Source organism: Microtus oregoni, unplaced genomic scaffold, assembly GCF_018167655.1.
Source record: "Microtus oregoni isolate MIOR12 unplaced genomic scaffold, Mior012 000040F_ref0000088, whole genome shotgun sequence".
Taxonomy (NCBI): Eukaryota; Metazoa; Chordata; class Mammalia; order Rodentia; family Cricetidae; genus Microtus; species Microtus oregoni.
Window position 1 is genome coordinate 2,046,582 of NW_024543207.1, and position 288,358 is coordinate 2,334,939.

Consider the following 288,358-nt stretch of genomic DNA (forward strand, 5'->3'; position numbering starts at 1 on the left):
GTCTCCAATATCACTGAAAGACCATGCCATTTCCAGGGGCTAAAGACCTTGGGAACTATTTATGTAGTTCTGTATCAGGAAGGATCCAATCTAGGGTCCAAGGTATAACTTGACATTAATCTCTGTCTTAGTCTGCCGCTATCCTTGAAGAAGAGATGAGATAATTTGCATAAGAAATTCAGAATTGTTTCACTGAGATGGTCCGATGATCTCTTCTCACTGGAATTTAAATTTGTAAAGATTGGTTGAGTACAGTCTTGACATGATGGAAATGAAATGGCAGAGAGGGATGACAACATATTCCACACAGGGCCACTCAGAGCGAGATACAAAAGGCTAGTGCAAAGGGTGGTGGCTCTTATCTGCCGGGGGTAAATGACCTGAAGCTGCTGTCTTTGGGGCCTGTGACGTGACAATGTGAGACAGAACAGACCGTTAACTCTCTTGCTGGTCAGCTATCTAGAGCCCTTCTGCCTCGTGGGCATTATAGGCGAATGCAGCTCTCAGACCTATCAGAGAATTTTCTTTGTGTAGCGGATGGGGGTTGTGATGGTTTGAAAGAAAATGTCCTCCGAAAGGAGCAGCACTATTAGGAGGTGTGGCTTTGTTGGAGTAGGTATGACCTTCTTGGAGGAAGGGCGTCACTGAGGAGGTGGGCTTTGAGGTCTCATATATGCTCAAGACAAATCCAGTAAGACAGACCATTTCCTGTTGTCCGTGAGTCAAGATGTAAGAATGCTCAGCTTCTTCTCTAGCACCAATGTCTGTCTGCCTGCTTCCCTACTTCCCACCGTACCTATAATGGACTAAGCATCTGAATGGTAAGCAAGCCACCACAATGAAACGTTTTCCTTTGTAAGAGTTACTGTGGTCATGGTGTCTCTTCCTAGCAACAGAAGCCCTAGTTAACACAGGGGTTGAGGTAGACACTCACAACTGGTCAGAGAACAGGTGACTCTGGGGCGCTCAGGCACAGATGAGACATCTCTGACACCCCCATTAACCAAGGCTCAGGGACCATCACTAGAGAGGGAAGAAGAGATGTGAGAACCAGAAGCTGGTGGGGAGCAGAGTAAGATCGGCTTCTGGACACCAGGACCATTTGCTGTTGAACTCACTGCAGCTGGGGTTGCCTGCACACGCCCTGTCAAGATCAAACTACATATCGTTCTGGGACTAGCTGAGGAGCTATTGAAGACTGGTGGCTTCTAGAGGAGGGAGAGTCGTTTCCTTTAGGATTTGGGCCTGTGGGTATATGGGCAGTACAAACTGTACTCCGTGGGTCGTTAAAAAACAAAAAGAGCATGAAGTTGGAAGTGGCGCACACTGAGGATTAGGAAGAGTGGGAAGTGGTTATGATTAAAATATATTCTCTGAATGTTTGGAATTCTCAGAGGCTTAATAACATTATAATGAAATCACGAGTCAACAAGGAGAAGCTCTCCAGGTGCTGGTCTGTGGTAGCGTGTGTGTCCCTCAGCAGCTGACAGGAGTGAGGGATGGCAACACGCAGACAGCAGCAGCAGCAGCAGCAGCAGCAAGTGGTGATTGCTAGCGTTGCCAGGTTCGCGCAGGTTTCCGGGATCAGGGCTCTCGGCTGTATAGTGCTAGGAATTCTCGTCCGGCGTCCGAGAGCCTTGATCCTAGAGCAGTGGTTCCCAACCTCGCTAACACTGCGACCTTTTAATGCAGTTCTTCGTGTTATGGGAACCTCTAACCATAAAATTATTTTTGTTGCTATTTTATAAATGTACTTTTGCTACTGTTATGAATCAAAATGAAAATACTGTGTTTTCCAGTGGTCTTAGGTGATGTAGTGGTTTGAATGTAATGGACTCTCCCATAAGCTCATGGGAAGTGGTACTATTAGGAGGTGTGGCTTTGTTGGAGGAACCATGGGGGAGGGCATTATGGTCTCCTGTGCTTAAGATGAGCCCAGTATCTCAGTTCACTTTCTATTGCCTGCATATCACGTAAAACTCTCAGCTCCTTCTCCGGCACCATGTCTGCCAACACGCTACCATGCCTTACCCTGATGATAATGGACTGAATTTCTAAAGCTGCCACCCCATTAAATATTTTCCTTTATATGAATTGCTATGGTCATGGTGTCTCTTCACAGCCACTGAAACCCTGAGACAGGTGACCCCTGTAAAAGGGTCATTTGACCCAGAGGGGTCCCCATCCACAGGTTGAGAACCATTTCCCTAGAGACTCAGACTCTCTAGTGTTCGGTGCCTGCAGTTTTTTGCCTTTGTTATCACGTTCTCATGGTTTCTGCTCTTCATCTTTTCCTTGCCTTCCTTCTGGAACTGTTTAGCCATATCTTGTTGCTCTGGCTGCTGTCACAGTTGCCAACATCTCCTGCCTCTGTCACTTCTGCTGCTGCTGCTGGCCACTGGTCTTGCGGTTCTGCCGATTCCTATCTGCCAGATGGCTTGTCGCCATGCCCAGTTCTCAGCTTAGCTTGCTCGCTACTCAGCTCTGCTTCTTCTGCACCTGTCTCCTGCGCCCCCCCCCCAATATAAGCAGGATGTCCAGCTCATTTGGTGAACTGAAGGGGAGCCAGCCTTTAGCCCTCTCTTTCTTGATGGTAGACTATTAGCCCAAAGAAAGGCTTCTATCAGGCGGTCTTTTCTTGTCCACCTTTAGTGGAGAGAACCAAGCTGGTAAAGTAAAGAAAGAAGCAGCATGGATGGTGAGCAGTCACAGCCAGGAGATCAGCAGCAGCTTCAGTGGCAGAAGAGCAACTGGTACCCACAGACATGGAAGCAGTGATGGAGCTGCACCAGCAGGGAAAACAGCAGAGATCATTACAAAATTTCCTTATGGCATGGGGTGTTTAAAAAGACTGGAGCTGCATTAAGGGTAGCTGTCTGCTCATTTGACTGACAGTTCTTTTGCTCAAGCATCCAGGGCAGGTGGGAGTGTCCCAAAGTTGCTAGTGAAGGAGTCAAATTGCCCCATCCCCAATGTCTTTGTTTGTTTGCAGGAAAACAAACATTAGAGGGGGTGTTCATCAAAGGGACTTGCCGTTTACACTACTGGCTATTTTAACTGGGATTCTCTATACTCAACATCTGCCCAGTGCCACTGGGAGAAGGCCCATCTTACCTGTCTCACATCTGCTTTGCTAAGGCACGCCCCTTTGGATGAGAAAAGCTTTTCTTTTAGGAGAATATCTTCCAAATATCCACGAAGCAGAACACTTCTTAAGAGATTGATATGTGGACCAGCTTGGCTGCTCTTGCCGTGCCCTGGTGTTCTATTTCAGGAGAAGGCTCTTTACCCTGAAGCAATTATTTTTCTCTGCTGCCCAAACATCAGTCACCAGAACTGTCTTAGTTAAGGTTGCTATTGCTGTTATGAAATACCATGCTAAAAGCAACTTGAGGAGGAAAAGGGTTATTTCACTGACAATTCCAAGTAACAGGTCATCATCAAAGGCAGTAAGGGTAGGAACTCAAGACGGGCAGGCACCTGGAGGCAGGAGCTGATACAGAGGCCATGGAGAGGTGGCTAATTCATCCTGCTTTCCTCTAGAGCCCAAGACCACCAGCCCAGGGATGGCACTACCCACAAGAGGCTGGGCCCTCCTCATCAGTCACTAAGAAAATGCCCTACAGCTGGATCTAATGGAGGGCTTCCTCCCTCTCAGAAGACTTAAGCTCGTGTCAAGTTGACACAAAACTAGCCATCACAAGAACTCACTCCATCATGCCCAGGCAGTAGTTTCACACTATACCAGTGGCCAGGGGGCGGTCAGGAAAGAGATCCGATATCCGATGTGAAGTTCTACAATGGGTTGCTTCTTACTGAGCAACAAGTGAGGAGCGGGCAGCATCCCTCACAGAGCGATTACTGCTCTAGAATTTAGGAGTGTTTGTCATGCCTGAGGTATTTTGGACCTGATTCACCACAGCCAGCTTCTACTCCTTGGTCAGGCAGTTGCTCTTTGTTGAAAGCGGGCGGACAGGATGGGTCTCACCAAGCAGTATTTTGGAATTTGAGCACAGTACTCTCCCCTTCATTATCATTTCTCACTACAGCTTAGCCGGGGACATTACTGAAGGCAGGGAAGAGAACGCCTTGATCCATTTAAGTCATTTTTCTAAGCAGTTATAGTTAACATACTTGAGTCATCCTGGTGTGGGATGAAGGCAAGGCTTGCAGATGCCCCTATAAATGTCCATAATATACTGAATTTTTTCAGGTCTTTCTTGTCAGACTTTCTTTGGACTACCGGCCCCCAAATAATGACACAGAGACTTATTATTGGTTCTGAAAGCTTGTTCTTAGCTTAGGTTTGTTCCCAACTAACTCTTTTTTTAAACTTTTTTTTAAATTGATTTTTATTGAGCTCTACATTTTTCTCTGCTCCCCTCCCTGTCTCTCCCCTCCCCCCTTTAACCCTCCCTCAAGGTTCCCATGCTCCCAATTTACTCTGGAGATCTTGTCTTTTTCTATTTTCTACTTCTCATGTAGATTAGATCTTAAATCTCTCTTAGTGTCCAACTAACTCTTATAACTTAAATTAACCCATTTCTATTAATCTACATTCTGCCTCGAGGCTCTTCACCTCGTCTCCATTCTGTATATCCAACTCCATCCATTTTGGCTCGTGAAATCTGTCTCTCTTCTCTTCACAGTTCCCATCTCTGCCCAGAAGTCCTACCCATTCTCTCCTGCCTAGCTATTGGCCATTCAGCTCTTCATTAAGTCCACCAGGTGCCTTAGGCAGGTGAGACATCTTCACACAGAGTAAACAAATATCTCGCAACACTGCATTGAGCCAGTGTTCTATATGCTTGTATCTCCAGCCAGTTAGAAACGTTCTAAAGTCTTACTCTTTGTTTTACTTGAGTTAGGCTCTCAGGCTGGTCTTGTGCTTGCTATGTAGCTAAGGATGAGCTTGAGTTTCTGATCCTTCTGAGTGCCAAGTGTAGAAGGAGACGGCTCTTTCATTTCCCAGCCACCCAGACCTGAACAATCACACAGAAACTATATTAATTACAACACTGTTTGGCCTATTAGCTCAAGCTTTTTATTAACTAACTCTTACATCTTAAATTAACCCATTTCTATTTTTCTATGTATCACCACAAGTCTATAAGAACAGGTAAGGTTCTGTTCTGGCATCTCTCTCCTTTGGCAGCTACATGGTGTCTATTTGACTTTGCCTACTCTCTCTCAATATTTCTGTTCAGATTTCCCACCTGACTTTACTCTGCCCTGCCATAGGTTGAATCAGCTTCTTTAGTAACCAATGGTAATAAAACATATTCACAGCATACAGAGGGATATCCCATATTAGCCAAGAGCTCCGGGGTACAGCCATGTAACCCCACACCTTTATGCAGTATTGAGAGTCCAACTCAAGGCCCTGCACATGGTAGGCAACCATTCTGCCATTGAGATAAATTTCTAGTCTTTTTTTTTTAAAGTAAGTATTTCACTGACAAAACTAAATGTTAATTGTTTTTAAGTTCAGGTTTTTATGTCCTGCATCTTCCATATATTTTATTAAAATAGTAGGTTTTATATTTTGAAAGGATGATGAACTCTGACCATCACATAAGGTGTTTAATTACAATTTATTTTGATAGTTGAGGAAAATATTTATTACAGATTGGCTGCTAACATAATTTTGGCAAATTAAATATTATGAAAGAGAATAACACAATGCTTATAGCAACATATTTAAGGTATATTGTTTACTTCAGAACTAGAAAACTATCAAAAAATAGAAAGATTTCCTCCGTAGAAAATAGACAAAGAGGAAGGTAGCAGTCAAGAGATCATATGTCAAAATATAATTATATACACGTTTATACTAAATACTACTTTTAGGTCAATAAAATACTTAACTATTTAGTTTTTCAGTAATTTTCCTCTAATTATGTGAGTTAGTAATTCACATGCTAGAGAGGGACACTACCAATTTAGACAATTACTCTAAATTTAAATTTTCATCTCAAGTGGGAAAGAATAGTGTTCATGCAGCTTTTCCTCCCTCACCCCATGCAAAATTATGCAGAGTTAACGACTTTGAGATACTTAGAATCATGATTTAATGTATCCAGTGCTGTAAAGTGGAAAGGTAGCCTATTAATTCCTCCTTAGGGGTTTATTAACTTTAGCCACATAAGAGATTAGTTAGAAAGGCATCCATCTATTGTTGGTAGTTAGGAGAATCAAGTAATTTTTGGATTCCAACAGTTGAGAGTACAAACAGGCGCTTTTTAATGAACAATGCAGAGCCATTCTCAGTGTGAAAATATTTAACAGCTCTTCTAGGATGAGCGAAACCCAACTTTCTTTGTGTCTCTGCGTGGGGAAGGTGCACAACAAATGCTTTTGGAAACACCCGAATTGATGTGTTCAGAAACAGAAGAGGGGGAGCTGGAGCGAGCTAAGAGCAAAACTCACTGAATGGCTGGGGTGTTTCGGAGGTCGAGAGTTTGTACATGTAGAAAGTGATTTGTTTCATTAACCCTCATTTGAAAAGCATTCTTCCCCTCTACATCAATGGCTTATTTATTTTTCTTTCTCTGGCTGAAACTTTCCAGGGCTGGATTTCAGCTATTGCTTTGTGTTATTCCTTCATCCTAACAAAACACAGTCTACTTAAGTAGCCGAACTCAGAGAAACAATGTTGCCTTTTGACAACAAACTAAATGTTCAGAAGGCATTTCAATTTCAAAACCTTAAAAAATGCCTATGTTTTGCAAAAGTTGTAGCTGTTTTCCAAACCTGCTGGATGAGCCCCTTCCCCCGCATCAGTTTTGATTGTGCGGCATCTTTTCATGGTCCCCACTAATATCCTACACATGCTGCTTGCTCAGCACCGTATTCCTCCCCATCAGCATGCACTCAGAAGAGACAAACATTGTCTTTCTCTGTGTGTAGAACACTTGTCCCTGAGGGATTCAACCTTTTCCTCCTGGTTAAGAAACCAGCTGCAGTCTTACACACACACACACACGCACACACACACACCCCTCATGCCTTTCCCTAGGTGACCTTCCAATCTTACACACACACACACACACACACACACACACCCCTCATGCCTTTCCCTAGGTGACCTTCCAATCTTACACACACACACACACACACACACACACACACCCCTCATGCCTTTCCCTGGGTGACCATCCAATCTTACAAACACACACACACACACACACACACACACACACACACACACACACACACACCTCATGCCTTTCTCTGGGTGACCATCCAATATTTTACCTAGGGATTTTAAGGTCGATGCCTGTGGAGGCTCAACTCTGCAACTCTGTAACATGAAGACTCATTACAAACACAGCCGAGACGTTTTATACACTTGTTGTCTGAAAGCGAATTTAGGCTTATGTAAAACTTAAGGTACAAAAGCTTAGGGAAAGATTACAACGGTTCCACCTGATTGCCTTAGCCACAGCTTGACATTCCCAAAGGATAGATATTAAAGAGAATTTTTCAGAGATATACAAATTTACTTATTCCGGTATTCAGTAAACATTCGCTGGGCCCCACTGTGTATATAACAGCAGGTGTATTGACGGACCATACAGAAGCACCGCTCATTGTGTTTGTCACGTGAGTGCCATCTCCCAGAGGGCTTTACCAACAAAATTGAGACAAAGAGGGCTGAATATTATGAATGGTGATGAACACTGTTCTTTCTAAACATCAGTACCATGGTCAGGCATCCCTAGTAGATCTGTGTTACACAGATACAAAGGGATACAACGGGAGGCTTTGAAGACAGACTTTTGCATTCAAAGAGTAGATCTAAGGCAAATGTGGTAGAGGGTCAATGACGGAAACGTGGATGCTTTCAAGTTTCCCCAAGAGCCATGACACCAGTCCCCCTTGATTACAGAGGTCATCTGTTTTCTGAGGCCATGGTACAGCTTTAACACTAAGACGTGTCAATGGAATGCAACACTAGGGTCTCCCAATCAGACGGTGGGGTGCGGGTGTTGCAGGCATCAGAACTGCTGTTTTAAGAGTGTCATCAATGCCATCAATACAGCGGCACAAGAATAACCAAATCACTGCTTCAGAGAAATCCTAAGAGGTGTTTTATCTCGGAAGAAACACGATCTTCTGAAATGTGAGCTACATTTGCAAGAGGGTGCATTTTTTAGCACTGCTGAATCCATCATAGAGTTAGTCCAGAAAAGCACAGCATTATCATTGCCTTCCTCTTTCTGTGTAGTTTTCGAGTTTGATGGAAAGGTGAGTGGCCTTACATCCTTTAGGTTTTTGGACAAAAGGAGGGATCAAACTTTACTCACAGCAGCATAGAGATGGCGGCTACTGCAAATTCACAAACTTGAACACAGAGCTGGTCCTGAGGAGAGAAGGCATTTACTATATCGAACACTAAGCACCATGACTTAGCAGCTCTGCACCCCATATACACAGGCTTCTCCTTCACAGTATGGCAGCTGTCCAGGACCCGTGACTTGCTGTTGCCGCCCAGCTTTGTGGGAGAAGATTCTGCCACAGGTTACTAGCCAACAAGAAATCTGAATGCAAGCCGTGCGGTGGTGGCGCACGCCTTTAATCCCAGCACTCGGGAGGCAGAGACGGGTGGACCTCTGTGAGTTTGAGGCCAGCCTGGCCTACAAGAGCTAGTTCCAGGACAGGAACCAAAAGCTACGGAGAAACCCTGTCTCAAAAAATCCAAAACAAACAAACAAACAAAAAAAGAAATCTGAATGCAAAGTTCCGACTTTGATTTCTGCTGAATGAAGATCCCTTTCTTGTCATCATCAAATGGAAAATTCCTGGTGAACTATCATAGCTGGGCCCATCTGCTCTGGAAGGTCTTTCTTAGCCCTATTCTTCCTCTTCTGCACAGTGGTACTTACACTCATCTTCCTACAGGCATGCCAGAAGTTGGTGACCCCAAATTGAGGGGTCATCTTTGAGGGTGTGCTCCGCACATCCTCGTCTCCAGTCTTCTACTTGCTTCTTATTTTCTGGCTATGGCAGGCAAACCTTGCTGATCTTGTATCTTTAGCCCCAGCAGTCTGGCATCAGGCCATATAAAGCCAGTTTCTTCCATGCCCCCCCCATTTCCGAGTCCATTGGAAATTTATGTTTTTAAGTTGCTCCCCAACCCCACTTGGCCAATTCTCTCATATTGGACTTGTCAACTTCCCCTGTTTTCCTTCTAGTTTTTGGGAAACTGTTTCTCAGTCCTAGCCCATTCTTTGCTTTTGCTTATTTCATGACTGCCGTCTCTCTGACACTATGTCATGTTCCTCTTCTCCACAGGCTCTCCTGCTTTCTCTGCCCAATCTCATGCTTCTCCCCAAATTGCCATCTATGTGGTGCTATCTGTGGCAGTTCAGATGAAAATGGCCTCCATGGGCACAAAAATTTGAATACTTGGTCACCAGGGAGTGGGACTATCTGAAGGATTAGGAGGCCTTCGTCGGAGGAAAGGTGTTAATAGGAGTGGCCTTTGAGGTTTCAAGACGCCCCTTCCAAGCCCAGAGGCTCTCTTTTCCTCCAGCCTGAGGCTCTAGATGTAGAAGTCTCAAGCCACTTTTCCAGCACCATATCTGCCTGTGTGCCATCATGCTTTTTGCCGTGATGGTAATGGACTAAACCTCGAAACTGTAAGCCAGTTCCAATTAAGTGCTCTCTTTTATAAGAGTTGCTTGGTTATGGTGTCCCTTCACAGCTAGAAGATACTGTCTCTCAAAGCCACAATCACACCTTAAGTTGATCACATTAAACTTTAGTTCCATGTATTTAACTACTGCCCAGCTTCTCTCTTTAAATATCACATGCCTGAGAATGAGCACGTTTGAACTGAACAGTGTCTGTTCTTTAAACTTTTTCTTTCTTTCATATCTGGATGATATATACTCAGTCTAGAAATGTGGGAATTGTCCTCAACCCAGTTCATCAGCAAAACGGTTAGAAATCTCCCACAGATCCATGGACCTGAAGACCACATCTCTGTCCCCCTGTGCTAGTGTCTGCCAGACTGTCTCACTTCCTGCTACACGGACTCCACCACCCATGCTCTTACCCTCTGCTAGTCACTCGGTCTGCGTTACTCCGTCTGTCTTCTCAGCCTTTCTTCATTCCGTAACCAGAGTGAAAGAGTCAAACTCACACTATCACAGGCTCCAAGTGGCCCTGCCAAAGACCAGACCTCAGTTGCAGTTCATTTAAAATAAACAGGCTGAGCAAGCAGTTTTTGGGAAAGCTGCAAGCGAGGGACAACCAATCAGAGGGCTCCCACAGCCTCGTGTAAGCTAAAGAGAACTAAAGATAACGTCTCTACCATGCAGCTGGAAAGTTCCTAACCATTAAGCCACCAACCGATTCTATAGCAACCCGTAAACCTTGTATTTAAACCCACCAATCAGCCCCCAGACTCACCTCCTCTCCCTGGAATTCCCCTAACCCTGCTTAAGTCAGCCTGAGAGCTTCCTGGGGGTTGCCATTTGCACCTTCCCTGAATGTTTGACCTTCATTGCATGGAAAAATAAGCACTCTTGTTGATTGCCTATGTGACTGGTAGCCTTTTGGGGGGACTTCTCACGGACCCTAACATGGAGCTGTCTCTCATAGAATGGCTCACCGTATCATTGCATCCTATGTTTAGATTGCACAAGGGCTTCTGTTTCAAAGCCCAAACCCCATCTTGTGTCTCACACTGCGCCGCGTGAGGTTGTCTGTCTGCTCCTTTCTCCGCTCACCACACAGCTCTCCACTCCACCAGACATTTTAAATTCTCTAGCATACCATGGTCTCTTCAAGTTTTGGGCCATCTGATAGGCTGTTCACTCTGCATGGATGCCCTTTCTTCTTCCCCGCCCAGTTCATTTTTACTATCTAGCTTGATCATTTATTTCACTTAGAAGCCTTGACGTGTGTCCATAGCTTGGCATATCACAATCGTTTTTGTTTACAATTGTATATTCAAGTATCTTCTGCTAGACAGTGATGCAGAACACAGCCCACAATTGTGGTGCTAAGTACTCGTTATAATGATGTTTATTCATGCCATCAAATTGAATGGTAATGAAAAATGCATAATTTGGATGACCTTTTGGATAGGATGCATGAATTTGCTTAAGCTCTTCAGAAGCAGCACTAAAATCCTATAAAATAAGGAGAATAGCCAAGAAAATGAATGCATTTTATATGTGTACCAGATTTTCATCATCAATTCATCTGTTGATGGGCAATTAGGTTGGTTCCATTTCCTTGCTATAGTGAATAAAGCAGCAATAAACTTGGAGGTACAAAATATCTCTGTGCTGGGCTATGGGTTCTTTGAGGCTATGCCAGGAGTGGAGCATCTGGGTCCTATGGTAACTCTACTTTTAACTTCATAAGGAACCCCCCAAACTGGTTTCCATATTGATTGTATTCCCATGTCTTCTCTAGCATTTGTGGTCAGATTTCCTGATGATGGCCATTGTGACTGAGGGGAGGTGGTATCTAGAGAAGCCGAACCTTTAAAAAATTTGGCCATTTGTTGTGTAACAGACTGGTACTGGGGAGATGCAACACACACACACACACACACACACACACACACACACACACGCACACCTGCTTACCCCAGATAGTGAGCCTGTGATAGACCAAAGTACTGATACCATCCAAGTCCAACTTAGTGAACCAATGAGTTTTATTGGGGTTACTTACAAGAATATGGGTGAAGGGTTACTTACAGGAGCATAAATGACTCACGGACAGCTGTATTATCAAAGTCTACCTAGCATGGGTGACAGTTCATAAACCTGGAAGATGGGAGCACATCACACAGCCTGGAGGCAACTCAACAGGTTGGAGAGAGTCCTTAGTAGCTTAGTTGGTCTAATCCTCTTCCAGGAAGCTCATCTGACTTCTGCTTCCCTCAGGATGCTTGACTTGATCTGCTGCTTTGTAGTTTGTGGTGTCTGAGAGCATATCTCAGCAATTTTTACTGTTTACTCTTGTGGAGGGATGGGCCTAGTGACCAGTCAGTTTCAGGAACTTCCTGAAGCTATTTTGAATTGTTTACTTTCTGGCTTAAGGAGCTTCCTTGCAGGATGAAATCTGTTAATTTTGGAAGAAACTTCTACACAATACTACTTGTTTCTTTTTTCAAAACTGCCTTTTCGATTTATTAGCCCACTTGGTGAATGGCAGTTTTATTTCCTTGATATTTAGTGATAAGTATTTTTGAATCCTCAGTAGTGAGTTTCTCCGCTAAAGCAATAAGCCAAGTCAAGCTGAATTAATAAGACCAGGTTTAAACCTAGCAAAGCATTCCCAGGTGTTCTCAGGGAAAGAAAGAGGAGAAATCATACCACTGTTCCCAATGAGGGGCCTTAAATACCCTGTAGGCATGGTCTTTGCAGCTCCAGGGAAGGAACCACTGCTTGCTGGGCTTTCAGAGGGTGGGTTCTGGAGAGGGAGAAGTGGAGCCAAAGTGGGGATTCCCAGCTAAACATTTAGTTTCTGCAATTCTTTGTAAATTCTAAATATTAAGCTCTGGTCTGAAGAACAACAGCTAGTAAATATTTTCTCCCATTTGGTGTCTGTCTGTCTGTCTGTCTGTCCTGCTGTTAGTTTTCTTTACTGTGCAGAAAACTTTTAGAGCAGGGTCTCATCATGTATCTCTAAGAACTTGCTTTATAGATCATTGGCCTCAAACTCACAGAGATTCACCTGCCTTTGCCTCCTGAGTGCTGGAATAAAAGACATGCACTACCACACCCAGCCATAACCTTTTAATCTCATGTAGTCTCATCTGTTGGTACTTGGGTCTAGTTTCTGTGTCATTGATGTTCTGTTCAGAAACTTCTTGTCTAACTCAGCTCTTGAAGAGTGATCCCTGTTTGTCTCTCCAAGAGTTTCAGTGTTTCAGGTTTTAAATTAAAGTCTTTGATCTTTTCTGAGTTGATTTTTGTGCATTGTGAAATATATGAATTTTATTTAGTTATCTGCAGCTGCATAAGAATCATTTCTTGAATAGAATACCCTTTTTCCAATGTATGCTTTTGCCTCCTTTGCCATTATATTCAGTTGTACACTTACTGGTGACCTCACTGGGCTCCAATGGATAGTTCTAAATCAGAGCTCATACAAATGGCCCTGTTTACTAAAGAGTTCTCCAAACCAAACAAAAAGTCATGAAAATCTGGGAAACAGGCCAGTAAGGACGGGCGATTGTTGGGACCAGAGGGAGACAAAAGAGGTGTTGGAGAGAAAGAGTAATCAGAATAATATGTGTATTTATGAAATTGTCAAAGAACAAAATTAATTCCCAAGAAGAGTAAAAAATGAGCAATAGACAGCTCCATATGGAAAATTTAAAGAATGATTTATGTCCTTACATTTTAGTAGGTTAAGTTTTATCTTTAGGACCAAAACCTAGCAGCTCAAGAGTAAACACACATGACAACCCGGAAAAGGTATAGAAGGGAAGACCTTGTGGAGCACAGATGGATGGGAGTAGGATGAGCAATAGAGAACAGCGCTACCTCCACACCCACAGCTGTTCTGGTGGTACAGATAGTCACACCCATCCGTCCACCTGCCACTCATCCATCACTTAGTACCTCCTATAGTCGTTAGCCTCTGCTGGTCCCACTGTCACCTCTCCACAGTGGAGGACCTGTGAAGAGGTGCTGTGGATGTGATCTGACTAAACTTTCCTCACACAAATGCCTTTAAATTAAAAATATCTGTGACATCACAGGGATGGACAATTTCTTACCTGATATTGTAATTGCCGTATCCATTTGAGAGTATGACAGGTGTGTAGAAGATTAAGAAGTATTTTTTTAAGAAGCATATTAGTTTTTGGAAGAAGAAAGTTGAGTAGGAAAGGGGGTGAATTTTTAGTATTGTGCCAGAATATTTACACAGGAATAGTATAAGCCTTGACTAGAACTGCCAAATGTGATGTAGCTATAGTAGAAAAATGGAGGGAAAGAATTGAGCGTGTGTGTGTGTGTGTGTGTGTGTGTGTGTGTATTTGGGGGGCGAGGTTTTAGTGAATCTAAATCATCACTCTTGATAGTGGAAAGTCAATACATTCTATTTAAAACTGTAAACCCAAGAAACAGTAGCATTAGGTTGAACTCCAGTTGATGTTAACAACTTTTTAAATTACAAAATGGTACCATCATGACTGATGGAAGTCTAGAAGAGTTGAAGATTATTTCTGTGTAAGGGAAGAGGGTGAAATGGGAAGTTTATACTCTCTGTGTGTGTGCGCGCATGTGTGTGTATGTATGGTGAGTGAATGCATGCTATAAGGCACATGTAGAAATCAGAGGACAGCTTTGTGGAGTTGCATCTCTCCTTCCACCTTTATGTGGGATCCAGGGACTGAACTCAGGTCATGATGCTTTTGCAACAAGTGATTTTATCAGATGAGCCATCTTGTCGGCCCTTTCATTATAAACTTCAAAGAGCGATTTGACATTTGAAACTACGTATAATAACTTTAGAAAAATTAAAATTAGCCGGGCGGTGGTGGCGCACGCCTGTAATCCCAGCACTCGGGAGGCAGAGGCAGGCGGATCTCTGTGAGTTCGAGACCAGCCTGGTCTACAGAGCTAGTTCCAGGACAGGCTCCAAAACCACAGAGAAACCTTGTCTCGAAAAAAACCAAAAAAAAAAAAAGAAAAAAAAAGAAAAAAAAAGAAAAATTAAAATTAATAAAAATGGCTTACTTCCAAATCACCTAAGTGAAACGAATGACCCCGGTTTCTGATGAGGTGTGGTTGACGGCAGTAATTGATCCGATAATGCCCACCTTCTCTCCTTTAAGGAGGCTTACCTTTTAAAAAATGACTATTAGCCGAGCTTACTCGGAAAGGACGAAAATAGGCTATTCTAATAGCTCGTTTAGAACTTTAATTGGAGATTTAGTTGCGTCTTCTTCCAATTAAGCTAATTGAAGTGAAACTCCGATTGGCTCCTGGGAGAGGGGGAGTTCCCCAGCTGAGGCTTGGAGAGTAAGAGACGCAGAAGCAAATGCTGAGCGGTACTGGCAAGTCAACTCTAGAGGGCTTCAATTACTTACCTATAGACTGACACACGCAGGGAAGGTAGCCAGAAAAGTTCTGGAAAAAAAAAAAAAACCCAAAACACGGTAGTGGGAGGCCTCACCTGAGGCTTTAAATAAACGTTTGTATGTTTTCTGGTATTTTAATTGGAAGCTTGCAGCCTTTTCCGGAGAGGTTTAGGTATGGAAAAGTGGAAGGGTATGTGCGAAAATACGAGAACTTACTGATCTCATCACTTCTGGAAACTTCTCTCTTTTTGAATTTTGGGGTCAGGCTCTCATTGAGGAACCATGTTTCTTAGTCAAATGATGTACCCACAGTTCCTAGCGCACACCTTGGCTTCTGTGGGCTCTGTAACTTTCTCTCATCTTAGGTATGCAGTAAGAGGCAGTGGAACGTGTTCTAAGTGCAGATTTGCAATTCCATCCTTAATTTGCTTGCGCTGTCTTGTACTGCATTAGATACAATGTCCCCACTATCTGTTTCCTCGGAAGGAGTGCCACCCCTCTGCAAATACTATACTAAAATCAACCAACCAAGCAATCAAGTGAGCAAGCAAACGGGCTAGGGACATACGTCAACGGTAGTCAATGTGCTTAGTGCAAGCTAGGCATTAGGTTTCTATTCATAGCACCAGGGGTAAAGAAGAAAAGAAAACAGGAAATGACAAATATCTGCAAAAGATTAATGGGTATATAACAGCACGTAAGGCTAGCAAACCACAACTTAATTCATATTTTCAATATAAAATGTTGGTAGATTTTAACATGTCTGCTGTGGTGTACGTGGCGTCTCCAGAGTGAGTAATGTCTAAGGCTGGAGGCATGTGTAAAATAACCTGGGACCTTTTTTCTCGTATTGACCAAAGAATTTGCATTTAAAAGGGGTAGGATTTTAAGTTTCCTTGAGGTGCTCAAGTCCCGATGCTGAGGTCAGTCTGCTCCTCTACCTTCTCTCAGCCAGCAGTCCATCCTTTGAACTTTTTCCATTCACAAAATTATTATTATTAATTATTTTGAGTTGGTGAAGTATGTTTTTAATTGATTGTTTGCGAATTTTTGTGTTAATGTGTTTTGATCAGATCCACCCATCACTTCCTCTTCTCTGTCTCCTCCCAGACTGCCCTGTCATCAACTACCAACAGCTTTTCAGGTGGGGGTGGGACTTTAGCAGTTCCTCCTCCATCCCTTCTGGATTTTTAACTGACTTTATCTTATGCCTGAAGCCACCGCCCTGTGAGTCTTTGTGTGCAAACACTCTGTCCTGTGAAGAAAACCCTGTTTATAGCAATCTTCCTCACACTTTGGCTTCCGTAATCTTTCTGTTCCGTAGTGCTTGAATGAGAATGGCCTCCGCAGGCCATTTATACTGTAAGGATCCAAGAAAACGTTGAAGGAAGCCCCCAGACTCAATTAGTATGCAGGAATAAAGAGCGTGCACTCTGCAGAAACTTCCAGCACGCAGATCGACTATGGTGATCCAGGACAAAGGCGCGCAGGTTCTTTTAAGCATAGCTAGGGGAGTTTCAGGAACAGTTAGGTCATCTAAAACATGATTGGTTAAACTAGCTGCAGTTGCATTAACATATTTTTGATTGACTGAGGCTTTATTTTTTCATCTTTGGGTATCTTTTTTCATCTTAGGGCAAGTCTGTACTGTTTCAGGGGGTTATAGGAACTGTCTGTTTTTGGTCACTGTGTTGGGATATTGAGGGGACTGACTCAGGCCTTGTACGTGTTTCCCTCCCTGTCTCTGCTGTCGGGGTGGTGCTGACTAATTAATGGCCCTTTGTTGCGGGGTGTGTGTGTGTGTGTGTGTGTGTGTGAAGGGGGCATCCATGCACGTCTCTCTTAGGCTCTTTCTTGCTAGCTAGCTTCTCAGGGATTATAGTCTGGCAATGCTTTTCTTTATGTCTAATATCCATTTAAGAGTGAGTACACACCATGCTTGTCTTTCTGGGTCTGGATTACTTCACTCTAGATGTTTTTTTTCTAATTCTATCCATTTGCCTGCAAATTTCAAGATGCCATTTTTTTTAAACTGTTGAGTTATAGTTCATTGTGTAAATGTACCACATATTTTTTTTTATCCATTCTTCAGGTGAGGGGCATCTTGGTTGTTTCCAGGTTCTGGCTATTATGAATAATGCTGCTATGAACACAGTTGAGCAAATGTCTTTGTGGTATGACTGTGCATCCTTTGGGTATATGCCCAAGGGTGGGTCTTGAGGTAGATTGATTCCCAATTTTCTGAGAAACCAGCATACAAATTTCCAAAGTGTCTATACAAGTTTGTTCTCTTACCAGCATTGGAGGAGTGTTCCCCTTATTCCACATCTCCAGCATAAGTTGTCATCAGTGTTTTTCATCTTAGTTATTCTGACAGGTGTAAGATAGTATCTCAGAGTCATTTTGATTTGCATTTCTCTGATGGCTAAGGATGTTGAGCAATTCCTTAAATGTCTCTCAAGCATTGTTAAAAATTCTCTGTTTAGATCTGTACCCCATTTTTAACTGAATTATTTGTTATTTTGATACCTAGTGTCTTGAGTTCTTTATATATTTTGAACATGAGTCATCTGTCAGATATGGGGTTGGTGAAGAACTTTTCCCATTTTGTAGGTTACCATTTTGTTTTCTTTACTGTGTCTTTTGCCTTACAGAAACTTCTCAATTCCAGGAGGTCCTATTTATTAATTGTTGCTCACAGTGTCTATGCTACTGGTGGTACAATTAGGAAGTGGTCTCCTGTACCAAGGCATTCAAGGCTACTTCCCACTTTCTCTTCTGTCAACTTCAGTATAACTGGATTTATGTTGAGGTCTTTGATCCATTTGGACTTGAGTTTTGTGCATGGGGATAGATATGGATCTATTTGCATTCTTTTATGTGTCGATATCCAGTTATGCCAGCACTATTTGCTGAAGATGCTTTCTTTTTTCCATTGTACAATTTTGACTCTTTGTCAAAAAGCAGGTGCTCATAGATGTGTAGATTTATTTCAGAGTCTTCAATTCAGTTTCATTGATCCATATGTCTGTTATTGTGCCAATACCATGCTGTTTTTATTACTTCAGTTCTGTAGTAGAGCTTGATGTCAGGGATGGTGATGTCTCCAGAGGTTCCTTTATTGTACAGGATTATTTTGGCTATACTGGGCTTTTTGTTTTTTCAGATGAAGTTGAGTATTATTCTTTTGAGATCTATGAAAAATTGTGATGGGATTTTGATAGGGATTGCATTGAATCTGTAGATTGCTTTTGGTAAGATTGTCATTTTTACTATGTTAATCCTCCCTATTCAACAGCATGGGAGATCTTTCCATTTTATAATATATTCTTCAATTTCTTTCTTCAGAGACTTAAAGATCTTGCCATACAGGTCTTTCACTTCTTTGGGTAGCATTATCACAAGATAATTTTATGTTATTTGTGGCTATTGTAAAAGGTGATGTTTCTCTGGTTTCTTTTTTAGCCCATTCATTATTTGTGTATTGGAGGGCTACTGATTTTTTTGTTAACCTTGTATACTGCCACATTGCTGAAGGTGTTTATCAGCTGTAGGAGTTCCTTGGTAAAATTTTTGGGGTCACTTATTTATACTATCACATCATCTGCAAATAGCTGAAGTTTGACTTCTTTTCTTCTTTTGCTAGTGGAGCTCAAGGGGACAGAACCTAGCTAGAACCTTGACTACTATAGTGAGTAGATGTGGAGAGAGTGGACAGCCTTTTTTTATTCCTGATTTTAATGGAATTGTTTTGGGTTTCTCTCCATTTGGTTTGATGTTGGCTGTTGGCTTGCTGTATATTGCCTTTATTATATTTACGTATGTTCCTTGTATCCCTAATCTCTCCAACATCTTTATCATGATGGGGTGTTGGATTTTGTCAAAGGCTCTTTCAGCATCTAATGAGAGGATAATGTGATTTTTTCCCCTTCAGTTTGTTTATATGGTGCATCATATTGACAGATTTTTATATGTTGAATCATTCCCGCATCTCTGCTATGAAGTCTACTTGATGGACTTTATGTTTTCAAAAGAGTTCTGTAATTCCCAGTAATCTCTCTCTGCCTTTTGCCATGGATCAGGATGTAAACTCTCCACTGTTCCTTTGTTCTGCCATCTAACTTCCCGAAATTGTAAGTCCAATTACGTGCTTCCTTTATTAGTTGCAATGGTTATAGAATCTTATCACAGCACTAGAAAAGTAACTAAGACATACCTGCTTTCCTGCAATAATTGCTGAGGTTTGGAGGAAGGGGTGTAATATAGATATTCCGTTTAATTCTGAGTACTCCATGGATTTTTAGATTTGTTTTGGTGTGTGTGTGTGTGTGTGTGTGTGTAGGAGTTCCAAAGAGGCTGCTGGATCACCTGGAGCTAGACTTAAAGGTGATTCTGAGCTCCCTGAGGTGAGTGTCGCGAATGGAACTCTGGTCCTCTGCAAAAGCTCTACTTGCTCCTAACGACTGAGCCATCTCTCCAGTACTGTGCCACAGTCTCTTATTCTCTGCCCCTTGGCCGGTTGTGACTCTCAGTATTAGTTATTATTTACTACAAAAATGAAGAAGTGCCTCTGATGAAAGTTGAGAGATGCAGCAGTCTATAAGTAAAGCTAAGCATTTGGAAGACTGTTGATATGTTTTAGCAGTACAATGGTAGTAGGTACTCCTCTACGGTCCTTGACTTTCTCAGTCACATGTTCCTGGCCCAGCTAACAGCACCAAGCATGAGTTGCATCTTGTGGAGCAGACATTCAATTCAATCAGAAACCACTTGATGGCTCCCATAACTAATCCATGCCACTATTGCGCATTAGAGCAAATCCTGCCACGCCAGTCATTATCATAGGTCAAAACTCGATAAAGCTCTTGACTTTTTCCTCCCAAACATCCCGCTAAGAACCTTCTGACTCAATGAAATCTATTTGTATAGATGAAGCCTGCATATCAACATTAGCTTTATTTCTCAGTTTCCCAGCAATAGGGTCTTACCATTAGTCTCTGGTAGGTAACCAAAAGCAGTCACAATAGTGTTTATTGCTTTGAATGGATCTCTGGGACCCCTTTGACCAGTAACTTAAAGGAAAATAACTGTCCTAGTTTTCTTTCTGTTGCTATGATGAATACCATGATTAAAAAAAAAACTTGGTGAAGAAAGGGTTTTGTTGTTTTGGTTTGGTTTTTCCATCTTACAGTTTACAGTCCAAGGGGAATTCAGGGCAGGAATACAGGGGCAGGAAGCTGGAGGCAGGAACTAAAGAAGAGACTGCAGAGGAACCCTGATTACTGGCTTCCCCGCATGGTTTGCTCATCTTGCTTTGTGATGCAATCCAGGACCATCACCCATGTGAGTCGTCAACCAAGAACATGCCTTATAAACGTGCCCACAGGGCAATCTCATGGAGGCAATTCCTCAATGTCTGTTTCTTCTTCCCAGCTGACCCTAACATGACTCTGGTTTGTTGCTAACATAGTAAGTCACCCCAGTACTGTTTTTGTTTGTTTGTTTGTTTGCTAGTGTATGAAGTCTTGGAGAGACATTATCTCCGGTATTGTGTAATTCCATTGAGACTTGTGTGTTAGGGAATATAAAACAGTAGGCTTCATATGGCTTTTCCAGAGAACTTTAGTGCTATTTTTTCCTATACCCACTCCTCTTCCCTGACCTCCCATCTTCTTCTGCATCCAACCCTTTCTGCCCTGTATATTTCCATTTCCCCTGTATAACACCTGTGTTTAACTAATTCCCCTTTTAAATCTCACTCCTACGGGGGGCATTTTTAATTTCTTCACTTCTACAGGTGCTCCGGTTTAAACACGCATATCTAAAGATCAAAAGCAAGACTGAGGATCCACATATGAGAAAGAATATGTGGTGTTGGTCCTTCTGGGTTTGGGTTTCCTTGCTAACAGTAACTATTTTCAGCTCCACTTGCAAATTTCATAATTTCACAGATGAATAATATTCTACTGTGTAAATATGTCATATTTTCATTATCCATTCATCAATGGATGTATGACTAGGTTGTTTCCATTTCCTAGATTTTGTTGACTAGAACAGCAATGAACATGGCTGTAGGACTGTCTCTGTAGTACGACAATAGGATCCTTTGGGTATATGCTCAGGAATGGTATAGCTGGATACATTGGTAGGTCTACCTCTAGCTTTTTGAGATGTTTCTGCAATGATTTCCATAATGACTGCACAGATTTATACTCCTACCAACCACGAATAAGGGCTCCCTTTCCCCCATATCCATGTGTGCAGGCTTGTCATGGTGCATGTGTGTTGGCTGGAGGAAGGTGTGGGAACCCGGTGTCTCCTTTCACCCTGGGGGGTCCTGGGGATCAAATTCAGATCATCAGGTTTGGTCCAGGCGCTTTGACCTCCCCACACATTTTCCTGACCCTCACCAATTTACCAAATTTCGTCTATCTATCTGTCTGTCTGTCTATTATCTATCTATCTATCTATCTATCTATCTATCTATCTATCTATCTATCTGACTACAGGTCTCTGTATGTAGCTCTGACTGTCCTGGAACATATAAAGTAGACCAAAATGACTGTGAACTCACAGAGATCCAACCACATTCACATCCCCAGGGCTGATCTACATTAAGGGTTTGTACTACCATGCCTTGGTCACCAAATTGTTTAGAAAGATGATAGATTTTGGTGGATTTAAACTGAGCCAAGCAATCTGTATTGAACATATTTATTATTTTAATATAAAATATTTGTTAAGTATATATTCAATTTTGGTTTTATGACACCTCAGAATTTTTATATAATATAGTAATAAGTCAGAAAATACTTTGATTTATAATAAAGAAAAATATTATACCTAACACATAAACTAGGCAGTAAAATATTCATCACAGAAGAGGCATTCAGAAATCATTGATGAACAGGTCAATTTTTAATATATTACTTAATTTTTTTAGGTATCACAAGTGGATGCTTTTCTGCAATGCCCAAGTCAGTCACAATTACAAAACTCTAGGGTAAATTAGCATTAGGTTGGAAACTGTTCATCGCGGGGGAGGAGAAGTGGGGAAGTCGGGACATGAACTCACACAGGGCAGGAACCAGGAGGTAGGAACTGATGCAGAGGCCATGGAGAAGTGCTGCTTACTGGCTGCTTGCTCCCCATGACTTGCTCAACCTCCATTCTTTTAGAACCCAGGGCTACCAGTCCAGGGACGGCACCACCGACAATGGGCTGGGCCCGGCACCACCGACAATGGGCTGGGCCCTCCCTCATCAATGATTAATTGAGAAAATGCCCTACAGGTTTGCTTACAGTCAGATCTCACAGAGGCATTATCTTTCTTTTGTTCCCTTAATTTTTTTCATTTATTTTACATACCAGCCATAATTTCCCCTCTCTCCTCTCATCCCATTCCTTCCCCCCCACCTACTGTCTACTCCCACCCCCATCATCCTCTCCTTGGAAAGGGGAAGGCCTCCCAGGGGAGTCAACAAAGTTGAGGCAGGACCAAACTCCTCCCCCTGCATCAAGACTGGGTGAGGCATCCCAGCGTGGGAAATGGGTTCCAAAAAGCCCCTTCATGTGCCAGGGACAGGTCCTGCTCCCAGTGCTTGGGGCCCCACAAACAGAGCGCACAAACTCTGGACAGACAGCTAGGGAGCCTGCATGGGACTGACCTAGGCCTTCAGTATGTGGGTGTAGTTGTGTAACATGGAGGCATTTTCCTAACTGATGCTCCCTCCTCTCAGATGACTTTAGTATATGTCAAGGTGACATGAAACTACCCCGATCACTCGGGATCCATCTGCTCCTCCTCCTTTCTCAGACGATTAACTTTAAACTTTGGTGATGTCTCACCCAACCGCTGGCGTTGTCTCAGCCTCTAAGGATTTTGCTGTAGCATCAGTAGAGAGCTTCAGTCAAGTTTCTACTGCTCACAGGAAGTAGGATTGGAAATGGAAAATTAAATCCAGCTAAAGAAAAATAGTAAAAAAAATATTTCCTTTAATTTAAACTCAAAGATTTATAGCTGATAACTTGTCAGAGCTGTACCTGCCTGGTGGATCAATTGGGTTTTCTAGGGATATCTCAGAAGCCACACTATTGGGCCGAGGCCCATTAGAAGGAGTTAATGGCTAGCTAATGTCCCTTCTTCCTTTGTATCTGCGTTATTCAATGTCTATCACTATCGCAAAATACCTGTATATTTCAGATCTCTGCCTCTGAGCATACCACGGCTATTTCTATCTTGAAATCTTTAAAATCAGAGTAGGTATGTGCATCAGGAGACTCTTACAAGATTGGAACTATTTATACTTTTTCAAGGAAATTGGGGAAGCTTAGGAGGTACTGTAAGATCCTGAGACTTCTTCCCCAAGACGAATGAGTGCTTAATGTTTGCTGAGAGGGCAGGAGAGTCTCTCCTTATATAGAAGGAATTTCATCTCATTAGTTCACCAGCTAGGCTTGAGTAGATCAGTGGACTGTCTAACTTAATAGATAATTTGTTCACGTCTCTCCAGAAAAGGTCATGCGATACTGAGATCATCAACTTAAGGGAAATGATTATTTTTTCATTTATTTTTAAAATGTTTTAGCTCATATCACTTGGCCCTTTTGCTTTGGGCCCTTGATAGCTTGGTATATCATAGTAGGTAGGGGGTTTGTTGTGAAGGAGGCCTACTCATCTCCTGGTAGGCAAGAAGAAAAGAGGGAGATGATGGGTCCTGGTTTACAATATCTCCTTCAAGGGCATTTTTCCTGTGACCTAACTTTGTTCCACTAGATGCCACCAGATAAAGGTTACCTGGACTTCTTAACAGTGCAATGGGCTGGGCTCTAAGCCATTGACAGACAGGTCTTTGTGCGGTATTCAAGTTTCTGACTCTGACACCTTCTACCTTCTTCACAGCATCCAAATGGCTTAAGAGAGACAGAAAGTGCTGATTCCTCCCCTTTCCTCTCACAGGGCATCGCTGCTTGACAGGGGGTCCAGTACAATTCATAATGAAAATATCACTGTTGTCAAGATGACGCTTATGTAAACAATTAGAACTTTTGCAGATCTGGTGGAATTTGATATTTCTTGGGGATATTTTTCTCTTAATAACACTGTTCCAATTTTGTAGTAAGAATTACTTGGGTAATTGGGGTTAATAGGCAGAAATTTTCTTTCCAGGCTTTCTTTCTCCCTACAGAGCCTTTGGACTGATCTCATGGAGAGTAATGACTTTGGGGCCTCAGCCATTATCATTAGAATTTGAATAAAGAGAAAATTTCCTTTTTTCCCTCCAATAAATATTCGCTCAAATGGGCATGCATACGATGGAAAGAATGTAGGGTTTAGTCGCAGGATTGCAAAGTCTGCATTAAAAAAAGCGAGTTTAATTAGAATTCTGTGAAGAGGACCTACAGGCAAACGGCCTTACGTACTTTGTTCATGAAATAGGAATGATATAGTCTAATGTACAGATTTTTTATTAGGTAATATATATGACAGTTACTTCTAAAGTGCTATATAAAAGTAAGGCATTATCAGGCAGCTAAGCAAAGTTAAAAGCTTTAATAAACCTACCCTTGACTGACTGTATGAAGACACCTTTTTACCAATGTGCAAACAAGACATGTTCGCCTTTAAAAGTTAGGTTTTTGAGATTAAATGGCTTAGGAAGCAATAAAGATGATCTAATATGTCAAGGGAGACATTTAAAAAAAGGAATAAGTATATTGCAGGGAGAAGTAGGAGACAATCTACTTCTTTTAAAGAGCCATATCTATTCATAGCATATTTGGAAAAAGTATTGAATTCAGGAATATGAAACCTAGAGAAGCACTGTGAAGAATCATGATGTCATTCCATATAAACTGTTTAGTGGGGCAAACTATTATTAATAACGGGACAGTAAGTCACATAGCCCTTGATGAAGGGTATGTGTCTATTTAGTCTAGTGCTGTGTCTTGTCACATTGATCTGTGCCTGAAGAGTCGGTGCACACACAACTACTGCAGAATGAACATCCAAGTCTAGCACTTAATATCTGAGCTGTGTGAACAAGGCTTGCTGATTCCAATTTAAGAAAGGAGATGAGAATTAATTGTCACAGCAGGCTAAGTCTTTTAGCTTCTTAACCCATTGCAAATTTTGAAAACCCCAAGAACAGAAGGCTCTTCCCAAACGTCCAAAGTGAGGATTCCACCAAATTTAGTGTGAAAGAGATTACCGCCTTAATTAAGGAACTTTATCTCTTTGGTTTGGGATAGTACATTGGCCAACATTACTCTGTTGGTGATGCCTTCTTAGGGTATTCTTATGTGGGAGTCCATGGTCTTAGGAAATCAATAATATGGCAATTGATTAGCTTTACATGCCATGGAATTGGAGTCAGAGATGGTAGACAAAAACCCTGTTAAAATGGTTTTTCACCTGAAACAAAGATTGAACTTGTAAATGATTTCTGACTTTCTCTTTAGATGATATCTTTATGATTATGGAATGCAGTTTGTTATAGTGGTTGAAACTGGGGGGAGGCTTTGGGAAAGACAGTGCGAGGCCAACTGGAATTGAAGTTATAGATGGCAAAGATTCTTAGTGCTCAGTAGCTACGTATGTGCTAGTATCTGTATCCTAACCTCTTCCCACATAGTTTGGGGATGACTGGCAGGGGTATCTTGGAGGAAGTGTGCTCCCCAGGGCATCTGGAGAAGAGGGAGAAAGGTCCCAGATGCTCTCATGCCTCAAGAGTGAGAAATCAATACTATCGAGACTAGACTGTTTTGGTTGTGACAAACAGGGTTGTTTCCCCCTAATCATAAAGAAAAACATAATGGAGAGTGGTTTATTATGATGAGTAGAAAGGGCTCATTTACTTAAATGTCTGCCTGGGTTCATGCACTGTTTCTTGAAGAGGCTGCCTTGTGCACCCTGCCACTGTTACCATATTGGGTTAGGGAAGCTGGCCAGCATCCTTCAGTCTTTGTTGGCTCTACCTATGCTTAGGGGTGCCACGGTTCCGAGGGTGGTACAGAGGTGGGGGTGAGGCGAGGGTACGAAGCAGGAAGAGACGTTGCTCTGGAGCACAGTGTGCAACATTCCTAGCCTTCAAAAAGTGTATTCCTGACAGCCTCATTTCCTTTCCTGGGCTTCTGTTTTTGAATACATTATCTTCAATCCAACTGGTAAAATAACAAACACAAGGAAAAACAAAACAACAATAGTAAGTTTCTATTGCATCCATCCCTTTTGATACCGTTTGAGTTTTCTGAGCCTAGTCCTCTTTAGGGACCTCAGCTGAGACCAATTATAATGTTTAAGCATCCTTTCCTTTTTTCTTTCCCTTTTTAATCTGTTTGATTTCTTATCTCTTGTAGTGATTTGAATGAAAGATGTCTACAATAGGGTTACATATTTGAACGCTTGTTCCCTAGCTGGGTGACCCCGTTTGGGGAGGTTGCAGAGTCTTTAGAGGTAGAACCTTGCTGAAGGATAGCTTTGGGGGCAAAGCCTTTGAGGCTTTGTAGCCCCACCTCTCTTCTAGCTGAAGAGGTTCACATGTTGGCTTTTTGCTCTGGCCTCCCGCTGTCGTTCCTCCCCTACCACTATGGCTCTCCTTCCGGAACTGTAATCCAAAAGAAACTCTTTCTTCCCTAAGTTGCCTTTGGTCATGGAGTCTCATCACAAAAACAGAAAAGTAATGTATACACATCTCTTCCTGAGAGGAGGGACAACACCCGACTCTGGCTGACTGTTGACCATTCCACAGCACATTCTGCGTCCCTCACAGGGACAAACAAACGAACTTCTCCTTGGCACTGCTATGAGTTCTACCAGTTAAAATAATTCTCAAACAGCGTCTGTGGAAATAGGAGGCAGTCTAAGAAGGAATAAGATGTGGAGCACTGCAGCTCCAAATGGCCGGAAAGCACGTCATTTCAGATCAGGACGCTGGATTTTATTTTCATTTTTACCCCAATCTGGCTCTCACTTTTTCTTTTTTTCTTTTTTAAGTGATAGATCCACAGACCATTGTTTCCAAAGGAGTAAGATAAAGGATGAAGATTTGCAAGGGACACAAATATAGAACTGTCACAATTTTTTTTTTATCTGAAGCAATTACTGTGGGGACAAGCACCCTTCTTCTCAGTACAGCAACCCTATAAATAACAGCAGGATTCTTGGTGTCCCGGCAGGGGGATGCCGCACCGGTGCTCCAGACTGCCGCCTGGGAGAAATGATGCTTTACAAGCTCCTTACTGCATAACAAATTTGCTTTAGTTAGCTATTCGAGAAGTTGAAATACTGGATTCAGAAAGTCAAAGTCTATCAAATATGTTAAAAAAAAACCAAAATAAGCAAAAACCTCCCTAATTACAAACAACAGTTGAGAGAATTGGGGGAAAAAAAGCAAGTTAGAAAAAAACAGTTTATTAAGTAATATCATATAAATAACGTTACAAAAATTGATTTGCAAAAGGCATATTTACTCTTTGTGAGAAATCACTTTTTCAAGTTGCATTCTTTTCAAATTTATTAGACTAAGAAAAGAAAACCAAATAAATGGAGCCATGTCAAGGAGCGTGTTATCTGTTGTTTGACTACAACACAAGGCCCAGCCACACTGCGCTCAAGGGTCACTGTTTGCACCCCACTCCTCTAACACAGAAAACTGCCGTGTATAGGGTGAGGTTACGAAGGTCTGCCTAGCTAGATGCATTGACGGAATTCAACCCAATTGTCTCCATCCACCCTCTCCTCTTGCTGAAGAGGCAAACAGACAGAGGGCTCCAGGCAGTCTTTGAGCGTGGCATAAGCTTCAATTTGTACTTGAATTATTTTTTAATTAAGTACAGTTGGTACCAGAAGCCTTTATTTTCTTGGTTTTAGGAATCACAAGTCACAGTAGGAGAATGCCAAACTGCCTTAGTTTGGTATTACCCAAGACGCACAGAGCATTTATTACAAGGCCTATTCGGATGTAGCCTCCTTTCAAGGCAGTGAAAATAATCGCAAACAGAACAGCACAGTGGGCTTGCAGTGTTCCTGTGTTCTTCTGAGCAGATCTATGAGACATTTGCTACACAAGCATTCCCCGGGAGTGCTGCGTGATCCTACATATGATTTTTTTCTTTTTTTAATAAACACTAAACTAATAGATCATAGAAAACTAAAAGGTTACAGAAGGTGCCTCAGATATATTTACATAAATAGCATAGCCTCACAAGAAGGACGAAGCTCTCACTGCAGCGGGACGCTTTCTCTTACAACACCGAGTCCATGCCTCATTTGTCAAATAGCCTCATTTGAAAGGAAATTTGGGTTTGTGGTTCATGGCCCCCTCCCCAATGGTATTAAGCAACTCGTACAAGGTCTTTTGAAATTAATCTAATAACCTGGTGTCTCCTCAGCTAAGTGCCCGGTCCCATATGAAATATGGCAGGTAATAGCCTTTGTTTCCATTTGACGTCCTTTAACGCTTTTGTCTGCTGGCTCTGTCAGGCTAACATTCCCCCCAAATTAAAAAATGAGAATGCATCATAAATAACGTATTGCAAAACGGGGAGATTAAAGATTGTCTTCGGCAACGCTTAAATTAAATCGATGCTGCAGAGACCATAAACTCCTGGCTTTAAGAATGAGCTATTTCTTTGCTAACTTTAGGCAAGTGTGTGAGCCAATGTATTTACTTTCTCAGAGGGCCTTGCTCTTTGCATTGAATATAGCCGGGGTCTGGTATTTTTAGCAGAGAATTATCTCTTTTGAGAATGGTTCCACGAAGACAACAAAGGAAGATTTAAGATGCTGCAATCACGATAGTCTCTGAACTCTGGTGAGATCACCGTGCATTTCCATTCTGTGGAAAAGAAACATGCTTCTCCGAGCTTAGGACACAGCCCATCTTCCTGAAGACTCACACACCAAGTATTGCTCTCTCTCCTCTTATCTGATAAAGAATTGTTAATTGAAATACAGTGACCTGCCTGTACCTTGAGCCTACCTCTACAATATGACAATTCAAAAATGGTTTCATCTAGGTTAAAATAACACTAAAATGATTTTTAAAATTAGAACATGTCCCTCCAAATGGCAGAGATTTTGACTTTTCAGTGTGTTCTTCCAAAGTAACTATGCTGTTTCAAACCTAGTAACTGGGGACAGAGAGAATTCATTTGGTGGCTATATTCCTGGAGACAAGAGATTGGTTTGATAAGGACAAGCACCCCATTCAAATATTTAGCTTGCACCCAGGAATCAACTCTATTTTTTTCTTTCTCATTGTATGTTTCTAACGTGCTCAGGGCTGCAGAATCTAAGAATTCCCTGTTGATATTTTATACATCATTCTCCTCAGAAAATACCTGCTTCAAGATAAAGCCTTCTATGTAGAACACTGTTCGGGAACACACAGTATACAGATTATATAAAGGAAACATTAGGAACTTATTTTGACTTCTCAAAAACTTGGATGCTTCTAAGCTCCAGAGTCAGTTCTTGTATAACACGCTGAGAAGTGGAAATGAGAACTAAGCCACATATTTTTATCCTGAATTAAAATGAAATCACCAGCTTTGTTCCATCTGAAAATAGAGTGATTCTCCAGTCGAAGCTCCAGAATGTAAAACCAGGGAAGCTGTGTTTACAGCACCCAGATTTCCTCTCTTAAGGTCTTAGGAGACTGTCCTTGCCTCTTTCCCATTTGATTTCTTTACTTATTTGAGGACCAATGTTTTCAGAGTTCCTGAAGAAAGCGGATGGAAACTGAGGGAGTTTCAACCTCACTCACAATGGCCTAATGTTCTTTAAAGTCCCAGCTTATTCTAGGAAACACCGGAAAAAGTTTGAAGAAACTTTCTGTTGAAAAGAGGTTAAAATAAAAAAGGATTCAGAGCTCGTGGAACAGCCCTTAATGCCAACTGATCTGCTTGCGTTCAACAAAGAAAATGTTAGAGTTGGACCCCTCCTACTCCTGTGCCAGCTTCATTGCCTGGGTCCAAGACCAAGACACAATTAATAGGAGAACTACTTTTCCTCTCCAGAACAAAATTTCATGTTGACTTAGGATTTATCACAGAAAGAAATCTGTCCATGGGGATGTTTTTGACCTGGAATTTTGGTGGGAAGAAAAATTACAGAGAGAGAGATGGTTGGGCTTCTCATTTTTTGTTAGATAATTCTTTGGGGAAAGCATCTGGAGTTAACACCTATAGGCCTTGAATAAGCCTTTTTCTTTTGGTAGATTGGCTTCATCAACAGTCTTCTTGATAAGACATTAAACAGTTATTTCAATATCAAGTCATACTCATCGACTCTCGGTACAATGTGTGATTTTCAGCGTGCGATCAAAAGGCTTTGGCTAATGACATCTCAAATAGCCTGACTTCCTTTCAGTACTTACTTGCACTCAGAGGGAGAGGTCAACTTTTTTCCCAAAACATTGGAAATTGCTATTGTCAACTCTTAGAAATTTCACACCAGATTTCACACCAAAAGCTCAAAAGGGCAACTTTTGATGATACCTTTCTTTTCAAGAACTGTTTCTTGGTTCAGTTTGTCACATGATGGATGATACAAGATAGAGTACTCCGATTTTACAATCAATTGTGCAAGGTGCTATTCTCATGCTAGATCCAGGAGCTCTCTTTTTCAAATACTTACCTGTGAATATAACGCATAATGACCCATTTCAGTGAGTCATCTGGCAGCATTTGTTTGTATTCCTCTGTGTGTGTGTGTGTGTGTGTGTGTGCATATCAAGGTACATATGAAAAATAAGGAAAAGAAAACCCTCAAAGATGGAAATAGCCCAAGCATGAAGTACTTGTGACTCTTCAGGGCATTTCATCACAAACAGGAAACCATTCAGGAAATACAAAGGGCAATATAGTTGTAATTTTTTTTTAAACCATAATCCAAATTCCACATTTCTCCCATCTTACAGGTGCCATCTTTACTTCCTAGGTAAAAACTATTTAAAAGCCAACTAAACAACAGTGTGTTTCTAAATAGAAAATGTGTTGATAAAACATTACCCTCAAATGGAAAGGATGCTAAGATTAACTCTATAAAATTAACGTGAACAGAAAATAAATCCCTATGACTAATAAGAGAAGTCAGGACATTCTTAAGTATATATTATATATGTATATACAGAGCCTTTTAAGAAAAGTCTTCAAATGAGGATGTTTCATTACAGTACTTTGGACATTTCTGATGACCGCACAATGTGAGACCCTAATGAAGAGTCATTAGACCATCCGTATGAAATAAATGAATTGAACCTGCCAGAAGGATGAGCTTGGTTAAGTTGGGTCCCCTGGATAATAACTGACTAAGAGAGTCTAATTGCATAATTAGAGAAATAATAGATTGGATGGATTTTATATTACTTTCCTGTCTTACTTGAGACCATTGCTTTATCATCAGTTCAAAGACAAAGATGGCGGCTTTGCCACAGAAGCCAACTTAGGAACAGCGGGGAAACAAGACTACTTTTGGAAATTGGCTGTCAGTTTCCCAAGAGTCTTAAATTTTTTTTTTTTTTTTTTTTTTTTTGCTGAAGGCAATCCAGGCTCTTCTCTTGTGGGCATTTCAGAAACATGGCATGCAGGTTCTCAGCGACATCTCGGTGCCAACCATTTACCCTCTTGTTGCAGTGTAAGTACATGGATGTCTCCGAAGGCAAGGGCAGGGATTAGGTTCAGATGTGACTGGGTCTAACCGTCCCCGTGAACTCTAGGGTAGGATATTTAATCTAACCTTACTAAGTCGAGTTAATTATATAAGAAGTATTTGAAGACTATGAATTATTGTATTCCACATGGCTACTCTCAGGTATAGTAGGATAATAGTGATAACAACTACAGACAAAAATGTTACCGTCTGCCTCAGGAAAGTCTCGCGAGAACTTCCGGGTGATTAGACCTATGTCTCATCAGTTCGCTGATAGCTGAAAGAATTAAGGGATCTGTGACACCGTTGGTGGCACAATACTTTAAAATTTGCTAAATATTTCCTCTGTTAACGTTTTAAAGCTATTTCTCTTGTTCCCTTTGTTTGGCACAATGGTGACCTTACATGTATTTCACACGCGACAGGTGATGAGTGTCAAGGAACACAGCCTTGCTCTTTGTTACTGTCTTTGAATATCACCATTTGATTTGATTCTAAATCACCTTAACATATAGAAGGATTTGATGCTATGAGGAGTTGGTGTCAGAAACACCTCTGCCAGCGCAGACAGGATGCCCCGATGACACCTCACATTCCTTGACACAATACACCCTTACCAACCCTGCCTTAGCTGGGGATCTCCTCGAGAGTTGATTGACCAAGGACAGTTTCCCAATTGTTCCCTCCTTTTGTGTTTTTTGTTTTACATTAAACTATATTTTTATCAGTAAAGTCTGATCCCTTCCCCATTAAGCAGGTGAGATGTACGCTTGGAGCATTCAGCTGGCCCGAGACTGTGAACAAAAGTAGCGTCCAGGCCAGCAGTAAGGAATGTGTGGCCAGCCTGCCCTAAGAGAACAAGGGAAAAGACGCTGTTCCCTCGTCTCCTCCCCCGCGGGCCTGCTGGGTCACTTGGCTAACTGCATGAACTAAAAAATAAAAATTTGCCTCTTGGAAGCTCATAAAAGTGTACTAGAAAAAAAGTCTCTAACATTGGATCCGCACAGACTGCAGCCATTGACGTTCGGAACGGGTACAAAGGGAACCCTTTCACGGGATAGCGGATAAATAGAAAGAAAGAGCCACTTCACATGTTCCAGTGTCATAATAGGAAAATGAAAAAGGCAACAGATTAGGAGTCTTTGTCACTGTCCATCCCTCCGTACATATCCGCTAGCTTTTTGAACCGAGGACCCCAGTCACTCAAATAGTCATAATCTTGGTCTCCATCTGTGGTCACTGACTCGAGCGAGCTCAGCGAGTCGGCCACCGAGCCGGTGCCTTCGTAGGCATAGGTGGCCAAGGAGTCGTAGGGTGGGGCTGTGGGGTCTGTGTCATTTTCCTTTAACCTTTGGTTAATAAAATCTCTGACGTCAGTGTTGTCGCGAGCTGTTGGAGTCCGTCTGGGTAGAAAAAGAGCTTCCGGCACAATGTCCCTGCGCGATTTGCTGTCCTCCATGGCTTCGGGGTTCCTCAGGGTTCCGATATCAAAGGCCTGGGTGTCCTCCTCTCCGCCACCTTCGTCGTTGTAACTGACAATGTTATCTCTGATGTCCTCTTTGGAAATGATCAAAGGCTCTTTCTTCCGCTGCCGCCTCAGAGCTGCGAACAGCACCACGGTCACTGGAAGCAGAAAGCAAAACAGAAGGGAAGGAAAGTTAATTTGCCATCCAATTAACACGGGAAAGAACCCTTGCTCCAACCTGCCGCTTTAAAACTTCTCTTGAAAACACAGGCTCAACTTTTGGCGTTAAGGATCCATTTGTCTTTATCCATGATCAGACAAGGACCCCAGAATGGCGTGTTTTAAAGAAGGCTATATTTTAAGCAGAAGATAAAATGCCATCCTATTTTGACAGTCTTTTCTTCTTTTTTTCCCCCTTTGAAAAGGCAAAGTAATTTTAAGGTAGGAAAAGTAATAATAACAATAATAATTTTTTTGAAGCACAGAGAAAGTACCGCGGTAAAAGTGCAAATTATGCCAAGCACCTAAAATGCTCCAAAACTGGCTATAAAGAAAAGGCTGGCACCTTTGGGAAGTGTTGAAGGCTTTGCATAACTCCACATTTAAAATAACTATTGCGCTATGCCTTCCTCTTCCCCCCACCTGAGAAAAGTGCAAAATTAGTTTAAAATCCCAAGCAGAGATGTGAATGTTTGCATACCTTTCCACATACAAAGAAATATTAGTACAGATAAAACTCCCAAGAGATCCAGATTCCAAAAGCTACTCCGGTTCCCAAGCTCAACCAGTTAAACAGGGCAGATAGTAATACACTTTCCCTGTGATTTGTGTTTGAGTTAGACAAACATATTTATATGCGATTTCACTATCAAAGACATATGTCCCACAAGTTTGTTAACCAGAATGTCTGTTTCACAGATATATTATTCTTTTTCTTCTTCTAGCTCAAATTAGAGGCAAAACAAGAACCGCGTTTAAATGGCTTCTGCTCTCTCTTCACAGCTGGTTGGTAGAACAAAGGTGGCTGCCTGCAGAGAGACATATCTACCTGCAAATGGGTAGATGGCTGGACAATAAGAACATAGTAACAGCTTACAGAGGAAGCGGCCTCCCAGCACAGGCAATGCATTACCAGTCCTTGTTTGTCCAGGGATATTTACTACGGGAAGCACTAGCAATGCCTCTACCACGTCACCCGTTACACGGTCCAGTTTTTGTATGCCATGAAAACGGAATTCTTGCAACGAGATTGAAGAGGCAAGAGCATCTTCCTCCTAATGAATAGATTTGCACACTCAGAGATCTATATATCATCTTTTTAGACATTAATAGTATTGCTACTTGGCATCCGGGAGGAAGATTTCTATGTACCAATTACCGTGCTAAGTGCATCTCACACTCAATCCCACTTAATCACCATAATCGTCCTACGAAGTAGGAATTGTAGTGTAAAATCCAGTTTACCAGAGAAGAAGTTAAGCCTGGAGATGTCATATGCAGCAGGCATTCAAATCCAGCTCCATCAGACTAAAGAAGTTGTGCTCTTACCTGCCATGCTGGAAGCATATTGGGGTGACTGTCCCTTTCCTAAGGAAAATTCAACTTTGCCATCTCAGGCTTGTGGCTGTGTAACTGTCCACACTCTCTGTTCTTGTCAGAGAGTGTCCCGATGCCTCCATTGTCTCATCCACCCAGGGCATCCATCCATTCTTCCCATAAATAACTGTTTGGTGCCTGCTCTGTGTCAGGTACAGTTCTAGGTACTACCCGTATAACATGTGCATCAAAAGCCTGCCTCAGAGCCTGGTCAGATGTGTGGGGACTGTGGGATGGAGACAGAAAATAAACAACATATATAACAAGTCAGGAAGTTATTAGAGGGCGTTCAGTGCAATGCAAAACCAGAAAAGGCAGAGAAGGAGGCCAAGGAAGATGGGGAGGGTTCTCTCTGTTGGTTTCATGGGCTGTCCCTTTCTGTATCATTTCAAGAAAGATGGGGTGGGAGTGGGGATTCTCCAAGGTGCTCTCTGACAGAGGGGAGATACAACAAGAAAAGCCCCTAGGGAGGTCTTTGCCTGTAGTATATGAGGGACAGGCGAGAGACTCAGAAGCTGGGCCAGAAGGAACCGAGGAGAGGGGCAGGGAAGAGTTATGTCTCCAGGTACCTTGGTGGCTTTGGTAAGCTTTCGCTTCTACCTTGGTGGGTTGGGGATGGAGACCTTCAGAGTTTAGGGATAATCTCCTTTTACCCTGCTTTCCAGTGTGAAGCGGCAATGGATTTGCAAAACAGGAATGTAAGGAAGGGCGACATTGGGGATTGGAGGATATCCCCTGGCCATCTGCCCTTAAGGAATTCAACTTTAGTGCACATGAGTTTTCAGTCATTAATGGTCAGACAGCAGGCATTTGTCACTTCCTAATTCTCCAGATTTAAGTGCTCAGGTTTTTGTATTTCAGTCCTGCATTCACCTGAAGTTATAGCCTCTTACAAGTGAGAAGGGAGAGGGTATAGCCTACAGTCATAGGTACTCAGTACTCAGCCACGGTTTAATTCTACAGCCGAGACTACCTATGCCTTTTATCAGGCCCGTGTAATCTGATGTCTTGATGGGAGATCTTGATGAAAGCTGACTTTTATAAATGAGGACTGGACTGGGGCAGAAGCATTTAAAACAGTTCCATGTATCTGTGAGGAATAGTCTCTTCTTCCTCATCCTCCTGGGGCCAGAGGACAGCAGCAAGATTTTGGGGGTGGGAGAGGGAAGAAGGTCGAATTCATGCTCTAATCCCATTAGAGAACTAGCAGATGTAACAGTTTGACCTCTGCAAAAGGGAAGCAATAACACACTGCCAGGTGCTGTCATGAGGAACGAGTTAAATGTGAAAATTTTGCCAAACTCTAAATTGCTATATAGATTAGATGTAGCTACTGTTGGGATGCCTAAACTATTTCATTTAATATTTGTACATGCATATAATGTGTTAGATCCACTCCATCCAAATCCCCTCTCTTCCAACTCCTCCCCTACACACCCTCAAACTTTTCTTTGAATGTTTTTACTGTTTTATTAGATGCCTTTGGATTCACCTAGGGACTGCTATAGGGTGGGCAAGTGCCCTGCTCCCAAACCACACCTGTAGGCCAGTCTTACTTTTGTACCAGATTTCCTCAGGTATCAGTGTGGCTTTCTTCCTCTTTCAACCTCTCAGGTGTGCCTCTAAGCTCTCCAGTGGTCCCATTTTAAGTTTTCTCTCTTACAGCCTGGAATGCACTGCATCTCAAAGCTCACAGGGAAACTAGGGATCAGGATGGGATCCCTGCACCAGCCTGGAAAGAAAGACCTGGGCCTAGGACTGAGCTCTGCTGCCTGTTCCGCGTGTGACTTGGCCACACACCTTACTTCACACCCTCCTGCCTCAGCTTTCCTATCGAAGATGCAGGTAAATCCACCCCAGGTAGTTCTGAGGAGCCAGGGAAACATTTGTGATGCACCTCACACAGCGTCTAGTCTGTGGTGTGAACCTAGTTAAGCTAAAACTCCTTTTCTAAAAATCCTTTAAAAAATTATGTACAGAACTCCCAAAACACCAGACAAGGTGTGGGAGGTACTGGAGCCAATTAAGAATAATGAAGAGACAATGAATTTATTGGTGAAAAAAATGAAAGAGGAAAAGAAAATGAGTTAGTTAGAAGGAAGAAAGGAGAGAAGAGAAAATGGATGGACGCCTGAAGGTCCCTAAGTCAACATGCCACAGAGATACTTGCTCTCTACACAATTTCCAGGAAATGGAGCCAGCCTAGATGTCTAAACAGATGAATAAAGAAAACGTGATCCATATACACAATGGGATTTTATGCAGCCACAAACAAAAATGGAATCATGACATTTGCGGGGAAATTGATGGAACTGGAAATCATTATGTTATGTGAAAGAAGTCAAACTCAGAATGAATCCTATATTTTCTTCCACATAAAGAATCTGAATTAACGTTATATGTGCTCACATATACATGTGTGTATATATATATGTGTGTGTGTGTGTGTGTGTGTGTGTGTGTGTGTGTTTAGGAGTGTAGGTTTCAAAAAAAGGGTCTAATGAGAGGGGAGGAGGTGGGTAATTGAATATACTGAAGGAAAGCAGAAGGGGACCAACTGGGGCAAGGGTACGGAAGCAGGGAAGGGAGTCAGAACCAAGAGTGAGGACACAAATGTGTGGAGGGATTATGATGAAATACATTGCTTTGTATGATAACCTTAAAACCAATTAAAAATGTAAAAGAGCAGGACAGATGACTAGTGAGAGGAAGGAGAAGGAATAGCAAAAGGAGAGCTGCCTCTCCTTCCACAGGCATGGCTTCCCCGCCCCTCCAGGCCCTTCCACAGGCATGGCTCCCCCGCCCCAGGTTGTCCGGTTACTCTTTTTAGATCAAGAACAACGATCCAGTCCTCCAGGTTTTACAGACTCGCAGCATTAGGGATGCTGATATGTCTTTGTACACTGTCATTGCTGTATGCCTCTCGATCTCAAAACACTTTGTTCAAATCTTGAAGAAGATCATGGTTCTGAAGTTGGGTTTCCCGTCTTCTCTTGTGATTGACAACGTTGATGAGTAACGTGAAAGGTCTTTCTTGTAGAAATGCAGGTCCCTTTTTTAGGCTTCTCTGTTCTTGTTCAGGCTTCTTTATTAGAAGAGGTTTTCCTCCTGTGCAGTCGAGGTTACTGCTTTCGTGTTTGCTTTTTAGAGAGGGTCTTGTATACCTCGAACTGGCCGAAACTTACAGTGTAGCTAAAGATGACCTTGAATTTCTAATTTTGATTTTCCCACCTTTCAAGTTCTGTGATTACAGGAATGTGTTGAACTTTGATTTTTTTCTAATTGTATAGGCAAGATTGTAAATGTGAATCTTGTTTTTATTTTTAAAAAGTTTATTTTGTTTATCTTATGTCCATGGGTGCTTTGTCGCCTTGTAGTTTGTGTACCATGTGTGTGCCTGGTGCCCTTGGAAACCGGAAGAGGGTGTTGGATCCCTTGGGAATGGACTTTGAGATGGTTGTGAGAACCTGGAATACTGCTTGGGTCCTGGCAGAGCAGCCAGTGCTGAGCCATCTCTCCAGTCCCGTGTTTTCACTTGTGGAAGAGTTACTTAGGCTGATACTTGAATTTTTACTTGAGCAACAGTTAAAGGCTTGTTAAACTTTCAATCTCAGGTTTTTGGCTCAATTAGTTGATCGGAACAAAAAAATATATCATTTATATCATTGCTAGACCTTATGTTGGTTTCTGTCTCTTTGAGGAAACTCCTGGGAGAAACAACTGACTAGGGGATGTATCTTGGCTTATGGATTCAGAGGATTCAGTCCATGGTCTCTTGTATCTATGGCTTTAAGGACTGGGATGAGACAAAGTGTCATGTTGGCAGGAACGTGTGGTGGAACAAGGTGGGCAAGAAACAGAATGAGAGGAAGGGTCCGGGGACAAGATATCTCCTTCAACTGTGTGCTAGGTGACATAAGTCCTTCCACTGGCCCCAGATTCTAGCAGCCCATTCAACTGTGAACGTATCAGTGCTCCAATTATTTGGTGAAGTTAGCAATTCCTGATCCAGTTCCCTTCCAGTTGCACCACCACCCAAGGACAATAACTCCAACATGTGAGCAGTTGAGGGGAAGATACCGAATCCAGGCCATCACAGATCTTGTGTTTCCCTTTCATCACATTCGTTCTTTGGGGACCCAGAATTCGCTTCCTGATGTCAGGAGTTATTTATTAACAGTTTGAAAATTAGTAGACATGTGTATGTGGTAAACCAAGAGCAGCTCTAAGCGGGTAGTTACTCCATTGTGTAGCTCAAGATAAGTTTGTTGCATTAAAGAGATTGCCACCCTTTTATTTTTTTTCCCCTGGGTAGGAGAGGAAAAGTCACGATCTTCCTTTTGCAGTTTTCTGTTGATCTCAAATGTAAAAGGGGTCTTCATCAGATGCGCCACGATGCATGACTTGTACTCTTCAAAAGTTAATCATCAGACAACACACAGAACAAGCAGGGCGTGTATATGTGCTGCTTCCTAATACCCCCTGAGATGCAGTTCAGTATGATAGACAATATATTCTTTTGGCAAAATGGTACCCTGGGCAAGCAAAGACATGGGCACATAGTACATCTGTTCATTCTCCAAAGCAAAAACGAGTTCATGTTTGAACAACACAGATTCTCAGCATATAGCTCTACTCACCTAGATCAGGCTGTATGTCTTAATGGGGGAGGCGGAAAAATCTAGAGTGTCACAGTAACAGTGTGTGCCCCTCACCAAGGGGAGAGAGGATGCGGGGAGGAGCAGTTTACCTAGTAGGATCAGGATGCACAGGAGGATGGCCACCAGAGCCCCTGTGCTCAGCCCTGTGGGGTGGATGAGGGCCTCGGCATGGCAGGACTGCATGTTCCCATGGTGGTCACATGCACAGACCCGGACAGTCACTGTCCCAGTGCTGCTTTGGACTGGGTAGTCGTTGTCTGAAATGACCACAGGCAGGAGATAGGTGCTCATCTCGTGTCTGTTATAGCCATTTTTCCGAGTTAGGATTCCTGCCGTGTTGTCTGGAAGCAGAAAGAAAAACGGTGAATGTATGTGGCTACTACATCAGGCATTGAATAGGTATGGATGGAAACTGAGATCCAGTCCCACAGGGGTATGGAGAAAGGGAAGGCCAGAAGCTCACTTACCTTTGTTGTCCTGTACGGTAAAGTTGGAGCCACTGACTGCTTCAGGAGCCAAGGAGAATGAGAACTGGTGTCCACTGTAAGGGTCATCCTTGTCAACAGCATGCAGGGTCTGAATCAGCTGAAAGAGAAACCGTAAGCTTGTCCAGAAGGTTTCGGGACCCTAAAGTGTTTCTTACAGTTTTCCAAGAACTTGCTTAATTTTATAGTTCATAACGTAATTAAAATGATAGCTCTTGAAAAGCAATCAGTGCATTCCATCCAAAGATCTAATGTGTTAGAAACCCATGGCGCCAGGGTTACTTCTTTGCTGCTGGATCTGCTCTGAAAACTATGTGGTATTCGCCTTGACCTCATGCCACTATATACTAGAAGGCCCCTCCTAAGTTGTGACAATATGCCAGGTACTCCTAGGGGGCAAGGTCACCCTGGTTGAGAAGCATCGCAGAAGAGTAAGCCAAAACTCTAAAATGTCTCAATGATCATCGATAGCATTGCCACTTAAGAAAATGGAAGTACTCTGGCCAGCCTGTGTTAAAACACTATCTTATGTTCACAGGTTAGCAAACTGGGAAGACAGCTAAGAAAGAAAATTAGTGTAAAAAAATGCAGTAACTTCTATGTCCCACCTTCCCCTATGTATCCATAATGCACTTCTGTGTTGACAAAGCATAGCGTCATTTCTGGCACAGGCTGCAGAGACCTCTGCACAGACCTGTTTCGGGTGGGTGGCCAATAGGTGAAACAGTAACACATTCATGAATTTGTACTGCTTTGCAGATGGACAATGGAAATAAGTAAAATCGTGAGTTATTGGCAATGGGACAATAGGTTCTAGTTATTATTTTCAAGTACATATGCAAATTAAGCTATCTGTTCACCAATAAAGATTTTTATCCCAGCAACGCTGTGACTAATCTATTTTAATGAAAACTTAAAACTGATTTGGAAGCCACATCAGTCTTGGAGACTGATGAACTTCCAGTTCTTAAAAACTATTTGTTCTCTTATGCAAGTTAAACATTCGTCTTGGTTATTATTTATGGTATTAATCTCCTTGGCATCCACTTCATAGATAATTCAAGACAAGCCCTCCGCTGTGTGTATCGTCTCAATTATTAGATCTAAATTAATCTGACTTTCAATCAGAAGGCGCTTTTAAAAATACAACCCACCTGATCTGCCTTTGCCTTTTCACAGACAAAGGCCTCATAGAACTCAGCAAATTCCGGGGCGTTGTCATTGACGTCAAGAACTTTAATGTACAGAGGCACGCGGCTGCTTTGCTTTGGATTATCTGATACATAGCATAAAGAAAGAGATAGGCATCATATACGCTGATCACCATTTCCCCTGGACAAGAACCACTCACTCTTTCAGTCTCATTTGTTTGCCCTAATCCCCTGGTAGGAGGAGCAGAGAGTTCAGGTACCAGGGTCAGGAGCTGGTAGCTCATGTTTTCCTTTCTCTCATCCACATAACCTGTATGTCTATTTGAACGCTCATGAAATACAGCCTTACTGGAATCTGACGCCTAATACAGGCTCTGACAGACAAGGAGCGTAATAAAGATAGTGAATTTTAGGTATTTATTTTAATGTGGAGATAAATGCGTGAAGCACATGAACATACAATGCACCAGATGGCAAAATTAAGCAGAGGGGAAGGATGGAGAGAGATGGGGCTGTTCTGTTGACTGGGATAACCAGGCACCTTCTCAGAGGCGCCTTTGGTCAGATGCGGCTGAGAAGAAGGAGTGAAGCCATGCAAACATTTCTGGATTCCTAGGGAAATGAAAGAGCAAGTAGAAAGGCTTCGGAGTGAGAGCGAGGCCTTTATAGAAGCTCTCAGATTCTGAGCTGTTGCAGGTGGTTAACAAGCTCTGACAATAGGATTCTTAAGATCTCTAGCGTCTATTTTCCTCACGCCGTTCTCCCAAAGTGAAAGTGGCTGCACATAAATTGTGGTATGTCTCAATCACCCATATTTTCAAATATATTAGAGAAACATTAAATTCTAAAACCAGAAAGTTTTAGGTGTAAACCTAAAATAATGCATAAATGACTACTTTAGTAAAAGAGCTAAATTTTGTGATATTTTGAAAAATGATCTTTTTCAGGGGAAAATCATTTTGTAATTTTAGTGCTTTTAGAGTTCACTGATGTTAGTATCCACACCAGTTCCTTGGCACAAATTCTGAAAACTAAATTCCTATGTAACGAATGTCCAGTGAGATATCCTGATCACTTTCAATGCCAGAACCTTCCTTTGCCCACACTGGTGGGTTGCTATTCCACCCACTCTCCTTCAGTGATGTCACATCTCATGAGGTATGGTGTCAAAACAGAACTGTAATAAACCATTTGATATGGAGTGTTTCACAGCAAATATCCAACGGAGATAAAAGTGTTTAGAACTTCAGAAATTAAAAATCAAAACTGAAAAGAACTATACTTCAGAAGCCTATTTGTCCTTTTTTATGTTCTCCTGTATAATGCTGCTTAAAGTTCAGTTTAATTTCTATTTAATAAAGCAATTTCATTGGAAAAGTTTTTTGGCCTTATTTTTCTTTGCATTTTATGGGGAGTGACATAAAACTCATTCTAAGGATTTTATTGATTATTTGGTGCTTTATAGTGCTCAATTTGACAAACTATAGGAAAGTGTTACTTTGTAGCTCTCAATTTGGTAAAGATTTTGAAATAGAAATTCTACAGAAGGTTAGAATGAATGTCTAAGAGGTGTTGACCAATGCTTATATTTTTTTAAAAAATATTTTATTATTTATAGTGTGTTTTTATCATATTCTGTTCTGTTCCCAAACTCCTGCCAGATTTTCTTCCCTACCACCCGACTTCATGCTCTTCTTTCCCTTAAACCAAACAACTGAGTGAAAAGAGAAGCCAGGTTGTCATCCATTGTGTGTGACTGCTTTCTCCATGTTTAAAATGACTATTCCAGTAGGTAATTAACTCCACTCAGTTTCACAGACAGATTATGAGTCTACTCAGCAGGCTCATAGGTATATTTAGTCATCTCAAAAAAATCAATAAAAAAAGAGGAAAAAATTGAAACCAATGGCACCAATGTTGTGGAGTAACCAACCACTTGCTGATTGAAACACAACTCCATTTACCTTTCTTAGGATTCTCAGTAGGTTGTTCTCGTTTAGTCACTTTCTTTTTCTGGACTTTGATAAGACTAAATGTACCCAATGCCTACATTTTGAACATATATGACCCTACTTATTCCCTTGTTTCCTGTGTGAGAGTCCATTTCTTCCCCAGCTGTTTTGTGATTTTCTAAAACTTATAACTTACATAACCTATGGGAAGTCATATTTACTATGTGCCTATTCTATTTCACTTGAAAGATATATTCTTTTTTAAAAAAAAAAAAAAAACTCCGTGTGTGTGTGTGCCCAAAATTTGTGTTGGGTGTCTTTCTACATCACAACCACCTTACTGATGGAGGCAGGTTCTTACTGTCTATATAGCCTACTTGCCCTAAAGGTCCCATCTCTGCCTCCTAAATGCTGGGATTACAGGCAGCTTATATGGGGACCTTGGGGATCAAAACTCCAGTCCTACGCTTGCCTAGCATGCTCTTTTCCTTCTGGGTTATCTCCCCAGCCCTGAGAGATGTGTTCTTATTTATTATTTCCAAATTGCGGAACTTTCACAGTTTTTTCTCCAGTTAAGATGAACCAACATACATTTAGAAGAAACATTGTGGCAGATCTCTCCCCCAGCGCTCTTTCCCTCAACGCGTGTAGAACAGGGTCATCAATATGAGGGCAACAGCTCTGGCCTTGCTTGACCAAGCCCTCACTGGGGCTCCTTCCATCAGTGGGGACAGCTGAGTAAGGTTGAACTTACTAATCTCTGTTGCTATCACTGTGATGTTGTGCCACAGCAGTGTTTCCCGGTCGAGAAGTTTCGATGTAAAGATCGAACCGTTTCCAGAATCAATGTTGAATATCCTGTCCATATCGGTATGTCTATCCACAGAATACCTGAAAACACAGAAGCAGGGTTTAGAAAGACTTTCCTGGATTTTCCCTTTATACATCATAAAACTACCCAAAGGACAGCTCATCTGTTAATCCCTTCTACTTATAGTGTTTTAAAGCATCACCTGTAACAACCAGGAAAATATTTTGATAAATTATATATTCACACTCAGGCTGAGTAGTACACTCACTAGGCAAGTGATATGGTTTTAGAGTTCACTATTAATTTCTTTTTTTGTGTGCAATTAGACCGAGTTTATTTTAATATGTAATTTAGAGCAAGTGAATACAGTAACTATTTCTAGGACTTCACTGTGTATGTGTGTCTGCGCAGTGTATAGGAGGCCCACTGCAGTCCCACCTTTCACAGGCCATCCCGTGCACCATTTCCCCAGCATATATCCCATTTTCTAAAAAAATATTTATTTATTTTACATCTTGATCATAGATATCCCTCCCTCTTCTCCTCCCAGTCCCCCTTCTTTCCTCCCCTCTGCCTACCCCCACCCCATTCTCTTCCTGTCATTTTTATTCAGAAAAGGGTAGGCCTCCCATGGATACCAACAAAACAGGATGTATCAAGTTGCAGTAAGACTAAGCACCTCCCCTTGTGTTAGGAATGGGAAAGGCCACCGAGCGGTATCAGGAATAGGGTCCTGAAAGTCAACAAAAGAGTCAGAGACATCCCCTGATCCCACTGTTAGGAGTTCTGCAAGAAGATGACACTGCACAATCATCAGAGACACACAGAGGGCTAGGTCAGTCCCATGGGAGCTCCCTGGTTCTTGGTTCAGTCTCTATGAGCTCCTGTGAGCCCAGATTAGTTGATGCTGTGATTTTCTTGTGATGTCCTTGACCCCTTTGGCTCTTCCAATATCTTTCCTCCCTCTCTCTTCAGCAGGGTTCCTCGAGCTTGGCCTATTGTTTGGCTGTGGGTCTCTGCATCTGTTTCCACACACTCTCTTTTTAGAATAAGTCTTTTGAGATCTTCAGAATGTTAATGTATGTGCTTATATAAGGAACTGATTACTTTTCTGTTACCCATTTTATTTTAAGAATATTTCTGTTTTCAGAAACAAAGGATTAGATTGGAATGCAATCTAAGGAGAAAGATGGGTTGGCTACCGTGAAAAACTGGGGGTCTATTCTAAGTGCTGTGTAAATCTATCCATGGGCTCCACACAGGGCAGGGCAGTGTCATAATCTAAATCACGTTGAACAAAGATGACTAGTTGAATTGAGGAGAATAGTCGTACACTACAGTCACAGGATGTTGGAAGAACCGCGAAACAAGACTTGAGGAAGATTTGAGGCCCTGGTTTTGACCCACAGAGATGGATGACCCGAGAAACATCCGGTGGAAAGGTATAGGCTAAAACTTGAGACAGAGAACCAGAGAGACAGCCTGGAGCAACTGTAGAAAAGGACATTCAGTGGAGGAAGGAGGTGCTGAGGACAGTGCCACTTGAGTGTCCCAGAGTGACAAGGACAAGCATGATGATCCTGGGGCAGAGTAAGGGATGAAATATATTTACGGAGGGTTTTTAGAAATTCAGAGGGTCCAGAATGCTATTTTAGAAACCAAAGATAGACAGGACCTTCAATCATAACCCTCACGACAGATTAGGAAATTGGGAGAAATGGTATTCTTCAAAAATAAATTTGTTACTAGCTTTTAACCTATTTTTGAATTTATTTAATTTTGCAACTGGTTTTTGGGAATGGCTGTGTTAAGGGAATAAGTATGTATGTGTGCTTATGAATGAAGGGGCATCAAGAGAAGATTTTTGAAGAGATTTGATATGTTAAGGCTTGTTATGAAAAACAGTTTTCCATTTCCACCTCATTTTCAAAACTTAAGTCATCGAAGGGGGCTTAAAAATATTGGCTTAAAAGTTGGCTTGGTAGAAACACAACTGAAGTAAATTATCCAACTAGCTGATCTATTTAAAGTTACAAATGCTCTAAAAAGAGATATAAGTAGTTTGCAATAATGTACAATGCTCAAAAGCCTATTTTAATGAATTGTTTGTATTTACAATACGTAAGTAACCAGATACAACAAACAACATATTTTTGCATTGATATTTGTCACTTAGCAGTTGTCTGAATGACACAGGCATCTGTTTATCGCTTGCTACTCAAACTTCTTTCAGAAGAAATTAATGACGTTCACAATGGCCATCCTGTCATTTCGTCTTAACTTTGGTTTCAATGTATTTAACATAGACTTTTCATCTTCTGAAGGGCTCAAACATATCTGAAAAGCTGTCTGTTGGTTTTGATGTTTCTGCCATGAACCTGAAAAACTTCAGGCAGAACACTGCACTGATTTGATCACCTTCCCTCATTTTAGAAAATGAATGATAAGTATTGGTAACAAATTGCTACTTCTCAGAAAGGAAGTCGTGGTGAGATATTTAAGAGGAATCCAGGAGCCTGTCTTTCCCTGGTGAGGAGTGCCAAGCTTCGGGCGTCCTGCTTTGTGCGTTTGTAGGCTGCTGCGGTTATCCAGCCATCCTCCGCTCTTTGTCTCAGCTTCCCCGTGTAGTTTTAAGTTTTACAAACAATCATGCTTTTCTATCAGGCCTTGAAATAAATGGGAAGCAGTGAGGAAGTTTTTGTTGAAGTCAGCTTTAAATCTTAAAGAGAGGAGATTAACTACTTCGGAAATACCAAAATTTATATTGTCTTTCCTAATTGGAAGATTAAAAATTAATGGAAACCCCAAAATGCCTATGTTGTTTAGGAGAGATGATTATAGACAAAGCTGTATTTTCTCTGTGTTGTTATTTTCTTTTCTCTGAAGTATTTCAGTTTATATCAGGGATATTTATTGTCCAGAAAAATTAATTGTGACCATTGCCCATAGGAAGTAAAGCAGTCAGTCTCTGCATGGCTATAGCAGATCCGGTGACCTCTTCACTGCGTTTTTGTGATTAAATGATTTGTAATGTGTCCTCAAGTGAGGGAGATTTGTGGCGGGAAAGAAGCTGTGTTTGCATATATACTAAAAAAAAAAGACTTATCTTATTTTTATTTATGTGCATGAGTGTGTGACTGTGTGTGGGCACAGAATCTCAGGTACCTAGAGAGGTCAGAAGGAGACACTGGAGCCCCAGGAGCTGCAGTTATAGGCAGGCATAAAACACCTGGTACCAGGGTTAGGAACAAAACTTGAGTGACGAGCCATCTCTCTGGCCCTCACACAGCGCACTGTACATGTAGATATATATAGTGACATGTTTTCTCTCATGTGTATCAAGAGACACTGTGACAAAGGTATAGTAGGGAAGCGTTTTCTGATTGAAGAGTTAAAGACGCTCGCTGCATAGACAACTCAACATATCGGGAATTATTTGTTCCCCTAACAGCCTTCAGTTGTTCAGCATTTTTGTCTAGACTATCCCAGACTGTGCATAGGCATATTTTCTTAATGTGAGAATGATTTTGAGTGGGTGGTGGTGGTGCACGGCTTTAATCCCAGTACTCAGAAGGCAGAGGCAGGTGGATTTCTGTGTGTTGGAAGTCAGCCTGGTCTATAGAGCGAGTCCCAGGACAGGCTCCAAAGCTACAGACAAACCCTGTCTCAAGAAACTCAAAACAAAGCCGGGTGATGGTGGCGCATGCCTTTAATCCCAGCACTCGGGAGGCAGAGGCAGGCGGATCTCTATGAGTTCGAGGCCAGCCTGGTCTACAAGAGCTAGTTCCAGGACAGGCTCCAAAGCCACAGAGAAACCCTGTCTCAAAAACCAAAAAAAAAAAAAGAAAAAAAAAAAAAAGAAAAGAAACTCAAAACAAACAAACAAACAAAAAGAATGATTTTATCCTATAAGGAAAACCATTGGAACATGCATTGCTATGCCAATATAATCTATGTACATTTCTAGACTTAAATCTATATTTATACGTCAAATTCATATGTGCTAAGGGAAGGCTGGTAGCAGAAGTCTTTTGAATGAACCAACAGCCGGATGAGTTAAGTACTTCCATTCATAACATGGAGAATAATGCAGTGGGTAAAACTGGTATTTGGTTTAAAAACTAATATAAATGTATTTAGCCTAAATTTCTAGAAGATAGGTTCGCTTCAAATTGGAAGGACGTTGCTCTATCAGAGGCAACTGAAGCTCCCATTTGTTAACGTCTAGTGTTAGCACTTTTAAATTGTCATGAGAATGAGCTTCAAGTAAGAGAGCAGCTGTCAAAGTACTACAGTGTGCTTGCTATGGGAGTGAGAGCCGCCATTTGTTTCCCTGATTAAACCCGTTACATTCAAAGTGGGAAATACTGGGGCCCTGGAGCTCACACGGGGCTGCACTGGTGGGCTGAGTCCTCTTTAACGTGTCATGGATCTTCCAGCAGATAGATAAAACACGGCTCTTCTGCGCCCTGCGAGCAGAGCGGACATCTGTCTGTGTGTTTTAAATATGAGGGTGTCGCGAGATTTGAGTAGAGCGAAGCAGACTGGATGCTACAGCGCATTTGTATAGAGGTACACGTATCCTTTTATCTGCAATAACGTTTTCCACATAGCAGGCAGAATGACCCTTTAAAACTGTAGTTTGGGATTAGGTAGCTCTTCTAGTCAAAGCTTCCAGATGGCTTCTCACCTCAATTAGATGCAATTCAGGCTTTACCGAGTAGGACCCACAAGCTCCTCTGTGGCACACGGGCCGGCTGCCTCCTAATTGACCTCTTTCTCCACCTCCTCCTTCCTCTCTCTCCTCTCTTGTCCTCTCCCTCCTTTCTTTTCCCTCTTCTCCCTCCCCATTTTCCCTTCGCTTTCTCCCAGAGTGATGTGGGAGTGTCATATATCAATCTGTTGATTTCATTGATTAAGCAATAAAGAAACTGCTAGGCCCATTTGATAGGCCCACCCTTAGGTGGGTGGAGTAAACAGAACAGAATGCTGGGATAAAGAAGCTGAGTCAGGGAGTCGCCATGGTTCTCCCACTCCAGACAGATGCAGGTTAAGATCATTCCTGGTAAGCTAGCTCGTGGGCTACATACATTATTAGAAATGGGCTAGTCCAGGTGCAAGAGTTAGCCGAGAAAAGGCAAGATATAATGGGCCAAGCAGTGTTTAAAAGAATACAGTTTCCGTGTAATTATTTCGGGGCATAAGCTAAGCTAGCCATGTGGGCGGCCGGGTGCCGGGGACGCAGCCCGCTGCTCCTTGTTTCAACACCAGACACACAGATCTCTCAGCCACTGCTGCAAAAGAGGAAGTCAGCTCTGGCATTAGCCCTCTTCTTCCTTTTCCCCTTCTGCAGGTCTTCCCTCAGGATTCTACGCGGCCCATCCCTTCATTTTTTTTTCTTTCAAATCTTTACTGCAAAGGTTTTCTACTAAGAAGGCTAAACCTGGTCACATCATCTTAAACAGTTTCCCTAGTAATTTGATTCTTAGAATTTCTTCACCTGAGCTATGGATCTTTCTCTTTTGCTTATTTTTCTCTGCAAGCTCTCTTGAGAACACAATATAGGAGTCTGCTGCCTTCCCTTAGGCAGACGATTGGATGGTGTGTGTGTAAGGCAGGCATCCTAATGAGACTATGTCTGTGGATTCCCTGGCAAGAGCCTCTACGGATTTTATTTTTTCTGCTTACTTTATCTAAGGAGAATGATTTACACCATAGTATTCTCATTTAGCACCGTTTTCATTTATTCTACTGAGCCACTGGCTGACGGGTGGAAGCTGGTTGATTCCAGGATTTGCATACGATTCTAGAATCCCCCAGTTGTCAGGGGCCTCAAAGAGCAATGAGGCTTTCTTGTCACCTAATTTATAGCTCAGGAGCCAGCAAAGCACAGGCAAGACGGAGCTTGTTTACTGAGCATTAGTTGGGATTCTATCCTATTAATTTCTCCAGCCGTTCACAGACAGATCACGAAAGAGTTCTTGTTTTTATTTACACATGCACGGGGGAAATTATTCATCTGAACGGAGTATAATTCTGCCTCTAAGTGTTACATGATAGGTCCTCCCACACTTGACAAGCACACTGGCTGTCAGGCTCCGTGGCTGCGTTATTTCTGTGTCCCACTCTTTAGTAAATCTCTTGAAACCTTACAAAGAGCCCAGGTCAGTCAGCTGCAGCACCTTCCATCCCCTCCCTTAAACAGCGAACTCTGGTGGCACCTCTCATCTTAACATCTTTTTCTTTCAACTTTTGTGTCCTTGAGGTCTATGCTGTTGCTAAAGCAATATTTATGCAGTGAGCAAGGACAGTTAAAGGTGCTGTTTGGAACCATTTTTTTTTTCAAGAAAACACAGCTGTCTAATTGGAAAAAGGATTCCTCTTTTCTAAAGAACAGGTGGATATTTGGACATAAACATAGACTTAGCTTTAGGAAAGAGACGGGGCTGCTGTGCACTTACTTGATGGGGTTCCTGGCAGCGTCAGGATCCTGAGCTGAGACAGAGCCTATGGTCGTGTTTATCTGTGCGTCTTCTCGTATTTGTAGGATGTAGGCCAGTTTGCTGAAGACCGGAGGCTCATCCACATCGTCTACCACGATTCTCACGGTGGCCGTGTCTTTGAAGGGACCCAGGTAGAGAAATCGGGGCTCAACGTGGGGATTGGAGGCTTCCACCTTGAGGGTGTACACTTTCTTCTTTTCGAAATCCAAGAGCTTCGGAAGAAAGCGATGCAGCACACAGAGAGGCAAGGCAGAAACCATTTTAGTGGAAATCCCTGACAAATGCGTGTGATCTGGCTGCTTTGGGAAATGACCATGCATTAGGGCAATGTTGGGCAGAGGCAGTGAGGGTAAGTTGAGATCAGCATTTTTCCTGCACCATAGAGCATTGGTAGGGAAGGTATTACACAGACTGTGAAGAACCATGATAGAAGCACAGCCTGATTGTCTGCGGTCACAGGGAAGTGGGTACCCAGGTGCCAGACATATGGGCAGGATGGGAACCAGACACAGGAATCTGTTGGTCTGCTACTGCGGAAAAGATACTGAATATTTGGACAGGAAGGGAACTGGACACAGGGATCTGGTTCAGCCTCCCTCTCCTTTAAAATACCTTGGGTTTGAGTAGAGGGGGTTGCCAGGGACAGCATAGCAGGCGTGTAGTAGACCATTTTGCCAAGTGTTCTCACATCTGGCTTTACCTGCTGGGTGTTTAAAACTTGCCAGTGCCTGTGGCCCCTCTCTCACTTAAACCCAACTTTCTCTGGTGTCTGGTGGAGATGCTTACCCATAGTTTTAAACAACTCTAGGCGAGTCTGAGTGGAGCCAGAGTTGTGACCCACAGGTTAGCACAGTGACTCACTCTTGCCCATTCAGACGAAATAAGTTGTTTTTGCAAGTTCGTAAAAGCTTTCCTCAATAGCCTCACAAGGGCACTGGGCTAATTATTTGCCAAAGAAGGCAATGATTCCCGTTGTCAAAGACCCTTTAGGAAAAGATGTTGCCTTTGAAGACATGGTGAACGCAAATGCATATTGCCAACGCGCAGTCTCAGATGCTATCATGACAAGGCTCACTAGAAAAAGCTATTAATCAGGACATTGGCGAATGTGATTTAGTCGGCTAGGCAAAATTTCAGTTTGAATCTGATAAGGCACCGAGAAAATTAAAAAGGTTAATGCACACTAATGGGCTTCCTAATCATATCAGGGTCTGAAACATTGGTCTGAGTGTCACTTAGGCATGCTTTATTGTGCTCCCAGATATTCAGCCATGTTCTTAAGAGGGAAATTTTTCTTGTTATTTACGTCCACCATGCTTACGTTCACCAGCGAACCGCGGTGCGCTGAGGGAGGGGGACCATCTTACACTATACATGACAAAAGAGAAATCAATGGAAATGAACCTAAATCGATACTTTCAGCTCCGAAGCACACAATTTGTTGGTTTTTAACCACAACCACACTTTGGTATAGTGCTCTTGTTGCCAACCAATTTTGAGAGGTCAACTAACACACAAGCAGCAGACTGGGGAAGGGGAGACTTGATGTCCTCAGTTCTTTTTTTTTTCAGGTTCTTGAAGTAATTGAAGGAGTCCTGCGAAAAGTCCTCATTTGCTTAATCTGCATATGTGCGCTCTCTCTCTCTCTCTCTCTCTCATTAATTCATGCCACCTTGCTCCCTGCTTGCATTGAGCCTTTCCTTCAAAGCACAGTTCACAGTCTGCTTGTACACATTCATTTAGGGGTTCTGTCATTCCTCGTTGATTCCCTCCTGGCCGATAGGTACTAAGGAAGCAGAGATCGTCTCTTCTATGTGCCGTGGCAACACCAGCACCCACAACAATGCATGGCACTGTTTATTTTATTATTTATATTATTTATTTAGTCATATCTATGAATCCCACCTGTTTCTATTATTTACTTAGAGGATCTTTAGGAGAAATTTATTAAAAGTATATAAGTCATGGGTATGTAAAATTACTTTTGACTACTAAAAGTCAACCCGAGAGATCTCAGTGTGTTAAGAGCGAGTAAAAGAAGAATCTGAAGAAATGTTTATCAGAGATTGTTTGTCAATGTCCTTGGGAGTCAGAGGGAAGCACTTTCATTGGTAAGACATTAAGAGTTTTATCTTGTTCGACAACTGTGTAAAGCTGTAGAGGCACCGATAAACAGCCTACTTTCCCCCTACTAAAGGATAGTATTTGGAGTTGAATAAATCTAATACGGAAATGTGTTTACATCTCCTCTCTCTCTTTTTCTATGTGTGCATGCTCACTTGTGTGTGTATGCGTGTACACACACATGCACTCTGCATTTTTGTGTGGTGTCTGGACTTGCACAAGCACCCCTATTCGGCAGCTGTCTCCTCAGCCCCAATCAGGGAATTGTAGCCAGTTTCCATAACAACACCATTACCTTCTTAACGGTTATAATCCCCTCCTGGGTTTCCTGGTCGGTGATGACATCAAACATATCTTGCCCTTCACCATCCATGATGCTGTACTCGATCTCTGCATTCTCTCCCACATCAGCATCGCTGGCTTTGATTCTGCCAATCGGTGTGCCCGGTGGAGAGGACTCGGGGGTCTTAAACTGGTACGTACCTATTAAGCACCAAACAGACAAGTAAGGCAGAGACTAGGAGATATGCTACCCAAATCAGCAGTCCACTCCTACCCACTGGGGTGCATTCAAGATCCCCAGGGGAGCCCTAACTGAAACTACTACTAAACCCTTCATAAAGGATTTAGTTCAGGGTAAGTAAGTACTCTGTTTTTTTCTGTGTTTATTTTTAATATATCGGAATCTTTAATAAAGTTTAACATATAAACTGAGCACAATAATAGACTATCAGCAATAGCTTATTCCTAATTAAGAAAAGAGAGCAAGGATAATAATGATGACAAAGGTATTTCAAATAATATCTTGGCCTGTTGGCTGGCAATAAGTGAAGCTGCAGAAAGACCAGTCATGGCTGAGGGGAGACGGCTTTAAGATCTCACTGTGGGTGGAGATGGATTGATGCTTTCTTCAAAATAATTAACGGTGCCCTAACCTCCTTATGTCTTTACTACCACGATAGACTCCTCCTTTTATTTCATGGCCTGCCTCCTTGCAAATGGAGTGTTCTTTCTTGTTCTGGAAACAAGCTCCCAAGTGTGTGGTGTCCTTTGGAGACTAAGCGGGAGAGGAGGTTTAAGAAGCCCCATGGAAGTAATAGAGCAGGAAGAATAGAAAACCTAACCTGGACCGACTTGAGGCCAATTACTACATGTTCTTAACAGGGCCTCTTCCTGACCTTGCTAATAATAGCTGAATTTGGAAGCAAATTACAGCAATTTGGAAAAACACCCAAGTAGCTATGATTTGACTAATAATCTGAGCTGTAGCTGGATGCAGAGTCGGGGATGTGGGTAAATACCCCGAGCAATGAGTTCGCCACGCTTTTCCTTTGACTAATTCTTTCATTCTTAATTTCATTACAGCCTTTTTCTTTATGTAGTATATATATATATAAACATATTTAGCATTTATATATTATGTTTACATAATAATATGTAACTATATATCATTTTTGAGACAGTCTCACTGTGTAGACCAGGCTGGCCTTGAACTCACAGAACTTGGCTTGCCTCTGCTTGACTAAAGGTGTGCACCACCACGCCTGTCAACATTGTTTTATTTTTACTTCTAATCTAAACTTGTACTTTGTTAGATGATGCTCTTTCTAATACCCTCATGTTGCAAAATTAGTTTAAACACAACCTGTGGCTTTCAGCTTAAATCCGATAATCTTGCAGACCAGTATGTACTTAGAATGTGTGTGTGTGCGCGTATGTGTGTGTATGTATGTGTATATGTGTGTGTGTGTAGAAACAGATTGTCTTAGCATTGGTGATAAAGTGGTGAGCATAGCTGCCTTCTGAATTTTATTCCATTCTTATCTCTTATCATTTGCCAGTTATTCATACATGATTTTGAAAAACCCAACCCCCAAACAAACAAGCAACTCCACCAGACAATGGCACTATTAAAGTACAGGTCTTCAATGAAGCAAATTCTCTGAATATTGGTAAAAATCACAGAATATGTTCACTATCTCTCTAGCTTGCTCTGCATTCTCTTTTCCCTAGGTTTGGCACACCCTTGCGCTAGCCTTCCCAGGGCAAAGCACTGGCAAGCAGGCCATTTTCACTTCAGCCTTTGTGGGGAAATTTTTGGGATCCTAAAGCTTTTCTCCTGTCTAAATCACAAATTATTAGCCATTCTGTTTGTGGCATCCAGCCAGCTGATCGCACATCTGGAGAATAAAAAGGTGAAACTGTTTTCTAGTGATCACTTGGATCTCCATTCTAAAGGAAGCCTATATCAGCTGGTTATTTTTTTTTAAATGCCACAGTAGAGTAAGTGAGTTTTGCCCTTCCTTCCTACCTCCCTTTCTCCCTCCCTCCCTCCCTCCCTCTCTCCTTCCCTGCCTTCTTCCTTCTGTTCTTCCATCCCTTCCTTCTTTCTTCCCTCCCTCTTCCCTTCTCTCACTCTTTCCTTCTACCTCTTAAAAAGATTTATTTTTTTAGAATTATTTTTATTTCTCTGTATGTGTTTATGTCTGTATGTGTGCGTATGCTATGAGTGTGCAGGTGCTCATGGAGTCCAGAAGAGGGCATTGTATCTCCTGGAGCTGGACTTTTAGGCAGTTGTGAAGATCCACCTGAACCTGAGTTCTCTGAAAGAGCATAAAGTTCTCTTATCTAATTGCTGAGTCATCTCTTTAGTCCCCTTCTTTTAAAAAATAGGGTCCTCCTAGGCTGGCATGAATACCAGCCTGGAAGCCACCACCGCTGTCCCAGGGCTAGGATTATATGTATGAGCAAGTCAGCATATCCAGCTACATTTTCTACTTAACGATTCAGATAACTTTTTCAGGGGAGAATGGTCACAAAGACGTTTGCTTTAGAAGGGAAAATTGCATCACCACCAGTTCCCACTTGGGTGGCTGGATGTGAAAGTCTGCGTGATGCTTGACAGAGAGGCAGTATTCATGGGTGCCGATTTCTCTTCTCCCCTGATAATGACAGTGAATGACGTCTGAGATGATTTTCAGTATCTCAATTAACCATACTATAGAAAACCCTTTATGATTACAAATGGATTAAGCACATAGCAGCTTCTCCAGCCCTATTTTTGGAATTAGGAAAATAATAAATCCTTCCTCGCAAAGCTTGTGAGCGTTTAACAGAGATTACATGCCTGATTAAGTTTGTAAGAACACAAAGTCAACATTTTCCTAACAAATAGCAGCATACTTGTATACATATGCTTTGCTCAGGCAAATTTATGACTATGGTAGTCATTTTAATAAGGGGAGAGAAAGCAATGATGTTGCTTGTACAGCAGCAGCATATCAAAAATGGCTCAGCTAATGGCCAACGGCAGAACATGAGCATGCGCACTTCCCGAGGATGAGTGGTGTTTGAGCTCATTTCAATAATTTTAATAAAAGTGCCAACTCTTCCTAAGTCCAGTGATTTTGACAGTGTTGCCAACACTGAAAATATTCCTCAATTCAAAATTTTACAAAAACATATTAGAGAGATCTGTTCAATCAAATGTCCCTACTCTGGGGGAAACGGGGCGGGTTGTCATTGACATCTGTCAACGTGATGTTCACGGTGGTGGTCCCCGACAGGCCTCCCATCTGGCCACCCATGTCCTTGGCTTGAATCACCACTTGGTATTGTTCTCTGTTCTCTCGATCCATGTTGAGCAGCGCTGTCTTGATGATACCTATGGATGCGAAATTGAAATTCAGAAGTGGAAGGGGAGGCATTAACGGTATTTTATGGAATCATTTATTTATGCAAACAAATGTAGACTGTCACCCACAATATGCAAACCACTATGCAGATGTCACTGTGATATAAAGATGATTATATGCAGCCTTCCTGGCGAAGGAAATTACAGTCACACAGGGGGAGAGGCACTCATTAAAAAGCCTGTAATACAAAGGGTATAAAAACAAGCGCTAGCGAAAGCCAGAGCAAAAGAGACCGCAGGTAGTACAATATAAGTGTCGTCGGATGACATTGTAAGGTATAACTGGCATGGGGCATGAGAGGGCACACCACACTTGTTGCTGGATAAAAAGTATTGGGGTGTAGTTTGAGAGGATGATTCAGAAAGCCATATGCCTGAGCTGATACCAGAGTGTCGCATTATCAACTTGGCTAATTGCCCCTCAAGAGTACCTACAATAATGAGTGTTCTGTGGGGTTTAGAAGCCACAAAACTATGCATTAAGAAAAATGGCCCGAGGTCCCTCCCAGGTATGATCTTGCGTGATCCTGGAGAATTTGGCTTTTCTTCCAGAGAATGAAAACTCAATCCCAGCGATCCCTACAGCAGCCAACAGTTTAGTGAGAGGTTAAAGTTGTCTCTACGGCGAGGCAGTCAGATAACGACTTGAAAGAGTTTCTCCAAGTTTGTCTGATCTCTGTAGAGTGTTTATGCTTAAATTAACTTTCTTTTCAAAATCCCTGGAGTAGGCTTTGTAACCCTCTCCGGTCTCACATTCTGGTGCTGAACCACTAATGAAGCTGAAAATATCTTTTCTTCCTTCTTAACAAGAATGCCTCAGACAACAGGTCAATTTTATTCCCATAGTCTTGGCTTCAAGGAGCAGCGGCTTTCTCTTCTCCAAATAATGGTTCTTCTCTATTTAAACACAGGAAATCACCTTCGCCTTTTGTCCTTTAAGCAGGGTAATTCTAATTTTTCATTCTCATTGTTTTTTCTACTCAACATTTTCTCTCTCCTTGGGATTCTTTCCAGGTTCATTCACCTTTTAACACATAGATTTCTACCTGGATATAGTAACCCAAAAAAGCTCTGGCTTAAAATAAAGAACGTTTGAAAAATATACGAGAGGAACTTGATTCAAAATATGTATAGAATCTACTGTACAATACAAAGGCTTTGTACTGGAAAATAAGCCAGCAGATAGCATGGTGCTTTTGACAGAGGCGCTTTTGTATTCTGCATTATATGATACACTTGTGCTCCACATTGTGGAGAGGCCTCAGTACCTCGGTACTATTTATAGTCTTGCAAGCGCACACTGCCAATGGGTGGTTTGTTCTGAGTTAACCCCCTCTCAGCCCAGATGCTTCTGGTTAACATCAACTAACTTGACTAAGCATTTCAAGAGGTGCCTGAGCCCCAAATATTCACAAAATCAGGGGAGATAGCAAGAGATGGGAATGAGAGAAACACGGGCTTCGCAGCTCTCAGAACCATGTCTGGCCTCCTGACCAGAGGGCAGGACTGAGCCCTGGAATGACTGGTTCCTTCCCTGACCTGTGATCTGCTGCTGGGAAATGAGATGGAAGACAGTTTTTTTTTTTTTTTTAATGTTAATCTACTGTCTTCTCAGATTGCCAGCTCTCTGAATAAAGCAGTTTTTAAAGACGTTGTGACAGGCAGCAATGAGTCCAGCATTCCACTTTGACTTTGCAGGCAAAAATTCAGAAAAATAAGATGCTGTAAGAAAGATTCTATCAGGCAAGCTGATTCACTGGACCAGGGATGTGGGACAGGACAGGCTAGACCATGGCATCAGAATGAGACAAAAAATTCAGTGGTTTGACCGAGCTATGGTTCAATTCCTACTCAGGCTCTAAACAGGCACCAGGGATCTGTGCTCATAGTAACACTCCAGCATCTGGGCTGAGGCCCTATCTCAACAAGGGTTTCCATGATCGCTGTGACCAGGGGTAGGGAATGTGACAGAGTGCACACAACTCTGCTTGGAAGTGACTTATCCCCCTGCCACATTTTATCTGTGCAAACATGTCCCATGGCTATACTCTACCTAGCTTCAGAGCAGAACAGAGAGAGATGTGGCACCATCAAGTAACCAGGAAAAGGGAAAAGGGGACTCAGGATTTCTGTGAATAGGGTCAACCATTCCCAGAAAGGGCCACTCCTCCAGCTCCATGCCAAACTCGGTGGAAAAAGAGAGGAATGACTCTATCCTAGACATGTGCTGTGAAAGGCTCATTGTCGTATTTCTTTATTAAAATTATCTGGGTGTCATGCTTACAAATAAATCATTAGAGTTTGGCAGAGGAACACAAGGAAAATCCAATCATGCTGATTGTTTTTTATTAAACAATATGCTAGGTCAGCTGAGCATGTCAGTTAAAATTATAGAGCATAGACGAGAAGATGCAGAAAGTATTCTAACCTGTTTCCGACTCCACTGAAAAGTAGGGCTGTCCCTGTAGGATGCTATAGACAACTCTAGCACTGTTTCCATATGTTGGGTCGTCGGCATCCGTTGCAGTGACTTGGACTACAAACGTGCCTGCAATGACAGAAAAGTAACTGAAAACAACTTGGTATGTGTGCATAACCTTCATTCGTTTAAAAATTAAAGTACATTTTAGTACATGCATATATTTTTATGCATGTGATGGCTCACACATGCTACTGTGCAGGAATAGAGGCCAGAAGACAATTTATAGAAACAGAAGATCAAATTTAGGTCACCCATCTTGGAAACAAATATCTTTGCATTGAGCCATCTTGTTATGCTGGTTCTTTTTTTTTTTTTTTTTTTTTTTTTTTTTTTTTTTTGTCAACTGGACACAAACTAGAATTACTGGGAAGCTGGAACCTCAATTTAACTGCCTCCATTGGACTTGCCTGTAGGCATGTCTCAGGGACATATTCCTGACTGATGGTTGATTTGGAGGGGTCCAGCCCACTATGAACTGTGTTCCCCTGGGCAAGAGATTCTGGATTTGTATGAGAAAGCAAGATAAGCATAAGCCATCCAAGGCAAGCTAGTGAGCATCACTCCTCCATGGTCTCTGCTTCAGCTCCTGCCTCCAGGATCCCATCTTGATTTCCTTTGATGATAGACTGTAACCCCAAAGTCACCGTCTTTTATCACAGCAATATAAAGTCAACTAGAACACCAGCTTCCATGGCAAAGGAGTGGAGAGTCACAGTACAATGTATGTTGTTGGGAAGCCATTGATCCTTGACTTGAAAGGGATCAGATTCACATCAATGAATGCTGTGTGCAGTAGGTTAAAAAGAAGGGCAGCCTTGGGGAGAGGTGAGACCTACCCATCTTCTGTGATGGCATGTGACTGGACTGTTGCTTCAAGGGTTCTTTCAAGTTACTTAGGACTGACGTCGGTACCTCGAGACAATAAGCCTCTTGAATTACTTTGTCCAGAGGAATTCGGTTAGGTATTGTCTAGAGGGTGGCCACTTGCAATTTTGCTAGAAATTCTGTTTCTCGTGGGCTGCAATGTGGCACATGAAGCCACAATTGCAGCAGCTGCTGTGCTATTAGTTATGCCAGCCTGGGCACAAAGCTGAACAGGACAGAAAACCACCAAGAAGCCAGGATCCAGATCAAATTTTTTCAAAGATTTAAGTACTATGATCAGCAAATATCTCCATCGTTTAAACTTGTTTGAGTCAAGTTTCCTATTATGGGCCCTTAAAATGTCTGATAATTCTAAGAGGTTGAAAGACTTTGAACCTTTAAAGGGGTAGCCTACACCACATAAGGAATTAGGGCTGGCAGTAGGGTACATGTAGGAAGCTCCAGGTCCAATCCCCAACTCCAAATAAACCACTTCATTTATAGGAATCAATGAGGTGACACTAGTAACCTCATCCCTCACGGAGGATCAGAAGTTCAAGGTCATCCTATGCTATAATGTGGGTTCAAAGTCAGCCTGGGCTACCTGTTTCAAAAAACAAGACAAAACCAAATATTAGTTGATTGGGATAAGACACTGTAAACACCTGATAGTATAATTTTAAATTAAGATTAAATGTACAGAGGAAGCTCTAGTGTTTTAGGCTGGCATTCTTACTTCGGGAACCCTTAACAGAGAACTTTGGAAGTAGTCCTACCTTGCCTTAAGGCTATACTAATTTCACGTGTGTGTTTGCTTGTCCGTTATATGAGTGAGAAGTTCCAAAAAGGCCCTCTGTGTAAGGGTACTCTAAGGCTGCTTTTTGCTGTTCCTATCAGATAAGCAGTGGTTGTCCTGCTTTTGAGAAGGGCAGGGAAGTTCTATGCAGAGAATAGGAGAATTTTGAAACTGCTTTTGTAATATCTAACCATTTCATTTATTAAACAAATAGAGTGCATTGTGCTAGGGTTGAATGTGTCGGCTCCCATTGTATCGTCCTGAGACATGAGACACAATACCCACCTATACAATTTGGCCGGTTAAGTGGCCAGAGTGAGAACCTCCTGGGACTTCAGAGGGAGAGTTAATAGAAGTCAACAAACACCCAAATTCTTATTTGCATTAATATAAGTTCTGCGTGCCTTTGGAGTGTGATTATCTGGTGTTCTAAGCAGCCATTAGGAGCAGCTACTGAAGGAGAGGCTCTATTCCTGTTTTCTTATTTAATCCTCATGATTATCCTTCGGGAGTAGACATTTATTATTTATTTTTGTAGATGTGGAATTGGAGGATCAAAGAAATAAAGATCAGATAAATCAAGTAATTTGCCCAAGGCTACACTGCTGGCTATTAGTGGAGACAGTTTCTAATTCAGGTAGTTTTGATACTGAAGTACACGTTACCCCTTTGCTGTTGTCCTATTACATATACATATACATATATATATATATATATATATATATACACACACACACACACACAACACTCCTTTATCTATGCCATTTTTGGCTTTTCCCGAAATATTTGTAACGTACATTTAATTCTTTCCTGGCTTCAAAAGTAAGTGACAGCCTCAAAGGGGAGTACAGGGCATCACAGTTAGTTTGGGATGCTTCCAGGGACAAAGATAAATATCTTTCTTTAATTCTTCTTTTTTTGCTTTTTTTTTTTTTTACCACCTACAAGAAGAAAATCCTCCAACTCATCCATGAAAAAAAAAGATTCATTAAAAATAATCCCTGCTTCTTTCTTTGCTCTGATGATCGGTTCAGATTTTTCTAACAGAACAAAGTGACATCAAATAATGTGATTGTTTCTTCCTCGGGGGGAAAATGATGATTCAGAATCACTTCAGACTGAATATTTTTCAAATTTTGGACCTCTGAACACCAATATATCTCCTATCTACTTGATGCAACCAGAGAAAAGTTATTCTGTGATTTCAGCCTTTTTGAAGTTGGCTGAGTGAAAATAGAATCCACCTTTCCCTTTAGCAGTTTGGGGGTGTCACTGTGTTTGCCCTGGGAAATATTTTAAAGCTTCTAAGAGTGGGAGCAATAGAATGTTTTCCTTTTTTTAAAATCCCATTTACCTTCTTCTAGCTTAAGCAAGTTAAGTCCACACAAATTAAACTTAAAATTGGTAGCGAACTTGTGCATATATATAATAATAACCCTCTGTATGAAATCTCATGGACGTCATTACTGTCAGCGTACTGTTCGTAGATTTGAAAAAAAGTTTCCTTGAAGTCTTTCTCCAAATTCATAGTTACTTAACACAACTGCTAGTGTTTTTTTTCTTATTAAACAAATTTCTTATAATTGTGTGTGTGTGTGTGCCACAGCCTGGTTGGAGGTCGGAGGGCTTTTTTATGGAATTGGTTCTCTCCTTCCACTTTCTGGTCTGGTATTGAACTCAGGTTATCAGACTTTTGAGGTAAGTACCTTTACCTGCTGAATCATCTTTCTGGCCCCGTCAGTACTTTTGAGACTGAACTGTAAAGTCAGGTTTATATTTTTAACTGGGAAGATTTCCCCTTGCCCCAGACAAATTGTGTTGTTGGCTGAGGGCAATAGAACAAGTAGCTGTCTTTCAGTCCAAGAAAGAGGAGGAGAGAGAGCAGGTGAGGTGGCTTCCCTGGCTCCCTCCCAGTCTCCCCTGCTGCCACACCCTTAGGAGAAGCTGTCTTCTTATGGTAGTCACAAGATAAGACTAAAGTGGCATTAGACCATGGGCTGTTCTTAGGAAAAGAACATATGATAGTTTGGGGATTTGGCTTCTACATTCTTTCAATTAGTTAAATTTGGCTCAGGGCTCTTCCCTTGGCAGGTGTGGAGACTCCACTCTATTGAACTCACCGACATCAGCCATCTCAGGGACCGTGGCTGTATAAACGTCCTTGGTGAATATTGGCTCATTGTCATTGATGTCGTGGATCTTGATGATGAATTCAGACTCAGGCTCTACGGGTCTCCCTGTCCTTCTGTTGATAGCTTGAGCTCGAAGGATGTAAACGGGTTTTTCTTCCCTGTCCAGTCTCTTTGTGGCCTGAATGTCGCCTGTGTTTTCATTGATAATGAAGAGATCTCCTGCCCCATCTCCTGAAAGGATATATTTAAGTGATCCATCTCCTCTATCCTGGTCTGAATGTAACTATTGTAGGGAAAAAAAAATTAAAGAAAATAAAAGTCAAGCATGTGATCCTAAACTGTTTCGATTTCACCATGCAATCTATCTCAACTGTGCTATTTGATATCAACAGTCTCCAAAGGCAGGCACGGCTCTTCTATTTCAAACTACCTGCATAACTCTTTAATAGAAAACACCACTCATTAATGAACACATTTCTTAATCATAGAATTTTTTAGAATAAAACATAAAATTTGGCACTCTTTCTTATTTTGAAGAAGGGAAAACTGAAGACAGAAGCAATTTTAAAAGCCCAAGATCATGTAAATTAGACTGGATGAATCTTTTCAGTATGGATGTCGGATCCTGTGAGAGGACTTCCCTAGTCACTTTGCACACACAAACATTTTCCAAGTGTCCCACTGCTTAAAAGACGTGTGGGTATAATCTGCCTTTTGGTGAATTATGGAAGCTAGGTAATCACATCGGTGGACAGAGATCATAATCCATTTTCTGGGGAGGAGTTTGTTTGCCTGTCTTTTTCAGTTTGAAGCATCCAAGGGACCTCCTCACTGCTGCTTTCAGCAGTGCCTTGAGACCACGTCCCCAGACAGTCCATCATTTCCCTGGGACAATGGGATCTGGCATATCTGGCATTTGGATTTCCTTCTGATGTGCAGAGACGGCCTACAATGGAAACAGTCTGCCTTATGAGTTAGTGTGACCTGATCCTCCACCCCAGCTCTTGAAATGATACAAGCAGAGGTGATGAAGATTCACTGTCAGTGAAATGGTCCAGAGGAAAGAGTGGAGTTAAGTGAATGTCTGACATTCCACGATCATCACCTGATGATCCTAAGTTGGAGAAGCGGTTCCTGTTTCCTAACTCCTAGATCCCCTTTCAAAGTCGAGTTCCTAAATTCTTCTTCCCCACCCTAGCAGAAGTTTAGGTCTCCTATCAGTCCAAGTCCATTCACAAATTTTCAGTGTGTTTCGTTGTGGCTGAGGGTGAACACTTAACAGCCGGAGCAGCAGGCATCTGTGCTCACAGACATGTTAGTTACAGAATCTCCTTACAGTCTTCACACAGAGGAGCTGGGTGACCTTGGTAACCACAACAGGTAAACATCCATGGGCTCTGATTAACACTGCATACGCTTCTAAAGCAGTGGTCCTCAACCTTCCTAAGTCTGTGACCCTCTAATACAGTTCCTCATATTGTTGTGACCCCCCAGCCATAAAATTATTTTCACTGCTACAACATAACTGTAATTTTGCTACTGCCACAAACTGTAATGTAAATCTTTGTTTTCCTATGGTTACAGGTGACCTCCATGAAAGAGACAGTCAACCCTCAAAGAGGTTGTGACCATAGGTTGAGAACCTCTGTTCTAGAATACCTGCAGGTGGACTCTCAAAGCAGCAGGGAACTGAGACAATGAGCTAAGCAGTTTTTTAAACACACGTTCTATGGACTAACTACTACATGGGGTATAGAGGGAAAGAATTCTGTGGTCCTGTGTGCTTGGGAAATACTTAATCTGACTCCTTCTTGGAGTAATCTGCTAACACATGAAAGACTGTGTGAGCCTGAATGTCAGACTTTCTGTGGCATGATTCTGTTTAACATGGCTATCTTGAGCTTTAGTGTTCAATGCAATGTTCTTTGGACCTGTGACAGCCTTCCTGGAAAGTTGCTTTTGTAATCCTGAGCATCTCATCTGTCACTGTAGAAACAGGGAACCCAAAGTTCCAGTTAACGTTTCAAAATCACACCCAGCTCAAGTGAGAGTCAAAGACGAGAATCTGGTGGCAGGAAGGTGCCCTGCAGAGTATTTGGCGCAATGTCTCCATTTCTGGAGGGAGAGAGACTGTGTCCAGTGCCACACAGCTATGCTGAGTTAATCACTGAATTGGAGAATGAGAATATTATTCATACAATTAGTAGCTTTGAAGGCAATTTGGCAGAAATAATGGAAGATAAAATGCGAACAGGGAGGAAATTGCTTAGAAGTGAGACAAACGCCATAAGAAATGTAAAACAAGGGCACGCTATGATTTGTGTAATGTGATACGCCAAGGAAACGCTGAAACCACCCTGACATAGAAAGAGCCGCTAGGGAAAAGTTAACTCTCCACTGACAGATTCTAACGACTGAAGAGCGCTCTTAAAAAGCCATTTTATTAACTCAAAAGCAGAACAAGCCCCGCTGAGGTCCTTTGGTTGCATGGTCCTGGGCAGCTGTGGTGGGCGGCCATGGTTGGCGGTCACGGTCGGCAGCAGGGTGCAGCATGTGGGATGTGCATCCAAGTCCTACGTACAGGTCACGCTCACTGTGTCCCTCGCCAGGTGTGAGACCACAGCAGAGTCAATTAACCTCCCAAGCCAGGACCCTTATCAGCAAAATGAGGCTAATAAGGGCTGCAGGACAAGCGGCTGGGAAGAACTAATTAGAGGCTGTATACAAATACCTCATTAATTGCCACATAAACATGCAATAAAAGCACGGTATGTGTTTTATGAATTATAAAGAGCCATCTAAGTGGAAAGATATTCCGGGAGCATGAGCATTAGCTGTGGATTTATCATCGGCATGTTTTTGCTCTTATGACTTTGAGAACTTTGTCTGAGGACCATAGAAACCCAATTTTTGTAAACACTTCCTATCTCTCAGGTAAAATGTGTTATGAAAAGCCAGAATTCTTCTATTTGGTGGCAACTGCTGTCTTTACGTGTGATTTATTCTATGCTTTATTCCACTAGATCATAGACTCTCCTCGGCTGCTTCTTCCATCACCTTCAGTGTGTAATTGTTGCACACTCAGTCGGTGAATACCACATCCGGTCACAAGATTTATGCAGGTAAAAGTAATCAGGGAGTTATTTTTAGCTGTCAGAAGCGGCCATTTCCATGAATTATACTACAAACACCGGGGACGATAGAGAGGCAGAGGGGAGATGCCGGCCAGTGTGAACAGGGACTGTGTTGCAGATCATAGCTCTGATTTATCAATATTTGAAAACCAGTGGGGAAATGCATCTCTTCGCTCAGGCCTGGCCTCATAATAGAACAACTTAACCTCCTCCCTCCTCTCGGCCCCCAACATGAGCTTCCCGATGGTGCAAGTGCAGGCCACAAACACCTGCATCTCTCTTCACTCTCCTCCCTTCCATGGAGCAGCCCTGGGGCCAGCTGTTTCCTCTGTTCTTGGGAAAGAAAGAAAACAGAAGACTCTGCCGTCTGTAAAAGCTGTGGCGGCAAGCAGACATTAGGGCTTCATTGAGCACTTAGATTTTAATTGGATTTTTTTCTTTTGTGATGTCATTCATCATGGCCACTGGAAGAGACAGAAGTTAAACAACAACAAATGAAAGGTTGTAGGTTGCCCGAGGCATATTTTTTACTAATTTCAGTGTAATGTGCCTGTTCCATTAAGTTTAATCATCTGGTTCACTTTTAATGTTTCACTATCAAGTAAGAATTAGCCACTTCCCTCCCGAAGTCTCATCTCACCTGTGATGGGCAGGGTTTCTCACTACTGTATCTCTGACACTTTCAGCCAGAAGGCGCTCTGACTCCATTTCTCTACTCACTTTTTCTTCTTAGTTATTTATTTTTTAAACAACAAATGTAGTGTCTTGGAAAACAAATACAGGGATCTCTGTCGCATGGCCCCACGGAGGGTGTCACCAGGCAGTGGCAGCATCATTGCCTGAGGGGGCTGTCCCTGGGAACATAGCATCCATTTACCAGCCACATGGACCAACTTGCAGCTTAATTTTGAATTCAATTCAAGGACATAGCATTAATTGTATAGATTTTTAATAGTCTGTGAAGCCAGCTAATGCTGCTCTATTTCTCCCATTCCTGTGCGTCACTTGGCGAATCTCTGAGTCGCTGTCCAAACTGAATCTTCTAAGCACACTCGTGGCAGAGGTGGAAGACAGAGTCTCAGCATAAGATTCCCAGGATGGTACGCCTAAGTGCATGCAACAGTCAGAAGGGAGCTTATGGATGCGAACACGTGCTGGTTGTCTGAATGAAGACCCCGGAAGAATGTAGTGTGGCCTTTTAGGAAAGGAACAGTTGCTCACCTGAGATGTCCCAGGACAACCAGAGAACAACTACAGAAAACAGACGCTGCCCACTGGGACTGGGGTAGAAAGCAGTAGCTGATGTGGAGAGAGAACATCACTTTTGTGGTCGGCAGATTAAACATCATCTCACATTGGATTTTAGCCGAAAGTCTGAGAAGTCATGAATATTGTTTTGAACTAGGAAGTGAGTCTATCATCAATTTATGTCAAAAGAAGGATTATCTGCTATTATTATACATGTTTGTATATAATTATACATTTTCCTATATATTGTCCTGTGGTGGTTTGAATGAGAATGGATCTCATAGACTTGTATGTTTGAATGCTTGGTCCCCAGTTCATGGGACTGTTTGGGACAGATTAAGAGGTATGGACTTGTTGGAGGTGGTGTGTCACCGAGGGTGGGCTTTGAGATTTCAAAAGCCCACACGAGGCCCAGTCTCTCTCTTCTCTTCTCTTCTCTTCTCTTCTCTTCTCTTCTCTTCTCTTCTCTTCTCTCCTCTCCTCTCCTCTCCTCTCCTCTCCTCTCCTCTCCTCTCCTCTTCTCTCCTCTCCTTCCCTCCTTTCCCCTCCCACCCTCTCTGGGATTATTGTTTGTGAATCAGATGGGAGCTCTCTGCTCTTGCTCCAGCACCATGCCTGTCTGCTTGCTGCCTTGCTCCCAGCATGATGATCCTGGACCACCCTCTGAAACTGTAAGCAAGTCCCCATTTAGAAGGTTTCCTTTGTCAGCTGTCTTAGTCATGGTGTCTCATCACAGCAATGGAAAAGTAACCTACACAGTAAAAACACACTTAAGATAGTGAAGGCTGGGGAGATTTGGTGGGTAGATTTTATGTGAGAAAGAAATTGAACCCTGTAGGAAGACAAGTTTTAGAAATTGATTCCATTTTAGTGATTACAGGATTGGGTAAATAAAAAAATGTTAAAATTTCATATCATATATTTTATTACATGAGCGTTGATGACTTTACATGAGTTAGCTCATTTACATCTGATAATTATTTCACAGATGACAAAGTCGAGACTAGCATAATTGTAACAGGTGCTAATTGTTCTGCAAACTCCTGCTAACTTTGCATTTCTGTGAGGGAGTTATTTTATTTTGGTTTATTTGGTTTATTTGGAGGATTTATTTTGGCCCATGGTTTCAGAGGCTTTAGTCTGTAATTGCTTGGCTCTATTGCTTTGGATCTGTGGCAAGGGGACTGAGGTAACTGCTCCCCTCCTTCTTGTCAGGAAACAAAGCGGAGGAGCTCTTCTAAATGGAGGCCAGCTGTCAGCAATCAGAGTTATTAAACTATACCTTGTTTCATAAAGATTCTACTTCCAGCCAGGCCACCAAGCGGTTCCACCGTGTGTGTGTGTGTGTGTGTGTGTGTGTGTGTGTGTGTGTGTGTGTGTGATGCCATCTACAAACATTTTGGGCCCATTATTTCTGGATATCCTGGGATGCACATGGACGACAAACTGCAGGCAGACAGGATTGCTTTAGTACCTGGACCTCTGGGAGACAGTTACTATCCAAACCATAGCTCTGCCTTCGTCTGTTCTTCCATAGTTAGTAGTTCTGACTGGCACATGGCTGCTTAGCCTTTGATCACCTTTTCATAAGGTAATACACATGTGTGTAATTGTCAGCGCCCACTGCTTAATAGCAACTGGCTTATGGAATTTTACTCCCAGGCTGAACCTGGTTTCCCGAGGGCTGATGAGGGCTGAGCCTGGGGGCACAGCAGACCCCAAAGGGGTGGGACCTGGGTTTCAGAGTCATCTCTTACCTGAGCATCATCTAATATGATACAGAAAAGTATCTTAACTTCAATCATGGTAATTCTGCTTTCTGCTTATTTTTTTATCTGTTGTTGTTACAGTGATTATCTCTTTATATTGTCTCACTGGTTCTCAAAGATGGCAGGAATGTGACCTGGGGCCTACCTAGAAGCATAAATGCCCAGCCTAGACTCAGGAGTTCCCCATGCAACTTGTGTTTTAAGAAGCCCTCTAATTGATCTACTTTAATGACCTTTATTTTATTTTATTTATTTATTTTTTTGGATTTTCGAGACAGGGTTTCTCCGTTGCTTTTTGGTTCCTGTCCTGGAACTAGCTCTTGTAGACCAGGCTGGCCTAGAACTCATAGAGATCCGCCTGCCTCTGCCTCCCGAGTGCTGGGATTAAAGGCGTGTACCACCACCTCCCGGCTATGACCTTTATTTTTAATGACATGTATGTGTGTGCATCTGTGTATGAGTATGTACATGTATGTGTTGGTGCCCGAGCAGGCTGGAAGACAGTGTCATGTTCCCTGGAATTGAAATTACAGGCCATTGTGAACTGTCCAACGTGGGTGCTGGGAATGGAACTCAGGAGAGTTCTCTCTCTAATCTTGTTTACTCTTTTTAATTTTCCTTGTATATACTGACCAAGAAACATTTCTGGTTATGATCAATATATCATGTTAAAATGTAGGCTAGTTAAAGTAAAGTTGTAAAGTTTTGTAAAGTTATAAAGTTGCCCAGAATTCCATTCGTTAGGTCATATATACAAAATCTAAACGGGAGTTTTTATGTGTTGTTGTGTGTACAAGACTTTAAAACTGACAAACGAGATTTTTAAAGCAAACTTGCCATGACATTCATTAACCTCATCCAGGATTTTTCACTAGGTACCCAGATCGGGGTTCATTCAGACAAAATTGGGGCGGGGGGAGGTACATAAAGACTTAAAATCAAAAGTTAAGCAGACATATACACAGATGATTACTTCCATAGCCAAACCCTGTATTTATTTCCATTCCCCCTTTGAAAGTATTTCTAACACTGGGTGAAGACAGCTACACTTTTGTTGAACTACTCAGTGAAATAGGTGCCTGCTTGTCGGTGTTTGAGTAGATGCTGCACATTTTGCAATGAGGAATAGGAGCCCTCTACCTAACTCTGATGGCTGCTGGGGTCTGAACCGTTGTTTTAGCTAGTATAGTTACAATGGGTGAAGGGACATGCTTCCATGAAAGATAGCAATGGGTATAAATTCACACTACATACTCATTTTGCCACCTTGGGAAACTTAGTTAGCTTTTCAAGCACTATTTCTTCATCCACTATAGGAATAATAATGATATTTCATTTACACATATGTTGCTCTGAACATTGCTAAAAGAATGCATGCAGATGTTTGATGGTGAGTCTAGCTCAGGGAAAGCCTTCTGAAGCTTGCTACTGTGTTTGCAAATATGAAGGACTCAGATGGGAGATTTCTGAAAATGGAAAGATTTGGGTTTGAATTTTGGCTTTCCTATTAATTAGCAAATTAATTAAGCTATGCTAGACTCCATCTGTCCCCTGCAACACAGTTTTCATAATAATTCACTTTGCCAACTATTCTTCCCCTCATGGCCCCTTAAATGCTGCCGGCTTTGGGCTTGTGTCTCAGGGCCTTCCCCTCCATATTTCATGGATTATCTCAAGTGAGGTCATTTCTTTTGTTTTGCTTTGTTTTTTCAAGCATGCAGCTACTACCTATGAGACATTGCCATCAATGCCCAGGCGGTCTGACCATTTCTTTGAGATATATTTCAAGGATGCGATGATTTCAAGGACATATCTGTCTCCAGAGCAAGTCTCTTAGCCCACTTATACTCAGTACATCCCAACAGGCCTCATCACTAGTCCCACAAATACTTCCTTACTCCTGTGTGTCATATCTGTAAAGACCAGTAGAAGGTCATCCTGGAGAGCACCTGACGATCCTGGAGAGCACTTGACAGTCCTGAAGAGCCCTTGTCTTCCTACCTCTTACACATAACATATATCTTGACTCATTATTTTCTGTTTCCACCACCATTTCTCTTTGATATATTTTTGCCCTCCAAATGCACACACACACACACTCTTCTATTTTCCTGTCACTAGACCCATTTTACAATCACATAAACATGGAAGATGCCACTATTCTACTTCAACCTTTAGTGTCCTCTGTTTCCTTGGGACAAAGTCTTTTACATAGTGGCTTTACATCCTCTCATTAGCTTCATTGGCCACCATCCTCTCTGAACAAGACCTTGCTCTTATCACACTCTGCTTCCTGTGGGTTTTAAGACTACATTTGTCTCTTTCACAGCTAAGTCTTTCCTCAGGTAGTCCCACTTGGCATAAATCCATTTGAGAGTCTTTATCTAGTTAATCCAATTCAAGTGCCAGGACTACTTACTCTTCTCTTTCCAGAGACACCTTCCTTCCATCGCTAGTCTAAGATTCTCCTCCTATGTACTTTCAACATATTTCCCACTAAACCAGTAGTATATTCTTTTTCTTTTCAATGGCTCATTCTATAACTGTTTTCTTTTCCTTTTTCTAACTAGATCACATATCATGTAAGAATGCATGACATCTATCTGGTTCCTTCATTTCGGTAGTCTCAGGACCCAACACACGGGCACATGATAGATGCTCAATAAATAATGATTGCAAACGACTACTGAGTGAGTGTCGTAAAGGTCATCTTAGATTGGACTTCGATGATGGATGGAGGTTCTGGCACATAGCAGACAGTCAACAAATCTTAGCGTCCCCATCTGATGTCTTCTTGACTTTAGGAGAACTCTGGATATCAAGAATATGCACACACTTTCAAAGTCACTGTATAATTCAGCAATCGCTATCACATATCAGACACATGGTTTGATTTGAGCAATCCAAAGGAATAATTCATGCTGCATTGGGTCTGAATGGTTTCCTTCAATAACCAATTAAACCTCAATAAAACAGAAAACTACCTTGCTTTATCTTTGTTGACAGGGCACAGAGCAGTTACAAATGCATTGATCACAATAAATAGATTTGGTGTTGCTCAGAGGTCCCCAGTCAGTTGTGAAGAAGCAGCCCTATGTAGGGAACTTTCTCAAGTATCACCCTATTGTAGAAGGGAATAGAAAGTCCTCTGATTCACAGACACGTTGCTCCACTATAAACTAATTTAATGTTGTCAACCTGGACCACTTAAAAAAAACATTTATTGGCCTAGAGGGTTGCATCAGGCAATATGTAAAATCATCTCATACATGTCTTTTATAAACTCACAATTTAGGCTTGGGAACACTGACTCATAGGAAAAAGACAGGGAATAAAAGCAGAAATAAGACACTCGAGTCCCACTGTTATTAGTTAGGAATGACAAGGTAGCAGAGAACCTATAAATAGGTAGTGTGGAACCAGAGAATGCATAAACCCTTTGATGGCTTAGAAAGGCTTCTTGGAGAAGCTTAGGTTACTGATGAGAGGAAAATGACTTCACTATCTTGTGAGAGCATGGCATGGTTTTAGGGCTGAGTGTGGGAGAAAATCAGAGGCAGCTTTGCATATGTGCCTGGGGTAATAAAACCCATAAAGCCAGCAAAAATAGAAACACTCCTTCTCTTGTGTTTCACGGTCACATTCTTTCTCACACTGCACTCAGATGTACAAGGGAGGTGGCGTCTTTATTGTCTTTTTTTTTTTTTAAATAGCTTATCCCTCAAGCCCTAGTCCCATTGAACACTAGGAACTCAATATAGAAGGTTAAGCATCGAGTCAAAGATTTGGTGCAATAACAATAACACCTGCCTGATTCAATAGTGCAGTCTCCTTGGGTAGCTCTTTAGGTAAATTCTTGGCTGTCTGCCTTCCTTCTTCTAGTGCTTCTAAAAATTTCATTCTCTTTTAAATGCATCTGTGTTTGTTTTATGTGCACGAGTGTTTTGCTGGTATGTGGATATGTGCATCACATGGGTGATGGGACAGAAGAGGGCACCTAACCCCTGGAGTTGGAGCTAGGGGTCATTGTGAACTGCCCCACAAGGGTACCCAAGCTTGGGTCCTCTGGAAGAGCAGCTGGCACTCTTAACCACTGAGCTGCCTCCCCAGTTCCCAGGTTTACTTTTGATATGTAAAGCAACCTGTGAGAGAATCTAGAAAGTTCTGATTCTTTTTTTCTGGCAAAACATAGGATGGAACTGCCTGCTTAGCCTATGTTTCTTTTCGGTCATATCACACTCCCTTACTGACCTGAAAAAAATGTGTTCCCTGTATAATTTCAATAATAGAATTAGCTTTCATGACAGTGGAAATAGTTTGCCTTTGAAACATTATCTGATATGACTAATCTTTTGCAATTTTTCTGATTGCAATTTTGGGAAAATGATATTAAGTTTATATTATAGTGGTTCTTTTGGGAGTTTTGCTAACACTTTTTTCTTGTGAATCTTTACATTCAGTTGTATGGACATTCACCAAGTACATCACTGTGTCAAACAATATTTTAAATGCCGAGTAGCAAAAATCTACTTTCTTGTTTCTCAAATCAACAACACTATTGTCTCTCTGCTCTCTATAACAAAATGTTTGGGGAGCTGAACTATCTGTAAAGGAAGTCTAACAGTGGATCCTTGGTCCTTATTCTGGCCTCCAGTAGCACCTTCTCAAGCTATGAGACCAAAAATGTCTGCAGAAACTTAACCAATGTCTCCAACAGCATAAAACTGAGATTACGTGTGTATGTATGTATGTATGTATGTATGTATGTATCTATCTATCTATCTATCTATCTATCTATCTACCCACCCACCTACCTATCATCTACCTACCTATCATCTATCTAATCTATCATCAATTCATCTAACTACTTACCAACCTATTTTATCTATCTTACCTATCTACTTATCTTTTATCTATTGATCTATCACCCTATCCACTTATCCTTCCATCAATCTATTATCTATTGTCATCTAGAGTTCTAGCTATCTGTCTGTCTTTCTGTCCTTCCAAATTTCATCTCAATGTCTACCTTGTAAATTTCAATACAGTTAAACAACACAGTAAGGTTCTCTGCATTGACTGAGGTTATGCAGGACCCCACCCGGTTTAATCTTTTATCTTCTGTTACATTTAATAACCGCTGAAACAGGTCTTGTGTTATGTGGAAGAGAATTTCTGACAAAGTGCTAAAAGCAAATGAATTTTAAAGTCAAGGCAGGAGAAATTTATTAATTCCCTTGACATTTATCTTTTACACCCAATACCTTGAATTTAACGTCAAAAGAACCAAGCATTTTAAAGGAACAAAGCTTTAGTGTTATAATAGTGGCAGCAGGCAGGATATTGGTGTTCCTGGTCCTAATTGCCAGGACCCATCACCTGCTGCTCTGGGTAGCAAAAGCATGTTGTGCATATGGTTAATTAAGATAAGGTCTTAAGATGGGGGTGGAGGCGAGGGATGTTATCCAGGATTACTAAATTAAACATGGTGTGAAGGAGAGTGCCTGGGAGGAAAAGGAGGAAGGCAAAAGGAAATTTGATGAAGCTAGAAAGGCATAGCCCTGGGGGACTTTGGAGATGTTAACTATGCAAAGAAATTCAAGGTGCAGAAGTGGCAGGAAGACAGAGTCTCTTCTGGACCTCCAGAAGGGTCCTAGGCTGATGGAGAGCCCACTGGATAGCCCAGGCTGGCCTCTAAATCATGGCAATCCTCCTGCTGTAGCTTACTGAGTGCTGAGATTTCAGATAGGAGCTACCATTTTTTTTTTTTTTATCTCCAGAGGAACAACTTTGAGCCATTGCTACTTTAGTCCAGCGACCCCCATTCCAGACATCTGAACCCTAAGGCTACAAGGTGGCACCTCCACACAGCTCAAAAGCACTACATTTATGCTGATTTGTAACAGCAACAATAGAGATCAAGAAAAGAATCCCCTGTTTTGGGAGTTCATGGTGAAGTAAACTGTACCTAGTCCTTGAAGCATCCTAGTGAAAGGGTGGAAGCCTAGCCCTCACTGAACACTTGCCCTGTTTCAGGCACGGCACGGACCCTCCGGTGTTACATCATTTAAATCCTGCAGTGCTTTTAGGAGGTAACCTTTAGTTTTTACTCTCTTTCTCATTTTTTTTTTTTTTTTTTTTTTTTTTTTTTGCCCAGAATTGGTAACTGAGGTCAGCGGGGTTAAGTGATCCACTTCGAGTTACAGGGAGCGCCTGGAATGTTACCAAGGCATACGTGCCTGGCTCCAAAGTCTATGCTTGCTTTCATTAAGGCCGCACTGCCAAGGCAGCACCCACAATGACTGCGTACATTCTGAATTCATTTAATACCTTAGGCCTCAGGCTAAGTGATTTGTAAATTTTATTGGCATAAATGATACAAACTGTAATAGATGTTATTGTTCATTTGGGATTTATCAATTAAACAAATGCCTGCTTGGTTTATTAACCACATGAAGTTATTTCCCAAAAAAGGCATTGTTTATTGCTTTTTGCTCGGTTCCTGAAGTCAAGGTCTTTCTTGTCTTGGCAGACTGCAACATTAGTCTCAGCTCCTGCTTAGTCTAACATTTTCATTTTCAAAAGCCAGTGGTAAATCATGCTGCGAGCCAGATACCCAGTCAAAAATTGATTTACTAAGGCACTGCACCTCACCAGCTCTAATCCTATCTTTTGGCTTCAGAGTATAATCTTTTCAGTCATTTGCCAAATCTGAGGACACACACACATTCTCTCTCTCTCTCTCTCTCTCTCTCTCTCTCTCTCTCTTTCACACACACACACACACACACATATATATGCACTCTCTCACACACATATACAGACACACACACTCACATGCATACACATACATACACACCTCACACACACATATGCACTCTCTCTCTCACATACACACACACACTCACATACACACTCACATACATACACACACTCACACACACATACACACACACACACATTGCCCTCTATTTGTCCTTCTCTCTGACACACATGTCTTATAGGAAAACATAAATAGATAAAACACAGACATTTAAAACTAATGGACTGTCCCCCAAATGTATTGTTCTTGAAAGGCACAATATAAGTTGGATATTATATCTTCTTTGCGGACCATGGCTTAGTACCTAAAACGCTAAAGCTCTATCTTTATAAAAGCAGTAGTTTGCCGGAGGGAGGGATCATTTCCTCCTCAAATTCATAGCTCTCAAGCATCCTGAATGTGCTCAGTAAATGCTGTTTAAATTGAATTTCACAACCTGCTCACACAGTCAAGGAGGCAACATGGGGGACAGTCCTAGGAAGAAAGATTCTGAGCTTCTTTCTTAGATTTTCTTGCTTTGGAACAAGCTATGAGCCCTGCCCCTTCCAAGGAAACTAACAATGAAAGATCAGTGAAGAATGACTGGTACTGTCTGATGACCATGCTGACTGATGGCCACGCTATCTGATGGATATGCTGACTGATGCTCACACTGTCTGATGGCCACGCTGTCTGATGGCTATGCTGTCTGATGGCCACGCTATCTGATGGCCATGCTGTCTGATGGCCACGCTGTCTGATGGCCATGCTGTCTGATGGATATGCTGACTGATGGCTACGCTGTCTGATGGCCACGCTATCTGATGGCCACGCTATCTGATGGCCATGCTGTCTGATGGCCACGCTGTCTGATGGCCATGCTGTCTGATGGATATGCTGACTGATGGCCACGCTGTCTGATGGCCACGCTATCTGATGGATATGCTGACTGATGCTCACACTGTCTGATGGCCACGCTGTCTGATGGCCACGCTGTCTGATGGCCACGCTGTCGGCTCTCCTGAGTTGCTGGTGGTCTGAATGTGAATGCTTTTCTCAAACTCTCAACCTTTGTGCTGTCACTTTGCTTGCCACACATCAACAGTTGTCTTTACTCTGCTACCATCTTCTCAACCATATGAAATAGGCAGAGAGCGTTATATTTCGTTCTGTGATTACACCTGGATTCTGGCCCCAGTGTCACTGTTCTGTTGGTGACAACCTCTGGTGAAGATCCCAGCTCCTCACATGTGAAAGGGCTGAGTCTTTCTCAACTGAGTAAGTGTTGACCTGGGGCACTTGAGGAACACTCACACACATGAGAGTAGTTTACAAACTTCTGAGCCTTGCACCATGAGGGAAACTATTTTCCTTGTTCCTCATCTTGCTGCAATTTTCCTGCAAGGAAGCTCTGCTCAGAAAACAGTCCTGTTGCCTCCTGACCTGTCAGGGGATGACCTCTCTTTTGCTGCGTTCTCTTTCCTGGGGCTTTCTGTCCAGAGCTTGCTGCTTTGTCAGGTGTTACTTGGCGGTTTGCACTGCAGTCAAAACTATGGCTGTCACATCACCATTTTACAACTCAAGCAAATAATAGCTAGACCCTTGACAAGGCTAGACGCGAAGAAAGTACTGCCACTCCAGTTTTCTGACATCATTTAATTTTCTTGGTTTGATTTAAAAAGCTCTTTTACTGCAAAAGGCAGAGGTAACCATGAAGATCATAGCTTTAATCCAATGCGAATAGCTAGTCCCTTTCCCCTTTTATATATTGAACAGTTGGTAGAATATAGCTAGAAAATGCAAGATGCAAGCATGGTAAGAGTGGCTTGCTTTATCTGGCTTCTAGCGGGGAAGTAGCTTTCTACAGGATATATAATTTATGGTTTCTCATCTCTGCCACTGTCACGGCCACCATTACCACGACTGCCTCCACCACCACTTTCATCAGTGCCAAACCAAAAAACCAAGCCAAGTCAAGCCAAACCAATCCAACTTAACCTGTGGCTACTTTAAGAAAGGGAGTGAGCCAGGTCCTTATGTTTTATAATACATGATGTATGTTGATGCTTTAAATCACTGTATTTTAAGGCAAGACATTTTGCACGTCTTCTTTCCTGTTCTCTTGCAATTGTACTCACAGGTGGAGGAGTGATTTAAAATGTGGCTACCTAGAAACAGTGATTTTTTTTTCCTGTGAGAACTCTAAATATATTGGTTAAGATGTAGTTGGTGATAATCATGTAGACATTTTCTGTCCCTGAACTCCATAGCTGACATTTTTGACATCACACTGCTTTCCATAGCTGACATTTTTGGTGAAATAATTGCCATCAGCAGTCTCAGGTCCTACATGAGTTCTCTGGCAATGTCTTTTGAATTGTCTGCACATGGAGCGTCTTAGGACTCTGTGTATGTGCTTGTGTGTGGGTGTGTTTGTGCACGTGAAAGTCATAGGATAATCTTGAGTGTCATTCCCTGGGAGCCACCTCTCTCTCTCTCTCTCTCTCTCTCTCTCTCTCTCTCTCTCTCTCTCTGTGTGTGTGTGTGTGTGTGTGATGTGTGTGTGCATGCACATGTGTGTGGCGACCAGTATCCAGCTCTATAACTTTCCACCTTCTCTATAGCCTTGAGATGGGGTCTCTCAGTGAACTTGGCTCTACCTGGCTGGACAGGAAACTCAAGAGAATCCACAAGTCTCTGACCCCTCCTAACACTGGGGTTACAGGCACGTGGCTATGCCTGGCTTTTATGTGGGTGCTGGGGTCTGATTGGAGGTCATCACACTTATGCAGGAAGGGTTCTTACTCATTGAGCCATCTCCCTAGCCCCGCCTTCTTATGAGTCTCTCATAAAACTGGCTGGCCAGTAAGTCTTGAGGATCTGCCTGTCTGTGTCTTCCCAGAGTGGCGATGACCAGCAGGTACCACCCTGCTTGCTTTTCCCTTATCTTTTTTTGTTATGGGCTCCAGGGGATCAAACTCAAGCTCTCAAGCGTGCAAGGCAAGCACTTTACTTACTAAGCCATCTCCCTAGCTTGCTCCTTAAGAATTTTAAGAACAAGAAATTTTATTCCTATTGGTCAACTCTGACTTTCTCTGGTTTTGTTTCCAACTTTCCTCTACTAAGACCCTAAATATTGTCTGACTTTTATTTGTGAGTCTTAAAGGAGCTGGCTTTTATGACGCAGTATTCCTTGTTGTATACTCTCTCCTTATTTATCTTGTGTATGCACGTCTAACCCTGCTGCTTTGGGATGTCCTGGTTTACACAGAGGGAGTTCGGGTTTTCTCCAGTGGTCTCATAAAATATGTGTACTATTCCGATGTGAAATATGCAGAGGTAGTTTCCATAGAAAGACCCTCATAAAAAATTTTGGTTTATATATTTATTATCTAATACTTCAAAATAATTTAGCCAGCTGCCAACCGAATAACGCAAAACAGTATCGCTTTGGGCTCAGCACCGTGAACTGGGAGGCACGAGAGCGAAAGTCTAGCATCATGTCAATAGTAACTTATACCGTGCCATGTGCTTCACTTCAGTAGATCAGTGAGTGGATGGGAAACGTTCTCTGTCCACACACACAGATGGAAACTATGGAAGTAATAACCATGTTAACTAGCTTGGCTTTGGCAGCCATTTCAGTGAATACATACATCAGAACTCCCTATTGTATTCCCTAAGAACACATCTATTTTGTAAGTGTGATGTGGTGTGTGTGTGTGTGTGTGTGTGTGTGTGCGTGTGTGAGTGCAAGCTGTGGTACACATGTGGAGGTCAGGGGCACCCTCAGTTGACTTTGTTTAAGACAGCATCTCTTGTTTGTTACTGAGTGTGCCAGGCTAGCTGGCCGGTGGCCTTGAGAGAATCCCTTATCCCTGCTTTCCCTTTCTGTGGGAACACTGGCATTACAGACACACGCTACCCCACCCGGAGTCCTGGGGATCTGAACTCACATCCCTTTACATACACGGCAACTGTTTTACCCCTGCGCAATCACCTTACCTCCTCTATAAAATTTCTATTTGTTAATTAGACTTCACTAAAGCTGGGAAAATTGGGAGGCAGTTTTTATTTAACAAAAAATTAAAATTCTAACCATAATGTACATTTAAGAGAAGCACTAAACCTATGGGAGGCAGTATTGAGATAACAAAAAAGATTTGTATCTTTGGGCGACATTGTAGTTTAATTCAACTAATATTTGGCTTTCTCTGATGCACAGATCTGTGCCCCGCACCACTGGGAACAGAAAAATTAATAAGCCATTCAGTCTGAGGTTTTGCAGAGTTTACAAAGATTTAAGTTTCAAAAGTATAAACTCAATATGTGAAATAAAATTGAAAGAGCAGCCTGTGACCGAGTAGGGAACAGTACTCCATAAATTTAAGGCCAAAGTTCATCCTCCACCAGGCATCAATTATTTTGCTCTTGAGAAGGTGAAACATCCAGATAATTAAAAGATTAAATCGACACTAGGTTTTCACAATAGAACTTCGGTTCAATAATAAGTAGATTATAATATATAAAAACTTAACTTACATTATTATGCTTCATAATAATGGAAATCGTTTTTGAGGGGTCAGATGCCTTAAATAGTTGACAGGAGAAAGAAGGAAGGCCTGGGTGGGTGTTAATGTTTCATGACAACTGAAATCATGGAAATTCAAAATGATAGTGTGAACTGATGGTTTTAAAATCAAATTATAAATACTCTTATGGGTCATGGTCGACAAAGTGAACTCCACTGTGGTCAGACTCTTCTGGGGTGTTTTGGGGGTCACTCTCTCCTGTAAGCAACCCCTCACCCGTCCTCTGAAGGTGTGCTCACTAAACTCATTCTTTCTCTATGATACTCTTTGGTGGGATCATACTGTGGCTTGGTGTTGGTTCCCTATAAGGTTAGGGTGTAAGTTTATTTAAATCTCCTCAGGCAAAACATTCCTTGAACACCTTCCTGATGATACATTCTTAGCTCTCTGGATTGCTGTTGGCAAGCTGCGTCTCTATTGCTTTGCTGCTGTGGGAGCAGTTTCTGGCCCATGCTGTTTGACCTCACAGGACAACCTTGGGCATCGTGACCCTTGTTGCTCTTTTGTTGTGTTTTTCTTGTTCTTAGATGGTGGGCATATTGATCTCCCGTGAAGTCCCTTTAGTAAGTAGGACGTGCCCAGTCCTTTCTAAGCCTCTCTGTGCTAAATTTATTTAATCTTCACTGCACTAATTTCGTTACTCCTGTCATTTAGCGGTTGAGAGAACAAGGGACCAGAAGGAGGTTAAATATCCTGTATTGTACACATAGTCGGTGATGCGGCTGGGCTTGACCACAGTCAGAGTAGAGCATCAGTGCACACCCTCTAGTGAGTGACTGGAATTGAATGAGCGCAGCGGTTCTCTCCTCAGCTTTATTGTCAAAAGGCTGCAGTGGAGTTTATCTTTTTCAACTGCTTCCTTACCTCTAATCAATATCTCCTTTTCCTTTTTTTCTTCTTTTGGGGTGTGTGTGTGTGTGTGTGTGTGTGTGTGTGTGTGGCAGGAGGTTCAGCATTAAATCCTGCATCTACAGTGGCATTTTGGGTTTTTCGCCACACTCACAATTGTGTTTTCAAGTTCTTTGAAAGACATCAGCTCACCTACAATACTTGATACACTTCACACATACACATATATTAATCTTCTTAAAGCTTTCTCTTTACACACACATCAAAATATGACTTAAAGAACCTGTATATTCCCTGTGAACAGCAAATTGAATTCACGCAGGGAGCTCTAGGGGTCCCCATCCTAACGGAATGGACGTTGGAGGTTTTGGGGATTGCATCTCCATTCGCTTTCTGTATGTTGCTTGGCTCACTCTACAGCCTGCACAGCTCGACAGTGAGTTGCCTTTGGGTTCATGGTCAAGGTCAGAGACTGAAATGTTTCTGCTCTCTACTTGAGCTGCCAAGCACAGAGGAGAGTCTAAAAGTCAGAGGGAGGACTGCGGCCACACAGGACAGCTTCTCAGGGTTGGATTGCAGATTGAAGCTTTTCAAAAATTTTATTACTAATGTGAAATCAGCTTCTGGACAGTGGAAACAAAAGCAGATGACTGCCAATGCCAGCAGCTGGGATGTGACCGCATGGACCTTGCTGAAGACCAATCAGTGAACGAGCGTCTGCAGCCACTCTCTTAAATAGACCAACGAGTTAAAATATAAAAATGTGAAATGGCCGAGCATTAAATTTAAATGATGGAGAAGAAAGATGTGCCCGAGGCGCTTGCCCCGAGTCAGGGAGAGAAGATTTCCACAGGCCATTGAAGCAGAAGAGAAGTGTGGAGGTTATCAAGGGAAAGGAAAGACCTTGAGAAAGAAATCACAGTGACCAGAAAGATTCGCTAATTGTGCCTCACTGTAAAACGCTGACCTGCCGTGACTATTTTAAATATCACTGATGTGTGCTGGGAATGACAGTAAAGACAGAGAGCTGCACGTTTGGTCTCGCACCGTCCTTTGAGAACTTTATAGCAATCCTTGCTCTCTACACTTGGGTCTTACCCAGTTAGTTCTCAGTGTGGTACCCAATGGCAAGGAGTGTTCTTTTTCTTTTCTTTCTTTTTTTTTTTTTCAAAAAAATTGTTACTTTTGCTTTTTTAAATGTATGCTTCCAAATAGACCTGTGAAGTCATGGGCGTATTGGAAAGGAGGACTAACTCAATCCTTAGGTGGTCCGACAGTGGATTCTGCCTGCTAGGGTTCTAACAATGTGAAACCCAGCCTGAATAGCTTGGCTTCTCTGACCCTCGCTGACCACTGTGTAAAACAACAACAATAAAGAGTAACTAGGCATTTGTGTATTGCACACAGCCGTCTTCATCTGTTTCCAGATGCTGTAATAGAATGTCTGAACCTGGGTGATTTATGGAGAGAAGTTTATTTGACTTTTAATCCTAAAAGACGGGGGCAAAAAAACAGGAAAAGACCACAAGAGATTTTTGCATGGCTCTGGTGAGGACTTTGTGAGGCTTCAACTTGCTGCAGAGAGAGAAAGGGACAAGTAGCTGTGGGCAGAAGATGGAGGCACTCGGGGACAGATGTTTATGACGGTTCACTCACTTTCTCATGAGTGACCTCAATTCTCTTGTGAGGTGAGAGTTGCTACAACCCAAACCACTAGAGACCCCAACATCTCTCAGTGCCATTCCATCGGTTCTGTTGGGGACAGAACACAGGAGGTTCCAGCAAAGCAACACACTTAAAGTACTGGGCAGAGAGTCTGGGCCAAAGCGATGCTCAGAAAATGCCAGCTCTGGCCTCCTTTTGATCGACACTGCTGCTATTTGAAGCAACAAGTGGCTGGGCGATGGTCTGAACTGCCTATTTAGTTAGTGCCAGGAGGTTCCCTCTTTAGCCTAGGCTCTCTCTGAACGTGACACTAACATGGGGATGAGAGATACTGGTGCCTCAAAGTATCGATAAAACATCGCTGGGTGTTGACTAGCGCTGGACCACATAATTATAGGAACAAATAATTGCTCATCCCTAATTTTAAAGGTGTGAATGGCTGAGGGCGTTTATTTTTATGGGTTGTTAAAACATTACTGTCTAATTACCAGGAGAAGAATGGCTTCTAGAATTGGGTAGACATTAATTTTAAAGACTCAAGAGACAGCTCTATCAGGACCATTAAGGCCTCAAGTAGAACCTAAAATTTCATGATATTAAAATACGCAGCGGATCAGCTATTGGGAACTCTTTCCCCTCCCTCCACCAAGAAAATCCACTAATTTCCCAAAAGGCAACAGAAAATACTTCTAAATGGACACAGCCCACTAAATTCCACACACAGACCTCCTGACGTGCTACTGAAAGGAGCTCCACTTCAGACACTTCTGGCAATCTGTCTCTCGTGGGTGTTGTGTGGAGGGGCCAAAGAACAGCCCAGAAGATCAAAAGAATGAGATTTACCACGGGCCGTGGGGAACGTGTGTGAAGCTTTTGTAGAAAGGTAGGCCAATTTCGGAGACAAAAAACAGAGCAAAACAATCATCCTTCCCCACCCCCCCAACATTCATCTTTGACTAGTGATGCCTCCGTCTTCGAAATCTGGCCTCTGACTACGGCTACCCCATTCTCTTCTCGAATGGAACAATCTCCAGTGGATGCCAGCTACTGAGAAGCTAGATTTCGTGAAGCTGGCCCAGGGGTACGGGGATTTTGGGGAAGGAAAAATCGAAAGGCTTTCTTCCCCATTTTCTGTGAAGTTTACGTAAGCTAGAGATCAGACAAGTAGATGCTGAATAAAGTTGAACACTCTTTCTTTGCCCTCTAACAAAACCCACGCGCTTTGTGTTTTCTGGGTCATCAGTGCCGCTTCACGTTTTTGGTTGTCGAGTCTCTAAAGTTCGGATTCTTCGGACTTCTGACTTTTGCCCTTTTCGTGTTTGCAGGCAATTACCTGGGAGAGCCAGGTAGCCCTCCCTCTGCCCTGAGCGCTAACTCCAGCTCTGCCTAGAATATGGGGTTCAGACATCCTTCTCAAGGGGGCTTTGCCAAACCTCAAAGCCTGGCTGCCCTCACTCCTTTATTTTGCCCTAACCCTTTGTGGATGTCACTTTCCCACTGAACGGGGGGCTTTCTCTCTCATGACTGACAGTTGTAGCCCCTAGGGCTGTGGTTCTGGAAATTGACAGCATGTCAGAACCATTAGTACTTAATTAAAAGCCAGCTAATTCAGAATCTCCAGGGAGTGGAGACCCAGGCAAAGCATCTTTAAAAAGTGGCAGTTCTCAAACTTTTAATCTGCAAACTGCTCGCTCGGGGACCTCCTTAAATTGCAGACTCCGTTCAGTGAGAACTAGGTAAAGCTGGAGAATGTGCCTTTCCAACAAGGTCTGATGCAGGCCACTTTGCTGAAGCATCTCAAAATTGTCACCCCCCCGCCCCCCACAAATCAGTCTTACTTATACCCTCATTCAGGTTTCCATCTTAAGCTCACAAATTGTTACTGAACTCAGGACTCTTCCTTCATATCCTGCTAGCTCTATCTGCTGCCATGATTTTAGGTTTTCCCATAAGTGCATCCTAGTTCTGTCTTGTTTTTGTGTTGATGCTAATCTGCCTGGCAACAGAATACAGTGCAAGGCAGAGGAACATAAGGGCAAGAGGGCAAAGATCATTGCTGCTCCTTGGCTTCTGAGTATGGATCTTATGGTTTCCTTCATTGCTGCCTCAGCCCTGGTCTCTTTCCTTGCTGGCTCTTGCCATCTTCTGTGTCCCAGAGACCACTCCCTAAATATAACCCCAGCAGCACAGACACTGAGAGAAACAATTAATAAATGGGACCTTCTGAAACTGAAAAGCTTTTGTAAAGCAAAGGACACGGTCAACCAGACAAAACAGCAGCCTACAGCATGGGAAAAGTTCTTCACCAACCTCACATCAGACAGAGGGCTGATCTCCAAAATATACAAAGAACTCAAGAAATTGGTCATCACAAGAACAAATAATCCAATAAAAAATGGGGTGCAGACCTAAACAGAGAACTCTTAATGAAGGAATCTAAAATGTCTGAAAGACACTTAAGGAAATGCTCAACATCCTTAGCCATCAGAGAAATGCAAATCAAAACAACTCTGAGATTCCATCTTATACCTGTAAGAATGGCCAAGATCAAAAACACTGGTGACAACTTACGCTGGAGAGAATGTGGGGTAAAGGGAACACTCCTGCATTGCTGGTGGGAGTGCAAGCTGGTACAGCCCCTTTGGATATCTGTCCCTCTTCGCTCTCCACCTTCAGCCTCGCATTTTCATTCCTTCCCCACTGTCCCTGTGACTCGCTTTGACCAGATCAACACAAACACAAGCAAATGTCCACATGGGGAAATCTTTTCCTTCCACTTTAAGGACTGCTTGTTTAAGTTCACGCCTCTTCCTCAGGAAGTTCTTCTGTATTTCTGTATGGAGATCAGATCCATCTCTTTAGTTTTAGCCAAAACTCCGGTAGGCTCTGAATTACTGCCGGCCACACTGATGACATCATTAAAGGTTGTCTTACGGCCTGTATGTGGTTCACACATCAACTAAACTACAGTCAGTGACTCCCAGAGCTCGCACCGAGGCAACCTGGGTGTTGCAGGGCACTCGGCAGGAGAGATGGTACAATGTCATGGCAGCTCCTGACCTCTGCCCACCACTAGCTCAAGGCAGTTCACAGACTTTACAGAAGGGGGCACTATATTCCTTTTGATGATGTCATACGGAGGGCTGGGATTCCTCTGAGTGGTTGAGACTGGAAGTATCTACAGCTCAAATGTCAGGGTAGAAAGAGCAGCTAGGGGGTGAAATCCAATCTGTTGGAGGTCTTCAAAGCCATGTAAGTGATTGTGATTAAGGATGAAATAAAAACACTAATTTTTGTTAACTAATATGTATTATCCCTTCAAAGGGGGAGTGAGCTGTTAGAAGAGAAACTTTTATTGAGGTGTTTTAGTCTAACTATATGCTACACGAGACCAGTAGATACTTGTTTCTGTCCAAGGCCAGCCTGAGGCACAGCACTGTGACCTGAGAGAACGTTGGCATCTCTGCCTTAGTCCAGTGTTTTTCCTCTAAGGTTCCCAGACACAGTTTGTCTGGTACAGTCTCCCCGTCTGTCTTTTCTTCCTAGTTAGTGAAAGTTAAAAGTTGTCCTGTGTTGTCACACTGAAGGTCCATCGTATGTCTCCTCTCCTTTTGCTTTTCTTTCTTTTGGAGATTTTATATTGGGGTGTGGGGAGTGGGATTGAACCTGGGGCCTTGACACGTTCGACAAGCACCCTACCACTGAGATACCTCTCCTGCTTTTCTTCTGTCTTCTTGTAAAATTTATTCTTATTTTCTTCTACTTTTCATTAGAATAAAAAGCTATTTGTCTGTTGGCATCGCATTGCGGCAGAGACAGATCTGGGAAGCTTTGCCGCCTCAACAGTTTGAGAATGACTCTTGCGTCCCCTGCAGCAGCACTGGCTGGAAGGGCAACGTCAGTTCAAGTTTGTGATAATTTTTTTTCTCTCTAGCTAATATTCCATCAAGTATTATGACTTCAAGGAGGAGGAGGGTCAAAAGAAAAGGGCAGACGACAGAGAGGAGTGAGAAAGGGAGCTGTGTCTTGCTGCTAATAGACTATCCAGATGCAGTGTGTGTGGGGAAAGTCACCATGGTTGTGGAGGGGTTTCGCCATTAATTGGCACACTTTCCTGCCACCGGCATTCACTAATTACCTTATTTTGCTTCTGTGGTGTTAGCAGTGTTATAAAACTCAATATTCCACTTCCCTTCATTATACATAGGTTAGTGGGACATGTCCAAAGAGGTTCTCAACAATTTTACTGTGCATTGGCCAATAGTGGCCATCTTGCTAGTGTTCCCCCACGACTCCACCTTTTGTGTGTGTGTGTGTGTGTGTGTGTGTGTGTGTGTGCAGCTACCTGTACTTCCCAGGAGAAGAAACCAGAGCCCTGAAGGCTCATTTACCCCCTCAGGGTCATGGCAACTGGCAGTTTAGTGATGCAGTTTTGGGTCTGTACATCCATAGCTGGCAACTTTCCCCTATCACAATCATAATCGTAAAACCCATTCTTGCGCATTTTTATCCCGTTGCTTCTGCTACCGTCCTGGACTTCGGGACTCTGTGGTATTATTGAAGTAAGATGGAATCAGTATTTGTGAAGAAAAAGAAAGCGGGGGAGGGATTTCAATCATTTTGACAAAGTGCTTTTAAAAACTTAATCTTCTATGGTAATAATGCTATTTGCATTGTGAAAGTGCTTCAAAGATTAAAAAAACCTATTACTCTATTAACACAGTGGTGTCAAGTGGCACAGAGGAAATGAAGTCTAAGCAGGGGAAGTGTCTTCCCTCAGTGGTCCCAGCAGGTGTGAGTCGCAGAGCAAATTGGTGACAAGATCCTTGGGGCATCAGTGTTGCTGTTCACCGGCTCTCTGGGTATTTTTCTCTCTTACTTTCCTCCACATTAATAATTCACCGCCCTGGAACATTGCCTGGCTACCTCAACCTAAGCCTCCTTCATCTAGAGTGGTAAATACTCAAGGAGGATATTTGCACAGAGTTATTCGGGGAGATTTGATCACAGATTAAAATGTGAACACGCAGTCTTGGGAACCTGCACAATTTATGCTATTTGCCTGATACCCTGATGAAGGTGTTTTTCAAATCAATCATAGGCAAGGGCATTTTAGCATTTATATATTTTTTTAATGTTCCTTCTCAGTTTAAGAGATGTGTGACAATTACTTTCTTCTCCATCCCAGCTCATGAAATGCAGAATCTATAGGCTAGGTACTGGCTACCCTGGCTTGTCTTTTACATCTTTGCCCAGGTCAAATTTCTTTAGCAAGATAGCTGGTGACAAGAGTGGCTGACACATATCGTGAGAGCTGAAGGATGCTGCCTCTCCTCTGAGAGTTCCAGGACCTCGCTTCTCACTCTACTTCCTAATCATTACAAAGGCCGGACCTCGTTACCTAGAAATAACATCTTTGTGTATCATGAATCTTTCATCAGCCTTGCTACAGTTAAATCCTAAGAATTTAAGACACCCGGTTCTGGCCAATTATCTGGGATAAGCTTAACCAGTTCTACCTGTACCAACAGTAACTTCTATAACTAACCTCTGGGGCTGAGTTTGGCCAAGAAAAGGTGACTTTTGTTTGGAGAGCAAAGGGTGCCGGGAGAAAGAGAGTTAAGAAGTAGTTAAAGGGACTCAAACTCAGAATGCTTGCTTCCAAATTGAGAAAAAGGACTTGCTCTCCTTACAGCAAAATCGCTCTCTTTCTATTTTTAATAGACCCTACTTTACAGACTAGCTGGACCCCATTTTCCCAGCTCAAGTAAAAAATTAAAGGATTTATGTATGATAATCCTCTGTGGATGGTTGTGGGCGGTTCGTTTTCCACCTGAGCATTCTCTTTCTGTTGCACTGCTAATATTTCTCAGCTTCTTGCTACACTTTCATCCTGCAACTACCCAAGCGAGGAGAGAAAAAAAAAAAAAAAACAGTCTTACCAGATAAGCAACAATTCATAGTGTATTGGGGAATAGTTTACACCTTCCTGTCTATTTCTTAGCAGTAACTTCTTTGGACTTTTAAGCTTAGACTGTCAAAGCACCCAAAGGAATCCTACCTTGCCCACGTACTGATAATCGGATCCTGTGTATTCCTCCAGGAGGAAGAACTGATTCCACATCCAGCTCCTTTTTGAACGGCTCAGCTCATTCCTGCTGTTCGCAGAGAGCTCCAGGGCCCTCCTCTTTGCTGGGAAGCCACTAGTCCTTTTAGATAATGGGCTTGAGGAAGTTGGATAGGGCTGGCCGACCCAAAAGAGCAGCAAGAAGTAGGGATAAGTTCTCATGCTGATCGATGGCAAGGCAGGCACGCGAGACTTTGGGTAGCGAGTTCCCCTTTCCTTAATGCGTCTCTTTTCACTGCACTGGATCCAGGCTCATTCCTCTCCTCTTCCTTAATGTTTTTTGCTTGGCGCACAGAAAGTATCTGGAAAGAATAATAACATATCAAGCAGTTTTAGAGATGCTTAAAATTCAGCGTTAGAGCAAATAGGCAGGAAAAAAAAGAGCACAGGAATTTGAATAGCAAAATAACAACAAAAAAGTTAGCTATCAATTTTGAAAGAAGGAAAAGCAGTCTTTTTGGGCACCCAGAATGGGATATGCAGAAAGGGAGGCGCAAGCCCAGCAGGAAATGCTCTTTCTGTTTTTCCTTTTATATCTCTTACGGATGCGACTTTAAGTAATAGCTTCGCTAGAGTTCAACACACCACGATGGATGATTTCACTACTCGTTTGCTTTGGAAAATGTGGGCCGGGATCTCGTTAGAAGCAACGCACTTGTGTTTCTGATTCTATTTGCATATTTATCTCCACGAGCAAGTCCAAGGCAAAGAATACCATAGACGATTTAAATTCAATTGAAAGTGGATCATTTGGAATTCTCCCTGGAGTGCACCGAGCACCTGCAACGTGCCAGGCAGGAGGCGAGGCAGAATGTACTCTGCAGACACTTGGCTGTGGAGATGTGCTATGATGGATCAGCCGGGTCAAATAAGGCTGGAAAACACCATACGCCTTCTCTTCAAAAATGCAGATTTGCAGAGGGAAGTTTCTGAAGTGATATATATATATATACACATATATATGTATATATATATATACATTTTACATTAGTGTTAACAAGCTTATATTTAATCCAAAAACTTTGCAAACTTGACCCCACCCCCAAACTATGACACCTATTTACTCTATGAAAAAATATATAGAATTTATATTTAAGAACCCTGAAATGTATTTTATGTTGGCAAATAGTCATGTGTTGTTTGAGCTCATTGAGAAACTTACTTTAGAAATTTAGTTGTCTCAGACTGTCACTGAAGATGCCTTGTCTAGGGACAGGCTGCCCCCTTAACTCTGTGACAGGGAAGAAAGAGACCAGAAAAATAGCCCAAGAGTAGAAAGCATTGTGTCTCAGAGAACAGCTACAAGGTGAGCCATTTCCACCCGAGGTGACTAGTGTCTGCTCCATGTCTGGAAATTGCCAACAGTGGAAACCGGAAGTTGGACATTGAGCTGTGAGAAGCTCATCCATGGGGAGAAAACTCAATTGGGAACTCCAGCCAGCTGCCTCAACGTCTCCAGTCAATTTTTGCTGGATGTTATAAACCCTGGTTTGATGGTCTTGCATTTGCTCTCTCTGTCAGGTTACTCTAGTCCTCTCTGCTGGATGCTGCGAGTTCCTGATTTGATGTCACTTTGACCTCTATCTGCTGTTTCTACTTGCTGTTTATTATTTTACTTCTGTTTGTGATCTACTTAGTGAACTCCCTCTTGTGTAACCAAAAGGGCGGCTATGGTAGATCATCTTCCAGATCACCCAGAATAAAGTCATAAGAGATAAGGAAGTAATATTCCAATTTCCTTAGGAAATCCTTGAATTGTGTCTCTAAATTTCACTTGTGTTATCAGGAATCAAATTCCTCAAATAGTTTTTGATTATCCCAAACACACTAAGCATATCCCAGTATCACAGCAAGGACCACTGACTGTGAGATTTTTGGAAAAGTCAGCTATTAAACAATGTGGGTAATTATTTTCCATGGCAAATATTAATTTTCAGGGACACAACCTATTATTTAAAAAATCCTGGAGCCAGACTCTTGGCAAAGATGTCCAGTTTGAGTCAATGGCTTATGTTATTAAAGTCACACATGCTACATATCCTTCCCACACTCTCCTCCTGTCTCCACCTCCAAAGGGTGCTGGCATTACAGTCCTGCCCCGCCATGTCTAGCCTACCTTCCCTGAAAGAAAAAAAAAAGAATCCAAAGAATCCAACAGATGACACATTTATTATACTACTTGGATATTTTCTTGAATAATGTACCAATAGCTACAAGAACATTACAATGGTCATTGGGTGAGAGCATCCTCTTTGAACCATACAGATAAACCAAACAGGTAATTGGTCCAGTATTTTGTTTCCACTCCATCCCCAGCATCCTATCACAGGGATGAATATAGCTGACAAGGATTTTTAACTTTGTGGTGTTGCTTTTCCTCCTAGCCATGAGTAATTATAGACATTTGCCATGGTCCTGAAAGCGTTCTATTGGGAGGGAGGTGAAATATTCCATCATCTTCAGCACTTTCAAAATTTTATTCGATTATTATGCATCTTCCTGACAGCAGGCTGGGGAAGTTGAAAGATCCACAGGTGACAGAGTTTGCACTGTGACTATTAGTCAAGCTGGAGAAATGCCAGGCCTCAGTATGCTCGCTGGGCCTCAGCCTGAGCACAGGTGCTAGGTGACCTGCAAACGCGCACGCTGTTAGGTGGAGATGACTCCTCCCTCCCTTGTTGGTGGGAGTAGGGAAGGGACTGAGAGCGCATGTGGAATAAAGCTCCCCAGAGACACTTATTCATTTTTAGAAAGAGAGATTACACTAAGGTTGATTCAGTGAAAATTACATTTTTCTTAATTTCCCACATTCGCCATTCTTTGCAGAGACGAATCCTGCAGTGAGGAATTACATGTCTGTGGCTCTGCTCTGCGTGTGCCCCGTGGCGCTGGCAGGGGAGGGGGCTGCAGAGAAAGGAGGTGTCAGCTCCCGAAAAGCTGGCTCCTAAAGGCCATTTTAAAGAAAAATCGATCCCTGTGGGCGTTGTATGCAAACTCTACAAGCTGTTGCCACTTGAATATTAAATATTAGTTCTTTTTTAATACCACAGATACCAAAATGTCAAGTATTTCATTTTTTTTCCTTAGTTAGGAACGAGCTTTTAAAGTGATGCAAATTTAAGCAGTTTCCATGTTCGCTGTAATGTTGGTATCGCTTTAATCCAGTTCCTGGATCCATCTGACAGGCAGAGACCTAATGAAGAACTCACTATGCAAACCAGAATGACAACGATCTGCTCCTACTTGATGTCAGTGTTTTAGAAGCGTATATTTCCATGTAAATTAATCTCTACGAATTTGGAAAAGTTAGGCGTAATTCCATTTGACCCCCGTCTTTTTCTTTGTTCTTGGGGTTATTTTAGCATCTGCTCCACAGAGGGGCAGTTTGAGGAGCAAACGGGTCATTGTGTGCAGAGAACCTGAAATGGCACCTGACACTTAAAAGTGCATTGCTAAATACTACTATTATTTTTGTTAATGCCATTTGCATTGCAACCACAGATCCAAATATATCCACACTGGAATAGTTTGAAGGTGGTCAGGTTCCTCTTAGGACTAAATGTTTTTCCATTGTCCTGAAAACACCTCCAAGCAAGTCAGAATTCTTTCAAATTTCAAGAGTAGAAACACTTGAAACTCGGGTTAGAACCACTTGTTAATTGTTCACCTTTGGGTGGCGTTCAAGTCAGCTCAGACAGTTATGGTACGGAAAGAGAAAGCAGATGTACCCTATCCCGATGGCCACTGGTCACACAAAGGAAGGGAACATGGACAAGCAGAGTGCACTAGGGGAGCCACACATTCATAGAACATGTGGTGTTTCTTCCTGTCCATCTTGCAATCTTAAGATTAAAAAGTATCTTTACTTTATTCAGGTATAAAAATTACCAGAGCCACCTTCAACTTGGTTTTGGCTCTGTACAAACGGTTCTGGTAATCAGCATGCTGACATGATTCTCATGTAGTGTTAGATAAGAATTTGATATAATGAGAATGAATGCTATTTACATTTTAGATTTTGTCTAAATCCAAAATTATAAAGTGGGGGGAAAGATTGTACGCACTCCAAACCCATGTCTTTAATGTACAACAACAACAACTACCTCCCCAGGGTTCAAGGTGATGAAGGTCAGGGATTCAGGCACAGAAGTGCTGAGAATCATTAGAACGTTGAGGCGCGTGGGAGGCTGGGCATTCCTGAGCAGTGGAGATAGGAGAGAAGCATGCGGCCCACACTAATAGATGCGAGGATTGCTCTGTAGTCTACCGAAGTCAGCCAGAAGGATAAAGGACTGAGGGCATGCACTCATACTGGATTTTAAGATTGCAGGCATGGTGTTCAATCAGGAAAGAGCCAGAAGATAGATGGTGGGAGGGGCCGGCACAACAAAGTAAAGGCTGGGCCAGTGTAACACCCTTGTTCTTCCTTTCGTGCCTGCTGGCACCAAGAGCGAACGAGGTAGGCGCATAAACAATGCCATAAAATCTCAAATTGAACTGTCTAACTACAGTTGAACGGTAGCTTACGAAGACTCTGACTCTACTTTGGATTTTCTTTTGGGAGCAAACTTGCTTTTTCTTACAGGCGATTGTTGTAATTTCCGAACGTTGCTTTGTAAATGTGCGTAAATCCAGAGAAACAGTTTGAACCTCCTAGAAGCTTTATTATAGTGACATGCAGAAGGTAATTACGATGTTTATGTAGGGCAAGACTCCCCGTAACGTTAGTAATTGCATACATGGAGACTGTATTTGCCCAGAAGACAATATGAACTTCAGTTGTCATAAGAATACTTAGTTAAGGTGGCTGAAGAGATGGCTCAGTGGTTAAGAGCACTGGTTGCTCTTCCAGAGGACCCAGGTTCAATTCCTACCACCCACACAGCAGCTCATAACTATCTGTAGCTCCAGTTCCAGGAGATTTGACATTCTCACACAGACATACACGCAGGCAAAGCACCAATGCACGCAAAATAAAAATAAACAAATCATTAAAAAAAGAATACTTAGTCAAGCCCAGGTATGCCCCTTAGAAAGTTGGATTCATTAATTCAGGTTTCTACCGATCTCCAATATGTAATGATTATCCCAGAAGCTGGGTTGATGTTCTCCATCAATTAGCAAAGATTTCAGACTTTAATAATATAAAAACGTTTCACTGGGTATGTGTAGAGTGAGAAGGAGAATTACAAGGTCTTCAATTCCCTAGGGCACTTTGGAATCACCTTTCATTCACAAATCATTAATATGCTAATTAGAAAATGTCTCCATTGATTGAATTGCTTCTCTGGTGACTTCTGTTTGCTAACAGTTTGAACGACTTGACAATATGATCTGGGTTTGATGCTGATTCCACTACACTATTTACAGACAAATAATATTAGATATGTTGAAGGCGATATAATTACACTAATGCTTTAAAGTTCAGACTTGGCGTACATTTATTTGCCCTAGTGTTCTTGATTAATGCTAATCAGGACAATGTTTCTACATTCTAGCTAGTTTACACATGCAACCAAACACATCCATTGTTTTGTATGTGGGGTCTTCAGTTTGGTACCTAAAGCACAGCAAGCATTTTGGAAAGAAATGTTGTCGGCCCACTTCGGCCCCTGACCACAGTAAAGGAATTTTCAAAAAATTGATTATGAAATTATTTCGTCAGATAAATGATGTTGAATATATGCATCTGTATAATAGCCTAATATTTTGCTTGAGGCTACCCACAGAAAGCATTGCTATAAAAATCATCTTCACTAAGCCATCTAAGTCATAAGCATAGCTTTTTAGCCTCGGTACCATCGGCCCCTTATTAATTTTTAGTACCTTTCCTTTTCCACTTTATAATTAATGAAGTAGAAAACAGCTGGTTGTTTATAACTACTTAGCTTTATTCCTGACCCCACTGCACTCCAACTAGGAGTATGACATTCCTTTTAAAAAATATCACTGGACAGCTTCATATGTCAATATAACAAATTTTAGTTGCTTTCCCTCCTCATTCCCCCGTTCATCCCATTGCCTCTCCTGTTAAAACCCATCTTCTCCCAACATCTCCCACCTACTTTAATGCCTTCTTTCTGTCTGATCCATTAAGCTGAGTCAAGAGTTTCTTGCCTGAGTGTGGGTAGATGGTTATTTAGTGGAGCAGGGCAACTATTGGTGGCCATACCACTGTATCAGTGTTATGGTGCCCCCAACTGTCAATAGTCCTTTATGGAATGGAGTGAGGAGGGGAGTGACCTCATGGGCCCTTTTCTGTCCATCATGAAGTGGAGACAGGCCCAGGCTTGCACAGGTCCTGCACAGATCATGAGCACAGCTGCTGTGTCACATCTGGATGATGTCATTTTGCTGTGCACCTCCTCATATGCTAGCTCTTACATTCCTTCTGCTTCCTCTGAAGATGTTCCCTCTTTCCGCTTTGGTGCACTGGGGCCAGGATATGGTTTAGTACATTGAAATCTAGCTAGTTAAAGACAAAAAAACATAGACTAGGATGAAACAAACAGTGTTGCTAAACAGACACATTGAAAAAAAGAGCTTAATAGTCAATTAAGTTTGCTTAAGATTATTTTTTTAATCACTTGACAAACTTGGTCAAATAGGTTGCCATCTGCTGTGACTGAAAATGTGTGGACTGGGCATGGAGGATCTTCTAGAAGCGGGGACACGAGGACAGCACCATCGCAAACTATCTGGTAGGGATTTCACTTGAAGTCTTCATTCCCAAACCCCCATTTTATTTCTCTGTAAATGTCAAAGTCACTGTGGAGTAAAATTGGTTCTGTTTCATGTGTGTAATGAACTCCACTGAAATGTGTCAAGCCGCTCTGGCATCTCTCACCATGTAGCACTTCTCTTGTGCCAATGAATCATCATGGCAGCAGCCATCAAACGATGGCTGGGTTTTTTTTTTTTGTAAATGTTTATATTTGTGAATAACATGCCAAGCTGTTTGCAAACGAATGCATTTCCAGATGAAGCCATTTCAACGGTATTACTCCCATTCTAAAATCATATTCCACACATTAGATTAATGAAGATAAAATCAAATGCGGTACAGTACATAAAACAGGGTTTTATATGCAGTTGAGGCCTCAAGGAGTGTTTGGTTTGAAATGTAGGGCAAAGCAAATACATGTGAATCAAAGACCATTTCCTGCTCTACATGTTGAAAAATGCTTAATTATGCCATTGTCAGAGGAATGGTCACCATGTGGCTAAGACTAGACTTTATGCCACAGATCTGGGTGAAAAGTCTCAGTTCTGCCCAATAATAGCTGGCCGAATAGAAGACCTCATTTTTCTTTATTTATAGTAGCTACCTCAGATGCCTGTGAAGATGAAATAAATGCCTCAATGTGTGTGGTTTGGCTGTTACACTCACTAGGCTGTTACACCTAGACTTCAGAGCCAGAGAATGACTTGGCGAAGGCTACGTGGAGGCCATCCTCTCAAGTATTTTTATTTTGTCTTTCTAAAATCAGGCATCAATGTTACTAGCTAATTACAAACACAGACTATAAGGTCAACCCACAGGACGAGATATGCCCCCTGACGCAATAGGGAATGACTATTATGGGCATCACCAACTGCTTTCAGATTGGATTTGAGATCTGCTCAATAGGAGAGAACACGTACCTGGTATTGTAAATCCAGTTAAAAACCCATGGTTAGAGAGGCCATTGGCCCTTGGGGAGAACTCATCACTGTTGTTTAGCAACATTGACATGGTACCAAGCTGCAATTAAAATATTATTTATACCCATAGGCAAATGCAGCTTTCATCCTTGATCAGAGGAGCTCCTCTTTGCAGTAAATGGTGGTGAACACAGATGCTCATAGATGTTCATGATGTTTAGAATAAAGAACAGACAAGGGCTCATCCCCAACAGGACACTTATCTCACCTCTCCTATGAGTCAGGTGACTCCGTGGAAGAGAGTGCAGAACATATGGATGCGCCTGAAGGCAGCAGGACTGAGAAACACTTTCTTCAGGGCATTACAAAGCTCTTGTAAAAAGGGACCTCACAACAGCTGAAGTTGCTTGCTCTGGGCCTGCACAGATTGGGTCTGTCAATAGCTAATCATGGACTAGGGTGGGACTCACGAGGCCCTCATGGACTATTGGCAAGTGATGGATTCTGGGATAGTCAATGCCTTCACTTGTAGGCTTAAAGGTGAGCCTACCAGACTCCAGTGGATGGCTCCAAACATGTGGCCACACAGATGATCCTGGTTAAAACCAGTGGGGGCATGAAACAAACCAAAAAAGCATGAGAAGGGGACCTGTAGAGAGGCGGGGAATGATAGGGTGCGGTGCATGGAGGATGAGAGTAAGCAGAACGCACTACATGTGCATATGGAATGATCAAAAGTCTAGATTTAATCAATTTAAAAAGTAAATAAAGATTTTGAATCACGTTAATCTTTAAAATGAACTAAACCTGAATCTCCATGGCGCTTTCTTTTCTGTGGAGTGTGATCTGCCCTCCACAGCAGCCTTCCCAGCTTGCCCCAGTCCACGCTGCTCCTTATCATATCCCCTGATGAGGGCTGATGTTCCACTGCCATTTGTCACCTTGTTTTCATGTTCACTTGCAACATTCCATTATGTGTCTTGCCTGACTCCCGGGGGCCTGGGCCCATGTGCTCCCTGTCTTGCTCTAAAAGGTTTACTGATGCAAAGAAAGGGAAAGAGAAAGTATTTTATACTTTTAATTAGCTGTTCACGGTCTGAATTTTAAACATTTCTGTAGCAGACCAGATGTTCAGGCTACAGAAATCTATGAAAGGCTTGGTTTCATATTAGCCTCTGTTTCTCTGTTTCTATGTTAGGTTTCTCAGGCGGTGACATTAATTTTTCTTTTTTCTTTCTTTTTTTGATATGTAGCCACTTAAGGCAATACAACTTCAATAAGACTGGGAGATGTCAAAACTCACTAATCAATGAGCACAAATGGCTTCCAGATTTCAGTGAGTTTGCTCTTCCTTCGGTCCCTAAAGAAAGGGCCACCTGGGAGGATTTGCTGGTAGCTGTGGGCAAGCAGGAGACCGGGTGTTTTCGTTGGTCTGAGAAGTTCAATATGTCCAACCTTATTAAGTCACAGAAGGAGTCACATGATTGGGTATATCATTGGGTAGCTGTGAACTTGGTACATCCTATGTGTATGCATTCAAGGTTTGTATTTATATAAAGCATAACGAAGAGTGGAGTTACTGTTACTTTTGCTGACGTAATTTATCAGCTCTTACATCAACTCTTTTAAGAAATGTTTTAAAGTTATCAGAGCCATCTGGCTCATTCGTACTATTCTTTTTTTTTTTTTTTTGGTTTTTCGAGACAGGGTTTCTCTGTGGTTTTGGAGCCTGTCCTGGAACTAGCTCTTGTAGACCAGGCTGGTCTCGAACTCACAGAGATCCGCCTGCCTCTGCCTCCCGAGTGCTGGGATTAAAGGCGTGCGCCACCATGGCCCGGCTTCATCCGTACTATTCTGGTTAACATTTACTATATCCTGTTTCTGGACCCACTGTGTGCCAGAGTCACACTAAGTACCCCATGATGATCCTGTGAGTGGATAATAGAAACTGAAGCTCAGTGAGGTAGAGAAACTTGTTCAAGATCCTTCAGTGAGCATTATGGCAACGTGAAACCCTACCAGAGCCATCAGAAGGTGGCCTTACCCTGAACCCCCATAAGGAAGTCACAGGCCAGGCTCAATATAGCTATGACCTTAGAATTGATTCTTCATGACTTTTCCTCAAAATTAGCACCAGCACAGGTCTCTGAGGGGCAAAACCAGTCATCACAAAGCATATGGGCTAAATGAGAAGAGCAAACAAACATTTGCAGTGTGCCAGGTAACAGGAAACATACTTTACAAAGACGTCAGTGCCAAAGCAATCTGCCGGGAAGGGGCCACCCTCTAAACCAGCAGTATGGTTTAGAAACACAGAATTAGAAGGTCTGGAGACTGTGCCCACGGGAGCACAGTGAGTGAGTGACAGTCATCCACACATGTCTTCTTAACCAGGACGTCAACCATCCCGTTTGTGTTTTGCTTAGGCAAATGGCATCTAGGTTTTACTTACTCTTATTTCAGACAAGAGTTCTGCAAATTTATCATGAGCTCTCTAAATCCCCACCAAACTGAAGATGCGGCAAATAGTACTGGAGGCTGGGTTATTCACAGGAGAGAGAGGCAGCAACCCAAGCTCAGAGGGTAGCTACAAAGGCAGGGAGAGGAGATGGAGGGGATCGAGTCAGGGCCTGACCACGGGGGAGCCATGAAGCCTTGTGATCCAGTGCTAAGAGCAAACCTGGAACATAGTAACAAAATAAGTGGTTGTGGGGGTGAAAGCGTGCTTACAGCATGTAAGTATGACATGCATGTAGAATCCATGAGCTAATAATGATCTAAGGACTAGGCATGAACGTTTGAAGACTCTGGAGAGCTCGAAGACATCACTGTGATGCAAACATAACCCAGGGACACGCGCAGCAATGACCTCAAAGAGTTACGGGAAGATTCAAATTCTCCTGAATGTTTGGCATGAGAAGGCATAGATATATAGAATAAATTTAAGAATGACTGTAAAGAGTCACTAGTGTTTACAAGATCTCTCTCACTTTGTGCAAGCTTTTATATATCTCTAGGTTTTTTTTTTCTCAAGCATGAAATTAGAGGGCGAGATTAGCACGGCGAGAGAAGCATACCAGGTCCAGCTTACCCGTGTACGTCCCTTCACTAATACTTACAAGGCGTGAAACATTACCGAGAGGCTTGACACACTGAGCTTCCCTTTCTTTTCACTTTTCACTCGAGAATAGTAGAGTTGGGGGTTTCAGTGGAGGTGGTGAATAAAACATCCCTTGTTCTCTTCCAAATTACAAAGAAATGAAGAAATAGAAACATGGTAGATGAAATAATAGTTACTTTCTTTGCCAGGGGTGGTGACGCACACCTTTAATCCCAGCCCTTGGGAGGCAGAGGCAGGTGGATCTTCTTGAGTTTGAGGCCAGCCTGGTCTACAGAGGGAGTTCTAGGACAGGTTCCAAAGCTACACAGAGAAACCCTGTCTTGAAAACAAAATAAACAAACAACAACAACAAAAGTTACATTCTTCATTACTTAAAGAAAAAAAGCCAGGTGGGAACGGGGGCTTAGTGTAAAAGTCAAGTAGGATTTCTAAGTAAACTCTAAGCATTAGGCAGGCTCCCACGGAGCCCGTGTTACCCTTTATTTTGCCTTTAAAAGAGTGAAGGAAGAAATGGTCGGTAGCACTGGATTGCACGCCTTGAGTCTACAGTTCAGAGCCTGAGTGGCTGAGCTTCCTCTCCTGTGCCTGGCCAGCTCAAGGGACAGAAGCAGAGGGAAGTGACGAGAAGATGCCATTTTAATCCCCAACTAATTAAAAACATCATTAGAAACAGAGTGTTCCCAAGAGCCAGTCCATCACTTATTATTTATTGATAATTCTTGAATTTACAGGTTTGGCTCTTGGAGTTGTTCACAACAGCACTAAAAGGAAAAAAAATATGAATAATTTAGAGACAGAGAGCATAAAGTTTCCCTAAAAATATCTTTTGCTTCAGGTCAATCAATGAATGCATTACACACAAAATAAATTCTTTCCCATTCTGCCTCACCTTTGCCAACAGACACACCCCACCCCCCCCACACACACGTATTAACACATGCATGCATGCATGCACACACAGAGAAAAGATAATGAACTAGATTGCTTTTGTACCTCTCCCCAAATCTAGATATTTTTATGCGCTTCAGACATCTGCCTGTTAACACTGAAAAACTACCGCGGCTCTCCTCACCCGAAAGGAAAACAGTATTTTTAGAGGTGTAGAGAGCAAACAGGCAGAGCTCCACTGCTGTCTGGATAGCTTTGTTCGTTCAGCGTGCTTTATGTAACACTATTTGCAGAGGATTCATACCCTAAATTAGATGCTTCTTAGAATATCTTGGTGTAATAACTTAGAAGAGATGTATTTTAATAAATAATGTATGACAACTTAAAGGGGCAGCACCACATTCAAAGAGTTCTTTGAGATTAAAAAATAGGAAGGGGACTTATGAAGGTGAAGACATCGTAACTAATTGGAGATGTTCACTGACCATCAAATTAAATTTCCATTAGACAGGGAGACAATATGCTAGGAACGGAATACCCGGTGCTGTATCCACTTTGATTGCCTTCGTTTGGAAAGTTTAATTAGAACCCCTGTTTACTTGAGTCAAATTGTGCATAAAATATCACACACACAAAAACATTTTAAAAGAGAATTTTAATTATACCACTAAAGAAATGCCCCTGTTCAATGTTTACTAAACACTTGCCAGAACAAGTTAATTAATACATGCTTAAATATGTGGAAGAAGAAAAAGGAAAAGGGGGGAATCACATTTATCTTTTGTCGAGGTTTACTTCAGTTGTCGCTGGAGTTCCGTTTCCAATTTAACAACTGTCTGTCACGGTGCACATGTATAATTACAAACTATGGGGCGCCAGAACCCAGCACAGGCCGGGGGAGAGCGCCTCCCCGCTGGAAGCCCTTGTTCCAAACTGCTGCTCAGTGCTGCTGTCTGCTCCACAGTTGTCCCGTCAAGTCCCTTCATCTTCGTTTGTGCCGTGGTAGCGTAGCAGGATGCTCAGCTATTGCTTCCTCAAATAGGTCAGGAATAGGGCTTTTTTTAAAAAAAATTATTTAAAACTATACAAAAAAGTTTTTGATTAAAAAAACCATATGTGGAGAGAGAGAGAAGGATTTGGGTGGTACTCAGTTTTTACTTCTAATTTCATTGCTTTATTTTTAAAGATTTCAATTTACACCTATTGGTGTGTGGAGTCTGGGTGTATGTGGGTGGGGGTCAGAGGGCAACTTTCGGGAGTTGCCCTCTCCTTCTGTCACGTGGGCTCCAGGGATTGAATTCAGATCCTCAAGCTTGGCAGCCAGCGCCCTTCCTGGCTGAGTCATCTTGCCAGCCCCGTTCTGTTTGAATTCATTGCCTGTCTTTTGCTCTCTACTGATCCCTTACTTTCCCTGCTTGTGAATGTGAGCCATGGTGAGTCATGACTGCTTTTATTAGAAAGATGAGTACTGGCAAGCAGCTGAGGGGCCATTAAAACACCAAGGGGTGCCAGCCTTTCTGAGAGATGCCCTTACCTTGGAAACTGTATGGAAAGTCAGAAGGAAAAGTACCTAAAACTAACTGAACCCTTTCAGAGACAGTATACAATTCATTAATTCTCTCTGCCATTATTAGAAAGATTTACCTAAACTCTGTCAGCCTTTCTGTTTCTGAATAGTAGGCCATTTGTCAACACCCAAGGCCATGGCTGTTCCTTCTGGCGAACTGTTCTCACATCAGTTTTGCCCAGAAGCATTTCTGAACTGGTCTTCTGTAGCGGGTTTGCTAAAATTTGTTCTCAGGTTTCTGAAACCAGTTGTTGAACCAACCCACCAGCTTGGCCAGATCCCATGTGGATTCACAAAGTGACACAGACCTGAAATTCTGTTCCAGTTGAGATAAGAGAGGTGGTTTCTGCTCAGCCTCCCCTGTATTAAATAAAAATAGTGCTGTAGTCTATGACCCTGCAAAATTTATATTTCATCCCCAGTGTGATGGTGTTTGACGTGAGGGTCCGCGAGGTAGTTAAGTCATGCAGGTAGAGCCCTTGTGAATGAGGTTAATGCCTGATAAAAGAAATTCCAGACAGCTCCCTTACCTGCTTTTGGTGGGTAAGGAGAAAGCAAAGAGAGCTAATAAACCAGGAAGCCAGCCCTTACTAGTGGACAATCCCGCTGGGCTTCCCTTTTGGACTTCTCACTTCCAGACCCTTGAGATAGAGATTTCTGCTGTTTATAAGCCACTGAGTTTGTAGTATTCTTGTTAAGGCAGCTGCAGCAATTGGGGTAAAAGAGTACGCAAACTCTCAGCACACGGCCACAAATCCAGGGAACAGCCATTACTCGGGACTGCTCTGGAGATCTGTGTGAGAGCAGGGGCAGGCTACTGTCTTGGAGCTTGATATAAAGAACAAAAGGCCACAGTTTCATGAAAGGTAGCCTACTTAACAAAGCAAAACATTCTCTTAGAGGACTAGTTTCTCTTAAAAACAACAACAACAATGACAACAAAAACCAAACCCTATGCCTGCACAAAGAGCGTGGTTCAAGACATAAGCCCACCAGCACTCACTTGCTCTTATTAATTCCAGTTGGTAGGGAAAACAGACTTTCCGGATGCATTTTCTTTTGGTATAAAATAAGAACCTTGAGCGCCAGCACATTTGCACACCTACCAATTATGAAATGAGTTTCCTGAATATGAAATCTCGGCCAAGATATAATTTAGCCCTGTAAGCCCCTGTCAAACTCAGCCTTGGTTCCACTTGGAGCATCCAGTATTATTATTCGATTGGTAATTGTTTAATGGACTTGAGAGAAGCTTTCAGGTTTTTTCCCACAATACAGTAAAAAGTTTTTGTAAAATGAGCATGTTTTTTTTCCCGACGCACACACACACCTCGTAGATACCTTTAGAAGTGTCTTTGAGAGTCAAATGTTTCTGACACACTAAGCGTGAAAGATGCCACAGCTCTGTCACTAATATCAGATTTTTTTTGGTTAGGTGGCTGTAAATAAAAATCAGGTATCCATGGTTATAAATTCCCATTTCGCATTTTCTTCAGCCACAGCAAAAAATTCCAATTAATTGAATCAGAGCCAACCACAAATAATGCCAGGAGTGCAGTCCTTGGTGCGTCGGGTCATGGGCAACCAGTCATTAAGATGCAGAGGATCAGCAGTAAAGACCTGGAATGCAGGCTTTGTCCCAGAACTATTATTTCTGGGTGTGTGTGTGTCTGATGGATATGACTAAAGTATCTAGAAAATGTAGCTTCAGCTATTTTAGACTGAGAAAATTAGCTGCAATCCTTATTTTGCTTGACTTGGAATTTTTGATAAAGTTCTGAAGTGTCATTTTCAAAAATGAAAATATTAGTTCAGGATTTTTACTTGTATTTTAAAAAGAGTTGGCACAGAATTTCCTTATAAGTGAGTAGGGGCAATTTATTGGTGTTGGTGCCATCAGTGTGCCAAGTCCACTGTGGGCGGACTCAGGCTCATACATTTGCCCAGTGACTTTGTGGAATTGCTATTTAAATTTCTCTGTCTTTTTTCTCTGTTTCACGTTCAGTGGGACTACCATACAAGCAGGAATCTCAGCATTATGAGTGATTCACAATAAGATCTCACAGGACTGGGCATATGGCACCTCCTATCTCCTCCCCATTGACTTGCCTGCACCTTTAACTTTGGAACGTGTCAGAAGGTATAGAAACCCATGGGAACTACCTCTAGACATGACTTTAGTGCCTTGTCTTAATCCCAGTTCCTGTGTGGTCCAGACGTGATGGTTGCAGGAAGGAGGTGATGCTGGCCATGAAAATGCTTTGGTTCTTCATGATCCATCTGGTCTGGTATTGATGGTGCTTCCTGGGTCAGGCTGGAACCTGGAAACAATGCAGCTTTGCCCAGGAAACCAAGTAATAACATTCCCTTTGGGTTTTCAAGCAGTAGTTTTTTCTCTTGGTTTCTGTCACTGTCCATCCATCACCCTGTGATGTACACTGACCCTACACGCCAGGAAAGGAGACCTGAATGAAGTCATGAGGATGATGCTGTACTCCTTCTGAAGCTGCTGGTTTATAATGTGAAGGATTGGACCATCTATCCTACCTTGGAGCTCCTTGGCTCATCATTTAATTAGGTTGATTGTGTTCTGCTGGTCCAGGGTCAGCAACTTTTATGTGGGATGGACAGGTTGAGGCTGAGTAGATAATCCTTTGAAGGCAGAACTGCCAGGTCAGCATGTGTATTGCTCTTATCGTCCTGGCTATATCTTGGACTGAAGACAAGAAAGGAGCCAGAGTATGTCAGTTCTACTCCTAGGATTGATGCTGTTGGCACATAGCTCAACCGTTAGAGGGGTGTCTGGGATCACTCCCTTTGGCATAGCCTGGGTAGAGCGGAGTGTCCCTGTCCATGGTTCCTTGTTCACGTACCCATCATGGGGGTCCCAGCAAGCAAGGGGTGGGCAGAATGGAAGAACTGGGCTAAGTGTTGCTGCTGCTAGAAACCTGGAGAGAAATGAAAGAAAGGGGAAGGAGCTGTGCTTTCGTTGTTGGAGTGCGGAAGCTTCTTCAACTTGGGCCTCTTGTCCAGTCACTCACGACTTCACCTCTCTTCTGGTGAAGTCAGGGTCCTTGCTTTTAAAATCATCTCAAAATGTGGATTCTGGAAGGCCTGTTTATTTAGACATTCTTCCCTAATAGAATTCCAGGGAACTCATTCTTCTTGAATGTTTGTATGAAGATACCAGAATTTGACCCAATGACGAACATTCATTTTTGTCTGCCTTTGGGGTAATTGTTATGGAGTCCAAGGCTGAGGCAATTCCTATCACTAGTGTTGCTGTTCTTCTAAGACATAGCAGTTCACTCTGTCTAAGGTGCTGTGTTCTTTGATTTTGTAATCAAATCTGTATTCTAGACCATGGACTGTTGACTTCTATGGCCAGTCATTCTCTGGGGTTCTGTCTGGGGCATTGTTTAGACTTGGGTTCAACATCCAGCTACTTCACTGGGATTTCTTTGGGGGGACAGCGGTTTCTTCTTAGATTCAGAGAAGGAATATCACTTGGGTTCCACAGAGACGGCTGACCAAAGTGAGCAGCACTGGGAACACAGGACCCTCAGGCCTTGGCAGGGTCACACATGTCTTGCTATCTTCCCAGTTTATCCCTTTGTTCATCATTTAAGACCCTGCAGGTGTCAGAGGAAACTAGAGGAAGGTGATCGTGAAGCCCAAGTACAGATGTTACTCGGTACTCTCAAAAGACTCAAAATGCAGCTTGGCTTCTAGTCTTTTCAGCTCTGACATATGGTCCTGACCCCCCATCTGGGGAACTTCTCTTTGCAACAGATGGAGGCCGTTACAGGAAATCCACAACCAATCAAAATGCAGAGTTGTGAGCCCAGTTACAATGGATACATCCATTGCAATACAACTCTAGCTCCTAAGGCTCAGGGAACAGAGCAGAAAAGGGGGGGAGGGGTGGAAAGACTATAAGAGTCGGAGGAAGAGGTGTGCTCCCCATAAAGTCTCACCATCATGACTGCATAAACATGAAATGAACAAGGACAACAACCATAGACAGGGCAAAGCAGATGGGAGGAAAGACCATGCAGCTGCAGTCCTACACAAAGAACTCTGCCGATAGGCTTTTGTTTCTTCATTGGCTTCAGCATAGAGAGATTATTGAAGAGGTAGAGTTTCTCCCCACATATGCACGTCACACACCATCATCAGCATCTGAAACTCTTCCTGTCTTATCATCACTTGAATCATGACAGTGGCATGACATGAGATGAAAATATATGTTGATGAATTGTTCTACCAGTCAAATCACAGATGTTAGCAATAGAACTGTTAAACAGAGGGTGGAAATCTAATGCAAGTATATAATGTCTATGTGAGCTGATTAAAAAAAAAAAAAATGGCAGAACATGGGGCATCTTCCTTCATGTTTTCTATGGTTAGGGTCATCCGGCCTTTAGCAAAATTTCTCACATAAATCGCTCAAAAAATTGTATTTGGGGCTATGAGTTAGTTCAGTGGTGACTGCCTTGTACCTGCCAGGGTTCAATCCCCAGCACTGCTCTTTCTGAGGTTTAGGGAACACTGTGCAAAAGAGGATGGAAATAATGCAAGAAATCAAAGATAGGAATAAAGGCTGCAAAGTACTATCATAAGGGCATGATGCAGCTATTGCAAACACGATCTCAGCGGCTATGGAGCATGACTAAGATGTCAGTAGCCAATCACAGGTCAGGGAGGGGCTCTTGGAACCCTAATCTACTGCCAGTTGATTGATTCCAGAGCAGGGATAGCTGTTGCCTGCATTTGTGAACACATGGGTGAATTCTTTAATGGATGGTTCCAAACCTGTGGTCACACAGAGGGCCCCAGTTGTAACTAGTGTGTCTCAAAACAAAATAAAAAAAGAAACCAAGAATGTGGTCAATGAAACGGTGGGGGTGGATGTGAGGGGTGGCAAAGTGATGGAGGAGGTGGAGGGATGAGAGTAAATGGAACACTTATCATGTAAAACGTGTTCAGGTGTACCTAATCAATACACACACTGTAGGCTGGTTAAGCCTAGACAATCAACAAACATATCACCTCATACAATTACCATTTTTTTTTGCACTAAAAATGTTTTTTACTTTTCAGAGCACAACTATTTTCTATTCTTTCTTTGAGAGAACCCTGATTCAGTGAATTCCCATTAGGAGGTAATAGGAGGACTAAGACCATTTTGCAATGGTTAATCCTACCAAACATAAAAATTGTGAAGTATGACACACCTAATTTAGAAGGTTTTTTTTTTTTTTTTTCCGATCACTTGCCAACATGGTGGCAGAAATTTTTTTTCTGGACAGGCTCTATGGTTTTTCATCATATCTGGATGACTGGGCAGCATTGTATGTGCACTGTCTGACAGCGGGAGACCTCTGGAATGGAGATATTTCTTCATGTTGCTTTATGGCGGTTGAGTTCAAACAAGAAGAATTCCGAGAAAAAAAATCAGTACAACTTGTTAGCCTCCAATTTATCATCCACCTATACAAGATTTAATGGCAGTGTTAACCGGGAGACTCAAGAATAATTATAGCCTAAAACAAGCCCTTAAAGGGAAAAGATGCCAAGAGCTCTGTGGAGGGGATGCTGTCCTGAAACAGCAACTACTCAAGCTAGGAGACTTTCATCGTGTGCTGTTAAGCACTCTGCTGCTGTGGGTTTCTTTCTTAAATTAAGGTGCCTAGTAGGGTTGAAAATAAAATATGTATGATTAGCAGGAAATACGCTGGCTCAGAATAGTTGGCAATGAGTGGGAAAAGGACAGAGAGGTGTTCCTCCCCGCCCCTCCGAGTCATTAATGGCTTTAGTTCACAGTCGTTATATCAAATACTTACTTTGAAAGACTGCTTTGAGGTCTGCTTTTAATTTGAACAGTTAAATATCGTATTCATGCCAATGAATCCTTTCTCTTGTTTTAATATCATTAGGAAGAAAGCTTTCTTGGCCAGAGTGAATACTTTAATTGCTTAAAAGAAAAAAGAATAACACACATATTTAATAAAAGCCTTTAAAACAATTTTCTTATATTGGCCAGGCACCTTAGTTTATATGATAGGCTTTTAGTATTTAAAACCAAATTACAGTGAGCCATATGGGGGAAAAGTCTCAAGAATAATATTTTAGCAAATAAATAACCTCTCACAGTTCTTTGTTGTTTAGCCTTTTCTGGCAGAATTTGCAGAGGAGTTTTACAGAGGCCCTTTATTTTGATAATGCAATTAGAATAAGGCACACTCTGTATAATCCCACAAACTGCTTGGAGCAAGATAGGGGTCACCACCAAACTTTGCTCATAAATGTGACAACATTAGTGCTTTAAATTTGCTGTCTTCAAATGCTTTTACTAACAAAAATATTTGTTTTAATTTAAGGTGAAATGAAAAGCTTTTTGTAAGTGTGTTTGTGTTTTTTTTAATGCAGCAAAATGCCACTATTTATAGCTCAACAGACTGCTGTCTGCACGACCAGCACTTCCTACTGTTTAGAATGAACAAGAAATAACTCCTGTATCTCATCTGTTTGAAGAGAGCACAATGTAGTTGCTCCTGTGAGCACCAGGTCACGAGGTGCAGCATCCCCGGCTGTCTTCTAAGCCAAGGTGGTCATCTCTCATCAGTGTCCTTCTGTCTGCCACCAGACAGAAGGAGGTGGCCATCCCAGTTAAGGGAAGGGGCAAGGAATGAGCCAGGCACGGGTTGACATTTTATCGTGTGGCTTTGGACCCATTATTTACCCTTTGAAGTTTCAGAATTTTCACTAGACTGGTGATGATCATATTCCCATACTATGATATTAACATGGAGTCAAATGACAAAGTGGACAAAAATGTTGACACATAGTAGCTATGTAGTAGATGCTAAAGTAGACAGAAATGCTAAAACATAGTAGCTACTAGCAGGTCAATTTTTTAAAATGAAGATTTGGTGAATTTATAACTTTTCATCCTTGCTAACTTTTGAATTTTATATTAGCCAGATAAAAATGCAAGGTTATTGAGTGAAGATACCCAGGAGATAAAACAGCAGAATGCAAATATGACATTTTCAAAGTCTTCTACTTTATTGTTAGCATCCATACATATTTTGCAATATACTCAGTAACAAAATTACTTTATTACTCAGAACATTTTTGCCTGTCAAGTTCTCTTATAGTGTGACGTCCAGTGTTACCTTCACACTGTGACTTTGTCTGACATCTGGCTCAATGTTGAGACGACCAGACAACTCAGACCTCCATAAACTGTGGACAGAGTGCTGACCTTGTACATCAAAGAATCTGGGTTCAAATCCTCATCATCCCCTAAATGAGGACAATGTCATGCAGCCCTGTGATCCCAACAGGAAGATCAGACATCCTGAAGCTATAGGTTCAGGCTAATAGCTCTCTGGGTAGAGTGTGGTTCTAGTCCACTAAAGAAACCGGGTTTGGTTCCCCAGTACCCCCTAAGCTAGAGAGGTAGCACACAAGCTTGTGATCACAGCAGAAGAGTCATGAATTCAATATTGTCCTCCTATCTAATGTTAGCTTCTGGATTATCTGGACTACATGAGACCATGTGTCAAATCCACCATAATAGCAGGAGGCATTTTGCCTCTGCCCATTCACGTAGCTTTTCAAAAGCCTTTGAGGTTCAGTGGAGAAACACTGGATTGTGGTGGAGTTCCCTCCCCTCTGACTGTCCTGCCTCATCCCAAACCGAAATGTAGTCAGGGTAAGTGCTCATTTATGGACGAGCTTCACCATTTGTATTTCCCCATTGACTTGTCTGGCTGAGGAACGGACTGTGACCTGATGGAGGTGGGGGATGGAGAGAGTGTATTTCTAGTCCTTCCTGGGAAAACAACAACATTAAATAGTGAAGCATATGTACTCTGGTCTGTAACATCCTTACTTTGTAGTCCACTGAGAAAACATGATAGCCTTAGTCATGGGAGTTTCCCTCTAGGAATAATGGTGTATGCTTTATAGAGATTGGATCTCATCCTTAAGGGTCCTGAGAAATGTGTGCATGGATAACATTAAGAATGAAGGAAGATAAAAGCATGATTTGGGAAGGCCCATTATGTAGACAAAGGGTTCTTTGGTGAGGCTGCGTTCCCTATAAATAAAAATCCAGGAGCTTGACAAGATGGCACAACAGGTAAAGATGCTTGCTAACAAGCCTGATGACCCAAGTTTGATCCCTGAAACTCATGCAAAGGCAGGAGAGAATTAGCTTCCAGAGCTGTTCTCTGTTCTCCATATGCACAGTGGGACATTTGCTTGCACACACATGCACATGTGTGTGTACACGCACACGTGCACACACATACATGCTTACAGAGTCTATAACAAAAGACAGTGGTGATCTGTACCACTTCTCAAGTTTTTGCCATCCTGATGGGTTAAATAACTACTCAACTTAAAATTCTACACCTGATACCTCCCTCTGCCAGTGAGCAGCAGTCCAGACACCCATGTTTAAGGAAATCACAAACCAAGGTTTAAGGAAATCACAGCAAGAGAATGCTGCCTTGTTACTTTTTTATACAAAAAAAAAAAAAAAAAGGATCTGGTAAAGTGGATAGGAGAGGCAAAGATAGAGGATCAGGGAGAAAGGGAAGGAAGGCAAAGAAGAAATAACCCAGTATAAAATGATGGGATATTCTAATAAGAAAAAGACTGAAATAAAAATGTAGGTTATTTCCCATAATCCGTTATAGTTTCCTGGAAGTAATATGTATTTATTCCTTGACCATAGGAGTCAGTCGTTCTTGATGGCTGGGCTGCTATCTCAGCCCAATACCTAGATTGTGTCAGGTCCTGGCAGGGATCAAATCTAAACACTCTCCTCTTAGAAAGGAGTTTGAATCTGGGCAGTGGTGGTGCACCTTTAATCCCAGCACTTGGGAGGCAGAGCTAGGCAGATCTCTGTGTGTTTGAGGCCAGCCTGGTCTACAAGAGCTAGTTCCAAGACAGGCTCTAAAACTATAGAGAAACCCTGTTTCAAAAAACAAAACAAAAACAAAAAAAAACAAAACAAAAAGGAGGTCGAGAAGTGAAGACTTGGCAACAGTGAACCTGCTGAAGGAATGTCCTTACTAATCTTATTTCATAAACCTTACTGTGTCTCCTTTTTTATGCTCTTGACTGGTCGGGTTGGGGCCTTTCTTCCATTCATGAATTCTGACACGGTGAGAACAGCATATGGACCATAGCTGGTTTCATTGAAACCTGCAGCTAGTCAGTCATATACAACCTGACTTAATCGAGAAGGGATAGATAACCTAACTCTATATAATAAGACGAAAACCCTACAGGAGTCAGAAACAAGTCACAACCTCGCATTTAGCTTCCCTGTCAGGGATCCAGTGCTTGAGAGTTTGAGTTGATCATAAAACAAGTTGGCACAAAATCAGTCTGAAATCGTCATAAAAGGAAATGAGCTTTAAACGTGTATGAAATTATATCGTGAGTTTTTCCTTTAAAAGTAGCCTTTATAGGCTTGGTGGCTCTCATTGAGACTGGGAGCGAATGTTTCCTGTGCTAATCCTGGACTGTGGAGCGGAGGAGGGTGGGAAGAAATACAGGTTTGCTTTAAAGGCATGGGCAGCGTGGCTCCCTGTCTGAGCATGAGCTGTGTTTACCTCTGGGATCCCACAGGTCTAGATGTGTCTGGCAGACTCTTGGGGATAGCCTGCCCAGATTGTCTGAGCCTGTGACACTATGATGCCTCTCGGGAGAGAATTGTCCTCAGGGGGAAAGCGGGCAAGCTTGAAGGAAGAATGACGCCTCAGCCATCATAAGGGAAGGACAGTTGAGCACAGCATGGTGCTGCTATTTGGATCTGCCCTCCTGAGACTCAGGTGCCAGTCCGAGAGAGAGGAGGCTGCAAGTATGAATGGCAAGAGCTATTTTTCACTAAATTATTTGGAGACACTGAAGTTTCAGATGACCTGAATACCCTAAAATCCAATTGTTCATTGTACCGCTGGGCCAAAGCCGGCCCCACTTCCCTGTCTGTTGAGAGGTATATGACCTGGACTGACGATGGTCTCACTAGCTCAGTGGGTATAGTCAGTTTTCAGTGGTGCTCTTTGCTTCGTGTTCCCATGTCAACAACCCTCACTGCCTCTGGGTCTGTATTTAGTAGCAGACCCCACAGCCCCATGAAGCTAAATACAGTCAAGCCTAGGAGAAGAAGTCACTTATACGATAGGATTGCAAGCTTGAGGAATGTATAGCAAAGGATTCGAAGACTTAACGCCAGGCAGAGAGGAGCAAAATTTAAGACTGAGCCCATGTATACTTCCCACCTAACCTTCATTTTCCTGGCTTGGCTGGTAGATTTAAAAGCATCCTTAGCAGTGGTCCATGTTGAACTGAGAGTCTAGATATCTATAGTAGAAGGAATCCAAAGACTTTGCAGTATAGAAAGTTGAAGTGCACTTATCTTTTGTTACTGTTCACTTACTCTCCTAGTTAGTCTCTTTATAGCCCCTCTAGATGCCCTAGGGAATCTATATCTGTATCTATATCTCATACAAGCATCCTTGAAACATGCTAAAGATTTATTCTTAGCAGGGTGGATGATGGTTATGGAAATCACACTACTGAAATGAGCTTCTTAGTTGCCATAGAGATTGCATGCAACAGCATGGAAAACACAAGGTAAAACATGTGACCTGAAGAAGCCAAAGGCATTATAGTAGGTACCCAAACCACAGCCATGGTCATAGAGGGGCTACCCCAAGATTTCTTGGTGCTGGGTTTTATAGCATGGAAATCCTAGAACTTAAATCATCTACCCAGTTTCTTCTTGAACTGAAGCAATGAAAAATTCCAAATTTGACAAGCAGAGTCACCTTAATGTAGTTTTAAGACTCAAGATAGTTCCTAGGAAGTGAGCTTGGGTGTCCACCAACACATGAATTGATAAATAAAATACATGCACCGTGAGGTATTATTCAGAATGAAATTACATCATATGAAGGAAAGTTGGTAAGACGGAGGCCATCACACTAGGTAAGATAAGCCAGACATGGAAAACAAGAACTGCACCTCTTTCTTCATACATGGAAACTAAATCAGGATGGTGGAAAATAGCACAGGAGCTAGAAGTGCCTGGGAAAGAGATCAGGGAGAGGAGTGGATAGAGAGAGGTGGAGGGGGCAAAAGAAGGGTAAACAGACATGATCAATGCATGAAAATATCCTAGTGAATCTCATTAATTTCCACAACTAACATGTCCATGTCTGATAATTACAATAAAATGATTGCAGTGAAGAAATATCTCCTAGATCTCTTTAGAATGAAGAAGAGGTCTGGCATCTGAGGGTATTTTATAGACTCTAGCCTTCTCCCAGGGACTTGTACATGTTCGCCATAGTGATGTCAAAGGAAAGGGAGAGACCCTAAAGGCTCTACTTTTGAATGGAGGTGCACATCTGTACCCTACTGATGATGCGCTATTTACCAGGGTAGGACTTCCATAGGCATCTGTCTTAGGGCCATGAGCTCATTGGAAGTTTCGGTTCCTGGGCTGATTTATTCCTACTATACATGGAGAACTGACTCAGACCATGGACAGTGGGTCTGAGCTGAGGACAGTCCTGGGGCCCAAACACCATCATTGTGGTGCACTAGCCATAATCAAGATTTCTGGGAGTCAAGAGAAAAATAGACATTTGTGTGAAACCCACCCCTTGGTGGACCTAAAGGTTCTGTCAGTCTAGGACTCAGTGGGAAACTATAAATTAAGTTAACCTGTATTCTAATTATGACTTGAGAGCCTCTTTGCTTAAACAGAGAAAGAACTGGTGTGTCATATTCAAATATAGAGTAAACTGTCTCTTAAACCCAAAGATGTTATCATCATTTGGAGAGGACCAGGCAAGAACTCGGATACCAGTCACTTCTATCAACTCTCTTTCCTCCTGGAATATATATTAGTCCTGGATATAAACATAGCACCTTCCACACATGACATGATTCTGACAGTATCGCATGTGTGATCTTACACGACAAGGGTCACTGCTAAACGTCCATGGGGTTATCTTATGTCTACCATGTATCTTGATGAAGTCTAGGGCCCTGAACAAAAATGGACTGACCTGTTGAGAATTGAGATACAACAGCAGTTGAGAGACAGCATTGGGAAGCTGTGTTACTGTCTTACATGAGGTTTTGATCTAGAGAATGATACTGGGTGCAGGTTTCCTGTAACAGCGTTTATGGACAGGATGGCACCTCTCATTATTATGCCCAGCTCTCATCTGTAAATAATTTGTGCCTTAGTCCCACAGATTCAGGTTTTGTTGGCTTAAATATCTCCACACATAAAGGAAAATTGCTTCTTCAGGAAGATATAACACCAGACCCATTTAATTAAGGGTTGAAATTGCGATTATTGTGTGTCACGAGTCAGTATGTCATGGATTGTGGGATGGCTGGTCATCCATTCATGGCTATCAAGGGGAAATCAGGTGGATGACTAGGAAAAGGGGTCAGGGGATCTGATGGAGCCTCTGAGATGACACTTCATGCTGTCCCATGAAGTGGTGGAATGAAGTCATTCTTCAACAACTACAGTATCGCTGAACTGAGTCGCCTTTACCTTCTGGGCTCTTGGGGAGACTCAGTCTGCTTTGCAGCAATGAGCACATGACAAAAGTCTGTTGATAAGCTGCAAGGGATACATGTATGAGGCCTCCTGTGGTGGTCTGAGTCAGAATGGACCCCCTAGGTTCACATGTTTAAATGCCCAGTCAAGAAGGAGTAGAACCCTGGTAGGTTTAGGACTTGGAGGTGTGGCCTTGTAGGAGGAAGTGTGTCACTTAGGGTGGCCTATGGGGTTTCAATGCTGACCTCCCTCTCTCTACCTGTAGACCAGCATGTAGCTCTCAGCTATGTCTCTAGTGCCGTGAGTTTGCCATGCCGTCACCATCATGATAAAGGACAAAGCCTCTGAGACTATAAGCAAGCCCTTGATTAAATGTTTTCTTTTATAAAGAGTCGCCTTGGTCATGGTGTCTCTTCACAGCAACAGAATGGTTACTAAGACACCTAGGACAACCCACCCATGCTATTTTCTGCAGCCTTTTCCTCAGAAGCTAGAGGTTAATAACCTCATGGCTGTGGGGGAGGGGAAAGCTATAGGGCAGAAGGAATTGGGTTTCTGAAGTTTGTTCACATCTGGCGAAAAGCAGATTTATTTATTTTTTTTAAAGATATACTTCTGCAAGGGTCAAACCACTCTAATTTAGATTTCTTTAACAGTTAGTGTTCCCTAGCTGAAAACCATGTGGAAAAAAAAGATTTCTTTCTAGGGGTTCTGAAATAGAACATTTCAGAAGAGCCCCTGGCCATGCCCATTATGCATATATCTAATATAGATGAGACAATCCAAGTAAGCAGAGACTACAAAGATGCAGAAAGATAGGGATGAAGGCTAGCTGTGGATGTATCCCCCTAAGATGTGTGAGTGGGTGGTTTCTGGGTGCCCGACACCTCACACCTGGTTCACATGTGAACTACTGCCTGGATTCACAGCTTTGACCACTGATGGTGGCTCAGGAGTCTCCACACTGAGAACAAGAGAGACTTGCTTTGCCCGCTCTCTGCATCCGGTAGTGTTAGGACTAGCAACTACAGGAAAGAGAGGAAAGGGAAACTATCTCACCCCACCCGTATCTCTAGAGCTGGTGAGGCCAAAGGTGTGAAAGAGCTTTGGACCATATGCGAATTGGAATCTTCCAGCTGCACAGAGCTAGGCTGGACTATAAAAGTAACGAAGCAACCAGAAAGTTAAAGAATTTGCTCCAGATGCGATTTACAGGGTGCGAAGGAGAGATGTGAGAAACCGGGAAAGGACATGCTTTCCTCCACTCCATCACACACAATTGAGGGCGGTTACCATGCACCCCTTCATCCACTTTCTGCTCTGTGTTGCCATATTAGCATGGAGAATAATTGGGACGAATCCTGGCATTGTGTTCCTGACTCTGGGAAACATGAATTCATAGGAATTCAAGCATTGCTGTCTTCCTTGCAGTTGGCAGGCCGAGAAGATGAGCATTTCATAAGAGAGAAGGGCATTTTTGGTAAGGTGACCCCTGCTCTCTGTATATAAAGTGCCAGGGTCATTTACTCGTCACCATCTTTTCTTCGCTAGGAATGATCTACATGACCGCTGCTGCACTGGGGTCTCTAAGTGCAGTTCCAGGTCCTCAGAGTGTGATGGCGGGAATATTCCCTCAGCTCTTTACACGAGCCCATGCATCTGGTGAAGCGGAATTGCTCCTCCCCTTCCTCTTAAACTGAAGAAGTTAATATGTAAGGCTAGCACATCCTTGCATCCCACAGGAGTCTCAGTTCCATGGGGGTGAAAACAGAGGTTGTGGAAGGTGGGAGTTGGGAACTGCTGTGGTCCAATAATGGGTACATCTGTCTTAAAAGAAGAATCATTTTTTAACCTCCAGTCTCCAAGCCTTTCATATGCTAATGCCTGTGGTTGATCTCACAACAGTGATGCAGAGAACAGACTTTTCCACACTTCTAAGTCTAGGGACTTTCTTTTTACCTTCTATTGTCCCGGAGGCTTGAGTGTTCGTCAGCCCACACTTTGAGACCTGCTGGCCCAATTCATTCCTCCGTTTGCAGAAAAATTCACAGATAATGAATCCGTATGAATACAAAGGCAGAGACAGTGAGATCCTGTTCATTTATCTGAAAGACCATTTGAAGAATTGTCTCTGCTAAAATGATGTGCCTTTCCCCCCACTTGGACTGGAGACGCAAGCCAGAGAGCATCCTTCAATAAAGCGAAGGCTGGAGAAAGTGGAAGCACATTTCATCCGGAGTCAGAGAGTTGTGGATTCCTCTGTTGTGCTTCTAATATATAACCTCAGTGCAGTGAGATTTTAAATGGACATTGTGCAGCTGCCTTGTCAGATTCTTCATCTGCACCACCAGATGCCTGCCCACAAGGCTGAGAGAAGTGCCTGAGAGTTACCGATTCTGAAACAGTCATACCGACCCTTAAATTCACCTTGCTTTTAGAATTGGTGTTATCAACCATTTATTTTTAAATATGTGCTCCTGTGTATGCCCAGGAATGATCGTCTATATAATTTCATACTTTATATCAATACCTTTTAACAAGCTAAATTTTACTTTTAAAAGCTTCTGAACATAAATGAAGACACAGTCTACTTAAATAGCATGGACTAGGTATATGGATTTGGTAATCATCTAAAGTGTCTGAGCAATAGCTAAACCACTTCTTGTTACTTGGAGGTAAGAAATCTACTTTCTGTCTCTTCTGTGTCCTAATGAGTTCTGTGGCCCTTGGCAAAGCCCTTAGGTATTCTAGGCCTCAGTTTCTTCAACTGTAAAATAAGAGAGCTGCAATGATCTCCTCCAGGGACCTTTCAAGCTATAAAAGTCTATGCTTCTCATTCTGTTTCTTTTCAAATTTCCACATTTAGCAGATTTCAATATCTATCTATCACGGGATGCCCTGCAGAGGAATGGTTCTGATTCCCCCGAACAGCACATCTGTGCTACACCGAAATAGATGACCTAACAGGCCCCATTATTTTATAAAGGATGAGTGAACATCGTTCTAGCTACTGGTCAAAGTTGTATTGGGGCGTTTGGCTACTTAAGTGTGTCGTTTATGCCCCTTACACCTATATAGAGAAGTAAATACATGATCCAAGCCTCATACTAGTTTTTAAGTTACTGAATATATTGCAGTGTAGTTATGCACAAGATTAGGAAAAAAGTTGAATGCATACGACACAGAGAAGGGGTTAAGTTGCCAGAGCTGTGCCATACAGTCCGGTGGCCATGGGCTTAATATGACCATTGAGAACACGAGTAGTTGCTGGTGTGGATCAACATGTTCACGAAATGCACGCCAGACCCGGAAGTCCACAAAAGGACTAACATGTCTCATTAGTGATTTTCATAGTAAGAACGCTGATTTCAAATGGAAGGATTATGTATATGTTGAGTTAAATAAAAAGTACCATTAAAATTAATATCAACTGTTTTCTAACATGGCTGATAGAAAATGCAAGATTACATCTATGATGCTGTATTTCTTAAGGACAGTACTATTATAACAAAGGAGTTTTTAGAACTAGGAAAAGTAAATGCATCAAGTATGAACACTGTGTTCTAATTTGTTCCTAGAAAATCCAATCAATGTAAGTAATGTCTAACTTTTAAATAAGTTCTCGTCCAGATTTTAACATTATTTTCTCTCTCAATTACAGTGGTTTTTGTGTACGCGTGTGTGTGCATGTACTTGATGGAATAGCATGTCAGAAAATGGAAATCGTGCCCAACCCCAGGAAAGAATGTGTGATAGCTAAGCACCCAGGTCTCATCTCCTACTTGGTTTTACATAGAAAAAACATAAAAATTATATATTGAACAATTATAAAAGATTATTTTCCCAGTTAGGTTTTAGAGGTCATTACTCTTTCTTCTTTCTCTGCCTCCCTCCCTCCCTCCCTCCCTCCCTCCCTTTCTTCTTCTGAACAGAATCTTGCTCCATCCTCGGGTGGGCCTGGTACTTCTATGTGGTCCAGCTAGACTTTGAACTTGTGTCAGTTGTTGTACGTCAGCCTCCTGAGTGATGGGATTTTGGGCTTGAGCCATCATGCCTGGCTCATTTAGTGTACATAATGAAAATGTTAGAAAGCAACGCTGTGGAAGTAATAACAATTTAGCAAAATAAAAAAAGAGGGATGGCTCTGACGATTTGTTTCAACTGCTCATGCTCGAGGCAATGCTGTAAATCCGAGGGGTAACGGTGGTGGGTGCAAACTTTGGGGGCATGTGAAAACATTTTACGTCCAGTTTCACTTTTAAATTTAAGGTTCTTAGAGTCTTTAAGGTACAAGATTGACTCCTAATTTTGTTCTGCTCTCTTTTTAGTAACTGTCTTGAATGGCAACAGTATAAACAAGGGCTAGAATGAACTTAAATGATGGTTCATTCTGTATCCTTTTAAGGGGAGAAATGCATCTAAAGAGTTTAACTTGGGGTTGAGGTGAGAGGATTTGTGATGTGAGGGGAGCAAAGGCCCCTCCTATGTATGCCTTTTCTGTCTTTGAAATAGGACTTTGTAGTGGGTTCCTGTCAGTTTTCAGTCAGGCAGCACTGGGTCCTGTTTTCAAACTTCAGGACATATCTCCCATTTGGATGCTTTTCAACAGCCATTGTTTGATGGTTATATCCAAAACTGAAAAAAACAAACCTTTATGTATAAAGTTTAGGAAATATAAAAGTATTAATTTACTACCTGTAAACAACTAAACATGAAAATATAAGAGCCTAAGCCTTAATTTCAGAGTGTACACCCTTTCTTATCCAAATTTTCAATGAGCCTAAAAATGAAAAAGTAATCACTATTCACTGAGCATGGTCTGTGCACTAGTAGTCAATTACAGAAGAAGCAGGGAGACCTCTGGATGCTCAACTATCACAGAGACCTCTCTGGAGATCTCTGGATGCTTAACTATCACAGAGACCCGTCTGGAGACCTCTGGATGCTTAACTGTCACAGAGACCTCTCTGGAGATCTCTGGATGCTTAGCTATCACAGAGACCTCTCTGGAGATCTCTGGATACTTAGCTATCACAGAGACCTCTCTGGAGATCTCTGGATGCTTAGCTGTCACAGAATCCTGTCTGGAGATCACTGGATCTAGCTGTCTAGAGTTGAACATTATGGCTTTCATTGAATGATGCAGAAACCAAGATCCCACAGTTCCCAGAAGTTGAACAAACAACTCACAAGGCTGAAGCATGCATGAACAAGGGTCAGAAATGGATTTAGTGTCTTCAACTGAGAAGGCTACTTTGCCCTGCTGTTTCTCCCATTTGGTCTTTCAGAAGAAAACGTGAGAGGAAGAACCTGGCATGGCTACAGAGAATTGAGGATGGGAAACCAATTTCCCAGAAAAAGAAATCCTGCGGGGGATAAGGAGAAATCTATTCTTTTCTCTCTGTGTCACAACCAAAAAGTCAATTTTTAATCACATGGGTAAGATTATCCAGGAGCCACCCTATCAAAAATACTGGCTTGAGGGTTGGAGATTAAACATGGAGAGGCACTCAGATTTATTACTGCTTGTGAAGAATTATCCCCCTCTTGTTAAGACAAAAAGGACTAGAATTTCCTTGGCTCAAATTTGCCCCAACCTGGATGTAAGCCATGTAAGGCATGATCGCTCTGGACAATAAATATATAGCTATGGAGAATGTGGTTCAAAGTGCACCCCTTGTAATCTAGTGTGCTGATGGCTGGTGGGAAATCATGACACTCCCACCATCTTCTGACATCTCCATCCATTAGGGGACACAGATTTGTTCAGGCCGTTCAGCATCCTTAAGGACCACAGAGAGCTCCTTCAGGCTTTGTGATGGCATGGATCCTATCCTCAGCGCCTGATTTATTCCTCTCTAAACGACTTATCTTCGGGGCTAACCATTTATTAGACATCACCCCATATGCTTACCTGTCTTGTTCAGATACTCTAAATCCTCGCTGGAACAAAGCAAGCTTTAAATAAACAAACTGGCTTCATTCATTCTTTAAAAGCTTCTCTTCCCGAAAAGCTATTTTTTTTCCCCCTTGTGCGTTAAAAAAATGTAAGACGGCTAAATGGCCATGTATTCTTAAGTGTACAAATCTGTGTGGATTTCCTTCTGAAATGAGATAAATTTTGCTGTTTGCCATCTTATCAGCACGATTCCACAGTATTCCCCAAACATCAGAAATCATATCGAATAAGGAAGTAAGTGTGATGAAAGGCATTTGGAGGAGACACGTGCAAGGGGACCCACTTCTCCATTCAGATGTTGGGCACAAATATTGACATTAAATTTCTGCACGAGCGAGCAGATTTTTAAAATTTCGCTGATCAAAGCATGTTCATAGCCAGTATATTCAAATCCAGCTAGAGGACAAAAGATGAGATAGAGGAAATGGAAAACGGAGACGGGATGTGGAGGTGGACCCTCTAAACCCGTGGTTCTCGACCTTCCTAATGCTGCGACCTTTTACGACAGTTCCTTATGTTGTCGTGATCCCCAGGCATAAATAATTTTCTACTGTCATTTTGTTATTGTTATGAACCATAATGTAAATATCTGTTGGGAAGGATATTTGATACGGGACCTCAATGGGGTCGCCACCCACAGGTTGAAAATCAGGCCTCTGAGTGGAACCTTTCTTTTTTATCCTCTCTAGTATCCTCAGTGGATTGACCCAGTAGTACGGGCCAGAGAGAAGCTTGGGAGAGTCTAATGGTACACATAGCAGCATGGGGCGGGTGAAAATGGACACTGCCAGGGGTTGCAACGTGGCTCCGCCAAGGGAGGCCTGTGTACCTCTGAGAACCTGGTAGATAGGAGATGGTGTAGAAATTTGCCTCCCGTTTCCTTCACATTACCTGCGTTCATACTGTGTTCCCGTCACGTCTTAATTAGGGGAGTGTTTTATGATACTTCAATGGGTCATTATAAGCTACAACTGAAATAAAGTTGAGTGATTGGTTTCGGTGAAAGACACCTTGATTGAAGCAGTTATTAGTAAACGTACAATGGGGATAATTGGAGGGAGCACACTCATTATTTAGTGATGTCTTCAGATTTTCCCATTAATTTTCCCGTGATTAAACAAAATTACTTACATTTAGCCCACTGAATATAGAGGATGTAAAAAAATCACTTGGCAAAGTATAAAATTGCTATTTACACTTAATCCATTAATAAAAACTTATACTTCATAATAAATTGTTCCATATTTGCAGACATCTGGTTCTTATTAAAAAAACTGACAAATGCTTTTTATCATGCAAAAAAAAGAATGGCAAAAAGGAGTAAATTTTCTAGCAATTAAAAGCAAATAAAAATGCAAATATCAGTCATGTTAGTACAAACAATAGGCATAAATTAATACAAATAAGCTAACTAGTGTCTCAAAATGCCTACAATTCCCTGCTGATCAACAAAATACAAAAGAACTGCAAAAGTTATTTTATGATAAATTTGAATTTCATAATTTTCTTGATTCATATTCTAAAATGTGGCAAGAGTATTGCTTCTTGCATGCATTAAAATATAATCTGTTTTTGACCTTTCATTTTTGAATTAAAAAAAAAACCAGAAAACACATTTGGAAATGAGTTTGTCTTTCATTTGTTCCTTGAAAAGGAGAAATTATTCATTTAGTTTCCATTGCTATTAATAAGTTACTCATTTGGGGCTGGTTTCCCTAAAATAAAGGGTTTATGCAGTCGGCCATGCATAAGCTTTGATGTGTTCCCCCCCCCCCCCCCCCCCCCCGCCCGTTAGCTGGGTAGCTGTTTGCAGAGACATTAGACGAGTAGTTGGTTTTCACTGTCTTAAAAAAATTCTGGATAAAGGAGAGGGAGAGGAGTGGAAATCAAGTGGAGGAAACGGAATGTGCCCTGTTGGTGGCATTCAGAATTTCTTTACAAATACATGGGCACGGAGAGGTCCTTCAACCCCGGGCCTCGCCTCCTGTCGCTGGCGCTGATAAATGGACGGCTTCACACTGCTCATTTGTGAGTAATTGACACTTGAGTACAAGGTGCCTTGAGATAGGCTAATAGCGCATGCTCATAACTTTTCAAAGTAGCCTCAATACAGAAGAATAAATAAATGTATGTAAATAAATATTTATCTATATGCACACATGTATACACAATTCTGCGCCTATACAGATTTTGAGCGGACCCCCTATCACAATGATAGAAACCTTAGAAAGAAGGACTGTAGCCTAGGAAACAGGACTATATAAACTCCAGTTCTATGCATGAGATGGAGGGCATTAGACATACGGCTAGACAGAAGGCTACTTTTAAGCTTTACCATAATCTGTAGAAATTTTCAAATCCTTTATTTTTTATTTTTTTTGAGACAAGTTTTCTCTGTGTAATCCTGACTGTCCTGGAATTCTGTAGACTAGGCTGGCCTTGACTCACAGAGACCCACCTGTCTCTGCCTCCTGAGTGCTGGGATTAAAGGCGTGTGCCACTACCACTCAACCCAAATCATCTTTTAGCATACTTTTTTCTCGCATATATTTTAAAAGTAGTGTATCTCAAGTTCTAGTTACAGAGACAAAAATAGACCCTTAAATAAATTCATTAGTATGCCAGAAATATAAATATGGTATAGAATATTTAAGAATACACACAGAATAACATTGGGAAAGAGGAAATTTGGGAGTTTGAACATCACCTCAGTTAATAAAAAAGCTGTCAGAACCCATCAGAATAAAAAGTATAACAATTCACTAATTCAGCAAGAATTACATTTTGAGCTCCTCATATTTCCCGGACACTGTATCCTGCCTGCTGTGGTTTATACTCAGACAGAAAAGTGTGATGGTTAATCTCAACTGTCTGCATGATGAGATCTAACGTCACCTGGGAGAAGGGCTTCTGAGCATGCCTGTTGGGATTATCCCGATTAGGTTAACTGCAGTTGGGAGACCTTCTCGCCATGGGTAGCATCATTCCCTGGACTGGAATCATAGACTATATAAAAAGGAACAGGTGAGTTGAGCATGCTGTTCATCTTTCTCTGTACTTCTCGAGCAGGGTAACTAACTGCTTTGAATCCATGCCGCCTTGACTTGACTGTGATGGACTAAACCTTAAACTGTTAGCCAGAAAGCTACTTCCTCAAGTTGCTCTTGTAAGGGCATTTCATCCTAGTAGCAAGGAAAGTGACCAACATGAGGAGACAGTAAGAAAATGAAGGACAGGAAGGTCATTTGTGTTTAGATCAGAGGAGACCCATGAAGACTGAATGGACAGGACAAAAGGATTCTGAATAGCAGAGAGTGAATTGGCATCTTACATACATAAGGTCAAGAAAAGTTTTCCTGCGAAGACATTAAGACCATGCCAATGCGTCAGCCGCGATGTAACTGGTGGAGGTTTATAGAATACAGGGACCAGCAAGTGAACAGTCGTATTGGGAATTGAACATTCAGTGGTCTGAATAAAGCAGGAATAGAGAAGCCAGTGAGAAGTTCAGGTGAGATGACTCCTGACTACAATGTGTAGGAGGAAACACATTAGTTTTGTAGGAGGAAACACCAAGTTTGGTGGTCAAGGTGCTGATAGCCTACATTTCTCCCCTTATAGTTTTATAACCATAAAAGAGTTTTTGCTATAAAACATGTTTCTTTACTTTAAAAAAAATTTCTATTTTATGCGTATGAGTGTTTGCATGCATGCATGTCTGTGCACTAAGTCAGCTCGGTGCTGCAGAGGCCACAGAGGGACTGTGGTTACAGCTGGTTATGAACTGCCTTGAGAGTGTTGGGAATTGAACTCAGAGCCTCTGGAAGAGCAGTCAGTTCTTTTTACCACTGAGCCATCTCTCCAACCCCCAAATATGCTCCTTATAATGCGTACGACTGCATGTTCCTTATAATATACACGTCTGTGTATGTATTATGAGTTGTATGTATATATAAAGTGTGCCTGTATAGACAGACAGGCATGTTTTATTTTCCCTGTTCTATCTCTGTGACCTTTAAAATGGTGTTTAACATCTGTGTCTCCATTTCTTTCTCTGAGTCCTAGAACACCAATGTTATGAAGATGAAATGATTCAATATAAATAAAGCTCTTGAACACTGTGGCACATAGCTCAATAATTCCATATATTGCTTTCCCAGTGTATTCAGCAAACACCATTTTATACAAGTGAATTGAAAAGTATGTTGTAAATATTTATTGGAACTTATATTTGCACAAGAAGAAAGCAATAATCAGATCCCTCCTCCACTGTCCACAAGTTCATTTGATTGGAGAACTTTCATCGAATTTTGGGGTGTTGCTAAATCAAAGAGAAAACTTCTCTGCTTGTAGACTGGGTCAACTAAATGTTTCTGTTCTGGTCTGATAGTGTAGCCAATATCCCTCTCTAGAGGTTAGGGGTTAATTAAACATCTGTCCACTTGAGGGCACTCTAAGATTTCTTCAAAGCCCTGGTTTAGGGTCTACCCAACCTTGGGATGGCTACCAGGTGCTTGTCTTGAATTACAACAATCTTAGAAAGAAAATTCAAAAGGTCCAGAGTAAAAATTTTGGAGAAAAGGTATGGGACTGCAAATTTGATCATTATTTTAGTGTTTCCCAGTTATACATTTAATCGAGGGGAACATCAACACTTTTCTGAAAACTTCAAACAGCTCAGCTGGAAGCATGAGAATTAGCAGGAAGTGAAATATTTATGGGACCTTAATACTGTTTAAGACTCATTTTCTCCTTGCCTTAAGACAAGAAGTCAAATTAACCATTTCTAATTAAAGGGCTCCAAACAAAGTGGTGTATGAGCAGAAGCAAAAGTTAAATGCTAATGGCTAAGTCGAGAGTGTGAAAAGGCATTTGACTCGGAGGGCATCTATGAGAAGACATAAAGGCCTTGATGGGCCAGCAGGACCTGTCCACGTGATTGTAGAAGTATGGCAACGGCAAGCAGACTGTGCTCCTTTACAGCTGGACATTGAAACCATTTGTCTCTGTGCCTAAGCCACAAAAGACATACCCACACAATATTCAAAATGAGCTCGAATCATTTCAAGTGTATTTGATAGGGATCCTACACCTTCCACCCCCAACAATCCTCCAGGAAAGATCCAATGAGGAAAGAAGGTCCCAAGGGCCAAGGGGACACAGCCCTGGGGCTCCCAGGTCACTCCTCCTCTCTTTCCAGATCAGCAGACAGACGCATGAGAACTCGATGAAAAGATCAATTTCGTGAACGTGATCTGTTGAATAAAGTTTGAACATTTGGTCCCCAGATCGGTGCACACTGAGTCATCTGAAGATGAGATGAAATGGCAGCAACATCGGGCCAAGGAGAGGGAAGTGGCATAAATGAGAACACCATCAACCAACGAGAGCGGCAATTACGACACAATCGTGCGGCTGAAGGAGATTAGAGAAGAGGGTATTTGGCTTCCTGACTGTCCTTAAAGTTTTAGGGGTTCGTCCTAACGTGGCTGCTCGCTTTCTGCCTAAGATTCCTCTTGCTCCTTCCACTAACCGCTCAGGAGATCTCCCCGGGGTATTTGCTTATTAATTAACATACTTTTGATCCTGAGTGAGAAACTGTTCTGTTACATGTCTTTTGTGTGGATTTCCAGTTTTTCTTCAGCATCACCTTGATTTTGACTAAGTTGAATGGACATGTTGTTCTACTGAGAACAGACGGGATTATCTTGCAAATGGTATTTTAGTTGTAAATTAGTGCTTTTTTCTTTGAGGAAAAAAATTCCACTTCTTTCTTTCTTTTCTCCTTTAAGAGTGTGTGTTCTGTTGAGAAACAAGTTGGAAATGTATTCTAGTGGTTTTTAGCATGAAGAATTTAACACAAAATCACAGAGGCTGTCTGTCAAGTGAATTGAATGAATCAGATTTCTTTCTTTTTGAAAAACTTATCTTTCTTTTTTCCTTTCCCCCCCTTTTGATTCTGTGTATGTTCTCCTGGTGTGGGTGAGTCACATGACTGCATGGTCCAGTGGGTGTTTAGGGATCAGATTAGAGGGTAACCATTGGTGTAGGTCCTGACCCGCCTTGTTTGGGATAGGGGCTTTTGTTTGTTGTTGTGTAGACCAGACAAGCTGGCCTTCAGACTTCCAGGGGCTCTCCTGTTCCCTCCTCCCCTTAAGTCACAGGAGCATAGGAATTACAGATTCGTGCTACCATGCCCAGCATTCTGCGGGTTCCTCATGCTTGCTAAGCAAAAGCTTTATATATATACCTAGCTATCTCTCAAGCCCTAAAATTTTATTTTTCTCATGTAGGATTTATTTCTTTTTGTCCTGATGTTTCCTTCTCCCATTTTTATGAGGTGTGTTACCTTATAAGCATCTATAGTATCCTGTACTATCCCCTCTTCCCATGCTGGGGTTTGAACCTAAGACCTTTTAGGCACTAGGCAAGTACTTTACCACAGAGCTACATCGCTAGTAGCTAAGATGAAACAGGAAAATAAGTCAGTAGGAGTAAAGTAAGCCCAATGCTTCCACAATCTCTGCTAATAAACACATTGGAAGCTTATTTTAATGGTGTTTAACAAGAGAATTTAACATAATCATAGAGGCTGTTTGTCTGCAAGTGAGTGAGATGAACCAGGCTTTCTTTCCTTATTTGCTTTTCATTTGGAAAAACATTGTGACGCTGCACAGAGAAGCCCACGGCAGCCTGTTCTGTTCATATAGTATCCACCATTTGTGTCTTGGTGAGTTCTGTGTGTCTTCGGAGGCGTTAGTTACTGGACAGGGACAGTATTTTTTTCTTTTTCTTTTTCTTTTCTTTTTTTTTTTTTTTTGCCTGTACGTGTTGAGTTTATCTTTTAATTTTAGACTCTAAACAACACCCTGAGAACCTGGAGGAGCAGCAAGGCCCCAGGCTGCTTATGTCCTGCTTCTAAATTAGGACTTCAGGGCTCTTTCTGTGCCAAAGAGAGAGCACGTTTCCCTTCCACTGGGGTATTCTATGTGGAGTGGGGTCACGATTATCTTGATGTCATTGTGGGGGGCCAGCAGCAGAGGGAGAGGAAACAGATCAGCCAATTAGACACCAATGCAGTGTTCAAAGGATATGGAAGATAGGCTTTAATTACGAAACAGATGACACCACTCAATCTTAATTGTTGTGCCAGGATCCAACTCATTGGCCTGTTAATCACCAGTCAGGAGAATGGATTGCAGGGTCCCTTACGTCAGTCACCAAGGGCAAAAGCCTCTGGCCATAATTACCTTGCTCCTTAATAATCCGAATTAGGACCCACGATGGAAACACATAGAAGCATCTTCCCATCTTTTGCAGACTTAAGGCCTGGAAAACATTTACGCAGTTGCTGCAATCAGAGACAAAAAGGATCTCTCCGCCATAATGCATTCTTCACTAAGAAATCCTTAGGTGGAAGTCAAGTGTTTCTCATATGTTCTTTCAGAGTGATAATTCTTTTTACATAAAAAAATTCACCACGGTTATTGGTTCCACCGATAATGCCTGGAGAACTAGAGACCTGTAAGGGTCTCCAAACTGGCAGAAGCCGTGCAGTCCCAACAGCCAAACTGCTTTCATAACTTGTAACAAGTGCCTCCCAGAGAAAAGAATATTTTCTCCAGCCTACAGTTCCTGATCCTGTTTTGCTCATCTGCGAACTTCACAAAGATAAAGGGCAGTGTGCTCCAGTTCCTACACACCAGCCTGGTTAAAGTCTCCCCAGTGCGGTGACAAGAGCCAGCACAGGGACTTTGACGGGAGTGAAACATATGTGGGATTTGGAGCCCTACCCTCAGCTCCCAATGCCTACCTCGCCACTATCTCATTGTTCACTAAATGCTTCTAGCTTGATCCAATTCCATGTTTTGGAGGACGGTTGGAGCTCAAGATGCTGCACAGGTCAAGAGATATGCAGCTGTTAAGCTTAGAAGTTCCACACAGTTCTTGTTAGTATCATATGCAATTGAGGGAGAAGCATGGGATGGAAAAGAGAGAGCCAGGAATGAACACCTGTCATTACACTAGGTGGCTTTTCCTTTTTAATACACCATGGGAGAGGTATATTTTTTTCTCTGTGCTATAGAAGAGGAAATGAAGTCAAGAAGATTTAAAAATATACTTAAAAGTCATATAATTCTGTTACTGCCTAAGCTGGAACAGAATTCTGTGTATGACTATGGGATCGGCTTTTGATTTTATCCCCCAGGGTTTGATTTGTCTCCCAAGCCTTAGCCTTGGGTTGAAGGAGTAATAATCTCTTAGACTAGTCATTCCCAGTCTCCAGAATCTGTGCTACCATCCACATCTCAAGGGGTGCTGAGGAAGAAATTATGACAATAGGGGGCTCGGGAGACCGCCCTGGACCATAGGGATGACTTCTCTACTAGCACGTGTTCCTTAGTGGGCAGGGTGTCTGAGAAGGAGATGTGAGGGTAGGGAACAAGTCCAGACAGAGAAAAGGTTCTGGAGATGCTATACCATTGGGTTTTTTTTTTTTTTTTTTTTTTTTTTTTTTGTGGTGGAGGAAGGGTTCGTAAGCCAAGAATTGCAAGTAGCCTATAGAAGCCGGAAGACAAGGAAATGGATTTATCTTGGAGATGGCAGGTTGATTTTAGCCAACTGAACATTTTGTTTGTTTTTATTTTTCTATTTTTTTTGGGAATTGCATACATGAGTACAATATTTCAGCATTTCCACCCCTCCCTCTAATCTTCCAATTCCTCCTGCGTCCCCACCTGTGATTTCTGATCTATAAATGTCTATAAGAATTGACCTGCATTACTTTTAGGCACCAAGCTTGTGTGAGAGCAGGAAGAAGCCAACAACTGGATCTTTGTCTTTTGTAGGGTTCTCCAGTCTTGCTCATATGTAGGGTAACTGAGACAGACTCCCTTCTCCAAGGAGGTGGGAAGGGATATTATTATTATTATTATTATTATTATTATTATTGGTTTTTCAAGACAGGGTTTCTCTGTAGCTTTGGAATCTGTCCTGGAACTAGCTCTTGTAGTCTAGGCTGGCCTTGAACTCACGAGATTCACCTGCCTCTGCTTCCCAAGTGCTGAGATTAAAGGCGTGTGCCACCACCGCCCAGCATAGGGATTTTATAATTTTGTGTATGAAACAGATCTACAGTATGCTACTTTCCTCTTGTGATGTTGTGTTAAAACTGAACGAGTTCTGAATTTTGGAGTGTTGTGGATTTCAGGTTTTCAGATCACGAATGCCTGTAAAACTTCTATTTCCTCCCTCCCCAAACCACACTGTTGCCAAAAAATGAATGGGATGACAGACTGCTGAAGACAGTCAGAAAGATTCTGGAAAATGTGATGCTCCTCTATCTTAATGTCCTTTTTTTTTTTTTTTTTTTGCTAATCAATTTCATAAAGGGAGATGTAGTGGTTACTTATCAACTTGCCTTTAGCTAGAATCACATGAGAGCCTTAATGAGGGATTATCTAGATCACGTAGGGCTGTGAGGGGTTGACTTGAGCATCAATTGATATAGGAAGACCCAGCCTATCTTGGGTGGCCCCGCTCTCTAGGCAGATGGTCCTGACCAAATAAGGAGAAAGGATCCATCCATTTCTTTCTGCTCTTGTCTGTAGATGTGAAAGGATGGATGGTTTGCTTGACTTCCTTCCTTCACTTCCCTTCAGTGATGGAAGCCAGATGAATCCTTCCCTCTCCTTTGGGAGTTCTAGTCAGGGTGCTTATCACAGTACAGGAAATAAAGCTGGAGCAGGGTGAAGCGGAAAGAAGGGGCACTGCACTTGGAAGTTTGAGGAGCCACTCTCTGCCTCCCTCCTTTTCCTTCTGGTACTGGGGCCTAAAGGAGAGCCTCCTTTGTGCTAAGTTCATGATGCCCCTACTTCCCAGGGAGCTTGTGGATGGTAAAGTGGCCGCTGTGCTGGGGAGGGGACCCCTATTTTGAGGAGCACCTTGAAGGCACTAGACTGCACAGAGTCAACAGCCTCCCCATTTTCTTACGAAAGTCATGAGATCATGTTTTTTCTCCCCATTTGATTCTGAGAGGCATAAAAACCCCTACACCCTTAATTAGTTTCACAGAGTGATTTGATTGCATAATAATGAGGATGGTGGGATTTCATCATCTCATCTTTCTTCCTTCTGAGAGCCTAATCTTTCACAACACATTTTCGGTCCTAAACAATTTCTGAGAATAACAAAGATAATGAATTTTATGTACATAATTTGTAAAAAGCATTCCATTCAAGAGGACGAGGAGGAAGCCATTGCTTTCCTCTAGGCGACCAGGAGGCGCGACCAGGAGGCGCGACCAGGAGGCGCGACCAGGAGGCGGTGGGCACTGTGGCAGAAACAGCTCTGCTCTGCTTTCACACCTCCCCTAACTCACTGGGCCAACACGGCTGAGTCCTTAGTGGTTCAGCCTCCCCGTGCCTGGGTTTCCGTGTCTGGGAAAAGACAGAAGCAAATCCGCAGAAATTACCACTCATCCCCGCTCCCCCCCCCCCCCATAGCAGTATCGCTGTTACACACCTGTTGTGAGATCCTGGGATCTCTTTTTCTGTGGACCCGAGAACAACTTTCTTAAATGGGCTGGCTGCTCAATTAAATCTAAGAAGATAAAACATTAAGCAGGAAAGCGCTTCATTTACACCAGGAAAAAGTCCCAGTTTTAGTTCAGGAAAGGATTAAGGTAGAACTGGGACTCCACGTTTCTCCCACACTAATTATATCTGGGGTGGGCTGAACGGAGTCTGCACAGGGAGCAGAATATATTTATTAGCTATGCAATTTTAGGAAGTTATTTCACCTCCGTGCTTCTCGGGTTACTCACCCACAATTTGAGGAGTACAGCACCTTCACACCCCCTTGTGAACATTTGCATATGTGGCCCAGAGAGGTGGTTTAAACCTAGAATGTGCTTTCTTGTGGTGTCAACCACTCTCATTACCATGGCTCCTGCCCAAAGGATGCATGACCTCCATCCCAGAGGCTCCGAGGAATGATGTTAGCTTTTGCCTTTTGTGTAGTCTCTCTGCCAGACACAAAGCCTGGAGTCATTTAGGCACCAAAGAGAACACACGGAGTTGAAATCAAGCCATATAAAGGCACGATTACCTTTCATTGGACAGCTACATAAGAGGGCTTTACATCAACACTTCCTCCTCTGTATCCTGCTGCCCCTTGCACACTGTGGTGTCTCCCAGCATGCTTGGCTGCTGCCCACATAAATGCCAGTAGCCTCTCCCATCTGTAACAGTCCTTGATATTTCCAAAAACTGTCCAATGTTCCTGGGCAGGACAATGCCTCTTGCTGAGAAGCAGTGTCTTAAAACTGTGATTTAAACAGTTTTTTGAGGGACCATTAACATCGTAGTATAGCATTTGCCTAGTGGGCATGGTACCCAGGGTTCAGTCCCCTCCTGTGCACTAGCAAAACAGAAAACAACAACAATAGTAAACAACAGCAAGAGCAACAACACAACACACACAAGCACACATGCACACTCCCAAAACCAAAACCAAAAAAGGGAAACAGAAAACACAGACTTAGACATAAATATTTAGAGACTGAAAACAAGAGTGCCAGTGACGAAATGTTTGTTTCTGCAAGCTTAGGGTTTATCTCTTGTCATTTGGCTCAGAATCATTTGTTTAACCCCACCATGTAAGGAGCACGGGGAGGAAAACCATACAAACCTCATGTCTCACAGAGTCCTTGGGAAGACTGAAGGGGAGAAAACCTTGGTACTGGGCGCACACAGCAAATAGTAAGTCCTTCCTTACTGTTGACTTTCCTTCCCAAGCCCATCATAGTCATCACCCAGAGCTCTTCCCCTGGGCAGCAGGGCAGCATCTTCCATAAAATAGCATCTCCATAGTAAAAGCCATTTTCTCTTTCTTTTCTGGGATTTCACATTTCAGCCTTCCCCAGTGACAGGCTCCATCAAAATATTGACTCTTTTTTTTTCTCCCTTTTGACTCCTTCCTTTATTAGGAGAGACTAGAGTTGGCACAGTTAAATATGGATTCCATCCATTTATGCCCACAGGGAACCCACAGCAACATGTACAACCACAGCCAAGTGCATGTTCACAGAGACAGGAGACAAATCATCCCAACAGCACTAATGAGATTTTTTAAGAATCAAAACACCCAAAACTGCACATTCTACAAATAGTTTCTTAAAACGAACAAAAAAGCCAAGAATCTTATAAAACTATTAAAATAAAGTAGTTGATTGATAAAAATCCGGCATCCCACACTGGAGAGCACAGGTACGCCTCCCAGGAGGAGGGATGATGTTACCTAGTTTCAGATTTTCTGGAATCCAGAGTTTATTAGCAGCGAAGTAATTAATTTTTGAGACAAAAAATTCCTCAAGGAGACATAAATGCTAAGCCAGAGCCATGTGAGCCAAGCAGCTAAAGAAAGGAAGATGAAAACGCATTGAGTGAGCCTGAGGAGGAAAGCGTTTCCTTCACTACCAAACTGCATCCTCAAAATCTGGGTGTTTTCAAAAGAGTTTCTAAGCAAATCTCCACTGCTCAAAAGATAAAGGTGGCATCAAGGAGCTTGTGTGTGAGTCAAGTGGGAAAGAAACTGGGAGGCAAAGTTGTTAGGTACTAAAAGATAGTTTATAATAGGAAGTAGCGAAGATCTGGCACAAGCACTCTGTGCTTGTGTCTGCCTGTGGGAGGGAGGGGGAGGGAGGGAAAGAAGAAAGAAGAGAGGGAGGGGCATTGTAAAAACAAGGAGTCCATCATCCATAAAATGAGTTCACAAGAAAATATCAAACGAATGACCAAAATAATAAAAGCAACGAAAGAATAAAATTTATCTTGGATTGGTTTTATTATTTTAATTTTGCTGTTTGCAATGTATGGATCAAGATTGTGTAGAATTCGTCACATTTTATGATTTAGATTATAATATCATTAGCAGCTAATTTTGCCACCTTAAATATTTCCTTATTTTCTCTGAATTTCAACAGTCTCACCTATATAATGAATCAATGTATATATGTAAATGTTACATATATTGAGATGTTTAGGTGAACTAAAGTCTTAGCATTGATCTCACCTTCCAGCATGTGGCTTATTGTGCTGGTATCTGAGTCATCAGAAGAAAACACTTTCATCTTAAGCTCAACCTAATAGATTCTTTCGGAAAGTTTTTTTTTTTTAATTAAAAACTTTCCATAGCATTATCTCAGGCAAAATAAAAATGCATAAACTTTGATGTGTGTGACAAATAGAAAAATAAGGGATGTAGCATAGTTCTATGTGACTCATTCTCTCTGATTTATATGCAGGACTAACTTTTATATCTGTATCAATCACTTTTACAAGATGGCAGGATTACATTCTTAGAGTAAAGAAAAATTGGTACTGAAGAATGTGCACATGATTGTCAGAGTCTGGTTACTGTATATCATGTGTTAGGAGCTATATATTCCAAGTAGGCATACTTTCCTCGAGGTAGTGAAGATTTCCATTCCAGAAGAATTAAGTTCCTTGGGTCATTTTAAGATTTATTTCTGTGATAGCAGTTTTATAGACAATCTGGTTTGGGAAGTCTTGTCTATACTTAAAACTAGAATGGAAGAAAGGCATTGAATAGTTTTATTGAAGTTGCTAGTAAGTAAAAGAAAGACAGACGAAAGGAGACCTAGAGTTTATGGTTGGAGAAAGAGCATCCTTCCTGGTTTTTGCATACCACTGTTTTTGCATATAAGCTGTGTAGCACAGTGCTCTGTCTAGATTTATGTTAACTTTATACAAGCTAGAGTTATTTGTGAGATCAGGCTATAGGCAATCCTATAGGGCATTTTCTCAATTAGTGGTTGCTGTGGAAAAGCCCAAACCATTGTGAATGGTGCCACCCTGGGCTGGTGGTCCTGTGTTCTATAAGAAAGCAGGCTGAGCAAGTCATGAAAAACAAGCTAGTGACCAGCACTCCTCCATGGCCTCTGGTCATGCCTTCAGGTTTCTGCCTGATTTGAATTCTTTCTTTGGCTTCCCTCAGTGAACTGTGACTAAGGTTATGTAAGCCAAATAAAGTCCTTTCTCCTCAAGTTGCTTTTGGTGATGGTGTTTATCATAACAACAGTCACCTTAGTTAAGAAACACAGCTAGTAGTTCCTATCTCTGTTTTAATAGATGAGAAAATGGAACTTTGACAAGAACCGAAGGTAGTTTAAGAGCTCATGACAAGCAATGGCCAAATTGGAAATTTTAATTTGCTATAATTTTCTGCAGCCCCAGCTTGCCTACCAAACACAGCATACTCTTTTTCTTTAGCAACTTTCCCTTTAACACTTTATCCAGCGTTTATATTTGAACCAGCATTTGTGGGGATTAACTGGGTGACGTGTCTAACGCTGTTGACACATGCCTTTCATTAGAGAGACAGTATTCCATTATTTCATGGTGACATGCAAATGACGAATGAGAGAAATCAATTGCAAGTCACACAAACACTCACACGGAGCTCACAGTCCCTAAAGTCTCCAGGGATTTCAAGTCAGATTTTCTGATTTCTTCCAGTTCCTTCCATGAGTCATCGGCCCTTGATGACAATCTTCTTTGAAGTATGTTCAATAAAATGCTGATTAAACTTCATTGAAAATTAGTGGTTAAAATCTGGAGAATTATTCCCCACTTAATTCTAAGACTTCCTGGTGTAGAAGTGCTAGCATTAATATATTGAAGACAGAATTAAAGCAGACTTGAAGTTTCTTAAATTCATGGGACTAAGTGTAAGACAAATACAGGCTTTGGACTTTGGCTTACAAAATCAGTACTTTAAGTATATAAGGCAAAGAGCAATCAATCCCATGTGTCCAATCAGAAGTGTTTTTCTTTCTTAAGCATGATAGCCATGAGCTAGAGGCTTGACTAGTGAGCAAGGAGTGATGGGGAATAATGGAGCGGCCACAGTTGACAGCAGACTTCATCAATGTGCCACTAGGTTGAACTTGCACGGTGAACAACTGGTACATCTGTTAAACTGAATTCTGCTCAGGAAACTCAATTTGCGGTTTTTATTGAAATGTCTCCCCCATTCTCTCAGTGTCCAGGACAGAGTGGGAATTAAGACAGAAGAGTGAGAGCAAAGCCAGAGGCTAAAGGAAAGACAAAACCCAGATGTTAGGGAGGACAACTTTTAGAAAATGCCTTTTTGCATTATTGACTAAATGATGCCCTTTCTCTGCTTCAATCCTTACAGGAGCTGCTATCCCCATATTTCCACCCCAGTTTCTCTCTTGGCTTTCTTCTTTTCATCCTTCAGTGCAGGACAAATATTGCTTCACAGAGGGCTTTCACAGCTTCCCCAGCAGAACATACTCCTCTATGCATCCTCTAACCTTGTGCTAAGGTCCATCTCTTTATAACACGCATTATAGCTCCAGGACAATATACCTGCTATTGGCTTACTAGTCTATTCCCGGGAGTTTTACCTACTTTGTTCCCTAGTGTGCCTTTGCCATTTATTTAGCTCAGTCCTGGTCTCAACAGCATCTCAAAAATGAAATAAATGAGCAGATGAGTCAATCTCATCAGAATTTTCTGTTCAGAAATTTTGATCCCCTTCCTTTAATAATTTGCACCAGTTCTTACGAGTAATAATACAGGGTAATCCCAGCAGTGAGATATAATGTGCGTATGAAATAAAAATATTCAAAACACCCTGTAGATGGATTTAGCATATCTGTTGGAGTGAGTCACGCTTCCTGAGTTCTCACATTAAAAGAAAAGTATTTTGCTTTGATTTTTGGCAATACAGACAATATCATCTCGTTAATTCAAAAAGAAACTGGTTAGTAGGTATAATCTTTGAATATAGGTCCACATGCTGACAAGACTGTTTGGTGGTACCCAGTGGGGAAGATGCATTCCAGGAAGATACAAAGAACAGTGTTTTAATCATGCTACTTTATTTGGAAACATTAGTAGCCTCGCTCTGATCTCTGCAAGGGCCTTGTTAGAATAAACTATGCAAAAAGAGGTTTTAAAGCCGTTTTTTATATACACCTGAGTATTCGTACCATGTTGTGTGGGGGAACTAAGAGGGTATCCAACACTCTCATACCTAGCTACCTTTTCCTTGCGTGGATCTGAAATGGAGAACTGCAGACTAGGCTGAACAAATTCTGACTGTGGACAGTGCACAGGAAGTCCCCCAGACTTTAGCCACACAGTTTGTAATGATTTGTTTAGTTATTTATTTGATAACCATCTTTTGAATAATCTTTGTATCCCAGGCATTGTCACAGATACCTTCACTCTTTACCTGCCTGGAACTTGGAATCCATCCAAGAATAAGCCAACATGAACAGGAGTCACTCAGGGGTGTGGGACAATTGTATTCTGCCAATTATATTTTAAACAAATGTTGATTGGTCAGTAGCCAGGCAGGAAATATAGGCAGGACAACAAGACAGGAAGTAGAGACAGGTCAATGAGAACAGTATTCTGGGAAGAAGGAAGCTCTTTCTGTAGTTGTGAGCCCATCACAGAAGAAGCAAGATGTGACTGTCTTGCTGAAAAAAAGGTACCAAGCCATGTGGCTAGCATAGACAAGAATAATGGGCTAATATAAGTTATAAGAGTTAATAAGAAGCCTGAGCTAATGGGCCAATCAGTTTTATAACTAATGTTGACCTCTGTGTGATTTCTTTGGGACTTAATGACTGTGGGAACCTGGAAGGACAGAAACCCCGACAACAACTCAGGATGTAAAGGCTCTGTGAAGTATCTACAGGGAGCTACTGGAAGTCTCAGCATGAATGAGGTGAAGGAGGGTGGCATATCCCTGCTGACCCTTGGAAGGGAGTTCCAGAAATAGGTGTCAGCAAGAGCCAAGGTCGGAGAGGAGGTTCGGCCTATCTGGTGTGCTATGATTGAGTCTTTGTCACAGCGTCTTTCTTTCTCTCCTCCCTTATCTAAGCCTCTCTTCATATATAAATATATAATAATTTATGAATTAATATCTATGCATTTTAAATTATCAGTAAGTAAGTACATAGGTTTAAAGAAGTTTATAAATGTATGTACATATGCATGTATACATGTTACTATATCCATCCACATTTTATATATATATGGAGAGTCAGAGAGGTAAAGAGATTGAGATTTTAAGAAATCGTTTTATACGTGTAACTGAAGAGAGTCAAGAGTAATTCAGCACTCACATAGCTGAGGCAGGAGGATTGCCACAAGTTTTGGGACAACCTGGGCTGCACAGTGAGTCAGAGTCAGAGAGAGAGAGAGAGAGAGAGAGAGAGAGAGAGAGAGAGAGAGACAGAGAGACAGAGAGACAGAGAGAGAGAGAGCCCGAAGAGGTAAGCACAGGCAGGATTGAATCCTAAGAAACTACTGCAAGTTTGATTTTTCTGGCCATGTGTGTATGCACGTATGTGTATATGTGCGTGAGTCCCTGCATTCGTGTGTGTGTGTGTGTGTGTGTGCATGATGTATCTGTACACACATGAATATCTGTCTATACCTATGCACTGTGTGCTTTCACATACTATGTGTGTGTGTGTGTGTGTGTGTGTGTGTGTGTGTTTGTATGTGCTCATTCACTGTTGATCTTTTTTGTCTTTTGGAAGAGGCTCACTCAAATAAGGTAATCTGTTTCACTCAAAGTCCAACAGGTTTGATATTAATTTCACTCACAATTTTACCTTCATGGAGATGTTCAATATCTGGGCACCTTGGTTCTACTGGGTTGACATACAAAATTAGTTATCAGGCTCGGACAATGGGGCAGGATACAAGGAGAGTAAGGGTTGGTAGTAGAGAGAGGGCAAGGTATTGCTGAGGAGATGAAGGTGCTTTCGTGAAACTTGCTCTGATTTCCATGAATCTTTCAGACCATTTTCTGTATGGAGAGCCTGGGAAAGAGGGAGGCACACCAGGCATTCATGGGACTGTGGGAAAGAGGTAAGTGTGGTTTGGATTCTGGGTCTGGAAAGGGGATAGATATCAGGGCTGTTTAAAAAGCAGAACAGAGTGGGATCCCATGGATGGAAGGTGGGCCTGATGGGAGAGGGCTCAAGCATGTTCCTCATCTTTAAAAAGATGAAGAGAGTGGGAGGAATTCACCAGGGATTTTCTAGCAGAATAAGTGGGCATGGGCATAATTTCTTTAAAAACAACTGCAAAATCCCTGTGCTTTCTCTCATCTGTAATTTATACTGGTATCTTAAGTTCTTTGTTAAAAGGATGAAATTGCCGTGCAGTTGGAATTACCTACCCGTGTTTTACTTTAATTAACTATAAATCTTTGAGACATGTGAGATAAACCTCATTCAGGCACAGTTTTCTTTTGGCTATAATTTTAAATAAAACAATTGAGCATTGTGTGCCTTTGTGTGGTATTTGTGAATTTCTCTGCTTATAAAATTTCTAATTGCTTCATTGGATAATATATGATAATTAAGCTTAAAATAGTAATGGTTGCAGGAAGATATTTCAGGTATATTTCAAGTTGGCATTTGCGCGATTATTTATGCTCTTCAATTTCAAATGTGTCATAGTAATAATATCATTATTTCATGATTTAGTTATCAAATGAACTAAAGCTTAAACTGATGAAAATAGCAAAATGCCTTCTACACTTAAGTAAATTTATTAACACTTGCTTTTAGCTTCAGCTACATTTACGTTCAAATCATCTTTGGATCTGAGCTGAGTATGGCTTAAAGTGACTTAAACTCTCAAAAACTCAAATTTGTGGAGTAGTGAGGTCCAGAGAGCAAACCCAGTAGCTAAAACAAGGTTAATGAAACGTAGTTAAATGGTGGTGAATCAAGCCTGAAAAGTGGTCTACCTTTCTGTGTACACCCGGCGCTGAGCTGAGCAGAGCGACTCTGCTCTTCCTTGGCCTCCTCTTACCTCTCTGCCAGGGCCTTCAACCCTCAGCGCCCAGGGAGGCCACATTGAAAATCGCAGCATCTCAGCCTCTGGCATCGGAGTTGAGCTAGGCCTTCTTAACTTGGTCAATTAATAATTCTGAAATAACGGATCCAATTAGCTCACTTGTGAGTATACAGCTGTTTATTTGGAAATACCATAGACGGAGCTTTTCAGACTGTGGGCTATGACCCATTTGTCTGCGGCTGAATTAGCAATTCAGATGTGAAGTTAGAGATCATTCCATGGGATGGACTATATCAGGACAGAGAATTTCACACGTAGAAATCTTTGCAGGGTTTTTTTTTTGCTTAAATTTTTGTTTTAGTTGTAATGTATTAGACTGTAAGGTAAAGTATTTTTTAAGAGTAATTTGTGGTAAAAATATCTAAAAATTACTGGTATAGGTTTTAATGTTAATTTATTTTTCTCTTGGTTTGTGAACTTTTTAGAATCTATTTTTATTTTTTAAAATGTGTTTCTTCTTTCCCATTTTCACACACAGACACAAACACACGCATTCTATATTTTGACAACACCCTCCCATTGAACCAAAAAGATGCTGCTTCTTTCCACAGATTTAAGTTGTTGCTTACAAACAGCCTTGACTAAGCATTGAGAGGGAAATAAAAATGCTTTATTTTGCTCAAAGAATGTGAGAGTATTCACAGAAAAGCCCCACACATGGCTACAGTCTGCCTACCAGGAAAGGGTCATGGAAATACCTTCTTGTCTTTTCTGTGTCTTAGAGCCACCGACCACCAAGCTTCATATGTTAGTCAGCTTCCTAGCACCGTGACAAATACCTGAGTTAAACCAACTTAGTAAGGGGACTGGTTTATTTTGGCTCAGAGTCTCAGAGGTTTCTACACATGCTGGTTGGCCTGCTTTATGTGAGGTCGAGCATCAGGGCCAGGATCACAGGGTGATGTTCATCTCATGGAAGCTGAAAGGCAAAAGAAAGAGGAAGAGACCAGTGTCCCAAGCTCCCTTCAAGAGCATGTCCCCAGTGTTCTGACGTCCCTCCATTAGGCCACACATCCTAGACTTTCCATTCCCTCTCAAGAGCGGGCTGTAGGGGACACTCCAAACCCTAGCACTTTATATCTCAGGCTCTTATTGCTACAGTCGCAACTTATTATATGGGGTAGCCAAGGAATCATGGGCTAGCCAAGGAATTTAGCTGTTGATCTTGTTTCTATGAATATCTGACTTTCAAGTGAATTTATAGATAAAACCTGATCCTAAATTGGATGTTATTCTTGCCCTGCTCCTTGTATGTATGTGTGTTTGGGTTTGTGTGTTTGTGTGTGTGTGTGGTTTGCTATATTAATGCAGGAGTCAGTGGACTCCTTTTGTAAGGGCCAGACAGGAAAGATTTTAGGTTTCGTGACTCATGTACAATCAGGGAAGCAACTACTTAATTGATCCCCCCTTTATTAAAAATAGATCCTTTTCTCACAAAATATATCCTAGTTATGGTTTCCCCTCCCTCTTCTCCCAGTTCCTCCCCACCTCCTCTCTCATCTGGATCCCTTTCTGTCTCTTATTATATAAAAAGAAAAGGCTTCTAAGAGATAAAAATAAAACATAATGAAACAAAATATAATGAGATAAAACAAACAAACAAACGAAAAACCCTACCACTTTGAAGTTGGACAAGACAAAACAAACAGAAAAAAAAGAGCCCAAGAAAAGTCCTAAGAATCAGAGACCCACCCAACTACACACTCAAGAATCCCATAGAATCACTAAACTGGAAGCCATAATATATATGTTGAGGAGCTTCTATCTTCCCTTCTACAGGGTTTCTTGAGCCCTGAGGGATTTGATGAAGCCATCTCACTTAGGACAGAGTGTTCCATGATCTATCTCTGTGTGTAATGTCTGACTGTGGATCTTTATTTTTATTTCCATTTGCTACAAGCTTCTCTGATGGTGGCTAAAGTCATCAGGTGTCATTCTATGTTGGGTCATACAAAAACTGGCAGTGGCCAGATCTGCCCCAACAGACAGAAATCTGGACCTCTATATTAGACTTTTCCCCCAAAGAAGTAGAATGTCATATTTTTATACACCTTAATTGACAAAACTAGCATAATATTGCAAAGTTCTTAAGCCCAGAAATGATCACTTTTAAAAAAATCCAAGTCTATTTTAAAGTTAGATATACTAGAAGTTCTAAAAGTGTATTGAATGTGAGCACGGACCAGTAATTTAGACATTGTGAGAGACCATCTGGTGGGACTCAGAGACATGTAAGGACCCTGTCTGCCTAGTGTAGAAGTCAGAGCTCCCTCCTGCTTTACAGCGGCAACCATGTCTTCCTGAACACCAGCACTGTCAGGAAATACAGTCTGTAGATCTTTGTAGAACATCTCTGCCCAGTGTCGCACCAGGTGAACTGCTTTGAGCCTATGAAAAAGCTGACTGATTGTCCTGTAAGTCATCCTGTCCTCTCTCTTCCTATTTCTACTTTAGCTCTTTCTCCCCTCTCTTCCTCTCTCTCTCTTCTCGAAGAGTATGTAGTACTCTGAGAGAATCACATTTTTTCCTCTTGTACATATGTTTAGGTTGGGAACAGCAATCAAAATGGCTAAGCTACACTGAGACTCACTCACAAGCTGTAAATAAACAATGTGAAGGCCGCACCTCAAATCTCATTTGATCTTCACAATAATTTAAGAAGGAAGGACACTGGAGAAGAAGGGTTTGGATGATATTGTCAAGCAAATCCCAGAGTGAGTGTGCAGATGAGGTACTGATTCCTAAACTTAATTGTCACTGAGCCAGCACACACACACACACACACACACACACACACACACACACACACACCTTTCCTTTATACATGCAAACACCTAAACCACCATTTTGGGATAAATGAGAGTCTTCTGCACACCATACACAGATTCTCAATTTATCTCACTTTATCAGAGTTTCAATCTATTGGGCGTCTCTGTCAAAGCATTGACGGGATCTATCAACATTTATCTTTCAAAGGAGAACTGAACTGTAGCCAAGCTGTTTGGTTTTGCATTTTCTCTTCCCTGAGCACATACAACGCGACATAACCGACCCTCCAGACTGCATCTTTAAACTCATGGTGAGTCAAAACAAGCAATAAAATGCAATGCATTTTTTTCAAGGCTTCAACTTTCCACTAGATGGGAGCACTGGTTGGACAGAGTTTCTAGTAGTCCAAGTTTACTGTGGCTCACTCAGAACATAATTCTATGTATTTAAAGGATTTGAAAATTCATTATTTTCAAAAAGAAGGAAGAAATATGTGTGGCATCATTAGGTGGCCGACAGGTGTCTATGAGAGGACACTACTTATAATAGTAGTTGAAAATCTACTGAAGTTGGCTCTCATCATTTGAGAGACGACTCTATGAGAATCACAGTGGCAAAGATGTGCTGGTTTATCTCAAATGGGGTACGAGACCTCAAGAGCAACACTCCAGTATTCAATGGATAAAAGAAATTAAATCTAGTCATTCATATCTGTGACTTGATTCAGTTTCAATTGCATTTCCTGGAGGGTCTAACGAGAATTGCTATGTCCTTTTTTTAGTGTTTTAAACATTTGGTAGTAAGCCAAAAGAATAATTCAAATTCATATGAGTTTCTGAAACTTTATCAGGACATGCTCACAGTTTTTCATTAATTTCAGGTCAAGATTTATTTCCAAACAGTAAACAAAGGCTTACAGGAGTACACTTGCATCACCAAATACCTTGGCTTCAAATGCGCTTTCCTCCCAATGCGATTTCCTCTTAGATATGAGCATATGGGCTTATGCTAATATAAAATGGTGTCTTCGAAAGGTTATTTTTGTTTTCTGCAGGGAGCAGTCATCCTTTGACCTATATTCAATGTGTGACACAGACCTGATTGTGCGGCAGCCACTAGCCTCGTCTGAATTCCCTAGTTGGAGGTTGGGGCTTAGGTCAGAGACCATTACTCTTCAGTGTCGGGGCTAAACTTAATTAATGCCTCTAAAAAAGTATGTAGATGATATTTTGTTCTCCTTAGGATGTATGAAAATGGCCTGCAGGATTTAATCCCGAAAAATGCTTAAAACAAGAACGGCTGTGTTTGACATGCTCCCATGACCTCCTTCTGAATTGGCCGCACTGTGCTTTTGGCTTTTTCCCAGCCTGCTGGCCAGGTTCCCCTCCCCCAACTCCCCTTTGGCAAAGATTCTTTTTTCTGCAGCTTTCTAATTCCCAAGGCCATGGACTTTTAGCAGCACCCGCTCCTCCAAGCGCTGTTCCAGAACCCACCACGGCCACGGGGCCAGAGGTACAAAGCAGGGGGCTGGGCCGGTGATGAGGAGACACAATGGTGTTATCTGTCGCACTCTGGGCAGAGGAGGGAGCTCTTCCTGGAGCTGGTGCTGAAGTGTTCGGTAATCATTTTTCAATGAGAATTGGCAGCTGCCTGCCAGGATGGGATGTCATGTCAGCACGGGTGTCAGAGGATTCGGGAGATTCCGGAAGGAAGTCATTGGCAAATAAGATAGGGCTGGGGAGGGCGCGATGCCAAAGGGCGAGGTGCCATTCAGCAGATAGCTTTAAAGGTAACTTCTAACCCACATTATTTAGGAGTGCTTCAGAAAGTAGACCCCCTCTCCCAGAGGCATCTAGCCACTGACAGTCCAAAAAGGGGGTAAAAAGGGAAAGAACTTCCTAAACAGCTTTCAACAGAGACTTTTAGAGCTTGTTAAACAAGACTTACACTCACATGCTGCGTAAACCGGTCTCCAACCTGTTTCCTGACCCCGCCAAGGTATGAGCCCCTCCCACTCACGCGCTCCTCATCTCCACAGCTGAGCGGGATCTGTTTTCTAACTGAAATCCCCATGGGACAGAGACATCCACAGCTAATTCCCTTGCGTGTGGACTGGTGATGTAGTTGTAATCCTGGGCCCTTCACCTTCGCAGTGAATGCACTCTGCCTCATGTCTGAAAGTTTGCAACTCGGGTTTCTCGGGAGATTTCCTGATAGGCGCAGTGCTCCGCTAGTTTTACAGTTCTACTGTTTGTGCTCCAACGTCCTTTCCCATCAGCCCTTATCTCCTGTGTTTTCTGATTTGAGGACGATGAAGTCAGAATGTTTATTCCTTTTGAGAATTTCACCTGGAGACATAAGCTCTTGTGGAGGGAAGAGACATTAGGTTCATTGCTAAATTTATTGCTAACCCCCCCCCCCCCACACACACACACACTAGTGAGCAAGCAACAGGTATCTAAAAATAAGAATGAAGTGACTGAGCGAATCATAAAGGAATGAATGGAAAAATATTGACAAATAAGAGTTCTGCAGAGTGAAGGTATCCAGGTCCAGCCGGTCAGCGTCTTCATTTCTAGAGGATAGTTCTTTCTTCAGTTTCCTGGGGACATTGTGGGTATTAAAGCTGGTGTGGTATGGTGTGTGTGTGTGTGTGTGTGTGCTCAGCTCCTGCAATTTTTATGCCACCATTGGGAGCTCTCTTCTGAGAAACAGGCCCAAGAACTTCACGGGCCAAAGCAGCAAACAACATAACAGAATCTGCATTTCGCATTCTTCCATCATGGTGGCTGGGGTTGGCTCACACCTCCGCAGGCCCAGGTGAGAAGCCCAGCTTGGCTTGTAGATTTCCAGGGAACACAGCAGAAGAAGCTCTGAGGAAGTTCTGAATTTCAGCCACTTTTGGCACATGACTGCGTCAGCCAAAACACATTTCAGGGAGTGGAATTGTGGGCATCTTGCCCCCCAGTGGCAGGCTTCACTTGTAACATAAAAGGAAAAAATGTGGCAGTGCACTCCAGGGAGTGAAATATTTTTAAAATCCTGAAAAATGGTTTTTAAAATGCTCTACATTGATTGGAAATTCGGGGAAAAAATGATGGCAACAGTAGCAAAAAAATAAACAGCTGACGTTGGGGCAGGGGCGTGTCTTAGATGCTAGGTACAGTGTGCGTGTGTGTGTGTGCGCGCGCGCGCTCACGCGTGTGTGTGAGTGTATGAGTGTGAGTGTGCATGTGTGTGAATGTGTGTGAATGTGTGTGTGCATGTGCGTGTGTGCATGTGTGTGTGTGTGCTTATGGAGACTAGTATTCACTGGGTATTTTTCGCACTCATCCTCCACCTCATTGAGATGGGGAAAGTACTCTCATTGGACCTAGACCTAGCCAATTGGTTGACTTTCAAGTAAGCCCTTGCTATCTCCTTGCCTCTTCTTGCCCAGCATGGGGATTGCTGGGCTTTCTGGGGGAATCTGAACTCACATCTTCCTGCTTAAATGGCAAGCACCTAAATGACTGCGCCGCCTTCCTAGCCCACCAAGCTAAAATTCTTTCCAACATTGCCTTAGTTATTCCTCACCATAAGGGCCCCTATATGTAGGGTGGTCACTGCACCTACATCGTCCACATGAGACTGGCTCTGTCACATGAAAAACTTTAGAGTATTATGGTATAGAGGCCTCCCATTTCCAGATTTCACAAACAGCTCATCTTTTGATTTAATAGAAACCGTTGATGGGCATAGTATCTTAAGTCTGCTATAAAATTTGCTGAAAAATGAAAATCTGAACATGTTGTTTATATTACATTTGCACAGAAGCAAACTCACATTATTGCAGAGAGATGGCTCCAAGGAATTCAAACGAGATCAAGAATTTCTCTTTCTACCTCGCCCCTTACAGGAACACCTTTTTGTGTGGCACACATTACATCCATATAAACAGGTTAGCAAAAAGGAAGCCAAGAACCCCACTTCTGCCCAGAATTACCCAGTAAAACATGGACAGAATTCAGTGCCCTTTCATTGTGTATTTTATACTTATTTCTCACAGTGTTTTGATTTAGATTCAGATAAACATCTATATTTCAGCTCATTTTTCTTTCAAATAAAAGTCCAAAGGGTAAAATAAAAAAGCTATATTAAGATGAATTTGGGATATTTATAGTAAGAGAAAAAGAAAAAAGAATACTGTTATTGGTGTCCCCCCCCCCCCCCCCCCCGCCGAGATAGGGTTTCTGTCTTTGTGTAGCCCTGGCTATCCTGGAAACACACTTTGTAGACCAGGTTGTCCTAGAACTTAGAGATCCATCTGCCTCTGCCTCCTGAATCCTGGGTTCAAAGACATGTGCACCGGTGTTGTTTTTAAAGTTTCTCAAAGCTTCAGTGGTTAGAACAGAGCTCAAGGCAAAAACAGTGCAAAAAAAAAAAAAAAACCCTATAGAATATGCTAGAAAAGGTTAAAGCCCAAGCTGAAACTCCCGAGAAAGGAAAGTGCTCACATGGTGGGGTGTTCTTTGAATCTCTTTAGGTTATTTTCTAGATGCGACTATGAGAAAAAACTGAAATTATATTTCCCTTCCAGCTAGTTAAGCCTCAAATCCCTAGATGAAAAAAAATGTTTTCTTTCTGGACAGTGATGTATTTCTAGTCTGTCTATTCCCAGAACAAACACAGCAAAAACCCATTTCAGGCACTGACTAAAATAAAAGACAGGGGCAGAGATCACGCAAATGGTAAAGCGTTGCTATAAATTGCCGTTTTGCAGGTAACCCCCACTTGTTGGGAAAGGGTAGGTGGGCTGATTCTTTATTACCTCTGGAGCCATAGTTTGTCAAACCTACGGCCATTGAATTCCCCCCTTACATAATGCTTGCATTTTCACGTACAGAAACGCAGCTTCTGTCTAAACTGTGGCAGATGGAGCTGTTGGCTACCCAGCAGTCCTTTCTCATCTTTTCTTCCCTCCTAATAGAATTCTAGATTTATTCAAGAGTGCTCTTTTTACATGCATACTCATGTACACAATGCATGGAGGACTTGATTACAAATGTGAAGTCTTTAGCCCAAAAGCCAAATAGCACCTCAAAAAAAAAAATCTCAGAAAATAATACTGTATTGGGGAGTAGTTGACATGTGACTGTCACATGGGACCAAGGGGTGCCACCCTTAATCTTTAATTGTGAGATGCCTCTCTGCCCTCAATCCCTTCAGTTAGACAGAAATAAGAAAGCTTATAGCTTCAGCTGCCAGTGGCAAACATCTTAAACCCTGAAGGAAATCATTGGTTGGATGACTTTGGTGCTGCGTTGAGCAGGATGGAGACAGGATGACCCTGGCCTTTTGTTTCTGTCACTCATCTTGGAGCCTATTTCTCTAGGACTCTTTCTTGTGCAAAATCATCATTTTATTTATTCTCAAGTTTGAGACAAGATTTTCTCATTGCCAGGGCTTGCATCATCCTAATATACAGGCTGAAAGCACGGAGCCCAAAGGACTGGGCAGTGCTCAGATCTTCAGATGCCATGCGTTAGTTCCCTTTTCTGGTGTCTTCCCTGTTAATAGTGGTACTTACAGACCCCTTTTTTACTTCCATTGACTTAGCCACTTCCCCAAGTCCTTTAATCCCCTTATTTTTCTGAAGCTCAGAGGTGAGGTGAGGGAGAAGAGTTCACTAAACTGGTTTATATCACTTGTGCTAATGAGAAACACTACTAATTGCAAGTGTCAATCAACGAAAAGGTGAAAAGGCAAAAAACAGCACCAGGGAGAGCTGACCCAATGCCTCTGCAACAAGGTTTCTATGGTTTCTTTCTTTCTTTCTTTTATTTTTTGAGAGTTACATTTTTCCACAATTGTCAAATACAATTGAAATATTTTCTTGAAGGGAACATAGTACCTAATTTAGTCCAGGAAATCTGTGGATATAAAATAAACTAATTTTTGCTTCAATGTTTAGTACGCTTAAAATTGTTTATGTCCCTTTGCCTTCAAGTTGATGGACAGCACATTTAACAGAAGTATAAAGGAACACCATCCAAATCTCATTCCCTTTGTCTCATAACCTTATGAGACATTTGACATGTTGAGATGGAGCTGGGCTGAGCTGTGTATCCACTGCCAAGCAATATCCATGAGGTTCCTGTTCTATGCATTGACTGCCACTTAAGGAAAAAAACAAAACTACACAACCAGCCACGTCTAATTCTGCCTCTTTAGTACAGCCACATCCAAGGTTACAACAAAGTATACAGAATCTGATATTTGACCTCCTATGGAACTTCAAGAACCAGCTGCCAGGTAGGAATTGGAAGGAAAAATGATCATGTTCACAAGACACATACACAAGGGTCTCCCACAGATTCCTCTGCAGATTCAGTTTGATGTATGACTACAGGTAGATAATAAACCCAAAGATAACCAAGGTTTATCTGTGCTTATGAGAAAAACCATATAATCTGTTTCAAACTTGAGCACAGAAATGGAGAACGGTAACAGCTTTACACCTTGGTGTGGATGACCAACAAAATACCAACTTCCAGCTAAGATGTTTAATTACTCTGTTACTAGGTGCTTCAGTTAGGATCTGTAACTGTTTTTCAGATATTTGGTCAAAGGCACCAAGATAGGGAAGAGAGAGAGGGAAGGGAGTATGAGGGACAGAGGTGGGCGTGGCTGGGAGGGAGATTCCTAACCTATTGAGGGCCTCTATGGACAGTTCTGGAGACTGGTATGGACCCGCCTCTCAATGCATCTGAAAGAAATCAGATTACTAGGAAAGAAGCTAACATCCAACATGAATAATGTAAAAGTATATAAATCTAGCCCAAAGTTCCATAATGAGTAGTTCTATTTGTTCTTTCAACCAATGTTTAATGAGTTCGCTCTATTTGTCAAAATCACTGCTAGATCTTAAGAGCTTGAAATATGACTCGGTAGCCTCGTTCTCAGGATGCAGTTGGTGAGACTATGGGTGGACAATGACATGATCTTGCAGCGAGAAATAAATAGGAGGGGAGAGGGGACTAGATGACCTGAGAAGAAACAGATTCATAGCCTTTTCCCTGGCAAAATATCTAACCAAATGAGGATGAGTGAGGTCCCCAGGGAGTCAGCAATCAGGACATCTGTCCCAGTGGTTCCAGCTGAACATGCACCAAGTTGTGCCCAACATATTCAGCTCCACATTTAGCAATGGTCATCCTATCTCTTTCATGACTGAAAGACCCAGTTCTAGCCAGGTGTGGTGATCCACATTGTAATCCCAGCAGTCAAAAGGCTGAGGCAGGAGGATGATGGTGAGTTCTACGCTAGCCTGCACTGTATATTTAGTACCAGGTCAGCCTGAATTGCATGGTGAGATTTTGTCTCCACCCCATCTGACTCTTGTCTCCACCCCATCCCACTCTGAAAGTCAAACTGATCCATTCATTCCCCACCTAATTTCTGCCTATTTAATACGCGTTTCCCAAAAGGCTTTTATGTCTTATTAAATACCTACTGAAACCAAACTAATGTCAAAGCACATGGTGCCACCAGCCTTTGCACAAGATGTTCATTAAATAGTGATTGAAGGGATTAGAGACAGGATGACTATGAAATATTCGGAAACATCCTGTCAAAACCTAAAACATATCAGGGTTTTGGTGGTGAAGAGGGATGTGATACTGTTTTTGAAGCTGGGCAGGATGTTAAACGGCAAACTTAAAAGTAAATAAAAACACTGCCAACGTCACTCGAGACTCAATGCTAATTCTGAATTCCTAGGATGTAGATGTAGGGAGAACAAACAACATAACTCATACTATCTTAGACCTTCCACAGAAAGCATGGACTGCTGACCTTGGACAGAGAGTGAGGAATAAAATCCATTTCTCCTACATAGCTGATGTATGTTGTATTACCTCTGCTGGTCTCTCCAGAGCCAGGCACAGGGGCTCTCGATAAATATTATAGAATAAATTAACTAATGAATGATGAATCTGAACCTTCCAAACACTCTGGCCAGCTTTCCCTTGGGAACAACAACAAGTGATTAAAAGATTGATTCAAATTAAACTGAAGAGTCGAACCTAAAGTGAAATGGTTTTCTTGAGGTTGAAATCTGTGGATTTGGATTATGATGAGTTGACCTAATTTATAAGAGAACAGATTAGTGTACTAAGAGGCTGAGGATGAGAAGGAAGGGGAAAGTTTCTTATGATGTTTCTGAGTTATGAGAAATAAATTGTGTGTGTGTGATCTGTATACCCATTACTTCTGTATTTGAGATGCATACATTTGAATCTATCTACCTGCATTGATCATAATCGCCTATCACCTATCTAATTCATTATCCATTCACTCATTATTTGAATACATAATGCATACATGGGAGTATATTCTTACATATTAAGCATAATGGGTGCCATAATGTACAGTTAAAACAGCAGAGGAATACATTTTACCTTCTAAGAACTAGCAGTGAGACTTTGAAACAAGGAGCAAAAGTGCTTTGTTTCCCAGTTTTGTCTTGTAAGCAGGGGAGCCTGACAGTATTTACTTCAGGGTCTTGTTGAGAAGACTGAATTTACATTTTTAGCATGATCTTTAGAATATGCCTAAAATGGTGTGAATGCTCTCTGAGTGACAGATTTTAGTTAATACGCTACTTTGTTTCCTCCTATCGTCTTTCTTCCTAAGAAGAGGGAACACATTGGATCATTTAAACAAGAAGTGAAAAAAAAGTCATGTGCCTACCTAGCAAGGAAGCAGTTGTCTTAGTTATGCGGGGGGTCGGAGGGTGGGGGGGAGAGTCTACACGTGGATACTAAAACTGTAAAGGTAAAAATTCTCAGGAGGACAATGTTTAGATTAGGTTTGGCTTCTTAAAATACAATATATGAAAAGCATAAACCTAGAAGTATGTTCTGTCTCCAAACACAAATTAAGAATTAAAGAAATCAAATTGTCAGACTCTGTAATCTGCTTAGGAAAGCATAAATTGTTAATCAGGCTCCAGGCTACGATGCTTACGACCAACTTTAGCAAGAAGTCTGCCTGGAGGAGGAGAAGACTCGGCAGTCTGTTAACCCCAAGCCCTCTGGCTCTCTGGACACCATTGACAGAGTTCCCTTTGAAATGGACTTCTTTTAAATAAGTCAGTTATTAAAAATTAAGTTTTCAGCACAGGCTCGAAAAATTATATGTTCACTAGCATGAATGAGATGAAAGAAAATAAATCAGAAAAATGTTTCTTCGAGAGAACTATTTGTAACTGGCGGGTGATTTTCACCCATCAGGCAGTTCTTCCTGAGCCCGAATGCTGTGCTCGGTCACGTGTGCTGCCGTCGTTCTAAAACTCTGATCTTGTGACTGGAGAGCGATATTTCAAAGCCATTTTCTCATTTCCCCCCAACCTAGATTTATCTATTCCATAAAGCGTTTTCTATTTGTATCAGAAGGGCTTTTGCTGTGGAAAGAGTCAAATAATGAATTTCCCCAAAACTCTAGGCTGAATATCATCCCGAGGAACACTTGTCGATCAGATGGAACCTAAATTGGAAAGTCTGTGACAAGCACAGCATCTCCTTAGCATGCAGAACCTCGTGGCTGCTTCTCTGAATTGTTGAGTGGAACACAGTCCAAATTTCACTCCTGGCTTTAAAGTTCTTTTTCATAACATTGTGGATGTTAGCACACAGATTTTTAATTATTAAATAGGGAAACTTTGGCCCTTGTCTTTGGCGACTGGTAATTCTAATCAACCATGATGAAAAGATCTAACTCCACCTTTCAATAATTTCTTCTCTTTCACTAGATCACATGGGATTTAGCTACTTGAGAGAATTTTATTAAACCTCCATATTTAAATAAAGTCACTTTCCCCATTTAGTATCCTATTTGGGATAAATGGCCATTTTAGTCATCAGAATTCATGTTGCACACTGCCCTGCTGGGTATTCTTCTGTGGCCATCTCTGGAATGGTTTTATTATTTTTCAGGACAAAAAAGCGTATGTCCATCTAAATTCCGTTCAAATGATGGGAAGATTTTTGTTTGTCTGTTTGTTTTATAAACCACAGTGATCCTTTTAGAGATATTTAGGAGTATGGTATCCACAGTTGATACCCACTGGCAAAGGGGAAATCAGTTTTCTCCAAAGGATGGTCACTGGGCACGGACATTAACCACACCTCAGGGCAGGCCCCTTCCCTAGGAGAAACTGGTCAACACAATGCAAACTCAATGGTAATTTTGTAAACTCTTTGTTCCATTTTGCTTTGTTTAGTCATTTTTTTTGTCTTTCATTTGTTTTGAATTTCCTTTTTGCGTTTTTGAAGTGTCTATTTGCTCATGTGCTTCTTGTTTTTTGTTTGTGTCTGTTTTCTAAAGAGAGAGAGAAAGAACATAAGGACAAAGTTCGGTGAGGCAGAAGGTGGGGAGGATCTTGGGGGGAACTGGCGGAGGGGGAAACACAATTAAGACATATGGTATGAAAATGTCAGATGCAGAGCTCAGAGATGTGTCTGGCATGTTTGCGTTTCCTTCAAAGCCAGCTGACAGGTTGACCACTTTGCTTTCTACGGAGGTAGGATGTGCCGCCCAGCTGGTACTCTGGCATGTGGGGGCGATGGAGTAGAACCTCTTTTTCTCGAGGACAGTAACTGCCAGTGATCCTGCTTCCTCCAGCTAGTTAATCAGGGCCTGCTCCAAACATCCCTTGTTTTGATAAAAGGAGTGGAGGTATCAAAAGGTTCCCATGTAGAATTAATTCTTTATGAAACACTGGCAAAATCCCAACTAGGTACTTTTAAGCAAGCGGCTTAATTTGAGGATAATTGCTAGGAGATACAGTAGCTTGATGTGGTCCGCATTAGGCTTCATCAGCAACGTAGTAGTCATGGTGAGCTCTGTCATTTTGCATTGGTGATTTCTTAGTCTGACCACACACTGCTCTGATCAGTGTTGAATTAGTACATGTTGCTAAGGAGATCTCAGAATATTTCATTTGAATGTGAAATTGAACAGCTTTACACATTCTACAAGGTGGATGATAGATTAATAAAATTCATTTTTATTCTTGCAGTTTAAAGGATGATACACTTGCTTTCATGGATGAAAGCCATATTATCCCTGAGAGAATCATCACTTTTAAAAGTAAAACTGCATACATTAAGTACAAATCAACATTTTAGAGATTTTTTTGTTTGTCCAGAAGTATATGAAGTTTATTTTTATGGAGAAATGCATCTCTTTTATTATTTATTTGGTTAAGATGAGCTGTGTTTGCTCTTGCGTATTAGATTAGATATAAATTTAAAATTTGTCATTGCTTGCTAAATAATCCATTATACAATCAAGTAGGGAAATTAATTGTTTATGATACATTCTGGCCGTCATCTTGGAAAAGTACATTTTTAGAGGACATGTTTATATAGTCAAAGATCACTTTGGTTTTAAATATTATAATTAATATCTATAGGGCTTATTTTTCTTTTGAGACTAGAGATTGAACCTAAGGCTTTGTTCGTGCTGGACAAGTGTTCTACCACTGAGCTATATTCCCATGTATGTTGTAATTACAGGCCCCAAGGATACCTGTTGGTCCAGTGGTTTTGTATAGTTTGCCTTTTTTGCCTCTTCCATAATTACAAGTTGCCTTTGTTTTTTGCTCATCCATTTAAGAAGGAAGTGAACGAGGCCTCATTTTTCAATATGAAGACATTCATTATACAACCCATTGGTCATAAGGCTTTTGGATTTCATGGAACATTAACAGTTTTATTTTTTAAAAGGGGGAAGAGTTGACATTGAGTTGCTTGCCAGATTTTAATCATGCCAAGGTAAAACCCAGCATAATTTATCCATACATATACTCTCGTGAAAGAACTGACATTCGAACTTCAAAGGAAGGTCATCGTCTGAGTTTTTAATATAGAATAAATGGAGGTTTATGAAACACAGAAAATGTTGCCATTAATTTTCATATCTAATCACTAACCAGTAAATTTACTTTTGAAAGATGAACTCTTGACTTTGAATATCTGGAAGAGTCATTTATTTGGATAAGGATCATTCGAAACTGTCCTCAGGTTCTTACACACAAACCAAGTCTCAAAGTGCACCACCAACACCCAAACAGGAACAAAATTTTGAAGGAGATATTCAAAGTTTTCTTTGCAATAGAAGTTAAAAAATGTGTAAACACAGCAATCTAGACGAAGCCTTTATCTCTATTCTTATCGGTTCGTTGTCAAGCCTGCACCGCTATAAAATACAAACAACAATGCCGTAGCTGTATTTCCTCTTTAATTTTTAATGCAAGAATTAGGTAGAAATGACAAAGAGCAATGACATCCGGTGACTAGATATCAAGTTATCGAAGAGGGAGATTAAAGAAGAAAATGAATGTAGTACACCCACAGATAAGTCACACTGCAGCTCCCCGTTTATCAGTTATCTCATATGCAAATGGTTGGTATGGGATGAAGTCTCTGAGAACCTCTCATGCCGCACATTATCTGATTATATGTCTCATTATCAAACTTTCTTTGGAGGCTGGATGAACTACATGATGTTTTAAAAGTGGCAATAGGGAGAACAAAGGAGAATGGTGACCCTTCTGTCACATGCAGTGATCGAGGTGTTAAGAGCTCTTCCTCCCTCTCTCACTACTTTTCCCTTCCTTGGCTTTTTTTTTGGATTTGTGTGCATATGCATATGGAATTTTACTTTGAAAAGAATCCATTCAGAGCCAGGCCTTATGGTACATGGCTTCCATAATCCCGTCACTTGGGAAGTAGAGGCAGGAGGAAAAGGAGTTCAAGGCAGTCCTTCAGTACATGGGGATTTTGGGTCCAGGACTATACAAGACCTGCCCCCTCACTCATGCTAAGGTTATCGAGAGCAGATACGATATAGTGATAGTAATAAAGTAATGAAATTGTGGCTTTACAGGAAGCCAACAACTTCTTTTACACATCACACAGGGAAGGATATAAATCCATCCTATCAGTGTGAGTACGCTGGAGAGTGGAGGGCAACCTTGGATGTCATTACTGTGTCTGTTCACTGGGATCTGGGATCTGGGCCTTTCTGATTAGGCTCTGTTGGCTGGCCAGTGAGATCTAGGGATTGCATTGTCTCCTCCCCAGTGCTGGGATCATAGTCCAGACCCTGCATGGCTTTTTATATGGATGCTGACGCTGGAGATTGAACACGGGTCCTCATGGGTGTACAGCAAGCACTTTCCTGACCAAGTGACCATCCCAGTTCTATAAATACACTCTTACTCAGCATCCCAATCGCCGTGGGCATACTGTATTGTTATTGTTATGACTCGGGACTGATGTGCTTAGAGGTACTTACTATGAAGTCGGGTTGTTCCTTGGCATCAGGGAAGAGAATGGTTTCAGTTTTAGCTACTTTCTCAAAGTGCTTCCTCCATCAATGAAGCTATCTCTCATATTAGCTCAAATAGCCCACATCTGATTTTCACTGTTTAGAAGCTCTAATGTGTGATTACAAATGCAATCTAAAAATCGAGTAACCTAGAAACATTTTCCTTAGCCTTCAACTTTGCCTTCTTCTGGTCAAAATGATCCAATCATTCCCATGCCCTCTGCTGCTCAGGGTTTCCCAGAGAGAGAGTCACACTCACACCTCTAAGATATCGCAAGTGTTTGCTAACAGCACATTCATTAAGTGCTTGGCTCAAAGGGAAATTCCCTGGAAATTCAAACTAAGGCAGGGCTAAGTAAAGAGGAAACACATATTAGATTTCCCCTTTGATTTATGGAGTGATTGTTATGATGCAAAGCGCACATAAAACTGGGGAGCTGGCTCAGTGGCGGGCCTGCCTAGAGTATATGAGGCCTTAGGTTGAAACTCCAGTTCCAGGGGTTCTGAAGCTTTGTTTGCCCTCTGCAGGCACCAGGCATGCATGTGTTATACGCACATGCACAGAGGCTAAACAAACAGAACCAAAGCCCGCAAAATGGCTCCTGCCTGGAATTCTAAGCTCAAGGTAGGCTGAGTTGGGCTGTGAACCATCCTGGCCTACATAATGGATTCCAGTGTAACCTGGGCTACAGAGAGACATTCTGTCTCAAAAAAAAAAAAACAAACAAACAAACAAAAAAAAACAAAAACAAAAACAAAACCCAAATAAACAAACAAAAAACTCCAACTCACCAAACAAAACTAGAATAAAATGCTTAGGACATTGCATGACTTTATCGAAAAGTGCAGGAAAGCTTAGTTTGTCATTATTATTATTTAGACATATACAAATTCTGGACTCAGCAGCTGAGGAGATGATTCAATAGTTAAAGAGCATTTGTTACTGTGGCAGAGCACCTGAATTCAGTCCACATGGCCACTCACAGCCATCTGTAACTCCAGTTTTGTCCTTTGCAGGAACCAGGCGCGCATGCATTGCATACACACACACACACACACACACACACACACACACACACACCATTCAGATACATAAAATAAATAAATAAAAACTCTGAGCCTCTCTCTCTGTACGTGTTTAAATCTTCTTCATCATATGTATAAATAACAGTACTGTAGATTTAAAAGTCTTCCATGCCAAGTGTGGAGGTGTTGGGGGAGCTACCTCGGTAGGTTCGTCTTTCATTCACTCTACCATACAAATTGTTTTGTTTGTTTGTTTATTTGGTTTTTGTCTAAATCACTATTTTATACTTGGCTTGTAGGCCTCCAAAGAAGACAGAGTCACCTGTTTGACTTGTATGATAAGAAAGAGATGAGAAAGGAAAGAGCTAGTCTTTAAAGCATTAAGAAAAACGTTCTTGATTCTGATGACTATCTGACCACATTAAAACAATACTCATCTGTTAATTTATAGCCAAGCCATGATCATCTCTTTAGGTGGTAATTTCTAAAGGTTGATTTTCAGGTTTGCATTCCAGAGCAGAGACCAGCAGTGTGTATGAACACGCTAAGGGTGCAGTTGAGCTTGAAGTACCCTGCTTATGAGGAAGAAAGAGATCCCGTGTGAAACAGGCACGTTTTAGTCTGTTTTGATTCTTGTGTTCTAACAGACGTGGAATTCATCTCTTTCGGTTTCTGTCTTGGCCATGTCCCCAACTTAACTTTTCTTGGTGCCAGTTTTCATTACTGTGACTTATTAGGCTTCTTGACCATCTTTGGTCAGACCTACTTATTTAGGAAATTATAGAAAGACATAGTATACTCTCAAGTGGTGAGCTGTGAAGATAGATTAGACCCCATGGCAAGCTAGCATTATGATCTTCATCTTCAAAACTTGCTCTCTTCCATGAGAACACTGTATCTACTGGTAGAAGCTTTCGACCTGTGCTGCCAAATATTGCAAAATCAAATTTTAATAGTTGCATTGTGACTTAGATTAAACTCTTTTTATAAATCTCAGAAAGGTGGTCTGACTGCTAGAGAAATTGGGTACTCAACAGTGTTGATGCCAAGATAATAATGAGACGAGATGGGATGATTAGAGACTTCTGTGTGGATGGGAGACACAGCCCCCTGCACTCACATCTGTGGAACATTTATGAAGGTGCTCTCGAGGTAATCATCGTCCAGCAGGTGTTTTTACTGGAAGTCTTGGAAGTCCCCTGAACAGTCTAGTCTTGAACAGCTGGACTACTGGCTGAAGCTGCTTCCCTCAGGCCAAACTGTTTTTGGCTTAACCAATCTGAGTGTTTCTCATCTCGTAAGTGAACCAACTTTCTGAAAGAGTACGTACACGTTCTCTCAGGCTCCTTCGGTTCCTCCTCTGGGGTTAATACTGATCCAAGGACTATATTCACCTAGTTCAATAGGGAAAATCGGAAGTTTCTCATAGGACTGCTTTGAAAATAGGAGCCTTTACACTAAAGAGGAACTTTTAAAATTATAGGCAAATTCATTTTTACAAGAGCAAGTTCAAACAAAAGCATTATGGTTGATATCCAAGAATGTGTCCAAATCTCCCATTTATCTTAAAATTAAGATAGACATTCCTATGGAAAGTAAAACAAGATCAACCTACATTTCTGCATTTCTTCCCTGGTTTGTAGAACATTTTCACTAATGGGCCCTCTCCCCCTCTCCCTCTCCTCTCTCCCTCTCTCTCTCTTTGCCTCCACTATCTCTCTCCCTCCCCCTTTCTCTTCCTCTCTCCCTGGTGTGCATACATGTTTAACTTTCTTTTAACTTTTCTTTTTGTCTGCAACTTCCATAATGTTCTGGAATCTTTGTATTAAGGAAACACTATTCAGGAATAAGTGGAGTTTGATTATCTACATCCTCCCCTTTTTGTGAATCAAGTGAGGTAGGCTCAGTAGACACTGGTTAGGTCCAGACAGTATTGCCTTTTATTTTATAAACGAGACCCCGACTCTGCCAGATTCTGGTGAACAGCTGCGGTGACTAAGCAGGGACAAGGGCACTGGCTTCTGCAGGGTCTTATCTCATTTGCAGCACATTTCAAACTTCAGAACCGATTTTTCCATTGGAAGTCGGAAGCTGAAGACTGTCAGCAGAAAAGGCTTATTCACTCTCCAGAACTTATCTTACTCCGAGTTCCAGGCGGAGCGTTTAAAGGGGGAGGTTATCTAGGGCTGGTGAGATGGCTCAGTGGGTAAAGGCACTTGCTGCCAAGCCTCATAACTTGGGTTTGATCCTGGAAATCCACATGGTGGAAGCAGAGAACCTACTCCTGCAAGTTGTCTGGGTTCCACACAGGTGCTGTGGCATGTGCGTATTGGCGTTCTCTCTCTCTCTCTCTCTCTTTCTCTCTCTCTCTCTCTCTCTCTCTCTCTCTCACACACACACACACACACACACACACACTCACACACGCAAATAAAAGAAAAAATGTAATAAATATTTTTCCAAAAGAGGCTACCTAGAACCTAGAGAATAATTATGACACATAACAATCAGAACAGGGGCAACATGTGTATCTTACCTGCCTTAGCAAATATGCTTATTTGAATGGGAACTTCTTACCGTTAGACACCTCTATTTCAGCACAAAGCAGCTTTTTTTTTCTTCAAACAGTTCTTTAGAGGCAAGAGTCTTTACTAGTTGGAATCATAACTAAAAGCTCCTTCTTCATAGTTGGTAAGATGATATTTAGGAAGCAGAGCCTTGACAAGATTCTAGAAAAATGTATAAGGAAACTCTTGGATGATTTTGATCGTGGTATGCTCATGATTAATTGGCCATTGCTTTGATTTGGAACCGTATGTAGACTTTTGAAGAAGACCAAAGGTCTACATACTTAGAAAATTATGAAAATATGTCAGAAGTTCCTTAAATGAAGGGAACTATAGAAATGGCAGATAATGGTTTTGGTATGAGACAAGTATTAAGATTTTGCTAACATCTATGAAGAAAAAGCAGAGCGGATCTTATTATCCTGTGTTGCAACTGAACTGCATGGCAGAGGCCTGGAGTGGTCCACTGTAGGTCCCTACCAATTAAATAGGAAAGTTGCGGTAGCCAGAAATATGAAGCCCTAATAATACATTGCCATCCCCGACTACAAAGCAAGGAGAGCCAGAAAGGGAGCCCACACAGAAATTCCCAAGGAAGGTGGGTGCTTTCCACTGTTTATCTCTGTTTTTATCCTTGGATGGGGCAGCCATCCCATTACCACTAATGAGACCTGCCGAAGCCACTGTCCTAACTTGTTGCTTCAGAAAAGGATCACATGTGATCCCTCACAATGTGATTTCTAGAAATGCCAGCGGCTGACCAGCATCTCAGGCATTCTGCAGGGCAGTTTGGTCCCCGAGAGAAGAGGATGCTTCACGGCAAGTTTGTCCTCGCCAAGCTGAGGGAAGTGGCGGTTGTGGGAGGTAAGGCACAGGTGTTTGAATAGTCGACAACTTGAAAGAAAATGCTTTCGTTCCACATACTGTCTTTGCAGAGTTAGCACTGAGAAATGTAACTGCAATAAATTGACATAAAAACCAACCAGGAGAGAGACTAGAAATCCCCCTGGACACACCAGACTGTCACTTCCTCCTAATGGCAGCGAAAGATAATTGTGGACAAATGCACTGGAGTTACATCATTGCATTTTTCTCTCGGCAATGTGCTTGTATTTGTTGAAGAAATTGATCACTTCCTCTGCTTCCAAAGGATGGCACAAGCCATGAGACCAGGGAGAAAAAGGTCTACTCTTTATTTCACCCCAACACTTGGTTAATTAGAACATATTGAAGAGAAAAGGGGGGGGGCACTGAGGCACAGTTCTCTGTTGAATTTCTTCTAAGTTTTTTTTGCTGCATTGAAAATATGGCACCTGGCATGCACTTTGCCCTCTTCATGACATCATGAAGCTTTATCATATTCCCTTTTTGGTCACAACTGGCTTTTGGATTCTCCAGAATCCCAACACAGAGTCACATGCAAATGCTCACACACAAAGGACTGTGCTCAAACTAGATGGGAGGCGTTTGTCACTCCAACCCCCCCCCCCCCCCCCCCGCCCCCGCACTCCCCTAAAGCAGAAAGAATCCTGAGGGTTTTCCATTGTTAGGTAAAACTGTCTGCAAGAAGGAAAATAAGCCAGCTTTGGCAATCCTTCACAAGGCTGTTACTCATTCTCTGAGGAGTTGACGGTTAACTAGCCAGATCTCTCTCTCTGGCTCCGTCAGCGTCGTAGGAGGGGTCTGCAACCCCTGAATTATTAACCACTAGGAAAGCTCACAGTTAACATCCATCTCCCACCCCAGGCACACTGTCAAAGGAAATCTCTTTTCTGGTCCACAGCGTGTGACTTCAGCAAGTGAAAGTGAAGAGACACAGGCTGATACAGCTTGCAGTGACTGTCGTAGGAAAGTGTCATCATAGGGGGAAAAACGAGTGGGAGAGGGAAATGTGTGAATGTTCCACATGATTAAACTTCTTGGTTCTTGAATGTTCTCAGTAGCAGTTTAGTTAGGCGGCCAGCCTCTTGCAAACACAGAGACCTGCAAGTAGCGTCCCATAAAATATGGATTTTATTGCAGCAGCGACAACATTTCTCAGTACCACGTTGACCTCGCCAGCATCTCCATCTCGAGATGGACTGTAACTCTTGGCAGGCGAATAACTACGGAGGAAGTGACCCTAGCTTTGCTGCAGTGTAGGATGCTGCTCTAACCGCCTTCATTAAATTCCACACGAACGCAGCGGGAATTTCGCTCTCGCATTTGACACCTAAAATCAGGCGCACCAAGGTGTGTTCTCCAAACAGTCGGAGGAAGAAGGCATTCTCCCCCAGACGTGTGTGAGTGCGTGTGTGCGTGTGTGCGTGTGTGTACAGCCATGGAAGAGCATCCACGAGTGGCGTCTCCATATGACTTTTCCCTGGACAGTGTGATCCATTTTCGAAGTCCAGTGTCGGACTTGCCTTGCAACCTAAGCATTTCTGTCCTATAGAAGCCTGCAGGCATTGCTCCGAACATGCAAGCTAACAGTTTTCTTTAGCTCATTCTCCAGCCAAACCATCTCTGTAAGTTTTCCTTATTGGGAGCATTCCAGACTTTTCAGACTACCTGAATTAATTTCTGCGTTACCCTCAAAGCCAAAGAACGTAACTCAGCCCAAGCAGACAACACACAGACCTTTGTATTGTTGGGTGGGTGGAAATAAATCAATCCCCAAACGGTTCCACCGCTCCTGCACGCACTAGCGCCCTTGGTAATTGACCAGCCAACTTTGCAAAGCTGGAGCTCGCTCGGCAGGCCGCCTCTGCCAGCCCCATGGAGAGGACGTCGCAGCTTCCTCTAGTCTGCTCTGTTCCCTGACACCCCCCCCCCCCCCAAACCCCTAGGCGGCTCGGTCTTACCAGGCGGCGGAGGAGCGGCGCCCAGGCTCCCCGGGAAGCGGCGCCGGTCCTGAGCAGGGGCAGCAGCGCCACCAACGCAGCCCGACCCGCGCGCCCGCCCGCACTCCAGCTCGCGGCTGAGCATCCCTCCCAACTCCGCGCACAGCACACACCCGGCGCAGAGCCGCTCTCTTTCCCTGATTGGCTTCCATCAACACTACAGAATTAAAGCTATGTATATATAAAGAAGAAAGAAAAGGAAAGAAAGAGAGAAAACGCACGCACCAGCTCCGGCATTACCAACAGAGACCGAACCCACCTCTGCTCGCCTTCCGGATCCTGGGGACACCCTGCAACTAGCCCAGGATGTTCTTGCCTCCGCCACGGTTGCCGGTTCTGTGCTTCTTGCTGCTGTGGCTGGAACTGCAGCTCTCGGGATGGGAAGGTTATGGCTCGGGAGAGCTGGCTCTTGTGGGCACACACTGATTTGCAAGTGAATGAAGTGGGAGGGAGCAAAGAGAGGAGGACTTTGTTACAGAGGCCCAGTGCCTGCCCCCGCCCGCCCCCTCCCCTTGACAGAATGACTCCCAGTGTTTGAAGTCCGGAGCAGTTCGCTCTCTGGAACACTCCTGCAGCCCCAGGCTTTCCCTTCCTCTTTTTTCTTATATTTTTTTTTGGGGGGGTGGGGATAGGGGATGGGTGGGGGACGGCTTAAGACATACTGAGAACTTGTGTGACTCTATCTGATCTTTCTTTTATGCTATCAAAATGCACCGTGTTCAATTACCAGCAACGGTCGGATGTTCTTTTCTAATAGACCAGGCAATTAAGATTCCCGGGGACACGGTACCTCGTGGCGCTGTGGGCCAGTTTTGGGAGATAGCACGCACAACATGCACGCGAATAAAATAACCCTGGTCTCCTAAGGTAACAATACCGACGGCTGTTCTTTACAGCATAAACAGACGCGAGCAGCCGGATTCATGAATGTCTTTGCTTCTCTCATTTCAAAAACACACGAACACACGGGTCTTTTTTTTTTTTTTTTTTTTTTTTTTTTTTTTTTTTTTTGCTTCGGAGCTCTGGTGCTGTTTTGGAGAGGATAATTCCAGAGTGCTGTAGCATGAAGCCTTATGCCCCCGAGAGTGGAGAAACGGTTCAAATCCAAACCCCTCAGTCTCACCAATGTCTTCATGGATGGTCCATCACTCTAAATAAGGTGATACCAGGATACACTGTACTTACAGATTAGGGTTATGTTGGTATTTAAAACTCGTTTAATGTTTTGCGATCTTTCTGGGAAGTTCCTGAAGTAAGATAACGTCTATGCTCAACTCCTCGGTACACATAGCTATCTTGAACGGCTAGCCTTATACTTGCCAAGAAACGACTTGTACTATGAAAGGACTAAGCTGCGGAAATCTTAGCTACGTCAAAGCATTGTTAAAGGGGAATCATGACTTTTCTGCCTGGAAGATGTAGACATGTTGCAGCCAGGCACTGTTGGATTAAGAAAATTAAATTTAATTACCACAATGGCTTCACCCCGGGTCAGTCACATCCCAAGCCAGCTGTTTGTGCATTGCTACAAGCTCTCAGCAAGGTTTTCTTTGCCTTGTGCTCTAAAGACATTCCAGCCACTTGGCTTCTGAGTGATTTAACTAGCTAGAGGTTGGTCTTCTTCCCAAGAGAGCTCTTACTAGAAAATCTTTTGTGTCCTTAATAGAAGTTCAGGCATTTTAATGAAGCCCAAATCAAAGTGTTTCTTCCAGGCAGCCGGTGCTTCAAAGAGTTGTATGTGCAATGGTCTTAGCACAGATGTTCTGCACATGGATGGTGGAAAGACTTGAAAAGACATCCCTGTGAAGGAGAGCTGCTTTCGGTTTGCAGACAGGAGGCTGAACATGTTCCCTTCATGTGGCCATTTGAACTGCAGCGGAGCAGGGCGAAGGGAGCAGACAGCAGCTTCACATACAGTCACCCCTCAGGTTGCATGTCTCTTAATTTGAAAGACTACCTTGGTACGCCTGTATAGTCCTTTCCAGCTCCCAAAGTATTCTTAGAGACCGTTTGATGTGATTCTTTTGTCAATATGATGTGATTATTTTTTTCTGCCGAAAAAGACAGAGGAGATAGGTTGATAAAGGCACAGAAGAGGTTAAGAACTGTGCCGAAGGTAATAAAACTAGGAAGAATAAGAATAAATCCTGGATGTGTATATGCCTATCAGGGTGTCCACAAAGTATGTAGGCATATATGATTTAGTAGTATGTGTGACAAAATAAGGGAACATATGCAAGTATGTTAATAAAAACACATTGTGTAAGAGTGCCTCTAGCAGACAGATGTATAAATTAACTGATTTTTTGCTATAGGAAGGGTGTTAGTGAGGAAGATTTTCTATCCATCGAACCAGTTAATATCTCACAAAGGAAATCTCTTAATTATTTTTGATGTATTACCCTTCAAACTCCATTAGCTACACATTAAGGGTGGTTAAAACAACCTCATTTTATTAAGAGTGGACAATCAGCTTGCTCCCGAGCAGTTTCATGTGGCAGCATTAAGTGACTTTAAAGAGTTTGTAACCCCAGGATATCACACTAAAGGACTTTATGGGATTCCTGGAACTTCCTACTGACATTTACCACAATGAACTATTAATGTTCAATTATGATATTGATAAAAATACCCAGGATTATTTCATCCTTCTTTCAGAGGTGAGGCAGTGGACAGAGCATTGCTCAGTGCTGCTAAGTCCTGCTGTAAGTTGCTCCTTGGCACCCTGGAACACCATGACAAGTCATTGAGTTCGTTCAGAAAGTGCTGAACTAATGTGTCAATCCTTATCATCACATGGGATTTTGTAATGAGCCCACGAGGGCAATCCTGTAGGGTCTCTGGAAAGGCCTAGATGCAGGTGTTGAGGAGGCATCAGCCTTCTGCTTTGAGTTATTTTCCCTCCTTCCCTTCTGCTGTTGCTTCGTCCTTCTTCACACTTGCCCTCTCTGCCCCTCAGTCCACAAGACAAACAGCACCACCCATGGCTTAGTCCAGAAGCTTCCCTGCTAGAAAGGCGAGACAAGTTTCTTTCTTTGTCTCCCCTCCCCATTTAACTCATTGAGAATAGCTTTGATTGGTCAGGCTCCTCCAAGGATGGGTAGCGAACTGGAACTGGGAAGGGAGTAGAGGGCACATTCATGAAGGCTGCCCTGGTTATTCTAGGAACAACATCAGCAGACACACTGAAGGCGTGTCCTTGGAGGTCGGGAAGACAAATTATGAGAGCTCTCACTTGCCATGTGACCCTCTTTTCTTTAGTAGGATGGTGACCTTGAAATGGTGCCAGGGCATGTCATTGTTTTATATGTATGTACATGGCAGCCAACGTTACATTACCTCTCCCAACTTTTTGTGGTAAAGTTTCAGTTAAAAAAAAAAAAAGGCTCTCCTTCAGAGATCATGACTAGGGTTAGTGTCTTTTGTGGAGGCAAGCCAGAAATCAGTGTCAGGTACCTTCCTTTATTGCTTTCCACTTTAAGTATTTATTTTTGAGACAATGCGTTCTACTGAATGTGAAGCTCAAAGGTTGACTAGCCTGGCTGGCCTGTCTCTGTCCCTTAGCATTGAGACAACTGGTATACCACATGGATTCTGAGGATCTGAACTTAGATTCTCATGCTTTACCCACTGACCCATCTCCTCAGCCCAGGATGTGAATATTGATGAAGAATATTCTGGTTTTTCCTAAGTCTGTCTTCAGGTGACTAACAGACTATCTTATACTTATAAAAGGGATACATATAAATAAGTAGTCACGAGGGTTGAAGTGATGGTTCAGTGGCTAGGAGCACCAACTATTCTTGCAGAGGACTCGGCCTTGACTCTCATCACCACATGCTGACTTACAAGTGTCTGTAGCTCCAACTGCAGGGAATCTGACACTTGGATGTGAAAATGTACCCTTCGTGTGCTACTACTGGGAAAAGCACGCGTTTGCATTGCTTATGGCTTCATCATTACATGAACACTAGTGAAGAGAGTTCACTGAGGCACAAACGTGCTTCCCCCACATCTGCTTTGTATGTTTGAGTGCACATGCGCTCCAGTGTGTCAGCGAAAGCCAGTGGCATGATTAAAAGGGTGGGAGGGACCTTCGGTGACTTCTAAGTGCTACTGAAGCGAAACAAAGGAGACAGGAACTCTCCATGGAATTTCTGTTTTTGGAAGCACCCTAGACATCTCAATATGAGCTCAAACAAAGCCATACAAACTGCATGCGCTTCAATAGGACCCCAGCCCTGGGAGAGCTTCCAAAGTGGGTTGGATCCCTGGTTGCATTAAGATAGTTCCCTCTTGATCATTGTATCTGACTCATTACTACAGGTAGATTACAGCAAGTCAAGAGACTTCCCAATGAGATAAATGCACAGCAGCAAATGCCATTGACCTACACAAGATATTTTTAATACTCTTGGCATTTCAAGATAGATAGAATGAACTTATTTCTTCTTCTTCTTCTTTTTTACATTTTATTCACTGCCCTGTTGTAGAATATAAATGAATCTGTTCATATAAGTACAACTCAAGTTTGATGGACTGGTAGCTAAAATTGTACTGTAACAGTGACTATTAGGAAGAAATTAAACATGCTAGCATGTTCTTTTACTTTAATATTGTTTGTAGTATTGCGGATCAAACTCAGAGCCTTTGTAGGTTCTAGGCAGGAGCTCTGCCTCTTTTTGTTTGTTTGTTTGAGATAAGAATTTCTCTGTGTAGCCCTGGCTGCCCAGGAACCCAGTAGATCAGGCTAGCCTTGCACTAAGAGAACCACTTGCCTCTGCCTCCCAAGTGCTGGGATTAAAGGCATGCACCACCAACACTTAGCTTAGTATGTTCTTTTAAATAAGTGATAGATACCAAAATAAACACAAAATTCCTCCAAAAAGGAAAAAAAATAATTTTCCTCTCACACCAACCACCTCCCAATTTTAGAAACACTTGATTAGGAAGAATGACAGGCTGAAGTGGGGGAAGACAATATAATAGCATATGTTCAAAAATATTTTGGGATTTTATAGATAGTGAGAACATCAAATTTCACAGTGTATCATGGCTGTCAAAAAGAAGACAAAGATGAAGATGAGAGAATGAAAAAAGGCAAATTATTAAAAGTATAAGAACTTTGTCTGGAGTAGACCCATGCTCACCTTGTCCTTCATGCCCATTTAGGTAGCATACTTAGATTCCTTTCTCTTCTTGGTTTCATATCTTCTCTTGTACATACTAAGGCACTCTTGGTGCTCTGGCTAGACTTCATTATTTACATATTGTTTCATCTGCTATTTATATTTACATTGAATTTTCGAAGTTACAGCATATGTTTGTTTTAGTTATCATTTTATCTCTGATGCTAGAGAAAATGTTTGGTGCTTGTATGAACGAATAAGCAGAAATTCAGATGAATGAGGGTGAATTCAGTGGATGGAAAGTGGAGATGGATTTGAGATCGTGGTTATGAGTTAACGGCAATGAGACAGAAAAAGAGAAGATTTCTGTCCTTGGAGGATTGCCCTATGGAATAATTAGATTGGCTTTTTCTTTTTCTTTCCTTTTCTTCCACTGCCAGGGATTGAACCCATGGCCTCACACATGTTAGACAAGCCCTTTATCATTGAATTATATCCCCAGCCTTCAGACTGGTTTTACTGTGTCAGAAGTTTCAGCCACTAGACAATGTCACATTTTGTTATTTCACAACACCCATACTTCGACATTTCGACCTCACTGAAATGTCTGTATGTGCATGTGCCTGTGATAGCTGATATGCTAAGAAAGTATGACATCATGGTATAATTGGCTGGTCCTTTTTTTTTTTCCCCTCCGTGACACATAAAATAATGACACCGCTTCCTACCACTGGCATCTTAGATCTGATGAAATAATGAAAGTGCATGCTTGATTTTAGCTCAACTTACAGAAGGACTTTCATATTTTCTGGAGTTCGAGATGAGAAACGCTGGCAGCTTTGGGCAGAGCTGAGTCCTACCCCTGAAGGCATTTGTCATGATCGGGTGGACCCTTGTCATGAATTCTGCACGTCTTTATCAAACATGGCATCAATGAATGTACACACAAACTTTTGTTTTCAGGTGCAAAAACAAGTATTAGCCATGTCAAAACCAACGCCATCACTTCATAGAGTTAAAGGGACTGGACACGAATGATGCCCACTTCTTACGCGTAAACGGTTTGCATCCATTGTGGCTTAAAGGCCAGATAATGGGCACATCAATATTTTGATAAGAATAATAGCATGCACTGGATTCATAGGGTGTGCCAGGAACCTGTCCTTTTTTATTTTTAATTTTATGTGTGTGTATTGCGTGTGTACATGGCAGTGCAAGTTCTCATGGAGTCCAGAAGAGAGTATCAAATGCTGAGGAGATGGAGTTACCAGCACTTACAGGTCACCCAGGGTGGGTGCTGGGAACCAAACTGAGATCCTCTACAGGAGCAGCGAGCTCTCTCAGCTGCAGACTCATCTCTCTAGTCCACCAGGCCCTCATTTTTTTTTTATGTAGATGATCTTATTTAGTCATCCTGACAATCTGTGCGCAAGTTATCGTTACATCCTCATTTGCAGATCAGGGAAGTGAGGGATGGGAGGCAGTTTGCTTAAGGTCACGCAAGGTAACGGCTTGCAGCTGAGATGCAAGCACACACTTTGAAGCGAGCTCCTGCAGGTGCTTTCAGACCTACAGAACCTACTGCAGAGATTATGTGCCATGATGTGAAAATTAGACCCTGCCATGGTCTGAAATGCCTGATTCTCAGATAAACATGTTTGGAGTGTTACACGACCATCTTCTGTATTATTTGCCACAAAAAAATCTGGATAATCGTTTCAGTTTTTCTCTAATGGATTTATTTCCAAACCCTATTTTTGCTGTCCAAAAAAATTTATATCCAAACCATATTTTTTGCTAAATTTAAGGGCCAGTGAATAAGCACCATAGCTTTTTCTTTCAAATCAAGAAAATATAGCTTTATTTTGTGTTTGATGTCTACTACTGGCTTCCAGCGTTTCCTAACTAAGGATTCCCTAAAACTGAGAAAATTCAGTGTGTGTTCATTTCCTTTCCTTTTAAACAGCATTAGAATCCATTTTTGACCTCTATTTTCCATTGACTGTGTATGTTTGACCATCTACAAAAGTGTACTGACCCTCACTTGCTTTCCGACAGAGCTGCTTCTGAGCACTTCTTGACTTTTGGGGGATGTCTTGATTCCTCAGGAAGGAATCCTTCCTAGAGGATCAGAAAGAGCTCTAAGTCACAGCTGAGGTCTTCTCTATACCCCTTGAAAATCTACTTAAAATTCTAGTGCATGGGTCTGTTCCCCTGGAGGCACAACGCATACATTTTTTTTTTTTTTTGGTTCCTGTCCTGGAACTAGCTCTTGTAGACCAGGCTGGCCTCGAACTCACAGAGATCCGCCTGCCTCTGCCTCCCGAGTGCTGGGATTAAAGGCATGCGCCACCACTGCCTGGCCTTATTTGGGTTACTTAGAGGGAGTCTGGGTGACAGGTTAGTTACAGGAGAGATGGATCAAAGACAGCTACATCACTAAAAGCCTGGCCCAGCATGAGTGGCAGCTCACCAAAGCTGGAGCCCTGGAGCACTGCAGGACTTCCTGGCAGTGGAACAGGCCTTAGGATCCCCTGAAGACAAGCTGCCTGCTCCCAGCTTTCTCCATTCGCATCTGTTTACTGCTTTCATAACTTTGGGGAGGGTCCCTCATGAATCTTTTGGCGGGGGGTGGGGTGGGGGGGGGTGGGGGGTTGGGGGGTGGGGGGGGTGGGGGGGTAGGGGGGCGGGGGGGGGGGTGTCAGCTTTTCCAGACATGCAAAGTTTGTTTACTCTTTTACTCTCTGATTCTTTAGAGTCTTCCCAGTTCATTCCTAGAGGAAACTGTTTCATATAAAAAATTCTTCTAGGATTAAGGAGAAAATAGAAATCCTTTTGAGTATTAACCGATAAAGAACATGGTAAAGGTCTTACATGCAATTCTTAGGACTTATCCAGAGGCCGTATGTTAAACATAGAAACAAACCTTTTGCTGTACTGACGACTTGCTAAAAAGATTGTGTCTTTCTGGCCAAGTCTTCATCCTTTTTTTCCATTTTCCTTACCTGTAAAACAAAGAATGCAGTGGCCTAAAGTTTTCACTCTTGCGGTTGTTGATTGCAGCTTATCTGTACTTGTTATTCTTCATATGGCCACTAGGGGGACAAAGGCAAGTTCTTTCTCCTCACACTGCTGCTGCCCATTACTGATTCAGAACGATAGTCCGGGAGAACAACTGCAAGCAAAGCCGATTTTTGTTAATGAGACAGTGAGTGTCTTAAAATGGCTTTTTATTAACTGCTATTAAACTGTGATATGACCTGGCACCTCTGCGAAATTTGAGGATTTGAGGAAAGTGATTATTCCTATCTCTTTGACCAGTGGAGTCTTTGGAAAGCACAGTCATGTATCTCCAAGAGAATTACCAAGGGGGAAGAGTTCAGAAAGCCACTAAGAATCCTGGCAGGCAGGACTCGTTAAGGGATGTCACAAACCGCAGGGCTTTAAGAATGGAGAGAAATAAGGGATTATGCTCCTTTCAGAAGACATGGGTTGCCAACTAAAAAGCTCCATTGTTACATGCGGGAAACATCCCTTCATGTTGTTGGCTGTCCTAGAGACACCACCCACAAATAGTTGCTCACCAGAACTTTATGGTAAAATCCTTTTGCAGCAGATACCACATACTTTGTTCAAAAGACATGGAGAAATCAAGTTCATACTGACTGGGAAGCTCCCTCCACACTGGCTAGTACCCCGAAAGGGCTAAGGAGGCTGCTGGGGGTCAGAAACCATCAATAACCTTACTCAACTGCGACCCCGCCCCCAAGCACTATAAAAGCTAGCCAAATATGCTTATCTGTCCAAGAGTGGGACAAGTGTCATGGGAGTAACCAGCTGCTTGCTGACTGGATTTAGAGCCCATTCCTTAGGAGGAAGCACTTGCCCAGACTGTAAATCTGCCCAAGAACGTATGGCTGGGGGCACACATAGTTCCCAGGGTTGAATCTACTGAATCTACTACTATTCTTTTGCTAAATAGACACAGTATCAATCTGACCTCTAAATCCGTATCTCTATGCTTGTAGATCGGTACAACTCTCAGACCCTCCAGAAGCATTTTCTTTGCACAGCGGATGGTGCTTAGCGCAGAAACTCAAATGGGGCACAGGGCAGAGAGTAAGTTCCTATGGGGTTATCAGCCGCAGATGGGCCATTGAGGAAAAGGAGGCGGAACGATTTTAAGAGCCAGGAGTTAGGAAAGACTGGTGTGAAACAATACCTTCTGGACATGACAAGACCATTGCACTCATGAGCTCACTCCAGCTGTGGACACAAGCACAAGACCCTCACAGATGATGTCAGTTAATACTCCAGCACCAGAGCAGAAAGAGACTCATGAGCCCACTATCATGAGTTGCTATTGGCAGTTGGTGGCTTCTAGGCAGGATAGTCACTTTTGCTTTAAGAGTGCACCTTCTGGTAGGTCAACTATGCTCCAGTGTGATCCCATACCAACGAGTACACGGGTAACACGGGTAACACATATCAGTCTCGGTGGATTTTAAGAAGGGAAAGAGAAGACATAAGTTGGGACATGACCAGCTGTATCCTCAGGCTCCTGCCATTCATTATACATGCCCCACCATGGTGAACACCACTCTCAAAATGATCTAAAATAAACCCTGCTTCCTTTAAAAAAACAGAATGCAGACAATAACATGTAAAGCATCTTCCACAAGCATTTTTCCTCCTGAGCCATCTCCCCAGTCCCTTTAACATCTCTGAGAGTACTTACTTATTTATATTATTTATTCATTGGAGACAGTGTTGTGGATAGCCCTAGTTAGCCAAGAACTTGCTATACAGCCAAGAGCCGGGATTACGGATATGCAGGACCATGCCTAGCCATGAATTGTTCTCATCATGGGCATGAGTAAATAGACACGTAGAGCTTGGTTTCTATGCCTCCTGGCACTGTCGGCTGGTTGCTGAGTGGGTCTTTGACCCAGCCATCTGCTCATCAACACCGACATACTTGGATTCTCTGAGTGTGTCGCCGCAAGTGTTCCACATCCCATGTGACATAGCGCTCTCCGTACTATCACCTGGTTCATGTTCATTACTGTTCTGCCTGATTATTGTAGTTTTCTTGGGTCATGGGCAAGCAAACTCAAACAGGTTAAGAGTCCTGAGCAAGAATCCTTAACTTGAAGCTAAACATCACTTCTTGACCTGTAGGGTAAGATCAATTGTAGTCTGGACTTAGGCAGAATAGTGCCTGAAGTATATATGTCTTACCATATATACTTATATATAAGTATATATCTTATATACTTAGTACCAGGGTCGAGATTTGGAGTACAAATTTCCCTGTCTCTACCTCTTGGTTTTGAAAGGCATAGGCTGACAGTCAGGTTGCTTCTGACTTAAAAACTCCAAAGTTGTAACCTCAAGTTTTTGAATGACAGCTGTCACCTGTCTGTTACGTACCTGTTGTAGACTCAGAACTGTAATCAGCATGTTGTAAGTTGCCTTGCGTCATCCCCAGAACAACAGTCTAAGGTCAACATCCATCTCACTTTGCTGCTGAGGAGCTTGTACCTCAGGGAGATTCAATTACTTCTTCAAAGTCACACAGCCAGTAATTGGCCAGAGAGGAACTCAAATCTTAAGTACAACTCAAACTTAATGAGGCTCAAGGTGTCACACTGGTTTGAAATGATCGTGATGACACATTCTTTTCTTACATATGAGTAAGAACTAAATTGCTGTTGGGCAGGTAGGAGCCCTATGGCTTTATGTAGAGGTGAGAAATTAATAATATTTCTAATTTTCTAATAAAAACATTTCCATGACATTTATTTTAGGTAAATAAATAAAATATTTATCACTATATTTCTATTATAGAAATACATTTTTATAATATTTCTAAAATATTAGAAATATTTCTATCTGAAAATAGAAAAGGAAGGTAAGGTTCCTGCTGGCCTGCTGTTCATTTTGCAAAATATGATCTTTCTGTAGTAAAGAATAAGGGTGGAGCTATCCTGGTGTGGAAGAAAATGGGGCTAAAAAGGTTGGCCCACTGACTATAGGGGAAAGATACAGCTACTCCCCAGAGAGCCCCCTCCCCATAGCAATGAAGGAGAACTCTTCTTGTCTCCTGACCCTGGCAGAACACGAAGACTCTTGCTTCTTCACGGTGTCTCTGAGATTATTCTGAACAAAGAGGGAGGCCTGACAAGAGTACATGGTGGTTCCAAATTAAACTGATGGCATTGCTTCTTCAGGGTTTCGGTCGACATAACTGACGGCATACATAAAATTAGCCCAAGCCATGATGCAATGCTACATCTCCCCACTCCACTGCCTTTTTTCCTGTTGATGTTTTTTATCTGTGACGGTTTGTCCATGAGGTCTTTGGAAACGGGCACATAAGTTTTACTGTGTGTTTAAAGACTGTGTGTAGCTTCATTTGTCCTTTTTATTTCTGCATTCATTTACAAATGTATGCACCCTTCACCTAAGTTTTATTTTTAAAAGCACCACTGTTTTCCTTTTGCACTGAGCACTAGTAGGTATTTATAGAGTGTGTCTTCTCTCCTGTGTATGTGTAGACCTCAAACCCACCACAACTCTTCTCCTGTCCAGGTTTCCCATGAAATTTTCGGGAAGCAAAATGATTACTGGAAATTCCATGATCTGAACAACAATCCTAGCGACACCAAGTCTACCCTCGACCACGACTTCCAGTTTGACTCCTCCGTTCCTTACTACTTCTTCATTTTTTTCAGCTCCCTTACTTGGAGCATCTAGGTATCACCAAAAGAGGATTATGGTGTGATTATAATATGCCAGGTTGAATTGGTTATTGTGCATCTTGCTAAGTCATCTCTGAGCATGTACCTTCTTCTGCTAGCATTCATATGGGCCATGATTACAGATGTACGAAGTTATTGAGGACTGGTTGAATGTTAAAAATACAGCCCTCTTTGGCTTTTCCAAGTGGAAATCATTAGAAAAGCCTATTAAAAGTGGTAAGAGCTTATCAGATTTGAAGCACTTAAATCCAGAAAATGTTGGTGCAAGGTTTTATGGTGGGAACTGCATGAGAAATATTGCTTAGTTCACACCTCCTTTGGATCCCTCTGCTTGCTGCCACATCTGTGGCCATTTTTCTTCTTCTTCCCTCTTTTAAAAAGTTACAGTGACTTCCCTGAGATTTTCTGATAAGCGGACTTCTCACAGCTTGACTGTGTCCTGACTCTGTAGCGGAAGCTGCTGTGGTTGAGGAGAACACAGGTCGCCAGTTGCTCTGCTGGACCTGGCAGGCGACCTAAATGCTTCATGTTTATTCCTTGCTGGCTGGCAATTCCATCTGACTGCCGGTTGGATGCATGGCTCCGAACATAGACTCTGGTGGGGTAGTATTTTAGATAGATCGTAAAACCAGATTCCTGATCTGGTCTCCTGTTCTGTGGTTCACCCTGTTGGACTGGAGACTGATTCAAAGATGCTGATGAGCTTTGGAGGCCGGCCTCTTGGGACGTGGCAGCTTGCCACCATGCCATCAGTTTAGACTAATGACTGCACAGAATTCTCATGAAGCAGATGGCTACTAACCACAATATTAATATTATTTTGCTTTATGAATTTGGGGAAAATAATTTCCACAGTTACAAGGGGGGGGGAACCCTCGCTTGGATTTTATAAAGAATGATCTGCTACAGAAATAACATGCTGTCAGGACCTGTTTTATACACGTTCATTATCAGTGACAAATTGTGATATTAATTCTATAGCAAATTTGTACTTGGGATTTTAGTGTTTCTCTCAGCCATTTCCTTTCTCTGCCTAGCTAGCTGTAGAATAAAATGCTATGAATTTCTCCTTGGAGAGATCGACAGCTGGATTTAAATGTTACCTCAGTAATTTGCTTAGAGATACTATTGTTTCTAAATTTGAAGAGGGGACGTGCTCTGACAGGATGCTGGATGGAGTGGAAGTTTGAGGTAATTGCTTAGATAATCCAGGTAGCAGAGACTTCCGCCTGGATTATTCCAAGAATGCAGCCCAAACCAGAGACATTTATTTCTGTTTGAATTAGCCAGGTAATTACTTCTGTGCTCTGCTTTGTTTTGCTGATGACATTGAGGTCTGCGGAGGTTGGGAGAAATGACTGCAACAGGCGAGTTTATCTGGATGAATCCTGTGATCTGTGTGATTCAGCCAGGAGAAGTGCCAATCATGGCTTTGTTTTGGTCAGTGTCCTGGACTTTCCACAATGCTGTTTTCATGATAATTCACAGAGAAGGGACATTCAGGAATGTTCAGTATCCGAGCATTAGAGACTTGAGATGATGTTGTTTCAGGCAGAAGGATTCTAAAATTGTGTCACACGGTTAAGATGACAGTCCCCGGCACCATCTATTGCACATTCCCCTTTCAGTCTTGAAGCCCCATGAGAACAGACATGATTTGTGGTCTGTAGGGTTTTGTTTGTTGTCTTTTTTTTTTTTTGCTTTTGTTTTCTTTTCCGTTTTTAGAGGACACACTTTTGAAAATGGCTTTGTTTGTTTGCTTCCTTGTTTGGCATTAAGACTTTTTCTTTTCTGTGAAATTCTTGGAATGTATTTTTGAAGGGAGGGAAGCCATCTGTATGTTAGATTTAGTCAGCTATTAAGAAAGAAGAAAATGCTAATAGGATAGGAAACGGTGAATGAGTAAGAGACGAAGGAAATAACCAGTACCACACCTTTGACGAGAAGGGCTAGCAAAAGGACATAGCAACGGACTGAAGTCCCTTGTCACATAGAAGGCTCGTTTTTGAACTCTTGTCATTTTGTTGTAAATTTAAAATAAGAAAAGCAAGGATTTGGTATCCAAACCAGCGCTCCTTAGTAACCCATCTCTTAATTATATTCGACACCCACTTTTTGATCACTTAGCAGTTTTGAAGCAATAAATTAGAAGGACAAGAGGTGACATGATGGTGGATGGGAGTTTAATGACAACCGAAGTGACAGCTGACCTTGAGTGGAAAGAGGACAACAGCCATGACAGCGGAAGCGGCAATGGTGGCATGGGGTGATATTGTTGTGCTGAATCCTGGGCAATGACTCTGAAGTCAGAGAAACAGTAAGATACGACCATAGCCCTCCAGAAACCTGCCAAGTTGGGTCTGTCATCCAAAAGGTTTGGGATCAAAAGTACTTCAGACTTTTTTTATATTCTCATACAAAACAAGATATCTTGGGAGGTAAGACCTATACATCTAAACCTAGAATGCCTTTGTGTTTCATATATACTTTATACTTATAGTCTAAAGGTAATTTTACAGAAGTTTTTCAGTGCACTTGCCTTTTGCCTGTGACCCTCACACAGTGCCATGCAGATTTTGGATTTCTCAGATAAGGGGTGCAGAGCCTGTCATGATTTCTTTAGGAAGCTGGTGACAGATTAGATGATGCTTTGGTCATATGGTGCTTTGATAGTTTGCAGCTTGTTTGTGGAGTCATTGGTTCTCAGTAGTGACTTGACGCCATGGTATTTCAGTTGGGGTCATAACCAATTTAGAAATCCATCCTCCTTTGAGTAATAATCACCCCAGGACTACTGGAGTGGTCCAAATATCTGAAACTATTCTTCTGCAGGTTTATTCCTTTGGGTCCTTAAAATTGAAAGAAACTTACTGGTAGCATAAAGATATGCTGGTGTTGTGTGACACCCTTCTTAGTGAGGCGTGAGCAGACATCTTCTTATCTTAGACAGGAAGCCAATGACAGATGAGAATATGCATACTACCAAAACCTAACTTGGTGAACAATGAACGTATGGGTTACTTGTCGGAATACAAGGGAGGTAAAACTTACAGGAGCAGAAATAGCTCAAACACAGCCTGCATCACTTAAGTCATCCCGAGCATGGGCAACAGGTCACAAAAGCTGGAAACCTGGAGCACACTGGAGCTCACTGCACAGCCTGCAGATCAATGGGCAGTGGAAAGGGATGCAGGCTTCGTTGGTCCCTGCTTCTTCCAGGCAGTTTGGCTTCTCCGAGAGTGACTCTCAGCAATCCTAGCTGTTTATATACATTTGGGGGATGGTGCGGTCTAGTGAATCTGGTCAGTTCCAGGGACTTCCTGGAGCTGTTTTTGAATTGTTTACTTTCTGTCTTAACTAGCTTCCTGGCAGAGTGGCCATTTCACCTCCCCTGCGACCATTTTATTGTTTGACTTCCACGGAAGTCATCTTAACTTAAAATATCCCATTATTTCACAAATACATACCTCTTTTTCTTGTCTTAAAAAGTTTCCCTCCAAGATGGAAGTTTTTTAAAAAAGATCTATTTATTTATTTATTTTATGTATGACTGTTCTATATGCATGTCTGCCTTTATGTCAGAAGAGGGCATCAGATTCCATTACAGGTGGCTGTGAGTCACCAAGTGATTGCTGGGAATTGAACTCAGGACCTCTAGAAGAGCAGCCAGTGCTCTTAACTGCTGAGCCATCTCTCAAGTCCCAAGAAGGAAAGTTTTACCTCATAGGAAACTGCTACCCAACACCTGGTAATCTCTGGGTACAAATTCATCAGATTACTAGATACCCCGAGACTTGAATTGGTAATGTCTGTTCACCCATTTCATAAGCTGTAATTATCCCCGAGGCTTTGGAGACCGAGTAGAAAGCTGTAGAGGGCAAAACTAACCCAGCTTGCTTCAATTCTCTAAAACAGTTACGTGACTTTCATTTTCACATCTTTCTGGAATATAAATATTCTAAGCTTGATGGCCCTGGAAACTTCCATTCACAGAGCTCATTGTTGCTGATGAATTGGTTGGCCACTCTTTTGGCCAGATGACATACCTGCTGAGTTAATGACACCACTATTGCAAGATGAATTGTACAGTTAAGCAGCATTTAGTTTGATGCCCAGAGAACCCAAGGGTGATTGGCAGTGTTGCCTGAGTTCATTGGGGAAAATTATAAATATGTTTAATTTCAGAGGGTTTATGTCATTTGGGGCCACCATACTTTTGAATGGTAATAATAAAAGGAGGGCTGTAGTCAGGTTGAAGAAGAAACTGTAGTTGTAGCAGGGATGCAAATCCAGAGAACAATGGCTAGTTGGCATTCCCTGTTTGGAGAGTGTTCATGGTAATTCTACCCCTGTGCTATGTGGAAAACATATTTTAGGTGCCTTATTTTAGAGCAGAGCTTTTCAGCTGGTGGGTTGCGACCCCTTTCGGGGGTTAAACAACTCTTTCACAGGGGTTGGTTAAGACCATCTGAAAATACAGGTATTTACATTATGATTTATAACAGTAGCAAAATTACAGCTATGAAGTCGCAATGAAATAATTTTCAGGTTGGGGGTCACCGCAACAAGAACTTTATTAAGGATCACAGCATTAGCAAGGTTGAGACCCACTGCTCTGGAACATCCCCCCACCCAGTGATTCAGAGACAGCTTCAGTACATGTTGGCTACACCGACTTAGTTATCAGTAATGGCTTTAGTGCTAGAAGTGCTCTAGCTTAGAAAATAAGTAAATACACGGGCACTCTGCTCAATTTGCCTGACACACTAGAGAAAGTATCAAGTCCACACTGGATCTGACCATCACAGATAACTTCTCTTAAACTGTCTTGTCTTCTTACAAGTTAAACAAAAGAGCCCACTTGGCAGTTGTGAATCTAGTTTCCTCCCTGGTTAAAAAAAGGGCACGAAGCCCCACAGCAACTCCAACCCTCTTCCCTCCTGCCTTTGTACTTCATGGAGCATCTATGCTCACTGTGGAATTGACAATAACAAGACAAAGACTAACGTTTCAGATGAGAGATGTCGAAACAAACAGAGCTTCATGGCTGACTTTATAGCGAATAGTGCCCCAGCCAGTAACAAGAGAAAGGAAAGGAAAGTCCAAAGATCTAGCTGGAGAAATGGGAATGTCCCCAATGTGCCAGCCTCTATGTCTAGCTCGAGTACAGTTCTTCCCCTGGCAGTCCGACCCACATCGCTAGCTTGGGAGATCGTTAGGAAGAACTTATCCATCCTTTGGTGGCCATTGACACTGACTTCTGTACACAGTAAAAATGTTATGCTCTTTATGAATGAGCCCAGGAAACACTTTCAGAGTTTTCAAAAGTTTCTTTTGGGGGTGATAGTCCTTCTTCCAGGGACATACCTTCACCAACACCAAGCTCATAAATGCTCGTCCCTCAGTACCCACAGACCTGCCTTTATGGTGTTTCTGCTGTTAAAAATCCCCAGCTACTTCTTTTATTTGCACTTTTTCATGTAGCATTGGCATGCTCTTACCAGAAGCCCTTGCAACATGTTAGGATATAGCTATGTCACTCTAGATGAAGGCAATTAAGAAGTTTCAGAATATTGTGTTTGCCTTACCACACTAAACCATATAGTTTTGACATCTGTCTAGTGCTTTCTTTGTCTAGACTCTCTGTTATTATTTTTTTAACCATTAAAATGTCCCTGAGGAAATATTGGAAGATTAAACAGAGGATCCCTTGGGGCAAAGAAGCAATCTGCTAGTCGAGGTTGCTGTAAAATGATCCATGGGTGTGGGGTGATGTGAGAAAGGCAGCTACAGACTAGGAGAGTGCAACTCTGTTCTGTGCTTTGACTATGGTTTGTCTTCTCCCAAGTTCATATACTATGATGAGGGAGATGGTTTGGGCTAGATAAAACCATCAGGGCATAATTCCCATGAAAGAGAGAGAGAGAGAGAGAGAGAGAGAGAGAGAGAGAGAGAGACCGCATCCACTTTGCTTGTTCCTGACCTTGTGATATCCTGTGCTACCTTGAGACTGCCAGAAAGAAGGCTATCATTGGATGTGGCATTTGATTTGGAACCTTCAGAACTATGAGCCCAAAGCAGGTCCCTTTCTTTTAAGAATTACCCAGTCTGTAGAATTATATTACTAGCAACAGAAAGATTAGGACAGAAGGGATATAGTCTTGAGCTCCTCTGATACTGTCTAGCGAGCATGAGGAGAATAGTGAACTAGCTGACAGACAAGAGGTCCCCATCAACCAGAATGGAAGTCAGGAGCCTAAGTCATGTGATGACGGCAACCTCTGATGCCTGAAGTATCATGGATGCTTAGACACTGGCTTATATTGTACTGTCCATGCCACTCCTCATAGTTTATGTCTTTTGCATGCTTACTTTACTATTTCTTAAATTTATTTTAGATGATTACACAAAGCACAGAAAGTGTAGGTGCTGATGTGTTACCATGCAATGTTCTGATACTCATGTTGTGTGGTGTCTTCATCATGGTAAACAAATTTGTGTCATCAGACATAGACCCTTTTATTAAACTTTGCAAAATATATAATATGTAGTTATTTACTATAGTAATAATCCTGTATGGTGGAACTGAGCTGAACCAAACAGACTTCTGTCTCCTAACAGTGACATCACACCTATGAGTAATCTCTCACTGTCCCCTGTGCTTCTTTCCAGTAAACTTTTTCTTTTTCTTTTATTTTATTAATTTATTTTTCCATTCAAAAATTTACACTTCCTCCCCTCCTCCCATTCCCCTTACACTCCCCCACTCACACTCCTCCCTCCTCCTTCCTCCTGAAGAGAGGGCAGGGTACCCTGCCGTGTGGGAAGTCCAAGGCCCTCCCCACTCCACCCAGGCCTAGGAAGGTGTGCATCCAAATAGACTAGGGTCCCCCAAAGCCAGCACATGCAGTAGAAACAGGTCCCAGTGCTATTATTGATGGCTTCTCAGTCTGCTCCCATTGGCAGCCACATCCAATAAACTTCTTAATGACTCTTTTTACCTTAGTGTCTTCGTTTTAAACAAGAGGGGATGCCAGTGTCCACCCAGTCGTGCTGATGTGAGAAATTCTCAGATCAGCCAACGTAAAGAGATCTGAAAGTCTCAAGGAATGTTTTTGAGCACTCAGTAAACTCAGGAGCTGGGTCAGCAAACCCTGGATGTTGGCTTCTGGTGCGATCCTCTCCCTACAGCGGTATGTGGTGGAGAACAACATTTGCTGAGCCAGGAAGAGCTTAGCTGATAGGACCCCCAGCAACACAGCCATGTAACACCAGCAGTATTTCTTCACAGCTCAACATCGATTCTCAACTAACTGGCTTGAATTCCCAATTCCCCTCTGGGCCAAAGAAGAGAAAAATGCTGAATGAAGAGTCCCACATCAAATTGGACATTTATGAACAAAACCTAGATGCTCCACTGAGGGCTATCACTTGGACTCAAAGCAATAGTGTCCCCTTGATGATAAGAGCTAGCAAAACAAAATGTGCCTCTCATTTTCTTCTGTTCTCTTTCTGTGTGGTAGCTGTTCTTATAGATTCTGTTTAGCCCTGGACATAGCATGTTACCGCCTTTACAGCTGAAGATAAATCGTTTCCTGTATCTGAAGTGGCTACAACTCCCATAGGTCATCTTTTAACACTTAAAATGCCTTGAGCCTTCATTATTCAACTATATCAAGATTCTCCTTGTCTTATCTAGGGTTTCTATTGCTGTGAAGAGACACCATGACCGCAGCAGCTCTTATAAAGGAAAACATTTAATGGAGTGGCTTACAGTTTTAGAAGTTTAATCCATTATCATCATGGTGGAAGGTAGGCAGATACGGTGCTGGAGAAGGAGTTGAGAGTTCTACCTCTTGATTCGAAGGCAAAGGGAAGTGAACTGAGTGTCACACTAACATAGCTTGAACAAGGAAATCTCAAAGCCTACCCCTACAATGACACACTTCCTCCAACAAGGCCACACCTACTCCAACAAAGCCACACTTCCCAATAGCACTACTCCCTATGACCTTATGGAGGTCAATTACATTTAAACTACCACACTCCTGACTAACATTAGTCAGTCAGCCTTTATGGAGTAAATTTAGGTCTGTGATAGGAATAACAGGCCCGTAGAACATTATTTAAACTTCCTCAGAGTTTATGAACTAGCTGAGATGTAAGACAGTAGCGTGTTTTGAGTTCTCCACTGCTGAATGTTTGGGGTTTGTGAAGGAAAACATGTCTCTCGATCCTTTCTTCACACGTGTTCTGAGCATTCCAGCTTTGTCCTCTCTCGCAGTGCCCCATCTCAGTCACAGGGCACTATCTACACTTGATAGATAAACAGCTGATAATAAGTTCCACTCTGGTTTATTCCTGCCTGACAAAAGCTTGATTTTATCTATTTTGGATCTTGCTTTGGCTCTACACACTATTTTTATACCCGAAATTAATGTTCAAATGCGATTTTCATTGCCTAGGTGGAGTTGTCATTTCTAAAACCTCTTCTTTAATTTTTTATTTGAAAACACAGGTCACGAAAGCAAGGTATCTGTGGTAATGTGTGCAGACTTAATTTGGCTTATTAGTACAGTTTTGCTCTTTTGCCTGGCAGTTACAGATCATTCTTCTCGATCTCGTGCCATATTTAAGTCTGTTTCTATTTCATGCATTTATTCTTACATCATGGAAGATGAAAACTGACCTGAGCAGGCACCAAGGGGAATGACCGTCACTCCTTCTTGGGACAGGAGCACAAACAATATATTCAGAGGAAAGAAAGCAAGAGCAAACACACGGAAAGACCCGAGTGTTCTTCCCATTAGGCAGGTAAAATTATTCCCTGGCTCTCGCTGCTTTGTATCTGAGGCTTTCGCACTTTGTTTACAATATAAATTTGGTGCTCTTTTCAGCAGGTGCTGCCCCGTGTTCTGAGCAATGGTAACGAAAGACTATGTTTCGTTCCCCACGCAATGTGGTCCTGATGTGCAGCCGCATGCTTGCTTTCTGCCAGTGCACGTGCCTTTCACAGCTGCACTCTGGAGCAGCATGTTCAAACTTTGGAAGCCTCAGTTGTACACATGGTGCTGTTTATTTGCGTTGTCTTAGATCCTCTTCCCTCACAGGGCAACTTGCAGCAGTTTCTTTGAACCTATTTTTTTTATTATTAAAAAAACTACAGCCTGGCTGAGTTGGATTTCATGACTCTAATCTCAAATTTAGGCTTTCTTGTTGCTGACTGATTATTTATATATTTTTCTCCTGGAAGACGGATTGGGTTATAACAGTTATCTCAGAGGAGTCCATTGAGATGAACTAATGAAAAAATAAACATAATAAATGGGTGATTTGTTATGAAACTGTGAGGATGTAATGGAGGAAGTGAGGTCTCTGGTGGTCGCCCCTGACTGCACACTGAATTCATCACAGTGCTTCTGGCTTGGGGAGCTGAGAGCCCCTTCTCTTCTTCTCCACGAACTCTGATAGTTATACTTCTGCGTGCTCAAGAGGAGAATTAAAAACAGGATCTTTTCATGCATATTTTGACTTAGTTTGAGGGTACATTATCATCTGACACACAGACCCATTGCTTGTTCTCCTGTAGCACCCACAGAGGGCTGTCAGAAAACCAAATGGGATTTCACTTGGTGCTTTCTCCAAGTATAGGAATCTTTTTTTAATTCACTAACTAAAATTAATTTTGAAAAAAAAATATGTGTGTGTGTCTCTCTGTGTGTATGTGTGTTTGTTTCTGTGTGTGTATGTCTATGTGTCTCAGTGTGTGTGTCTGTGTGTATGTGTTTTTGTGTGCCTGTGTGTGTGTCTTTGTATGTGTCTGTATGAGTGTGTCTGCAAGTGTGTGCCTGTGAGTGTGTATCTGTGTTTCTTGTTGTGTCTGTGCATGAGTGTGTATGTCTGTCTTTGTGTGTGTATCTGTGTGTGTCTGTGTGTTGTGTCTATCTGTGAATGTGTGTGTGCCTGTATGTATGCGTCTGTGCATGAGTTTGTATGTGTGCCAGTATGTGTCTTTGTGTCTGTGAGTGAGTGTCTGTGTGTCTTTGTGTCTGTGCTTGAGTATGTGTGTGTGTCTGTGAGTGCATGTCATTGTGTCTGTCCATGAGTGTGTTGTAGCTGTGAGTGTGTATATGTATGTGTCGTTGTATCTGCTCATGAGTGTGTGTGTGTCTGTGAGTGTGTATCTGTATGTGTGGTTGTGTCTATTCATGAGTTGTGTGTCTGTGTGTGTCCTTATATCTGTGCATGAGTGTGCGTGTGTGTCTGTGAGTGCGTGTCATTGTGTCTGTCCATGAGTGTGTGTGTGTGTCTGTGTGTGTCGTTATATCTGTCCATGAGTGTGTGTATGTCTGTGAGTGTGCATGAATGTGTGTGTGTGTGTGGGGTGCAGGTGCATGCGAGTGACTCCAAGTGCAGTGCCGGGGAAGCTGGAAGAGAGTGGTTCAACCCCTGGAGCTGGAGTTCAAACTGCCAGATGTGGAGATGTGGGTAATGGGAGATGAATTCCATTCTTCTGCAAAAGCAGCAAGTGCTCTTAACTGCTGAGCCATGTCTCAATCCTCCTTAAAATTAGTTTTGATTTTAAAAATAAAATTATTTTGAGGAAGTGCTGATAAAGATACACGATAAACATTTATACCCAACTACAGAAATTGCTCTCTGAGATAACGGGCCAACAACAAAACAAAACAAAACACCAGATTTTCCCCTCTTCGTTTTACCTAGAGGACTATTTAGCTTCATTTATGTTGCTTGGCGATAAAAGCCAGTGCTCATGAAGATGAAACACTGGCAGATAGATCTCAGGAATGGATTGGAAATTTTATCCCATCGAGAACTCATCTCTTATTTGGAAGCATGGCCAGTATCCAGACTATTCATTCTGCCAACCCTACATAGTGTCTGAGCTTTCAGGTAGGGGTGTCTATTATTTTATACAATCACCATATTTTATTGTCTGCTTTAGATAGACACTACTTTGCTGAACTTATATGTAGGTCTGAAGAAGAGAAAAAGAGACTAATTGTAGAAGCCTTGGTCACTTGAACCTTCAGACTCACCAAACTGCTCTGTCAGAAGACACGGAGGACATACTGTCTAAATTCTAAAGCACCCCCTCCCCAATCTTCTATCCAGGTGAAGTCAAATCTAGTATAAGGGTTAAGAAAAATTGAGATAGAAGAGAAATGAGAATTATCTGTGATTTGAGCTTTATAGCTGCATACAGTAACTAATGATACACTCAATAAGACAAATTAGAATGAAGAGGTAGGAGACAAAAAATATCCATACCTCCTTTCTCTGTAATGTGTTTTCCATATCCAAGACAGAGATCTGTGTTTGGAATGGAGCATATAAATCATCTCCGAGGCCATTGCATCTAGTGCCATGTCTGCATGGGTGACCGGTTGGCCTGGCAGTGACAGATGGACTCACACGATCAGGTCTGGTGGTTCAAATGGAGTTCACTTTGGCAGTGACTAAAAGTCTTTATGATCCAGCGATTGCTCAGTGGCCTGGATGAAATGGATTGGTCTCTTTCCTCGTGAGTAGTTGTCTACATCACGGGACTAGAATGCAAGTGCTACTAATTGTCTCCCTGGCTGCTGGTCTCAGCAACAGGGCCAAAGAGGTCAAACCAAAGGGGACAAGATGCTCTGTCTTCTCTGTGCTATTGCTCACTGTACTGTTGCTCATTGAGCCCATTGCACCAGGTCATCCCATCAACCAGGCAGAGAGAAGGGAACCATTCCTCACGGTGACCCATGTTAAACTGAGCCTGTCTCAGCTGTCAAGTCTTCAGCTCTCTTGATGGCCTCTGTGACCAGATATTGATACATGCAGGATTCAGTACAACATTTTCACAGCTGCGGGACAAAAGCAAAAGTAGCATTAGGAAAATAAAAAGTCTGGAAGAGGGTGGAGTTATCTCTTCATTAGAGCAAAGTGTCTAGAGTTGAAAGACTCGTGGGGTTAGTGCCCATGTTTGTTATAATTTCATTTGTCTGTGTGCAAAAGTTAACTTCAAAGTGACTTTAATCCGTCTTGGTGACCTTAGGATTTATAAGAATGCCCTTTTAAAAACACATCAGCCCTGGCCTGGTAAGGTGGTTCAGTTGGTAAAGTACTTGCAAGCATGAATATCCAAGTTTCAGCTGATGAAGCCTTCTAGAATGTTAGGCATGGTGGTTTGTGCGTCTAATCCCAGCAATGGCGAGGTAGGAGGCAGAGACCAGCAGATTCCTGGAATCCACTGCTCAGCTCGTCTAGCCCATTTGGCAAAACTCCAGGCAGATGACAGACCTTGTCTCAATCATAAAGTGGGAGGGCACTTGAGATTGCTCTCTGGCCTATTCACACATGCATATGGGGACACACATGCACACACACATCCCCCACATACATTTTTGTCCTTTGTAGAGACTATGTAGAGACCATTTTGACAGAATTCTTACCCAGGTGGGAAGAACTGATAAATGAAGATGCTCATCTTTACTAATTGAATAGAAAAAAATGATTCAATACTAACCGATATCCAGAATGTTTATATTGAAACATATGAAAAATATAATTATTAATTATTTTATTATTAATAACAACATAAACTTTAATATAATTTAATAATATAATTAAATAATTATTATTTAACAAAATGTTATTGTTATTAATAATTATTAATAAAATAGGTGTGCACAACCATAGTAAAAGGGACAAAAGATTTACTGCATTAAGAATTTACTGCATTCCTGAGCAGGACAGTGGTGGTTCACATCTTTAATTCCAGCACTCTGAAGGCAGAGGCAGGAGGATCTCAATGACTTCAAGGCCAGCCTTTTTTGTAAAGGTGAGTTCCAGGAAACCTCTCCTCCCAAAAGAAGGAAAAAAAGAAAGAAAGAAAGAAAGAAAGAAAGACAGACAAAAGAAAAGAGTAATGGCCTTGAGGAGGAGCGTGAATTCTGTGGAAGAAGGGGAGGAAGGTCTGTTGTAGCCAGAGAGGTCAAGGAAACCGACAAGAAAACTCACAGAACCAACTATCCTGGGCTCATAGGGGCCCATAGAGACTGAACTGACAGCCAGGGAGCCTGCATTGGCCTGACCTAGGCCCTCTGCATATACATTAAGGTTGTGTAACTTGGTCTTCTTGTGGGACTCCTAATGGTGGGAGCAAGGGCTGTCTCTGACTCTGTTACCTGCTTTTGTAACTCTTTCCTCCTACTGGGTTGCCTTGTTCAGCCTTAATAAAAGAGGAGGTGCCTAGTCTCACTGCAAGTTGATATGCCTTGGGTGACCTGCCCTTTTCTGAAGAGAAACAGGAGGAGGGGGAATGGATATGGGAGAAAAGGACTGGGAGGAGAGGAAAGAAGGAAAATTGTGGTTGGGGTGTGAAAAGAACAACAAAAATATGTAAATTCCAAAAAAAGAATAATGGTTTGGAAGAAACCTAAGTGGTCAGTGCTACTTAACTAGACAAAATGCATCTCAACAGAAGGGACTTAACACTTTTTGAGAGGCTTATTTCAAATCCTTGAGCTATTTGGACCATTTGGGTATTTAAAGGAGAACATGAAATTAGACTCTTCCTTCACACTAGATCCCCAAAGCATTTAGATAAAAACGCATGGGCAAAGGCAATGGTTCCTCCACAGGTAAGAGCACTTACTGTCAGAGTCAAGGACCTGTGTTCAAATCCCCAGCACTCCTGTGAAAGCTGGGCATGGCTGCACATGTCTGAGGCCCAGGTGCTGGGTCCTGTCTGGGAGCTTGCCGGCCAGCCACCCTAGCAGAAACAGGGTCTTTCAGGTTCACCAAAAGACAATGTCTGAAAAGTAAGGCAAAGAGGAGTACAGGAGGACACCTGAGGTATTCCCCCATCCTCTGCGTGGACCCTCCCCACACACAGGTACAGGTATACCAAACACACACATTCTTCATCCACACAAACATTCTCTAAACAACCATAGACAGCAACGTTTTAAATACAAAATCTACAAAATAATCGATGAAAATGAACATGAGCTTGCTGTGGTGTTCCTGGAAAAGATCAGTCTGAACCTATACAGAAAGACCCACGGCAGACTGAGTCCATTAAGATACAATGGTAAATACAAACAGCTAATGTGAAAATGCTTGTACCATATATCATGTTTGAGTAACAAATATTTCTAATATTTTAAGCTTCTCCAGTACACCAAATTCTTTAATCACACTGAAAAGGGAACAAATAATAGAAATAGATACTTTAGCCAGCAAACTACAAATGACTGATAAACAGAAAGCATTGCTCAGTCTAAGTATTAATTAAAGGAATGGAGATAAAAAAAAAACCCAGCATACTCATTTTTGACTATCAGACTCGGACAACAGAGAGAAAATTGAGAATACTTTGTGCCTGTGCTGTGGTCTGTGGCAGGAAAATGACCTTCCCATTCCTTTTCCTTGTCTAAATTGCTTTTGGTCATGGCGTTTATCATTGCAGCAGAGAGGCGAACTGGGACCAGGAGTCTCGTGTAATTACATGCAGAGGTATCTGTACACCGTTTAGAGAGGGAAAAGTATCTGCTTGCTTACAATCAGAAAACTCTTGACACAAATCTTTCAACAATTGGTGAAAAAGAGCTGAAAGTTGAAACTAGTTAAAAGGGCAAATCCTTTCCTTTAGAAAATGACATGTTTAAAGGGATGGATCTATGGATAGTTTTTTCTCGCTGTTGACCAGTGGTCTGATGAGGGAGGGATGACCACTGGGGTACAGCCTGCTCCCTGGAGAGCAGTTCAGACCCAGGCACCTTGAGCCCTCCAGCACCATGACATTGTGCAGCAAACCCCGTCAAGGGAAGCTTAGGAAGAGTGTGATCACTCAGTGTCTTCTGGGACACTGTTTGCATTCCTGTCACCAATGCCTAATTTCAGAACTGTTTGCTTTTGCCTCCTTCTCCTGTTAACACATGGAACTGACCATAAAATAACTCTCTGTAAATATCAGCTCTGTGACGTGAGCGTCAACTGAGGGAACCTGGAAAACGGCAGGATTTCAGCACTTGCTGTCCAAACAGTTCTCCAAGGTTTTAGATACAAAGAATATCCTTTTGTTTTTCTTAAGTTTTTATAGATTCAAATTTCCTCTGTAAATAATGTTCTGCAGTTTATGCTGTAAACTGGCATTGGAGTCAAGGAGAGAATTTCTGCCTACTCCTCCCCCCAAAAAAGAACCAGCAAAATGAAACACTGGAGAAAAATTTGTAATTACTAAAATGCAAAGCTTCTCCTTTCTAGTTAACGTTTTTCTGGTGCAGTATGAACATTTGTCTTCAGATTTCCCTAGTAAGGGATATGTTTCCAAAGTACAAAATCGCTTTGGAACCTGTTTCCTCAAAGTTTTCCAGTTCATCCTTCTGTTTTCCCATAACATTTTCTCAGTCATATGCTTTCGGAGTGGGATTGATCCTTGCCTTTGTGCAGAACTCACCTATGATGATTTTATATTCCAACAATAGCTGTATCATAATTGGCAGCTTAATCTATAGTTATGACATCAGCATATCTATCATGTGAGAGATGTTTCCATGGCAGAGTGCATGAATTCCTCTTTTGTTTAAATCACAGCTTTCTGTTGTCCTTTCTTCCGAGACGCACTCTTGTTCATATACAAGAAAATCCTAAGTAAAATCTTAATTTAAGGGATTAGCGATGGCGAGTGAACATGATGTTTACCCAAGACTAAGCTTGTAATAAAACTTCAGAGGGAAGAAATTATGAAAATCCATTTCTTCAAGCTTTGCTTTTTGACTCGCCGATCTGTTACTCCAAGTTATTGAATGTTTTAATTCATCAGCAACTCCTGAGCTGTGTAAAACAAAATGAAACGTTATCTTGCCCTTCTCTACACACTGATAACTTTCCTATGTACCCTGAAGGGGTGGAGATTGAGGAGAGGCAACGTCCAGCTGGGCCAAGACAAGGCTTTAAAAACATCTGCCTGGTTGTTTAAGGAGAAATCACAAGGGAAATGATTCTCACGGCAGTAATAGATTGGGGATTTCCTTTAAGAAGAGATGACCAGGCATACAAAGCTACGAAGGAGGCTGAGCTTGAGATATGGCTCAGTGGTTAGGAGTTGGTTATGACCTCCGAGAGGACCTGGCTTCAGCATCCAGCACCCACATCTGATGACTCACAACTGCCCGTCGCTCCATGGGGGTACCTACACCCACACATTTCCAAAACTGTCTTCAAAAATTAACAAGGGCCAAGCAATGACTCACTACACAAAAGGACTTGCTTTCATGTCTAACGGCCTGAGTTTTGTCTCTGGAACTCCCATGGTGGCAGGAGAGAACCTTTTCCTGTAAGATGTCTTCTGACTTCTATTACTATGTGGCACATACGTGCACACACACACACACACACACACACACACACACACACACACACGAGTGTAAATTAAAGATTTTAAGGTAGACTGGAATATGTAGATGAAAAATATAAAAGTTCTAAAGTTAAAACATACCAAGGCATATTTGAAAAGACATTCCCACAATGAATATTTGTATAAAAATTTTAGATATGGGAGCAAAAATTAGCTACTTTAGAATCACACTCAAGAATAAGTTTGTGAGGTTCAGAATCAGACATCCAAACTCTTGGCAGGAAAGTTCATGATGGGTTGTGGAAGTAGGACAGTGACAAGCTTTTGGTCTTGGCATAAAATTAAGAGCGAGCAAAGGCATAGAATTATTGGTATAATAATCAAGGGATACCACCCAATGGACTTGGGCCAACGATGATTTCTATGTGGCTTATTAATAGAAGAACCCAGACAAGCAGGGTGATGGTGGCATACACCTTCAACCCCAGCACTTAGGAATCAGAGTCAGGTGGGTCTCTGTGAGTTTGAGTACAGTCTGGTCTACAAAGTGAGTTCCAAGACAGCCAGGACTGTTAAACCTGTCTCATACAAATCAATAAAATGATAAAGTCACCCAGACCTTAAGCCAGAAGCAAAGTGATATAAAGCTTCTAAGAGGCATTTGGGTCCAGGCTCAGGGAATACATGCATAGTAGGGCATGGTGGCAAGTGGAGGCTGAGCCTAGCAACTTGTTATTGAAGGAGACTGAAGAAGACTCGCTAATTCACAGGGTTAGCCTGCAACCTGGGCTTGCATAACATGAAAGCATAAAGGCTGTGGGTGTTTGAGCAGGCACCCAGTAGAGAAGTTGCCCTGCTCCTGGTGTCATCAAGACAGGAAGCATGCGCATGGCAGCAACATTCCTGCGTATGTTTCTCTCACTCTGTTTCTGTGTTTATTGGGCAGGACATGATCTGTCAGCTTCACTTAGTGCTTCTGTTTAGAATCCAGCTGATACTGGGTTAGAAATCAATACAAGACTTACAAGATAAAATTATGTTATCTTATTGACAGCTATCAATAATAGATAATGAGAACTTGGTTTGAACTACTTTGAGTTTCAAAAATTGAGGCTACCCATCCTTTTAAGCGAAAATTTAATTATCCAGAGTTGTTAGCTTGAAATCCATTTTAAATATCAGTGTAAGTTGTGAAAAAAATGGTAATTTGTGCAAAATCAAGTAGATATTATTAACTCCCAGCCAAAAATAACCTCCAAAAAAAAATAAAAACCAGGTAGAATGTTAGAGAAAAATGTTTTTCTCTTTTTACAAACAGAAAACTTTGTATTTATAGTAGAATTACATATATATGACATGAACAAGTATGTAAATACAGAATATCATTACAGTTTATGGGGCATCATTATAAATTTCATGAGAACAAAAGGGAATTAATTGCCTGGGGCAATCTAATAATATCTAAATATAAATAAGTTTGTAGTCAACTTTTTCAAAATGAACTTACTTTATTTTTTGAAAATTTCACATGAATACTAATTTTATTAGTATTTTTTCCCTCGCTTCAACTTCATCCATCATTCTTCACTTCTTTTTAAGTTTATAGCCTCTTATTCTTTAATTATTCTTGTTCCAGAGACATACACAATTTTTTGAATTTGTAACTACAACCTTCTGAGTTCATTTAGCATGTGTATGGGGCTGACCACTTGGGACTGGGTAACCTCTCAGGGAGCGCATCTGTGAGGAAGATTGAGTCTCCTCTCGGAAGTTATTAATTGGCCTATAGATCTTCATCTAGGTTGGAGTCTCTGTGAGATGTTCCCCACCCATGTAGACAAACATGCCTACTGTGTTACCTACCATTGGTTAGGTGACGATACTGAGAGATTTCATGGGTGTAGCTTTGTTGTCGTATTTAGGAGACTGTCCCCAGGCTCCAACAACGTCTACTTGTTTTTCCCCTCCATGTTTCCTGAGCCTTAGGTGTAGGGGCTTGGATTGTAGATGTATCACCTAGGCCTGGGCACCCCGTGGTCAGATGCTGTCTGTATTTTGACTTAGCTTCTTGCAGTGGCCTACAAGTGGGGTGACGGCACAGAAATGGATCCCCACCCGTCGGAAACTCACCAGGCAAAGGTGGTTCTTGAACTAGAGGTCTAGAGCTAGTTATGCATGTGTGGATGGGGGGGTCAGAAACTCACCCCACACAATCTCTTGCCTGTGTGTCTGGGAAAGCAAAGCCACTATAAACAGTCCTATTTTCCCTTTTCCTTTGTGATGGCTCATATTTTCAGGAAAGATTTTTTTTTCTACAAACTTAGGCTCCATTGAAAGGCAGATGTAAAGATCGATTTTTTAAAATCTCTCTCGTGAAGCTTTATTCATAACATCTACAATCTGTAAGACGCTGTGATGTTCTTCAGTCGGTGACTGAATGAATCTGGTGCGCTCACACAGTGAACGTTACTTAGGGATAGAGCTGCGTTACTAAGTCGGGAGAAAACCTACAGGAATCTGAAGAGCGTGCTTCTGCGTGAAAGCAGTCAGTCTGAAAAGGCTGCAAGCTTGTATTTTCTAGGGAAGCAGACCGGTAGGAAACCAATTTAATAAATTATATAACACAATGCATGCTATATTAATAGGTAATGATGATCTATGTAATTTATTCAACTTTGATGAAAATAAGAGCAGTTTTCTCACATCGGAGAACCTGGCTGTTCAGTTCCGCAGACTGGTGCCTTTGCAGTCAGAGTGTTACCACAGTGACTGTCTCACCCTGGAGGGGCTGACAACAGGACAGGTGTTTTGTCAGTCAGAGGCTAGAATCCTGGAAATGCTGGTTCAAACATTAGAAGGTCCCAATGAGGAGCAGAAGGAGGGAGAACATGAGCAAAGAAGTCGGGACCACGAGGGGAGCAACCACCCACTGAGACAGTGGGGCTGATCTATTGGGAGCTCACCAAGGCCAGCTGGACTGTGACTGAAAAAGCATGGGATAAAACCGGACTCTCTGAACATGGCGAACAATGAGGGCTGATGAGACGCAAAGGACAATGGCACGGGGTTTTGATCCTATGCAATGTGCTAGCTTTGTGGGAGCCTAGCCAGTTTGGATGTTCACCTTCCTAGATATGGACGGGGGGGGGGGGGGGGGGGGGGGGGGAGCTAGGACTTACCACAGGTCAGGGAACCCTGACTACTCTTTGGACTGGAGAGGGAGGGGGAGAGGAGTGGGAGGAGGGGGAGAAGGACGGGAGGAGGGGGAGAAGTGTGGGAGGAGAGGGAGGGAAATGGGAGGCTGGGAGGAGGTGGAAACTTGTTTTTTTTTCTTCCTTTTCTCAATAAAAAAAAAATCAAAAAAAAAAAACCAACTAACAAAAAATTCTAAAATCACTGTTAGTTCTATTGCTACCTAAGTGCTATCTATTGAAAAACTGTAATTGGATAATAATATGTACTTAAATAGAATTAATGTAAAATAATAAATTGTACTTTCAGTAATGACAAAAAAAAAAACAAACATTAGCAAAGCAAACGGCATTGACATCAACAGGGGAAATCCACTGGGACCCAGTGACTAGGCGAAGAGAGGAAAGGGAAGGCCATGTGCCAAGCCCCTTCCACCTGACTTGCTACCAGGAGGCATCTCCGACACTCGGCGTGCGTCTTCCCACATCAGTGAAGGCCGTCGAGATAGTTCTTCAGCTGAGGCTCTTTACTCAGGTGGTTCTAATTTATGAAAAGTTGACATTACAACCATTCGTTACAGCGTTGGGTGACCCTGCCTGTGCACCACCCCAAGAAAGGCTCAAGTGTAGACAGAAAGGGACACATAGCTTCCGGAGGTAGGGAGGCAGGAGAAAAAGATGGTGATGGAATATAAGGGATTTAGGACAGTGTGCTGGTCTGTGTCATGGCGACGGTAGTCACATGACTGGGTCGGCATTTGGCACAGTCCATAGAACATACGACACAGTGAGTCCTAATGTATGCCTTGGATTTCAATGGTCTTAATTATACAATAAAATTGGCTCACCAGTTATAAAAAAATGTACCGCATTAATGCAAAGGATTAGCAATAAGGAAAACATTTGCATCCGGGTGGAGAAACTCATACGGGAACTACGTCTTTCCGTTCAATATTTTTGTAAATCTGAAACTTTTTAGGCAATAAATGATTTCTCCCCTATTACTAGGTTCACAACTGAAAATCCTATAATAACAGGCATGTTAATAAAAGGAGAGCATGCACTTTTATTTAATGTAAGGTTTATAGAGCACAAAAGCCTCTGGAAATAAAGACCCAAAGGGACAGGAGAATTTTTCTAAACAGTCATGCAGAAGTGTGATCAGAGGACAAAGGATGGTCCCGATGCAGTGAGGCTGGGGTGGAGGAAGTCAGTCTTGTTTGTACAAACTGTTCTCTGGAGTGTCTGGAGTAGTGCTTTCCAAGGTGTATGTGATGGCTGCCTCTCAATTAAGGATCTTAGTCCAACTTTAGAGACAAGCCAGAGAGTCTATTCCTGACCTGCTTCCGAGGGAAAGAGTGGAAAGTCAGGGACTTTCTGTTTCAGTTGTGTTCTCGAATGCTGAGGGCCATATAAGGTAGCATGTCCTGACCCCTATGACTGTTGCAACCCACGGTCTATTACTTAAAAAAAAAAATTTTCTCAAAAGTTAAGTTTTTAAATAGAAACTTTCAGCCAGTGTGGGAGATGATCCTATGCTACTCCCCTGGAAAAGGGAAGCCACGCTCTGTGCTCCTTCAATTCTCATCTGAATAGCCGTGAGCCACGTGACAGGGCCCCCTAAGAATATATCACCTTGTGAGGGCGTGGTCACGCTCATTTGTTGAGTATATTCAACAGTGAAGTCTCATGACGCATTTCTCGGAACATATCCCTGTCACTGTGCAGTGTGTGGCCATGTGCACTTATAGATGTTCCCAGACTTAAACAGGCTGTGTCCTCCTGAGCTCACCACAGTGGAAATCTCTGTAGTATAAATGCATTATATCTATGTAGCCTATGAGACACCATAGGTTAACAGCAGGGCACTGTGGAGCGCTTGTTATCCAGGTTGACTGGCACCCGTGGCTTGCCGTTGCTACCAAGGGAGGGCACTGGGTTCCATACTGCCCACTCGAGAAGAGAACAGAAGTCAAAACGTGGGGGGTATGGATTCCCATCAGTGTGTATCATTTCTGTATACCACAGTGAGGTTGAAAACTTGTAACTTGAATTAAGCTGGAGACTGCCTATATACATGTACATAATACAGTTCTATGGGTGTGTTGGTGTATATATGTATACATAATACAGCACTATGGGTATGTTAGTATATATCATATAATTTCATACTTTTGTATACATTTTATATTTATGCGCTAGTGTAATTATTTCAAAATCATTTTCTAAGCTAACCACTTTGCTCCTCAGGCCCACGGGGTCTCTCCAGTACCTCCCACTACAATAGGCAGTACAAGCGCTGAGCACAACAGTGTTTTCTTAAGTCTGCTCAGATGGTGAGAAACTATTTTTCTAAAGATAAATAGAGCAGAAATAAGTATAACTCCTCCAAATCAATATTCTTTGCCTTATTCAGAATGACACAATCACAAACACAGAAAGATAGGACAAAACAATGCACTCAACACACAAATTGCACATGCAATCATACACAAGTACATGTGTCTAGACACACACACATGTGCAAGCATGCACAAGTACATGTGTGTCTACATACACAACATGGACACATGTATAAGCATATGCAAGTATTGTATGTCTTTGTATTTCTTTCTGTCTCTCTTTCTCATTTTTCTCTTAAAGGTTCCTGAACTAAGAATCATCAAAAAAATTCACCATTTCCTCCATGTTCTGACAAAGAAATCAACTATACTCCCCCTTCAATCCCCAAGTAAATGAGTATCATAGAATAAAAGACTATGTGGAGTTTTTTTTATATATTTAAAAATCAAATTATTGGTGGCTGAAAAGGAGACAAATGTCATTTGCAAGTAGTGGCTTTATTCAAAGCTTCCCTTTTGTTCTCTGGGAGCAAAAAATACAGTCAACACATTATATAACAAGGTATGTGCCACTGGGGAGGGGAGAAGTGGGTGAGCGGTCTGTGCTCTCTGTGTGGTAGGAAAGATAGTGTTGATAAATGAACTTTTCATAGATGATCTCCACTGCAAGGAAAGAGATAAAGAAGAGGACAAAGTTAGAACGTGGAGGATTTCCCCCTTTGGATGTCTTACGCATCATGGGTAGTCGGTAACAATAATTTTCAAAATAACATTACTAAATAGAATGTTTTAATGTCTATTCATAAGAAGCAGATCATTATGACCGATGTACCAGTGCTCATAGAATAGGATTTTGAAATTTTAAAATCATTAGAAATCATTTTTCACTTCTAACTTAAATGTTACCCCATCAAAGAGTCATCCCTGGTTCAGTGCAGGCTCAAGCCCTTCCCGTGTCCTCTTTCACTGTGTTCTTCTTCTGTGGAAGACTGTACTAAATTTACAATGATCAAAACTTGTGGCTACTTTCCTCATTATCACCTACCATGAAAGCATTAGCTACAGCAGGTCATAAGTGAATACTTACCCCTCTTCTGAGTTTGTAGCTCCTGAGCAATGCCTGACAGAGGCCGAGAGACTGGCAAAGGCATCACGAGTCAGTGAGCAAGGGAAAGGTTTGGTAGCGCTGGAGGTAAGAGCCTTGGATCTCTGAGCAAAAGGATCAGCCATATCTTGCCACTTCTACTTAACAGTTACAAGATTTTGGGCAACTTAAGTTATGTTCCTCCGGTTTATTAACTGTTGAGTGGGCTTGAGAGTGGTAGGTTTGCTTTGCGGGAGATTAGACAAATTTACGGATATGGAGCAGTGAGGTCAGGGGATTTTCTTGATAGGCCTTTCTGCATACTGAGGTGTCCTGCTCGAATATTTTCCCCAACACTGCTTCTAGAATGAACATTGCTTCTTTCAAGGACTGAAAAGGGTCTGATATTGTTCTCTACTTGGAAAGTAACAAGTTAGGGTCCCTCAAAGTCAAACAGGTTCAAGTAAGATATGAGACTTCTGTATCAGAAATAAGAGGTACTTCTGATGTCAGTAGCCAGACTATTATAACTTCCTCATACCGTTTTCCCAAGCAACAATTCCCACAGCATGATGTGTATCAAGTGATACTCTGCCTCCATCTCACAGTGGCTTGCATTTCAGGAGAGGAACCCAGGATTCAGGAAACCCTAACCTACAAGGTCAGCAACATGCTCACCTACTTTTGCCCCAACATCTTTGTCATACAGTGTTCTGGCTCATTTGGGCTGATACAACTGAATTGCATGGACCAGGTGCCTTACAAATGACAGAAATGTATTTATTGTGATATGTATTTTATGCATCATATATATATATATATGGGAGTCTAAGGCCAAGTTGGGGGTTCATTTATCTGTCACAGGCAGCTGCACTCACTCTGCCCTCATATGGAGAAAAGAGCAAATGACCTCCCTTGACCTATTTTTATGAAAGCTCACATACCATTCATGAGGACCCTTTCTCATGTCCCAACCAACTCCTAAAAGTGTCACCCCCTAATGCCATTACCTTGGGAGTTAAGACCCAACATGACTGTTATAGGGATATAAGTATTCGGAACACAGCATGCTGGATAGCAAATTAAACACTCGCTGCACATGGAGACATTGTCACTTTTATCCAAGGCCATTTAACCCCAGATATCATTTAAAAGATGGCAAAGAAGAAAATTGCCCGTGCCTTTGCAGATGACTCATGCAGAACCATGACAGAGCCTGGAACATTCTCCCACAACAATGTCTACATATTGTCTTTGCGCAGTTTGTCTTCTGACCACTCTTCCCAGGGATGTGCTTCAATGGCTAACTGGGCTTCAGCTTGACTGAGTAACAGGATGCCAGGATACCTGGTTAAACATTATTTCCGAGTTGTCTCTGTGGATGCGGTGTACTGAGTACAGCAAATGGGGCTCCTCAACATGACTGGGCATCGTGTTTCTGTTGAGGGTGGGAACAGGACAGAAAGGCAGAGGGGATATTGAGTCAGTCCTTGGCTAACTGAGTTAAGACATTGCTCATCTCCTGCACAGGGTGTTTCCAGTTCTCAGGCCATCAGACCTGAACTGGAATCCACATCACTGGCTCTCAGCCGTCAGATCTTTGAACTGTATCATTGTCTTTACTCGGCATCCTATTTGCAAATGGTAGATTACAGGGTTCATGAGAATCTGTAGATACCTAATAACATGTACACACACGCACCATATATGTATGTTGTGTGATACTTTGATTGCATTCTGAAAATAAAGCTTGCTTTAAGTTAGAGGGTGGCGCTAGCCACTAGCTGACCAAAGTTAGCCATAGAAGTTTTGGAGGACAGGACAGACCAGATAGGAGATAGGAAGTAGTAAGGCAGAGTGGAGGGAATATCTCAGCCCTTTTTGATTGAGGAACGAAAGAGAGAGGAAGTGTCTCGTGCCTTCTCTGCTTCTCTGATCAGTCAGTCAGTTCTTACCTCAATATTTGACTCCCAATTTTTTATTGATAAAGAATAATTAGGTAAATGTTTCATACATACATACATACACATTTGGACTTCTTGGAAAAAGTCATGGTGAACAAATTGTTCAGAGAGTCATCTAGCATGTGCTAAGAGACTTTGCTAACTGGCTTGGTTAGGGTAAATGCGAGGGCATGCCACCTCTGGGGAGAGCTGCACTGATGGCGGTCCCCTTTGTCTGAAGGGGCCAGTGTTAAGCGCTCTCTTCTTTGGAAACTTCCAGACTATAAGATGTCGTGTTTCTAGATGCCTTGATTGTTCTTCCTCAGTTGTCACAGAATTACTCTGTCTCTTTCAAGCAGCAATAACTTTACTTTGGTTACCCTATATAGTTTTAAAGCTTTTTCCTCCCCAGAAATGTAGTTTTAAGGAGGTCAGGGTATTTTCTTGTCCCAGCCACAGCTCAGTGTTTCCCCATGGGGCCAGTACTCCAGTGACTAAGGTCATTAAGTGCAGTGGTAATTTTCTTTCTGGTGTAAGACTGTACACAAAAACAAAATAAGAGAACCCAGGCCGCTGAGCCGGAATTGAATTCAGTCTCCCAGTTTGTCACCCAGGCTTCCAGGAGTCAGGAGAGGTCAAGATGCAGCCCATGTAGGAAGGACCAGGCTGGACTTTAGAATGTCAAAATAGTCCCAGAGGCAGGTGGATCTCTGTGAGTTTGAGGTCATTCTGGTCTATAAAGTGTTCCAGGACACCAGGACTAAGACTACACAGAAAAACTTTGTCTCACAAAACACAGAAAGAAAGAAAGAAAGAAAGAAAGAAAGGAGGGAAGGAGGGAGGTAAGGAGAGAGGGAGGGAGGGAAGGAGGGAGGGAGAGAAGGAGAGAAGGAAGGAAGGGAGGAAGAAATCTACTAAAGTGATCCCAGTATTCTATTTTTCATATTGAACAGACAGTGGGTTATTTTTGTTTTTTTTTTTTTTGGTTTTTTTTTGGTTTTTTCGAGACAGGGTTTCTCTGTGGTTTTGGAGCCTGTCCTGGAACTAGCTCTTGTAGACCAGGCTGGTCTCGAACTCACAGAGATCCGCCTGCCTCTGCCTCCCAAGTGCTGGGATTAAAGGCGTGCGCCACCACCGCCCGGCAAGAGAGTGGGTTATTAAAGTGAGAATTTTTAACTTTTGACTTTGTAGGCCTCAGTGGCTAGTTTGGGCACTTAGATCTGTAAAGGCCTAAAGGATATTGAGAGTTGCAGATGCCTCTTTAGAAAATTCTTTTTTATTTACATTTTTATTTATTTTTTTACTAAAACTCAACAGTGAAATATGGCTATGGTAATACTATTAAAATGAGCTGTGAATTGTGTAAAAAAAGTCACAGAAGAACCCTGCCCTGCTGTATGCTAGGACCAGTGCTCAACTACAGTCTTAAGCTCCTAAACTAAGGCGACCCACCCAGAGCGGTGAGTGCCTGCCAGCCGGGCAGGCCTCAGGGTCCTCTGTAAGGGAGCCGGGCACCTTCAGCTCTGGCGCCAGGCTTCCTGCGCGCTCCTGGATACCACCCCCCCCCCCCTGCTCCATTCATCCTGTTGGCCCTGGATCATTGGGCTACCGGCGGCCCTGTTTAGTTGCTGAGGAATCCCATCAGGACGGTTGCGGAGGAATCCCATCTGGACGGGAACGGTTCCTGCTTCTACACTGAAGAGATATACCCTGAGAGTCAATCACAGCAAAGTCTGGACCAAGAGACCAGGCCTCTTCTGGCTCCATTTGAAGGAAGAGATGGGAAGGCGCCAATACAAGAATTCCTCCAACAATCTGAAAGGCAACATGACACCACCAGAAACCAGGGATCCCGAAATAAGAAGAATTGTACACCCTACTCCTGAAGAAATAGAAGAAATCGACTCAAAAGTGAACTATATGAAAATAATAGAGGACCTTAAACAGGAGGTGAAAAACTGCCATAAACAATTAGAGATTACAAACAAAAAGGTAGAGGAAATGAATAAATCGCTCAAAGACACGCAAGAAAACCAAGAGAAACAAGAAAAAGCAATCAAACAGGTTAGGGAAGCAGTTCAAGACATGAAGAATGAAATGGAAGCAATGAAGAAAGCACAAACTGAGGGAAGAATAGAGATGGAAAATCTGGGTAAACGAACAGGAATGACAGAAACAAGTACTAACAACAGATTACAAGAGATAGAAGAGAGAATATCAGACACTGAAGATACCATAGAAAAAATAAACACACTGATCAAAGAAAACAGCAAAACCAACAAATTCTCATCACAAAACATTCAGGAAATTTGGGACACAATAAAAAGACCAAACCTAAGAATAATTGGAGTAGAAGAAGGAGAAGAAGTGCAGCTCAACGGTACAGAAGATATACTTAATAAAATTATAGAAGAAAACTTTCCCAACCTGAAGAAAGAGGTACCTATGAAGGTTCAAGAAGCATACAGAACACCAAATAGGCTGGATCAAAAAAAAAAAAAAACATCCCCTCGCCATATAATAATCAAAACACAAAATACACAGAATAAAGAAAGAATATTAAGAGCCGCAAAGGAAAAAGGCCAAGTTACTTATAAAGGTAAACCTATCAGACTTACACCTGACTTCTCTATGGAAACCATGAAAGCCAGAAGGTCCTGGATAGATGTACTGCAAAAACTAAGAGATCATGGATGCAAGCCCAGACTACTATATCCAGCCAAGCTTTCGTTCACTATAAATGGAGAAAACAAAATTTTCCAGGATAAAAACAAATTCAAACAATACGTAGCCACAAATCCAGCCTTACAGAAAATTATAGAAGGAAAATCACTAACCAAGGAGTCCAACAATGCCCACAATAACTCAGTCATCTAGAGACCTTTCACCAGCGCAACTCAAAGAAGGGAAACACACAAACCCTACTACTAAAAAAGTGACCGGAGTTAACAACCACTGGTCATTAATATCACTTAATGTCAATGGGCTCAACTCACCTATAAAAAGGCACAGGCTAAGGGATTGGATACGAAAACAGGATCCAACGTTCTGCTGTCTACAAGAAACACACCTCAACCACAAAGACAGGCACCTACTCAGAGTAAAGGGCTGGGAAAAGGCTTATCAAGCAAATGGTCCTAAGAAACAAGCAGGTGTGGCCATACTAATTTCTAACAACGTTGACTTCAAACTTAAATCAATCAGAAGAGATGGAGAGGGACATTTTATACTCATAACAGGAACAATTCATCAGGATGAAGTCTCAATCCTGAATATCTATGCCCCGAATATAAAAGCGCCCATGTATGTAAAAGAAACATTACTAAAACTCAAGGCAGCCATCAAACCACACACACTAATAGTAGGAGACTTCAACACTCCTCTCTCACCAATGGACAGGTCAATCATACAGAAACCTAACAGAGAAATTAGAGAATTAATGGAGGTAATGAAGCAAATGGACTTAACAGACATCTATAGATTATTCCACCCGAAGAGGAAAGAATATACCTTCTTCTCTGCAGCTCATGGAACCTTCTCGAAAATTGACCACATACTCGGAAACAAAGCTAACTTACACAGTTACAAAAAAATATTAGTAACCACCTGTGTCTTATCAGATCACCATGGATTAAAGTTAGAATTCAACAACAATGCTACCCCCAGAAAGCCTACAAACTCATGGAAACTGAACAGTCAACTTCTGAACCATACCTGGATTAAGGAAGAAATAAAGAAAGAAAGTAAAGTCTTCCTTGAATTCAATGAAAATAAAGAAACAACATACTCGAACTTATGGGACACTATGAAAGCAGTGCTAAGAGGAAAGTTCATCGCACTAAGTGCCCACTTAAAGAAAACAGAGAAAGCACATATTGAAGACTTAACAGCCCACCTGAAAGCTCTAGAAAAAAAAGAAGCAGACTCACCTAGGAGGAGTAGAAGATTGGAAATAATCAAACTGAGGGCTGAAATCAACAAAATAGAAACACAGAAAACAATCCAAAGAATCAATGAAACAAAAAGCTGGTTCCTGGAGAAAATCAACAAGATTGATAAACCCCTATCCAAACTAATCAAACGGCAGAGAGAGAATACGCAAATTAATAAGATCAGAAATGAAAAGGGGGACATAACCACAGACACAGAGGAAATTCAGAGAATCATCAGATCATATTACAAAAGCCTGTATAACACAAAACTGGAAAATGTAAAAGAAATGGACACTTTTTTAGATAAATACCATATACCAAAGTTACACCAGGACCAGGTGAACAATCTAAACAGACCTGTTGGTCGCGAAGAATTAGAAGCTGTTATCAAAAACCTCCCTACCAAAAAAAGCCCAGGACCAGATGGTTTCAATGCGGAATTCTACCAGAACTTCCATGAAGAGCTAATACCCATACTCCTTAATGTATTCCACAATATAGAAACAGAAGGGTCATTACCTAATTCCTTTTATGAAGCTACAGTTACTCTGATACCAAAACCACACAAAGACTCAACCAGGAAAGAGAATTACAGGCCAATCTCACTCATGAACATCGATGCAAAAATCCTCAACAAAATACTGGCAAACCGAATCCAAGAACACATTAGGAAAATTATCCATTATGATCAAGTAGGCTTCATTCCTGAGATGCAGGGCTGGTTCAACATACGAAAATCTATCAATGTAATCCAGCATATAAATAAACTGAAGGAAAATAACCATATGATCATCTCATTAGATGCTGAAAAAGCATTCGACAAAATTCAACATCCATTTATGTTAAAAGTCTTGGAGAGATTAGGGATACAAGGGTCATACCTAAATATAATAAAAGCTATATACAGCAAGCCGACAGCTAACATCAAATTAAACGGAGAGAAACTCAAAGCCATCCCGCTTAACTCAGGAACACGACAAGGATGTCCACTCTCTCCATACCTCTTCAATATAGTACTTGAAGTTCTAGCAATAGCAATAAGACAACATAATGGGATCAAGGGGATTCGAATTGGAAAGGAAGAAGTTAAACTTTCGTTATTCGCAGATGATATGATAGTGTACTTAAGCGACCCCCAAAACTCCACCAAAGAACTTTTACAGCTGATAAACAGCTTTAGTAATGTGGCAGGATACAAGATCAACTCCAAAAAATCAGTCGCCCTCTTATACACAAAGGATAGGGAAGCAGAGAGGGAAATCAGAGAAGCTTCACCATTCACGATAGCCACAAACAGCATTAAATATCTTGGGGTAAATCTAACCAAGGAAGTGAAAGATCTATTTGACAAGAACTTTAAGGCATTGAAGAAAGAAATTGAAGAGGATACCAAAAAATGGATGGATCTACCTTGCTCTTGGATTGGGAGGATCAACATAGTAAAAATGGCAATTCTACCTAAGGCAATTTATAGATTCAATGCAATCCCCATCAAGATCCCATCAAAATTCTTCACAGATCTGGAGAGGACAATAATCAACTTTATATGGAAAAACAAAAAACCCAGGATAGCCAAAACAATCCTATACAATAAAGGATCTTCTGGACGCATTACCATCCCTGACTTCAAACTCTATTACAGAGCTACAGTAATGAAAACAGTGTGGTACTGGCATAAAAACAGAGAAGTCGACCTATGGAATCGTATAGAAGACCCGGATTTTAACCCACAAACCTATGAACACCTCATTTTTGATAAAGGAGCTAAAAGTATACAATGGAAGAAAGAAAGCATCTTCAACAAATGGTGCTGGCACAACTGGATGTCAACCTGTAGAAGAATGAAAATAGACCCACATCTTTCACCGTGCACAAAAGTCAAGTCCAAATGGATTAAAGACCTCAATATCAGCCCGAATACACTGAAAAGGATAGAAGAGAAAGTGGGAAATACCCTACAACAGATGGGCACAGGAGATCGCTTCCTATGTATAACCCCAGAAGCACAGACATTAAGAGCAACATTGAATAAATGGGACCTACTAAAACTGAGAAGCTTCTGCAAAGCAAAGGACACTGTCACTAAGACACAAAGGCAACCTACTGACTGGGAGAAGATCTTCACCAACCCCGCAACAGACAAAGGTCTGATCTCCAAAATATATAGAGAACTCAAGAAACTAGACTTTAAAATGCTAATTAACCCAATTAAAAAATGGGGCACTGATCTGAACAGAGAATTCTCAACAGAAGAAGTTCAAATGGCCAAAAGACACTTAAGGTCATGCTCAACTTCCTTAGCAATCAGGGAAATGCAAATCAAAACAACTTTGAGATATCATCTTACACCTCTGAGAATGGCTAAAGTCAAAAACACCAACGATAACCTTTGCTGGAGAGGTTGTGGAGGAAGGGGTACCCTCATCCATTGCTGGTGGGAATGCAATCTTGTGCAACCACTATGGAAGTCAGTGTTTCGGTTTCTTAGGAAATTCGGGATCAACCTACCCCTGGACCCAGCAATACCACTCTTGGGACTATACCCAAGAAATGCCCTATCATATGACAAAAGCATATGTTCAACTATGTTCATAGCAGTATTATTTGTAATATCCAGAACCTGGAAACAACCTAGATGCCCTTCAATGGAAGAATGGATGAAGAAAGTATGGAATATCTACACATTAGAGTACTACTCAGCGGTAAAAAACAATGACTTCTCGAATTTTGCATGCAAATGGATGGAAATAGAAAACACTATCCTGAGTGAGGTATCCCAGACCCAAAAAGATGAACATGGGATGTACTCACTCATAATTGGTTTCTAGCCATAAATAAGGGTCACGGAGTCTACAATAGGTGAATCTAAAGAAGCTAAGTAAGAAGGGGAACCCAAGGAAAAACATATAGTTATCCTCTTGGCTAAGGGAAGTAGACAAAATTGCCGGGGAGAAAATTGGGATCTTGGGGTGGGGTGGGTTGGGGGTAAGGGGAGATGGGGAGAGAAAAGTTAGAAGGGAAGGAGGTCGGGCCTTGGGAAAGCAGGAGGATTGGGATAAAGGAAGGTTGGACAGGGGAGCACGGAACCACAATTCTTAGTTAAGGGAACCACTTTAGGGTTGGCAAGAGACCTGACCCTAGAGGGGCTCCCAGGTGCCCAAGCTGAGGTCCCCAGTTAGTTCCTTGGGCAGTTGAGAATAGGGAACCTGAAATGACCCTATCCTTGAGCAATACTGACGAATATCTTGCATATCATCATAGAACCTTCATCTGGTGATGGATGGAGATAGAGACAGAGACCCACACTGGAGCACTGGACTGAGCTCCCAAAGTTCCAATGAGGAGCAGAAGGAGGGAGAACATGAGCAAAGAAGTCGGGACCACGAGGGATGCACCCACCCACTGAGACAGTGGAGCTGATCTATTGAGAGCTCACCAAGACCAGCTGGACTGTGACTGAAAAAGCATGGGATAAAACTGGACTCTCTGAACATGGCGAACTATGAGGGCTGATGAGACGCAAAGGACAATGGCAAGGGGGTTTGATCCTATGTAATGTGATGGCTTTGTGGGAGCCCAGCCAGTTTGGATGTTCACCTTCCTAGATATGGACGGAGGTGGGAGGTCCTAGGTCTTACCACAGGGCAGAAAACCCTGACTGCTCTTTGGACTGGAGAGGGAGGGGGAAAGGAGTGGGGGGAGGGGGAGAAGGGTGGGAGGAGGGGGCGGAGGGGGGGATGAGGGGGAGGGAAATGGGAGGCTGGGAGGAGGTGGAAACTTGTTTTTTTTTTCTCCTTTTCTCAATTAAAAAAAAAAGTCACAGAATCTAGTTAAAAGGAAATGATTATTGATAGTTATATGTAGAGGAAACAATAGGTTTGAGGATAAAATTATATATTTCTTCAAAATACAGCAATTGTGTATCACTTCAGAAAAAGTCAATAAGAGTTTAAGAGATTAATGTACGCTTCTTTTCTTGTTTCCCCCCTCCAGTTGTATTAAACCATTTAGCAATGTTTTGACATTAATAGCTATCTATAGAATTGAATTATCTGATTGGATTATATTAAATTTTTTGGTCTTAATGATGCTTATCAAATTATTTCATTAAAAAATCAGGCTAAATTTCAAAGTGCTGCCTGAATTGAGTGATGACTTTATAAAACTAAAGAACAAGAGTCAAACCTTCTGAAAAGGATTATTTCCTTAGCCTTTGCTTTAATATGCTGCTATGAATTTAGCTGGCAGAGCGGCCAGCACCCGATATTCTGGCGTAAGTGCTTATATTTGCAGATGTTCTGGCGGCTAATTTTACAAAGCCAGAAGCAGAAGAAAGTGGTGGTGGATGAGCTGTGAAATGCAGAATGGCGTGGGTAGGGAGGAACTGCCTGTCTCAGAATCCTTGGTGACTCAATGGCAAGCTCTCCTGCTAGGTTTTAAAGCTGAGTTACTGCCCTAGTGCTGGTCGCCAGGGCTCACCTTCCTTTGTTTTTTTCACTCTTTGAATACAAACCCCAGGAAGTGAAAGTTACAATTTTGCCTTAACAGACAGACATTCCAAAGCCTTTTCACTTTGTGGACACAGGGGATGTATTCAGAAGCTTCCGGCCTGCCTGGTGGTGATCATGTCTTTTGTTCTTTTGTGAACATCTTAAGTGAACTTTGCTCCAGACAAATTAGCCTAGGGCGAATCCTTGAAAGAACAAGATTCCAAGAAGGACGTGCAACACAGGAAAGGGCCTCCTGGCTCATTTCCATTTGGCCTCTATTTGTAGCCCCACGTTGCTCACTTTTGTGTATTATTCACTCTAAGAATGATAATGACTGCTTTATTTTGTTGTGCATGTAAAATTTCTTCTGCCTATTTCCCAAAGTTTTTAAGCGTTGTTCTATTTTATGCTCAGGGAATCTTTAATACTTCATAGTAAACAATATCAGTTTATCTGTGTCACGTTTTTATCTGAAATCTGAAGCAAGTTTCAGACTTATAGTTCTCCAAATTATCCTTGGTTAGTATACTAATTTGGAAAAAAAAAAAACCCTCAAATAGTGATCCATCCTATTTCTGACTCAGTAGTCTTTTTCCGGGAAGAGTTCCTCACCGCAGGTTCCTGATTGGTATAGCATGGCTGTTATAATACTGCTGGTCTTCGCTGACAGTACCCTGTCCCTTTAAGAGACAAGCTCCACCTATTCCCAATCTCCCCTTTCCTGTCTAGGCAAGCTGGTTTCTGCTTTCTTTCTCTCTCTCTCTCTCTCTCTCTCTCTCTCTCTCTCTCCCTCCTTCCCCCCTCTCCGTCTCTCCATTTCCCCCCTCCCTCTCTTCTACTCTTCTGAAAGGGCAGTTTTCTGTCTCTGTCTCCTTCCCTTCCCTTCCCTTCTCTCTCCTCTTTTCTCTCTCTATCCCTCTCTTTCTCCCCCCCCCCCATATGCCCCCTATCCTCCCTTACCCTCCCAATACCCACTAAATAAACTCCATACCCAAGCCTTGTCTGGATGGCGCATCTGTATGTCCCTTACCCGCTGCGGTCCCCCAGCCGTAGTGGAACCCACCAAGACCCCTCTCTCGGGCTGCAAATCCTAACAGTGATGCACATGCTGTGGTTGACAGTGTGTATGTTGTGTGTATGTCTGGCTTTGATGGCAGGGAAGAAGAAATCTGCATTTATCTTTTGTTATCAATTGCCTGGTGAAGAACTTGGCACAAAGAAAGCACATGGTTATTGTGTTGAACAAAATCAGCCCTAATCCTATCCAAAAACTTACAGGGTAAAGATAACCTGATAGAATGGCTTCCTTTTCCTCCATGAACAATTTTTCATCTTAAATACAGATTTTTCATCTGTACTGTTATGGTAATGTTCCAAATTATGATTTCTGCTACTTTAATTCTTATTGGACATCATAATCAGGCTTGTTTTCAGAAGTATGTATTTAGTTATATCTTGGGATCTTTTGCAATCTACTCATGAGGAAGGTGTACAGGGAACCAATTTCTACCCCTCAAAGTGCCCTGATGAGTATCTTGTACAGATCTGCTTGTTGGATGCTGAGTTCTAGGAAGATGTCAGCTGGAAGTTATTCTCGCAGTTGATGCTGGGTGCTGCTTTCTGCACATCTTGTGAAATCCATATATCGATGATGCGTATGAATTCATAGAACATCTATTTATCAGACTCGTGAATGACCTGAGACTGGGATGGAGGAAAAAATTATTCGGTAGCAGGATCAGAAACTGGAAGAATTTGGACAAGTTTCCTTGAACAGGAGGAAATCTAATAGGGATGAATGTAAAATTCTACCTTAGAACAAAAACCAAACTTTTCTGCTTGCTGTTACGCTTTGAATCCCCGACTGCTGAATTCCTTGGCTGCCGATGTAATAAGCCAAATCAGGCTGGATGAATGAGATCAGAGTTTTTAAAGAGGGTAATGCAAAGCAGAGCACTTCTGGGTGGCCCTCAGGAGGGCGGGGACAGAACAGGAGAACAGGAGGGCACACGTGGCAGATCTGTTGACCGCTTTTCTTTTTTTTCAATTAATTAATTTATTTATTAAAGATTTCTGTCTCTTCCCCGCCACCGCCTCCCATTTCCCTCCCCCTCCCCCAATTAAGTCCCCCCCCCCCCCCATCAGCCCGAAAAGCAATCAGGGTTCCCTGTCCTGTGGGAAGTCTAAGTATATGCTCTACGATGTTCATAGCAGCATTGTTTGTGATAGCCAGAACCTGGAAACAACCTAGATGCCCTTCAATGGAAGAATGGATGAAGAAAGTATGGAATATATACATATTAGAGTACTACTCAGCAATAAAAAACAAGGACTTCTTGAATTTTGCATGCAAATGGATGGAAATAGAAAACACTATCCTGAGTGAGGTAAGCCAGACCCAAAAAGAGGAACATGGGATGTACTCACTCATATTTGGTTTCTAGCCATAAACCAAGGACATTGAGCCTATAATTAGGGATCCTAGAGAAGCTAAATAAGGAGAACCCAAAGAAAAACATATAGGCATCCTCCTGAATATTGACCGCTTTTCAAATAGCAGGGAGAAGCTGGCCACTGAGGACTTTCTGAGCGGGGCAGGGGATGGGGAGGGAGATATGGGGCTTCCACCTAATCTTCTGGCAATTGAGTGAAGACAGTTCTTAGAAAGGGTCACCCTTGTTAATGAGGCCACATGCTTTGATGCAATCTCAAATTTATTTGGAAAATGTAAAGAAGGCAAAAGTCTCCCCATGGCATTTGCCAACCCCAGCTGAAGTCTACAGGAAGTCAGCAGTCTATTTAAATTTACCCATAAAATAATCTGCTAAGAGACAGCTCAGAGGAAATGCATTGTTTCGTTTCGTTTTTAGTAATGGAAATGCTAGCAAAAGGAGAGGAAGTTCATCCGGTTCTACATTGTCTCAATCTTGCATAGCCTGACATCCGTTTGGAGAAGTTTTAAGGACAACTATTTTGACTAAGTTTTAATGGCTGTCTCCAACTTAGGCTACAAGTTCCCAGAAGAAACCTGAGCAGCCCAGATTTATTCCAGAAGAGGGAAATCTGCAGTAAGGCAAACACTCGCTTCAGCGTCTCTAGAGAAGTGCTGTGTAGTAACTCTAAAGAACCGTGGGACATCATTGACCGCAGCTGCAAGTCTCTGAGGGGTTTGCAGGTTGGCACACAAGGCTATGTGAACATAAAGCTTTCATGGTGGAGAATGAAGGTTTACCTAGCTGTCGCAGCTACAGACCTGTGGTGTGGACAGAAAATTCAAAGGCGTAGCGTCTATCTGGTCTTAACTGTCCTGTCCCTGCAGAGGAGATTGATTACCTTCTAGAATGCCACACACGCATGCACATACCCATCTGTACATAAATGCATGTGCTTGACTATAAGTGCGTATATGTATGCACCTACATATTTTCCCACATGTGTGTTTGCATGTATGTAATAAATTCACATATACACAAATAGATTAATAGGATGATTTTATATATCTCAAGAGAGCTATTAAGAATGTAAAATAATTTGTGGAGATGGCTTAGTGGGTAGGAGTGTTTACTGTTCAAGCATGAGGACCAAAGTTTAAATGCCCAGAACTCAACAAAACCTTGAGTATTGTTGGTAGGGACATGTAACTCTAACATAATGGAAGATGAAAGCACGAAGATGGTTGGGGGACTTGTGCATCGCCTGCCTAACTTCAGGTTCAGCTAGAGACCCTGTCTTAAGGGAACAAGGCGGAGGTTATAAAGCAGGATCTAGCCCACACATGCATGCACAGTTGAGTATACTCACATGTACATCACATGCATATACTACATGCATATGTATATACAAATAAATACTTTTAAAAGAATGGAAAACAGATCTGTATTAGAGAAAATGACAGTAAGAAAATAAAAGATGGTTAACTTTACCCAACATGGTCAGAGAGACAGAATAGATAAATTGTCTTAGGGTCTTTTATTGTTATGAAGAGACACCACATCCATGCCAACTCTTACAAAGTAAATCATTTAACTGGATTTTGCTTTTAGTTCAGAGGCTTAGTCCATTATCATCCTTGTGGGAAGTGTGATAGTATGCAGGCAGACATGTGCTGGAGAAGAGCTGAGAGTTCTACATTTGATCTGCAGACAGCAGGAAGAAACTATAAGCCCACTAGGCCTGGCTTGAGCTTCTGAGACCTCTAAGCCCATCCCTAGTGACACACTTCCTTCAACAAGACCACACCTACTCCAACAAGGCCAAACCTCCTAATAGTGCCACTCCCTATGGGCCAGTCATTCAAACACACTATTCTATAAGGGCATTCATATTCAAACCACCACATATATGAAGGATGGAAAGCAATTGATACTAAGACTAGCTGAAGAAATAAGATTATAAGCACAGGTGGTACTTTTAAAGTTATCTGTTCTTACTCAGTTTATTCCCTTTGCTTGTGTGTGTGCAACTGCATTGATTTATCATGGAAAATAATGGGGACACGAAAAAGGTGATTCTTAGAATACAAACGAAGAAATATAGGTAATTACAGACCTCCCAGACTTAGTGGGGTTGTGTCCTCATGAACTTTTCATAAGTGGAAAATGTATATACACACTCACAAACAACAAAATGCAGTTGTTAGCAACAAAATACATGGCAATGTGCCTGTTTTCTGTCTTGGTTAATACCCGGGTATAGTTGAACTCACTTCTGCTACCAAGCATCTCCTAAGAGGACTCTACCACATATCACCAGCCTGGGAAAAGACCCAAATTTGAAGTTTGAAGTACTGCTGCTATTGAATGCATATCACACTTGTACGATCGTAAGTTGCAAAAATCATCTGTTGAGCTATCATAAGTCAGGCACTGTCTATATGGGAACCCAAATCATTTTAAGGCTTGGGTCCAAGAAATTTGCAAAGAATTCTTAGAAAAGACACAGGGCTTTTGCATTGGCCAAGAATGAAATTAGTTCTTTTTTTTTTCTTCTTGCAATAGATGTAGAAAACTAACTTCATAAAGTTTGAGTGCTGCATCAAGTTATAAACAGGAAGAAAGAATTGGGATAACAATCTGAGACAAAAATTTTTTGTATTCAAAGAAAACAACAACAAAACATTCTGGATGTAAATACACAAGCCGTACCTCACTGAGAGAAGCCTTTATTGATGGAAGCCATGGTTTTCCTGTTAAGAGAGATGACAGAGACGGTCTGGTGAAGCGTGTTGTGCAGATGGTCCAGCTGCGTGAATATTGGTGTGCATTTTTTCTCAGCCTTGGGGAGATGTGAAGAGATAAAACAGGTCCAGTGGTGACAACTTTGCGAACCTAATGGGAAGGGCTTAGAACAGCTAAGAGCAAAGAAAAGGGAGAGAACAGGGAATAGGGGCATAGAAGAGACAGGGAGCTGAGTGTGCAATGTTGAAGAGACCAGGACAGAGTAGGAAGAGACATAGGGAAGGCAGACAAAGTCTCCAAGGCAATTTTGGAAAGAATATTTAAGCTACAAACTTAAGATTGTGTTAAGAGATTTTTGGTGGAAGATGCTAAAAGACTCAGAGTGTCACATGGTCTAGTGATGCCAACACAAAGCTACAGATGTCCTACTTGATGGGACTTTCAGAAAATGAAGTGCCATGATGGTCCTCCTCCCATGTCCCTTTTGTGAAAACTGGCAGGAACACAGCAGACTGGTGGTGTGTTATTGCCCATTTTGGAAGGACTATGGTATGTTTTATTATTATTATTTCTTTTTTAATAACTGGAAGACCTCAAAATGCTTGCCCACTGGAGCTCAGATCTCTATGGAGATTGTTGCTGCGCTTCAAGGCTGAGGAATGTCCAAATGAACACTGAACACAATCCACTGGCTTTCACGTTACTCTCCAGATCCATAGCTGAAAGTTCTGTCAAACCATCTCTCTAGGTGCCATACACCTGCACATTTACATTCCAGGAAACCCATTCAGCGCAGTGAAATTAAGTAATAATTGAAGTGGATACTAGCTACTTCAGCACAAAAGGTTTTATTTTGGTATATTTTTAGCGCTTGATACAATACAGTGATGTAAAAGTACTAAACCATCAGAAAAAAAATCTGTAGTGTTGTACAGGATGTGAGAAGGGAGAAAAGAACAAAAGCCTTTCTCCAATCAAATGCAAATGGAAATGACCCACAAGATTGTGAAAACAGTCTTTGTCCTGACAATGAACATTTTCATGCAGTGAAATCCATTTTTGAGACTCATTAGCAAACGCTGTGATCTTGCTGATTTTCTGTAGCAGTGTCTGGTTAGTTCAAATTGATTAGGGGACCTCTGATGTGGGAGACTGAATCACTGAGCTACCCCAGGTATCCCTGTAATTGGTTATCATGCTTAATGACAAATGTTTCAGCACAACCAATTTATTCTGGACTAGATTTCCCTTGCCTTTCCTTTGTTGCTGTTGCCAGCAACATTGTCTGTTTTCAGGGACCAAAGGGAGAGAGGGAGAGAGAGGAGAATAGAGAGGGAAAAGAGAGGGGATGGAGAGGGGAAAGAGAGAGAGGGAGGAGAGGGGATAGGAGAGAGACAGAAGAGAGGGAAAAGGGGAAATGGGGCCGGGGGTGGGAGAAAGACAGAGAGAGAGAGAGAGAGAGAGAGAGAGAGAGAGAGAGAGAGACAGACAGAGAGAGAGACAGAGAGAGAGAGACAGAGAGAGAGACAGAGAGAGAGAGAGACAGAGAGAGAGAGAGAGAGAGAGAGAGAGAGAGAGAGAGAGATATTACTCTTTCCATATCTTGGTTCCAAAATGGCAGATTAATGAACTGATGGATTCATTCAAAGTATTTTATCTGTAGCAACAGTTGTAACTGAAAGAAAAGAAAATATTTACATATTGGTCTGTAGTGGGTTGTCACTCACTGTAAACTGGTTCCCAGCCCTTTGGGTTCTATTTTCCCTTGTTAGTTCAGGCTGTAAGCAGAAAGTTCAGCTCTCTCCTCTCTCTCACCCTGTCGTGGTGTTGGCTGACCTTCATGTATTCAACCCACTTGTTTCTAAGATCATCAGAAATAAATGGACAAGAATAGAATGGAATCCAAGTCCACACAGCTCTATTCATCGTCTGGCAATCCTGAAGACCCGAGCAAATGGCTGATTGTGTGGGTGTCCCAGACTGAAGTCTGGGCACATATTATGTTCTCTTTAGTTTCTCTTCCACAGCCAGGGGCATTCTAGAGTCTAATAATGAGAAGTGGGGCCCTGGTGGGGGGTGCTGCCATCTAGCCTTCTTCGTCTTCATGATCAGCAAAGAACTGTGTGGATTTTATAGCCTCAGATGGAGATGATGCGAACCTAGCTTTAATATCCTAGAATCAGAGAAGGATGTAAAAGAACGTGAGCTTTTTCTCAGCCACCCTGCTGGAGACTGTACAGGGCTAGGATAGCTCCTATCAAGTCGCAATGTCTCCTCACCATTCATTCCACAAGAGAACCTTCAGGCATAGAAGCAAATCATGAGTTGGTGAAAACTTCAATTTCTGATGAGGATTTTCAAATATAATCCTTGTTATTATTATCTTCCAAGTTCATAAATCCTCAAAGAAAGTACATTTTACAAGTCTGTACCGCTAAAGCAGAGGGAGGATTAAATTTCTTCTAGTAGGGCTCTCCACTGGTGAAGTTTGCTGGATGCCTTTAAGAAAACATAAAACAAACAAGAGTTCCTGATGCTAGTGGGGACCTTTGGAAAGAGTTCAATGAGCATTCATTTTCCAGAGAGAGGTATATAGAATTCAGGGGAGTTTTGAGGGCGAGATCAGCAGGGCTAACCTGTACTTCAAGTGTGGAAGGTGGATCACAGGAAACGAGTTTTCTTTTTCTCAGTATTTCCAGTGAAAAGCATTGTCCCCTATCAGGACAGTTCTGTCTTTACAGAGTCGTTTGAGTTTTGCTCTTACAGGGATGATTAAAATTACTAATAACAACACAGAGTGCAATAAATTATAAGGACTGACATTTTTGATTTTTCAAAACTCATCTTAGCGTCTAAGGCAACCGCTCCTCTATGATGTTTGAACATTTGGGTGCCTGGAGAAAGCACAGATCTGTTCTTGCACGGTGAAGATTCGTTTTACATACAGTTCCTCGTATTTACCACCAGCACTTCAGTAAACTTCTGCAAATCATTAAGGCGGGTGAGAATTAATTTTGAGAAAAGTAGCCATTGGCAATGTTCACATAAAAGTGTGAGGGAAACATTCCAAATGGGGGTTTTATAGTCACTGAAGGAAAAGCTCTTCTGTTATATTAGAGCTGCCAAAAGAATTCAGAACTCAAAAGATCCAAATGACAGCAAAGCGGATTGAAGCTGCTCTATTCTGCACAATTCGCTCTTCTTTATGCATTCAGGGCTCTACATCAAGAAAACTTATATGCAAGGGGTGCCGGGCAGATCCAATTATACAGAACTCCAGCTAATGTCTGATGCTTTTAAGTACTTTTCAGAATATCTGTAGATCGCTATAGAGCCACCTCTCAATTTCTCAAAGTAATGAGAAAAGACTTGGAATACATTACCCCCAAGTCCATAGAAGGAAGTAATTAGCATTCATTACCAATTTTACTTCAATAGCTAATTGCACTTCACACTCAGATATTGATACAAAAACCGGACAGTTGAGAAGCATCAATGATCATTTATCATATGAATGTGGGGAGAACACTTGAAGGAAAGTTTTGCTGTTCTAAAGAGCCTGCAACAATTTGCTCATGGTTTGATGGGATGCTGTGATCCATTGCAAACTAGACTTTAGCACAGACTAGTGGAACAGGGGTAGGGGATCTTGGAGCCTTAGGAACAATGCCTATTCGATTTGAGGGTTAAGTGAAGGAGAGAAACAGTGGCAGTGTGTGAAAATGGTGTCAGTGTGTGTGTGCGCGTGCGCACACGCACGTATGTGCACTGTCACACCTGGGGCATGCCTAAATGGAGAGGCGCTTCTAGAAACATTAGTGGAAGTAGTCATTAAAAATGCTCAACTGTGAGAATTTGTATATCAGGGCCAGCCTTCTGGAATTTCTTCTCTTTGTCTCAGAAAGAATAGTTCAGTTATATTTGTTTGGAGAAGGGCTGTAGGTGTAGATAGAATTGATCCTTACCCTGTTTATTTGTTCTGAGACCGGGTCTCATGTAGCATTGGATGGCCTGGAACTTGCTATGTGGCTCAGGATGAGTTTGAACTCCTGACCATTCTGTCTCCCCTTTGTAGCTCCTTTATGACCTCTTGAACCACTGCATCATCAAGATATGGAAAGATAAAAGTGCTTCCCTAGCTTCGTCTGTGGAAATACTAATGCCTTTGAGACCTCTTTTTAGTCAGGCAGCATACTAAAGTTTTCACCTCCATTCTGAGATCTAACAAGAAAGAGAAAGCATGTAAAAGTTAGAAAATTTGGGAAAGATATAAAAGTAAAATTAAAGGTAATGTGTTGACCCCCTTCTTCCCAAGAAGGATTGAGTTTCTCCTCCTAGGATTTTATAAGAGGTTCGTCTGTCTTCTAGACAGTCTGGGCAAATAGAATTTAGAGGGAGATGATGGTGAGAAACTTGAACTGAATGGAGAACAATTAGTGAACAGTATCCCCTCAAAGATGCTGAGGGATGGAAACTCTTTCCCACACATCTCCTTCCTCCATGATATTTTATGCTGTGGCTTTTTATTGGCTGAATGCGACAAAAGCTGGAGGACGGCAAGCTCCTTGGTACAGTTCACTGTACATCAACTTTTGAGTGGACAGATCAGAGCAGAAAAGGAGGGGTCAGGTAAAAAAATGGGTAAGAATGCATTCTTTCATTTCTGCTCAGTGAGCCCAAGGTACACAGTGTAAGGTTGCAAGATTCATGGCTGCAACAAAGAATGAACTATGGCTGGTTAAGTGTGAAGGACTGTTGATGTCCTTGTGAGACCACTGAGCGTTGTGTAGCAATTTCCCCAAGATAAAAAATTCCATCTAGGAGGGATCATTAAACCTCGGGATGCTCTAGAGGGAGACTCCTTGAGACTCGGGAAGTGAACAACTTAGAAGCTTTAGGTAGCTCCTGAAACTGAGAAGATTATTCTAGAGTTCTTCTTTCCCAAGTTTATCTAAGCAGTAAGTACTTCTGAGGAGTACATTCAGATAAACTGAGCTGCCCAGACAGGTAAAGGCCAGCCCATCTGCCTAGAACAGTGGTTCTCAATCTGTTGGTGGTGACTCCTTTGGGGATCCAATGACCCTTTCACAGAGGTTGCATATCAGATATCCTGCATAGCATATGTTTACATTTTGATTCATAGCAGTAGAAAAAATTACAGTTATGGAGTAACAACAAAAATAATTTATTTTTGGGCGTCACCACAACATGAGGAACTGTATTAAAGGGTCGCAGCATTAGGAAAGTCGAGAAGCACTGGCCGTGTAGAAGCAAACCAGCTTAGATGCTTAGAAGATAGGCAAGCAAGTTGTCTGAAAGACATGGACCAGCAGAGCTGTTGAGTTTTCTGGAAAAGACTCAGATCAATGAAGCTACCAGGAAGAGATGCTCCCTGGCCTTCCAAACTTCCTGAAAGCTGTACGATGGGCTTCATGGTTTCAGCTTTTGTGATCGGTCATCCTTGTTAGGCAGGCTTTTGTTTCGGTCATCAATTTTGATTCATTTCTGTTGTCATAACTCCTCACCCATGCTCTTGCAAAGAACATCACTGAGACTCTTATTCACCAAGTTTGACTCTGGTATTATCTTTACTTTGGTATTATCTCTTGTTGGTTCCTCATCTGAGGTGAGTAGACGTTTCTTTACATCTCACCAGGAATACTGTCATACAACACTTAGGTATCTACAGGAGGTGAAACAGGATATTGAGGTGCAGGGCTATCACGTAAATGGGATGCTCCCTCAACTCCAAGCAACAGGCAACAGAGGTTGCTTTCCCAGTTCCTTCTGTAGGAATCTCTCTCTGTGCTTCACTACCTGTGAATTCCAAACCATGACCTGTTCCATACCTGTGTCTGGTAGAATATAGGACTGCCCTGACCATTGCTGCAAAGGGAAGACGTAGCATGAGTTCTCCACACAAAGGCTGTGCTCTTAGGAGAATTTTGCATGAGAAGTATCCACATTTAGGAATGTAGCACCTGAGGTAGGTGGACAATGGGCATGGGAATGTGGGTTTTATTAACTCCATTTTCAGACAAGAATCTGAGGTTCAGAGCTGTTTAAAACCTTGCCAAATTTGCAGCCTTTGCTGGGAATCAGCCCTCAAGTGCAGGTTTTGGCTCTTTTAATCCTGTCAAAATCTGTCTCTTTTCTATCAGACAATTCAATCTGATTTCTACTTTACTGGCTTCTTTTTATCCAGCAACCACTGAATTTTTTAAAAAGTTGTAAATGATTCTAAAATCGACTTGGATGAAGAAATGTATGAGAAATACGTAAAAAAGAAAGGAAAGGAAAAATAGATTGAGAGGAATGCTATCTGGAAGTAAACCATAGTAGGATTCTGTAGTAGTTGAAATTGTCTAGGAATACACAGATTAACACAGTGAACTAGGACCTTTTGCTGTTCATAGTATGAATTATGTCATTTTAATAGTGGAAATATTTTAATAGTAGATAAAAATTATGTTGTAGTTGAATTCCAAAGACATTCACTGTTATAATAAGGAAACTGAAAAGATTAGCAGAAAATATAGAATATTTTTATAATTCTGGTCAATGTATAGTATTTATAAGCATGTTGTTTTAAAGACAGGAATATCATGGAATATGTAAAACTTAGTTTTTTCTATGGCAATTAATAGACAATCATCAGGTAAAATTACTTGCAAATACATGGAATAAACAAACTATAATTTTTAGTATGTAAAGAACAAATACACAGAAGAGGCAAAAATGGATTACAAACACATAAAAAGCTATTTGGTCTAATTTTTATTAGTAGGGAAATAAATTTAAGATGTGAAGAAATATAGAAATTAAAAATATCAAGGTAGACAAAATGGGTAGGGGGTGAATTTTTGTTTCAGATTACTCTAGTCAGAGCCAAAATTGCATTTTTTTCTGGAGCATTATTTGGTATCATATACCAAACTTTTACTTTTAGGAAATTCTCCTCAGGGTATAGTTCAATAAATGCATGAATAACATAGAGATAAACACTACAGTGTTATTTATAATAGGAAAGAGTGACAGAAGAATGATTAACTATTCACAGCCCAAGGACAGCTAACATTTATAAAGGGAATTACTATTTAGCCAGAAGAAGGGATATATACTTACTGGTATCATGATATGTTTCTAGTGACAAAGGAATATTCATTATTTATGTTTTATATATTGTTTATTATTTATATTAAAGCTACTATTTTACTAAAAGAAACATATTTGGAACAAACTAGCAAGAAGATGATGGACGAAAACACAAACCATGATTGCTCTGTGACTAGTACTATTTTGAAAGACCTTTACATATTCTCTGTCTTCTTCTGTAATTTGTAATGTTTATGCTGTGCATCAGTAAAAAAACACACAGAAGTCTATTAGAAGGAATGAAATGTGTAGCTCATCACTACACAGCATGTAAAGACTAGTTCTCAGGATAAGTGTGTGTGTGTGTGTGTGTGTGTGTGTGTGTGTGTTTGTAAACTGCAATAAAAAGCTAGAAAGAACCAAGCAGAAGAGAGATGATGAGAGTGGTCTGTCCTAACATCTGCTCAGTAGCTGCAGAAGGACCAAATGCCACCAGGTTCTGTTTTGCATGGGGAGCTTGTCTGCATCCTGCCCAGGTTTGTTGCTATCTGGTCCCGGAGGATATAGTTCAACATTGCAGTCTCTGGCCCTCTTTCTCATAGCATCATGGTCTACAACAGAGATGGAAGAGCAGGCATAGTGACAGAAGCCAGCACAGTTATACAACTGTCTCCCTGGTCACAAGGAGTTGTTGAACAGTTGTACTCAGAAGACCAATTCAGTTTGGAACAGATCAATAGACTTTGTTGCAGATGGGAAAAAATGAGGCACTGGGGAAGGGCCATTGAAAAGGTTAAAGAATTGAGCTCAGGGAAAAGGCAGTGTCACCTGGAATAGATCTTATTCTCAGGCTTCAGGAAACATACTAGATTTTAATATTCAAAGTGTTACTTGTTCCAATAATGTGCATTGATAGGGACCAATAAGCTACCTGGTGTGTGTAGGTTTGGTCAGAATGGTTGTGCCTAAGAGAGTAAGAGATTCAAGACTCCCTATCACTCAGTGCTACTGTCTGTTTTCCACTGATGGTCACTCTTGACTCCCAGGGCTCTCCTTTGCTACTCTCTCTTGATTTGAACTCATTTTTACTTTCTGCTTACAGTACTCCCAATATGCAGGGCATGGTGGTCTATGTCTTTAATCCCATCACTTGGGAGGCAGAGACCAATCTGGTCTGTAGAGTGAGTTCCAGAACAGACAGGTCTACACAGAGAAACTGTTATGGTAAAAATAAAATGATGCTGGTCCCAAAGTGGTGGCAGTGGGCTGTGGGCCATGAGAAGCCACAGGTCCCCAAAGGCAGCCAGTCCCATGCAGTGAGCTGCGTGGCTGGTGAGAGACCTAGATGGATAAGCACACCATGCAGAGTGAGGTTGGATATTTATTTAGTGGGTTATGGAGGGGAAAGGGAAGAAGGGAAAAGAACACAGGGAGAGGTGGGGGGAGATACATAGAAAGAGAAACAGAAAGAGAAAGAAAAGGGGGAAGGGGAGAAGTGGAGAGAAGAGAGAGACTGGAGCTTCTTTAGAGGAAAGATGGAAAAGAAAGAAGCTCGGGCTGCAGGCAGGAAGAAGATCTGCCTGCCTCGGTGGTGGACAGGGAAGAGAGTGGGCAGGGCTTGTCTCTTAAAGGAACAGAACAAACGATTACAGGAACCCTATCTCAGAAAGTCAAAATAAAATAAAATACTCCCAATATGATTCTACTACAGGCGTCATGAGTCAACTGTATTATGGAACAGCAGAGGACATGGACACTGAAGTGGATGAATCCTTACATGTTCAGCATGTGCTCTAAGTATTTCCTAAAAATGAATTGATATTAAGAAGAAAGATTCTCCTTTTCCACTAGCTACCTTATATAATTTTTCTTCTGTCTAGTTAAGGGACAGAAACATAAAATACTTCCTCCAAGGCATTTTTTTTCTCAGTTTTTATACAGGAAGTGGGAGAGGTCAACTTTTGTATACAAGAAGACTCCCAGATGCTTTCCAAAAGGAGGAGATCTTTCTTAGAGGTTACCAATCCCAACATGGTAGAGGGAATTGGTTACTGTTACTTTTCATATCTTCTCCATCACCTAACACTAATGTTGTAGGATTCCCCTCTATATGCTGTGAATACCACTGGTTAATAAAGAAGCTGCTTTGGGCCTATTGATAGGGCGGAACTTAAGTAGGCAGTGAAGACTAAACTGAAGGCTGGGAATAAGAAGGGTAGAGTCAGAGAGAAGCCATGTAGCCCTGCCAGAGATAGATGCTGGTTGGAATCTTATTGGTAAGCCACAGCCATGTGGTGATACACAGATTACTAGAAATGGTGTAAATTAAGATATAAGAGATAGCCAACAAGAAGTTAGAGATAATGGTCCAAGAAGTGTTTTTAAATAATATAGTTTCTGTGTGGTTATTTTGGTTCTAGGTCGCTGGGACAAACAAGCGGCCTCCTCTAACACACTAAATAGTATCAAGGCTTGAGGAGTGGCAAGGTTTTGTTAGAACTTTTATTTTGTTCCCAGATCATTCTTCTGATGTTATAATTTTTTTTCGAGAATTTCACATCTGAGCAAACTATATTTACATCACTTCCGTTCTTCCTCTTCCTTCTTTAGCTTCTCCCTCAACTCCCTCCAAGATTCATGATCACTTTTATGATTATTATTGTTATATGTATACAGCCTACTGAGTGTTTAGTGTGGCTCATATGAATTCAGGTTGTGACTGGATAATCTTGTAACACGAATTTTAATTGATCTTAATAAATAAAATTCAGAATCAGATATAGGGGTTAATGCTAAAAGATCATAGAAGCAGAGCAACCAGCCACCTAGAGTTCTTACCTCTACCAATGCTCAGACCAAAGGGGTGATCCTGTCTCTATGAATCTGCAGACTGCATGCTCAGATTGAATCCTCAGACAATTCTCAGACTGCCCTGAGCTCCTGTCTCCTTCCACCTTATATTCCTCTCTCTACCCAACTATATCACTCCTGTGTCCACCTCCCTAGTGTTGGGGTTAAAGGCATATGATCCTCTTCTTTGTGTGAGGTCTGTTTCTCTTTTTGACAGATTCTATCTCGTGTAGTCCAGAGTGGCCTTGAATTCACAGAGATTCCTCTGTCTCCTTCTCCTGAGTGCTGGGATTAAAGGTGTGTGAGGCACCACTGTCAGCTTTCTATGGCTAACTAGTGGCTTAGATCTGCACTCTGATCTTCAGGCAAGCTTTATTTGTTAGATTGCAAACAAAATATCACTACATAGTCTCTCAGGAGTCTTGTTCCTGGAGGAACTGATTCTCCCTCTCCCAGCAGTCACTCATTACCCATAGTTTTATCTAGGGGTGGGGCCCTGTGGAAATTTCCCAGTCTCCAAAGGCATGTTGACTTGTGTGGTCATGCAGGCCTTGTTTAGTATGCCATATTGTTGAGATTTCGTGACTGCAGTTTGTCTCATAGCATTGGAGGGTGTTGTGAAATCTGCCAGGTGAAAAGCAAAGAATAGTCCTACCCCAGTATTTTCTGTTTCTCTGGGATTGAGGTTAATTTGTATCCTTGTTGGGGCTATGGTGTAGAACTTAGTGGATAGTCAAGAAAGCCTCCATGCTGAGCACTAAGGATTTCTTCTTTAGACTGAGAAAGACAAACATGGTGTGTACTCACTCCTAACTGGATATTAGTTGGAAAATTAGGATAATTATGCTAGGGTTAGGTTAACAAGGAGGGTCCATGGGGCGCATGCCTGGATCTCCCTAGGAAGAGGACATAGAAAATATTTGTGAGTGGATTGACGGATAGGGAACATGAACGATCAGGTTGGGAGGGTGGTGGGGGGAGGGTACTGAGAGAGACTATTGGAAAGGGGGGTATTTTTGGGTCAGGTAAAAACCTGGCACAAGGGAATCTTTCAGGAATCCACAAGGATGTCCTCAGGTAAGATTCTTAGCAATAGCAGATACATAGCCTTAATTGACACCTCCTGTGACCAGACTGGTGCTTAGCCCAATTGTCATCAGAGAGGCTTCATCCAGAAACTGATAAAAACAAATGCAGACTCAAACATTAGGTGAAATTCAGGGAATCCTGAGGAAGAGAGGGATAAAGGATTATGGGAGCCAGAGGGTTCAAGGACACCATAAACAAAACAAAATGAAACACCTCACAGAATCAACTAACCTGGGCTCATAGAGGCTCACAGAGACTGAGCCAACAACCAGGGAGCCTGCATGGAATTGACCTAAGCACTGTGCTTATATATGTTACAGCTGTATAGCTTGGCCCTCTGTGAGACTCCTAACAGAGGGAATAGGGGCTATCTCTGGCTCTTTTACTGACTTTTGGGACCCTACTCCTCAGACTGGGTTGCCCTGCCCAGTCTTAATATTTGGGGAGGTCTTTTTAGTCTTTTTTCTTTTCTTTTTTTTTTTTTTTTGATTTTTCGAGACAGGGTTTCTCCGTAGCTTTTTTGTTCCTGTCCTGGAACTAGCTTTTGTAGACCAGGCTGGCCTCGAACTCACAGAGATCTGCCTGCCTCTGCCTCCCGGGAGGTGCTTAGTCTTAACTACAACTTGATATGCTGTGTTTTGTTTACACTCACAGGAGACCTGCTCTTTTCTAAACAGAAAGGGAGGAGGAGTGGATTGGGGGGCTGGGACCAAAGAGAAGGCTTGGGGAAGGAAGACTAGAAGGAGAGGAAGAGGAGAAACCACGGTTGGTGTACAAAATGAATGAATGAATGAATGGATAAATAAATAATTTATTACAAAACCAAAAAAAAAAAAAAGGAATCAATGAGGCAGATCCTCTACAATGGATGGACTGTGAAGAGAAACAGGTGGGTCAATGGATTATCAGAAAAACAAATAAATAAAAGGAGCTGACGGGAGAAAAGGGGGAATGTTTGTTGAAAACAGCAACAACAAACAAAAGAACTGAGGGAAAGGAATTAGGCACTAGGAAGAGGAGAAACTGGTTTTACTTTCTTTCTCTACTGCTAGGCTTATGATGGAGTCAGTGGCCTGCCCTATGCTCATCTTAATACAAATGAGGAGGCCAGGTTCAAGAACTCAATGACTTGATCAAATCCGTTTTATTTCTCAGCATATATATTTGAGTGTGGAATTCAAGTCTTTCAACCATCAAGTCGACTGTATTTCTACAAGGACATGTTTTATTTCTTTTTGGGGGTATGAGACTAGTGAGATTGTCATTAATTCACACACACACACACACACACACACACACACACACACACACACGAGTGACAGCTAGATTTGACCACCAGTACAGTGGTTGTTTCTTGCTCTTTTGGTTTATTTGTTTCATACATTTATGTGTGGAACACACACATCTGTGTATTGTATGTGCACATGTGTGGAGGTGTGTGTGCAGATATGTGGAGGACAGAGGTTCACATCAGGTGTCTTCTTCCAGTGCTTTTCACTTTATCTCCTGAGGTAGGGTCTCTGATTTAGCAGGGAGCTCATGGATTGGAGTCTAGCTATCCAGTATGCCCCAGGGAGACCTGTCTCTTGCTCTAGAACACTGGGATTAAAGGTGGGATACCAAGCTCTCTTTTCTTTTATGTGGATGGATTCTGAGGGTCAGAACCCTTGTCCTGATTCTTGCACCGCAAGTGATTTTTCCATTGCGGCACCTGTCTAGCCTTGGATTGTCCTTTCTTCCTCTCTCTCAAGTTTTTGGTACCTGATATTTTCTTTGATTGCTCACGAAATTTAACTTTTCTTTTTCTTCAAAACAGAAAACTCTCTCTAGTAAAAAGTCTTTCCATATGAGAAGACTCCTCTGCTTCATAATAGAGATCACTATCCAAATAATTGAACTATAATCCACTAGGGCCCAGGTATCAGAGGGGCAGTGATGACAACATGTATTCTTTTGCACAATTTCCACATTAGATATATTTATCTTTTGCCAGAAAAAATCAGAGGGCCGGTGGTGAAGAGACACCATATTTTTCTGTTGTTGCTGTTGTTTTTCCATCAAGTTTCATCGCTATGCATTTAGGCAACTACACAGCAAAAGTGATAGCAAAACAACAGGCACCAAGTGAAGCGGGGGAATGAAACAGAAGAGACTCATCCCCTGGCAAGAGGTGCTGTTTGATGACGCTTCAGCTGGTGATCCATTATGGTGGTTAGGAGGTCGGAGAGGACTGTAGATCTCTGAGGTCCACAGGGACAGGAGCAGGGAAGAAGACAGAGAGAACATTTGGACAAATGAAGTGCCTCAACAACCGAAGAGCGGCTGATGGATGTTCCCACACCTCGGAAGACCGACCTCCCAGCAGGAGAATAAAAGGTGCAAGGAGCTGTGCCGGCTAGAACCACACAGTTAGAGAACTGATCTCCTAACCTCCTGTGTTGGGAGTTTATAATGCGCCATAAAAACTCTCGTCTGCGGGCTAAAACCTGGCACTACTACACTTAACTGCATTTTATTGCCATTGTTCAAATCCCTGATTCACTGTTACTTTTTCTTAAGTAGAATTGGTTCTATTTTCAGCAGTGCAGGTGCTAAGATGTTTTGTTAAAAAAAAAAAATTCCACAGAGAATGGATTTGATTTTGAAAATGCAGACCCTGGATTTCAATTCTTAAGTTGCAATGCTGGTGTCGGCACGGAGGACGTTTTGATTAAATCATGCCTATGTTCAGGCTATTAATCCCAGCTTGGATGGTGTCTGTAGGTACAGAAAACCACATGAAAAGCAGAGATATTCAGAGTTCCTGGCCAGTGAAGGTCGTGCTGTGGGTAGCTTCACTTTCTGGCTTTCTAACAAAATTTTGAGAAGCTTTACACACTGGTTGAATATCTCATATCCTAAGTCCCCGAGACCCGACAAGTTTTGAAGTTTGGATATTTTTGGATTTTGGAAAGTTTGCATAAACATAAGATGTCTCGGGGAACATGAGACCCAAATCTAAATAACAAATTTATTTGTTTCATGTATGCCTTGTATGCATATCTCAGTGGTAATTACATATTCTATTTTTAGGGCGCCTGTGTTTTGACTGTGACTTGTCACATATGATCAAGTGTGAAATTTTCTATTTGTGGCATCCTGTTGTCACTCAAAAACATAGATATCGGAACAGTTCAGAGTCCGCAATTTCAGGGAAGAGATGCTCCTCTGCCTGGGTGAATTGGTGATTTCATCTGCTATTGAATGGGGCAAGGTTAAGAAACTTGTATTGAAGAGCCTGTTGGTAACTTTAGAAAATACACCCAACAGCAGACAGTGTTTATGTGTGTATTTCAAATATTGGGGCCATCAGTCATGACTTTTCTGATGTCTTTGCCTGACACAATTTTATTTCGGTGCTTGGTTATAATTTGTGATCTGTCAATTCCCTACTCAAAAATTAAACAAACTAGATTGCTCCTTAAATTAAATAACTGCACAAGGCCAAGTCCACAGCGAGAAATAAGACTCTGGCCATTGCGCCTTTGCCTTTTCTCACCGCACAATTCTATGGAATTAGAAACAATTGTAATGAACCAATTCTCAGTATCTAATCATATTTCCAGATACTGACCTTTTTGTCTATACTCAAGGAACTTCACAAAGTGTGAAAATCCAGGTTCCCACAATGAAAGCTAAAGTTTAAAGTTAAAACAAACAAAAATAATACCAACAACAAAACCCACATGTATTTAGTGAAGTCAAAGCAATATTTTCTGTTTTCTAGGAGTTCTTTCTGGAGAAAGGCCGTTATGATAGTTCAGATAGTCCGGTTATTTTAAAAATGAAATAGTACTTATTCTTTATTCTACGATTTTAAACATTTTAATGTTTGAAAATTGCATCCATGTCTACAATGTATTTTGGTAATGTCTATTCCTATCCCCCCCCTCCCCCCGCAACGCTTCACCAGATCCCTCTTGTTTTCTTCAGCTTGGGTCTAGTTGGTGCTGCCCATGTACAGTTAGGTATCAGGGTATCCACTGGGGGAATGGGCAACCCGCCAATGACCACCCCTGCCACCCTAATGAAAAGTGACTGTCTCTCTCCTCAGCAGCCATCAGGTCCTCCACTAGGGGTAGGGCATCAAAAGCCCCACCCACTAGATTATGTTTTTAAAGGTGAACTCTTCTACTTTGACTCTGTGAATTATGGGATGCCCCTTTGAAGCCTTCTGGGCTCCTGTTTGTGCCTGCTGAGCTACGGCGGTCAGTTGAACTGCAGCTGGTATGCAGTTGTTCTGTCATAGTTTCTGAAGTGCTTCTGTACAAAGGCTTTAACCGAGATCTCACCGTACATCGTGCCTCTGTGCTGTGGGACAATGGTCTTGTACCCTGTAAAGGTTTGGCATTGTACTGGCTTAATAAAATGAGGATTGGCCAGTAGCCAGGCAGGAAGTATAGGCGGGGCTTCCAGAACAGGAGAATTCTGGTAAGAGGAGAGGCTCAGTCTGCAGTAGCCACCCAGACACAGCGGAAGCAAGATGAGAATGCCTCACCAATAAAAGATACCAAGCCAAATGGCTAACAGAGACAAGAAGTATGGGTTAATGTAAGATGTAAGAGTTAATTAAAAAAAAAAAAACCTAATAGACTAACCAGTTTATAATTAATGTAGCCCTCTGTGTGTTTCTTTGGGACTAAATGGCTGCAGGGCCAGACAAGACAGAAACCTCTGTCAACACCACTGGAACATATAAAAATGATGCTTTATTTTCTGGTGACAATAGCATGATGGAAGAAAGATGGGATGTTTCTTGAACAATCTGTGATGTGGGATTCCCCTCTGTATACTGTGAATATGTTTTATTACTGTTGGTTAATGAATAAAGCTATTTTGGCCAATGGTTTAGCACAGCAAAGCCAGGTGGAAAATCTGAACAGGGATAGAGAGAGAGAGCAGGCAGAGTTAAGGAGATGCCATGTAGCTGACAAAGGAGAAAAACACCTACTGATAGGTCACAGCCTTGTGGTGATACATAGATTGGTAGAAATGGGTTAATTTAAGATGTAATAGTTAGCCAGGAAAACGCCTAAGCTATTCGTTAAGCCGTGTTGTATATAATGTAGATTCTGTCTGTTTATTTGGGTCTGGGAGACCTGGAAATGAATGAGAAGTCTCCATTTACAAAGAAAGCACGAGCTGCTACACATGTTTCTTTGCACATGTTACTTTCCGCCCCAGTCAGAAAGAACTATATAAGTGAAAACTCTGAGAAGTAAGAAGATATGTGTACTTGCAAGATTTCATGTTGAAATGTGGGGTAAGTGTGCTGGATACGCACAGGGGAAGGCACTGAGCAGAGAAGAAAGACATGAGATAGTTTACCAGGTAGCCAGGGTAATGTGGGAGTGTCATATATCAATCTGTTGATTTCATTGGTTAGGTAATAAAGTAATTGCTAGGCCCATTTGATAGGTTCACCCTTAGGTGGGTGGGGTAAACAGAACAGAATGCTGGGAGGAAGAGGAAGTGAGCTCAGAGTCGACAGTGCTCCTCTCGGGAGCAGACGCCTCAGAGAGACGCCATGCCCCGCTCCCAGGCAGACACACGCGATGAAGCTCCGACCCAGGATGGATGTAGGCTAGAATCTTCCTGGTAAGCGCACCTAGCTATGAATATTAGACATGGGCACCTAGCTATAGAATATTAGACATGGGCTAGTCCAGGTGTGAGAGTTAGCCTAGAAGAGGCTAGATAGAAATGGGCCAAGCAGTGATTAAAAGAATACAGTTTCCGTGTAATTATTTCGGGTAAAGCTAGCCTTGTGGGCAGCGGGGTGCTGGGGACTCAGCCCCGCCGCTCCTATTTCAACAGCAGGGTGTAGCTATGTAAGCCTGTGAAGGTGGAGTGGCGGCCCAGGGGGGAAATTGAGGAAGGAGCATGGTGTACTGATGGGCAGGTCCTCCACTGCACACAGACCAAACTTCTGCCAAGCTGCAATGGAGTCCACTGTGATCCTGGCATTCATCATGCCTCCCAGCGGTGGCTTTCCAGGAATGTAAGTGACAGTTTTAAACTAGGTGAAACTGTTGCAGAGTTTCCTAAATGGTAGGACTCACCCTTGGAGGGGGTAAATTCCTCCAGACCCCTCTTCAATGTTTCCTTTCTTTCGTTGCTCTTTAAAATTCTCCCGTCATTCCCCAATGACTTCCTGACAAGCTAGTGAAGTGGTACAAACGGCGGGATTAAAATGACCTGGTCCGTGTCCCACATTTACATTAGAGCCCCTGAGCCCTCAGAAGTATCTGCACAGGCGGAGCTTTCAGGCCCCATGCTAGGTGTGAGGAGACAGGGGCTCCTGGCTCATCTCAAACTAGGCCATGTAAGTACCTGTCTAGGACGACTTCAAAGACATCTGGGGTTGGGGCTTAATCTGGTCTGCCTGTGAGAGAAATTGGCATTACACCTTCTCAAACAAAACCTCATGGACGGGTGTGTAGTTAGGTTCTGTGTAATGGTGTGCATGTCTTTCTTTCTCTTTCTTTCTTTCTTTCTTTTTTTTTTCAGTTTATGCTTTCAAGAATCAACTAAGAAAGCTCTGTTATTTGATCCCGCTGATGTTCCCTTTCAGACAGCTGCCACCAGCACTGCTTGGCCACTTCCTTTTTATTTCCTATTCCCTTTTAACTGTCTGGCTTACTTTGATATGATTTCGTCTCTCTCTGTAATGGCAATGAGAGAGGATGTTTTTTTCCCAAGGCCATGGCATGATATGCCTTTTAATTCATTTTAAGTTTATTACCTAGAAAATTTAAGAATGAATTAGGGTTCTTTTTTTTTCTCTCCCTTGGGCTACATATACGTTAGACACATTGGAAGGCAAAGGGGGACACTAGCTCATATACTTGCTTGACAGGCCCTTTCTACATCTGAATTGGTTGTCAAAGGGTTCGTTTCTGGGTCTGCCACTGTTCTGCTTTGTGGCGCTCGAAAAGTCACGTAATCTATCTGCTCTCTGACTCTTTCTTTATAAAATAGTAACAAAGAATATGATTTTACCTTTCTTATCTCCCAGGGATGCCATGAGCTCCCAGATAAGGTGTGAAGCTTGCTCTAGGTTTCATGAATTCCACACAAGCATGCCTTTAAAAAATTTTAATACCAAGATACTAAATGGAGAACATATTTTGTTTTGGAAAACAATGTGTTTTTAAAGAAACAATATTTTCATTGCATAGTTACAGTTTAATTTTTTTCCCTGTGACTCCTAGATCTTCTTTTTAACATGTGATTTAACAATATGTTGCATTTTGACAGTGATATATATATGTATATATGTATATATATAGTATATATATATGTAAAACTTTGCTTTAATTTGAACACAGAAAGTTAATCTAGTCCCCAGTGACTACTGTGCCCATTGAAACCTGATGCCCTACTAACAAGCCACAGAACAGAAATCCCAGGTAATGGTGCTGCTACAATGAAGTAAGGCCATTCCCTTAGAGTGTAGTGTCTCTTTTACAATGCATTTTTCTTTTTCAACCACTGCTTCTTGGGTTGCATTTGACTCCTGGCTGACCTATTAGTAACTGAAAGATAAGAGACATTGCTTTATAGCTTTTGGGAAAGAAAACACTTTGCCCTACATTTATATTAAGTAGTATGCATAATGAAATACCCTGGTATGCATCCTACTAATTTTGTTGCTAGACATCTCCAGTTCTTCCCATGTTGGATGGTGGCAATTTGCCATGGTTTCTTTCAGAGTAGAGGGAGCATATGTTCCTCAGATTTGAAAATTCAGACCACACATACCAATCAATGAGATGATTTTGAAATTGGCAAATTGCTTCTATCTCTCTAAACACCAACACTAGGATCCCCAAATTCAGTATCATCACCCTCCAGAGTATCCCCAGAAAGTTACATGAAAATTATAAGACAACATTAATTTTTGTATCATTTAAATTGTAAGCAAATGCATGTGAAATTGAGCTGTTAGAGAAAGGGTTATTTCAACTCCCAATAAATGCCATTTAAAAAAAAATTGAGAACAACAACAACAAGAAAAAGGGCAGGCACGGCGCAAGCCTTTAATCCCAGCACTTGGGAGGCAGAAGCCTCTCTGTGTGTTCAAGGCCAGCCTGGTCTATAACAGCTAGTCCAGGACAGGCTCCAAAGCTACTACAGTGAAACCCTATCTCGAAGAAATGAAACAAACGAACAAAGAATGAAAGTATTGTGTTGAATGCATGGCGTACAGTAACTGGGTGCCGTGTGAGGTGAATACTCATGAAGGATCTACTGAGAAGACCATGCCAGGGAGGGGGATCTCTTTATTTTAAGAAAGCTTCTTTGCTCTGATTTTCTAGTTGAGGTTTGAATTATTTTAAGATAATATGACATTAAGCTCATAACAAACCTCCCTTATTTTATTTCCTCATTACTATCCTTTCAAATGAAGTATTATAAGGGCTGGAGATGTGCTCAGCAGTTAAGGGCCTTGCTCTTTATGCGGAGGACCCAGGTTAAGTTCTAAGCACCCACATCTGGAAGTTTGTAGCTGTCTATTACTCCAGTTTCAGAGGTTCCAATGATCTCTTCTGGCCTCTATGGGCTTCTGCATGCATGTGGAGCACATGAGTGCATGGACACCCATGTACATGCTCACATGTGTGCGCTCACACACAAACACACACATGCACGCACGCACGTACACACATGCACATACACAAAAAATACACATGTAAGTTAAAAGTGTACAAAATAAATCCTTTAAAAAGTATTACCATGTTAATTAAGTTGTCCTTCAAGAGTGAGAACATCATCGACAACAAAAGTATGATCACCAGTATTTTTCATTATTTTTTTTTCTTTGGACCCCATAGCTGTAGTTCAGTACATTTTAATTATTTTTAATTCAAGGGCATGATCTATGCTGATGATCCCAGGGTCATCAGCCTTAGAACACCTCCTTACCTCCATATTCACAGCAAACAGTGTTATTTTGGTTAGTGAGAGTTGGCAAGCTGAACTGAAACTTGACTAACGATCTGCTGAAATAGAGAAAATGTAAATAAAAGATACCACCGTATTGGACCATGGTCTAAGATGCTAACTGACACTCTGACAGATTAAGGTCTTTTTCAAAGCAATACCTAACATTTCTTATTAACTGTTTAGAAAAGAGGGTAGTATATTTTATCATAAACTTAAAGAGCTTAAGAAGAGTGAAGAATGGGACAGAAAAGGGGATATTCTTTGTCTATATTGTAATTGTTATTTTTCTTACCACAAATTCCCTTTAGGAGTAATGGTAATAATAGCACCACTACTTTCTACAGGGATTCAGTATAGTGTTATGGCCAAGGCATAACACATTTTCTTTCTTATAACAAGAAAGCCTCATTGCATATGGGGTGTGTACAATGACTTGACTCCCCCAGTACCAAAGTTGAGAGCATTAAAAACAAGAGTTACTATGAAGAAATTCAAATAATGCATGAAGCAGAGACACTCATGGGATTCATCCAATGAAGGGACATTCCTTGGGAGTTAATGACTATCCAGCAATAGATTGTATTTTCTCCTTCTAATACCTCTCCTGGGTGGAGTTATATGACCTATCCCATGTATGGAAGATGAAAGCAATTGATCAGTATCATTAAAAAAGCAGAGGGTCTTGCTGTAGATTCTTGTACAATCCACCAGATGAATAAAAAGAACTCTGAGACAGAAGTAGCATGGGGTCTGTGTGGTCAAGTTGAACCATCCAACACAGAGAACACTCATCGTTTCAGATGTCATAGGCTACAGTGAAGTTGGGCCTTATGTGTTAGAAAAGCCAGCATTTAATACAATAAATATAATCTCAAGATCTATCTTCTAGTTTTGAGTTATTCAGTCTGGGCCGACGGGAGAGTCAACAGACACAGAAATCAAAGTGAATGCGCACTTCACCTTGGGCTTCTATCAAATGTCAACACTTGGAACACACTCAGAAATTATTCCCTTATTTCTGGTCTTCATGTTTTTTTTTTTTTTAATGCAATGAGAGACTGAGTGCTTCAAAGAACCATTTACTTGAAAACATTGCTGCGTTATAGGTTACCCACGTGTACTTCTGTAATGGGGCACATGAGTGGAAGGAAGGGCATCAATAGGACTGCATGTGGTTGCGTACTGGCATGGGTTTTGTGACTGTACAGTATATTATAATATTTTCATCATAGGGAGGTCAAAATTATTCACATAGATCAGACCTAGGAATGGCAATGCACTGGGCATCACTTGCTGGGGAAGATTTTATGTGTACCCCCATCCTAAAGTTTGCCATCCTTTAAGGGAGCCATTTTTTCTTCCTCCCCTTACTCTTTGCCTCGTACAATTCCATGGAGAGCTGATGAAACTTCCAGCTCTGAAATGTGTCACCCGAAATGTGACATGACAGTGAAGATAATTAAGAATCCTAATTCTCACTTTTCTTTACCTGCATCCAACTGGGAAGTGGTTCTGAAGCCTTTGTGGGACTTGGGATATATTTATACTTTTGATACTATATCAGGAAAACTGTGATGTTGATCACAGGTGGGAATATCATATTTATAAGTCAATTGTAATTCAATCATTACTTGGGGGACAGAAGGTCCTCAAGGGAGAGTCACATATTTACATGATGTATTCCAGTGCTCAGATCTGTATTTGTAAGTCTGTTTCAGCCAAGAGATGTGTAAAATCACAAATGACTGGCCAATTCCCCACTGGGTGCAACTGAGAAACCTTATGAATTCCATTTTTCCACTTATTAAAATTTAATGTTCTAATATTAATAGAGGCCATATACTAGGTCCTTGCCAAGATTTTCAGAAGAGAATCTGAAAATTAGACAGACTTGGCTGGTGTTTGGCAATAGTTTGAAGCTGGGCTCCTTTCTTCTCTTTTTATCTTTCTACATTAACACTTTTCTTACACTTGGCTGCTCTTCTATGTTATGCGCCTCTTATACCCTTTCTTGATGGCCAGCGTCTGTATTTTTGCACGGCTCTGTTCCTATTGTCACAGAGGAAAACCATTTGAATTTGATGTGGCTTCCTACACCGCATCACCTCTTGTCTGGACTGCAATCCCTTCTGGTTTCTTCCTCCTAATTCCATTCTGCCTCTATTTTGACTTATTCTCCAAATGTCATCCAGAGTGATGGTCCAGAAATGCAGGTCTGTTCCCATTTCTTCTTCCTTACAGCAGTTTCATTGTCTTCTCGTTGCTCTCAGAATAATTTCCAGAGTCCTAAACAAGGTCATTGAATCCGGATTTGTGGTTGGGCATCAATTTATGGCTGTGGGACTGGACTTAGCCACATTTCAGTTTGATTACACCTCTGACTCCCATCAGTGCTGCAGCTTTGCTCTGTAAAGGTCCCCTGCACACTGTCTTAGGGGGTACCAAGCCGTTACTCCTCAAGTAAGCAGGTTCCTGTGAGCCTCCCACCGCAGCATTTGTCAACAGATGAATACATATCCTTGAGTGTGTATGTTGCTGCTGAAAAAACTCCTGACTTAATGCGTCCTGGATTCTTTACTGTTGAACTCGTGGTCAACAGCATTGCTCAGATGAGGCTTAGTTAACATATAAATTGTCTCCAGGCGCATCATCACAGCCTCCTTGTTCTTACAAACACTCCATGGTATTTCAGCACTGTGAATAGAGCGATTTTGAAGGTAAAATCACACACACACACAAACCCAGCACAACCATTTTACAAAGATAGCCCTAAATGGACTGTGAAAATGCTATTTGCCTAGTGTAAGATACAGGAGAGGGAAGTTCCGAGTCCCCTGGTTCAGTCGGGAACAAAGGTGCACACCGGGTGACTCAGGCTTTTCTTTACCCATTGTCTGTGAATGATGGGAAAGCGTCGTATTCATCCTGAGATTACACACAACTTTTAGCAGTTGCGTAAATTTGAAAATATAGAACCCATGAATAATAAGACTGACCAAGTGAAAAAGGAATGTCTCCATCAGACACTTTTGATTTCCTGTCACCATGTCGACCTCATGCTTTGTTGGCCAGTTTCTGAGTTTAAAGGAAGGTGAGTGCACTGTTAATGGGTAACCGAGTTCAGAGGGGAAGCAGTGAACTCTGTGAAGACACAAATATCTGAAACACTCATGAGAACACTTACCTCTTTCCCAGCCAAAAGCCCAGGCATGTAGGTGTGTGCGTGCGCGTGTGAGTGTGTGTGCACATGAGAGAGAGAGAGAGAGAGAGAGAGAGAGAGAGAGAGAGAGACAGAGAGAGGCAGACAGAGAGAGAGAGATAGACAGACAGACAGACAGAGAGAGGCAGACAGAAAGAGGCAGACAGAGAGAGATAGAGAGACAGATAGAAAGGCAGACAGAGAGAGACAGAAAGAGGAGAGAGAGCCTGTCGAGTTAAGGGGAGAAGGGGAAGAGAGAAGAATAGATTGAGGTCTTATTTTTAAGGAAAGACATCCAATGGAGACCTTCCTCGTCTTTTGGTCTAGAAAGACATTTGTTCCTGCCTGGAACAGCAGACAACATGGGTGGCCTTTGAAACTATGGTTCAAAATAGAGGTGTGTTTTTTGAGGACACTGATAAAGAATCAAATTAATCATCAAAGCTTTCTTGACATGTGAGATAAGAAATTTTTATGCCAGTTTGATTAAGCTTTATTTCTTATTTGTAACCAGAAATATCTGGATAGTGTGCCTTATTTTCTCTGTTTCTGTTTGTCAGAAATAAATGAGAGAAAAGCATAATATGCACATGTATACACTATATGTATGGCAGCATCCTGGCCGACATAATTCTTCCTTGTGTTTCTAAGTATAGAAAGATTATATATACTAAGTGTTATACTGCTAAATATTTGTCATCTTTGTTTCTAATTAACAAGAAAATGAGAATGATTTGACACAAAGCTGTATAGGATATATTTCATATTTTTACCTTAAAATTATTATCCCTTTGATGTCTTTATTCTTTTCTAGTTAACATTAACTGTCAACTCAACAAAGCCTCGAGTCACCTGAAAAATAAATCCCAGCTGAGTCATTGTCTTTATCAGACTTGTCTTTAGGCATGCCTTGATTATTGATAGTATTATTATATCAATAATGTTAATAATATTAATAATGTGGTGATTTTTAACTGATGTAGAAGCACCCAGCCCACTGTGGGTGTTACCATCCAGAGGCAGGTGGTCCTGGGCTATGTAAAAAAGCTAGTTAAGGTTTTGCTAGGAAGCAACCAGAGAGGGAGCCAGCAAACACCATTCCTCCCTGGCTTTTCAAGTTTCTGTTTGACTCCCATCTGTACTTCTCTTAGTTGTGGTCTGTGACATAGAAGTATAAGCCTAATACATTCTTTCCTTCTCAAGTTGCTTTTGGTCAGGGTGATTTATCAAGGCAACAGAGAGCAAACTAGAACTATCCATATGACCAGTTTAGGTCAACTGTTGTTTATTATTTTTGTTGTTGTTTTAAAGGAATTATTTGTATATGCCAAACAGCAATATCATAACTGTAAAATTGTCATATTTTTTTCTATAATGAATTTAGTATGATAAGGAGAGCCACTTTACAAGGGATTTTGGTGGATTTATCAGGTGAAGATGGACAGGTTTTCAGAAAATGAAGTATTCGTGTATTGATGGTAACATAAGCTAAAGAGGTTGCCAACCACGGTTTTATCAGTATTTACTCAAGTCAGCACTTGGTCTTTACTGTAGCTGAAATGTGAACTATGCTGCAAAGGGCGCCTGTGTGTGGATGTGTGTTTAGTGCCTGGGCATAGATTGCTTGTGGACTTGGCTATGAAGCTTTAGAGCCTATGTGAGGTTTCTCCTGCCTCTTTGCACCGCCCGCGTTATGATGTCCACAAAATTTTGCACAGACGTTTAAGTGTCTATCAAGGATACATCTTGGTGCATTACTGTTGTGTAGAGTAACAACAATGGCCCATTACTGTTGTATAGAGCATACACACTCACACACACACCACAATTGTGTGCACACATACACAGACATGTGCATATATGCACATACATACTCATAAGTGCACCCTCACATATATTCCTACACACGGACATTCAGACATACTTGCATATGCATACATATGTACACACATGCACACATGTGTGCAAACACACATGGACACTCACAGACAGTTATACAAGCATACGCACTCTCAGGCTCCACAGTTTCAGAGGACTAACATTTACCACAATTATGTACAATTCTTTCTTCCTTTGAGTTTTTAGATACTATTATGTGACCCTGTGTCTTCCTATTTCCTCGGGCTCACACATTTCCCTGTTAATTATATTGCCTGAGACCATCGGAGAAGTGTCATTAGTCAGGCTTTGTTGGATGATCAGTCACTTTAAGTCACTGTCATAGCTACTGGTCTATAGGTGATAGCAATTAGTGACTTGGTGATTGATTTCCCTTCGAGGCCTGTGCAGCCACAGCACTCAGCAAAGATGCGCAACCCTGACATCTTGCGTGAGCGTAACCCCAAGACCTTGAGATGATCTCTTGGAGGCAGTGCTGGGACTTCTTCAGTCAGGTAGCCCATTAGAGAGCTGATTCTCTCCTCCCAGGGACTGCGCTGGAGCTTCTAGAGTAAACCATTTTCTCTTTGCAGCAGAAAAGTATTTAATCTCTTTTTAAACATGGGCCTAATATTCTCATTTCCTCATTTATTACTTTTTCAGACTGCACTTCAGCTGGTGACAGATGGGAATTGTCATCTGTTTTTCTACAGGACACACATGGCCTTCTAGACATAATTCCCTTAGTAACAGAGATGTTAACACACCTTTAAAACTATTTCAGGATATTCTGTCAATGCAGATGTTGTTTTTATTTTTAGATATCATTTTAACTCCTGACTATTGAAGACATTTTTTGATGGGAAACAATTGAGCCTTAGTTTTTAAAATAAAAGAACTAACCTTGTGGAGATTTTTGTGCTTTTCCATTTACACTATTTTGAATGAAGCTTGTAAGATGTTTGCTAACTTTCACTGTTTTGTGTGATAGCTCTTGTGTTTCCACAGGAGAGAGTGTCTTAAGGTGGGCTATGGTCAGAGTACATTTCACCTTGAAGAATTAAAGAGCATTATGAAACAGTGACAACAACAAAATATATTGGAAAAATCTGTGCATTGACAGCACAAAAATTCTTTCCCTGTGAAGACTGCTGATCTTCATGGGTCTCCTGTGATCAACAGAGGGGCGTGTCACTGTTGATTCAGGGTCAGAGGCCAGCAAGCTGTACCTGGACGATGATGTCCTGGGGAACATTATGCATCACACTCCTGAGAAATAATCTGTTTCCCTGTCTTCCTCGTTCACTGGCCAGCAAATGAAGTCACATGTCCTGACAGAAAATGCACCCCTCCTTGAAGAACAAGAACTAAGATCTTTGTCCCTATTGCGTGTTATGACCAGGCAGAAATGAATGGGTGAGTTAGAAGCTCCTCCTTGAAGCTGTGTTTGTGAAACATAGACACCCTTGGCTCATTTGTTTCTGAGGGTTGCTTTTCAGTGGACATGACCATTGTAAGCAAGGAAGAGTGAAGCTTCAGTTTTGACAAGCTATTCTTGTCCTAACGGTGTTCTTATCTTAGGCGTTATACGTCACAAACTCTGTGGACAGAACTATACATGAATTGTTGTGTGCAGGATGAAATTTCTGTGCACACTAAGTGACCCATTTACTTACACATCTGCCAATAGAAGAGGATATTTTTTCCATACAAATATCACCACATCTGGTTTGGCTTAGTAGATGGCACACAGCTCCCCTGCACAATCTCTTGACTAATTTAAAAATTCTTTTATTAGTTGGGCATGAGGATGCACACTTATAATCCCAGGGAGATATCAAATTCAAGATCAGTCTAAACTGCATACCATTTGAAACATATATGCTTCAAAATATCAAGGGATGAGGGACAGGTCTTTGGTTAAGAAGGTGCGCTGCTCTACTGGAGAACCGGGTTCTGATTCTGAGCACGCATGTTGGATGAGTCACCACTGCATGTAACTCTAACTCCAGGGGTCCTGACACATCTGTTCTCCAAGGGTGCCTACACTCACATGCATGCTACCACACACATCACAATTTAAAATAATTAAATAAGGACCCCCCTCCCCCCGTAACTCAGTGGTAGAGTGCTTGACTAGCATGCCTGAGGCCTTGGATTGTGTGCATAGAACCACAAATAGCAGCAACAACAACAGCAATTCCCTACACACCCCAAATAAAACAAAACAAAACTTGCTTTCTTTCTTCCAAACCAAAAGTCCATTGAAAAGATGTACCAGTGAAGCTAAATATGATTTTTATAATTCATCGACGTTTTCACTTTTTTTATTAGTCAATTTGTATCCTACTGACTGATTATTCTGAAGTGAAAGGACAGAGAAAAGTGGGGGAGAAAGTAGGAGGAAAAATGAGGGTAGTGGAGAAGAATAGGAATGGCAAAGAGGAGGAAGAGGGTGGGTGAGAAGTAGAAACCCTTGATGCTTGCATGGCTGCATTCAATAAAGATGGGGATCTGAATGACCCCCCCATGGTGTAGTACATAACCCCATTCTACTAGGTAGCCTCTAAAAGCTAGTTACAAAATTAGCTTAAGGAAATGGGAGCCAACGTAAAACAGTTTGTAAAAACCACCCAGGAAAATGCTTTGTGAGTAGAAGTTTAGCATCCAAGTGACCAAGATGCCCCCAGAAAGTGGTTATTTCTATTTATTTATTGGATTTTTAAAAAACTAATCCAAAGTGATGTTCTTAATGGAAACACGATGTCTTGCAATGGGTGTACTCTAAATTAGTTTCCTAGGAAAAGAATTCTTTTAATTTTAACAGTGAGTATTTTTGTGAATTTCATAAGAGTGTGAGGTAAGAGGAGGTAAACCTCTGTTTTATGAATGTCATTAAGCGGCTTTGAAAAAAGTTTTTAACTTTCAAGGGTGTAACGGCTGTCCTTACTTTTCAGGAACTTTGAAACTTCCAGAGTTGATGTGGGATTCCCCTCTGTACGCTGTAAATATGTCTGTGTCTTATTGCCATTGGTTTATAAAGAAGCTGCTTTAGGCTAATGGCTTAACGGAATATATCCAGGCTGGAAAGGATATATAGAGAGAGTAGGCAGAGTCAGAGAGAAGTCATGTAACCACCACTGGAGACAGAATCACCAGAACCTTGCCAGTAAGCCACAGCCACATGGTGATACACAGACCAATAGAAATGGGTTAATTAAAGATATAAGAGTTAGCCAAAAATATGGTTAAGTGATTGGGCCAAGTAGTGTTTTAATTAATACAGTTTTGTGTAATTATTTGGGGTCTAAGCCACCGGGAATAAACAAACAGTCTTCTGCCAACACAGAGTCAGGAGATACTCCTTAGATTAGCACTGTGGGAGGGTCAGTTCCTGGTTGAGCAGATATCCTCCTGTAATGGCTGCCCAGGCTGGGCCACAGTGAGCTTCATTCTGCGACATGAGGCCTGAAATGACACATCTATAGAGATTTGTCTCTTCTCACAACAAGAGAGGGAATAGGAAATGTCTCAGGGCAACCTTTGCTAACTGGAAAAATGAATTCGACATGCTCCTAAATAGACTTGGATGACATTATTGTCTGAGAAAAAGGAGAGTCTGAGAAAGGTTGCTTACTGTTCTCCTCCTGGGACCCAAGAAACAATTACAAGAGTCGGGTGCCTGACCTAGCTCCCCTTTCCTTGTCCTTCGTGTTCACCTGAACCGGGGACTCTCCATTCAGTAACAGCCTCTGCTATTTCCATTGGTTCTGCCTTTTTACATTTAACTTAAAAACACTTTCAGTTAGGAAAGTAGAGTAGACGGCAAAGTCAGAGTTAGTGACCTTGACTGAAACACACATTTCCCACTTGAAAATCTGGCAAATAAAACTACAATAATAGGTCTGATCTCAGAGGCACTGTTCTTTATAGTGCCTAGTGAAAACTGGGCAGCTCCATCCCACACTGGGAGTGGGAACTTCTCAGTACAACTGAGGTGAGGGTTTTACATCCTTAAATCACTTTATTTTATCACTTCAGTAGGAAAGAAGGCAGAAAAGCCAGTTTCATTGTCATAAAACAAAACAAAATCACAACAAAACACTACTCGCTTCTGCTGCTGGGCTCCACCTCGTTGTAGTACACTGTTGCTTCTCTGTCTTTCACAGAGGCACCCTTCAGAGCTGGAAAGTCTAAAACCCAATGCCTACCACAACTTAATAAACTACGGACAGTCTTTACTTACTTTGGGAGAGGATGTGTAGAAAGTTGTTTGCTTCTTTGGATATTTGCTTTTATTTGTTCTGAGTCTCAGAAAGGAAAGAAAAACAAAACCAGGAGGATGTGATCACCCCCAGGAAGGTGTAGAATCGAAAATTAAATCAAAATACAGACAAAGCCACAACGCCACAAAGGACAACAGGCGTGAGCTAAAGGAGAGGAATGAAGAAAGTGAAGGCCATTCTTGGTGCTTGCCAGTGGATCAGAGTTCGCGAGCGGGAGAGCTTCTCACACCAATTGCTTTCTTTTCTCTCCTATTCTCTATAAGGACAATGACCAGAGATTTAAGCAGAGAAGGAATCTGAAAAATTACCCGTCCCCTCCAATATTAGCCACCTCCATAGGAGCTGCTGTTTGGGACAGTGTTGGGATGCAGCCACCAAGGCATATTCTCAGGGGGATAATGACCAGCAAATGTCAGAGAAGAGAGTTTCTCCTTTGAACTTAAAATGTTTTAGCTATCAGGCTGATCATTGTATGCTGGAGACTGAGATATAGGTTTTAGTAAAATTTAGAAATTAAAAAAAAATTCTACCTAAAAATTAGTTTTTTTTGTTTTTTTGTTTTTTTTTTTTTTGAATTTTCCTTTCATACTTGTTTGGACCTAGTCAAGTTTTCAGAGGGCTGTCCAGGTGTACGGTGGACATTTTTCATCTCTTTTGATGACATGATGTTTTCTTTCCCAAAACTCAGGTTGAGAAATGTCATGTCGTATTTACTCTGTCTGTGTTTACTCTTAAATTTAAATGTGAGTCAGATGAAATGCCCCAGGAGTCAGACAATGGTGTGGTGACAACCTGTTTTCCTTCGGTCTTCCGGTGAGTGACTGCAGGACTCCACACAGTAGCTGACTGCACAAGTTTGGAAAGCACGGCTCCCAGAAAACCTTTTCTGTCTGGTGGAGTGAGATTTGCTAAACAAGGAACCTCCACAGCAGCAGCGATTCCATGAGCACCAGGTTATATGTGACTTTAAAACATGACTTTCGAGTTACATTAGGTGTGGATTCCGTTTGTGTTTGCAATAAATACATAATTCCAAATTGCTACAATAGATTTACAGTGCAGTATGGCAGGGACTTCCGGGATTTGAAGCTGGTTTGGTCAAATGACTTCGAAGAATCTTCTGGCTATTAACATGTTTAATGAAGTAAGGAAGCTAGCTGGAGGATCCAGCTCCTGCCATAGACCCTGCTCTATATCCGACTTTAATTTACTCCATGGAGTCTTTTTGTCTTGCCAGTGATGAGGGAAGGCAGGGTTAGCTCAAGGCCTTTCTTCAGCCGCATCAGCACAGTCTCAGCTTGACACTGGATTCTATAAGTTAGTTGGCCTTCCTTAAATGCCTGAGTAATTTTAGACTACAAAAATGTTACCTTTCAGTTTCGATGAAAGTTTTGAAACCTTTTCAACACTTGGAAGCAGAAATTTCTAAGAATTCAGAGTTTCCCTTCCCCAGATACTAGAAGAGCAAGTATGTGCTTATATGATGCCATAGTATTGGTGGTACCTAGCCAAAGACCCAAGACCCTACACTTGATCGTTTCTCACTCATAGGGAGTAGGACTGAGACCACAGACCCCGGGTCAAGTTAGATTTTTGTCACCCAAGTGTTTGAGAAACCTTACTTATTTTAGAGTATTTTGAATTTTGGACTTTCTGGTGATTCATCACAAGTCTGTACTAATTTTGCTTTTCTGTCATAACTTGATAGATTTGAGATTCTTTAAAATAGTTATTTGTTTTTTTTTTGTTTTCAGGACTTTGGCTTGAATCCAGGGCCCTGCACACGCTAGACAACAAAATATTCATTATTAAAGAGAAGCATAGTATTCTTATTTTAAAATGTTAAAATATTCAGTTTATTGTAAAATCTTAAAAAAAAATTAGAAACACTCTATCACTACAATGTTGTCATAAGGACAATAAAATAATACTGATAATGAATTTACTATTTGTCTTTGTTTTGTAGTTAAAATAATAAAATTGAGTTACTTTCAATTTTGAAAAATATCATTAGAAAGTGTAGAGAGTGGGGAATTTGAAATATACATAGTTACCCCACTCTCCCAGCTCCCTAATTCTAACCCCTGGTTCCTATCGTAGCAATGGTCTTTCTGTATTACTCTGTTCTTGGGTCATCAGTTTCCCCCTCGGCGATTTACAACAAATTATAAAACTGAGATAAATCGTTATGTTCCAAATCAAAACTGAAATAAGGAACTAAAATATGGCTCAGTGGGAAAGTGGTAGATTTGAAAGATTGAGGACTTGGCCTGAGTTCTACCTCTGAAAAGAAGCAACTCCACAAATTCGCCCTTTGACATCTGCAAGTTTGCTGTGGCAGCTTCTCTCTCTCTCTCTCTCTCTCTCTCTCTCTCTCTCACACACACACACACACACACACACACACACATTAATAATTATTCAATTTGAAAAATTAGGATTTAAATTATGTGTTCCCTAATAAAACATTCTGCATCACAGAACAGGTGAAAAAGCATTTTGGACGGCCCCTACAACTTCTGCATTCTAGACACATTTTGTGGGTAGAAAAGGGTCAGCTTAAAAACCAGTATTTGGAGAATATATTTTGGAACACAGAAGCTGCTATGACGGAGTGTCCCCCCCTTCTCTCCACCTCTCCTTTTAGACATATGAGGGTTCAGCAGTGACACTACTTGAGAGTTAATGACATCTAATGAACTCAGGTGTGTAACCTGTTATTGAAACACTCAAGAGGCACAGTTGTGAAAAGCAAAATGAAGTCATATTGATTCTGTCTAAGGTCTAACTGTATCTCCAGTAGCTTGTTGGTTAAAAAAGCGCATGAATGTTTCTTGTGAGTTTATCAATGATGTGAGAAAAGGCTATTTGGGGGGTGGCAGTTGTCATTGTCGGTTTGACTTAACAAGTTCATCACTAAGTCTGAAAGGATTCGGGATAGATGCCGAGGTTTGCTTTCGCCTGCACTGAATTGCTAGAATGAACATAGCATCTTCCTCTCTCCAGAGAAAAGATGATTGAACAGTCACCAGAGTAGTTTCGTGCGGTATTTGAAGAACCCTCCACACCAAATGTTATTGTCCGCCAAGCAGAAGAATGCACAAGCAGCTTACCAATATGGCAACCACTTCCTACACTCATGGTTCTGCTCAGTCCCTGCCACTGTGGTTCTCTGCTCTCCAACTGCAGATGGTGTGGAAAAGCTCCACAGCTATGGGCAAGGATTGGAACTCAAAGAGAGGGCACTCCCTGTCACTTTGAACATTCTTGAATCAGTCAGAGAATTTAGAAGAGCTGTTTCTATGAACATTGTTGGATCTAAGATTTGACTTCTGTATGCAGTATAGTTTTTAATGACAGTATAATTTATACCCAAGACTTACTTCTGAGTGAAGTTGGAACATTGTTAAATGGACATTGTAGTCTTCAAGCTATGCTCGTGTTGTGTGACTTCAGCTCGTTGAAGAAGTTTGCAACTATGGAAAAAATTCTGCAGTTTTCTATCCAGGGGAAGAAGAAAGTAATCGCAGAAAAGAGTCAGAAATAAATCTGGTCATTGCCATATATTCTATGTCTTAAATTATTTATTAATTCCTTTAGAATTTCCTGCCTTGGATCACATTCATTCCCCCTTCATCTCCCAGATCCAACCTTCATTCCATACCCATAGTATCTTCATTTACTACTTAAATAAAACCCAACAAGTCCAATTAGTGCTGCCTATATTCTCCTGGGGCTGTGGCCGTCAGCTGGAACATGGTTGACCCAGGGGCTACCCCTTTAAGGAAAGTAAACTCTCCTGGCCCAGAAGTTGTCAATTACAAGTTCCTTAAGGGAGATAACGTGGATGCTTGTAAGAGTCACATGTTGTGTGATTATGAGGAAACAGTATTTTCTAGACCCATTGGAGAAGTTTCATATGTGAATTCACAGTGGTTGGGCCAGCATGCATGAAACCTGCTCCAGTCAGACAACATCCCAACATGGAGAAGGGAGGTGGGCACGACATTCCACCCCAAGTCTTTTTAAAATCATCCTAACAGTTTCAAATTTTGTCTTTGTCTTTTGCCTCTATATTTTATTCTAGCCGACACCCAACCTTTTTTGTTCGCTTGTACAATGAGACTCTGCTTCCTTTCTGAGCAGGGAGTGACCTACACTTGACTATTTTTTCTCCACACCAGCCTGTAATCAAATCCCCTCAAATCTGTGCTCATCTCTGTTGCTTCCTCAAAACTCGGTCTTAAGTATTCCCAGTGACCTTCCCACAGCCAAATCCTACATAGCCTTTTTTATTTACTTCTTATAAACCTCTCTGCAGTGTTTTGTGTGGCTGAGAGTTTGTTTGGAAACGCTGGATTGCCCTTATCCCTTAATTTATTTGAAATATTGTAATCTCAGTTTCTTTTTGAGACCTCTTCTCAGGCTCCTGTTGACAGTTTTACCCCCGTGCTTCTTATGCATCCAAAGGATCCAAGGCTGTGCTATGGGCTCTGTCCCTTCTCAGCACAGCAGAAGATCTCATCTAGACACATTGTTGTATGTTATCTGTAGGATCATGGCATTACAAGTTTATGCTACCCTTTCTGATTTTTCACCTGACCTATTAATGAAGTGTGGGACTGTCATGTGATTATAGTGTGTGTGTTTTCCTGTCTTTTCCATCTCAGTAAATGACAATCACGCCCTTGACTTGATAATCTGGGGCCTGCGATTGATTTTTTTTTCCTTTTATGTTCCACATCCAAGCCAACATCACATCCAGCAAGATTAGGATTCCTACAATAGTCAAAGGAGATTATTTTTATATAATCCCAATAGGTGCATAGGAATTCCATGCTTCGGTATGAAAATGGAAGTTTGGCATTGCATCTGTCTTTCGTCTCAGACTTCACCTTGAATTGCAATCCCCTTTTCTTGACTTAAGGCCTTTCCATTTGATGGTTCTCCTGTCTCAACATTTTCTTATATATGTGTTTGTCCCCTTGCTTATTGTCCAGTTGTTATAGCTTTGCTGTCCTAAACTAGGATGCAATACATGTTCTCTTGCTGTTCAGAATTGTGCTCTCAGTTGCTCTGAAAGAGAAACACATATTGATTACCTTTAAATGTTTTGTGATCATATAAAATAATCCCAACTATTTAACACTTAAAAATCTAAAGTAGAAAAAATACCCATGGCAAGCTCTGAGTCATAGTGGATGTCCACTGCTGAATCCTCATAAAGTCCTATTGGCAATCTCAGTTAAAAGAAATGTCTACCATATATTCTCCCACTCTGAAACATGTGGCTTTGTGTCCATTAAACCCAAACAAATAACAACCCACAGAAATAAAGATGTAGGACATATATTTCCACACGGAGTTCAATTCAGCAGAAAACACTTATAATTTGAAGCAAATGCTCTCTCCCCAGTAACAGTGCCCTTTTGATAAAATTTCACACCACAGGAAATCCATTACAATAAATATCTGTTCCAGTATCTGTCCATTTAGCAATAATTCTCTTTACGCTTGATAACTCTTCCTTGATGAACCTTCCTCTCCTTCCCTCTGAGATTTCTAGAACTTTAGCTCTGCCTCTGAGTAGTTGCTGTTGTCATGGTAGCCTTGCTAATTTTGCTTATATTCCCCCCCTCCATATTTTCCCACAACCTTTGAAAAGACTATGCTAAATATGTGCCAAAGGCTATTTCTGACTTAATGTTGTAGGCATGAAATAATTCTTTTCTTAGCCTCTTGAAAAATGTTAAATGGTTGTCTCGGCATCATTGATTGAGACTATTTGTTTATTCCCAGGGCTGAAAGTTAAGGCCATTCTATTCTGATAGAACTATTTATTTAAAACAAGCTTGAAATCAAAGGCATCTCATATAGTATGCAGTGAATACTATTTAACCCAGTAATCCCAGAGTAAATAAATTGTTGGATTACTCAGTAGATTGAGAAATGAAGGTAGGATTTGGGTGTATTTGTTTTGCCTTTTTCTTTTTAATTACTCACTAAATAAGTGCTTATGCTCTATGAGTTTAGAAGAAGACAAGATCTTAATCGAAATGAGATGCTATTCTGATAGTTACCTTTAGTGATAAAACCAAGTACAGAACATATCCTTGCCTACAGTGGTGGTGGAGAAGCTCTGGTACCCATGGCTACCTGGTGACAGCATGCTTATAGTTAAGTTTATAGTTTATATGTTTATAGACCTACTTTAGAAGAAAACAGATCTCTGTACTGTAAGAAGGCCATTTGAGGGCCCCAGGTTCTGTTTCCTTAATCTATAAAATAAAGGGAAGAAGTCTCTTACGACCTTATACATCATTTAGTCATTTTCTTTTGGATTAAAATAAATATCATTGCAATGGGACAAGTACAAGGTGCTTTAGCAAGGCCATGGGAAATCATCCCAGCAACACTTCACAACTCCAACCTTGTATGCTTCCTCCTTCCCTTCTGTGTATCAGATACTTCCTTCCATTCAAACTGGTGCGATATCATGTAGTTTACCTGGGTTTTCATTCTTGGGAAACATGCTACCCAGATCTTGTACCAAAGTTATTTTATTGATGTAGATAAAAGAATATAATACAGTTTATAAAAATCTTACTCTTGCCTTGAATTTGAATTTCTGCTTTTGTTGCTGTTGTCAATTAAAAATACTTCTCCACACCATCCCTGCTCTTAGACCCATGTCGGCTACAACCTTGATTCTGTTATTAAGTTTTGGAAAACTCTATGTCTTTGCTTATTTCCCTGTTTAGTGAGAACAATCTTGATCATTTGCTTTTTCCTATAAAAAAAAAGAAGGAAACAGGCTTTTAAGAATTCATATCCTTCCTAAACTCATTTGCTGTGCCTTTAACCCCTAATTCGATGGTATTCATAAAAGGACCTTAGAAAGGTCAATTGGGTTTAGATGAGATCATGAGTATGGGGTCTCTACCATGGGAGTTAATATCTTAACAGAAAGAGGAAGAGAAACCAGGGCAGCATTCTTCTGTGTTTTCTCTCTCTCCAAATTCTCTCTTTCCATCTCCTTTTCCCTCCCTCCCTCCGTCCATTCGTCCTTCTCTCCCTTCTTCTGTCTTTTTCTTCCTTTTCCTTTCCATGTGAGGAAATCAAAAGGTAAATATCTACCCACCAGGAATTGACCTCTCACTAGCAACCAAATGAGCTGTCACTTTGATCTTGGGGGCGGGGATGTCTCTCCAGCTTCTAGAACTGTGTGAACTAAATGTATAATGTTTAAACTACTTCACCCATTGTACTTTATTACAACAGCCTAAGCAAACTGACACTAATGAATGGAAAGAATTTGAGTAGACTGTGAGATTGAACTTATTGATCCGGGGCACAATGATAAAAAGCTAGGAGTTGTAGGTGGACAATATGTAATCACTTCTTTGGGAATCTAAACATTTAATTCTAATACCTAGGACTTAATTGGAAAAAGCACATATAACCACAGTTAATAGTTTGCTGGTTCCTAGATTACTTCAGGAATCCGTGACTGTGAAACAGGCAATATAGGTAAAATTAGAGGAAGTAGATTTTTTTAAACTCAGTATACGAAAACAGCACATAATTTAACAGCAAATGGGTTTAAATGATTTTGGGTGTAAAGATGTATTATACCTTACTGAAGGAAGTCATAGATATTTTAAAAAGATATTTGATGTAGGAAACATTCTAGTTTATAGCCTCAATCATTTTGATGTTGATGACATGCACGAAGTGTACCTTGATGCCACTCTCAGAAAAGGCATACTAGACTAAATGGCTCATTAATTTGACCCATTATGGCATTTTTCTCTGTTCCTACATGCCTGTGACCTCCTTGAAGGCTCATTTGGCCTTGAAGCCCTACAAGGTGGAAAAAAAATCTCAAAATTAATCAAAAAGTTAGTAGAATGCATTCACACAGGCTTGGCAAGTTGTCAGCTTCTCCCTTGGCGAATAGCCTCCATCAGAATCCTGCTTCTCAAAACGATGGCAAAAGGACAGGCAGGGTGCTTGTAAGATTACTGCTAGTGGCTGGCGTTTTCTCCCTAATTTTGGTTCCCTTTCTGCCTAGACATAGAAAAATCTTGAGTTCAAATATTTAGACAGTATCAGCTAAAGGAATAGAGAGAGACACATTCCTGAGGGTTTCATAATGAGGCGTGATTAACAGAACACAATGGGCAAGCAAAGTGTCTTTCATTATGAGTGAAGAAATCAAAGCTGATTCAGTCTAAGGTAAACAAATCCACATGAAGCAATTAAGGTAGCACAACAAGCATTTCTATTTCAAAGTATTATAATAATCTTGGAGGTATGCTGTCTTGAATACACATGATTTAATGAGAAAATAATTTGTTACCTATGTATCCTTACTTTACCTGTGTTTAAAACATACTGTTTTATGTACCCAAAGGAAACAGAATAGATAGATCTGCTTTGAGTGGAAACACCCGTTTATAATTGTTTTCCTGGAAGGTGGACACTTGATCCTTACATGATGAGTTATTTCACCTATTTGTTAATGTCTGAGAAATTAATGCTTGTCCCGAAACTATAAACCAGGCTACAAGTGAAAACTGCCTTGCCAACACTGCCTGAGTCATTGGAAGGGTAGACCAGTTGTTCTCCTGCCCTTTCTGCGTGGCTGAATTTCCTTAATGGCCAATTCATTGTGTGTCTTCGAGCATGACACCAGAAAAGCTGTGATCTCTTTAATGAAGGATCCATTAGTCTTTCAAGAATGAGAACATGTGAAGTTGAAAAGGCTATTCAATAATATATCTCCTTGAGAGAACGCTCATCATATAGTGGAGTACACTTATACAGAATAGAACTTATTCATGCATGTTTAACTGAGCAAAATGGGTTTGGAGTCACATTAGTGGGCCCTCACAAGGGCATACCCTTAGTTTACTATATATGTGCCATGCTCATAGACTCACTAAGACACTTTTCTATCCACACAGACATATTCTTAGAATATAGGCCATTGTATAATTTTTTCTGTATTCTCTGCACTTTGAGGCACACCATCTCCAAGATGTCATGATCATAGGCAGCCACCCTGCTGGTGTGTGGGATGTGCTGCTCCATACAAACCCTCGCTGGTGCCAGGGGAAGTGACTCTCAGTAGACAAAGCCCAAGGACGACCCTGAGGATGACTTCTTTATATATTCATTCCTGCGTTTTATCTGTGCAGTTCTAAACCTATTCAGAAGTCTTTCTGTTTGAGTTTCTAAAATTTAGCATATCCTCTGTTGAATCTAGAGAGAAAAAGATGCAATTATAATACACGAACTGCCCTTGCTCTGCACATTAACCCAGTTATAGGAAATAGAACTTTTTCAATATGAAAACTAGACTTTTCCCCACATATTTTTATTCCACATATTTAAAAATAATGCAATATATCAGGAATTAATTTTAAGGTAGTCAAGTGTGATTCATCACCGTAAAGTCACTTTTACCAAGGAAAATAATTCAATATACTTTCTATATCATAGAAGAAGAAATAAAGTATATTTCATTTTAACACAGAAATACAATTTTGTGTCAGAGTATAATTGGATTAGTGCTATAAGGAAAGCAAGCCATAATAGGGTTTTATTGTATTTTCCCCTAACGTTGCATAATAAGTATCATCTTCCATGCAAACACTTACCTGGAAAATCATCTGAGTTCTTGGTTCTCTGAGTATACTCTATAGTGTCCATTAGATTGTTCACTTGCGGGGGGCGGGTCTTATATGCTAGGATTAATTTTTATCAAATGTAAAGATTTGGCTACTGATCTTTGGAGTTGAAATGTAACTTTAATAAGAAAAGTCAGTACTTGATATACTAACCAATTTTATCAAACTGGGCATTATGAAAGCCAATGGTTTTGCTGACTGAATGGACAGTGTACATAGATGCTGTTACAGACAGAGTCTTGTTTCAGTTAAATGCTTTGGGTACTGAGTGGTCTGGCCTTATCTAAAGACTCACAAGACTTTGCACACTCACTGTGTGGAAGAAGGACGGAGATAGGAAATTTCCTAGGAAAGAATGCCTTCCGGGGTGAAGAGAGGAGAGAAGCAGTCAAGCTTGATCCTTTCAGAAGGACTTAACTTGATTCCCCAAGAACGACCCCAGCTAAAACTCCTAGCAATAGTGGAGAGGGTGCCTGAACTGGCCATCTCCTGTGATCAGATTGGCAACTACCCTAATTGTCATCAATGAGCCTTCATCAGTAACTGATCAAAGCACTGAGCTGAGCTCCAGGAGTCCTGTTGAAGAGAAGAAGGAGGGATTGTAGGAGCCACAGGGACCAAGGTCATGGGAACTCACAGAGACAGCTGACCTGGGCTTGTAGCAACTCACGGACTCTGGACCACCTCCTTGAAAGCCTGCATGGGACCAACCTAGGCCCTCTACATGTGTGACACACTTTGGTAGCTTGGTCTGTTTACAGGGCTTCTAGTGGTGGGATCAGGACCTGTCCCTGGCACTTTAGCTGGCTTTTGAGAACCTATTCCCCATACTGGGTTGCCTTGTCCAGCCTTGATACAGGGGGGAGAAGCTTGGTCCTATCTCAACTTGATATGCCATGTTTTGTTGATGCCCATGGGATGCCTGCCCCTTTCTGAACAAGACTGAAGAGGAATGGATGGGGGGGCGTTAGATGAAAGGCAGGGGGTTGGGGTGGGATAGACGGAATGGGAGGAGAGGTGGGAGGGGAAACTGTGATCTATATTTTTTTAAAAAAAGATTTAACCTTCAGAAATAAACACATATTTTTACTATTATGTGTTCTTGAACTTATAATTGTCTTCCAACTTAGCTATCCCCCCCCACCTCCCGGTTTATGAAGTCCTTCCTGTGAATTCTGAGTTCTGTAAGGTGTGTGGTAAGTATGAAGGAAATAAGTTTAAGTAAAAACAAAAGGAGAGGAATCACTAGAGCTTCTTTACCATATTGTTTGTGTGCTAATGCTAATATATACTAGAAGGCACTAAGAGGAGCTGCTATTTATCCACCCATCAAAAAATACCTTCATGACCCCCTCCACATTCAAATCCAGAAGAACGCCCAATAAAATGCCTTTGCTTTGACTAACAGGTCTTGGGCACCTAGAGCATGGGGAATTGCAGCACCAAGAGGGAAGTAATATGATTCCATAAAAATGAATCACTGTTACTGGAAGTAGACCAGGCCACTGTGAGGAGGAGGAGGATGGAGAGGATGATAGAATGAGCAGCGGAGGTTGCGAGTGTTGGGAGAACTGTTTCTGTGACGATGAACTAAGTGTAGCTGCTCTTGCCCATTTTATCATTAAAACAGGTGACAATGTAATGTTTTAAGCTTTACTCTCTTTAATATGTGATGGGTGGTAAAATGTTTTGTTTGATTTTCTCTGGAGCTTTGGTGGCAAATTTTTAATTTTTTTTAAAATTTACATATGTTTAATCAATTAATTAATTTTGTATTTTGAAGCATGGTCTCATTGTAAGTCACAGCTGACATGGAGAATCTGAATTCTGACAGGCTGGCCTTCACCTTGTCATGATCCTCAGGTGTCAATCTTCCAATGGTTGGCATTGCAGAAGTGTACCATTACAGCTTGCTTTGTTTCCGGATTTTTGAGACAACAGCTCATTACATACCTTAGACTATCCATAAGCTCAAAATTCTCCTGCCTCTGAAGGGTGGGACATTTAACACCATGCCCCACTAATGGATGAGAAGAACTTCTAAAAATACTTTATTTCTCTTTTATAAGCAGATACTTTTTGTTTGTTTGTTTTTGAGATTAACCTGCTTGTGATCAATTCTTCTTGCATGTCTTAGAATGATAGGAAAATATTCTTCTTTCCCCTAGAGTGCAGATATTTATTGGGAATTAAAAAGTGTATAAAATCTCGTTTTCCCATTCCATCTTCGAAATATGTCTAGAAATATCCTCTGACGTTGGCTTTTTTTTCAATTCTTTGGATCAGAAATGCTTTGCTTTTAGAGGAGGACTCTAGTGCACTGCCTGATGCCTGAAGCATCTGTGGCCTTTTCTCACCAGATGCCCCTAGCATAGCCCCATCCTCCCCGCCACAATTAAAATGCTTCCAGATGTTGTCGATGTCTCCTAGGTGAGAGGATGGGAAGGAATCGGTGTACTTTGAGAACCACAGCTATAATGTGACCATTTGAAATGAAATGTTTGGAGGGAAACAAATGTCAGCAGAATTGACCTGACTCATTTAAAACAATACTAAAATTTCTGTGCATCTGCTACTTGGTGACTGAAGTATTTTTTTAAAAAAATGTGTAAATAGGACGGTTCTACTGTATGACTGCCACTTGTACCATTTATCGGGAGAATTCTGGACCGGGCTTCTGTTCTGTCCTTCTGGAAGCATCCTGACTTCTTGTAGCATCTCTTTGAGGATGGCGATTTCTTCCTCTTTAAGAGAAGGGTTAAAAAAGCAAAACTTCTCATTCAAGGTCACGTCCTGGTCACTGACACAGAGTTGGAGTCCTGGGCACAGGTTTTGAGAAGCTATATATAATTTCAGTCAGGGCTTCTGGGAGAAAAGGGCATATTTCCATCTGAAGGCAGGGACAAGGAATGCTAAGTTCTCTCCACAAGGGCTGTCTGGCTTTGTCCTGAGTCTGAGGGAGTCATAGAAGTGGGTGGTTACTGTAACCCGGAAGGAGTGGCTGTTCTGTCTGGAAGGATCACTGGACAGGAACCTGGAAAGGTACAGCCAGTTCTATGCAGCCAGGCAAGAGATCATTAAGGAGACACCTTAATCACACCCTCTTCTATACTCTTCATTCGCCCTGATGACTCCCCGACTCCACAATCTTCTGTCTAAGCTTAGAAAGGAGATTCCTACATCGGATGCTTTGGTTATTTCAGTGTATTACTGCAATAGGCTGAATGAAGGGAGTGATTTGCCATTTAACACAGTTTTAAAGCCCAGTGTTGTGTATTCCTAAAGAGTGAGAACAACTAAATAAGGGGAATTATTGTTTATGAAATAATCAATCTTTGTGCAAAACAAGTATGTGGGTAATGTATGTGGGAAATGATTTAAAAGTCATAATTGTACTATCAGCCTAAATAATCCTTATCAAAGCGAGGCCAATTTGAAAAGGCTAGGTGACTAATCAATCAGACAGCTGTGCCAGGAGCCTCATGTTTTATACAGGGGCCCAACTTTACCATAGGGACAAAAATCCTGATTTCGTGAGACGTGTTTTTCTGTCCCTTTCGCTCTTCCTCCTTCCTATCTGTCTCATCTGTGGGCTAATGCAACTGTGCTCTGATGAACTTCTCACTGTGAGCCGCTGAACTCCATCCTTTTTCTCGAGCTTCTATTTCTGCTTTGATTGCAGCCTGGGATTCACAGCCTCTTCTTCACGCCCAATGCGCTAGCCTGGTGTGTGCCTCAGTGTCTTGACTAGGTCAGGTGGCTTTTCTTTCATTCTTTCATTTCTCTACTTAAACGTCCGTTTGCATGCTGGACTTCACTGACAGTTTGAGTATGCTGCAATCATTAGCCTGATTAATATCTTTTCTGAAATCATCAAGAAACTCAGGTTTGAAGTCCTCCAAGACAAATTTGCTTTTCTCCCATTTCTCTCTCCATTTTCCTGGCCCCTGAAAACACCACCCCTTCCAACAAACCTCTTCTGTTTCATTAAGTGTAGCATTTTGGATCTCTCTAAACCTGGCTCCACATAGTTAGACTCCTGGAAGCCATGTGTGTGGTTCTTACCAACTTTTCCAGACACATCGTTTCTCCTCTGATAGGAATTTGTTACCTATCAGAGGGGAGAGGTTCTGGTTCGGCTTTTCATTTTTCCTAAAGGCTTAATTTTTGTCTTTTTATGAATATAACTTTGGAATCAGTAGCTCACAGAGTTTCAATGATTTAATCATTAGAATTTATATGTTTTACATTACTTGGCTAAAAAAATAGATAGTCTCTTTATTTGTTTTTTGGCTACTACAATCAAGTGCAATGATAAGATCCTACTAGCTGTGCAGTCGTGGCGCACACCTTTGATCCTAGCTCTTGGGAGGCAGAAGCAGGCAGATCTTTATGAGGCCAGCCTGGTCTACAGAGCAAGTTCCAGGACAGCCAAGGCTACACAGAAAAACCATATCTTGCGGAAATGAGTGAGGGGTAGGGCCAGTTCTCTTGCTTTCACATCCTTAGGGTCCGCTCTCCACACCTGCACCATCAGGACCAGCTCTATTGTGTTGCCAAGGGGAGGCACAGGGGACAGTCTTTGGAGTGCCATGGCTGGTGAGGGACAGGGACAGCCTTCCTGCTCTTATGTGCCAAGGGCCAGCTCCTCCACCTGCCTTAGGCATTAATGGGTGGGTGGGGGTTGAGAAGGAGGGCATCTCTCCTCCATCCTTGCTATCACATGTCTGATGAGTAATGGAAACAACTTTCCTTTGCTCATTACTTTGGGGCTGCCTCACCTCCAAACACCAGGCAGCTGCCTAGGTGAGGGGCAGAGCTCATTTCCCCAGTGCTGCAGCTGGTAAAGGGGAGGGTCAGCTCCCTCTTCTGTTGCAGGCAGTAGGGGGTGAGTGGTAAGGGAGGGCATCTTTCATCCTCCCACACTATCACATGACAGATGAGTAGCTGAGACAGCTCTCCCATGCTCACAGCTTCCGTCTGGCTTGCACATGCCTCTGCCAAAAAGGCTGGCTCTATTGTGTTCCCCAATGAGGTGCAGGACCTACTCTCCCAACATTGCAGCTGTGGGGGGGAGGGGGCAGGGACAGCTCTTGTGACCTCAGGGCCAGTTCTCACACCTGCCTCAGGCATTGACAGGTAGGGCATGCAGTCACAGGACAGGTGGGTGATGGGGCCACCTCTTCCTTGCTCACTACTCCCGGCCTGGCTCACCCATACCTGCACTAACAGGGTTGGTTGTATTGTGGTTTCCAGGCAAGGTGCAGAGTCTGTTTTCCTGAGTGTTGCATCTGGTGGGGAGTCAGGGATGGCTTTTCTGCTGTTATGACCACAGGGCCAGTTCTCCTACTTGCTCCAGATGTTGATGGGCGGGCTGGGTGGGGTGCAACTTTCCCAGGCTCATGCAATCTCATGACAGCTGTATAGCCTGATTTTATGGAAGCCTTTTTTCAACTGAAGTTCTCTCCTCTCTGGTGACTCTAGCTTGTGTCAAGTTGACATAAAACTAGCTAACACACACACACACACACACACACACACACACACACCCCAAAACCAAAACCAAAAATGAAATAGTGAATTGGAAAATTCACTCCTTGGATCCTCTGGTTTTTAAATTATGTGTGCAAGACCAACATTGTTCAGGTTGGTCTCCCTTTTGCAGATTTCACCATAAGGAACAGGCAGGACAAAGCATTTTCCACAAGAATTCTTAGATGTGGAGAGAGACAACCCTGTGCGTTGAATTCCTGGGGTGCTAAGTGAGATCATCGTGGCATAGCTAAGGAGAACCAGAGGCTGGCTGACTCCCTACTTTCTCCAATGTTCCTTTGTTCTAGAGCAGTGCTTCTCAGCCTACGTCAAGCTGCAACCTTCAATACACTTACTTCCTCATGGTGTGGTGACCCCAACCATAACATTATTTTTGTTGCTACCTCATAATTATAATTTTGCTACTGGTATGAATCATAATGTAAATACATGTGTCTTCTGATGGTCTTAGATACCGTTGTAGGTTCATTTTATTCCCAAAGGGGTCACAGTCCACAGATTGAGAACCATTGTTCTATAGTTTTGGCCTATTTGGCAATTAGTCCTAGAAACCAGCCCAGACCATTAAATCAGCCTGGACTTGACAAGAAATAATGTAGCTATATAAATGGAATTGATCTGAAAGCATAGTTTGGTCAAGTGAGTAGCGAAAGAAAAGAAGGAGAATATTTTGACTTTTATCAAGGCATTTTTAAAGTAAATTATGTACATCATGGCCAAAGGAACCCTAACTATATTCCCTTTGGGATAATAATAATAATAAGAAAAACCCTATTACTACTACACTGATGTTATGGAAACCCACTGAAGAAATATTCTGATTAAAATTAATTCTCATTATCATGAAGGTAAAAGGCAGTGAGCCAAAATAGGGACAAACTAAGTATATGCATCAGGGAAGAGAGCTTTTAGACAACCAGACTGAGTCCATGAGGAGAGGTAATGGGGATGATTTATTTAACGTGGCCGGGAAGCCAAAGCTAATGTAAGTAATGGCCACTCTAGCAACTCATGGTGCAGAGCTCTCCAATCACTGTGGAAATTTAACTCAATGAATTTTAATTTAGAACAAGAAGGTGTAACCTCATACACTGACCAATAAAAGAAATCCAGAGACAATATTTCTAGGGAGTACCTCCTTAGAGACGGATGGCAGGCAATACTCCCAGGTACCTTTGGAAGTGGATTACTTTAATCATTTACATTTTGGGGTTAGTATGGCCTTGAAGTCACCACTAAAGCTCATCTCAATGAAACAAGCGCAAAATTATTTTTCTCTATAAAATTCATTTTACTTTATTTTACTTCAATTCTCCTATTTTTTTTTTTTGAGGGCTAGGTAGTTTTGAGGGGCTTTTAAAAGCCATTCTAATTTATAGATGTTATTAACTGATGCTGCTCCCTGTTTGGGGAAGAAGAGGTTTGGGGGGTTGTGGTGTGTGTGCATATGTGTGTATACATGTTTGCGTTTGCATAGGCAAATGTGTGTGTGCCGGTGTGGAAGCCTGGAGTTGACACTGACTATCTGTTTCCATTTTTTCACTTTATTTATTGTGGCAAGACTCTTGCTGAACTCAAGAGATTGCCATTTCACCGTGGGGATGCCCTGCCTCTGCCTACTGAGTAGTTAGAAGGGCATGCTGCCTCCCTCTTGTGTGGGTTCTGGGGATCCAAATTGTGGTCCTCAAGCTTTTGTGACAAACACTTTTCTCAGGAGCCATTTCCTCAGCTCAGTTCTCAAAGAACAGTATTGACCAAGTCAATCTTTCTTTCTTTCGTTCGTTCTTTCTTTCTCTCTCTCTCTCTCTCCCTCCCTCCCTTCCTTCCTTTCTTTTTTCTGCCTTTCTCTCTCTCTTCTTCTTTTTCCTCCTACTCCTCTTCTTCTTCCTCTTTTTCTCCCTCCCGCCCTTCTTCCCTTCCTCTCTTCCTCCCTTCTTCCCTCCCCTCCTTCTTTCTTTTTTGTTGCATGTTTAATCTCTTGGTGTTTTGTGAGAGTGTCTTTCATGAAGGAGGCTTAGACTTCTCATCTTTTCTGGGTCACATCATGCACGTACTCCATTTGAAAGGGGATTCAGAAAACCATAGTGGTGTCTGAACTTTTCAGCATAAAGACAGAACTACTTTTCAATGTTTCCCAACCTGAAAATGTATGTAGGAATGAGAGGTGACATCTTCCCTATTGCCCATGTTGTGCTTGTCATCTACCTTATTTCTGAGGCATTTACACAGGGATATGCTGCAAAGATAACTTTTTATGTGACATCATTTACCCCCAGTCTGGCTGCAACATCCATTATCACCGGGTAATAAAGCTATCACCACTACCACCCTAGTCTAAGCCAACAGCATCTCTGCTCGCTAACAAAGCAGTATTCTCATATGTCCCCTGCTTCCCCCGTTTCCTGCAACTATTCATGTAGCAATCAGGATGGTCTTTTTAAAGCCCGTGACAAATTTGCCTGAAATATTACAAAGGCCTTCTACAGTGTTTAAAATCCAAATGTGTTTAGACGACTCCCTTCACCCAGGACAGCCCCTCACAATGCTCCTTTATTACACTATGACACTCCAAGACCGGCAGCTCTCTTTGTGTTGCAGCACCATGTCATTTTGGCAGTGACTCTTCCTCTAGTCATCCTGAGGCCACTCACTAATGTCATGTGGCCATTGGACACATACTATATTTTCAAAGAGTCTGTCTCAGGATTAGTTATTTTGGTGTCTCTGATCAAATGCCCGAGATACAACTTAAGGGAGTAAGGGTTTATTTTATCTTACACTACAGACAGTTCAGCCCATCATGACTGAGAAAGCATGGCCAAGCAAAGCAATTACAATCTCTGCCAGAAAATAGAGAAGGAAATATCTGTTCTTTACTGCTGTCTCTTTAATCCTCTTTATTTCATCCTCACCTCTAATCCAAGAAATGGTGTCACCCACATATAGGGTGGGTCATAAACAACCCTCAGCTAATGCTTTCTGGAAATACCCTCACTGAAGCAACCAGAGGGGTGACTCCTCAACCTCCTAGGTGATTTTTTAAGTCCTGGATAATTGACAATGAAGATTAACAATCAAACTATCACTGACAGATCCATCTGCAATAGTTATCTACTCATTATCTTTGTGCTGTCTTGTTAGGAGAGTCAATCAGACCCCCCCCCCCCCCGGCCAACACACACATGTACACCCTTCAGGCATTGTGAGTTGATGTCTTAATCCTGAACTCACATGTTGATGGTGTTTAGATGAGTAGACTCCCATTGTGGGTTTGGTGGCTTTATGAGTAGAAGAGACATGAGATGACACATTTGCTAGAAGATACATTCCTCTGTTTAGATTCAGCAAGAGGAACATCATCTGGTCACACATAATGGATGCTGAGCAGATGCCAGCACTGTGCTTTTGGGCTTCCCATTCCCTAGAAACAGTAGTGAAGCAAACTTCTCTTCTTGATGATTTATCTAGGCTGTGATGTGCACTTCCAGCAGAAAGTGGACTATGCATCAAACACCCTTTTACTTCTCTCCCTATCTCTCCCACTATTTGATGCTTATCGTTTTTGTTTATATTGTTTGTTTCACGGCTATGTTAATTACATTTACATCTCTATGATAAAATGTATAACATGAATGCTCTAGAAAGATTATTTTTGTTCATGTTTTCACTGAGTTCAGTACATGTTTGCTTGGCTCTGAATGTTGTAGAAGAACTAAGGTTCTTTAGCAAATGATGGGGAGGAAGCAGAAAGACACAGGTAGGGGTCAGGGTCATGACACTGCCAAGTATACACGCACTCCACCTTTGTACACACACCTACTTCCTTAGCTAGGGATCATCTTCTGAAATGTTCAGAGGCTCTTGTAACACCACTGCTGACTTGAGGGCAAGGTTGTAACACATGGCGCTGTGGTAGGCATTTCATATTCAAATCAAAAAAATTTCACCCAATCATTAATAAATACTATAACTGAAGAGTGTCTAGTATTTGTTTATCTGTTCCTCAGAGCCTGGGAAAGTGTTTGGTAAACTGAGAGCTCAATAAATATTTATTAAATGAAAAATATACATTCAAGGAGAGACAGCTAAAACTAAGGGGAATTTGAGGGGTAGAATGAAAATCTAATATAGTAGAAACTTCCTAAAATATATACATATTTGAAGACAATCTAAATGAAATCATTAAAAACTTGGAAGACAGAGTCCCAACTGGCCATTTATTGTCACCAAATGAAGCTTCCAGTACCGGGATTGAGTTACATGCTGTAAAAGTAAATCTGCTAGCTGGCCTGTTATCTGAGTACCTTGTCCCTTTAAGAGACAAGCCACACCCATTCCCAACCTCCCCCTTCCCTCTGAGGCAAGCAGATCTCCTGCCTCCTCTCCAGCTGGCTCTCTCTGTCCTTTGTCCTTCTTCTGGGGAAGCAGCTTCTGCCTTTCTCCATTCTCCTCTTCCCCCTTCTTTCTTCTCTTTCTCTCTCTGTTCTTTTCTCCCTCCACCCCATTAAATAAACTCTATACCGAAACTTTCTCTGTATGACATATCTGTCTATCTTCCACCCACCAGGAGACCCATGCAACTTTGGGTTTCTACAGAGGCCCCTTCTGGGACCGGCCTCAGGTCATCCACATCATGAATGATAACATTGCATCTAACTGAGTTGTTGGCCAAAGGGGCCCCATGCGAATACCCAAACAACCAGGGCTCTTACCACTGTTACCAAGACTATAGGTTGCTCTTCATAAATAAAGCAAGGCCCCATTGCTGAAGACAACACCTACACAATTCTTTGAAGGTGGAGATGTTGAGCCAGTGCCTACTTAAGAGTCTTCAACCATATGTTTCAGTGTCTTTGGTAGAGGAAGTTACTCTACACACTACCGAAAAAGAACTGTAAACACCAAGCCTGCTACAAACCCTTTGTCCTGCCTGCAAGACATGCTTGGGCCTTGGAGGCACAAAGCCTGTGGGAATAACCATCTAATATCTGATTTGATTTAAAGTTTACTCTACAAGACAGAACCCATAGCCAGTGCTCCACGGATAAACAAGATTCTTGAGACTAGATAGCCAAGGGACTTAGGGTAAAACCAAATATACTTGTCTAAAAAGGGGAGCAACAATAAAATGCCTCCTATTGATATACTTATAGATCAATCCCTTGTTCAGCTATTATCAGAGAAGTTTCCTCCTGCAGCAGATAGGAACAAATACAGAGACCCACAGTCAAACATTATAGAGATAGTGAGAGACCTTGGAACACTCATTCTTTAATGAAATGCCTCCTTCAAATCCCTCCCTTCAGAGCTCAGCGAATCCCATGAAAGAGGAAGTATAAAAAGTGTAAGAGGATCTTTCGGCGCCAGGAGACCCAGCATTGGGGTGAGTTTCTGGCCCACGGCGCCAGCCTGGGACGGGGAGCGCGGGGGGTTCTTGGCCCCCTGTCCTGCTTGGGCTCTCTGCAGGGCCTCTACTCCCCGGGTGCTGCCTCTTTCTTCCTGGCCCACCCAGCTTCCGTCCAGAGCCCTCCCCACTTCGCCCCCACTGCCCTCTTTTGGCGCGTGGCATCGCCCAGCCCAGCCTATCTGGGCGCTGGGTCCGAGTACCCGGGGCTCCCGGGCGGGCAGCAGTTCCTTTGTTTCTGTGGCCTGCCTGCACCAAGCGGGGTAGGCGCTTTGTCTGCGAGCTGCCCAACCAGCACGGAGGCTTGATCTTTCGGCGCCAGGAGACCCAGCATTGGGAGAGCCAACATTGGGGAGAGACAGCGTTTGGTAGGCAAGGAGACCTAATCCGGTAAAAGAAAATCCATAGGGAGCATTTGGAAGAAGAGATGGGCCGACGTCAAGGCAAGAATTCGCCCAACAAGCTGAAAAGCAACATGAAGCTACCAGAAACAAGCGACCTCACAACGGGAGGACAAGAACCCCTTAATCAAGAGGAAGGAGAAAAGATTGACTTCATGAAAGTGATTGACACCCTTAAACAGCATGTAAAAAACGCCCTTATAGAAATGGATGAGAAATATAACAGAAAGTTTGAAGAATTGAATAAATCAGTGAATGATACCCTAGAAAACCAAGGAAAAACAATCAAACAGATAATGGAAACAGTTCAAGACCTGAAAACTGAAATGGAGGCAAAGAAGAAAACACAATCAGAGGGCCGTCTGGACATGGAAAATCTAGGTAAACGAATAGAGACTATAGAAACAAGCATAACCAGCAGAATACAAGAGATAGAAGAAAGACTCTCGGATTCTGAAGATACCATAGAGAAAATAAACACACTGATCAAAGAAAACAGCAAGTCCAACAAACTCTCATCACAAAACATTCAGGAAATATGGGACACAATAAAAAGACCAAACCTAAGAATAATAGGAGTAGAAGAAGGAGAAGAAGGGCAGCTCAATGGTCCAGAAAATATATTTAATAAAATTATAGAAGAAAACTTTCCCAACCTAAGGAAAGATTTTCCTATGAAGGTGCAAGAAGCATACAGAACACCGAATAGGCTGGATCAAAAAAAAAACATCCCCTCGCCATATCATTATCAAAACACAAAGCATACAGAATAAGGAAAGAATATTAAGAGCTGCAAAGGAAAAAGGCCAAATTACTTATAAAGGTAAACCTATCAGACTTACACCTGACTTCTCCATGGAAACCATGAAAGCCAGAAGGTCCTGGATAGAAGTACTGCAGAAACTGAGAGACCATGGGTGCAAGCCCAGATTACTATACCCAGCCAAGCTTTCATTCACTATAAATGGAGAAAATAAAATTTTCCAGGATAAAAACAAATTTAAACAATACGCAGCCACAAATCCAGCCTTACAGAAAGTAATTGAAGGAAAATCACTAACCAAGGAGTCCAACAATGACCACAATAACTCAGACATCTAGAGACCCTTCACCAACACAACTCAAAGAAGGGAAACACACAAACTCTACGACTAAAAAAAAATGACCGGAGTTAACAACCACTGGTCATTAATATCACTTAATGTCAATGGACTCAACTCACCTATAAAAAGACACAGGCTAAGAGATTGGATAAGAAAACAGGATCCAACATTCTGCTGTTTACAAGAAACACACCTCAACCACAAAGACAGGCACCTACTCAGAGTAAAGGGCTGGGAAAAGGCCTATCAAGCAAATGGACCTAAGAAACAGGCAGGTGTGGCCATACTAATCTCTAACAAAGTTGACTTTAAACTTAAATCAATCAGAAGAGATGGAGAGGGGCATTTTATACTCATAACAGGAACAGTTCATCAGGATGAAGTCTCAATCCTGAACATCTATGCCCCTAATATAAAAGCACCCACGTACATAAAAGAAACATTGCTAAAATTCAAGGCAGCCATCAAACCGCACACACTAATAGTAGGAGACTTCAACACTCCTCTCTCACCAATGGACAGGTAAATCAGACAGGAACCTAACAGAGAAATAAGAGAATTAATGGAGGTAATGAATCAAATGGACTTAACAGACATCTATAGAACATTCCATCCAAATAGGAAAGAATATACCTTCTTCTCTGCAGCTCATGGAACCTTCTCGAAAATCGACCACATAGTCGGTAACAAAGCAAACATCCACAGTTACAAAAGAATATTAGTAACCACCTGTGTCTTATCAGATCACCATGGATTAAAGTTAGAATTCAACAATAATGCTACCCCCAGAAAGCATACAAAGTCATGGAAACTGAACAGTCAACTATTGAACCATACCTGGATTAAGGAAGAAATAAAGAAAGAAATTAAAGTCTTCCTGGAATTCAATGAAAATAAAGAAACAACATACTCGAACTTATGGGACACTATGAAAGCAGTCCTAAGAGGAAAGTTCATAGCACTAAGTGCCCACTTAAAGAAAACAGAGAAAGCTCACATTGGAGACTTAACAGCCCACCTGAAAGCTCTAGAAAAAAAAGAAGCAGACTCACCTAGGAGGAGTAGAAGACTGGAAATAATCAAACTGAGGGCTGAAATCAACAAAATAGAAACACAGAAAACAATACAAAAAATCAATGAAACAAAAAGCTGGTTCCTGGAGAAAATCAACAAGATTGACAAACCACTATCCAAGCTAATCAAACGGCAGAGAGAGAATTTGCAAATTAATAAGATCAGAAATGAAAAGGGGGACATAACCACAGACACAGAGGAAATTCAGAGAATCATTAGATCTTACTACAAAAGCCTATATGCCACAAAATTGGAAAATGTAAAGGAAATGGATACTTTTTTAGATAAATATCATATACCAAAGTTAAATCAGGACCTGGTGAACAATCTAAATAGACCTGTTAGTCGCGAAGAATTAGAAGAGGTTATCAAAAACCTCCCTACCAAAAAAAGCCCAGGACCAGATGGTTTCAATGCGGAATTCTACCAGATCTTCCAAGAAGATCTAATACCTATACTCCTTAATGTATTCCACAAGATAGAAACAGAAGGGTCATTACCAAACTCCTTTTATGAAGCCACAATTACTCTGATACCAAAACCACTCAAAGACTCAACCAGGAAAGAGAACTACAGGCCAATCTCACTCATGAATATCGACGCAAAAATCCTCAACAAAATACTGGCAAATCGAATCCAAGAACACATCCGAAAAATTATCCATTATGATCAAGTAGGCTTCATTCCTGAGATGCAGGGCTGGTTCAACATACGAAAATCTATCAATGTAATTCAGCATATAAATAAACTGAAAGAAAAAAACAATATGATCATTTCATTAGATGCTGAAAAAGCATTTGACAAAATTCAACATCCATTTATGTTAAAAGTCTTGGAGAGATTAGGGATACAAGGGTCATACCTAAATATAATAAAAGCTATATACAGCAAGCCGACAGCTAACATCAAATTAAACGGAGAGAAACTCAAAGCCATCCCACTTAACTCAGGAACACGACAAGGCTGTCCACTCTCCCCATACCTCTTCAATATAGTGCTTGAAGTTCTAGCAATAGCAATAAGACAACATAATGGGATCAAGGGGATTCGAATTGGAAAGGAAGAAGTTAAACTTTCGTTATTTGCAGATGATATGATAGTGTACATAAGCGACCCCAAAAACTCCACCAAAGAACTCCTACAGCTGATAAACAGCTTTAGTAATGTGGCAGGATACAAGATCAACTCCAAAAAATCAGTCGCCCTCTTATACACAAAGGATATGGAAGCAGAGAGGGAAATCAGAGAAGCTTCACCATTCACAATAGCCAAAAACAGCATAAAATATCTTGGGGTACATCTAACCAAGGAAGTGAAAGATCTATTTGACAAGAACTTTAAGTTATTGAAGAAAGAAATTGAAGAGGATACCAAAAAATGGATGGACCTCCCTTGCTCTTGGATTGGGAGGATCAACATAGTAAAAATGGCAATTCTACCAAAGGCTATTTATAGATTCAATGCAATCCCCATCAAGATCCCATCAAAATTCTTCACAGATCTGGAGAGGACAATAATCAACTTTATATGGAAAAACAAAAAACCCAGGATAGCCAAAACAATCCTATACAATAAAGGATCTTCTGGAGGCATTACCATCCCTGACTTCAAACTCTATTACAGAGCTACAGTAATGAAAACAGTGTGGTACTGGCATAAAAACAGAGAAGTCGACCAATGGAATCGTATAGAAGACCCGGATTTTATCCCACAAACCTATGAACACCTCATTTTCGATAAAGGAGCTAAAAGTATACAATGGAAGAAAGAAAGCATCTTCAACAAATGGTGCTGGCACAACTGGATGTCATCTTGTAGAAGAATGAAAATAGACCCTTATCTATCACCGTGCACAAAACTCAAGTCCAAATGGATTAAAGACCTCAATATCAGCCCGAACACACTGAACCTGATAGAAGAGAAAGTGGGAAGTACCCTACAGGAGCTGGGCACAGGAGATCGCTTCCTATGTATAACCCCAGAAGCACAGACATTAAGGGCAACATTGAATAAATGGGACCTACTGAAACTGAGAAGCTTCTGTAAAGCAAAGGACATAGTCAATAAGACACAAAGGCAACCTACTGATTGGGAGAAGATCTTCACCAACCCCACAACAGACAAAGGTCTGATCTCCAAAATATATAAAGAACTCAAGAAACTAGACTTTAAAATGCTAATTAAGCCAATTAAAAAATGGGGCACTGAACTGAACAGAGAATTCTCAGCAGAGGAAGTTCAAATGGCCAAAAGACACTTAAAGTCGTGCTCAACTTCCTTAGCAATCAGGGAAATGCAAATCAAAACAACTTTGAGATATCATCTTACACCTGTCAGAATGGCTAAAGTCAAAAACACCAAGGATAACCTTTGCTGGAGAGGCTGTGGAGGAACGGGTACCCTCATCCATTGCTGGTGGGAATGCAATCTTGTGCAACCACTGTGGAAGTCAGTGTTTCGGTTTCTCAGGAAATTCGGGATCAACTTACCCCTGGACCCAGCAATACCACTCCTGGGAATATACCCAAGAGATGCTCTATCATATGACAAAAGCATTTGTTCAACTATGTTCATAGCAGTATTATTTGTAATAGCCAGAACCTGGAAACAACCTAGATGCCCTTCAATGGAAGAATGGATGAAGAAAGTATGGAATATATACACGCTAGAGTACTACGCTGCGTTAAAAAACAATGACTTCTCGAATTTTGCATGCAAATGGATGGAAATAGAAAACACTATCCTGAGTGAGGTGTCCCAGACCCAAAAAGATGAACATGGGATGTACTCGCTCATAATTGGTTTCTAGCCATAAATTAGGGCCACGGAGTCTACAATAGGTGAACCTAAAGAAGCTAAGTAAGAAGGTGAACCCAAGGAAAAACATATAGTTATCCTCTTGGCTAAGGGAAGTAGACCAAATTGCCGGTGAGAAAATTAGGATCTTGGGGGTGGGGTGGGATGGGGGTAAGGGGAGATGGGGAGAGAAAAGGTAGAAGGGAAGGAGGGGGGACTTGGGGAATCAGGAGAATTGGGATAAAGGAAAGGTGGATAGGGGAGCACGGAACCACAATTCTTAGTTAAGGGAACCACTTTAGGGTGAGCAAGAGATTTGACCCTAGAGGGGCTCCCAAGTGCCCAACATGAGGTTCCCAGTTAGTTCCTTGGGCAGCTGAGGATTGGGAACCTGAAATGACCCTATCCTAGAGCAATACTGACGAATATCTTGCATATCATCATAGAACCTTCATCTGGTGATGGATGGAGACAGAGACAGAGACCCACACTGGAGCACTGGACTGAGTTCCCAAGGTCCCAATGAGGAGCAGAAGGAGGGAGAACATGAGCAAAGAAGTCGGGACCACGAGGCGTGCACCCACCCACTGAGACAGTGGAGCTGATCTACTGGGAGCTCACCAAGGCCAGCTGGACTGTGACCGAAAAAGCATGGGATAAAACCGGACTCTCTGAACATGGCGAACAATGAGGGCTGATGAGACGCCAAGGACAATGGCACGGGGTTTTGATCCTACTTAATGTGCTGGCTTTGTGGAAGCCTAGCCAGTTTGGATGTTCACCTTCCTAGATATGGACGGAGGGGGGAGGACCTAGGACTTACCACAGGGCAGGGAACCCGGACTGCTCTGTGGACTGGAGAGGGAGGGGGAGAGGAGTGGGGGGAGGGGTAGAAGGGTGGGAGGAGGGGGAGAAGGGTGGGAGGAGGGGGAGGGAAATGGGAGGCTGGGAGGAGGTGGAAACTTGTTTTTTGTTTATGTTTTTTTTCTTCTTTTCTTAATAAAAAAAAAAACTAAAAAAAAATTTCATTTGGGCAGACATAATTAATATGGATTTTCAAGATTTTAAAAATAAGCTCCTTTTGAACACAAATTTAAGATGGTAGATACCAACTCAATCAATATATTGTGCCTTAATAATAATCTCAAAATAGTTTTCAAAGATAAAAAGCTGGGGACAGACTGAAAGCATGGAAAATGTAGCAAAGAGTCACAATTCTGACTGTCATATGACATTATTCTTCTCTAGACCTATAGGATGACCAACACGGGCCCTCCTTAAGAATCCAACCCTCTCCTGCCACATGAGCTGGTCAAATCCCTAAGAGTTTTATAGCATGTTTTTAACTCATTACATATAAAATAGTCTTGTGTTTGTTCTCTTTCTAATTACCTTGCTGGGTACTCATGACTTCTCTGAGAATAATTAAATACAACTAATTATTTAAAAAAAAAAAGTGTAAGAGCTTCAGAGAAGGATAGAGGACACCAGGAAAACAAAGCCCTTTAAATAGGCTTGAGCAAAGCTCATATGAACTCACAGAGGTTGACGCAGCAAGCTTAGGGCCCGCACTGGTCTACACAAGTCCTCTACATATGTGTACTATGCCTTCTAAGCATTTCTGTGGGGTTCTTCATTGTGCTGACTAGTAGGTCTCTGGTTTTTGTGCCTTCTGTTGGGCTTTTCCCCTTATGTTTGCTTGTATTGTCCAACTTCAATATGATAGTTTTGTTTCTCTTCTTATATTTTGTTGTTTTGGTTTCTTGGTTTTTGGGGTTATTGTATGGGTTTTGTGTGTTTCTTGAGAAGGAACTTTAAGTTGGGAGGAGGTGATCTGGAATGGGGAGGGAAAGAAGATGATAAAAATATATTTAAGCTTAAAATTGTTTTAGATAATAAAATATAACAAAAATGTTCTTCACAAAAGCATAAAACAAAAATACCGCCGGGCGGTGGTGGCGCACGCCTTTAATCCCTGCACTCGGGAGGCAGAGGCAGGTTGATCTCTGGGAGTTCGAGGCCAGCCTGATCTACAAGAGCTAGTTCTGGGACAGGCACCAAAGCTACAGAGAAACCCTGTCTCGAAAAACCAAAACCAAAAAAAACCCACAAAAAAAAATACCTTCAAAATTTCTACTTGAGTGGTAAGACCATAAACAAATTACAAAATCTAGGGCTATGACTAATTCAACTGGTTGTGTCGAATGTAAATAGTGAACGAAAATATATCATCCCTGTATTTATATAAACTATCTCTAAGGCACCTCCATTATTTAAAGACTGAATTTCTACTGTCCTTGAAATAAAGGTATTTTGATACTGTTCATTATGAGTTTATGTATTTAATCGAAATACTCTATTCTTTAGCATTAAAATAGATTGCTTCATGTTTTTATTCCACCTCCCCGGTTTTAGTTTTTCTCAGCCACAGCTGTGTGTTTAGAGCCACAAGTCCAGCAATCTTAAAACTCTCTGCCCCTCTGTGTATATTGGACATCTGCTTCTAAGTTCCTATGTTTGGTAAAGAATCCAGCAGATTGTTAATGCCTAGAGCTTCCCCCCTGATCTTAAGAAGCAACACTGAGACTTTATTTTGTTTAATAAAGCTTTGGTTTTAGTACTAGAATTTGGAAGTAGTTCTCAGAAGTTTGCAAAGTTGGCAAAAGAAACTTCTGATTGACAAGTTGGAAGTACAAGGACCATGGGGGAATATAGACTGAATCAATATTTATATATGGCCTATACTCATGGGTGCTTACAAGGGCACTCATGTATCAAAAATTATAGTACTGTATGTGCTGAGGGCTTGGATCTCAGCTGATGGTACTGTTTCAGGAGGTTTTGGAAATTTTACCAGGTGAGTCTTGCTGATGGTCATGGTATTCTTGGCAGCTGTGTCTTGGGGGTGTATTCTTGGAATCTGTGTCTTATTCTTGGTCCTTTCTCACTATCCCTTCTTTCTCTACTTTTTAGCCATCATGCTGTATGTGAGCTACTCTGCTTCTCCATGCCCTGTCCACCAAGGTGGATTGAAACCTCTGAAACTGTGAGTTCAAATGCATTTTCCCACTCTTGTTTCTGAGAGGTACATTGTCATCATAACGAAGTGTCTGATAAACACAGAACCTTGGTACAGTGGTGATGTCTTTGCTGTGACTTTAACTAATGATATGGTTTTGAAACCTTTGGAACTGGCTTATGGGTAGAATTTGGAAAGGTTAGGAGAAGCCGTAGAATGCTATAAGCAGAGATTAATTGGCCATTATAGAAAAGCCAGGAGATCTGACTGCCCATAGGAATGTGAACAGTAAAATTATGTTCACCGTGTATCAGATGGAGATGAAGAGTCTTGGAAACTGGAGGTCATGGATGTTGCCCTCCAACAAAGAAGTTGTCTGCATTTTATCAATGTCCTGAGATTTTTGTGTGAGGCCAAATTTAAAGATGATGGACTAACTAATTCAGAAGACACAATCAAATTAGTTCACAATTCAGCTTGTTGGTTAATATTGGTAGCACATTTAGATTTACAATGAGAATCGGGAGGAAAAAGCAGAACCAAAGGGTTTTTTTTTCTTCTTAATTCAGTTTGGCTAGGAAAGAAGTGTGTTTAAAGTCAAGGCCAAGGACAATATGTCTGCTGGGGATTTGCCACAATTAAAAAGAAACTCAATGTTTTGTACTGAGACAATAGGAAAGATGCCTTGAGGGCACCCTGGGAATTGAGCTCCTTCACTCCTGCAGATGCAAGGAAGTGAAAGTAACTTCACTTGAAAGACGTTCCTGTGAGAGGAACACTACTCTAGTACCTTACTGGCATAGGGACCCAGGGAAGCATTTTGGTCTTGCTTTGGTCCTCCCCTTCTTTGCCCCATTCCTTCATTTTGAATGAGGAATATGTACTTTGTCCGTGGTATCCTGGATGTACGTATCTTGTGTTTTAATTTTTACTGGGGCTCACAGCTAAGTGCTTACACGGAGTCTTGGAGGGTATTTTGGACTTGAGCGTTTGAGCAATTCTGGAGTTGTTAGACTTTGGATGTCTTGCTGGGAGATGAAATGTATTTGCATTGTGAACTTTTGGGAGCCTGGACTAGAAATCTATGACTTGAGTATTAACTGTTTTTCCCACAGGCTCATGTGTCAAGAGTGTTATCCTCAAGCAGTCATATCATTTTTCAGGGGTGCTGGGGACTTGGGAGGTAAAGTCTATCTGAAGGAAATGGGCACACAGGGCATGTTCTTAGGGGCCAGATGTAATGCTTATTTCGTACCCTGCTCTCTTTCCGTTTTCTCATACCATAAGATGAGCTTCTCTGTCCCTGTCAGAAACTTGTCTGAAATCAAACTTTTCCCTTGCAAGTTGTTTTTATCAAGCATTTTCTCGCGGCAATGAGAGGTTACTAATACAAAGTCCCAACTGGAGAACCAGTTGTAATTTATTTCGGGAGTGTGTGATCCTTAAATCCATGACTCATTTCCCAAGGTTTATTACAGTATAGCTCTAGATTCCAAGGTAATATTTTTCAAGCTATAACAGAATGACCCATTAGTGAGTCACAAAATCAATTCAGTGGGCTGCGATCAGCGGCTTTTTTTTTTTTTAAAAAATTATATAATAGAATTGAATAAAATAGAGAGTATCAGCAGGCACTATGGATTGTAAAACTTACAACAATTTCATTGCAATTTCCCCTCAGTTGTATGATAGTAGTGTGTGGTGTTATGATGTTAAATGTATTTCTCACTGTAAATGGGGTCAAGGATCTGTGAAAGCCACAGTATTGGATTGCCTTGGATTCATTCATGTAACATAAAGCAAAGAATAATTCACAGAGGGATTTTTTTCCCCAAAGGGTATGAAGACCTCTTCCCAAATAGGAGCAGTTGAGTTTGTCCCTGAAGTCTCGCAAACTAAAAATTGTTAAGAGATAGGTAGTTGGAAGAGATGTGGACCAGAGGGTACAAAGTTTTAGTTAGAGCCAAGAAATCCTTTTTACTGAACTGTTACATAGGATGCTATTCTAGTAATTCATAATTCATTGTGTATTTCAGGATCACTAAGAGTACATTTTGTTTATACCACACGTGAACACACAGATATGCATATACATACACAAAGGTGCACACACACATAGTCATAAGGATACAAGTCTCAAGAGTTTAATGTGTTAGTTGGAGTCAATAATTTATTCTATGCTATGAATACCTATCAAAAACATACCATTGAAATCCCGCATGTATGTACGCTTATTATATGGCAATTAATAATAAAGTAGCTTAGCAGACTAATGAAACACTGGAAAGAAAGCTTTAGATTCCAAGTCCAAAATTTTTTTTAAACAGAGCCCCATATACTTCTTTCTCTTCCTCTTATTGAAAGTAGATTCTTTCCCTACCCCTTGCTAGCCATACTGTGATATGGGTATGGGAGAGCTGGACCTGCCCCCCCACCACTTGGACAGCAGGAGCTAGCTGGCCCTGGAGGTGTATGTAGATGCCAGAGAGCTGGTCCTGCCCCTTGCTAACTACAGCACTCTGGAGAACAGAATGGGCAATGTGGTAGAGTTAACCCTGGTGTTATGGGCATGGGAGAGTTGGCCCCCAGGCTTTGAGAGTCTGGTGAGGTGGTCCCAGCTCTGCCAAAACAGTGCTAGGGAGCTGGTTCTGATGGTGTAGTCACAGGAGAGCTCAATCTAATGGCGTGAGGGTGGGAGGTGGCTTTAATGGCATGAGGGTGGTAGAGCTGGTCCTGCCCCTTGCCAGCTATCATGGGCAGGAGAGCTGGCACTGCTCCTCACCTTGGCAAAGGGAGAGCTGACCCTGTGGTGCAGGTGTAAGAAAGCAGACAGGCCAACCAACTCAGCTACCACCTAGGCCCAGATCTAGGGCTTTGAATTGGCCTGTCTGCCCATCTACCCCATATAAGAATTGCTGAAGCATGAGCAGAGACAAATCCTGTAGAACTTCTGTGACACAGGACAACAACAAGATATTCCAGAGAAGTCCTGGTGAAGATCCAATATTGCTTAGTATAGCAGAAGCCGAAGGCCTGGAACAGGAACAATGACTCCTGGCAATGAGCATCTGCAAGTGAAGCTGTTTGGGCAAGGGGGCAGACTGGATGGCACACCATGACACACCGTAACTTCCATGAAGAGGTGTTTTTTTATTTTTATGTTTAATTTTTTCTATCATTTTGATCTTTTTTCTTTTGTGGGGAGAGAGAGCAAGGATGGAGAATGGATAGGAAGGGATGGGAGAAATGAGAGGGATGAGGGTACATGATAGGAAATTCCCAAAGAATCAATAAAAAGTTAAAAAAGAAGAGATTCTTTGCGCACATAATATATGCTGGTTAAGGTTCCTCCTCTCTGTCCTCCCTCTACTCCAAGTATTTTCCCATCTTCCCTCCCATCCATATCTACTCCCTTTCGGTCTCATTAGAAAAGAGCAGGTTTCCAAGGGTAATAATAACAATAAAATATAATGAAATAAAACAAAAACTATCACATTGAAGTTGGACAAGAAAAAAAAAAACAAAAAAAAGAGCCCAGCAGAAGGCCCAAAAATCAGAGAATCATTCACTGACACATAGGACTTCAATAGAAACATTAAACTGGAAGCCATTATAAATACACAGAGGGCCTAGCACGGACCCGTGCAGGCCCTGTGGATCCTGTTTCAGTCTCTGAGTTCCTATAAACTTTGATCATGTTCATTTAAAGGGTCTTGTTTTCTTGGTGTTTTCCATCCCCTCTGGCTCTTCTTTGGGGTTCTTAAGCCCTGAGGGAAGGGATTTAATGGAGATATCCCATTTAGTACTGAGCTTTCAAGGTCTCAGCACTCTCTGATAATGTCTGATTCTGGTCTGTCTGACTGTAGGTCTCTGTATTTGTTCCCATCTGCAATAGGAAAATTCTATGATGATGGCTGAGCAAGGCCCTGATGTATGAATAGAGTAGAATGCCATCAGAAAACATTTTATCTATCTATCTATCTATCTATCTATCTATCTATCTATCTATTCAGACCAGTAGTGTTTGGTTTTACCCTAAGTCCCTGAGTTATTTAGTCTCTGGTTCTTGGTCACCAAGCAGTGTTGGATAAAGAGGTTCTATCTCATGGAATTCACCTTAAGTAAAAGCAGATAGTGGATGGGTACTCCGGCAAGCTTTGTGCCATGCTTGCTCTAGCATATCTTGTTTGTGGCTGGCCTGGTGTTTACTTTTCTATTTTGGTAGTGAGGAGGGTACCTTCCTGTACCAAAGACACTAGCATGTAGGGGTGAAGGCTCTATGTAGGCAACAGTTTGAGTTCCACGTATTCAATGGGTTGTGTAGGTCTTGTCTTCAACCATGAAGTCCCATGTTCTTTGTCCACTGGTAATTCGTAATTTTTTTGATGATGCTTTGATCTCTAGATCAGAAGTTAAGTCTCTTAAAGTAGAGTGGTGCATTTTAATTCTGAGAGCATGGTACTCATCTAAAACATTTTTTGTTAATATAGCAATTCAAAAAAAAAAAAACAAGCAAGACTGTATCCTTTCATCTGCCTTCATCTTGTGACCCAGACTTTCCCTACTCCTTCATCCCTGCCTGTCAGTAGCATTACATCAGCCTTCTCTCTGCATGTGTTCTCAAGAGAATTCCGTTTTGAATTTATTAAAGGATTGAGGCCTGAGAGAGTTACCAAATATACATCTATTTTTTTTTCAACCCCAAATCTGTGATTCTATCATAGAAATGGATCACACTCTCCCAGCTTGATTTGTTTTTCTTCATTATGGGAAAGCCCATACCAAAGAGGTCAGAAGTGGTTTTAGGTTTCTGTTTAGATTCCTTTCATCTCTCTCAGATTTAAGATCAGCTCCTCCTTCGCAATCCCAAGTCACCCAATTCAATTAAACAAGAGATTCCCGACAAGATCAACCCAAGCATGCCTAAAGTCTTGTCTCAGATACATGTCAAGCTTGGTTAAAAATTAGACTCCCTCTCTTTATTGCCAGGAAGAGGGAAGAATCTTTTAGTAGATAGAACTCAGCATGAGCAAGCAAGTCTCATGTTAGTTTGAGGTGATTTACTTTTCTATTTCCCCTTTGTACTTCACAGCAGGAACTTCTAAGGAGGAAGCAAAGGGCTTGCTCTGCAAACTACCTTTATAGCTTCACAGAAGACTGGAAGCAAAACATATTTCAATCAGAATTATGCCTGAGTGCAATGAAAGTTTCCAGAGCCCACAGAGAAAGCCAAGGTACATTTAAGGTCAGGACTGGTATTTTAGGGGAAAAAAATTGGTCAATCCATGGGGAAATGAAATTCTATGCTACCCCAAGTGAACTCTCGTACTGGGTAGCACTGAAGAGATAAGGCCAGAAATTCCAGAGATTAGCTACACCAGATAAGATTCCCAGACTTGATGAAGAAAAGGCATTGCTAGGATACACAGGGACTCCAGTGGAACTTGAGTGCCACTGTTTTAGAGTGCAGGCACCTCTCTATTGATTAGAGTTCATGAGATGAGAGGGACACTGATGGATTATCAAAGTCTACCTAATCTTGTTTTGACTATTTCATCTTTCTTGTTGCTATAGTCAGAAGTATGTGCAAACTAAGTCCTTGTTTCTTTTTCCACTTGACCTTATTCTGATGCATCAAATTGATTCTCTTACACTCTGAACTGTGCCAATTATTGTGTCCGTCAAGCCATACATTCATTAGAGCGCTGGGGCTAATGGACACGCTCGGAGAGCACATTCATCTTTAGAAATACGGTAAAAGCTAATTCTTTTGGCTCAGCAAAGCTCAGGTTGACATCTTGCCACTCTTCTGGCTGCCAGGAATATCTGGTGACTTAATGAAGCAAAGATCTTAAACACACAACTTAGTGGATTATTCAATATCAAGGTTTGCACTGGAGTCTGTGATAAGGGATTAACGCTTTCAGTCCTACAAGGGCCCAGTCAACAGATTCAAACACGAGGACTCCCAGAATGGACAGTTCATCAGAAGGATTACAAAGTTACTTGTACTTCATGAGCCCATTGATCTTCCTTTTCATATGGTATTTAAAAAATAATCTTTTATATGCCAGTGGTAATGCAGCTGGATTAGTGGAGCCAACAGGCTCTGACTACTTAAATATTAATTGGGACAGCAATGTCTAAATCGGTGGTTCTCAGCCCCGACTGCATATTTGAATCACCAGGGAGTTTTAAGTTGTTTCCAATGCCTAGTTTCTACCTCCAGAGAGGCTGCTTTAATTGGTTGAAGGTGGTACCCTGACATCCGAGTATTTAAAAGCTTCTTAGGTGATTTGTGTATTTAGTCAGCATGGAGAAGGACTCCTAAATAAGTGATGTAGCAAAATGCCACCTAGCAGCTTCTGTTCCTTCAAGCATGCTCGGTGTATGCGCATCTTCTGTTAAAGGCAGACTGTCTCACTCAGTGACAATCCGCTCCCCTCTATGTGATAACATATGGGCTTTGCTGATTGAATGCAATGACAGCATTTTGACCATTTTAAGGACAGCGTTTGCAATTTTCAAAATAGAGTTTATGCAAAATTTTTAGTCTAGAAAAGTCCTTCTGATTTTTTTCCTGTTTCAGGAAATTTACCAGAGCCAAAATGTAAAGCCTATTTAGATTCATTGCCAATTTAATAAACATGGGAGTAAGCAAGCAGCAAACAACAACCTGTAATTCTGTTTCAATTAGCTAAATTAACTTAAAAAGGAGACAATGAGTTATGTACCAGTTTGTGCTAGAAAAAGACCCATGTTATTTTTATAGGTAGCAATATATAAATGGGAAGGCTAAGAAGAGACCCACCACAAACCGCCAGTGGCATTTTGATCAAGTCCCTCAGCTTTCTTGGGTCTGAAATGCACAAGCTAAGTGATGGAAGAAGATGAAGGTCTTCAATTTGTCCCATCCTCTGTGCTCTGTCTTTTAGGGAAAGAATAAGGATCCAGTGTGTAGCAGAGGGGCCCACTTCCTTAGAAGACAAGGAGGTGAGGAGGTAGATGTCTCTCCAGGCTGCTCCACACCGTTTGTGAGAGACTGCGTGGGCAGGGTTGCCCTGGGGTGGGATCTTGAGGGAAGGCTGCTGTTGAGGCCTGCTCTCCTCTGGATTTTCATTCCCACCAGTGGCTGATTTACATTTACCTTGCTGTGTCACGAGACACTGGGAGCTCGAGCCATACCCATGCAGGCTGAAGTTCTTCCCAGGAGTGTGTCCAAGGCACAACTGGCAAGCTGCATCCCCAGCCGGGACCCCGTTTCTCCTTTGTCCCTTGTTTGACCAGCTGTTTCATCACACGTGGTTGCCAAGGGTTTCTCCAACTGCCCTGCCAGGTGGAGCCACAACGAGCAAGGACTTCTATGTCTGAAAGAATTATGATTGCCTCTCCCTGTCTTCCTGTTAAATAGCGTGGAGGGATGGAAAAGCAGAGAGGTCCAGCCAAGGCCAGCAGTAGAGACTCAGGCAGGTTGCAGCCTTTAAGGAAAACTGGATCCTGATTTTTCTCAATTTCCTAAACCCTGTCTGACTTTGTTTTTTTCTCTTCTCTTCTCTTCTCGTCTCGTCTCGCCTCTCCTCTCCTCTCCTCTCCTCTCCTCTCCTCTCCTCTCCTCTCCTCTTCTCTCCTCTTCTTGTCTCTTCTCTTCTTTCTCTTTCCCCTCCTTCTCTCCTCTCCTCACCTCTCCACTCCCCTTCCCTCCTCTCTCCTCTCCTCTCCTCTCCTCTCCTCTCCTCTCCTCTCCTCTCCTCTCCTCTCCTGTCCTCTCCTCTACTTTGCCCTCTTCTCCTCTCCTCTGCCCTCCTTTCCTCTTCCTCCATTTCCCTTCTCTTTTCTTCCCTCCCTCCCTCCCTCCCTCCCTCCCTCCATCCCTCCCTTCCTCCATCCCTCTCTCTTTTCTTCCTTTTTTTTGGGGGTGCAGAAGTTCAAAGTTTCTAGAAGCTCCTATCTAGCTATAATAATTCTCATACACTTTCCCTTCTAGTCTGAATTTCCTCTCTGATCAGTCTGCCTTGTAACAATTAACTCATGTATCTTCCCAGCTTTATTGCCCTATTAAAAGGATTGCATTTATGACATCCTTTTTGGTTAGTCATTGTTGGCTTATGTCATAATGTACTTTAAAATGTCATACTAAAACACATTGTGACCATTTAGTAGGATACTATAATTCTTCCTATCTGACCCTCTACAAAAAAACTCTCAGGTATAATTGCTAAATCTAGAGACAGTGTCTCTGACCATCATAAATGTCTTTCTCTTGCTTCATGTTCCATTTCTTAAATACATTGCTGTCTTCCATGTCAGCCGTCTGCCCTCTTATCTCTTCCCACATGCACTGCTTTCTGCGGCTTTCATACCATATTCTAAACATGCAGAGCCCTATCAAAACCAGTGATGAATACTTGCTCACCAGCTTCAATCAAACCATGCCATCTTCCCAAACTGACTTCAGTTATCTCAAGGGAACGAAACACTGAGAAGAACAATCATTTTTACCTGATTATCCCTTTTTCTATTTCACAGTCACCTCCCTGGCCCTCCCATGATAGGCAACATCTTATACTTTTTTTTTATCGTGTTCATTATCCAACTCACATTTTCATAAATAAAATTCCGCAATAAAAATACTCATAAATTAAAATACTGCCATTTTCCTCAAGTGGCATTTTATGAAGAGCAATTCTGTAACTGCCTTTTTTTCTTCTTCTCCTCAATATTATGGTTTTGAGACACATGGCTCAGGTTTATTTATTTCAACTCCTATATCATGTTCTAGTGAATATTCATGCAGCGTGCTCAGCCGGTTGATGGACATTTAGTTTGTTTCCAACTCAGAGTTAGACAATGTTTTAATGAACATTTCTGTATCTGTCGCCTTTTGCACATGAACCTGGTCTCTCTTCTGTCCCTGGTGCGCTGTTAGCTATAAATGTTCCTCTAAAATGAAGCTTTCTTGGCACTTATTGCCAAGGGGCCCAAAGGCAAATTTCCTTGTTTCCATTTCATTCTAGTGCAGTTAGGTTCTGACCAGGGCAAGGAAGGGGTTGAGCTGCCCGGTTGGAATAGAAACAGCCTGTGGCATGTCCTCTTTGTGACTGGGCTCCTTTACTCAGAAATTTGCCCTGCTCTGGTCATGGCTGATTTCTGAAATACTCTTCCCACAGTCTTCTTTCTAATTTACCCTTCTCTCAGAGAGTGGAGAAAATTGTTCCTACAGTTCTCCACGAATAGAGGCTTTTCAGTGGGTTTCTTTGCAACTGACATCGCAAGCTCCCGCAGAATCAGAGGTTTGATGTTTCAGAACCGCTTTGCCACTTTCTACAAAGCAGGCTGTTTTTTTTTTTTCTCCCAATGCAATTGCAATAACTGCCATACATTTCTCACTATGGTCCTCTGGATGGGGCTGTATCTTATCCCCTCTCTACTCCGGGCTCATTTCTCTATGTAATAATAGGAATCTCTGTCTTACACACACATCAAACACTTTGTAACATGTAAGTAATGTAATTTTGCATTTTTCAAGTAGAATCAGAGAGTTTGGGATAATTATGGCAGTTCCTGTCTTTTAAAATATTTAATTTTTTAAGTTATTTGAGAATTTTTCATATACGCATATAATTTATTGGGATCATATTTACCTTTTCATTTCCTTTAACGTTTCTTATATCCACCCCCTCTTTCCCAGCCTTCCTAAAGGCAATGTCATAATCTGTCTCTGTCTGTCCGTCTGTCTGACTTTCCCACTCTGTCTTTCTATCTGTCTTTCTAATCTGAATCCAGTTTATGCTGCCCCTAAACTAACAGGTGGGGGGCCATCCACTGGAGCATGGTCAGTCTACCAGGGTTCACATCCTTAAGGAAAACCGCATCTCTTCCTCCAAAAAACTATCAACTGTCAAGTGCCTCTCAGCTAGAAGCTCATGAGGCCCTCTTCTCTCTATCCTGGAATGTTGGCTGCTTTCACCTTATGAAGGTCTTGAGGAGGCAAGCAGAATTGCCGGTTGTTCATGAGTGGTGTCAGTTCAGGCAAACGTTTTCCGTCAGTTCTTTCTTACAGTTTTCTACTTTCTTTATCGTGATGGTCTCTGTGCCACTATGATCATTGGGGGAAAAAAAGCAAAAATACCATCCAACCACCCAACCAACCAACCATGCAACCAACCAAACAAACAAACAAACAAACGTTTACTTTTTATAAGACAGACAGACAGACACACACACACACACACACACACACACACACACACACACACACACCAGTTTAATCGAAGGTCTCCTAGACGGGATAATTTTCCGCCCAGAAGTTATAGTTTGGTCAACTGTCCTGGATACCCCACACCCAAACAACACAGGCTGTTGCTGCTGTTCTAGGCTGTCCAGCAGAATTCGATGGTAAGACTCTATTGCAAAAGACATCATACATTTTGCTTATAGGACATGGGGAAATCAACTTGGTACAGACTGGAGGGTTTCCTAGTACCAGAAGGTGCTATGTAAGTTTCTGGGGGGAGAAAAGGCATCAACAGTCTTAACCAGCTGTGAGCCCTGTGACATAAAACAATTACCAGGCTGGCAAGATGTATCCATGGGCAAAATAGTGGTAGGAATATTATAGGAGTAACCAATTGATTTCTGGTTAGATTTAAGATCCATTTCAAAGGAGGATAGTCATGTCTGGTATTATAAATCTGGCCAAGAACCCCTGGTAGGGAAGTTTATAGGCCTCAGGCATGAACCTACTTCTATTATTTTGCTAAATGGACTCAAATGGACACGATATCACACTGTTCTCTAAGTTTGTATTGTTCTACCTATAAATTTTTGCAGCTCTCAGACCATATTAGAGATTTTCTTTGTGCGGTGGATGATGGCTAGCTCAAACTCACTGCTGGTCAGAGCAGAGAAGCCTGTGCAGTGCTTGGCTCTCACTTTGTAAGAGTGCTCCCGTCTTCCCAAGCCGGCCTGTCATGTCTAGTCAGATACAGGCCAGATTTTGCTTTTTCTTGCAACCTGTGCTCATTTGGACTGAGAAAGGGTTTGTATAACATTGCTCTCATTGGGCTGTGAGGAGCTCAGGAGGGAGTAGCCTCAGCCAGGATGCATGAACTACTGCTCACATACTCTGTTTGTTCTACTTGAGATGAACTTGTGTCTGACCCTTGTGATACCCTATGGAGCAGCCAACTGCCTTCCTACATGGAGTCCTGTAATTTTGCATCTGAGCAACTGGTTTCTATCTATCTGTCCTGTAGCTTACCAGTAATTTCAACATGAGCCATGTTAGTTCCGTTAGAGACAAGATAGCTAAGGCCAAGATTAACAAACAAACAAAGAAGATCAATTCCTTAGATCAATACTCCGATTGAGCAAGACTCATAGCAACCTCAACTTTCAATAAACCATATAAAATTGGAAGCAAGGGAACTGAAAGGTGACGCTGCCTGCGTCAAGTCATTTGTACTTCTCATGTGAACTTCTATTGGCTAATGTCAGCTCTGAGGATTCTTTTCCCTGAGAGTTGGGGCTGCATGTAGGCAGTGTTATCTGGACACTGAGATTTGAACTTTTCATAGAAAGAAAGATAATCATACTTCCCATTGTTGAATATTCCTTGTTGAAAGCATTTCTGCCCCTCCCCCACCCCTTCCGAATTTCCAATCTTATGCTTCTGCCTAATCCCATCCATGGCAAAAAAAAAAAAAAAAAAAAAAAAAAAAAAGTCTCACAGTTCTCCTTTGAAATAGAAAAATTCTCAGAGACCGCAATGGTCATACGTGAAAAGGTGGACCGACCGGACCTCCTCCTCACCCCCAAGAATACATGAAAAATGACAAAATAAAGAAAATAAATCACCAGATAATGTCAGGACAGTTTCAGTTCCAAATGTTTTGAATTGAAATGATACTGTTAGCTTGTGTTCCTGTCTCAAACCACATTCAAGGAGCTAATACAATATACAAAAGCAGAAAGGTCATCTGCATTGGTCAAGGGAAAGCGATATGACAGAGACATGACCTTATTTCTTGTCTTAAGCTCTGCAGCTTGCTGTGCTAGCTGGCATACTCGTGTGTGAGCATGTGTTGCGTCCACTCTCCATGAAGCAATTTATTTAAATCTGGCACAATCTGCTGCGGAATCTTCCTAACACTGTCGGTTCAGAAGACTGGAGGGTGATATGGGAACATCTGAACTCTAAATCTTTGGCGTTCCATTTCTTCACCCCATTTCTGTTATAGTAATTGATCAGGCTATAGACCAGTCATCTGGTCCCCCTCCGCAGCCCACATTCCTCTTCTCTGTGTCTCTCTGTCTCTCCATCTGTCTGTCTCTCTCTTAGCTCATTTTAGTTCGTTATGGTGGAAAGGATGTGGAAACATATAGTAGCCCACTTCACGGCAGCATGGCAACAGAGGGGTGATGAGCAAGAGCAAACTTATGCTGGCGAGCTTCCATCTTTTCTTCCTTTTATTCTCCATGGGCCTCTAGCCTATGGGATAGAGTGTCCTATACACAGGCTAGGTCTTTCCTTTTTATTTAATTATCCCTGGAAATACCCCCACAGATACATCTAGCAGTATTCTTTACTAGTTTCCTAGGCATTTTTCAATCAAATCAATTGACAATTAAAATTACATTATATTACAAGCCTACCCTTTTTCATCTTGGTGTCAAATATATATATCCATAAGCCATAGCATTTCACTCCTGGTTTCCAGGGACTCATGAATGAATGGATGAAATTTATGCTGAAGCATGCATGAGCAGCCTGTATATGGTGGTTCTGTTGAACTTGTCCATATTGAGTGTCATGGTCTAAGTTGATGAGGATGGAGGATGACTGACCAGGTCTCTTCTTCAAGAGGTTGCCGGATCTCATTACAGATGGTTGTGAGCCACCATGTGGTTGTTGGGAATAGAACTCATGACTTTTGGAAGAGCTGACAGTGTTCATAACTGTTGAGCCATCTCAAGCACTCAAGACTATCACATTATGTGAAATACAACCAATTCTTCTCTTAGAGCACTCATAGTCTTAAAAGTTCCAGAATCATTCAAAAGTCTGAGTTCGAAGCCTTCTTGGACATTCAAAGAAAGATCATAACTTTGAGCCTCCTAACTAAATGTTGGTTAGGATCGTATTACAAAGCAAGTCATAGGCTTCTAACATACAATGGCACAGAGTAAACATTCTCTTTCAAAAAGTGAGGAAAAAGGCATGTAGAGGAAGTGTATGACCAAAGAAAGTCCAAAAGTAGACAGGGCACTCATTAAATGTGGTGGCGATATGGCTGGCATCTGGAGCCTTTGGTGCTGTGATGTAAATTCTGAAGGGTTTTGGTAGCCCCATCGCCATAGCCTTGCCAGTTATAGCATACAGGGCTTCTGGTTTGGCCTTATTCTCTTGCTGTCTGCAGTCTTCTATAGCAAGTCTTCCATGCTTTTGGCATCTCCAGCTTCTCTATGTCTTTGCTGTGTCTTATGGGATTTGCTCTTACCCACTTCACCTATTCCCCGCTCAGGGGCTACCAGTTGAATCTCTGGCACAGGCTACCCAGCGTCATGGATTTTCTTTGGAGCTTCAGATGGAAGTCTTCAGTATCACATAGCTCTTTCATTTTGTTTATGGGCAAACCAGCCTAAGGTAGACAACTCTGGTGTCTGGTGCCTGTTGAAGCAGTAGTCGGCAGTGCCCTGCCCCCACCCCCCAACCCTGGATGGCGAATGTACCAGCTTCTGTGTACTTTGACTGGTAAGTACCTCTTGGAAATGGTTAATGGGCTTGTCTTTAGGTCTGAAAATAAGAGGGATACTTCCTTCTTGCCTCATAAGTGTATATATATTTAATTTTATAGTAAATCCATGCATATTTGAAAAGTGGGTATATGGAAATCATACCAGCAAACATCTCCTAATGGAACAAACCAGAAAGGCCTGGAAGATTCTGCACCAGACAGTACTGTATGTAGTACCTGATGTATAAATAAGCTTTCATGATTGATAGCGAAAAGTCCCATGATTATTGTTTTAGATAGCAGCACTCAAACTTGTCTTACAACTAAGAATACCATAAGCTTGTTGGCTATATAGGTAGCTGAGATCTGATCAAACTGGAGCTTCTCACTGTTAGTGCCCTTGAACCATCAACTCAGCTGCCTAGCAGTCTTTCAATTTACTCCATTGTCTCCAAGACAGTATCATCATCACATATGACGTGCACATATACACATTTATTTAAACTTCGTTTTGATAGAAATTTCCCCATCTTGCTGAACTTTTTTTGGGATCACCTGGGGAGCTTTAATGACACAAACACTATTTCTAGGCCCACAAAACAGAAGTGATAACTTCTGGGTGAAGCTTGTATTTTGGCATTTAAAAAATTTTCTCCAGTTGATTTGAATGGGGGAGTTGGACCTTGGGAACCAGTGTTCTGCTGTGAACTTAGAGCAGAACAAAAAGGCCCTGGACATAGAAGTGAGCAAGCAAACTACCTGGGAGGAAAATGGCATGGATTGTGGAGGTTTGACTGGGGCTAGAAGAGGAGTCAGGCGGGGACTGAACAGTGCCAGCGAGTCTGTCGGAAAGGCTCACTTCTTCCTATTGCCACCTTAGCAGTTCCAAACAGTTAGCTCCTTTGTCCCATTTCTACTTCCTCTGTTGTAGCTCTTTGTAACTCCTGAGGGGCAGGGCTTGCACACAGAAGTGTTCGCTCTATATTACTCTGTTGCCTTTAGAGAAGAAAAACTCGTGCTGAAAGGCCTCAGCCTGGGAATTGACACTGGGATAGCCATGATCTAGACTAATGGTCATATGTGTGGGGGTGGGTGGGGTACTTGCTCATATGCTGTCTGAAATTTAGTAAGTGTTAATATTAAATTTTATTTGGAAAACCATAAGTGACCCAGAAGAGAATGAAGGTGACATCAACATAAGCTAAACAATTTCCATAGGAATTCTACAGTGGAAACCAGTCAACTAAAACTGATCAGAAATCCTCACTATGTCAGAATTCATTTCATCCAATATAACTTACCATAACCCTGAGTAGTAGCTATTTTTAAATGATAAATGTTTGATGAAGGGAGGCATTAATAAACACAGCAGTTAGCGCTCAGCATATCTTTTGTGTGTGTGATTTGACTAGAATGGTATATATGGTATATATTTATACAACATATATACATATATTAGATAACCCGATTTTCCAGAAAACTACATTTTATTATAAAAGAGCAAAATACATATGTGCTTTGAGTATATATGCAGTAATGGTTTTATGTTTCTTGGGAACTCGAAGACTGTAGAGGATTGGAGCATGTGTCTGACATTTGCGATATACCATAGAAAGAGGTCATGAGCATCTTCAATAAAAGATATAAGATGAAAAAGAAAATGTAGCTAATAGGGCTAATTGCCAGAGTATCTCCCACCCAGCTTTTCATATACACTCACATAATGTCATCTGAGCACTCGTGGAGAAGAATAAATTCATAGCTGCTGAGCTCCAAGTGCCAGTGTATATGAGAAATTGTCACTTCCAGATCTAGGGTGGTATTTGGCACATGGGATGACATATGTCATCTTCCCTGCGAGCAGTTTCTTATGCATATGGTCCCTCTAGCTAGCGGATCCCATCCACAGTCTATTTTATCAATAGTGAAGATATTCAGACTGAAAATAATCTTGCATTAAATAAAACCAACTTCTATCTGACTGAGAAAGCAGTCTTTATTTGATTGGTGCATTGGTTTTCTTCATTCTCATTGCAGAAAATCCTGTATACTGATGATCTAGAGTCATTTCATAACTATACGTTAAATGTTAATTGTAATTAGAATTTAAGATTAAATAGAAAGGATTTTCTATAGATACAGAAGGTCATTTATCTGGCTAGGCTCAAAGGGGTCTTCCTTTTATTTTAAAAAAAGTTTAAAATGGCTATAATTTTGATAGGTAGTGTTGGAAGTTCTACTAGTTATGATTTGAAGATGTAACTTTCAAGTGGGAGCCTCAGCATAAATTCCTTGATTATGTGTGACCATTCCAATAAAGCGAAATTATGTTAAGTAACTAATATGTAAATGGAATATGTTAAGTAAAGCCAAGTTCACTCTATTTTAATAGCTTTTTAAATGAACAGACTGTGGCACATCATTTGTGAGTTCTATTTTGATTGTTTGCTTTTTTAAAAAAAATGCAAGAAAGTAATTTTAGAAACTAAAATAGACCATGATTTCAATGCATTAAAAATGATTTTTAGAGAAGTACGTTTTGCTCAATGTGGCAAGTAAATTTCTATAGACATTAATTAAAGAAAAAAAACCACAGCTATCCTTCAGCTACTATTTTTCAGTATTGCAAGAGACCAAGGAGTTATTTTGAATATTAAATAAATGGAATTTGGAGAGGTTCAAGAGTTCAAGAAGTGAGAAGTAACATTTTAGTTGGAGGAGCTCTTGCCCAGTCTGTTGAGGAACTCTTCATTCCACAACTTACTGGAGGGGTGGAGTGCTTTTTCCAGTGTTCCCTCGATGGCTTTGGAGCCATAGAGTCTGAATGTTAGTGAATTACACTGGAATTACGGAGTCATACTTTGTGTGGGGTACCATATTTGGTGCACAGCCTTTGCGAGCAGAAGCGTCTAGCTAAGTCTCATTGTTCTTGGCAGGCTTACCTTAACTGTCAAGTGAGCCTGTCTCAGACATTCTGGCTCTCCTCCCTTGGGGCATGTGGCAGAATCACCTCACCCACTTTGATACTGGGCAGGACCCTGTGGCTTGCTTTGAATGATGAAATGGTCAGAGCTGATGTATTTTTCTGCCCGGAAGCTTTGAAAGACAGTGTGTCTTCTGCTAGGCTGTGTTTTCCCCTTTATGTGATCACTGATTCTCCATTGGAAAAGTCTTGACTAGTTTGGGTCCTAAAGCAGAGGCATGTGAAGGCCCCAGTCGACCCACTGGATATGATGAGTAAGCCCTGTTGTTACAACTCATTAAAATTTGAGAAACTGATCCAAATGTAGAGCAATGATACTTAAAACTTGGACAGCTTAGGTAGGGCTGTATCTCCAGATCATGCCATATTCCTCTAAGTCAAGCATGCATACATACTTACATACATACATACATACATACATACGTAATACATACATACATACATACATACACACATATATACAGGAGTTTGTTTATTATCACAGTGTCATGTCTATGCTGATTTACCTTAATAGTAGAAGCAATATCAGATTACCTATTGTTACAGAAAATAAAATCAATTGAGAAAATTGTATAATGAACTATTTGCTAGATACCCCTCTATCTATAACACACAATAATATGGATCAGTGAAAGCAAGGATCAGTTAAACTGTGTTTTCCATTTTTTGCTTGGTTTAGAATTTATCCCTTGCTCTACATAATTTTCTTTTATTATTTGGGGACATGAAACTTTTCAAATATTTGGAGAGTCAGTAAATATTTTAGGGTTTGCAGGCCTTATGGTCTCTTTTACTACTATTTAAGTCTGCCACTGTA

General features: G+C 41.7%; 1 protein-coding gene across 4 annotated transcripts; it reads right to left on the minus strand.

Annotated features, from left to right (window-relative positions):
* Nucleotides 1–27,456: 27,456 nt before the first annotated feature.
* On the minus strand, nucleotides 27,457–162,755 carry Cdh6 (cadherin 6). Of its 4 annotated transcripts, XM_041632103.1 has the most exons (13): nucleotides 162,702–162,755; nucleotides 162,234–162,396; nucleotides 88,555–88,922; nucleotides 62,423–62,717; nucleotides 58,589–58,708; nucleotides 55,963–56,130; nucleotides 52,762–52,949; nucleotides 50,301–50,554; nucleotides 43,783–43,919; nucleotides 41,080–41,201; nucleotides 39,908–40,025; nucleotides 39,530–39,781; nucleotides 27,457–33,341 (listed from the first exon to the last, which is right to left on the minus strand). In XM_041632103.1, exons 3-13 carry the CDS (start codon nucleotides 88,780–88,782, stop codon nucleotides 32,851–32,853), a joined length of 2,373 nt encoding a protein of 790 aa, XP_041488037.1. In that variant the 5' UTR covers nucleotides 88,783–88,922; nucleotides 162,234–162,396; nucleotides 162,702–162,755; the 3' UTR covers nucleotides 27,457–32,850. The 4 variants fall into 4 exon arrangements, with proteins under 4 accessions (XP_041488037.1, XP_041488036.1, XP_041488038.1 ...); XM_041632102.1 differs by lacking the exon at nucleotides 162,702–162,755 and having other exon boundaries at nucleotides 162,234–162,552; XM_041632104.1 differs by lacking the exons at nucleotides 162,234–162,396; nucleotides 162,702–162,755 and adding an exon at nucleotides 161,936–162,083.
* Nucleotides 162,756–288,358: the final 125,603 nt, after the last annotated feature.

What these genes read in the sequence shown, in the direction of transcription:
- Cdh6 (XM_041632103.1), bottom strand. Translation starts at nt 88,782, where the DNA reads ATGAGAACTTATCCCTACTTCTTGCTGCTCTTTTGGGTCGGCCAGCCC. An exon ending in GGATTATAACCGTTAAGAAG is followed by an intron (nt 50,555 to 52,761) that starts GTAATGGTGTTG and finishes TTTCTTCCGAAG; the next exon opens with CTCTTGGATTTCGAAAAGAA. An exon ending in AAAAGGCAAAGGCAGATCAG is followed by an intron (nt 40,026 to 41,079) that starts GTGGGTTGTATT and finishes TTTCTCTTTCAG; the next exon opens with CTGATTCAGACCCTGCATGC.